General features: G+C 39.5%; 6 protein-coding genes across 9 annotated transcripts; 4 read left to right on the forward strand and 2 right to left on the reverse strand.

Annotated features, from left to right (window-relative positions):
- Positions 1-26,205: 26,205 nt before the first annotated feature.
- mmp17a (matrix metallopeptidase 17a) lies at positions 26,206-92,060 on the forward strand. Its single transcript, XM_054612576.1, has 10 exons — positions 26,206-26,299; positions 65,286-65,418; positions 66,561-66,696; positions 75,952-76,238; positions 81,784-81,960; positions 82,489-82,591; positions 84,441-84,523; positions 85,346-85,498; positions 85,714-85,971; positions 91,635-92,060. The coding sequence occupies exons 1-10, from the start codon at positions 26,213-26,215 to the stop codon at positions 91,958-91,960; spliced, it is 1,743 nt and encodes a 580-aa protein (XP_054468551.1). The 5' UTR covers positions 26,206-26,212; the 3' UTR covers positions 91,961-92,060.
- An 11,162-nt stretch (positions 92,061-103,222) lies between these two features.
- ulk1b (unc-51 like autophagy activating kinase 1) lies at positions 103,223-126,779 on the forward strand. Its single transcript, XM_054612235.1, has 27 exons — positions 103,223-103,822; positions 105,229-105,321; positions 105,818-105,859; positions 109,378-109,410; positions 110,367-110,403; positions 111,854-112,027; positions 113,354-113,427; positions 113,664-113,765; positions 114,558-114,616; positions 115,188-115,270; positions 115,508-115,558; positions 116,025-116,116; positions 116,298-116,463; positions 116,681-116,735; positions 116,946-117,032; positions 117,411-117,554; positions 117,640-117,788; positions 118,373-118,632; positions 118,775-118,980; positions 119,230-119,351; positions 119,582-119,707; positions 120,289-120,473; positions 120,916-121,100; positions 121,789-121,907; positions 122,033-122,190; positions 122,868-123,003; positions 123,339-126,779. The coding sequence occupies exons 1-27, from the start codon at positions 103,733-103,735 to the stop codon at positions 123,392-123,394; spliced, it is 3,084 nt and encodes a 1,027-aa protein (XP_054468210.1). The 5' UTR covers positions 103,223-103,732; the 3' UTR covers positions 123,395-126,779.
- Positions 126,780-127,058: 279 nt separating this feature from the next.
- On the forward strand, positions 127,059-134,238 carry si:ch211-222n4.2 (uncharacterized protein LOC101885505 homolog). 2 transcript variants are annotated; one of them, XM_054612925.1, is made up of 7 exons: positions 127,059-127,689; positions 129,197-129,244; positions 129,918-130,035; positions 132,596-132,794; positions 132,974-133,074; positions 133,192-133,251; positions 133,412-134,238. In XM_054612925.1, exons 1-7 carry the CDS (start codon positions 127,353-127,355, stop codon positions 133,536-133,538), a joined length of 990 nt encoding a protein of 329 aa, XP_054468900.1. In that variant the 5' UTR covers positions 127,059-127,352; the 3' UTR covers positions 133,539-134,238. The 2 variants fall into 2 exon arrangements, with proteins under 2 accessions (XP_054468900.1, XP_054468901.1); XM_054612926.1 differs by having other exon boundaries at positions 132,599-132,794.
- A 3,329-nt stretch (positions 134,239-137,567) lies between these two features.
- crkl (v-crk avian sarcoma virus CT10 oncogene homolog-like) lies at positions 137,568-148,495 on the forward strand. 2 transcript variants are annotated; one of them, XM_054612265.1, is made up of 4 exons: positions 137,568-138,100; positions 138,415-138,749; positions 139,732-140,206; positions 146,009-148,495. In XM_054612265.1, the coding sequence occupies exons 2-4, from the start codon at positions 138,439-138,441 to the stop codon at positions 146,141-146,143; spliced, it is 921 nt and encodes a 306-aa protein (XP_054468240.1). In that variant the 5' UTR covers positions 137,568-138,100; positions 138,415-138,438; the 3' UTR covers positions 146,144-148,495. The 2 variants fall into 2 exon arrangements, with proteins under 2 accessions (XP_054468240.1, XP_054468239.1); XM_054612264.1 differs by having other exon boundaries at positions 137,568-138,749.
- A 6,848-nt stretch (positions 148,496-155,343) lies between these two features.
- Positions 155,344-158,194, reverse strand: LOC129102866 (T-box-containing protein TBX6L-like). The gene is made up of 9 exons (XM_054613144.1): positions 158,179-158,194; positions 157,718-157,865; positions 157,410-157,512; positions 156,578-156,742; positions 156,339-156,485; positions 156,139-156,212; positions 155,975-156,048; positions 155,627-155,840; positions 155,344-155,536 (listed from the first exon to the last, which is right to left on the reverse strand). The coding sequence occupies exons 1-9, from the start codon at positions 158,192-158,194 to the stop codon at positions 155,344-155,346; spliced, it is 1,134 nt and encodes a 377-aa protein (XP_054469119.1).
- An 8,745-nt stretch (positions 158,195-166,939) lies between these two features.
- Positions 166,940-226,498, reverse strand: LOC129102439 (matrix metalloproteinase-17-like). 2 transcript variants are annotated; one of them, XM_054612596.1, is made up of 10 exons: positions 226,356-226,498; positions 202,353-202,485; positions 202,076-202,211; positions 190,235-190,521; positions 179,780-179,956; positions 178,653-178,755; positions 176,836-176,918; positions 175,916-176,068; positions 175,119-175,376; positions 166,940-168,612 (listed from the first exon to the last, which is right to left on the reverse strand). In XM_054612596.1, the coding sequence occupies exons 1-10, from the start codon at positions 226,488-226,490 to the stop codon at positions 168,287-168,289; spliced, it is 1,791 nt and encodes a 596-aa protein (XP_054468571.1). In that variant the 5' UTR covers positions 226,491-226,498; the 3' UTR covers positions 166,940-168,286. The 2 variants fall into 2 exon arrangements, with proteins under 2 accessions (XP_054468571.1, XP_054468572.1); XM_054612597.1 differs by lacking the exon at positions 226,356-226,498 and adding an exon at positions 204,230-204,265.
- Between the last annotated feature and the right edge of the window lie 61,860 nt (positions 226,499-288,358).

Raw genomic sequence — 288,358 nt, forward strand, 5'->3', positions numbered from 1 at the left:
AAGTTATGTGCATGTAACACTAACACTAGCCTCGGCTCGTATGCCTTACATCCTCTCCCCTCTGGCTACTTGTGTCTAGTTCAGAGCTCTGGTGCTGGCACGCATCCCCAAACCTCCAGGCTATGGTGCAGGCATAAACACCGGCATTCAGCAACTATCAGCCACTTGCCTCTCTCTTCTCTGAGATGAATTGCAATGTTATTCCTCCTGTCTCACCTATAGAGAAGTGACCTTTTCGCTCTATTCACAGCAGCAGAGTCACTCCTCATCTCCTCTTGTAAGCTGATATTTTTTTTTTTTTAAGTTCCACACTTTCCTCATTCCAAAAATGCATTCGCTGTAAAAACGTCTCACTGTATTTTATATAATTTAACCTGTAGGTCTTACATTGACATTGATTGGGAGCATATAGGCTAATTAAATTGTGATTATTACTATGTTATGTTAGAATACTCATTTCAAACGTGTTCCACTGTTTCATGATTTAAAATGGCTTCATCATCTGCATACTAAAGAGAGAGATGTATAAAAGTGTATAGGTTATGATTCTGCAGTGTGTAGTCGGCTGCACAGCTGCACAGCAATTATGTTCTGAAATGCCCACCCGTCTGACAAGGATCCATAATGAAATAAAACAGCTTAGAGCAATCCATCAAACCTTTTTGGAGGGCATCTGTGCTAAATCCTATGAGGGAATGTCATTCAAGTCATTAGTCAGTCAGGAATTAAATAATAAGGTTTTTTTTGGCAGAGCAAATGTCCCCTGTGAGTTTAACACAAATTAGGAACATCAGGTTTGAGGGAGGAATAATGTTCAAAATGTCCATGACACTGGCATCAATTATCCTAAAAGAGATTGTAGATGAATTATAATGAACTACGAATTGAATAACATCTATACCCACTGGAACACATCCTTTACAGTAAAACTGTCGGATTGGAAGAAAACCAATATGACAATTCATCCCAGATTAAAGTCGTATGATTCTTTGTCTGGAGTTCGTCTGGAGGATCCGACTGACTGCACAGGCTCGATCAGGCTGGCAAAATAAAACACCCCAGGGATGGTAGAAAGGGATCAGCCAAGAGTAACAGGACAGCGGGTCATTAAACACAACAATTGTCTTGTGGGCCATGGAGCTACAGTGGTGGAGTGGTATCAGAGAGGAAAGTGGGAGTGTATGTGTAGCATGGCCACTGTTTAGCAAAATTATGTGCACAAAGTACAATGGTAGCCTGTCAGTTTTTCTTTGTCGGGGCCCATACTTTATGAACTCTCCATGAACTCTACTCATGTAATCAAACTGTGCTCCTAGCTTAATTAATACTAACTTTCTCATGCATTATTCAGCCACTGTAAACAGTTGTTTAGCGGAGATGTGAAAGGTGATTAGATGTTCGTATAACAAAGTGAAAAGTGTGTGCATAGAAGTCAATTGAAGTTTTTTTTTGTTATGCATGGCCACAATGTTTGACCACAAAGACTTTAGAGGGCTGGCATTAATTGCAGAAATTGAAACTGAATATAATTTCCTAAAACACCTAAGAAAAATAATGGATACCACCAGCCTTATCCTTTCATTTAGTAATTGAAGATGTGCACTGTCAGAGTCAGTGGACGGAAATGAAAAGGAGAATAGAGTGTTATCGGCATAGTGACGATGGGTAAAGTTAGAATATTTTAGGTAGGAGGGAATGTGTTGTGAAGAATAATATTCCTCATCATGTTAACTGAGGTCAGCATGTTTTAGAATACGATTTCATATTAGAAGCCTCATTTAAAATGCCATTTCCATAAGACTGCATTTCTGCACTCTGAACATGTGTGAAAAGGATAAAGGAAAGCATTCTTTATCATCTCTGAGCAGCAGAGATGATGAGCCGCCTCCGTAATATGGTGTGACTGTGACAGCAAGATTGGAAGGGAAGCTGATGCAGAAATTAATACATAATACATCCAAGACGTCTCACCAAGTCATTGGATTTTTGTCATAATCTGACAAGATGAAGGAGATAATTGTTTTACAACTGATGGTTGAAAAGTCACAAATTTCATCCAGTCACAGTTCATTTTCAACTGCTAATTATGTCTTCATCCTACATTCTCTCTGCATAGCCCTTTTCCCCCCAATCTCGTTTTTTCTTTTATCCTTCCTCCATGGACCCCACTCTTGCTCTACCTTTGTCTTAAACAACTTCAGGTGACCCAGGTGGAGCCTTAACACTCAAAAGCTGGTGTTTCCCCTATGCTTCCAGATTTTGTCAACCGTCCCAGCCAAAGACTTCCCTGCTCCACAATCATCAACATGATTTCACAAAACTAAGAATTTTTCTAGGAGAATGTCATAGCAATCCATTCAATAGGTATTGTAACACAAAAACAAAATGTCCAATACAAACTAGAGAACAGTACCCAAATAACAGGATGCATTATGTTGCCTGGAACGACCCCAGATCTGTCTGTTGTGGATGCTGGCTGGCAAGAGGGTATAATCATTTTCAAATTCTAAATGGAAATGTAATCAAAAGATAATGAAAGCATCACAAGTCTCTGTATGAATCAATTTGCAAATTCTCAATCCTGTATTCATGGTGCACTGGTTTAACAGTGCGCCGAGAATAAAAATTGGGTTATTTTTGTAATTCAACCTGAGTTATAAGCTGGTTTAATGAGATCAGGAAAAGGTTTTGCTGTAAAAAAAAAAAAAAAAGTAGTGCACAGCCTAGGGTGGAGATGAATACCTCGGTTGTATTGCAGACAGATAAGACATCTTTACACGGGTAGCCCTTGGAATGTCCTTGCAGATGCATAAGACCAATGAATAGCCTCCACTAGAATAGCTCTTATCATTTCTGTGAAACAGGGCTGCATGCACAAGTTGCTTGCCATGAAACCATCCCACAAGCACGAATGGAAGGGAGAAGAGCAGTCAAATCCTCTCCTCTGATCCCATTGATGTCTAAGCTTAACTCTAATTGAAGAGGTGCTCACTCGACGGAGCATGAGTCCCTCCTATATTACTCACTTAAGCAGCTCTCCTTGAGCTGGAAAAAAAGATGTCCTTTACTCCCTGGTGTCCTGCAGTCAACTTTTAAAAGATCAATTGTAATTTGGGCTGAATAACCTCAATGGCTTCTGATGGATTGCTCATATGGGCTCATGAGGATCAAGGGATCGATGCATTTTAGAAAATGAAATAGGCGAATGAGTGCTCTATGTTTACTACCATTGGAGTGAAACACATATTCAGTTTAGCTAGAGCCCCACCGAGCCTGGCATTGAGTTGCAGATGGATGCGTTCACTGAAAGTATGTGGGTAATAAAGGCATGGCTGATTCATGTGGGGCTGAGGGACGTGCACTGCTATTTGTTGATTTTAGAGAGCTGCTTTTCCATGTTAATGGTGGATGACGGAGGACAATATGACTCCAAGTACAGTATACACATGGATTGGCCCTGAATGTGAAGGTGTATTTCTGTTGAATGCATAAACAATGGTTAAAAACAAAATAAGAAAACTGATCAGTTTTTATTGCAGTTTGCTGCATCTTTTTTTAATGTTGTTAGGCAACCATCGAATGGGTGCTAACCATAAAGTGCACGCTTAAATTGACAAAAAAACATAACCGAAATAACACACTAATTTACCTTTCTGTTCAGATGATGGTAACTACGGTTGGTAAAGTCATACAGCTACATGTATCCAACAAAAGCCACCACAATGAGGCAAAATATTAATGACGTCGGGCACTTTTCTTCTCTGAGTTGAAGTTTTTTTTAACTCCAGGCACCCAGGGCATTACTGCAAAAACCTGAGGCTTATGTTTTTGCAGGTCATGTTGTCATGGAATGAATTCCTCTCTCTGAAATAAAGGCAAAGGAAGCAGGAGATTGTTAGTTTTGCACAGGGGTCCTCTGAAGCACTTCCCCAGCTGTTCGAGCGCTCCGCTGTTCGAACATGAATATGTGCAGCACAGGAAAAGCCAATATCCTCACCAGTCAATTATTACAAATAAATGTCTTTTACTCCAGTGGTACATCATCGACATAACTTCCTTTTAACAACTTCTCCACATTGAGAGATTTTCATTGTTGCCATCAGCAGAAAAAATAACTCCTGTACACAGTGTACAAAACAACAGTTAATCATAGGGTCTAGATCAGTGGAATAGCGTGACTCTGTGTGCTACACAGCAGAGCCAGTATCATGGAACAGGATAAAGGATGATATATTCCTCTTACAGCCTGTTGGCTGCTGATCCTTCTGAGAGGAGAGCACACATGCAATCACTCGCTTGCTTATTTTCAGATAAAGTCACACATGCAGTCACACAAAAGATGACACATGCATCAAGGTGCTTGTTCAGCTACTTCTCATCTCAGGATTAAGGGCTTAAGGGATCAAAGGTTGTTAGTGTGTACATGCAGGATATCTTCTAGTATCTGTATGTGGCAGCATCACTCCCTTCAGACCTAACATCATCTTAATATCGGAATCTATGGATTCTATGGACACGTTTTTTTTTCTACTCTGCTTTTAGTTCTCAGCAAATGCATCGTTTGTATTGTTTCTCAGATCCATCCCACTACGGCCAGTGATGCTAGACAAGTGGTGGAGCCCCACGGCCCATTGCATCTATTATTCAAAAAAACATGTGTTTGCAGCTTTTTCCAGGCTCATTATACAGAGATCATACAAAGACTGGGAATACAATTTTAATTGTGGTCTGACTTTCAGTCAGGAAGGATGGATGACTTCAACTCTGTCATATAACACAGACTGAGAGGGAATGATAAAAGCAGATGTAGTTGTTGTTTTGTCACATAATAATCTTCTGGCACAAACAGTTCCTCCAAATCTGAGAGGGATTGATTTTTAAATTCCTTTGCTGTTTTTCTTTTTTCAGCAGAGACACATTTCTATTTGAAGACATCTGGTGAATGAAGAATGACCAATGTGCTGCATTTGTAATTTGAAAGATATAATTTGTTACATTCTCACTGAGGACCTTGACCCATGAAATTGCAATTTGGAAGGGAACAGACATACAGCTTCTGTTTTAAGTCATTTTGTAAATTTGGAGAGAGGAACGTGATATGTAAAATTGATTTTCTTTTCATGTTTTGAGCTAACCAGCTCATACACACAAACACACATGCAGGACTCAATGCCAGAAGATATCCTCTTAACCTCTGCTGGATAGATTATACACTACAACATTAACAGGATGTATTGTAAATTGTAATGTATATCATTCTCAGTATACTCATCTTTACAAGATAATGTAGGTTCATTTTTTAAGACCAACAAATATTATATACTGTATAATGATAGGGGATTTTATGGTTATTAACATGAATGACATCATCGGTCTGTAACATTTAAGTTATGAATGTTAAGAATGCTGCCACCACTCTGAAGAATAACTCATTAATTTAAAGATGAATAAATTAGAACTAATGACTGAGCTAATGCTTCTCCATACATCTCAAGCTAGATCCATCAAACAAAGTGACAAAGAAGCATTCGTGAGATCATAACGAGGACCAAATGTTCCCAGACAGTCTCCAGATCTCTACCCACGATGACGATTGGAGGTCCAGATGGCAACTATGTTGTGTAGGTAGCAGTTTCTTAATCTAGTCTGCTCATTATGGATATCACTGACTATTGTTCAGATGACTACTGAAAGAAAGCTTTTGACAGCATAATGTATTATGTGCCACAAACTAATTAAGTTATTATAAAATTATAGCTAATTTAATGATGTCCTATTACAGAGAAGTGTTTTAAAAGCAGTGCAACTACTGGCATATACAGTATCTTTATCATTTAATAGATTAAAGCAACTGGTTGTGAGAATTTTACTCACCCTATTTCTCCAGTGTTTTCAGAATGTAGAATATGCAATTAAGTAAGTTGATGTATTGGGTGAGGGCCCAGGTATTCAGTGTACAACCTCGAAAAAATCTCGAAAGCTATTTTTTGTCAAAAGAGAATAAGCATGGGTCATAAAACTGTTTAGAATTAGAAAGCATGTATAGTATGTTGTTGGAACACAGCTATGGGTTCTGCTACAGTGACACAATAATCAATCAGAATGCTGAGTTGGAAGCTCACACATGAACTCCCCAGTATCCTCCCTGCATACACAGAGGAGACAGGGATAGCTTTGAAACAGGTTTTCCTGAGGGGATTCCCATCCGTCCCAGTAAGGCTGGGGCAGTATTTCTGTTGAATTGAAGGTTCAGGTTTCAACTTCGGAGCCTCTAGCTATTTGGCTGGAAAATTGAAGCTTTTCAGGTGTCTGGTTAAATAGTTAGTGTTGTTCCAATAGCATTTCACTCAAAATAATGAAATAATGTAACTCTACAAAGTAAATACTGTAATTCTACAAAGAGTACAGGATGAGTCAGATCTTATGTAAACTTTTTTGTAACATTTTTCAGTGAATTCCCTAATTTATCATTTTGTTGGGAGCGGGAATCTGACTGGATCTAGGAACTTTGAACGTCCTCTGTCTGTTGGGTAAGGAAAAGGAGCGAGTGTAGGTGACATAGAGTGAACTTGTAGTTGCGCTCACCTCTACGTACAGCAAGTCTGGAACGTAACTTTTGGAGAGGGGCCCTGTGTTTTCCCTGTGATGGTCGCTTCTATGTTATGTTGGGGGACTTCAACACTCACTTGGGCAGTGATAAAGAAATCGGAGGGGGATGATTGCGAGGAACAGCCAGCCCAGACAGAACCTGAGTGGTGCTTAGTTATTATATATTATAGTATTATATATTATTATTAGACTTTGTGCTTGTAAGGGATTGGCAATACAACCTTGTGGTACTCGGTGTGTCTCCCCCTCTATCACCCCCTTGCCCTCTCTATTCACTAAGGCTGCATGGTCATCAGCCTGGGCTTTGGGTGCCTTATTCCAGATTTTCTGGATCTGGATATTTAGCCTTAGTTGGTCTACGCTGGTCTACGCTGGGAGCCACCACTGACTACATGCCGTGTGACGCCCAGGCTGTATTACTGGGCCCGCTGGATGGGAAGGAAGGTATGGGACAAACACAACCAGGACCGAGAGGGTCAGCCTTCCAGATCCTGCTGCAGTAAAATGAGAGGTTTTCTCAAGGGAATCTGGTGCTTGGAAACACTACCACTTTTGTCAACAGGGACCGCCAAAATCAACACAAATTTCTCGGTAATAGCTTTAACTTGACTTAGGTAAAAGACTGGTGGTTGACTTTTGTGGTTTAGGGTTCATCTGATCTGCAGCTTGGACCTGAAGAGAGGAGTAGAGCTGTCAACTGATCACCACCTGATGGTTAGACGGATGAGGTGCTGCTTCTGTCCTAGAGGTCTTTAACTCCCACTTACAGAGGAATTGCATCAGTCATGCATCAATGCGGGGGGTTGGGGACATGGCATCCAAGTGGGCTGTGTTCAAAACGTCCATTATGGAAGCTGTTGCTTGGAGTTGTGGTCAGAAGGTCAGCCGTGCCTGTCGTGGTGGCAACCTGCCCATTGGTGGATATCGGTGAGGAAGGAGGCTCTTCAGGCTTGGTTGGCCCAGAGGTCTTCTGAAGCAGCAGACAGGTAACAGGAGGCCAAAAGGGCTACAGTCTCGGCGGTCATCGAAGCAAAGCCAGAGGCGCAAGAAACAATCGCAGCAACATCAGCTTTACAACCTCATCTGACTGCCTATTCAAGACACATAGCTTTAATGCAGTTGTATAAGACACCTCACAGGAATTCATTAGAACTTAACTTTCTGAAATAAAAATGACAGCCCAGGTTGACAAGCTTCTTCAGCGGTGCAGGGGTTCTTCACAGTGCCTATGAGCTTGCAAGCTGTGATGGTAGTTGTCTTATTTTTTAAAGTCTTATAGGAGATGCTGAAGGAGTGTGGGGTGCCGGGACATTGTTTTGAGCCATTTGGTCCTTAATAATCAGAGTCCTTAATAATCAGCAGTCAGACAGGTTTTCAGTGGGTGCCGGCTCAGCCAGGATTTATCCACCTTGTCACTAATTTTGGTTCTTGATCTTCATGGATAGGATCTCAAGCAAGCAAGTAAATTGCAAGTGTGTAGTGGCTCATGGAAGTGCAAGAAAGGAAAAAGATAAATGAAAAATGGTTCTTGCACTTAGCAACAGCACTGGGCCTCTGGTACAAGAACAAAAGTAATTTACTGTAATATGCCCCCTTGATGATTTGTCTACCGAGTTCTAGGAAACACAACTGAGGTAAGGTGCAGGATCTGTAACACTGAGAGATACAGTAGTAGCTGACGAGAAATGATCTGCATGCTTCTTTGGTCGAGTGGGTTATGGACTTTCTTACAAATGCTCTTTGATGCCCCTTCTGTCTCCTCAGACACCGGAGATAGTGGGGTAATTAAGGGAAAAGCCCCAGCCCCCCACTTGTCCTCCCTGTTACGCTCCGCCCTGCCACTTACTTGTACCCAGCTGCTAATTAATGAAGTGCTATGAAAGGGTTACCCAATCAAATCACTGAACACATAAATCAAAGACTTTTCTTTTCCCTATGGAATGCAGGCAATATCATCAGAGCCACTATTCTAAGTGCTTTGTGGCTTTTGTGTTTGGATGTTCCTGGTAGTGTTCTTCAGCACAGGAACGTTTCTAATTTCAAAGTGTGCATAAGCATACATGTGTTACATTTGTGTGTGTTTCTGTCAGCAAGTCGGTACATACACATCTGTATCGCACTTGCTCTGCTCGGTTGCACAAAGGCTGGGCCCATTAACCAGATTCATTTGAGAGATTGGATGAACATGGAAGGATGGATGACGGGAGAGGGGACAGAATCGGTGACAGCAAAGAGGGAGAGAGAGAGATGACAATGAAAAAGAGAATGATAGACAGCTGTGTGGGACAGTAAAGAGACCCCAGAGGAAGAGAAGAACATAAAAAAATAAAGAGCGATGAAGAGAAATAGTGAGACAGGAGAACAGGCTCATGGGAGAAAGAGGCCGAAAGAGAGAGTGAAATAAGGTAGGCGGCAGAGGAAGATTAAAAAGTGAGACAAAGGGAAGGAAGGGGATATGGATGTGGGATCTTCTTGTTGAGGATAATGGCTTCCCTCTCCTTTCTCCTCTATTGCTCATTGAAGGGCACATCAGTGTCTGTGGGCAAGTATGTATCAGAGTCTGGACAGCTTAGGAAATTTCATGGACCTCAAGAAGATGATGATAATCCAGTTAAATTGAAAAATGGGAATGTCTATGGATCCTCGTTCATCCTGTAATTAATCTTTTCTTACGCTCATGCAGATAGTTTATATGATTAGGATTGACTGAGGATAATACTTTCCTTAGTAATGCCCGACTGAAATAGTATTAGCTGCCTTTCGATGTACAAAAGAACATCTATTTCAAGCAGCCCTCCAGTCTTTAATGGAACAGTTAAATGGAGTGTCACTGGGATCAGACAGGGGAGCTACTGAGGTTTCACCCTGTCTGTTTGAGTGTGTTTGAACTCTAAAAGCAGCTGATTGGGGAAAGTGTAACTGGGGACCAAGCTGTCATCTGCAATATGTTTACACTGCGCTTGTATTCAGTGAACAAAAAGTGGTCTTTGTTGGGGTTAGGATAAGGTAAATGCTGCAAAACCAAAAGTGTTCACGCTTTAATGGTAAAATGCCGAATGCTCCAAATAACGCAGCTTGGTCAGTGGGGCCAAGCTTCGAACTATAAAGTTCAATGTACCCTCACTTGATGGTGTGTCGATGTATGCTTGTAACATGCAGAGTATCTTTTCAAAGAACAAAGTGTCTTTTATAACAAAACCACTAACATCGGTTTTAGTAAAACAGCAGGGTTGACATTAACTTGACTGACTAACGGTTCACGGTACTAGCTGGTGACAAATGAGTCACGTGAATAGCAATGCACAGGAGTCAGGTAACTTCTGACACTAACAACTCACATGACTAATGATTACATGACAAAATGTTAACTTTACCTACAATTTTGCACAGGACACAAACAGCGGTCTTCTGGACAAAAGTCCTGTTTTTGTTCAACATATCCTCATACATGTCAATTTTGGCTAGTTACACACATACCATCCATTCAAAATAAACCTCTGTCTTCACAGGAAACAATTTTGTTAGGTAACAAAAGTACTTGGTTAGGTTTAGAAAAAGAACATCGTTTGGGATAAAATAAATACAGAAATGCCATTACTGAAGTACGCAAGTTACGTGACAAATAAATCAATGCTGACTTTTTGTTTTACATGGGGAACAAACAGCAGTCTCCTGGCTGAAAGATCGCTGTTGTGCATTGCAAACACACCTTAAATGAGCGCAGGTGAGTAGTGACCAAGCTGCGTAATTTGGTTAAAATGTATTTGAAAATCAGTAAAAGTGGTGAATGGTTCTTTAAGAGTGTTAGGGTATTGATGCACATAAGCAGGATTTGTCTGTTCAATATGAAGCTAGAGCCAGGTGAAGGTTAGCTAATAATAGTGTAACGTGATGGCGGTTGGATCACTCATGTTGACGAGAAACAGCCGAATGGAGACGGATAACCTTCTTAAGCAGAACTTTACTGTTTGCACCCAAATGCATCATACGACAGACCCAGAAATGATAATTCCACCGTTTTTGCCACTAAGTGAAATTTGCTTCAAAGTCCAATGCTCTTCCTGGGGGCATGTTCAGACAACAACATGTTTCTTTTTCCTAACTCATATGTGACTGAACTAACCAATCAGAAGCTAGGAGGACTTAAACTGAGGTAAATGTGAGGAAAAACGCAAAAGTAGGTTCAGCAGATAATTTTAACAGTTTTAAAGTCACTGATGAACGTATTTAAACATGTGAATATGTAAATAATTAGTAACTTACCATTAACTCAAATATATCAATTTACTTAACAAGAGCTTAACAATAGCATAAAGTTGAAAAAAACAGGGGAGAGCTACGGATGTGCCTGTCACAGTCACACCTGTTCACTCTTCCTGCACTATTTCTCTCAGCTCTCAGCCCAGCCCCCTCTCTCGCTCTCTCACCACACTCTCCCTCATCTCTCACCTAATCAGCCTCATGCAGTGCACCTGTCTGCCACGCCCACCTCATCAGCACAATCACTCTCACCTGCTCACTCTGCTGCACCTACACCCTGCAGTATTTAAACCCCAGTCTCACACACACTCACTGCCAGATCGTTCTCCGCATTATGCCAGACCTTCCAGCGTTATTCCCCGGACTGATTTCCCGTTGCCAACCCCGCTTGTTTGGACTTCTCCGCCTTGCCTCTGCCCCGGTTAACCGACTCAGCCTTCTGTCCCCGACCACGAGATTTGCCTTTGCTCCTTTTGGTTTTTGTCTGCCTGCTCCGCTGACGGATCAGCGCTCTCTCGAGTGGAATATTCCCCATGAGTTATCTCCTGCCTGTCTACCTGCTGTTTGTTCCGCTTTGAATAAAGCTCCTGAACATTACTCTGTCTCCTGGTCGTACTGCACTTGGGTCCACACACCACCCGTTACAGTGCCTTTACCTTTTGACAGACACGAGGATAGTTGTTTTCCCCCTATTTCCAGTCTTCATGCTAAGCTAAACCAACCGTTACGTGTCTCTAACTATGTTTTCTTCCCATGCCGTCTGGAAGCAGTCTCAATCTTACTACAGATATGAGAGCGGTATTTATCTGCTCGTCTAACTCTTGGCAATAAAGTTAAAATGTACTATATATGCAACTCAATTGAAAGACAATAGTTGACACCAAAAAAAAGCAACTTTGCTCTATGTTCGTGTACAAATCTATGGCAATAAATTATGTCACAAATTAGCTTTACAGTCAAAGTGAAGACAGATTTTTTTTTTTTTTTTATGTGCTAAACTAGACATGTTGACAATCTTTTTTGGTAATGGTAAAGTAAAGTGTTTAACAAAAATATATTATATATTTATAATTATCATCATCATGTTTTTTGTTTTTTAAATCCTGAAAATGGCCTGTGAAATATTAAGTCAACTACCCTTCAGAGGTGTTGCTGATAAGTATCTGAAGTGATGAGCTGTATCTCAAGAGAAACCTTTGCCTTACCTAATATATTCTATCCTCGCTCATTTTTGCCTCAAAGAAAGCACAGAGGGTATTTTTCTAGATTTATGAGGGAAAAACAACTTCTTCGGGACGCTGCTTAAATATTGCCCGTGTGCTATGCTTTACGGAATCTAAGAACTGACATTTTGAAGGTCTGGCCCATCAGAAGGGTCCATTTATCTTTCCAAAAGCATCATATGATATTGCAGGGGCGACTGCTCTCTATCTGCAGTCAGGTGCTCTAATAATGGAAGCCTGTTGAAAAGGAAGCTTTTATATATGCAATCTTTCAAAGTCTTTACAACAAATAATAGGCCGTTAAATTTGAGTGATTGCTTGTTTGTATAGCGTGACCTCAGACACTATTCTCTTTCTAAACTCTAGACACTTAACCTTTTAGTCAATTTGTTATGTAACAGAATGACTCAAATGGCATATTTTAACATAAATCTGCACACAATATCCATTACATAATAGCTATTTTGAGTTCATTGTATTTATTTATTTATTTATTTTTAAAAGGGCCGCATGTAGCTAAATAAAGTCACAGTTTACGATGCATTTCAGAGCTAAAACGTGTCTGTGTAAGAGCAGGGAAATGTTTAAGGACATCTGACTTGAGGTGAGATCATCTTAAACAAAGATAATGAAGAAATTGCTATAGCGTAACATGTTGAATCACAGTGGACTTCATTATTGTAATAATCACAAGTGTGTGTGTGTGTGTGTGTGTGTGAAAATTGTGGAACCACCAGAACTGTTGCTGTTGCTGGCTGTCTGCCACAGAAAAGACAAGAAGGCCGCCGGTCAAAGAACAAATCGAGACCCCAATGACCACGCTAAGAGGGCATCTGGGCCGGGCACTGCGCCAATCAAGAAATCGTGGTAGGGTTGCAAGATTTTGAACACTCAGTGGCACATGACAGCACAATTGAGATTTGTAAGGCACTTTAGGACTTGGAGCATGTGGGACATTATTTCTGGCTTGAGTGCCAAGGTCTACATCTGGGGTATGTCTGGGACCATGCAAACCTTAATTGCACACTCTATTTTGGAAAAATGGAGAAACCAGAGTCCCTCGAACAGAGAGGAAAACCTTCTCTGAAATTTAAATTGAAAGTTCTACAACAATGCTGTAGTAGCTTAGGGACAGGACTCTGAATGCTCTGAAGCCCGGCTTTATAAAGCTCCATAGCCACAAAATATGGAATAAGGTGAAAGGATCTGAATATTTTCAAAGGAAGCTGTGGATGTGGTTGATGCCATTGAACCACTGAATCCACAAAGCAGTGTTTCTAGGCTCCAGGACGATTTCAGCAACATTTGGCTGAAAGTGCCAAAAATATACTTCTTTGCTTTTAATTTATTCCAACAAGCAGCCTGAAACAAACACTCACATCTATTAGACACAAACACATAGCAAGCAGCATTTATAAGCTGAACTTGGGGGGGTTTGAATAAAGATCGGAAGGAGAATAACATTATTTATTTATCCAGCCAAATGGAAATTCAAAATGAAGAGCTGAGTGGATGGTCAGTGCTCGCACTGTCAATAAAAAAAAAAAAAAAAAGAAATCATGAAGTCTAATCAAATGAGGTTGGTTGTTTGAGGCTCAACAATACCGTGGCCACTAAAATGATGGATAAACTGCAGAAAGACCGGGAACGGAGCCGTGTGCACTCAAGCAGAACAGAAACGCTGCACTCTGTTTATTTGCACTTTGATGATTCCATTAATGTTAATTTAAGGGAGAAATCAAAAGAGGAAATGGAATATTTTGGAAAGCCCAGAGCAGGGCACATTTATATGAACTGTGATCCTATGAATAAGTGATCAGGGGAAAAGGTTAAGACAGGTTATTTTCGTGTGCATGTGATGAATCTCTAACACCAGACTGACAGATTTCTCAACTGACAATGTCTGACGTATCAATAACTGTTCTGTGATTAAGAGCGTGCCTTGTATTTCCAATGAATATGTCTATTACTTTTTCTTATCAATAAGTTATTAGGGTCAAGGTGATGATTTATTTTATTCAAGGTTTGGGTCAAAGAGAAAACATTTTTGTACCAACTCTGACAACCTTTGTGAACCCCACTGCTGCCAGTGAAATCCATGATGATTTTCTGAGTGTTTTCTATTAAGAAGTAAGCAGTGATATAATGTTTCAATAATGAAATAATACTAATAGTCACTGGCCACCTCTCAAATAGTAATCAGCTGATCTTCAGGTGGGAGCAGGTTAATATTTTATATTCATGTAAAATGTATTATTTTAATATTCATGAGATCTGTTCAAGATTTCACTGTGCAATGTTCTTAGTTTCCGAGAATATAGAAAAGCTGAAAAACAAGGGCAGAAATTAATTGGTGTTGTGTGAGCTGGCTAATTGTTTGCCTTTTTAATAAATACTCAGGAGTACTGCATTTCATTAATGAATGAATTAATTAAAAAATCTGTCACCAATGTTTTAGATGCATTTCTGTTCTTAGTGGGGCGATGACTGCAACACAGAGACCAGGCTTTTCAGCACGTTTTCTTGACGCGTCATTATATTACAGAACAGTACTATTATCCTTCAAGGATTTCACTCCGCCAACATATTTGGACAAGGACACATACAGTGCCAAAGAGCTGGCTGCAGATGTAGTAAAGTCAGAACTTCCCCTTATCAGCATTTGCTAAACTTCCAAAGGACATGTCGAGCCTTTAACACAGCCTGCAAAACTGTCAATGCCGAACCATTTGGCATTGTAAACTCCTCCATGTAAGTAATGGGCAATGCCTTATAGGCACTCTTAAAAAAACTAAAGTATCTCTATCTCACTCTTTCCTTCCCATTGTCCATTTATTATTTCACTCTCTTGTATCACATTGTCTCCCTTCCACTCTAAACAAAATCAATTTAAGGACGTTATTAAGCTATTTGGCAGGTAAAATTTGAATATATGACCAAATCTGCACCTCCTGAACGATCATCTGCCTGGATAAGAGACAATGCACTTAATGGAATCAGGTGTTTCAACATGCCATTGTGCAAACCTGGGCTCTTTAGAAAGCTGCAGGCTGGTAATTAAGCTGGATAACTAAATAGCTATTAACCCCAGTTTTTACTGTTACTTGCTAATATTAGAGCCTTTAATTGGACTCCTTGGGGTGTTTCCATGGCCTAATTCTGTCTGTAACATAGAAAGAGAGAAAGCACTTTGGTGTAGGGATTCATGTTCCAAGCTACCATGATAAATTATAAGCAAGCCTTTTAGTGCAGTGATTCTCAAAGTATGGTCTGGGGACCATGGGTCTGTGAAAAGTTTTCAGAATCATTTATTTAAATTATCATGATATAAAATGTTGTATTTATTATTATTTTTCACAAAAGGCTCCATAGTTCAAAAAAGAATATTTACATTTTTAAATCTATAATAATGCAGATATTTCTTTAAAATATTTAATATGTATATATATGTTTATATACATATATATATATATATATATGTATATATGCTGTTTATTTGGATATATAGGAGGCATGTATATATATATATATATATATATATGTATGTATATATATATATATATGTATATATATATATATATATATGTATGTGTATATATATATATATATGTGTATATGTGTATATATATATATATATATGTATATATATATATATGTATATATATATATATATATATATATATATATATATATATATATATATATATATATATATATATATATATATATATATATATATGTGTGCATATATATGTATATATATAATGTGTTTGACTTTACATTACAGTCATTTAGCAGACACTTTTATCCAAAGCTCAAAGTTCAAAGCTTATATTACATATCATTCACACACTGATGACAGGGCTACCATGCAAGGTGCATGGTCTTGTGTGTTGTTCTTTCTCATAACTATATAAGTGTAAAAAATAAGCTACGTCAAAATGACTCAAACATGCATAAGGGGTCTCCAGTAAATGATCTATCTTGTAAGGGGTCTTTTGCTGAAAGAAAACGAGAACCTCAGTTTTAGAGGACCATTTATTTAGTTTTTAGCTAATAATAAAAGATTCAAAGGGTTTAGTTTTTCCATATATGTTTGTTTCCCTGTACCTTAACGATTCTTAGAAGTGTTTGCTCTCATACCAATGTCACCGAGAGAAATTCATACCACTTATTCTTGTAAAACTAAGCACTAGTGCTTTTCAGGTCAGCAGAACGCCTTTGGTTGTTGAATAGAATGTAACCTTGTAGCACTTAGGCGCTGCCTCACATACAGAGAGCATGCAAATGAGGGAGGATTGATCTTTTCTTTGAACTGCTCTACTTGCTAAACGCTAGCTGCTGATGTTTTTTTATTGTCTCGCAGGTGAAACACAGCAGGCCTTCAAAGGCAAGCGATGTTCACTGACAAATACAAATAATGCGAATGACATGGGCGATGGAATAGCGAGATATGTGAAGAGCAGATGAAAGGGGAATATTGAGGAGCAGAAGGAGGGCAGTGTGACTAGAACATTGCTTCCATGATGCATTGCTTTGCCGCATCCCCTATGGTGCAGCTGTTTGTTATCTGTCAGAGTCCCAGCAACGTTGTACTGATGGAAATCAAGCCGTTGTAACTAGCCCTCCCTGTTATTATTAACATTGAAGAATGGAAGCTGAATAGACCACCCATTATGTAAATAAAGTGATACTGAAAAGAATTGGTGGGAAAGAGGAAGCTGAAATTGGCTGCAAGGTATCAAAAGGTTACAGAGGAATGTTGCATTTAGGATACGGTAATTGGGAAAAGGGAAAGAAGAATATTGTTAAAAAATTTGACATATAAAGCAACAAGTTATTTAATGCACTTCATGGCAAGTAGGACCTTCCTTGCTCCTAGTTGTTAAATGTTAAAGAGAACAACACCATTTTTAAAAGTTCAAGGAAAGTCCTTTACTTAAATATTATCCTTTATTCTTTTTGTTTTTTATTTTTTATTTTTTTTGTTCATTTTTATCGTATTGATTGGTTTTACGGTGTTACATATTCAACTGTTGTATCAGGGTTTAACTCTTACCTCAGTTTGTCTTGATTTGTTGGGCCTCATTGTTGAGCTTTTTGTTGTTTTATGACTGTTTTTAAAGCTGCTATATAGATAAAGTTCTTCTTCTTATTATTAATATTTATTTGTGTGGGCACTGATATCACAGAACCTCGGGCACGAGTACCAATCAGAACTACACTAGACTCTGATTAGCACGGGATATGAGAGATGCATATCTATATACAACCTCTTGACCTCGCTCTTTTTAAGTATGCCATTCCTGCTGGCGCTCATTAAGACTCAAGGTAAAAGAGAGGAAGGAGATGGTAGATGTTGAAACTCCGACATTCATCTTTTTTACAGCAGCAATGTCTGCATGCAGCAGCCCTCTCTCAGCCAAGATGTCAGATATCATTACACTGCGCTGCAACTGGGCTGCAGCCACACATCTAATCAGGCATGTAATCATACTATTGCTACTAACAACAAATGGAAATGCGTCCTGTGATCAATAGGAATGTCATGAAAGCAGAATAATGTAGGCACGCACTTTAACATTAGTTCTATGACCGCCCTGTTACAGGCCTCTTAAAGCTTGAATAAGGTGGCCATGAAGTGCAAACTAAAACGGCAAAACAGAAAACACTACAGCAATTTGCAAAACACAGCAGCAAAAGATAAAAGACAACAGGATTTAGTGAGACTCAATTTGGAGTTGGTAGATATTTATTAAAAAATGGTTTCTCGCCAGCTGGATTCTCGCAATATCACAAGATTGTGCGAGAATCACAGGATCACATGAGGTTAGCGTAAACGTTGCAATAACATCTGTTATATAAGAACTGGTGGCTATCCATTGAAAGTAGAGCCAAAAACGTCTTTAAAGGCTTTTCCTCGATGGAAAACAAGATTTCGCTTTTGTCCCGACTGGCTTCGGCAATAGCTTGATTGACAGATGGTTCATTCAATCATCTGCCAAGTATATTTTTTTAAATTCCTTTCCAAACAGTTTCCAATGATGGCTTTTCAGATGGTTCAGTTTTAAAAAAAACATCTATTCGCTCTGGTAGGCCCTACTATGCTGTGAGCGTGAGGGTAGATATCGTCAATATTATATCCATCCATCCATTTCCTTCTGCTTATCCGGGGCCGGGTCGCGGGGGCAGCAAGCTAAGGAGGGTCCTCCAGACGTCCTTCTCCCCAGCAACACTTTCCAGCTCCTCCTGGGGAACCCCGAGGCGTTCCCAGGCCAGACGAGATATATAATCTCTCCAGCGTGTTCTGGGTCTACCCCGGGGCCTCTTACCAGTTGGACGTGCCTGGAAAACCTCTAAAGGGAGGCGTCCAGGAGGCATCCTGATCAGATGCCCGAGCCACCTCAGCTGGCCCCTTTCGACGCGAAGGAGCAGCGGCTCTACTCCGAGCTCCCTCCGGATGTCTGAGCTCCTCACCCTATCTCTAAGGCTGAGCCCAGCCACCCTACGAAGGAAGCTCATTTCGGCCGCTTGTATTCGCGATCTCATTCTTTCGGTCACTACCCAAAGCTCATGACCATAGGTGAGGGTTGGAACGTAGATGGACTGGTAAATCGAGAGCTTTGCCTTACGGCTCAGCTCCTTCTTCACCAAAACGGTCCGGTACAACGCCCGCATCACTGCTGACGCTGCACCGAACCGCCTGTCCATCTCCCGCTCCATTTTACCCTCACTCGTGAATAAGATCCCGAGATACTTGAACTCCCTCGCTTGGGGCAGTGACTCACTCCCAACCCAGAGGGTGCAATCCACCGTTTTCCGGAAGAGAACCATGGCCTCAGACTTGGAGGTACTGACTCTCATCCCGACCGCTTCACACTCGGCTGTGAACCGCCCCAGTGCGTGCTGAAGGTCACGTTCTGAAGAAGCCAACAGAACCACATCATCTGCAAAAAGCAGGGATGCGATTCTGAGGTCCCCAAACCGGAAACTCTCCTCCCTCCGGCTGCGCCTTGAAATCCTGTCCATGAAAATCACAAACAGGATTGGTGACAAATAAATCAATATTATATGTCTTTTTAAAGTCCAGAATTTTATGTATAATTAATGAATAATGCAAGATGAAAACACATTTCACTTTAGACTGTCTGAGCAATTTAAAATGCTTTTTGTGTAACCTTTGTCAGATGCATCTTTTTCTCCTAATGTTTTCTGACTTTATATAGAAGCAAATTACAGCTCATTAATTATGCTTCTCTCTGTAGAATTGTTTACGCGGCAGTGAGTATTATGGTTAAATACGTTACACACCTGAAGGACTATTGCTTGTAGTGCCACTGTGGGGAAACTGGAGGAGAATTGATAATGTTTCAGTGATGAATGATAGTGCCAGCACACCTGCGGATCCTGTTAAGGAGCGAGCAGAGTGCTGTTGATCTAAATCATTGATGGCCCTCACTGATGGCTCAGGCTGTGGTCCTACCGACAAGAGCAGGTTCTTAACACAGAGCACGTTTTCTATTAGAGCAGCCACTGTAACAAGGTGGGAGCAGGTGTGGGGATCTTTTCGCTGCTTTGACCGCTGTAACACTGACAGTAACAGGCACCATCTTTAGAAGGAGAGAAATTGTGCAGTGGATTCAAGCGTTTTTTATCTCAGAAACACACCTCACATATTTGCTCATTTCTAATGTTTTAAGGCTGAATGATGATTTGTCTTTCTACTTTTGTAATCTCACATATCTTGAAGTTCTTCTTTGAAGTGTAGTTTATGTGTCAGTAGACTATATTCATTTTTTTTATGGAAGTGGGAGGAATGTGACAATCTAGGAAAATATGATTTTGACTTTTTTTGCAGACTCTCATATCCATCTGTTAAATATGAAGCTGGAGCTAGAAGACTGTAAGCCCAGACTGGAAATAAGGTGAAAAAGCCAGCCTGGTTCTGTCCAAAGCTCACAAAATCCACCTGCTAGCACATACGTTTGTTTGATCTGTACAAAAGTGTGAAAATGACAAATTGCAGTTTTATTTGGGACTGTTTTCCTAACTATTTCTTCAGAACCATTTCTTCTCATCTAACTCTGGGCAAAATAGTGAATAAGAGAATGTCTTACAATGTTGAACAATTTCTTTCATTTATTTTAGCTCCGAAAATTGAATTTTACAAAGGAATTTCTAGAATAACTAACTACTGCTTCAAACTTTATTTTTGGCTTCAACTTGGACTGTCCTTTATTTTTTTAACAGGAGCTGCTTTTAATGAAAGTGTCTTTGTTTTAGGTTAATGAGAAAATCCAACAGGTTCGCCCCTTATAAAATATAACATAAACGTTATTGATCCCACAAGGGGAGATTTTAAATATGACCCTCGTGTAGGACTCATTTACCCTGGTGTTCGCAGGGGACAAGGATATATAAATACTCAAACTGATGATGTAACAATAAGGAAAATGCTTTATTATTATGACAATAATGGATGGAGAGCAGCTACAGCAGTTCAGTGTGGCTAAAATCTTTTTGTGGAAACACGCATACTGTCAACACACACTCTCATCACTAAAACACATGTAAAACAATTTCATGGTGGCACAGAGAGAGGCTTTTAAAATGGGGCCCTTATCGTAAGAGGATTGCAGCACTCTGGCACTGCTTCACTCGTTCTGTCTGTATAGAGCAATCTCTTGGACAACAGAAACAAGCACTGACTACAGTAAATCATACAAATACATAACAGATTTTAGAAGATGCAACAATAGCCTTGATCAATAGACATTGCTTTGGTCTTTCGCCATGTATTTATCACTTATCTGTTGCTATCATTGATGCAGAAGCACTTTAACTCAATGTAAAAAGTCAAATCCAACAGATGCTTCATTATCATTTATCAAAACTGAATTTATTTCAACCCATGATAGACCAGTGACCTCTCCAGGCTGTTTCTATGCATTCTACGCAGGATGAATAGATGGAGGATTTATTTCTTTTTTCTAATGCCCTGTTCACCTTATGTAGAGGAATTCTAGTTTTTGTTCTGTGCTGCTGCACCACATTGAATATGAAACAAGCCTTAGGATTTGCTCAGAAATGTGACCAAAATGCAGTCTTTTGAAAAAATAAAAGTGGAAAAAGAGTTGACTTGGTTTCTGAGAATCAGTGCGGGAGGAGACTTTTAATAAATCATGTCTCCATTTGCATAAATGTATAAAATAAACATCAAAATTATTGCTAATTTGCGGGGAACCATCATGACACTCATATGTGACTGACTTGTGTTTTACATCATGGGATCTAAAGTAAGCATGTAGTTGATTGTGGAGCGTCAAACATGGTGAATGATATGGCCTAAAGGAAGAGAGAACTCTATCATGTTGTATGCATGTGGCTTATATTGTATTGTGCTGTATTAAGAGTAGTAAACATAATGTTAACTTACTTGTTTCTTAGATGGGAACACAGACAAATTAGTTTTATTCTAAGGTGGGACAAGCTAAGTGTAAGTCAGTTGCAGCTTTATCTGCCAAATCATAAACTACTGTATGTTGTCATTAGAAAAAATACACAATGTTGAGGCCAAACCCATCAGGACCTCCCTATGACCTGCTGCACAATCACCTGTAAAGAGATGCTTCAGAGCTCACAAAGTATGGGTTAGGACATGCTGTTAGTTTAAAAACACTGACAAATGGAGACACCTTTCAGGAAACCTGCCCTGTGTGGTCAAAGATGTTTTGCAGTCATGTTGAGTTCTATGAACGTCCCCTAGCTGTGCTTTTAGTTACATTTGTGATACAGACTTCTTATCAGAGGTGTTAAAAGCTATGCAACTGTTGCATTTACAGTATTATTCTCCCAACATGATCTGCCAATAAATTCCTTTCATTTCTCAAAGGGGTAATAGAGCATTTACAGAGAGCCTCTAATCTTTGGAACAGTCTGCATATCTTATCCAACTCTGAGATCTTTAATCCAAATCCAGTTTTAATTTTTAAATCCTTGTTGAATACCGTCTATTGGGACAACAGGTGGTACAAGGGTAAAGTTCCCATTCATCGTGGTTTTGGTCATGCGCGGTAAGCAGGTGCTGGTTTGAATTCCTATAACTTCAGTGACTCCTCAAAGTGGTTGGTCATGGTACTGAATGACCTTCCTTGATAAATATGCCTTTGGCCTGATATCAGCTTTGTTTGTTCACTGACTCAGTTTTTTTTGATGCTCCTTTATTGAATGATTTATTTCATCACCATGATAATAATAATAATCATGATTAATAATATCAGAAACACTATTTGCACGAGAAAGTTAATTAAAATAAACAAGCTTTGCACACAGCATTCTTTAATTGTATATAGAAAATATATATATAAATAAAGTTGCTATAAATTTGATGATGCAAAAAGTTTCAAAGAATACGCATTAAATATGACAAAAAAATTGTATTCAAGACTTTAGCCCAATTAAACGTGGAACACACACACACACAAAGTAGATAAGACAAAGATATTAACGAATGTTATGCTGTTTTTTTTACACCGCAATGTTAACTTGACTAATGGGAAAGCCCATTAAGTAGAGCTGACAGTGTGAATGCAAAATACATTAAGTATGAATTATGTTATTAACCACTGCAAACATTGTCTCCATAATCAAACAACATCCCGCTAAGCAACGCAAACACATTGACGTAACTCGTCTTTGATACCACAGGACATGATTTGATGGCATAGAGAGATATTTGACAATATTCATCTTCTGGATTTTAAACTCACCAATGCAAGAGGTCTGCAGCCAACTTGGCACAAAATGCTACAATATATATTAAAATGCTGGCCAAAAAACTGACTTCAGTCCACGTCCACACTGGGCAATGTATTTTCATATACATTACGATCTGACCAAAGAAAATGAGCTAAATTTTTCATCAAAATGCTCTCAAGGGTGGGAAACTTCAGGTAAAATGTGTAAAAGAGACTAAGATGAATAAATGGATGTCTTGACCTTCTCTTAATGTTAAACTGAATGACTGAAGCTACTTTTTCCCAGCAGACATATGAGACATAATATTCAGCTTCTACAATTATCATAATATTGTGGCTAAAAGCTTATTTTAACTTGGACGGGAGTCTGTACAATTGAAAAGTTTGAAGACAGCAGAACTTCATGCTGCTGAGCAGAAAACACATTCTTTTTTTTTTCATGTCTTTTCTCCTGTGAACAACTGCTGTAACGGATCTGAATAAGAAATGGAACCAGCCAAAGAAGTGTGTATGCGTGTAAGGCCTTTTGTGGATTGACTGCCTGATCAAATGATTGATCATAAAATATTCCCACATTAGTGAATAGAGTGAATTTTGATATTCAACATAAAATATGAATTCATTAATTAATTTATTATTCTCTCATGTGAAGCAAAAAAGTGGGCTGATGGAGTTGCCATATGCATTAACTCACAATGTTTGCTGCAACGTAATGTTTTCATGCGGAATATCCCTGCAGTTGCTTTTCTGTTGAATATAGAAGTGTAATGAGGGGTAAGAAAACTCTGCATTTCAGAGACACATGCCCTTTCTTCGCATCAAGAAGAGAGCTATATCTACTGATATATGGATTTAATTGGGTGTCAATTCATTCCTTGGTGTTTTCCAGCATGTCTAGACCTACCGGTGGAAAAAAGGGATATAAGCATTAAATATTACATCAAATTCTGTTTAAGATGAAAATTCAATGGTTCCAGCTGTAGATGAAATGGATAAAGCTTAATTTGTGTATGTGGGCGCTTGTGTCCATGCACTCATTATATATTTGCAGTCGAGGCAGTGGTACAATAAAGGAGAGCTGTGAATCATTACAGGCAGGGCACTCAGGTTAAGGAGACTGTCAGTCAAAGTAGACACAGAATAGTTAAGATGCTCGCATGTGGCTGTCCGCATGTGGGTGGGCATCGAGGCCTGTGCGTGCATCTGCATTATGATTCAAGCTTTAAATGGATAATTCACCTTGATGTTGCAGAGTAAGTCAATGGCGATTCTCGACAGCGCTTACAATAGTGTTTTACTGTTTGAAATTCCTAGTGGACAATGTCCTTTTTACATGCACCCTCTAAAGGGAGGTCTGAGTGGAGTGGTGCAGGGTCGTCTACAGGTCAGCACTGCTAGAACTAATAAGGATTTCAGAGTCTGGCTTGAGGACATTTCATGAGGGTGGATAATTGGCATTTTGGGGGATTGTATTTGAAGGGTTTGTGTCATTACGCTACCGTGATGCTCTAAGTTTCAAACTGAGAAAATAAAATGTAATTGCTTGTTGTTCAAGTTTACCCGACTTTCATTGACAGCAGGTTTCCTTTAAATCCATTTTCTTTTTAATGAGGATTTTATGATGTTGTATTTGACGTGGGCTTTCTAAGGAGCAAAACACTACTAAGCAAAACTGAAAATAAAAATAGTTTTTTATTATCATGATACCAATATTATTAGTCAGCAGTATAAGCAGCTATTTATCCCTGATGTATATTCATTGATCTATTTCCCGGTATCATATTACATAACATTACTACTGTAACATCCTGTCCAGACTTTAAATATATTATTAACTGTATATTTTTGATGACTCATGAATAAAGGCCAAAGAGATGAACTAAAAAGGCACCTCAAACCGAATTCAAATTCTCTCCCAGCTGTGTAAATAAAGTCAGAAAAAAAAAATCCCAAAGTAACAGACTGTGAGTGACTGGAAGTCTGAAAATTGAACTTCAAAATAAAAGCACAAGCAAACAGGTTTGGGTTGGCTGGTTTACACAAACCTGTGTGAAAATCCTGTCTAACTTCAACATTACTATCGTATTACCTTATTAATACATCTGTTGTTTAAATTAACAGACCCTTTAAACAATTCATGTATTTGTATTTCACTGCATCACATTTTGAAAGTAGTCTAATGCATCACACACAAGTTATCACAAGTTATTACAGCAAACTGTTAAGCGCCCCAAATACTTGTATTCTTACTTCTGCAATTAGCAACTGTTTGGCTTGACCTGACAAATTCAATTTAAATAATAATAATACAATTCAAGGGCTGCAATTATGGTGTATGGTTTCCACTAACCGCTCATCCAGTTAGAGGGGCCCGGGGGTTCAATTCCCAGCTGGACAACCTTCTGTGTTGAGTTTGCATGTTCTCCCCGTGTCAGCGTGGGTTCTCTCCAGGGTTCTCCGAGACAGACCTCCCACAGTCCAAAGACATGCAGCTTAGGTTAATTGAAGACTCTAAATTGCCCGTAAGTGTGAATGTCTTTGGAATGGTTGTTTGTCTCTATATGTCTGCCCTGTGACAGAACTGGTGACCTGTCCAGGGTGAACATGCAAACGCCCATTGACAGCTGGGATCGTCCAGCACCCCCGGGACCCTTAACTGGATAAGTGGTTATGGAAGATGGATGGATGGATGGATGGACAATTCAATAAATGCAATTAATTATTCCTAAAAATCTTTTTAGCATACGTCAACTTTAATAATAATAATGAAATCGGTACATTTATTGTTTTCACGTTTAGATTCATGAACCCAAAATCCCAATACCATTAAGTGCTCCGCTCATGTCATGCTCATTTATTACTTTCAAATGTCTCAAGTCCATCAGCGTGGATATTTTATTTTGAAAAATCTTTCCCGGAAGTGTAAAAGGTTATTGTGGCTCACTTGACAACCGATCTCTGCTGCGCGACACAACAGCACGCAGCTGCTTTCCATTTCGCAGCTTGAGACGCTGCGACGGAGAGGGGAGCTCACGCTTCTTAGCTCCAGGAATATAGATATATATAGATATATATATCTATATATATATTACATCTGATGGACTGAAGAAAAACGCTGTTCTTCTCCGATTCGGACCACTTATGTCTTAGTTAGGAGTGTAGTTCCGCAAACTGCTCTGATGACCTCAAGAGTTGTCAGCGCCGGTTTGAATGTGTTTCATGTGTTTGCTCAACAGTGAGGCAGACGGACGTGTGGTTTAGCCCCGTGGATGAGGTGTCTCGAGCCCCCGCAGGATCCGCCTGTCATAGGGCATCATGATCTCTCTGGTTCTTCACAAGTGGATGAGTAATATTTCACCGGAGATGCTGCTGTTGGTGCAGATTTTGTGGTTTTTACCTCTGACTGGAGCGGCTCCTTCTCTGACTAACGAGCAGCTGGACACCGGGGTGGTAAGTTTGCTATCTTTTCTATCTACTTATGGGGAGTTATTCTACCTGCTATCACCAATGAATGTTTGATGTGTGTTTTTTTCCCCCTCTATGATATTATTATTTTATTTTTTATTTTTATTTTTTTATTATTTTATTTTTTTATTGCTTATTTATAAATACTTGTTTTTTTTTTTTTTTTTTTTTTTTCTTTATTTTTTATTCTTAGCTTGTCTTCTTCTACTATGTCTCTTGTGTGCACTTTACTCTACGCTGTTGTAAGTCTGCAAATTTCCCCGCTGCGGGACTAATAAAGGATTATCTTATCTTATCTTATCTTATCTTATCTTATCTTATCTTATTCTTCCATAGCGTGGGGCCGAGATGTTGGCAGGTTTTTTGTCCCCCCCCCCTCCTATCCTACTTGGGCTACTCTCTTCTAACGTCCAGAAAAGAGCAAGTGCTGTCTTCTCCCAATACTTGCTCTGAATTTTAACACCGCTCTGCAGCTCACAGTGGCGGTACACAATGAATGAGGACAAATCTGAATGTCTATAGGAACTTTATTCACCTGATCAGGAATCACCCAATTCCAAAAAATACCCCAATCAATGTGCCAAATGACCTATAATAAACCCATGTATGTGGAGCGATGAGCCTTGATGTTAGAGATACAGACCTCTTTCACAGTACGCTGACAGTAGCCTGTGCTAATAACATATGGGAATAAACCCATGAGAAATTAAAGCTCATTTTTATCAGGGCTCTTCTCAGTCACGCTTAAGGAAGAGGAGGCAATTGCTGTGTTTTTAAAATAATAAGGATCCCATACTGTAGTCTAGTGGAGCAGTAGATTGGAGCTAAATGAATCACCCTAAATTTTAACAGTGAGTTATATATATATATATATATATATATATATATATATATATATACACTGTTTTCATTTAGGCCTATGTTTTACTTGAGTAATGGAGGAAGCTGTAAAGCAGTCAATGATTATACATCATCATCATCATCATCATCATCAACGTCCCACAGCATGCACAGCATAGTGTCAAGACTGAGGTTAAGGGAGGGAAAACACCTGCAAATGGACCGATGCATGTTGAAGTTTAATCTGTATGTGTGTGTTTATATTTTCCTTTATCCAGATGCACTATATGCTGTGCATAAAATATGAAGCTATTCAAAATTCATTATATTTTTTGCCTTTTTAAAAGCTGATTATCATTTTTCTGTGATTTCATCCCCACTGTAGTTGCATTTTTCTACAATTTTCACTCCTTAGGGCAACATCAGTTTCTGTTGCTGCGCATCCAAACTTCTGTCTCGCTTTCAGCACTCTTACCTTCCTTCTGAAACCCACACTTGGGGATTAAGGTTTTTTTTCTTCACAAAGATTAGAACAAAAAGCACTGAAATAGATCCGTCTCTATTTATTTACTTTTTTTTTTTCCCTCAGGTATTTTTCTGTCCACTTTGAGGCATTGTCCCTTTCCTTTTTTTAGCTCACTACCGGCGTTGCGAGATTGAATGGCTATCGTTTATGATCTAGATTAGACTGTGTGTGGGCAGGAAAAAGAGAATTTCAACTTAAATTGATAATATGTATGTTTGTACATAAGGGAAAAAAAGGATTCCACAATAAGCCCAGTGAGATTACATTACCCATGGTTTCTCGTAGCTGCGGTGGATGCCAACAACCTTGACATCTGGACATGGTCCGGTGCATCTTTCGCTCTGAATCAATTTTTGTCTGGTTTTCCAAAAGGTCAGTTTGGCCACAACTGTCAGGATTTTCATTACAACCTTTGCTCACTTCTTCTTTGCTGTGTAGTTCGGCCACAATCGACCAAACCCTGCCATCACATCACGAGAGCGTTCAGATGCAACATATTTCCATGCTTCTCAATCAAAGCGGTAGCAAAAATGTCCAGCTTCATCTGAACATTTGGGGAATGATAATAAAAAATATTAATCGGATTCAACAAATTTTTTTACCAATGAAAAATGATTTCTTTGTGTATCCGTCAGGTTACCTTTATGTTCTTTCTTTCTTTCGGTTACACTAACAACTTTGCATCTCTCTCACTCTCGGCTGTTTAGTAGAGTAGCAAAGCTTTACGTTAAAATGTGTCTGTAGTCGGTAGGATCTGTGACAGACAATCCAACAGTCAATTGGTGTTTTGAACGTCATGATCATTATTGGCCACTGATATCTTTAAGTGTTTTTTACCAACAAATACAAGTAAGTTATAAAAGAAAGTAATGCACTTTAGCTGACACATCACTCTTTATACAACAGTTTTAATTGTTGTGTAAAGTTGTGTACTGTAATTCTTGCACACACATTTACTGTCTTCCTTCCTGGAAAAACAGCTGAACTATGACACAACAAAAGCATTCATTTTCTACCATTTGCCCAGGCAGAGAAAGCAACACTCAAGGTGGAAGCTTTCCTACATTTCTATAGAGCTGTATGATACACTCAGTCTAAAGTGGTACTGTAGTCTTTGTGCAGCCTGCAGTCTGAGGGCCATTACTCTTGCTGTGATGTCTTGGATGCCCTGTCCCGCTTCGTGTGCCAGTAAATGCAAAGCAACACTGCCAATCCAGTGATGGATACAGGCCTTAAATTGTCCACACATTTATTTTCCCTATGGACTTCGAGCCACTAAATATGACTCTTGGTGGATGTCACGAGGGTTCATGCAATAAAAGTTACCATTTCCTGGATGTTGAGCCTCTTTTCACAGCATATTTCTGCCGAGGAAACATCACTTTGGTGGAACAGAACATGACTTAAAAAAAACATCTATACCGTCTGCTAAAAGCCCTTCAGCGTAGGATTGGAGAATCAAGTGCTACCCAAACCAAAACCTCTAGTTGTGTACCAAGCGCTCACACCCTGTAGCATTGCATGGTGGGTATGATGTGTTTTGTAGTTTCTTTTTTGTAGAAGAAGAGCAGCTTTAGTGACAGGTTGACATTTGTCTCGGTGGAAGAAGACATTCCAGCACCACAGCATATTTCTCTATGTGTCTACTTCCTGTACTCTTAAAGTCCACCTTAAAAAGCTCAATGTAGGAACTTCCTGCGCCTAGAAACCACAAAGACATGAAAGTGCCTTTCAAGTTTATCGTTTTGAACCCAGCTTGAGCACTTCTTGTGAGCGAGCAGGTGGAATGATCGTTGTACTGTGCCTGCAGATTTAGGGCAGGTCATTGTTTTTTGGGTGCCCAAGAAATATTTGGAACACAGACTCTTTCTTCTGTCCTCGAGAGAAGACACAGAAATATAGGATGTCTTTGTAGGAGCTCCACTGGAAGGGTGTCCTTCTACCTGCTGTTTTAGACGCCACATGTGACCCCCTCACTTTGGAGATGAAGGGCAGTAGAGAGCAAAAAGTTCATAGTGGTAAGTAACTTTTTCACAAAAAAAAAAAAAAAAAAAAAAAAGCTATTATACCAAACGCTGAAAAGCTCTGTGAGAGGCGACAGAAAGTGTAAAGGTTTGGAAGAATATAAACCTGATCCAAGGGCAATAACTTATTTATGCTGTCAGTTACGTGATGCATAAACTTGTCCTGCTTTTATTCATTGTAAAAACAGAGATTCTCACGTTTGATCACGGAAAGCAAAGGCAATTTACCTAGACCATATAATCCAGCTACAGCACCTGAGTTCATCAGGAAAGACGGAGAGAAAGTATCAGCGCAGACAGCTCCGATGATGATTACTTGGCCAATGACTGATTTCTTGTCACTGGTGTGCAGCGGGGAGCCAGAGGACACACAGGGAGCATCATTCTGCATCAGCCACTGGAACTGTTGGAAAGTACAGATGTGATCAGATGATTGCGCACATCATTCTTTGTGTGTGTGTGTGTGTGTGCGTGTGCGTGTGTGTCTGATGATAACTGTCGTTCACCCAGGACTCGAAACACCGAAAAACAAACCATCTAACCCACGGAACAATCCTCTCATTTCAATCGTTGCTGCCACCCAGTCCCCCATCACACTCCAGTGCAGCCACACTCCATCACTTGGCATATAGTTGAGATTGTGGATCCTATGTATGGTATGTGTCTTCATAACCACCGCACACTGACTCCTTAAGTAACTGAACCACAGCGCAGATCAGAGATTAATTTTCACAGTATCTCTGCTATCCAGGTTGATGTATCACTGCGTAGAACCGATTTACCATTTCAGCACTTGAGGGACCTGAGTCATAACAACTAAAACGTACTGTAATATGTGTTCTGCTCATCGTTTTATGTTCCTCGGGAGGAATATTTCTTTCACTGAAACAGAACCGCCGAGCTTCCCAAAGGAACTATTCACCTGGACACTCAACCTTTTATGATAAGCGAGAGTGAGCTGAACAGATTAGCAGCTGATAAATTACCTGAATAACTGTATATCCAGCAACCAGTGACATTTTCTACATTAAAGAACCACGGCCAATGATCCACAGGACCTCAGACTGTGCGAGTGTGTATGCTGGCAGGGCATCCAGAACCCGCCAGTCCATTTCTCACTCTCATTTTGCTGTTTAATTTCTTCAATGAGAACACCATCTGGCATTAATTCCCCTGGAGCAGAAGGCACATCCCACTTCTGCTCCCATGTCTCCGCCACTCCCTCTCCCTCCCTGCCAGATATCATCATAAAAAAAGTTCTTAATTTATTTTTTTTAAAAAGCAAACAAAAACCAAGAACAATTGTTTTTTTAGGATTATCTGGGGTTGAAAAATAGTCCCACTAGGATCCTTTTTGTGATTGTTCCAACCCAAAACTTGTTAAAATACTGATGCAATGTGCAGTCCTTTTTGTTTTGTTTTGTTTTTTGAATGGTTAAAAATTGCAAGGTCGCTGAAAAAGACTGTAGATATGGCTCACTAACACCCATTATGCCTTCAGTAATTAGGTCATTGGTGTTCTTAAGAGAACCGTAACAATGAGCATGAGCATTCAGCACAAAAATAAAACCCCAGCTTCAAACATAAGAATATCCAGTCGCTCTCTGCCGTTTGAATCCCCCAGTCTTCAAGTACCATTAATCCTCCACTTGACAATGGTTCAGGAATTTCCAGTGTGGAAAGCGAGATGGAAAATGTACATTTAAATAATTCAGTTTTTCTTCTGAAGGGTATAATGGGGATATCATTTAATTTCCAAGCCCCATTTCTCTGTCCGCCAACGGTACCACTACCCTCATTAGTACCGTCTTGTCTGAAATTTGTGTACATTTCTCCAGCATCACATCCAGTCCCTTCACTCTTTCAGTCTCTTTCCTACCATTTAACTGCTGCACTTCACATGGAAGGCTTTCTTTCTACCAGCACAGCATGGTTCTTCTGATTACAGCCAGAGGTCCGGAGATGGAGGAGACTCAAAAATAAAACGGGATGCAGTGACAGTCGAAGGACGGTACGATTGAGGGATTTCTGCACCGAAATAACTAATTTACAAAGAGTCAAAAGCATGTGCTAAATGAAGAGGAGGATGTTTCAGCCAAGAACATGAAAATATTTTGTCTTTGATTCATGGATATTATAGCTATAAAATAGATTGATTTATTTGTTAGGGACAGTGGGTGATGAGGTGTGCAGGAAGATTAAGCCACACCAGAAAAAAAAAAAAAAAAACCCCACTCCGGATGCTGGTTTGCATGTAAATCTGTTATTACACTCTCAGCCTGGATTATTAGGATACTTTTAGCTCAAGTGTCCCACTTCCATCAAGCTGTGTGACCTTCTGTCTGTAGAAATGCATCTTGGGACTCAAATTCAGGGCGAGGAGATTATTTCAGGAACAATGTCTTGTGGGAGAGGACTTGAGTGTTGCAGAGAGTATATTTCTCAACCCAGACTGACAGAGAGCGAATGTTCAGCATGTAATACAAAGCGCATTCTCAGCTTCTCAGGGAAAAAAAGGGGGTAACGGGAAGCCAGTCCCTCAATCTGCTCCCATCCAATATGTCACTTCCGCCTTGTTAAGCGTTAAAGTTCACCCCGAGATGTGCAAGGTTGTGAGCAGACTGTCAGTAGTACCCAGGAGTTTATGATTTCCTCAGAAACCAATTCAACAAGGGTCTCAAGAGCCCTGACACCTCATTGGCTGCCACCATAGCATGGCGGTGTGGGACTGATGTGTGGCAGCTGCAAGGCTTCTGTGTGACGCGTTCAGATAATGACAACACATGGATTTCCAGATAAAGTTTGACAGCAGGAATTCAGAACTTGATTTAAAGTAGGCAAATCTTTATGTTGACTCACGAGTACAATAAAATATAATTGTGCAGACTAAGAAGTAAGACTTTTGGCCACATACTGTCATATCTTTAAATTCAAGTATAGCAGGTTGAGGCCTGAAGAACCATCAGCAGTCATGGAGCTAATTTTTTTTGGATTAACAACTGAAGCCAGGTGTATGAAGGTAGCCTACACATAAAAGAACAGAAATGAACATGTCCCACACCAAAACTGGTGATTCCAAAATGTTCAATTGTTTCATTAGTTCCCTGTGTGTATGTTCGTCTCAGTTTATTCTGTCTTTGTGAGGCATTGGAATCTAATTTGAATCTGCTAGAAACAAAATCATCACATTGGATGAGTTACAGCAGTGGTTCTTAACCTGGGTTCGATGAGTCACTCTCAGGGGTTCGGCAGACACACACTGCGGTCAAGTGAGCCGCTGCTTTAAAAATTAATGACCGTCTATTCCTTAAGTTGCGTTCACACCGAGCGCCCCGTTCGGTGTGAACGCAGCATAACGGTACGGTGGCTTGGGTAGCCCAAAAGCACGGAGAAAGCTAAAACTTATGCTGCGTTCAGCAGATGACAGCAGATGTCAACGATGAATGCCTCGACGAAATCATTGAACTTCAGCAGAGCCAGCTTCAACAGCAACTCTTCGGAACAACAACGCTCTCAACGTTTTGGTGTCACCAAATCGTACCATACTCTCGTATTGCCAAGAAAGCCCTTGAGATACTCACACCGTTTGTTACAACGTATCTTTGTGAGCAATCCTTTTCGAGGATGGTGGACATGAAAACTAAGAAAAGGAACAGACTTTGCTGCGAAAATGATATGAGAGTAGCACTTGCCAAGGTGAAGCCGCGCATTTCTGAACTTGTATCTGAAAGGCAACAGCAAAAGTCACATTGATTTGCAGTAAATATTCACTGAGTTATGTTTTTGTGTGAAATTCATGTTTTGTTGGTTTTGTTCTTTGCACACAGTGATTTTGTGTGCAACTGATGCATGGTTCATTTTGTGCACTAATAAAATATATACCTATGTTTTGAAGAAATCATATTTTATTTTTCCAATTACGAAGGGTTCGGTGAATGCACTGATGAAGCTCGCAGGGTTCAGTACCTCCAATAAGGTTAAGAACCACTGAGTTACAGTATGATCCAATGATGGTTAACAGGTGCATGTGTGATGGAATAATGAATAAATGACGCTATGGACCCTATTTTAAACATGCAAGCACAACAACAAGTGCAAAAGTGGTAGTTTGTGGGCACACGAACTGCATAATATGCTAAATAAAAACTATAAATAAATATTGCAAAAATAGTTTGCTGTTGGGGATTTATATGATGGCATCAATCTGAGGCTATATCAGTTATAGTGCTAGTGTATCTCTCATCTTAAAGGGTCACGTTATCCTACTTGATGTGACTCAGCAGAGTTTGCACCACAATTTGTTAAAAAAAAAAAGAAAGGACACAGAATTGATTCAGTGTCTGCTGCATAAACAGACAGAACACAGAGTTGTGAGAGACATGGGGTTATTTAGTAACAGCCTGGTGTCGTTTGCCTGGGATTAAATCAAAGTAAACGGCCGTGTGTAATGACGCTGCGGCACAACTGGAGGCTGCAGATTTATCACATATATCTGTCCGCTGACTTCAGATGGCTGTAGGGATTTAATGAGGGGATGGAGAAGGTTGTCAAGCAGCTGTGGCTAACAGATTCTGCACAAACCACTCAATTGAACTTATAGATAAATGTATACTGATATACCAACATTGTTGCTTTAATGACATCAAAAGTTTATTTTTTTTGATTAAAATGTAAGCAATATTTTGTTATTTTTGCACATTTTCTCTTCAAAATCACATAATTGCACCAGAAACAGATGTGCTTCTCAGAAGTGTCATCTCTAAGATCCAATTTTCCCCAAAAGCTTGTCCTTTTCGCTGCCTCATTTCAATGAACCACCCACCTGTTTGCGCCTCACCTCCCACCTGCTCACCGTGCGCTGTGCTCATCAAACTGACACAGACGGGGGGAAAAAGCAAATTTTTAAGGTCAAGACTAGGGCCGCCATGGAAATGGAGCCCTTCTCTACGGGTGTTTATAACTAGCCGCAGCAATGGGGATTGCTTCTCTGGTGCTGATTGATGACCAAGCCAATGCAATTCTGTTAAATTGTGTTGGTGAAAGTGGAGGAGCAGGTAGAGCTGTTTTACATGCTAACAGGCGATTTGAGGGCCTGAACATCCATCTATGGCTAACTGTGAGAGAGGAAATCAGTCTTGTGCAGGTACACCCGGTCTCACAATGAGGGAGATTTATGAAACCGAACCATACATATGCATGACTTTATAAATCAACAATAATATGTGTGCATATATTTGAGAGTTTTGGCACAGGCAACTGTCAGTTGAGGTGAGTTTACAGAAGTAATGGAACCGGACTGTGAGAGCAGTTGAGCTGGTTTCACTGTTTTCCTCAGCTGCATAAGATTCCCCCTTCCCATTGGCTCTCACCGGTTTCATGACTTACTCTTAACTGTGGGTTTAAAGCAAGCTGGCTCTCGCTCAGGCTCCCCAAGTCGAAAACCCCAAATCAAGTCCACGTGGTCGTTCTATTTTAACTGAGCCATCCCACCCCCCCTTCTAGTCATGTAACCCATCAAGGTCTTGGTTGCCAAAGCTATTCAAAGGACTGACCGTGTCTTGTAATTACGCTGGTTTCTGGAGTTGCGCTGCTCGCATGTTAAAGTTAAAATAATCCAGAAGACCGCCAACTGAACTGGAGGAAACCCCAAAGCAACAACAGCGCTCCTCTGAAGTTTGAATTGTGGTAAATGCAGAATGAATGTATGTCGATTGTGTGCGTGCGAGGATAAAATGAAAAAAGGCTGTTGCTTCTTTCATTGCTGCCATTGGTTTAGGAGTGATGGGCACTGCTGACTTTTGGTTTATTTCATATCAAAGTGAAGGACAGTTTGTGCAACAAAGTGGAAAAGGAAAAGATAAACACTTGCTGGGGGAGAGCTTCATGTGTGCTTTGGAATTCAATTCTAGTACTGTATGCTCTCAAAGTGAAGGCACACTTGTCTGTTTATCTAAGTAAAATGTATAAAGAAAGTAGACAGAAAGACGGACAAATTGCAGAACTGGGAGGTGCTGGTTGTCTGCGAGTTATAGGACTGGGTGGTGTTTGGATTTTAACAATTCCGATTCCAGTTTTGATTATTGACCACCGTTTTAGATTTTGATGCTTTGAGGGGTGAAGATGCTTTTTTTTTTTTCTCCCCAAAAGAACAAAACATTTTAATAAAACATTAACACGATTCATATTCACAATTCCTTTCATAAGGTTTAGGTTTGGGGTCACCAACCTTTTAAGAATGAGAGCTACCTGAAGGTTGGAGAGTACTATAGCGGGCTACTTTTAAAAAATAAATGATTTTAAATAAAGGGTCACGTTGTCTCAACAAGTGTCTCTCTGCCCTGTCAGAGGCTGCTCCTACTCTCTCCTCTTCGATCGCCACTGCCTTCCTCTCTGTGGCCGGTCCGGTCTGTGAGCCTGACAGGCGAGGAACGCCCCGCTGCAGCTGCAATCAGTCTACCGCTCCAGCCAGCTCACAGCGGGGCTCCGTGATTGTGAGTGACCGGCTGACTAGCCAGTGGCCCCTGCAGTTGTTAATGCGCTGTCACACCAATGATGGAGCTTCTAAACCCCAAAAACATTCAAGCAAATTTTCAATTAAACATCAATTTTCCTTTAACTGCTCATATTAGAAATGAGGTAAGTGTTGAAATAACATACAGCGTTGAATAACATTTGCTTTGCTCTTTTTTTTTTTTAACTACTGTTCTGACTATAGACTTGTTCTGACAGTTCCAGCACTTTGCATTGTGGGATATAGTGCAGGAGGTATACTGGTCAGATGGATACTGGACATTTTTTTCCAAATAAGCACGCAACCCGTCCGGCCCCCTCTAAAAAGTGTGCGTGTGGCAGCGTTTTACCAAAAGTTACAAGTTTTTTGAACAAAAACGCCAAATATGCTTTATAATGCTCAGATTATTATTTAGCTAAAACAGTAGCAGAGCACCTGTGTGGAGCTAGTGTGAAAGAAAGAGAGAGGCGACCGCTGCGATGACAGCAAGCAGCTGTTGCGGAGCAGAAAGAAAAACCTGCCCCCTGTGGTGCATGGCCTTAGCATGACTCGTGTTGTTTCCCAAACCAGATCTTCAAGACAGACTTTCCACATCCGTTATTTGATCATCCTGACACCATCAACCTATCTACATGGGCTGCTTTAACTATAAAGATACCCTGCAGCATGGATTGTGAGTTAAGCGGTCAGAGCGCTCAGGTTGGTTAGGATCTGATTTGCAAAAATTGCATTCCGCTTAGTTTTTGGATCTGGATACAATCTTGATCCGCCCAAAACATTTTTTTTTCTGTTTTCAATGGCTACCCGGTTCTTGACAATTCAGTTCTTATTTGGATCAGAGATTCATATTCCAACCCTAGTGATTTGTGTGTTTCAGGGTTTCTGCCAATATATTGAAAGCCCATAGGCCCTAAGTTGACACTTGCCAGGCTTAGTATCGGGGGACTTTGTATTTTTAAGACGTGTTGGTAAACTAAAATGTGTTAAGTGCTACAACTCCAAGACCAATGCCAAGTTTCCATGTTTCGCTTGCTGCCTTCTGATTTAAAGTGAAGTGGGTTAGCCCCGAAGTAAGCAACTACTTTGGCTCCGACTCGACTAAGGTGGGCTGACCTTTAAGGTGGACCAGCTATTCCCATTTTAGTGACAAGCTGCCCCGCCAAGTTTTGCTCAGCCAACCCCCTCAAACAAATGATTAAAAGACACACGCTGGGCCTAACGACTTATCTGGCGGAAACCTCTGTTTATTAGAATTATGATAAACGCTTGGATTCAATGAGCATCAAGGCATAAAAATCAGACTTTGCTACTGAGAGCAGAATCACTTTGTCCCACCGCACAATACACAGCCCCATTAATTTGGAGAGTGATTGTAACATTCAAGATCGTATCTTAAGGTGGCCATTAACTCAGCAATTATTCATTGCCTAATTAGGTATTTGCAGTGTGTTTTTTCTCCCTCTAGCCTATGGGAGACAAACAAAAGGAGTTATTTCTCAGTATGCCTTCCCCTAAGAGACAATTAAACTAATTACATATCCTCCACAAAAGAACAAGTTATTTAGTGCTCCGACTGTTTTTCCAGGTACTGCAAACTCCACGCCAAATATTGTAGAAAGGACATCAAAGTTCAGGATCATGACTGAAGAACAGATGTTACCTGGAGCAGTTAACCCAGCATAAACACATTGTAAAAGCAACATCGATTCCAGTTTGACCTTAAGTATAAGGTTGTAAAATCAGAAAACATCACCGGATACAGGTTTAGATTCTTATTGTTAATACCATTAATCAGTAAATGTACACAGTATGATAACGGTTGCAATCCTAATTATCAATCAAATGTAATATTACACTGGAGTGAAACAGCAACACTGGACGTGATCTCAGAGTGCTGTATATGCACTGCATTAGTTTTAGTTTACACATTCATTTGGACCCTCCTCCAGTTCTTGGACTGGTCTCAGATAGGAGTTACACTGTTAGTTGCAAATTTTCTATGAGCGGGGAAACTAAAATATATTCTCCGTCGTGATTTTATTTTGATTGATTGGTGCATCGGTGCAGAAAACTGCAATCTGAATTCAAAGAGCTCTGTAAGCATGCTGGGTAAACAGCCGACCACTCTCCTCAGTCTATTTTAATTCCACGAGGATGACGCGTTTAACTGATGTAATTATAACTATCTACAGCGCTTCGGAAGACTTCATTCTTTATTATCCTCACTGAAAAAAAATAGATGTGAGCATAGAGCATAGATGTGATGAATATGGTCTGATTGAGCTTATAATATGAACTATTGAGATTAATTAACACGTCATTTTTTTTATTTTGTTGTCATTTTAAATAGTTGGGCCAAAACTATTGAAAGACTCTTCATACTGCTCCTGTTTCTCACACTGATGGGTTTTTGAGTGAATTCAAATTTAAGCCAACTCCCAGACCTTTCGTTCTGGCCGAGTCTGAGCTGTCATTTTGGATTTTCCAGCAATCCAAAGGGGAAACATTTTGGAGTTAACAAATTGTCTGGAAAAGGAGGAGCTGGATGAGAGCCATATGGTATACAAACTGGGTCATGCAAAGATCTAATATTTCAGTATCACAAGTAACATCCATATTTCCACCTGCAGCTGGAGGAGTTGTTGATGCCGAGCCGAGAACCCTGGAGCAAGTGTCAAAACAGCACACACACGTTTGTTTTGTCTGTTTGAATATTCACACTGTTGGAGAATATGCTGACTTCCCCACGCATGCAACCTTAAACGCAACCCCGGACAAGTTGGCTTTTTCTGTTGTTCTACTTGCAGCACCGTAAATAGTATGAAACCTAGAGATTCACATTTTATAAAAGAGACAGTGCACTTCTGTCAGCTGTCTTTTCAAATGACTTCCCTGACTTTTCACGGTAAATTTGAGCATTTAACACAGGCTGTGACTGTGTATTGCTTTTTATCTTTGACGCTGACATTTATTAAAACTTGTAGATGCAAAACAAACTCTCAGATCTGACAGCCTGTCAAAAAAAACAAAAACACATTCACTAGAATGGGCACAGAATTAGACCTCAATCAGTGAGGTGCAGTGTCTGCAGCGCGGCAGTGGAAGCGACAACAATCTACGAATATAAGCACATGTTTGCTTATTTCTGTTGGCTCTGAAAGAAGAATGAGGGAGCTAAGGTATTATTTCATCATCAAAATGTCTTTTTCATCTAATTAGACTGACTGTGATGTGTACAAAGAAATAAGAACTTATGGTCATTGCAGCTTCAAGAGCCTCGGGTGTTGTCTTAATGAAGTCTGAAATGAGGGATCTTTAAAGCTAGGGTGGGTAATTTCTTTACTGTAATATTTGGCAAAACTGTCCTAATAGCCAGTCAGCTATATGTAGGTGAAGTGCTGGTCATTGCAGCTTCAAGAGCCTCGGGTGTTGTCTTACTTATTTTGTCTGAACGAGGGATCTTTAATGATCTTTAATTATGATGAAGAGAGGCGACAAATGCTTTCATCTGACGTACTGGAACCTATGAATTTTGTGCATTTTTTTAAAGAGAAACTACTAAAAACAAATCAAAAATTTGAATTGTTTTCAATTAGCCAACTAATTGCCCCATCGACCAATCCTTTCAAAGTTATGTGCCTTGTATTGCGGTGTATGCTAGAAGCTATTGTTTGTATTAAAGCAGGGTTGTTGGAGAGCATTGCAACGTTTAATGCATTTTTAATGCATGTAAAATTAAACTGAAGGTGCATTTTTTTTACATCACTGCAGGTTCATAGCCAACCAGATGCTCTATTACTTGGCTTGCTTAAAGCTGCTCTATTGTTTGAAGTAAACTGCTGAGGTAAACTAAAAACCCCGTAGCTCCACAAACGCGGTTAAATACTTCTCGGACTTCTATGTTTCTCCCCAGTGGTCTTATCAGATTTTGGCAGCATGATAAAAACATATTCATTATATTCCAGCACTGCAGGGCTTTCTCTCTCCTTTATCTGGCTTTACCCATCTTTGTCTCAAGAACACAGACCCAGTCTAAATCTTTTATTTGTTTTATCCTCTGTGCAATTGTCAAGATGATTTGGCTATATAAGGTGATGATAGGGAACTGATCAGTTATAGTTTTGTTTTTCTTTTTTCTATACATATGCATGTGTGTGTGTGCTTCCTTATGCATGTATTGTGGTTATTAATTGACGAGTTAGTTGGATTTGTCTTGGCCTCGGTCTTCTTTGCTTGGGTTATTTTGGTAGTTTTTAATTCTTATTGTTTGGCAGCCTTTGACAAAGGTTATGTTTCCTTCTTGTGGCAAGAATCAGCAGGGATGATCCTACAAGATGATTGTTGTTAAAGTACTGCATCATGATATTCTTGTGTATTATAGTTTCATTATATTGCATTCATCTTTTCTGGGATTTTTTTTTATATATTGTTTACTATGCAGAATGGTGTAGTTACTGTCAGCGATTTTGAATACCATAACAAGCACATTTTAAAACATGGGAAGTGTAGTAAACATTTTCTTTTTTTTTTCTATAACAATAATTTAGTATGGTAAATGGACTTGTACTTGTATAGCACCTTTCTAGTCTTTCGACCACTCAAAGCGCTTTTACACTACATGTCAATCACCCATTCACACCCATTCTTCTGATTGAGGGACGACGCCCTCTACCTTCTGAGCCACAGTCGCTCCGTTTGGTTTTATACGATGAATTAAGAAATAATGCCAGAACTTTTCATTTACCTGGACAGGAGCTGTATGCAGTTAAATCTCTGTTGGTGTACCCTTTCCTGTTTGTTTTCTTTATCTTTCCTCTGTGTTCATACTTACACGTAAATGTGTTTTTCCAGCTGTTTTACCCTCTTACCATGAGTAATGGAACTGGAATATTTTTTCTTCCCAGACCTCGATAACTGTCATAGGTGTGCGATGTTCTCCACTTGAATTTATCTCCTACCGCTGAATAGATTTCTCCTGGTATACAGTTTCACACTGAGCTGTGCAGCTGGACTGCTAGATGTGCTACCCAAACATCTTATTACCATATAGCATCACAGCTTTATCCACAGGAGGTGAGTTGAAAACCATATACGCACCACTATCCCCTCCGGCATCCAGCATGGAGAGCGAGAGAGACATGCATCGGGAATGAAGGCATTGAAGAGTAACTGATAGGCCTGGAAATAAATTGGTTCATTCACATGCATGTGCATACACACATGGAGAACCTGTCTGTGTCAATCTGGAGGTGTGTTTATGTCACAGCGCCCCATTTCATTCCCAGGCCAGAAGTATTGCCAGCATTTGAACTTTGACCTCATTTTGAGGCTACAGCCGTGTCGGATAGCAGAGCAAAGCAAACTCCCTCTGGACCTCATTTTGTCCAATTTTACTTTCCATTCTTCAGCCTTGAAGTTTGACTTTGTTGCGTTATGAGCTCACTACTGCAGGTTTCAGCGTCTGGCCGTGGAGGAATCAGCTGATGCACATTGCACGGCTGTCGTTTTTCCTTGCAGCAGCTTTATTGCTACGGGTCCAGTACAGCTCCGCTCAGCTTCACTTCCTAATGAAACGGCACACATCCAGACAGCTCATGCCTTTCTGCAGGTGCTGCATACAAACACAAAAAACACCAACCTCCTACCTCTTCTCCTCTTTTGTCAGATAACGCTACAGTTGTGTCACAAAAAAACTGTCCGTCTCCAAGTAGTGTGTGTTTTTTCACAGCTGTGTTCTAAGTAAAAAAGTTGGCTTCCTTGTTTTTCTCTGACTTTTTTTTTTGGATGGGGAGGGTTTGAAGTTTTTCACGAGATTGAATCAGCTTCTGCAAGTTTGAAGCCCTGTAGGGATGAAAAGTTTGTTTGTCAGGGAAGGTGGTGTTGTCGGGGCACAATAGCATGCAAGAGGCAACGCATAGACAGCATACACACATACACGCATACAAAATGTTGGAATGCACTCAGGCAATGTCTGTGAGTGCAACCTGAGAGAGAGTTAAAGCAACAAAAAAAAGAAAAAGTACCTGAAGATCATTGAGCTAAAAATGTAAATCTGTTTCAGCTTTTGCCAGCTCAATGAATTCAGCAAATACGTGCTAATTCCAGGTGGATTAGTTTAGGGCAAATACTGTGTAGCGTTGTGCTAGTTCTTCTGTTTACCGTGCAAGCTTTGGCTACGGATCAGCAAATTGTTGCTGCCACTGTGGAACAATCTTGAAATTTAAAATCCTGCCTCAATAGAATCTGCTTTCACATCAAAGGCCAAAGTTAGACATTACACAGAGTGAGGCTATCGTTATTATCATAATATGTACAGGGTATTTCTTTCATTCACCCATTTCACTAGTATCAATCTGTACTGCATTTTTACGTATTTTAAAATGTATATTGTGTTTATGGACTGCTCTGAGTGCCTCTGCAAATTGCCCCCTGGGACAGATGAAGGGTTTTGGAATTTGATTGGAATTGACATTGAACTGTTAACTGCCCTAACTTTCTGTATGACATTATGGCCAAAATAGTAAACGATGTTCAACCGAATTTGATGTGACAAAAGAAGTACTAATTTAAACCAAGTATTTTGACCTCCATAACATGGATTTCTAGTTTATACAGGCGGATGTTTGAAGGAGTTATAATATAAGTTTCACCGTAGAGAAATATGGAGTTTGTCTTGTGCTCCTCTAACTACTTGTACGTCATCTTTTTCTTTTGGCTTGGACTCTAGAAAGTCAATGGAGACACTAAATATTTGAATAGTAAAAAAAACAACATATTTATATATGACATATATAAGGCTGTCTGCCTCGCGCACGCTGAATGCACTTGCATGGTGTGAGTCACACAACGTCACTTTCATTTATTGAAAATTCAATTTTACGGTAGGTCAACGAGGAATAATTCAACAGCTGCAATGATTGCAGAGAACTCGGCTGCAGAGAGAGTGACACAGCGTCCTAACGGCCAGCACTACGTTACTTCATATTTAAACAAACCACGGACGTATCAGCTGTACGCTCCAGACGAGACTAAACCACTAAAAGATGGGTCAGTAGTACTTTCTATCTTCCAACATTTGTTCTTTTTTTTTTTTTTTTTTTTTTAGCACATGATTTATATCCTGATATTTACTGGTAGTGAAATACAGTATTGGCAACAGCAAGTATGAAACTCTCAGGCCATCTCCCTCCAGCCAGCTGCCACCCTATTTAGATTTTTGCAGTGAAAAGAAGGAGATTTATTGTAAAGATAACTCTTATAGATAACTCCTTAACAGTATCTGAAAACAACATGTCCATGCCAACAGAGCCATTTTGTATGACGTTTTCATGGACTTTAACAGGCAGGGAAATCCAGCATGGTAAGAGCTGTGGATAGTGTGTGTGTGTGTGTGTGTGTCTTTGTTTTAAGACCAGTTGCCACCAGTGCTCAGTGTGTGTTGTCATATTCTGGCCCCATAGCTAAACCCACAGGCCTATAAATGACATACGACATCCATAAATACACTCGTATATATTCCTGCAGCTTGTCTGAACTCGGGAGCCAACAGGGATCCCGTCCCTCATAACTTCACACGAAGGCAACACGAGCCAATAAACCTATAAATAAGATTAAATGGGAAAGAAACACATCTGTCTTCATTCACTGGATTTATTTCGACTCTCAGACATATAACTTTGTGCATACTGAAATCGGCTCGCAAATTCACCCTCTTGGACAAACACTTGAAGTTAAAATTATTATTATTATTATTCACGGCAGAGTTTTGCTCGTGGGGCAGTTGAGCAGATCTATCATGCAATACAGCACGCGTGTGTTTAATCTACTTGTATTTGTATGCTTATCTGTATGTGTGGGACTTTGCATACATCTTATTCATTGTGGCGTATGGGATGAATTCCACAGCGGGGACACTGGGCTGGCGTTATTCAATCCTTGTGTTTGTGGGCTTTGGCTGTGTGCCATGCCACATTACCGCCCACGGAGAGAGGAACTTCAAAGAAGGTTTGGGGGCTTTTTCCCTGAGTGGAGCCACTGAATCTTCTGCCTGTTAAAATAAACTCCAGTTACGGAGGCATGTCCTAATTGGCTCCAAAAGCCATCAGTTTGTTTATCTTATAACCTAGGCTGACTTATTTTTACTTCGTGCACTCTGTGTGACTCACCTCCAGAGCTCACATTAAAAATGCCATTCGGTAGATAATTTTGTCCAATGTTCCTCAGAAGTCCACAGCACTCTGACAGCTGTGGGGAGACTGACACCTTTGTAGTTGTAGTGCTGCGTTCTCCACCGAGCACAACTCATAAACCCACACATAGCAGCTCATATAAAACAGTGGGTTCCACTGGGGTACTTCAATTTCTACATAATGGAGCATTGCATATAGTGTTTAATTTCGCAGTGATCGTAAACAAAATGATAATTGTTACCATAGCCCTATAATGATATACTCTACCATAATAAATATAACGATATTGTTTTGCACTCACAAAGACCTGCTCTGATGAAAATGTTTCCATGCTGTGTAGTGGGATGAGCCGCCTGAATTTCACTCAAAATGCTGTCAACATGTTATATATAATTGCCTACACAGCCTCGACAATTCTCTTTTCCAAATCACTGAGATGCCGCTTTGCACGGGACTAATGTGATCACATGACTTCTGGCAAAATATGGTGGGTAACCTTTGGTGGAATTGGTTCTTCATAACGGCAGATGACTCACAGGATCAAGATCACAGACAACCTTCACACCTATTAAAAAATGACTAGTGGTCCCCAAGCAAATAGGCCTTATGTCAACTGTTTTTACTTTTTAAATAACCTCACAGGACTGTATACCCACTGCTAAAAAGGGCTGATGTAATGATGTCAAGGAGGGCCATTCGGCAAGGTCCTGCATGGAAATGTTTTTTTTAGATATACAATGCATTCGACTGTGTAATTAAATGTTTATTGTACAAGTGGGAAAAGACGTCATGCTTTCCAATAAAAACCAACCAAACCTAAACCACTTCCTCATGGAAACATGTTATGACTTTCCTACAGTGGGGGGGACTTTATGGCAGTTTATAAAAGTGTTGTTTTAAGTACACATTTGGTAGGCATTTACACCTGGAATCAGCATTTTAAATTTAATACATGGTGTTCCACAAGCGTGCATTATAATGTTTATGGTACCACCACCATATGCAGCCTGGCCGAGCTTTTCTTTCTTCTGTGTTGCTTCAGTGGATTCTGGGCCATATTCCTTTTTTTACAATATTTTCTGGTATCTGTCACAACTTGGAATGGCTCATGCTCACATCCTGCACACTTATACACGCTTACCCTGAACAATTTGAGCTGCATTGACAACATTGAACGAAGATGGGGAGGGGGGGGGGACCAGCCTTTTGTTCTTCCCCCTCCCATTGACATCAGAAATATCAATGGAAGGTGGACATAAACTCCTACAGCAGGTTACAGGGACGGCTGTGGTTTAGGTGGTGGGTCGAAGTGTCCTTGAGGAAGATGCTGAGCCCCAAATTGCTCTCAAAGAGTGGGCTAGCTTCTTTCATGGCGGGCTCCGCCACCATCGGTTTGTGTGTGCATGGGTCAATAAAAGGCATTGTGAAACGCTATGTAAGTAGAGTCTATTTACCATTTACAGTGGTACTGATAGTATAGTGACATGTAAACCATATGACAAAACATAAATAGAGTTTAAAACTGGCAAAATGTTAAACAGGATCGATATCTGTCCATGTCCACATACACATGCACTGTTGTGTCCCTTTTAAATCTCTGTAACCGCTAGGTCACCCTGCCCTTTGTGCACAGCTCAAGTCATTATATGTGTTACATTACATCGGTGTCTCTGTCAGTTACCTCCAGCACCGCAGCCTTTCCCTCCATTATCCGCTCCATCAATGCCTCCATCCTTCCCTCTTCCACTGCTCCATATTTAACAGGATTGAACAAATGGCAGCCTCCATTAACCAGCCATGTCTAGGTCACTTAGTGTCGAAGATCTTGGAAGGAGAGGTACCAATTTTAATCTCTCCCTCCTTCTCTTTCACTATCTGTCTCTCTCTCTCTCTCTCATTTTCTCCCCCTCAGTCAGCAGACGGTGGTTGTGTCTCAATTCTCCGTAGAACCAGCTGTCTCTAAACCAGGGATTAAATGATTCACTTACCAGCCGTGTTTTTAATCCTCGCTGTCACACTCTCACTCTTGGATGCACGCACACACACACACACACACACACACACACACACACACACACACACACACACACACACACACACACACACGCACGCACACGCTCTTGCTAGATGTGGGTTCACTAAATTGAATTATATTTGAATTATATCCGAGAGTTAGATATGTGTAATTAAACATTGACATTCGGCTGTGAGTGGAAACTGGGTGGTAAAGCAAGCACATCCAGCAGAACGTATCCTTACAACAAGTCAGCCATGTGTTCCATTATAAGCACATTAGATGGAAGTACTTGTCTAATGAGGTGATTGAGTGCTTCAGCAGGCTGGGGTGCGTGCCATCTGCTTGCAGAATAGCGGCTTTGAATCCAGCAGATTAATATCATTACGTGTCACTCCTTGGCTGTCAGTCCACTGCATTAAGTGTAGAGCTGCAACAATTCTGATTATCGATTGATAGTTTAGGACATGTTTTGATTGAACAATATGTAACCTTTACATTGCAGTGGATGCACCCCTGCTTACACTTAATTCAGAGGTTTTTCGTTCATTGGCTAGACTGGATGAGGGCGGTTGGGTTTGTGTGGGTGACCGGGACTATAAGAAGAACGGAACTGATTGATCAATAATTTAAATAATCGTGAGTTGCATCCCCAATGCAGTTTGAAAATAATTAACCAGACCTCATGAAAAGGTGCATAAATAGCACAGCCACAGTTTAATCACTTGTTTAACCTGATAGTTAGGATTATAATTAAAATGTAAAAAAGTAAAGAAAAAACCTTTCAAACATCACTAACATACTCAAAATAAGACATTGGGACAAGAAAAGTTATCTCAAACACCGGCCTCCTGGTTGAAAGTTTTGGGGTTTTTTACCCTCCCACGTGCCGTGGTCAGTTTTAAAACCAGGTTACGTTCTCTGAGCATAGCATATTCACATGTCTGTGTTTACATTGCAGTCATAACAGACTACATGGTGTAAAATGGCACCAAAAAGCAAGCAAGCATGGCGTTGTTTTTGAATGTTAAATTACTTAGAAATTGTTGTGTCATTCATACCGGGCTGAGATTATTGTAAATATACGGACACATCTTCATTATGGTCTTCTGACTAAATATACTTTCTTAGTGAAGAAGAAGATAAACACAGTGATTTGTATGCCAACCTTGGCTCTGCATATTGTGGGTCTCCAGCTTATTCAATATTTATTTCTGCGTTTGATTTAACTCTGTGCCACGTGCTTTTTACTCATGCAATATAGGCTTGCGAATGTGCCAGGTTGCACTCGATATTTTTTTGCGCTGTCCCAAGAGCATTATATGACTAAACTCAGCATTTGGTGTAGAGGAATATAAGCGAGAAAAGGATAAGAAAGAATGACGGTCCTCTTTGCTGCTTGAGGAAATGAAAAATACATATTTCGTGTGGTCTTTGTGGCGTCTTTTTAAGATGCTACATAAAGCAGCAGCCAGCTCTGCTGCACCACAGGAATACTTCTGTAAAGTACCGATTGTTCTGTGTGTCATGTCTGGTAAAGTTTGCTTATGGCACAACCCTACAGGCCTTAGTGTTGCCAAGTGACCTACTTGGCAATGTGGTGATCTGAAAGAAGCTTAAACATTTGAGTTGACATCTGTCACCTTTCCCTCTAAATCAACAACACAGCTGTGAATGTGGTGGACTCATGTCCAGCGCTCTGTCATGGGAGTAGACCAATCCTTTATCATCAGCGTGTGGCTTCTCCACCTCTGTGAAAGTCCTCTTGTGCGCCGCAATTTTGTGCCATAACCTGCACTTGCACCATGTTAAAATTACAGCATGCACTATTGTACACAAAGCAAAGAGGCTAAGCGGCCACCAACTGCTCTCAACTGAGTATCTGCACGAAGGAAGAGCCAAGAAATAAGCAAGAAAGTGCTCGTCTGACCCTTTCCACCCAGGAAACCATCTGTTTCTGAGTGACCACATCAACAGCTCCTTATCCAATGTGGTCCCTCGGCTTAATCCCTCCTGGCTTAAACGAATCCAAATCAACTAAAACACTGTTTTGTAAAGTTTAGATTATATAAATAACTCCCACAGTAGAATGGAGCACACAAAAAGTACTGTTTAAAGCAAAATCCGAGATAAAATCCAGTCTCACATCACCATATTAATTATGAATATACAGTATTGCCCTGGGTATACACACTTATAATAAAAAAAAAATTATAATTACATAACCCAATTTGCCATTTTACTCACTGGAGGGCACATACAGTCCGGCTGTAGTGTTGGTGATTATTTGCTCCCTGGTATCTAGTTGTAGAGGGACATAAAAGCTTATATGTATCATCTCTAATACCTGCATTTTATTAGATAATGACTCCAATATATCAGATTCAGTGTGAGAGCACCATATTGTAGGTGTGTGTGTGTGTGTGTGTGTGTGTGTGTGTGTGTGTGTGTGTGTGTGTGTGTGTGTGTGTGTGTGTGTGTGTGTGTGTGTGTGTGTGTGTGTGTGTGTGTGTGTGTGTGTGTGTGTGTGTGTGTGTGTGTGTGTGTGTGTGTGTGTGTTCTGTACATGAAACCCAGTGTGATTTGTTTGCTTCATGTGACTAAGCACACTCCAAACGTAATCTATATACTGTTCCAGCAAACACATTATCAGGTATTTTGTATGTTAATTCAGAAAGTAAAAGGTTGATGGCGTTCCAGTCCGCCTACAGGGGAGGTATTGTTTGATTTATTTATATATATTTTTTTTATGCCCATTTTGCTGATGAGAACGGTAGCAGACAGAACAGTGGTTTCTGCATTTACATAACACTGAACGAAAACAGAACACCTTGAAACCTGCAGACCCTCAGGGCCCCACCCCCCCAGCCCAACCTTCCGGCTCAGAGTTACAGCGGGTGGTCCTTCAATCAGAAGATTGGCGGTTCGATACCAGGCTCCTCCAGTCCGTGTCGGTGTGCTGGGTCAGGATGCATGGGTGAATGACATGTAGTGTTACTGCGCTTTGACTGTTCGGAAGATTATAAAGACGATGAACTATTTATTTATGAGAAAAACGCCACACTTCATAATAATGTGCAATTAGATTCAGTTAACACCCTGGTAAGCCCAAGTAATAGCAGCAGATGTCCATAGCATGTAGACGGCAACAAATCTGGCAACTCAATTTGGCAAAAACTAGACCACTGTTCCTGCAACAGGATGCCTCTTAAGAAAAAAAGCGAAAGAAATGGGCCATAGTGAATCCTATCATCTGAAGATTGGATCCGGAAAGCAAGTGGCATTGGAGCTCCAGATAAGCACAAATCAAATTAAAGTATCCCCATACTGTTAATGCTGCATCAGCTGGAAACTTCGCAACTGATGAATAAAGAATTGGTTTGATTTAAAATAACAAAAAAGTACAAGTATCGCAGCCAAGAGAAGAATGGAGAAGGTCAACTCACTAGAGATGGATGAGGGATGGTGCACATTTGGAGAGAATGCATTGACGGGTGTGAACTCCAGTTGCCTCCTGGATTGAATTTATAGCATGACACAACAACTCAGAAGTCCTGAAATAGTTAAGAAGAACTTACGATTATTGCAAGAGTCTGTTTTAAAACGGGCAATGGCTTTTATAAGTGTGATTATACTCATGCATGTTATAAATGGATTTCATATTTATCTGAAATAAAGATGTTGAAATCAGGCCAGATTTCCAATACTTTCCTGCAAGGCTGCCTGATATTGCGGTTAATTACCCATAATTCCTCAATTGTGTTTGTCCCTTTCAGAGCCAGAAGAGCCTTGCCCTCAATCTGCGGCCCACAGGCTGTCACTTCTGTGTATCCCTTTGTTCCCTTTTCTATTTCACATCAAACTATTTCTTATTTTATTTTAGCCACTGTACAGGGCTTTGCTGCCTCACCATGCTTTCTTCTTTTTTTCTGAAACATTTTTGAAAAACACCTTCCTTTGAGAAGCAACTTCTTTAACTACAATCTAAGATGTATTAGTCAGCATGCCTTTTCAAGATCTGCATGCACAGATCACACATAGTTATATAAAGTGTATTTACCCGAATGCCCATGCTGTATTGTAACAGTCAACATTCTGCACCGAGTCTATTAACAAAATTGAGGATCCACACAAATGTATTGAATCCCACGCAGGTTTATTGGTGACACTTTCCTCAAATGCAAAAGTAAGAATAATCTAAGAAAAAGTTGGTGAATGAGAATCAGTGTGTGCTCATGTCAAATGCAAATGTGTCAGGTGTTTATAGATTTAAACAAAAGTGTGTTTGCACTTCTGGCTGTTCTTACTGACAGAGATGGAGGGAAAAAAGCTATTAAACTGGAGGACCTCTCCATTGTCATCAGCCACCAAAGCACACTTTCAAAAATGTTTTTTATTCTATTTTAATCTGTAACATCAGTCATACGAGCCTGCGAGACATCAAGAAAGACAATCACTATTTTTGAGCAGAGGAATGATGGAAAGGTGCAAAAAGACGGATCATATCTAGACAGGCATTAACACCTTTTTGTTGCCTACTTCAATTTTATATGGAGTGTAATATGTCCCCAAGGCAGCGCTCACATCACCATTTCAGATGTCAAATTCTGACAATTTTCCTTGTATCTCAATAAGATTTACATGTTGAAAGGTGACACGGATTGACAGGAACAGTGCACAAAAATAACGTGACCCACTCTTTCAAAAATGTTTAAAATTAGAAAACTTTTGGCAGAATGAAGGTAAAACTTTAACTGATAGAGTGAATGTGTCGGTACAGACGGCTTCTGAATTTCGCAAGGTTTGTCCACAACATTTTTGTGATTATGACGGATGCAAAGTTACTGTGAAGGCAGTTGAATCTTTGACCCGCAGCAACTATTTGGACAAACAAGTCTAAGGGTCAACAGCCATGGCAGCGGCTCTCTGTAGAGTTAAATGCTCACATCAGCATGCTGATTTGGTCCTAAACATAAACACAAAATAAAAGTTTCACCAGATTATGGCACCAAATGAAAGGCACTGAATCCAATCACAGCTCATCCTCTTGGGACCTTGGATTTGCCACCAATTCCACAGCAACCCATCCAGTAGTTGTTGAGATAAAAAATAAATTAAAGCAAAAATGTCAACATCATGGAGCCACCAGCGGAAAAGTCAGGGGGTTAAGATCTATCACTGCGCGAGTGAAAACAGTTTATGGTGGTGCTAGAGGAAAAGTCATAGGATCACCAAATTCATTAGAATTAATCCTCCAGGGAGCTTGAATATCTGGAGCAAGTATCATGGTAATCCACGCAATTGTCGATGAGATTTTTCCTTCTGAACCATTAAAGTTAATCTTATGGTGGCACCAGAAGAAAAGTGTGGTGATCTCCAACATCAGAGAGTTTTATCTTCTGGGGACCATGAATGTCTGTATCAATATTTTATGGCTATCCATCCAGTAGTTATCTAGATAGTTCAGTCTGGACCAAAGTGGTCGACCAACTGACTGAATATTAGCATTGCCATCCGTAGAGCCATGCCAACATGGCTAAAAACTGAAGAAACAGGTGGATAAGAGTTAAAGAGTGGGGTATTGTATTTGTATTGCCCTTTTTCTCATGTCTTCTCCATCCTGTTGATGCCTTGGCAGCTCAGTTGTGGAGCCTGTTGAACAGTACTCTTCTGCAGACGTTTCTCTAAAGCAGATAAAGGTGCATTCCCATTGGGTCCTGACCAAGGCAGAGAGCTCATCCATCCATTCCCCAAGACAATGGATGGAAGGTGGGGTTAAAATATTCTGTCACTCCCTATCTCACTTCATGCTTAACCTCTTACATCCCTCTCTTCATTGTCTTTGAATCTTCGGACCTGCCACAGTGTCAGGGCAATCAGTGGAAGCAGACAGCATGGTTGGAAAGATAGAAAATGAAGTGCAAAGTGATTTAAATAAAGGTAAATGCGGAATGATTGAAGCAGTTGCAGTATTTTTTTCATTTTTTGTTGTCCCTTAAAGACAGTAGAACTCCACAATATGCTGATGACACAGCCATGATATCATCACCTACATCCATATTACACATCCAGCAGACACAGGGGGTCATGTCTCTGGCCACATGATGAATATAAATGAAATAGTCACTCTTTCTTCTCAATATTTCTCCTCTGGTTTGGGCTCTACAAAGTCTTAAGCAATGGCACTTTGATTTTAGCTCACTGTGATTGCCAGCTAGTTGCCACAGTCATTGCACATATACATTCGATCCAATGTTAATAAAGAAATATTGATAATTTAAGCTTTACAGTCGGTTCTTGAAAGGAAAACTGATGAATAATCACAGCAAGAGCCCCAATAATATTCATCCAGTAGTTCAAAGATGGGAACAGTCGGTACCGCGTAGTACAGTCCCTCGAACCATCCTCATATATTCTCTTTGTGCAGTGTCTCTGTCCTCTAAAGCACATGTACCGTTAGATGAAGGGAGGAATGACGCTCCTCTATCCAATTTTCCATTCAACTGGTCCGTCTTACCCTCTCTGACATCATGCTTGGAAGTGTGAATGTCACTCACGCACACACACAGAGGCACATACTGTAGGAACATCTCAGATTAGGCGTGACCCCGGGGTCAACATATGCTGTTAGTGTAGTGCACACACAGCACTACTGTTTCAGTTTCTCACTCAACGCTCTGTATCATACACTCGAACCAGCTACACACAAGGCATCCACGAGCCTTCTGGGTAGGCTTGGTAGAATAAAGGGAAGTATTTTAATTAATGAAATGCGGTCTTCATAACTGCTCTACACTTGGACACGAGGGTCGAGTTGTTGACCTCTACTTTTCCAGACTGACCAATGAAGTTAAACAACCTTCATTCTGAGTAGAGGAATGGGGGTGAGGGTGATATGGAGAGGAGGAAGTTCAAGCTTAGGCAATTTATTATGATCTTCTTTACCATTATAGCTGCACATTTAAACCCAGTGAAAAGTTTGTGCTTTTAAAACTGCTCAGACAATTGTTAGGGGAATATCGCAGCACTCAGCCAAACATCTATAAGTACTTTTAGGTGATACCATAAATGTAGGTTGTATTAGCGTGGCACCAAACATGCAGGCGAATTAACTCAAATAATTGAGTGTTTTTTTATTATTGAATTTACTTATTTATGTTGAGCAAGCCACATTTGAAACATTCACTATGGGAAGTTAGTGAAAGTAAAAAGAAATAAATAATTTTATTCTGTGCCAGTCAAATGCTAACGGCAGCTACCTGCAACTTTTAAGGTGGAATGTTTCTTTTATGTTGTGAATCAATCAACACACCTTAAATGTCAACATGACAACTTTGACCACTCGCTGAGGTGATTGGATCTTCAAACACCTAAAAAAAAAGTTATATGAATTTCAACTTTAAATATTCTATTTTCTCTCTTAGCGATGTTCAGGCTTGCTTCTGTAGCACGACCCTTATGCATATAAGAGATAAAAGAAGGTGTTTTTCACAAAAACAAGTACAGATAATATTTAAAAAAAAAAGAACATTTCCAAGGTTCTTGTCCTGAGTGAATTTGTTAGGGATTCAGTAGAAGGACCCACTAGCAGACACACAGCTCTTGGTTCAGAGTATATTTAATTTAGTTCTCAAGCAACAATCCTAAGGGAAAAAAACAGTCTCGTAGTCAATAGGCAGGCAGAGGTCAAAAATCCAAAAAGTCAGAACAGAGTCCAAGGCAAAGGTATCCAAAATCCAAAATCCAAACAGGGCAGGTCAAAATCAGGCAAAGGTCAAAAATCACAGGCAGACAGAATATAACAAGATTTACGGAACGCTGGAAAGGCTCAGGTATTAACTGGCATGATCTGGCAGAGACTCCAAGGCACACCGGGCTTAAATACCCACAAACCAATCACCACAAACAGAAATCAGGTGTGCACACAAAATGGCGGGAAAACAAAGACAGGGTGGAGTCAGGGCCCCATGGCTTTTCAAAACACATGACAACACCACATGATCAAAATGTAAACAAAAAGCACATGTTGCTGGAAAAACAAAAACTCAAACAGCACGGTTACTAACAGAATTGTAATCCATTTGACAGTTGTTGTTCTTGGATTAACATTAAAAGTTAAGATATTTCACCGAAGACCTCAAATAGAAAATCATTGTGCAATCAGCCATCATGTCTGTTGACTATGGAGATGTCACATGCTCTCATGCTGCTTATTAAACCTTTAAAACAATCACTGTATTTTGTACCCATCACTGTCTGCTATGTGGGAAAGTCGCTGATTGTTGCTAGCAACTAAAAATCGATCAAATTATCCCCAATCTACTTCTCCTAATTGTCGGTGTAATTCATTAATGTCTCCCTAGTCCTATACCTCTCTTGCTCCCCGACTAACAGATGTTGGTTGAGGCTTAAAGTCAGAAACGCATCACATTCCGGAAATTGTAAATTTTAAGGAAAACTGCTATTTCACAGCGTCTTTAAGATATTGAGCCATGCCACATATCTCAGTTTGCTCCTGCTCCATTTGTTCAGGTTTTGTTATCACTTTTGATGATGAAAATGTGCACTGGGCTTCTTCTAAAATGCAAGCTAGGTAAGGTCCATTGTGATTCGATTTACTGAATTACTTTTATAAACTATTTACAGTCGGTGATGATCTCATTTTGTCGGCCCTGAGAAAGAGATTACCTCCACACCTCTGAGATACTTAAGGTCCTTCACTTTGGACTGTAACATCCTTGTTGTAGATCACACCAGTCATCTGCAGGTTGTTAAATCACAGATGTGATCTGGCTCTCTGGCTGGCGCAGAGTCCAGTTCATCTGTCTTTGACTAGAACGTCTGGCTATCTAGTCCTGTAAGCTAACAGGTGGAAATGCATCACAGAAAACAGATGATATCCAGGATCAAACATGTTTTATAAGGCTCTGCAGCCATCCTTGTTTTATCACCTGCAATTTTTCCCCCCGCTGTTGCTTATATCCTGTACAAAGGAGGTGAGAGACCGGTGCGCAGGTGAGAGTAAATCCTTCATTTCTTCAGGAAATGGTGTTTGCTTTAAAAGTCTGCTGTTGGGTTTCAGTTTTTATGAGCTCCTCAGTCAAACACACAAGCTGTCATTGCCCGCCCGTTATATCATTCCAGTTCAATGCTTTAAGTATACGATTTCTCAGAATAAGCCGGTGATATTAAATGGAAAGCCGCTCCAACTGCTTTGGAGAATGATAGCATCGCTGCAGCTATTGCATACACTCCCTGGGTGTTACGGAGAGATCTCCTTGGCTGAGCAGAGATCTTGTGTTGATTGATGTGACACAGAAGGGGAGGGATTTTTTTTATAGACTTTTTGGAGCCCTAATGCTTTGATGCTTTTTGAACACAACAGTCTTTCAGTCTTTTATGCATCCGACTGTGTGTATTTGTTTGAATATAGATACATCTTATGTGTGTCATTTTTCAATAGTATAATATGACATTTAATATTTACACTTGAGCCTGCATTTATCAAACTGCTATAAGACATTTTGCATTGAAGTAAAGGATACAAATATGAATGAAAAGTATTTGTCGTATTTTTTTACTTTAGAAAATACACTTTAAGATAGCTCCAGAGTGGTTTGCTCATTGTCAGTGGTTGTTTAGATGGAGGCGACCTGTTGTGACAGATATATGTCATATATAAATATGAAGCAAAATGTAATATTCGGATTGTTTTAGATTACCATTGCAGCTGCTGCTTTTTGGTAAACTCTTGGATCTGAATGCACTTTGGATATATATGTCAAACATGTTACACCACTTTTCTGCATTTCTCAGGAATGCAAATGACCAGACTAAAGCTGGCATTGATTAACTTTGCTTTCCCTGCATCTTTTTGTCTGCATCTATCACTGTGGTCTTAGATTTTTCCCTTTCTTTTTTTTTCCGCTGGTGTATCTCCTCAGCAATCAACAATTTTGTGGTCCTTTCTCTTCCCACTTTATCCAGTTTTCTGTCATTCCCCAATTATTTCGTCCCTAACCACCCATCCGTCGGTTTGATGCAGGTTGACAGTTGATGATAGTACCACTCACACAAACGTAGCAAATAAAAGCTGCAAAAGGAGACTGCTGGCAAAAATCGTTGATGTTAACACACCACTATTTAAAATATTTAAAGAATGAGCTTTACTAATGCATTATGAGGAAGGAAACCCATTTTTAAGACCTCAATATGTCAAGAATACAAACAAAGCTTTAGTTTGTTTGCAAGAAAACTTCACAGGACACTTTTAATTGCTCCCAAAGATGGTAGATTTAAATTGTATAAAAAAACTCAAAATCCCAAATGCTTTGGCCCACAACCACTGAAACAATGTAAGGACTTTTAAAAGAAGCAAAAATGGGACAAAAGTAAGTTAATTCCCCTTTTAAAGATTTCTCATCATGCTGGAAGGCATGAGTCGTTTCATACGTCTCTTAAATTTTTAAGAGACGTACATTTTTAAACTCCTCAGTTGGTTGTAAGTCTTCTTAGGAGTGCTACTGCTTTGTATTACCACTTCACTGCTTCATAACCTTTCAACAGACCGGGGAGTAAAGGTCCGCCTCCGTCCCCGAGGCATTACAGAACAATGTAAACACTGAAGCGGCCACAGCTACTTCATCAGGCTCTGAGACACAAAGAGGTCCTGGAGGTTAAACGTCCCGCGGTGACTCATTCCTTGTCAATAAGGCCGAGGTTGAGCGGACGCAGCAGCTGTTCACTTGAGGAAAAACAGAGGAAGGTTTTGTCAGACCAGCGGGGAGGATGAAACTGACTGAGCTTTATATAGAGGCCGAAGGGATGGCATGGTGACCTCTGACCTGTTGGGGAAGAGAGTTCGTCCCCTCTGACAGGATGTGTTGCATGATGTCGGAATTACTTTAACCAGAAACAGGAGGATGAGGGAGTCGAGTCAAAGACAGAGGGCTCTGTTCAAGCGCTGTTTTTTAAGGCAGTTCTCATCTCATCTTATATGGTGTCTTTCTGTCACAGTGTTCAGACTATTTTTCTATTCTCTCATCGTTACGCTGAGTGTCACTCTTGTTTTTCATCTGAAAAGGCCAGAATACATGTGAAACATTGCCCAACCAGGCAGGGACAAAGGCCGTGTTTCCGTGGAGAGAAATAGAAGTGAAAATTGAGAATACTGGTTGAAAAAGAATAAAGGAAACAAAACAAAAAAAAAACAATTCTGTAGCCGCTTACCTGCTGTAGTCCTCACTTTACAATAGGATTACAGTGACCAGGGCTCACACATTTCAGAGCAAACAAATGTTATTTCACAGATAATGTAGCACGAAATAGAGCAAACAAAACCTGTGATGATTTAATACCCACTTTAATACCCATTGACAATTTGTTTGAGTGTGTGACAGGATGAAAATGTGTGCATGCGTATGTAAGAACTATTAAATTATAGCAGGACTAAACTGAGAATCTTGTATGGATTGATTTTTTTTTTTTACCTCCTTTTTAAAAAGAAGTGTGGATGAAATGCAAACTGGATTAGTTGTTTACTGGAGCGGAATGCTTTGGAGCTTTATCAAAGACTTCGGAATTGTATTATACCCTCTGGATAAGAGGCACTTCTTGCTTTTTTATATTCTGGGATGCTTAAAAGGGTGACACCTGTATTGACGGCTACATTAGTTAGCTTAAGTGGCAATATCCTCCAATGCAGTGCTTCCTAACCTTCATGGCTATCCACTTTTAAGCAAAACCTTTTCTCCTCACAGCCCCCGGTCATTGGTTGCATAATGATACCAATGATTCAGAATAAAAGAAAACATCTTTTGTATTTCTTTCTTATGTCTTAGCTCATTTTGAAATTCCTCTTGTGAACCTTCATTTTTATCTTGCAACCCCCAAAAAAGGTTCCAAGGTTCTCTGAGCCCTCGGTATAATAAAAAGCCTTTTAATATTGCATTGCTGGCTCCTATGCATTTCGGCTGAACGTCTTCATCATTGCTTTGAGTGTTGATTTGTTATTGACACAATGACTATAAAGTAGCACACCACATGTGCACATTTTGCGCTGTAAGCAATGGCATCACATATAACTGACTGATACCAAAATCACACTTCCTCTCCAAGAACCCAAAGTAATTATCTATTTCTTATTAATCCATAGCCTGATAAATGCTCAATTACAACATTGTGAGGTGTTTGTATTTGTACAGTATGTGGCTGTGTTTTTAAATTCACCTAGTGAAAAGCAGTGTATAATTAAAGTGTGCCGTTCTTAGTGAAGCAGTATGCTGAGTGATGGGGAATATAATTATGGTTCATAATCACCATCATTATCGGTTTGCTGTATTTCCTATTTCCACTACCCGTTAACAATTACTTCTTTGTTCTTTTTTTTACTAATTTACTAATCATTTTGGGTTCTGCATAAGAGCCTAATTCCGAAAAGGGGTTTGAGTTGAAATAATAATAATAATAGTGAATAGTATGAAGAGGCAAAAAGGAACAGATACGGCGACACCAGGAATAAGAAATGATGTTCTTTACGGGATATTAACAGCTAATATTGCGATATGTATAACAACAAGAATGCTTGTTCGATACACTGATTCTGTGTGTATTTCTGTATTCTACATTCTCTCATCGTTGCAGAAGTTCCTCCGTGTGCTGCCTCCTCTCCAAATGAAAACAACTGTGGGAGATCAAAGTGTCTCATTAAGAGGCAGATAGAAATCCCAACCACACTTTGAACACACATCGCACAGTGATTGCAGGGTGCGTTTTAACCAGATGCTTTATCCGGAAAAAAATGTAACAACAGTTAGCATGAGTCTGGTTGTTTTTCACCACAGGCCTTTAACTGTTATCCTAATAGGGATTGCTTTTGAACCATTCCCAACATACCTCTCACTGTGCAGATGAGTCCCATCCAGTAAAAGCTGTGTGTCCCTGTGTCTGTTATCTTTATATAACGCCACGACAAGATCCGCTTTATGTTTCCCTCTCTGCCCCTTTTTCCACTCTTTTCTCTCTTTCCCCCTGTGCTTCTGTTTTATAGGAGACTGATTCAAATCATGTCCACGGAGTAACCTCGCGTTGGGATGTGCAGCAGCAACACTGACTCAGTGAGGGAGGGGGGGATGAGGGAAGGAGCTGTGGGTGCAATAGAAAGATGGATTGTCTTTTGTAATCCAAGTTTTTAGCATTTTTTTGTAATATGACCAGCAGAAGGACATTGACAGAGAAAATGGCCCAGTCGATTATGTGCAAGGAAAAAAAATAGCCATGAGTTAAATATATCCATCCATCCATCCATCTTCCGTAACCGCTTATCCAGTTAAGGGTCGCGGGGGTGCTGGAGTACACCCTGGACAGGTCGCCAGCCTATCACAGGAGTTAAATATATAATTAAATTAAAATGAATGTGTCAATTATGGCGGCTACGCCGATTAGAGCGCAATGCTGATTTGTGCTCCATAAAATCCAGTTGATCTTTATGGATGATGCTATAATTACCTCTATTCCCTTTTTAAAAAGTATTTTCTGTGTGGCTACCAGTTCACGAAAGTTTTGCTAGATAATGCAAAATATATAGCAGATATATATCAAGAAATGCAGTTTGTGCAAAAGCTGCAACTTGAAAACTAAGTTTTCTTCAAGGTTTTAAGGTAACACGGGGTGAGTAATTGATATTCCAATGGTCACTTTGGGGGTGAAGTGTTCCCATAAGATGATGGGTCCCTCTCTGCTACCCAGGACTCTTTTCATTCCTCGTAAAGGAGCCAGTCTATAATGGTGCATGCATAATAGATAATTACGTTTTAAAGTTATTCTCAATACCCATTATTTCACCAGGAGTTTAATCATAAAACTCTCAAAACCTAGTCCCAAATGACTTTTTGCATTTATTCCAACGCTTTTCTCAATTATTTCTCCTTAATTAATTCCACGTTGGCCTTTTTCTCTTCGTACTGAATCTACATTTGTAGTGTAAAACCATGAGTGGGTCTTTTTAGTACAAATACTTTCCCTTTTGGCTTGAACATTGGCTGTTAAAAAGTTGGATGTTTTTGTCCGTCATATAAAAACAGTGATTGCGGTGAGCTTGAATTAGGAAACGTGTTTCTACACTGGAAAATAGAAGTTAAGTGCTCACAGGAACTTATAAAACCAGTCTGGCGTTATAGACTCCACAAACAACGCTGCCCTAATCGATTCCAGTCTCAGTATAAGTTGGTATAAAAACACACACAAGCGACTTCCTGTCACACTCTGACCCGCTGTCATTGGACGGTGTAAGGCCAGTAGGAATCATTGGATGCCTTTTGTGTGTGTGCAAGTGAATCACTGTGCTTTTCCTTCTTTCTTTCTTTCTTTTTTTTTTTTTTTTTTGGTCAACGTGATTCATGCAGCTCATGCATGACTCACATTTACGCACTCCCTCTCTCTTTCTCTTGTGGTGTGTGAAATCACAGTCAGTGGTTTGGTTTGATGTTTACAAGTCTGTACAACAGAAGGCTCCCTTGAGGACGAGCAGATCTTAAGAATCAAGACGCCCTCCTCATCAGAGGTCTCCTTCCATCTCCCCTAATGTCTTTCACCACCTTCCATTTTCCTCTATTCCCGCTCACCTTTCCCTCTCTGCTGTGTGTCTCCGCTGAGTGATGTGTTTTGTGGGGTTAAGTTCTGACTTCTTTTGTTTATTTTTTGTTTTGCTTTCCACACACTCTCACTCACACACATACATGCTGACACTCACACTCACTGTACAGTCACCTTTCTGAGCAGCAGGCTGTCCTGACAGTCTTGATAGATGAGTTTAGGAGTTTTTGACAGCGTAGAACAACGACCTTGCTGTGTGTCCACAAACACACACACACACCCCGATAGATTCTTATAAACAACATTATCACGGACAGAATGTTGATGATTCTGAAAAAACTTGGGATTATGTTCAATGACAACGTTTCTTTAACATTCAGTGCCAGCCTTTTTCTTGTTGACCTCCACACTTGTACTTTCCCGCTTTGTTGAATAAAGGTTGAACTGGTGCCTGCATCAAACGCTGGCGTTGAGCGTAAACTGTGCACTACAGAGAGTTCAAAATAAAGAACATTTTCTTGAGGTGCTGGACTGCAGATACTTGCCATGAAATCGGGTAAATTCACGGTGCCCAGAGGATGAATCCTGTATTGTTTTAGGTGAACTCCTGACCTTTCCTGATTCAAGGTTATAACGTTGTTTTTTAGTGAAATGTCTCAATAATTATTTGATGGATTGCCATCAAATTTAGTATGCACAGTCTTGTCCCCCCCAGGATGAACCGTGATAACTTTGGCTCTTCTCCTGACCTTTGACCAAGCACCAACAGCAGATTTCTTTCGTTTATGACCGAATAGGCCATTTTCACAGCAGCCATTTCGACATGTCTTTGCAGGGTAAACACAGGTGTAATTAATTACATTAATTATGGCCCTGTTCCTTTAAGGTGAGTCAGGACTCTGGTAATGTGCAAGCTGGCTCACTAGAATGGCTGTGACACACTAAATAAAACGTGACTGTAATGAATTTGATCACCTGTGTTTACCCTGCTATGACCTGCTATGTCATATGACATGCCTGTGCACCTCTGATTTGGTGTGAATGCAGCCTTGGTTCAATCCTGTGCCACCTGGAAACGACTTTGGTCCCACAGTGACGTACATATTCTGTATATACAGAGAACATTTTTCATAAACGTAGTGAACACTGCTTAGTTTAGCAAAAAACAAAAACAAGAAGTGGCTAGAAGTAAGAATGGGCAGTTTCTTTTACATTTCTTGTACCAAGTGATGATGTGTCAAAGACAATTATTCCTCTGTTAACCGCTACTTTATTTTCTCATAGAACCTTTTGAATGAATGTGACACAAGCAAGTCTTTTAAGTTCTTCTGCCAGCTGTTTACTCGTTTGTCGAATCAGCTGTTTTCCGGTTCTGTTCTACAACTTGAACAAGACACTGTAGGCAACTTTTATGCCGACCCCAGCAGAGCAACTGAAACACGACAGATTACGACTGTACAAAGCAGCGGTTTGATTGTACAGAAAAAGAGCTTGCTGCAGTGGCAGAGCATGTTTTCTGAAAACATGCCTCTCATTTAGGGTACAAGAATATGGTAATACTGGAGTGTTGCATATTGTGTCCATCGGACATGGTTTTCTGTGTCTCCTCATCTTAATAATGGATGATTAAAGAAGACTGGAGTCTGAGCCAAAGACGTCAGCCCTCTCGTGCTGCAGTTAATCACAGATTTGGAGAGAAATACTCATACGGGCGGCTTCAGTTCTTTGGTCATATACAGTATATACAGCCCTTTCTGTCTGCATGAGATCAAGATGTTTCCCCTCTCTTCACTCTACACTTTAAATCTAGTGTAATCAAATGCGGCTTTCAGTGTCATGCATTTTACAACTGAACATTTGTTCCAAGGATTCTGGGCATCTAACACGACACACACACAGTGGTTTACACATGCTACTGATTGTTGCAACGGATGTTACATACTGTATACTGTAAATGACTCTCCATTGTCTAAGAAACAAGCCGCCACTATATACTAATAATTACATATCTAGCGACTTTCTGTAGTCAGGATTACACCTCCAATTTTAGTCAAAAGCAGGTTACCTGGTGATGATTTCTATATTATAAATGCTGCAAGGACACTCAAACTGTGTGTTTGAATTTATTTCTACTTACCTTAACTAAATATTGTCCCATTTAGTATGTCCATAAATGTTCTAATGCATTTCCGTGACTCATTTTAAACCCCTTGAATTGCCTCTGTGTTTGAAATGTACTGCAGATATTGCCTCGCCTTTTGCTGCTTTAAAACCGTCAAAGACAGCACTCTTGATTGATGCTATCTAAGTGGATCCAGCACTAACGTGTGTGCAGAAAATACTCCATTGTAGTCAAAAAGTCCCCCAAGGCATACAAGCCTAGTGTGGTTGTATAATAGTTTTCATCCTGTTTTTAATTTGTGTGACGCACAGAGTCAGTTCTCTGGATATGCAGACCCTAGCCGTTACATCCGTATTGTTCTTTTCGGGACATCATATGGTTAAAAAAAATATTAAAAAAGATATTTGTTTAGCAGTAGCAGGGTTGTGAAGTGAAATGATCCTTCTGGGGCTGGGTTCAAGTGCTAGCATGTAGGTCCTTGAGCAAGATGCTGAATCTAAAGCAGCTGCAGGGGTGTTTTTTCTGTAGCTGACGCTGTGCTGCAGCTACGCTGAGGACGGGAAGAGACTGTCATGGTAATTTTACAACAGGGATCAATATTTCCTGATATCTTCTTCTTTTTTTTTTCTTTACATCATGCCAAAAACGCTCAGTATGCTGACTCTGAAAAGTGGATCGGGTGGCTTCTGAACCTGAAAATGCTTTGCTAAAACCTCCAGCTCAGCATAACCTGCCCCACAATCCCACTGCCTCCGAACCAGACCACACATACACAAAATGTCAACTGTATCAGGCCGAGCCTCTGATGCAGTTCAGACTCCAGAATCAGCCATTTCTTTTTTATATCTTTCCACTTTACTACCACATTTTGTTCCATCATTAATTTCCTTTTTTTTTTTCTCCTCTTGTTTCTTTGCTTTTAACTGCTGGGTATATGATCATATGCCCTTGAAGCCAGGTTTCTACCACCTGGCATTAGCGCAGATGCTAAAAGCCCATCGTCACATAGACAGTTACTTACGGTTTTATCAGGACATTATAAGAAAAGATGGCGTTGTGTTTATATTGTACACATCAAAAATGTAATATAATTCAGTCCTCATGGGTTTACAGTAAACAAGAACTTAACTCGGGTAACAAAGTTTATTGTCAAAGTCGTTATTCAGACACATTCTTTTCTCTCTGCTTTCTATACATAATCAAAGTTCCTCAAGCATTATTTTCCGTGCTTATTATCCTGATGATACCTGGGTTCTTTTTGTATTATGTAAACTTTCCCATTTCGGTTAAGCAAAGCCAGGAATGAGGAGGCAAATATGAACTGTCAGCAGACAGCTTAGGAGGAACTTAAGTCGATTATTAAGTTCATGGAATTATCCCAGTGTTGTCAATCGAGAACAGTTGCCTTCCCATTGATCTGTGTCTCTTATTCCTGATGAGTGCTGATCCAAAAGCCATTAGTAAAAGCTGATGTTTCAGACTGGCTATCGGATCATGTAGGGGAGGAGCTGAGACAGATGGAGGTGGATGTGTTTTCCAAGTGGTGCAGTTATAACATAGTAGGGGAAAAACGAACACAGTTCAAGTTGCAATGGCAGAGAGGCACTGTGCCTGAAGACCATCTGCTCATGCTTGTTAACTGGTACATGCAGCTTTAGGAGGCTCTATCCAGGGTCCAGCAGCAAAAGTGAACTGCAGTCAATAAGCCGCTGTCTGTCTGCCCGCTGTGGACCGCATGCTGGACTGCAGAGCCCTGAAGCCCCCCCTCGGGCTGCTGCACAGAGCGCTGTGTGCTTGTCTATCCGAGGTTTATCATTATTGAACGTGTCACTATTCCAAATTGCACCAAATTCGACGCTGCACTCCCTTGGGTCCCCAGCAATACACCCGCCAAGTGTGTATTCGATCGGATGAGCGGTTATCGAGATATGCAGAGTACACACAGACAGAAAGACAGAGATTCCTTGCTCTATGGTTAGATATGTGTACAAACATTGCATTCCGACATAAAACTCTCACATAACCTGACACACAATATCTGCAGACAGTAAACATGAACAGTTGTCCGACACTCTCAGCAGCTTTGGGATACTTGGAGTCCTTGAAATGCCTGTGATGACTCTTGAACTCTGTGTCTACTGTTTCCCTTCCAGGACTGGCTGAGTAAGTTTGGCTACCTCCCGCCTCCTGACCCAGTGACTGGTCAGCTTCAGACCAAGGAGGCCCTGACCAAGGCCATCAAAGCCATGCAGAAGTACGGAGGGCTGAAGGAGACTGGAGTCTTAGGTATGTGGCTGTGTGTGATTGCAGGGGGGAAATGGGAGGATTATGTTGGCACTAGTTCTGTGTTTTACTTCCTGACTACAGTATGTGAGAGTGAGAGAGTGACTTTAAAAGTGAACCTGGGGAAGAAAATATAAGGTACACCCTAAAAGAGAATTACATCACAACACAACACACACACACACACACACACACACACACACACACACACACACACACACACACACACACACACACACACAAAACATGGCTTTAGAAACTGGCAATTGGAGTCAATTATTCTGACAAAACAACCAGTGAACATTAGAAGGGTAAAATGTATTTCTTTTGTATTGGATTGCATGACATCAAACAGATGTCTACACCCCTTAAAAACGACCTTGTGAACATAAATCACACTTGATGTCACACACACGCATGCACACAGTAGAAACGGTACAGAAACAGTGTGATTGATTATAGTTTATATTGTAAGTGGGAAACAGTATATCGATTACTGTACCTTCTTCTATTCTCCCTTAAACATCATTTCTCGCACATACAGCATATTGTCAGTCTCTCGCTCAAACACACACACACACACACACACACACACACACACACACACACACACACACACACACACACACACACACCGCAATTCTCTTCTACAAACAATGTCATTCTCTACATCACACACACTGCTGCTCCATCTCACGTACACAACTGTAGAGGGTAGAAAGCATGATACTGTGTGAATGGTTTTAAGTCAGTGGAGACTGTGTGTGAACAAGTATAATTTATGGCCCACACTGCAGTGTGAGGCAGGGAGTGTGATTGTGCATGTGAGAGGGTCTGGTAGGGAGCATGTATGATTTATGGCCTTAACGGACTCTCGTGCACACGGATCATATGTGTGCATATGAGCATGTACAGTGTGAGTAACAGCTATCGAAACACTCATTTGCAAACAGATGTTGAACCGCAGGGGTGGATGTCTTTCTATTATATTTATGTTCATCATAATCTGTATTCAAGGGTTAAGTAACTTTTCCAGCTGTCATAAAACTGATGTAATAAAGTTCTATTTACGGTGTATTGATATTCTGTGTAATTAATGTTCCTCCATTAGTCTGTATCACAACTACCTGTCCTCACCCCTTTAGACCAAGACACGTTGGGTCTGATGAAAACACCCAGATGTTCTTTGCCAGACGTTGCTGAGGCGGAGGGGACAATGGGCCGCAGGAAACGCGGCTTGAACCCTCAGAACAAATGGAGTAAGAGGCATCTATCCTGGAGGTAAGAATAAATGAAATGCACTATCTATCTAATAGACACTATAAGGTAACGCCTCAAACAAAAAGAAAATTACGTCAAGATCATTCACCATTTACACCTGTAGTCATGCTGGAGGTTGAAGGGTGCTTCACAAAGATGAGATCATCGAGTCAATGGAGATGTGCCCAATTCATCCTACTAGGCTGGAGGGAACAAAACACTACATTTATGATACAATTCATTTTATTTTTTTATATGATATTGTACAAATACATACTACAATGTTTTAGTGTTTGCTGTTTCAGTATGGTTAAATTTGTGTCAAATTAGACCAGGTTATCTAAGGCTAACACAATTGTGTTCAGTCCAGCTCAGTATATCAAGTGTGTGCAATACATGGAGCTAGAAGACATAAACCATCACTTTTTCACTTTTTCCTCCTCCATCTGTGCAGCCCTTGCTAGATTAGATTAGGCCACTCTTCCTCAAGGCGGAAATAGTTGGTTTCTGGATCAATTGTGGCTCAGAGGAAGAACCTGAAATGCATGGAATGTTTTTTTGCACACAGACAGTCGTTGCATCTCCAGGTCTATGCAGTTCTACTCCAACAACAAAGTAATTTGCATGATTCCAAAAGATAAAATAAATCCCACAGTCTATACCATACGATATAGAATAACATGGTCCATATGGTTAAATGCAGCTGGATCATCAGTCAGGGCAACACACCGCTTAGTGTTAAAGCAGCAGATGAAGAAGAAGCAGAACATACGGTTGGCCTTTGCTGATTCACACAAGCTGTCAGGGCTGATTTAACGAGGTTTAGGCCAGTCTGTGTACAAATAAGACCTGCTTTCAAATCCTTACAATGGTTGTCGTTCAGTTTCTGTATTGATTTAAAAATGATTTAACTTATTTCGAAAGCACTTCCAGAGTGCAAGTGCAGCAACTAAAACATTTGGTAAATCGGCTTTTAGCTATTATTCTCTAAGCCGCTAGAACAGTCCGCCTGAGGATCTAAGAGCTGCTGAAAGGGTTGAAATCTTTAAACCTTAACTTAATACCCACCTATTCAGCCAGGCCTTTGATTTTTTTTTTTTTTTTTTTTTTTTTTTTTTTTTACATTCATTTATTTACATTTCTTTTTGTATTTAAGTTGAAATGTTACTTCATTTGGATGTCATTTTACTTATCACTTGTTTTTTTTTTGTATTTAAGATATATACATTTATTCTATTCGATCTATTTTTCTGTACACTTTTTTAAACTAATATTACTGTTATTCTTACTTTTGTCTTTTCTGTCATTTTCACGGTACCGGTTATTTTCGGCTTGTCAGTCATCTCGGAAGCACTTTGAACTGCACTATGAAAGGTGCTATACAAAAAGAGTTTGATTGATTGATGCACACACAAGCACATGCAGAAAAAGACAAGAGATGAACAACACACTCAATACAAAATAACACTGAGGTTGGATTTCCTTTATTCTCTCTCTCTCCCTGCTGGTGAGAGGTTTTTTGTTAAGGGTCAGTGCTTCTCAGTCAGTCAGCTATCAGACACAAGTCATAACAGCCTCACCGCAACTTTTGATAAAATATTCCCACTGCTCTCTCTGGCTCTCCTAATACGATAAGGCCTACCAATTTAAAAAAAAATGCAACGTTTAGTCACTGCTGATCTTATTGCACATGCATACACTTTGAGTTGAGAACTTTGTGTTGAGTGCCAGTTAGCCTGCATAGCATTGTCATTGTGAGCATATTGCAGAAGCCTCAAATAAAATAAAAAAAATCAGTGACAGTTGACTTTTACTTTGCAGTACATTTCGGCGCAATGTTTGCACGCACATTGACAGTTGCCGCCTTATATGTTGTTTTTTTTCCAACACCAACCACAGCTATTTAAGCTTGTATTTAATATGGATTGCTCAGTCAGGGTTGGATGTAAATTCTGGCTTTGCAAAGTTTATAATTACCTTTGAAAATAATAGCTTCTGAATGTTATGATTACACATTAGGAGAACTAACAGCTGCAGAATGTATACAAATTAAACAGTGTGGCATACACACACACACACACACACACACACACACACACACACACACACACACACACACACACACACACACACACACACACACACACACAATAACCTGAAAAAAACAAACAAGAAACCTAGAGTGAAGTTGATTTTGTGATATACTTTGTACTGTGTACACAGCAGGACTGTACTGCCATCTTGGTTTTATTGTTATTCTTCTCCTCTCGCTGGATGCTAGTGTTGGGCCTCTTTTCACAAGTGTGAGTGGTTAAATTGCCTTAGTTTAGATGAGGAGCAGGGTGTTTACTGCTGACAGGTCAGCACGGCATCTCAGCTCAGTGGGGTGTTGCTTTGCCGGGAGCTGCAGTGTGTACCTGACTGCTGGAACACGCTGAAACAGACAGGTAGGCTGTCAATGTCCTGGCTATGCTTTCTGAATAGGCGATGCTGAGGTTTTTTTGTTTGTCTTGAAAGTAAATTGGATTTGCGAGTGTATACACGGCACTGATAATGCATATGAACAAAAATAATCAAAGGTGGTGGTCATCTGTTTGGTGGACACAAACTAGTTAAACATATTTATGTACCTGAGGAAAGCCTTTATATCAGCCACTCAAACCTGAGTTAAGGAGAATGAGCACACGGGTCAAATGGGTCAAAGCAACCTGCAGAGGAATGATGACCCGAAGAAGCTGACGGATCTAAGATGAACAGCAAAATGAAGCGGGAATGCGGAGGAAAAAAGCAGGACATCGAGGCACTGGAGGATTGAAGAAGCAGGTCGATATGCAGGAACGAGGAAAGGCTATGGGAGCACGAGGGAGTGATGGGGCTGCAGGAGTTATACTGCGAAAGCAGGACAGAAAATAAAGTTCAGACTGAGAGAAGATGCTGAAGATGATTGGGCAGCGGGATGAGGATGAGTTGTATAATGTTGAGGTGAGCACCTCTCGAAGAGAAACAAAGAATTTAAAGAACATGTATCTGTGTCTGTCTGTGTCTTTCACTGCTTTTCCTGCTCCACACGGATTTTCAGCAGGGGAAGTAACAGATCAGACTGCAGGAGGGACGAGTTCAGAGAGACGAAATCCCTCGTCACCCGGGGCAGGATGGTTATGGCTTATTGATAACATTATGGGGGCTTTGCAACTGTGGCACTGCCTTGTTGAAATAATCCCCCACATCCACCCACCGGAGGCTTTCAGAGAGAGATACAGACACTTCTTAGGGGTCAGGATATGATTGCGTTGAGGGCTCTCGTAAGGTCTCGACTGAGCTGGAAAAAACGAGTGGCAGAAATCCAGCATCACAATGCACCGAAGCTGTTGAACATAGTCAACATCTGCTTCAGGGGAATCGGCATGCACACTGCTGTGAAGACCTGCTGTTTTATGACTGGAATATGTTATTATCTTACTCTCCTCTCCGTACCAGCACTGCCAAACTACTACTACCCAATATCACACGCCGTGAGATGCCTTGAGCTTGGCCCCACTCGTCTTTGTGAAATAAGGCCGCCTGTCTTTTCGGTTCCGGAGTGTAGCCACCTTTTCCCCTCGCGGCTATTACATTTGTGTAGCCACGGTTTAATGGGAAAATGAGATATACAGTAAGGACCTTGTGTCTTTAGTAGATTTCTTTTCAGCCTGGAGCTCCTGCCAAGAAACAGATGGTAAATGTAAAGTTATTTTATTATAAACAGTTGTGGATTATTTGCTATTTTCAGATTCAGTCACATTTTAAGAGGTTGCCATATGGTGTGGTTCATCAATAAAGCATCATAGTAAAGCACTGATATTCTATACGGAGCCGCAGCCTTGGGAGTGTTTGGTGTAATTTAATGGGAGTTCTTTTTTATCAAGGTATGTTGTTGAATGTGGAAAATGTGGTTCCTTGTTTTGCACTTGTTTTCCTTTTTTATTAGATATTTATAAAAATGTAATAATCTTGGGTTTAACTAATTGTGAGTTGGAAAATCACCAGACACTCAAACACTCAACATCCACTGTGCACTCACACAGAGTCCTACACCTTTTGCCTTCTATTGTATCCTGTGTCTTCATTCAGCTGCAAGGTCCCTCTATTGTTGATACATTGCAGCGAACATTTATATTAATCTGCAGCAGATAAAGTACCAAGGTACTGAATTGTGCTCAAATACGCCAGTTAAAGATGAGTGAGGGGGGGGGGAAACACCTACCTACACTCTTGAATAGTTATTCACTTAGTACTGGAGGTGTTGGTGGAATACTTACATTCACCTTAGGGTGCCGTTCAGAACATGAACGACACTCATGGTTAAGGGCTTATAGGTGTCGAGTTAAAGGATGTGTGGGTTATAACAAGAAAATGACATGAAAGGTTCCAAAATATAATAAGAATTCAAGTAAGCAGATGCACATGTACATAACTTCAATGGGTTATTACCAGAATTCGTGCAATCTTGTTACTAGTGCACATAGGCTTCATAAGCCCACAAATAAACAACGACGTTCTATTAATCCCGTTTCACACAAGCGAGAAATTACACTGGCCGTTCCTTTAAGTTGCAATGCAAACAGACTCTCCATTTAGATACCTTAATGGAGACATTGACCAAATTCGCTAAACTAGCATTGGCGCAAGCAAGCCTCATGATGATTAGCTTGGCGTTTGTAAAACAGCCTTTGCGAAATCAAACAATATGCCGTGAAAGTTTGAAATAAATGTCCATTTCAGTCAGAAGTAACAGGTTTCACTTGCGCTTTGACAGAATAACACATAACTCACACCATTTGGATGCAGTAAAGTGCACTTTGAGCTCTGTCCTGCCGTAAACCTATTTATTACTGACTGCACATCCATGCGCTCAATAGCACAGTTACGCAATTTGCCAATAGAGGGCGCTTGTTCAACGGTCAACAGGTTTTGTAACAGACACTGGAAACATTCTAGATTTTCTACAGCTGAATGAAAGCAGTATCCCAATATATAAAAGCACATTGGACTGTTGAGGTAACATTTCATAATGGAGTCTGTAATGACAAAACTTCTTTGCCTCCTCATTACATATTTATTACATAGTTTGGTTAAGGACCTTGCAAGGATCTTTTTATAGACATTCATGTCAGATAAGATGTAAAACTTCCTTTAAGCACACAGTCACTCTTTAAAGAGATCCCAACTCCCCACAGTCATTTCATTTACAGGATTTCTAGAAGGTTTGTTAGGTTAACTTAATGTTGTTGTACCTGCTCATATTCATGTTATTACATTTGTTATCTTGCCTATTGGGGAATTCATCTCACTCTCATTGCAGTGCAATAGAAACACAGCCTATTGAAAGGATATGATGTATATTTTATTATGATGTGTGTGCATGTGAGGCCCATTATTCCTGCCCCTCCATGAACAGGAACATAAGTCAGAATCATGATATATATATTTTATATATTTTTTCTGTAGGGAAAATAGAGGTAGGTTTTGTTATTCTAGACCAACAGTAGTTTGCCCAAATCATGCAGTGCACGTGAAATACATTGCAAAACATTGCCCTGCTGTTATTAAAGGTAAACATATTTTTTAATTTGTTCATAATTATTTAATCCTTTTAAGTGTAATTAAGATAGATGAACACCTTGACCAAATCCAATTTCTCAGAATAAAGCATACCCTGCTTTAAACCAACTCAAGTAATTTATCACTTTCAAATTAAAATGCATGTTATTAATCACTTTCAGATTAGCTCTGTTCTCACGGTGTTTGCACAGGTTTCTAAACCACTAACTTTTCATGTGCATCAATGTGAGATTAAACGCAGACTAATATTACGGTATGTGTCACAAACCTCATTATGCTTAAATTCAGTCATATGTTCCGTCGATTGTCTAGTGAAAAGTAAAAACACTCACACAGCTAGTTTGTAAAACAAAACAAGAACAAGAATGTTCCATTGGTGGAAACAAATGGTAAGTATAACTTCATAAAGTATGAAGTTATGTTGTATTGCTAACCAAGGACATAGTTAATATTCTGGTTTGAATTTAAAGACAGATTTTTTGATGGATAAATAAGTAAAGAATCATCTTGAATACTGTGACATTGACCTGCGTATTTCATATTTTCTGCTTGGTTACTCTCACCCCCATCAGCCGTTAACAATGCACCTTCCTCCTTCCTCCTCCTTCCTCCTCCATCCTCTGTTTGTCAGTTAAGCACCATAGCCAAAGATTCACAGGCTGTCCAGGACTGCCTGCTCAGTAGTGTCAGGGTGTGCTTTGATGTAAGCAGTTCTTCATGGTGGTATTATATTTGATTGATGTGGAAATGTCTGACAGTACACTCTGTTCTCAGATATTTATTTGTGAGTCAATGATGCACACTCAGAGGCTGTGCTGCTACTAAACAGCCCTCAGCCACCAGTGATGACGCCTGCTTTATGCTGCAGCCCAAAAAACTCTTACATCTGCACTTTTTTTTTCTTCTACAAACTCCGCTGGCTCATGTGCTTATCACTTCCTAACCGCCCATCAGTCACGGTCACGAAATTTGTAGAAAATAAACATTCACGCCATGATCACAGAGCCAACAGCTTTGATCAGCCACAATTTTATGCATTTTGAGAGGAAACCATGCAATGATATGACCTGTGACTGCAGTAAACAGGTTTTTTCTGACCTGTTTCCCACTAAGGTAACGTGAATAAAAGTTCCTTAATTTGCTGGAGTTTTGTCATCGCAGTGAGGTTGCTAGGAAACTATGGGAGACTCCAGGAAGTCAGAAAGCAGTTGGTCGTATTTCCTCACAAGTCAAACTATTAATTTAAGCACACTGACATTGCATTTGATGGATGTTGCAGTGAGACTTTTCATATATGACCGTTAAACATATGTCATTACTGAAAGGAGATTTTGATATTAACTTTTTTGTCATATCATAATTTCAGTCTTGAGGTGTCTTGGTCAAGAATATCCTTCATTAAAAATGTTGGCATGTCATGTTTAAGTCTTTACATATTATATAAACATAATGAATAAAATAACACACTGTAGTGACCACTCACTAGCAGGACAATATTGGTTAGAATTCACAGCGAGCTAGCCTTGTTGACGTTATAGTTACTTGTTAGGTTTATTCAACTACATTACCCATGACCGTTAGCGGGTTGATGAGGTTAATGATGTGGGACGGGGGAGCGCGTGTTGTGTTGTCAGAGCGAATGCAGAGTGTGAAATAAAGCCGACGTTTATTTACTCCGTCCACAAAAAGCCTTTCTCAGCCCTTTTGTTTCCCACACTCCTACAACACAAACAAATGAGCTTATCACACAAGTAGAATAATACATCATATTATAGGATAAATATATCTGCTCAGTTCACCTGTAGTTCATTTTTTTTGTCAGGCAAAAAAATAGAACTTTAAAAAATGAACGATGCTTGTGTGATCTTGAGGGCAAACATTTTGTTAAACGACAAATCTTACTGCAGCGCTTTATTAAGACTAAATCAATAAGGTTGTTAAAATCAAGGCTTAATGTCCACAAACTGACAAGATCCCAGCCGTGCTCGGTGAGGTTAACCAAATGTAAAGGAGGCGCCACGAGGATATCGGCCCTCCTGGGTCATTTCCTTATGCACCTATAGTCTCCTTATGTAAACACAAGCACTTCCCTGGGGCTCCTCCGTTCATCTGAAATGCAGGGCAGGAATGTTCTGACCTTGGTGGACCCATCGACAATAACACACACACACACACACACAAGCTGACACACATAGAGGATGCACATACATACTCGGGCAGTGACGAAACCATGCACTCTGCCTCTCCATCGCTCTCCCTCATCAACATTCTCCCAAACACACACACCCAAACACACAGCCGTACACACTCGCCCGCCCTCGTCCGTCTGAATTAGAACTAATAAGCAGGTGAATTGTCTGTGGAGGGTGAGCCATTTGCAGTGACCTTGGCTAACTGTGGTTTGCAGTGAGGGGCAGACGCTCAGGCAGTAGGAGTAAGTGGCCTGTGCGAGCACATTTTTTGTTAACAAATCACCGCAAGAAAAAATAAATCACACTCACTGCACATCACAAGTCTGCCCACAGAGTGATTCTGATTAGATATTGAAGTAACCAGCCGCATACATTTTCATCTTAATGAGGTAAAACTCCTTTTCAAGCTACTCCCACCACATTGCTTTAAGCTACAGTTTCTTTTACCGCCCATGTGTTCCGTGACAACATGTTGACATAGACATATTTGCTAATTAATACATTAATTAGCTGCACTAATGGACTCATTCGCATCACTGGGTGTGCTAAAGACATCGTGGTAACAGCTGAACAACAGATAACTCAAGTGTGCGGTGAGGAGCAGGAGAAATGATCAGCTAATGCAGGCTGAAACTGTGGATGTAAGACAAATACCAAGATGTCCTTGAAATGGTTTTATTGGAAAGAAGTGATGGGAGAGGTGATGGTTTCCTGTTTATACAATTATATACAGAATCATGAAAGTGTTCATAGCACTACTCCTCTAATGCTTTCTTATTTATAGCCATAGTCATGACTATAAGATAGAAATCTCAACGGTTATACTATGGACTGTGACTAAATATAGTCTGTGAACTTAAATCTGCAATTACTATGAACACTACACTGGCATATGTTCACCTTTCATTTATGCAGTCAGTAGACTCAGAAACAATTGTGTCCACCTGGCAATTGTAATTACAAGTCCTACTTTGTTTTACAGCAACTCCTGAGGGAAATTATGTCTCTTTCTAAATGCTCCACTCTGTTCACCAGCTTGTCGTTAACTTTTGTCTGTCTGTCATTTGGTGCTGGGCAGGAAGTGAAATCTGGAATGATCTGTAGCAGCAGTAATTTAACACCAACACCATTTTTTTGGGAAGCCTGCTTAAAAAAATAGCATCTAAAGATTGAATTTGAGAATTCAGGATGTTACATTTGTATTTTTCACATAAAGGTTGGACAATATAACTAAAAGGAGGTAATGATAGGTGTACTTCTTTAAAAGTTTGGTAAGTACGGATGACATTTTTATATAATTTATATTTTGTATATGTGGCTCAGGTGTAAAATGCTGTCCATTCAGAAAGGGGAATTTGCTGGAAAATGCTACAGGGAAGTGAACACAACACACCTGAGAGTAAAACACTGGCACTGGATAATCCCTACATCTTTTTTTCTTCTCTTATGTAACATATCTGTCTCCCCCGATTTCTTCTCTCAGAGTGAGGACCTTCCCTAAGGATTCGGCCGTACTGGGCAGGGACACTGTCCGAGCCCTGATGTACTATGCCCTGAAGGTCTGGAGTGACATCGCACCTCTAAACTTCCATGAAGTGGCCGGCAGTGATGCAGACATTCAGATTGACTTCACTAAGGCCGACCACAACGATGGATATCCCTTTGACGGGCCAGGGGGCACCGTGGCACACGCTTTTTTCCCTGGAGAGAGGTTCACAGCTGGAGATACACACTTTGATGATGACGAGGCCTGGACCTTCAGATCTCCAGGTGAGGAATTTCAAGTGTCAAGTGTGCATGCACTTGAATTTGTCTTATATTATTTGGTGAAAGACAATGTGTAACTGAATCAGAGTTAGAAGATGGATGGATGATGGGGCAGATAGGATGTGGAGTTATATTCAAGGAAACGTCTCACCAAAGCATTTCTAAGAGACTCGAGGAGTACTATAAAAGAGATTGGAACAGTTAGCTTCTAGGAAATTGAAGGAAAATGAAAAAGAGAAGGAAAACTATTTTGAACTTCCATGCTCACCAAGACTTCTATATCCAAAACTAGAACGCTGACTGCATTTTGGAGCCAAGCTGTGCTTCTATCCTTTGTTCATGCTCCAGATTCTGTAATTAATATTTAATTGGTTTGAACTATGAATATAACATACAATGGTTCAGACACAGGACTTGGAGTGGTGACTAAAGCTGTTGTGGTTGTTACCACAAGCTTGTTAGGAGGCATGAAAGGTGGCCTTTCATTTCTCTCCAACTGCCATAAACAATCTACTCTTGCATTCTTTTTTTTAGCAATCCAAAAAAGAATTAGAAGTTTAGCGTTTATGTATATTTTTGATCCCACTTGATTGTTAAATTATGCCATGGGGTTTTCAGAACTGAGTGCTTTGAATTTCTTAACACATGATTGGGAAGAAAATAAAGAGACAGAAACACCATATTTAGAGTGATTAACATATAGTTATCTGATTACAAAACGTTTCCTTTGATTTATGGAGAAGAAAAAGCTGAAAGGTGTGCCTCTACTAGACCTCAAAATACCAAAGTAATCTGAGATTCCTACAAACAACTGCTTTAATGACAATCCATAACACGATGTCTCATGAGATTTATGGGGTTGTGGACCCACTGTTAAGTGCAGTTTGTCCCTTTTTCCAGTCCCTGTGCTAAGGAAAGTTAGCTAGCTGCAGCTTCATAATTAGCGTACATTATGCGAGTGGTATAACAACCCTGCTCTCCACTGCGCCTTTGCAAGAACTCTTTGCAAGAAAGCCGTACAAAGATATCTCCCAAAATGTCAAAGTGTTTCTTTATGCAAAAGACCTGATTTTTCCACCACTGGTGAAGTTATCACTTATTAATAGCCTATGCAGATCAGGAACTCTTCAGTTCCCAAGAAAAATTGTGCTTATGTAAGCAATACCACAAGGATCGCTTGATTTTAGACAGATAAGACACAATTCTTCATTGCACATAGTCCTCATGGTAGTGACTAAAACCTCAGGCTGAAAAATAAGCTCCTCGGGGGGTTGTCGTACCCCCCAGAGATGGAGCTTAAAGCTTGTAACCGGGGTGTAGATGGCACTGACTGATCCAGCTGGTGAGCCTATGATGCAACCAGGACCTGTGTTCATTTCTGTTCATTTGCTGTTGCCCTGCAAAGCTGTGAACCATATGTTACAAAAGCTCAATCTGCTCCAATTAGACCTCACAGCAGGCCGTAGCAGCGGCAGGACATGGTGGGCTGATGCTGTAGTTTACAGAGTAATCTGCATAGATTGCGGGTATGGTGATTGGGAGCAGGGCAGTGACGGAGGGAGGTGTCAGAGGTCTGTCTTCATGAACCCCAACTATTTCTCTCTTCCAAATCAAAATGTTGAACATTATGACGAACTCACAAAGCAAAAACAAAGAAAATTCTCTGTACGAGGAATTATGTTTCCAATCATAAATTGTTTGACGGAACTGTCGGATGGAAGACGGCCTTCACTTGGAGCTAGAACGTACGTTGTTAGATGTTCCTGCTTTCAAGATTACTTTTATAACTTGAAAGGCAAAATGTACGTCAAATAAAACGCATCAGACTTTTTCATTTGTAAATCAGGCATCTGCCGCCTCCTCACTTCCCTCCTGCACTCTGTAAAGGCACTTAAGCCCCCTGTTTCTCATAGCCAATCAATGCCAATAAAAACACGCTGCCTCTGTTTACTGCTGCCTTTGATTTTGTAACATTCTTTTAGCACAAAAGTAGGATTTTTGCGAGTTTAGATATTGACAGTGCAATAGAGACACCATTATTTGAAAGATATAATAACAAGATATTGATCCCCTACTTGAAAGTTTGCCTTTGTGATCTTTGTCATAGTCTTACTCTGAGTCTGTCTATTTAAACACCTTTAGGAATTTGTGACTTAACTCAAGACTAAGGTCCTTGCTAATTATACAATTTTAAATATTATCTTTCTTTCAAATGCACTATAAAGGATAATATCTCCCCAATCAACTCTAAAGCAATGTGGTATTCAACATTTTTTTTGCATTAAGCACTAACAATGCACTTTTACTAAGAAAGTAATGCATTATCACCTATGATTCTGGCTCTGAGTTGTAGTTCTACTCCATATGAGTACACCCTTTTCTATCACACTTCTATTTTGCCTTTTTCTGTTCATTAAAGCTGCATTACCTGATTTGTGTCCACTAGGGGGCAGTGCAGGACGAAGGAAACTTAGGAAACTTCTGCTAATGTACACATGCAGCCAACATTGAGCAACATTAGCATTCTTTCAAAGTCATGTTTTTCTCCACCTGATGAATGTAAATCCAATATTCACTCTCCCTTAAGCTAAATTCGACACCATGAAATTCGCTAACTTTGTCAGTGTGCCGCTTGGTGCTGGGCAGTTAGGCTACAGTGGATTTGTGAGAGTGGCTTTGCAAAGGTTTCATGAGGAAATGAATGTATTCAACACCTGACCTCAAGGATACACTCAATGCATTTTTAGTATTGAGTACGCATTTCTGAAAATGTGTGTTGATTAAATCTGCACCATTGATGTGACAGCCCCACATCTCTTGTTTGTGTAGCCGCCAACCAGTCGGTTCAGTAGCAGTAGTGGAACGTTATTCTAGAGCTGTCAACCTAATGTAACACACTAAATTCACAAAAGGAGTCAATAGACTTCCATTCCTCTCAATAGATTTCTTGATGACATAATAGCTCTTTGTATCTACTTAGCCTTAGGCAGGCGAAAATCACAAAGAAGGGAAAGTATCTCCAAACACATACAATCTAGCTGAAAAGGGAAAGTTATATTCATTAAAAGACCAATATATTGGCATGGGGGTTATTATCAGCCGATATTGTAACTTTAAGGTGTCATAACTCCTCAATCAATGAGATTTCAAGATTAATAATTCAATTTCAATTTCCGTTACTTGGAGTTTAGATGGATCCATAGTCTTTGATAAATATTTCAAATTGCAGAGGTCTAATTTCCATTTCTCCGGATACCATTTCAAATATATTTCCAAGGATTCAAGTCCTGAGCTTCACTGGAGCATGGCATTCAATTGTCAATTTTTTTGTCAATAGTCACTGTACTTTCTAATAATCTAGTATATATGTGTTATAGCATCCTCACTCTAAGGGTAAAAAAAAATGTAGGAAAGAAATATGTGGTTGTACTGTGTTGGCAGATATTACCAGAATTGATTTTTAGGGAGCATGGGAAATTATTTAGGTCTCACAAAACCGATTGACTGCTACAGCAGTTCTTCTGCTTGAACAATTATTCCATTAAAATTGAGACCTGCTTAATGTTTATCCTCGGCCATTTGCACTATGTTAAACACTTAAAATCAATGTTTGTCTCAGGTTTAATTAATCCTAAATGGTAACTCTCAGTTGAAGCTCATATTGTGTCACAAGAGTGCAAAAGATTTGACTTTGCCATGACTGTGCTTGCATTCAACTTTAGTCATAATAGGCTTTGATTCATCTTTTAAATGAGGAAATCCAACATATTTCTAGACCTATGATCTAAACAGAGGAAAACAATTGTCCGCATAGAATATTCTTTCTCAAGGGGCACGAGGTAAAGCGAGGTCACAATGCTACAAGGATCTGCATCAAATGAAAAGGATAGCCCTCGGCTAGTTGTGCTTGTACTTCTTTCCATCTACAGTATGGTACACCGTCCTTATTAAACATTTAGTTAAATGCTGCAGGCTATGTTTGCAGCATTCTGGATACATCAAGCAACATCCAAAGGTAGAGGTACCTCAATTTAATGTAGTAACTGTGCGTCAAAGTAATGAGATGTTTTGATACTATATCTTAAGATACCCTGAAAACAGTTCTGTCTGTCCGGTGGATATATGTTACTGATCATGCAGTCAAATAATTTAGTTTGACTGTTTACTCTGAACCTCTCTTTTTCCTTATCTTTCCTGCTCTCTCTCTCTTTCTGCCATGGATGTCTAACTCAATGAGACTCGTTCATCCATCCAAATCTCCCCGCTCTGACTTTGTCCTCAGGCGTAAGGATTTTTATCTGTCAACCTCAGATGGACTGTAAATACGATGACATGGTACCTACTTTGTTCTGAATCCCTCTTCTCTCCCCCTTGATCCGTCCTTTTATCCACCTTCCCCCTCTGTGCCATGTGCTCCTGTAGATTAGAGTTGGCATTTGGCTTTGGAATATCCCAGGTGTTGTAAGCACAAGCGCATGTCTCCAATTGTCCTTTGTCTTTTGACAGAGCACAGCACTGAGATGTTCCCAAGTCGAGGCCAACCTTAGGTTAACTGAATGCAGAGACTTCATCCTAGCCACCAAGGAACTCTAAGCTAGCTTGGATGACACTTTAGCGCTCACATTTTTTGCAAATCTAAATCTCCGAACCAAAGGTTTTTGTCTTGCTTAGCAGAGCCAGACAAGGACTTTTTGGAGGCTTTGACTTTTATTTTTTAGTTAAACATCGAGGGAAATATGCTTTAATAGCCTGTAGCCTCTTTAGGTGTCTTTCCGCACTGAGATTTTGAGTGGCAGCCCAGGGGCTCAGGCAGTATTACCATAGTTATCTCACCACACCACATGCCTAACAGCACTGACAGCCACCAGAGCTGTCTGTTACGGCTCTTAACTTGCAACCTATGGAGTTCACTCATAAAAGGGATAAACATTCAAACAGGGGTTGTATTGGTTCTACAAAAGTCACAAACCTCAAGCAGCAAGGTGATCTCTGGAAAGGTGAAGCTGAGATTGTTGTGGTTAAAGTAAAAAGTCTCATGTTTTTTGATATCCTTTATTATCATATAATTTACCAATATTTGCATAACTCGCTTCTCTGTCTGTTGTTTCCTCTGCCCCAAAAGGTGGTCGATTCATTTTGAAATCATTAGAGCGAAGAAAGAGTAGCTGTGCCTAGGACTTTGAGAGTGCAATTTTCCTATTAAGTAATTTACTACAGCAACAATTATAGTGAAGACAAATATGCTGTGTGCAGCATTATATAGCTGCTTCGTTATTTATATATTTATCTTTATTGACCGCATTTACATATAGATGAACAGGAAAACACATAGATCTGACAATAAAACATAAAATATACCATAACCCCAGATGAAAGGCCCCTGATCACCTCCTTAAAGAACAGTTTTGACTTGAGTTTAAAATGTTGACTAATTTATGATCTATTTTCAGCAGGTAAGCGGTCCCACTTATCGATATAAGATCCATAAAAAAGACATTATAAAGAAGCCCGATGATGATTTCAGTGTCTCTCTCTCTGTCTCCCTCAGACTCTCATGGGATGGATCTGTTTGCAGTTGCGGTCCATGAGTTTGGCCACGCCATCGGCCTGGTCCACACCTCGGCCATAGAGTCCATCATGAGACCGTACTACCAGGGTCCTGTGGGCGACCCCCTGAAATACGACCTGCCCTATGAAGACAAGGTCCGAGTCTGGCAGCTCTACGGTATGAGGGAACATTATTCCAACGCTGTGTGTGCGTGTGCGTGTGCGTGTGTGTGTGTGTGTGTGTGTGTGTGTGTGTGTGTGCGTGTGCGTGTGTGGTGACGGGGAGCAATTGCTTTGTGGAGCAAGGATATTGATTAATGAAAACACGGATTGAGTTAATTGGACCTCTTTATGGGATATGACCTTATCACACCATTGACTGATATAGAGAGTAGCAGTGTGCGGGGGAGAGACTAATCGCCATGAAGATGGGAATGAAGTGCAGGAAATAATGCTTAAGGCTACTAAAACGAGACTAAGAATATACTAGCATCCTATACTGTATCATGTTGTACTGTGGTGCAATACGATAAATGCATGATAATGTGAAGGGGTAGGAACTGAGCCAACAAATCAAAATTAACAGCATATCTATTGGTTGCCTTTTGGATTAATAGATTTTATTGCTCCCAGAGCCCACTGTCAATGAAGTTCCTTGTCCTTTGAGTGTTCATTTGACCGTGCCTTAATCACATGTCATCCATAGGTGTCAGAGACTCGGTGTCCCACACAAACAGACCAAGCAACCCCTCCCAGACAGCTGAACCTCCTGTCCTCCTGGACCTTCCTGAAAACAGATCCACCCTCCTGTAAGTAGAAGATCTGGTGTGCTTTTAGTTTTTTAGTGCAACACAAATAACTCACAACAACCTATTCTGTTTGTCAAACATCTATCCATCCATCCATTAAAGAGAGAGACAATGATTAGGTAAAGTAGTAATTACTTGACGGAGCATAAATATGATTAGTGGATTTGTACGGGTTAATGATTAAGGAGAAAGATCACCACAGGTGTAGTCTCACTCACCAGAAGTACTCTGTAGGTATAAGCCTGCCATTGGCCGACCTATTTCACCCGGTGTTGTGCTATTTAATTCAGAAGGACCAGGTTGCTGCATCCTGTGATTAATGCCTCCCAAGGCAATTGTGATTGCTTTGAAGAAATACAAACAAGCTCGTTTTTCTTCCCCTATACCAGAATGATAATGTGTGGAGCGAGACCTCTCTTTAGTGCTCACACTACGCTTTGCAGATAAATTTGGCTTTGCAAGACTACCACTGGGGTCATCCTCTGTGGACCATTTTTTTAGGTTCCAGTTGAAAACTTAACTCGAAGGTGGCACTATTGGAAATGTGATTGAATGTGGTTCATCAAAAACATAAGGAGTAATAAAGCTACCATTAATCAAAATGTGTTCAGGAAATTTAAAGATATCTCACTCTGGACCAAAGTCCTGGACTGACCAACAGACCCGTCTTTAATGCACAGCAGTGCATCGGGTCTGTCGCACTACACAGCACATGAACCGTAAGTGAATTTTGAGTGATGACCTGGATTCAGTCCCTTGTCTGCTATCTCACATGATTCCTCACATCAGGAGCCAGGCCGTCTTGCTACAGTATCTCTCCTCCCCACCAGGAATTGTCTTTTTTACTGCTATCTTTATATTGCTGGGACTGTGGCTTGTGTTCTTCTGAATACTGTTATAATGTACAGATAATAACAGGGGGAAAAGACGTTTCCATCCCTATCTAGCACAGTACATTTTTGAAAATGTGTGAACTGAAAAACAACAGCTTTGTATTTCTGTCAACATAGCACTTACCCTATAGATCTAAAAATGTTGATTATTATGAAGCATGAACAGAAGCGGTAAATGAACTGTACTCTGATGGTCTCTTGAATTAATAGGATCAAGAGAGGGCAGCTTGCTTAGGGAGAGATCAAACTGCGATTCAAACTATGCTGACAACAACACCCAATGCTTGCTGACCTCAATGCATACACTCACACTTATGCAGAAGTTCCAAACTAAACAGGCTTATAAAACCCCTCATTCCCTCACTGGTAACAGCCGTCCACTGCCCTCATTACTTAGCATTTCACCACCTCCATCTGGCCTGATGCGTGGAAAAGCTGGATTATGCTTGACAAGGGTCACGAATGCTGACCACTAGGCAGCGGTACTGTGTTAGTAGAGCTCTGAATGGAGATCTTTGTTGATAATGCGAGGGCTGGCGGCCTCCCACTCACAGAGGCAGCCCTGTGGTGCTAATGGTTTCATCATTGGCAGGCCGGCCACGTCAGTGTTTTAAATCACTTATTAGCCCAGAGAATAAATGCACCGGGGGACCCTAGCATGTCAGCGTGATAGAATTTCACCCAGTTTTTTCACCTTGTTTAACCTATTTAATTAAAGGAAACGCAGTCAGACGCTGTCAGTAGGAAGGTGCAATTATCACACTGTTGTTTTCTTTTTATGCAAATGGTTTTAACTGGTTTCTGCCTTTTTTTTTGTCAACTGCATTCATGTCAACAAGTAAGGTTATTTTATGTAATGATTTAGCCTCAAACACTCAATGTTCGGAATTTGAATTTTATTTATGCCTTGTTTTTTGAACAATTACAACTTTTCTTTCCTCCAACTACTATCTCAGGTTGGCTCGAGATGCCCCAGACAGATGCACCAGTCATTTTGATGCCGTGGCCCAGATACGAGGGGAGGCCTTCTTTTTCAAAGGTATTTTCAGAGAGCGACAGTGAGAGAGAAGAGTAAGAAAAAGAATGGAGAGGAGATAAAGTGGAAGAGTCAGGGACAGGGGCTGGACAGAGTGGTTACTCCAGCGATCGATAGGAAGCCAAGTCATGTGTGGCTCCAAGGGCCCTTATCACAGGCTCACACTTCACATATTCTACAGACTAAACTAAATGGTCCTTTAGGGCCCAAACTGTTTTTGTGTATACTTGTTATCTGCTAAATGGATCCCTCTGGCTGATTGGCCAGTTTGGTGAGTAAACTTTCATTAGCCAAAACATGTTTTTGTAGTAATTTGCCTCTGCACTATACTTTTGCTCTGGTTTATGCTTTAAGATGCTTGTTTAAGAAAGGAGATGCACTTATGACTTCTGGTGACTAGTAGTTCTCTTGAATACCTATGTTGAATACACTTCCTGTAAGTCGCTTTGGATAAAAGCGTCTGCTAAATGACTGTAATGTAATGTAATGTCAAACATAGTCATGTTGAAAATGATTTCTTATATGACAGTATGTGATATGTATTGGCTAAAGTTCTGCTGCTTGCTAATTAAATACACTTCTCCTAAACACAAGGCCAACTAACTTACTTCGCAATACTCTTTTTACAGATAAGAGCCCAAAGAAAATATATATTATTTTTTACAGAGAAATAAAATCACTTGAATGCTAATGTTGGAGCTGTAGTTTGTCTGTTAGGAATCTGTAATGTGAATATTGCAGATATTGCACACTGTGTCCTAACTTATCATGGCTTTTCTTGTAATAAATACATTTGGAGCTCTAACCTCTTCCTGTTTGTCATAGGGAAGTACTTTTGGCGACTGACAAGAGAGAAGCATCTGGTGTCTCTGCGTCCGGCTCAGATCCATCGCTTCTGGAGGGGCCTCCCTCCTAATCTTGACAGTGTGGATGCTGTATATGAGAGGCCTGGGGACCACAAAATAGTATTTTTCAAAGGTAAATATCTCTTTCTGATTGTAACTTTCTCTTGTATCTGTCTGTGTGAATTTTTTGGACTGGTGAGATAACTTTGCATTCTTGGTACTCCAATTCAGGCACCATTGACACTGGTTTATTCTTAAATGTTTCTGTAGTAATTGGGTGAATATATTCCAAACTATAAAGGTGGTTTTTCTCCCTTCAATTGTGACCTCTGTGTCCATCCTCTTCAGGTCTAAAGTACTGGGTATTTAAAGACAATAACGTGGAAGAAGGCTACCCTCGTCCAATCAGTGACTTTGGCCTGCCATTGGAAGGAGTGGATGCAGCCTTTGTTTGGTTACACAATGAAAAAACCTACTTCTTCAAGGACAGCCACTACTGGCGCTACGATGACCACCTGAGACGTATGGACCTGGGCTACCCTAAAGACAGCACGCTTTGGAAGGGGCTGCCGTCACAACTCGATGACGCCATGAGGTGGTCTGATGGTGAGTAACCTTAAACATCGACACTTGTTTTTTCTTTACTTGTCATTTTAATTCAGCTAAATTACTTGGTTGATTATGTGCTAGATGTAATTTCATGAGAAGATTCAGGAAATGAATGCCACAGAGAGCTTTCATTTTCATCTTTATATTCTCTTGGCTGGGAAGGATTATGCACACCTTTAATATCTTACCTGAAATTACTTTTATTGAGAAATGATGAAGGTCTAAGGCGGGAAAGTTGTATTTCTCAATTAAGTTTATTGCAAGTAAAAGGACAGTGTGCTGGGATTCTCGCTTCTCTCTTTTTATGATCTCTTCCAAAATAGCTCTGTTAGTTTAACGATAAACCAACATTGAAACCAAAAACGGAAACTTCCCCGTCAGTGGTAAACCACTCAAAATGGGAACACAGGTTAATAAAAGCACATCTGGCTCTAAAAGGAACTGTGAAAAAACATTTTGTCACTCAGTTAATCTTAACTTGGATTGGGAGACAACACATTTAATGCGAAAAATATGCTCAATAAAACAGTTATTGGCAGAAGTATGGAATCTGGCAGAAATTGATGTTATTTAGGCCTGCAGCAGAAGCTGGAACCTCTGCTTCTAAAGGCTTATAAAGGCTACACACAATTAACAATTAAATTAGCTTACCTGAGCATACATATATATATGTATTCATATCAATATTAAGGTATAAGTTTTTTGTCATTTGTATCATTCTTAACAAGTAACAGAATCAGTGAGGTAATTTATCAGGCAAGTGAAGGCGATACACAAACTGCCCACTCAATCACAACCATATGTCCACACATAAACTCATATGCTTTAGATGCTGTAAGCTCTTGGAAAATATGATATGTACATGCTCAATAACAAATAACCATTGACCCATGAAAGCGAGCTGTAGTTATGGAAATCGTACAGCTGTAAATTTGCCTTTAGGTACCAAGTTCCCAGAAAACAAACTTTTTAGATTAAGGACTCCGAGTCAGTCTTCCAGAAAGCTGTTTTAAAACTGGCATTTGGCTTGCCAACAACAGCTTTGACCTATACACAGACAAACACAGTGGAGAGCCGTGTCGAGGGCTGAATGAATTCACAAGCCGCTCTCCCTTTTTTTTAATCCATGCTGCCACTTTGAGCTCAGTGAGTTGGTCAGCTTCATGGGGAGTTTGAAAAACGCTAAAGTGGGATTACAAGATTGCTAATCCAAGCAAGAAGTCTAACTGAGGGTGTTCCTCCGGCATCAACCTGAGGGCAATCAATGTCTGGCACTCAGTCCTGATCTGGTTCTACAGATCCATCGTCTGCTGCGAATCAGCCTTTTCCCGCTGCCAGATTAAACAAAAATCTGTCTGTGAGAAGTTGAGCTGTCAGTCAGTTTGCAGTCCTCTTCCCTTCAAGACCTGAACCACAGCACCAGAGCAAGAACAGTTATACCCCTTTTGGGCAGCCTTGCATTTTACTGACTGCTCTATGGCGTATAGCTTCATTGCATCAGCCCTCACACTCTGCCTCAGCATCATTCACCTCCCTGCAGCCATTATGTTTGTTATTAGTTTTGCTGTACTTTTCTTTATTTTTTTTATTTTTTATCTTTACTTTTCTTGAGTCTCCACAATGTGTTTACCACTATATAAATTTGACCAGCACTTCTAATGTCAGTCTTGATTTGTGTAACAATCCCATGACTGAGAAAATGTATTATTTTACTTGTGCACTCGATGTAGCATGAGTAATCATTTACCCACGCAGAAATATATTTGCAAGATTTGAAGCTGCAGGAATCAATATTTTTTTATCAATGGATCAAATGACAACTCTTAATGTGAAAGGTGTGGCTGTTAATGACACACCTGACCAGTTCCCCATCAGTTCTACGAAACATTTTAGCATCTTTTAGCAAATTGTTTTGGTTTCACAACTTTACTGTTTGAGTCACACTCACAGCTCAAATCAAGCAGGTTTTCACACACTTTTTTTGTGAAAAAACTCTACAAATACACTATACTACCTGCCCAGCACCAGATGGCAGAAAGACACAGCTTGTCATAGGCTGGTTAACTAAGTGGAGTGTTTCAATGATGGAGAGTTTGTGAATGTGTAAATACATTTTGTGAGTCATAAAACACTCCCACTATCAATAATAGGTACAGAAAACACTATAAATGTGCATCCACAGACACCACTTTGATCATGCAAATCATACAATCCTTTTGTTTTAGTTGCAAACAAACAGGAATTATGAGCATTAACAGACGACAGAATTTCAAATCACCGCTTTTCTCCTCATTATGCTGCACTCAGCTCTGGCATTCCTCGACAATGGCGTGTCCACTCCTTTGTAGCTACGCTGGGAATAACAGGTGTTTTATCAGGCTCCCAGAGTCGTCTCTGCCTATCTCCACACTCAGCCAGAATTTGTTTGTTAAACTTAAATGTGTGAGAACCATCCTCACACAGACTGCACCCTGCAGTATTGGAGCTGACTGAGGTTTCTCAGTGACCGCAGCAAAGACTAGCTGCTTTCTCAGAGTGTCCTACTCATTTGTTGTCGCTGAGTGGTCGCACACGAGAAATGTTTCACTGTGGCAGCATGGGTACTGCCTTCTGTTCATATGTAATTAAACCGGTTCCAGAGTATGATTGTGAAATTTCTGAAACCCATCAGGGAAGAAGTGGCAGTGGCAGATGGACGACACAAGTATTATTCTCTGCTAACTGCCGCAAATTGGCTCACGGCTTTTATGACATATTGTCAACCACTGACCCAGCAAGTAACTGTATTTTGAAAAAGTCAGAGCCTGTTACAGATGACCTTTCAAACATAATTCAGCCAATTATGATCTTTGAACAATCCGTGTATAGCTCTACTTCATTGTTCACTTTAAGTGTTCCAAAGCACTCAACAGCAGCGTAAAGAACACTAATATTTGGGTTTTGTGAGGCAATATGTGACCTACTTGAAGGCAATACATTTGCAGTACAGTTACTGATTCATATGGATGTCTTATCTGTGTCACACAATGAGTAGATCAACAGGATATTAATGTCAGGTATCAGAGCTACATACTTTGCTGAATGTTTCTCATTAACAAGAGGAGGAAGTTGGAAGGAGTTGGTTTAATCTAGTACAGGAAACATGCATAGAATATTCCTGAATGCTAAAATAATGATAAGAAAAACATTCAAAGTAGCTTCATTCATAAAGAACTGAATATACCGTCATAAAAAAAAGGTTATCTTAAATTTAATGCATGTACAAATAAGGTTATAATGTCTAACTCGTCAATTTAAATTGAACCAATCATCAAACAAAAGGCCAAGGTGATATTCACAATTTAAATTAACAACTGACACACCAATTCTATGCATTAGCATTAGTGTGTGTGTGTTCCTCCCTTCCTATCTCTCTCCCTCACCTGCTTCTTAAACCTTCACCTAAACCCCCCCCTTTTTACTCCTCTCCCTTCTCTGGCTAACTTTATAGTAGGAGGTGGTGTAATGCGATCATTATTGGAGCATGTCATGCCTGAATCTGCCATGTCAGTAATCTTTATAGACTATGTGCATCTGTGCCTGTAAAATATTCGGGTCTTTAACCCACTATAAAGGGTCTACAGTGGCTTCTATAAAAGCCAAGCATACACGTGAGAGTGAAAACCTTTTGTGTGTATGTGAGCTCGCAGCAGCCGTGTGTAATTATGTGTAGCATTAGAATGACATAGCCCATTATAATGAGTGATTATTAGCGTACGCTGAAAAATGAATTGCAATTATAAAAAAATAATTAGCAAAATGTACAATATAGAACTATCTTGAACTGACCCTTTTTTTTTTAATTAATTATGATAGTGTTCAATACAATCACAGTTTTTGTCTGCAGCCTATTCATTTTAATGTTTCTCTCACAGTTTGAATTTGAAACGCTAATAAGTTAAACTTGCTAAGTTTTAGCCTCCCTGGCTAAATAGGAAGAAACTGAGAGCCTGTTTCGTATTCATGGAGGTTCAATGTTGCAGTTGTCCGCCTGTCTGTGCACACTCAACATTTTCTAACTGCAGGCATGGATGAGGAAAATTGAAAACTTTGAGCTTTGAAAATGTCTGTTTGCCGCAAAGATAATAATAAAATATCCAAACGTTTCCTCGTCACACTTCCGCATCAGCTCATGTCAGTGCGACCGTCCTTGCGGAAAGTATAAGAAGCTCTAAAGTATCAATTAAATGATATTAACAGTAATGGAAACTAAGGCCATATCCACATCAAAGACATACCTTTCCATTGCTCTGAGAATTAATACATTTCATCATATTAGGATAAATTGCATATATTCTGTATAATACCAATTTAACCCTAGTCCACTGTTTAAGTGAGAATTGCACATGAACAAATTGGCAATGGTGTCAGTCGAAAATCAGCTCTTATGCTTGGTTGTTATCGCTCTTTGCATGTTGTTATGGCAATTCAAGCAGCGTGTGCACATTTGTTTGTTTACCATTCTCCCCAATTACGGAGAAGAATGGAAAGAGTTCACTATGGTTCACTAGTTACCTAGGTTATCAGACTGGGTATGGAAATAGGAGACGTTGAAAGGCACATAAATGGCAAAATTTGGAAAATTCAGTTTGAGACTCAAAAGGTTTAAAAATATGTTTGTTCTGATATACATTCAAGTTTTAGGGATAATGATTTAATTCTATTTTATAACTGGACAATCTCAGAGGTAATGTATTAATTCTGTCTAATAAAGTGACTGGAATTGGTCTCTGGGTGCTCGAGAAAGGTTGCCTTGCAATTACAATAGGTCGGATGCTGAGGACATGTTGCCTTCTCCTGGGAACTATTAATGTTTATTTGAAGTGGCATTGTTTTGGCAGCCTTTACCAGGAAAATCCCCTATAAGCAATGCTTCTACCAGTTGGCTGTGCAGGTTACGCCTTGATAAAGCACTTGTAAATGTTCAAAACTGGCACAAAAACAACTAATAAGCAGCAGGTACCCGGTCCTTATTTTAGGCTTCTCTCAATGGGAACAAGCAGCATCACCTCTTAGCCCTGCATGAACTCCCAGCTGAATGTGTGGAAGCTCTTTTTCCTTTCAGATATTTAGAGGACTGTGTTGTGTCTGGGCTTTTGCCAGTTTCAGAAGTCCTGCTTTGGTGTGTGTGGGAACAGGCCAAAAGCAAAAGAGAGGATTATATTGAAAGACATACAAATGCATGTATGTATATATACAAGCACATTCACATATACTCACACCTTTGGGTCAGGGACCTGGAGTCACATCAAAGCATGTATCTGCCTCTAGGCTGCTTCCACAAGCCCTGGATAAAGAGAGAACAGTGCAAAAGATGGAGGAGGAGTGAAAAACGAAGAAGACGTGGTGACAACTCAGGGTGATCAGGGAGTGAGAAGAGTGTTAAGGAAAGACAAAGGCCATTAAGAAATCACAGTATTAAGAGATGGATAAGAAATAGACTGAAAGGATGAGAATAATGCTGAAGGGAAAGCAAAAGTAAGTTATCAGAAGCAAAAAAAGAACATTCATATTGTTTTATTACTTCATTTGCATCCTTGTTGTTAGTATTTTATTCTATGTGCTGTAATAGTATTTTTTTAAAACATACACTAATACCAACCCTCTCTCTCTCTCTGAAGGCTCATCCTATTTCTTCAAGGGGAAGGAGTACTGGCGAGTGCCGAGCAGCGACATGGAGGCGGAGGCAGGATACCCCCGCCTCATCGCTAAAGACTGGCTGCTGTGCACCGAGATGCAGTCTGACTCTCCGGACACAGAACCCAAAAGCACGGAGACCAGAGTCAACGTGCACCATCAGCCAGACCACGCGGAGAACGGGTACGAGGTGTGCTCCTGCACCTCTGACTCCGCCTCCCCTTTAGGCGCCCGCCCCTCCCCATCTCCCCTGTGGCTGCTGCCACCTCTCTGGACGCTCTCGCTGGCCCTCCGCTCAGAACTACTATGATGCCAAAGCATGGGACAGAGTTCTCAAGCTGGGTGCAAGACAGAGACTCTTTGGTTGAGGGCCAGTGGACACTCAGTCTAAATACAAACTGGAACATTTTGTTCATATAAATATTGATCGCTATGTTTTTTGCTATTATTTTACTGTTATTTATTTCACATACCATTTGATGGTCATTTTAAGCGCCTTGCTGTATGGGTAGTACATACAGCTATCATATTATCATACTAGGGTGTATCTAGTGGGCGTGCACAATGCTAGTGCCATGCTTCACAAATTGATTTACAAAGAACCATTACGTTCTATCTCTGTTTCTTCTTGAATGGCTAAACTGTATCTCTTTTGCAAGGAAGCTCCTTGAGTGGGGCTGTTCTGAAATATGTTCACATGAAATACAGCAGTATTCCAACAGCAGCCATAATAATAACTTTTTTATTTAGAACAAGTTTACAACTATAACAAATGGCATTCTGGGATGTAGACATATAAATGGGTGAATGGCATCCACGGATGTAGACAGCAGTTGAATGGTAACCTGAGATGTTGATAGATGATAGGAGAATTCATTTAAAGGCGCATTTTCCCTTAAAGGAATAGTTTGACATTTTGAGAAATTGAACAGGCTAATTCTCTTTCTTGCTGAGATAAATATTACCTTACAACTGAGCTTAGCATTAAGACAGGAAAAGGAGAAAACGGCAAAAAAAACAAGTCTTTATGCACCTTCGGACATAGACGGGCTAGCAGTTTTCTCTTTTCCAGTTTTTATGCTAAGCTAAGCTATCCAGGTAGAGGCTGTGGCCTTATATTTACCTTACAGGTATGAGAATGATAGAAATCTTCTCATCTCTCGGCATGAAAGCACCAGCGTGGGTTTCCCAAGATGTCAAACTATTGCTCTAAATAGTGCCTGGAAAGTAGGAACTTCCTGCCAGGATGCCTTCCAGCATTCTCCACCAATCAAATGGTTATGTTTAAGTTTAAGTTGGTTACCGTTAAGGTTATGACAGTGGCTGGAGTTTGGGCCCTCCAATCCCTAGAGAAAGAGGCAGTAATTAAACTCTGACGGGAAGAGCTGCCAGCAGTACTCAAACCAGGGTAAAGAATGACATCTGGGATGTACAGTAGATACTGTAGACAGGTGACTGAAACCTCAGCATGTATCTAGGCAGACAGCAGAAGAGTACTCTGAAATGTAGTGGAGATTGATAGTTAGGTTAACAGATGAATGGCCCCATGGGGATGTTGACCGGAAGAAAAATAAATGGCATGCTGGGATGTGGACAGGTAGATGAATGGCATCCAGGGCTGTGAGCAGGTAGACCGGTGAATAACATCCACAGCTATATAAAGAAAGGTGCACTCTGAGCTGTGGGAAGTAGGACAGAAGGAGGAAGTCTTCCTGTAAGTCCGAAAGGTAAAGTCTAAAAGTTTCTCAGTGTTGCTTAACACCATTATCCAAGCTTATATCTCTTACCTGTACTCCCACGCTCTTTGAGGAACTGCTGCTCACGCTCAAGTATCTCTAAGAGTTCATTTGAAACCCTGGTACAGAAGTATTGTCGGCCATTTTCAGTGGTTGGTTTTTGTTGTACTTTTTTTCCTATAAATATGGACAGATTGTGACTCCATATTGCTTTGATCAGATTATAGTTCACAGAGCATTTTTATTCCTCACCGCTGGACGACACCCTCTATCAATCCAAGCTCCTTCTGGTGACTTCACAAGATAGCAACCGGATTTATTCTTGCTGATATATTTACCTACAAATTTAAATATAGACACAGATATATTTGAGTTGAGATGTCCCATGGTTACTTCAAAAACCAAGTGGACTGTATATTTCAAGGTGTGTTTTCTAATGTAAAATATTTTTGTAGAAAAATAAAAGTATATGAATGACTTTATTGGCCTAACTGTGGTCACATGAGATTGTGTGGAGACAGATTATTTTGGAGCGATGCGGCCGTGTCGACGTGAGCGTGTAATTATTTAGCATCACTGAAAAAGGAGCCCGGCCCTGAAGACAGATGAAGGTAACATGGCAGCTTGCAGACACCAACTGGGAGCTGCTCTCCATCTCTCTGACGTTCTGCATGTTTCCACTTGTAATGGTCACTGCTGCTCATCAGGAATGCTAAAAACACAACATGTCAATCACACTACACACTCTCTCTGAGTGGCTTTATGAACAGATTTGCTGGCAGAAGATTATATGTATATGCCCACACTACAAGTACATCAGGCAAGCAATATCACCTGATCTAAAAAATATTCAGTGGTTCAGATACTGCTTATTTAGATAATCAAAGTAAGCTGCAGGGGGTAAACCAAAAAAAAAGTGCTTAGGAAGATTGCATACCAGAAGAACCCCATGTCAGTCTCAGACTTTTAAATTGAAAGCAATTAACTTCACCAAAATGACCTCTACCAGAATACGCACGGCTAAACTTCAATCTATTTTGAGGTAAAATTAAGTTTAAAATGCATCAACCATTGTTTCTGCTGTAACGACCCTCCGGCTTGATCGTTTATTATTCTGTTTACAAATGCATTTTCTATTTGGCATCCTGAGATTACATGCACAAACACAATTGCCTTTCTTTGTAAACGGTTTTACTCCTGTTATGCTTTTCAATATACTTGTTCAAATCCTCGTAATTTATTATCATGTTAGTTTAAAATTAATCCATTGTTATTCCCCCTACATCTCCCTTTTGTCATGCCTTGCAGGCCGGGCTGTGACACCAGTAAGAGCAGCAATTTTTCTTCCCTCCTCTTGACACACTCCAGTGGTGTTAATTAACTGGTGTGGCTGGGCGGTCACCAGGAGAGCATCTGCTCCCTGGAGGCACGTTCTGCACAACCAGTCACTTTTCAGCAGTTTGTCCAACTGATCCTACTTGAGCTGTTAACCCCATTGTTAAAATTAAAAAACAGTATGCAGGTATTTTTTAATAGGTATTTGATCAGGGAAGTGTGAGGAATATTATATTAAATTGTTTTTTTTAATAGAACTGTTGGATTTAAAGTTATTGCTTTTTTTAATAATCATTTAATTTGTATCAGCAGTTCCACATTCACTGAATTTAATTAATACATCATAGCCAGACTTGGTCTTGATTGGCACTGCTGTCTAACAACTGTATGAAATATCTCCAGCCAGGCAGGTTTGCATCATTAAAATTAAGACTTCTCTGATTCCGGATGCCCCGAACTGTGAAGGTTCCAGGTTTAAGGGCCTACAGCAAAGTCCAAACTGGTCACAATACAAAAACACACACACACACACAATAAATAGAAAATATTTCAGAAAAATCTTAGTGGAACCCTCAACGAAACCACTGATACAGCTGCGACTGGTAATAATAGAAAAATAAACTTAAGACAAACAACCAAACAGATTATTTCAACATGTTCTCATCCCAACTCGTCACATACTGATGCTTGATCAGACCCCAATGAGTCACTTTCTAACCCACTGGGTAGCCCAGCACGTCAAACTATGACGCTCCACTACGCTTGCTCAAACACTTGGTTAACGCCAAAATAAGTATGTAAATCAAGTTACACTTAAACAATGTAACTTAAGTACAGAAAACATCACCAACATAAAATAACTCAACATGCACCAAAGTACAACATTTCCCATAGTCTCTGCACTGTGGAGATAAGATGTTGTCAAGGGCCCGGCTCCGAGGTTGATGGATGGCAGTGATGTTGGGGAAAGGGTCCACAGAAGGATCTGGTTCGAGCTTGCATGGCGAGATAATCAATTTGCAAACTTGTCAAACTGGGCTCTGGCAGCCCTCTGTCGTCACATTCCTCTAAAGGTCAAATTGAATTCAACTCTTGCCCACACAAGCCAGTGGATTCGGCAGGAAGGAAGGGTGCACCCGATCGTTTCTACTCAAAACTTGAGCAGGAGAATCGTCTGAACTCTTGATGTCCGGTGTCAAAAAGGGACAGTGTTGGACACAGGAAGGTTCGCCTTAATGGAAGATATATGTACTAATGCTGCAAACATAGACACATGTTACAAGCCATGTATGAAGCAACAATGTACTGCTCAAAGCACAAAGAAAGAAGTAAGCATTTCTATAAGCTAGACTGTCAAAATAGACAAAATATTATCATATTCTTTCATTTTTGTTTTCAAAAAATGCTGGGCTTACACCTGTCAGTAAACAGAATTTTAAAAAAGATAAATATAGGGCTGTTGATGAGAGAACAGACTCTCCTGATTATCTCAGCCTGTCAATCTGGCCTTTCCCTAGTGAATAAACTGACATTTTATCCGGTGATGACTGTGAATTGCCCCGAGGCCCTAAATCCGTTTGAGATAAAACACCAACGCATGACTTTCTAAAGCCTACTGTTCTCATTTATTATCCAACAGGTAACAAGTTGAACGTGACTCTTTGAAGCATTCGAAACAAACAGCAAATGTGTGCTGCTTTGCATGTAAACACGTGCAAGCATGTCGATAGTTGCTACAGTTTGAGATAATAATTGTCTGCTCAATAGCTTTACTATTTGCTGTAGGGACATGAGGCTTCATTAGCCGCTACAAGCATAACACACCCGAATCTCCAACCAAACAGTCGGCAGTTGAGTTTCATTGTGGGTAATGTAGGCGGCAGATTTGGACAAGGGAATATATGTTGTATGTACAGCTCCCAGACCGTACAATGCTGGGGTAGTGACCTGTCAATCACAAGGTAGCAGCACCCTAAAGCATAACCGGTCTATTTTACTCTAAATGGGACCATAATTCACTAAATTAAAACTTAAAACTATTGATTGAACCAATGAACTCCTGTCTACAATGTTTACTGAGGTAATACATTATATTAGAAGTAGAGCATTTCCTCATAGACTTCAATATAATCAGACTTCTTTTTGCAACAAGAGAAGTTGCCCTCCAATGGCCATTAGAAAGAATGCACTTACGCATTGGCTTCACTTTTCAGAACGAGAGGTTGCTGCCTGTACGAAACAAAACGTGACCGCATCCCTGAATCAATAAGAAAAGGGCCCCTTTTGTCCTCAAGTAGCAGGATACTGCTTAGAAATTAAGACAAGTTAATGAAAAGACTTAGCCACCCATTAGCTTCAGAGACATTAAAGATACAGTATGGTTGAGGGTTGACGAGAATTATGTTTTTTAAAGCATTTATTAGAGTGTTCCCTCACTCAGCTACTGTACATTAATATGATACTGGTCTGTAACGTGACACCACTGTCAGTCAACACTGACACATTCAACGACATGTGTTTCCAGTGGGAGCTACTTGATGCTTTAGAAAAAGCTTTATATCCAGTCTATGAATACCAAAGTCTCCCCTGAGTCCAAGGCTCTCTCAGTTGTAATAGAGTGTATTGAATTTCCCTCTACTTCTCAGTTTAATTATCTGGCATGACCTATTGGCGGGGATCACACGCTTGAGCATAGCGATGCAGTATGCAGACAAAACTATTATGCTGATCAAGTCTTAAAAGTTAATTTCAGAGCAGAGATGGGGTTTAAAAAAGCAGTGACCTTCATGGAAAGACTTGTAGCTATCCATCTACGTGAAAAAAAAAAGGTTGGCCACCATTCAGCTGTGCAACTTCTTCACAACATGGTATAAGGCTTGATGTTAGGCTGAACAGATGAGTAGGTCACAGTGGCACAACACTTGATATTAGCTAAGTGGAAAAGAGTGGCTTTCGAGGATGCTGCTGCCCCCTAGCCTTTGGTCAAGGAGATAAAGATCTTCATAGTACTTTTGAAAATACACAAGCTATGTAACCCACAGTGGTTTACAATGAGGAGAAACAAGAAAATAGGGCCATCTGAAAAAGTAAAGACGAATAAGTAGTCTTTACACTTATTCAATCACACAGATTCATTCATTCATTGTTTCTCTTAATCATGAGGAATTGTGGTAACTGTCATTGACTGAAAGGTTTATCATTACTGTATTGCACCGTTGTTAAGCTAACACTTACCCTAACTATATCCTATTCTAAACAATAGTTGACCTCACCCTTTGGGGACCGTGTTCTGTCATGTTTTGAGATAAGTCCCCGTAATGTCTCTGTGTGGTAATGTCCCCACAAAGTATGCATGCGCGCACACACACACACACACACACACACACACACACACACACACACACACAATGCACCCTTCATTAAATGATTTTTAAGATACGGAATGTATTGATATACTGCAAAATATAGTATCAGATTAAAATTGATATGAAATACATAATCAAAGATTGACAAAAACACAATTAAAAGGTCTAATAAAACAAACATAATAAAAATACAACTTTGATTTTAATTACAGGACACAGAGGTTGAAGGCAAGGTGGTGTTTATAGCGTGTTATGATATTCCATTTAAATTGCGATTTCACTGACATCTCACGTTTGCATACATATACGTATATTGGGAAACTGCTGGCTGACCTGTTGAAGGCCTTTGCATAAACTGCCAGCAGTGCCTTAATGTGGAACAGGAAGAACAAATCAATCATTCTGAGTGAGCCACAGAGCAGAGCTAAAATATATATTTTTTGAAAACAGAGCAAACCCCTGAGTGGACACCTGGAATGGTGGCTGGTGGGCTGCCTTCAGCAAAATACATTTTCCTTGATTAGCCTAAACTTTCTGACACAGTGAAACACTGAGGAGTAGAAGAGTCAAAACTCAGTCTACATTTGTTTTATATGTGAACACATCACAGCATCACTATAGCTGTATGTTGTCAGCAGTGCACCATTGTGCAGACCTGCTCAGCATCCTGAATATAGACAGATTCTTGGCTCTGGAAAACCACTATAAGTAATTCATGATAGTATTCACCAGTATTGCCGGACGATATTGCAATAGTATAATACAACAACTGTCTGTCATCTCACTTGATATCAGCTAGGATACATGGCTCTTTGATATCAGATTGCTGGTTAGAGTCGGATGTTAAAGGTGATCTTACTGGACCTCACTGTGTGTCAAAACATCAAAAAAATTGGTTCCTAAAAAGTCGTCTTCCTTTAAATATTAGATAGTTTACAATATGGTAGCAACTCAACTCAACGTCCCCAAAAGATGTTCTTTGACGACCGCAGACAATTTTTCCAGGTAAACTTTATTTAATGATACTGTCACTGATTTTATTACATTACCCAAGTGAATATAGTCAAAAAGTATTCCATGTCTGAAGATAAATTATTATTGAAAGACTAGGATAAAATAAATGGTAAAAATGAAATAATTCCCTCATGACTTTCCATGATATCTTCCAACCAGTGCTTACAGTAAAAAGGGTGGTCAACGTGATCAATATTCACTGTTTTGCAGTCCTCTACCGCCCTCCTCTGGTACTTAAATATACACAAAGTGTTTTAAATGCGTACCTATTACTTCCTGGACAGATTAACTGTTTTGTATTCATATGTGTATGAGGGATTTGTAAAGGCCATCAGTTGAGCTTTAAGAAACTCATGCTGGAATTTTGTGACAAGAATTCATATCAGTCTTTTTGCTTCGGTTGTAATGTTGAAATATGAGCACGTTTATCGTCTGCACTTAACTGTGGAAATACTTTCCTCTCAAGGGCAGAATATGATAATTAGGCCAGCTGTGTTTATCAGATATGCATCCGATCATTCAACCAAATTGAAATAAAAATACCATACATTGGATTTTGCCTCCTTGAGAGACCCGTTCAATTTATAGGAATGACTCCATTTAGGAGCCATGGGCTCAGCATCCTTGGGCTCTCCCACAGCAGCCTTCTACTTCTCATCTGCCTCTCTGTCCTCCAGCATTAAAAAGTCCTTGGAAAGTTGCCAGCTCAGAGGAATAAATACTTCATTTAATGATCATTACCCAGCTAACATAATGCTGGACACGTAGACAGATTGAATATATCATAACATAAGTTGTACTATATTATTTCGATTCTGTTTATAGAGGCGTCACAGATATAGACACACAACTAACCTAATTCGAACTAGTATGCAATCACCCATATACTTACTTAGACACTTCTTCATATACCTGTTGGAAAACTCTGGAAATTCAAGAAAAATCAAGAGAAATCTCAATTAGTTTGTCACTGCACCACTCATATGAGATCATGGAGTAGTTGTTTCCTTAATCAGTCTCATTTGCTGTAATGTTACCGGTGTCAAAACATCAGTTCTTAATTGGAGTTGAGCTGTTATGCTTTCCATCAAATAAATATTGGACAGTGGGTGACTGAGTTTTCCCACTGTAATCACCTTCCTTGCAATCAACAGCAACACCCCCAGCAAAAAAAAAAAAAAAAAAAAAGAATAAAGGTATGATTTCTTTAAGCTGCTTTTATTTTCTGTCTGTCCTCTCTGTCTGTGTGGAAATGATTTTTAATGTACACAAGATAAGTATGCATGCTTTCATTCTAGCTTTCCATTCAGGCTCCATCCATTTATGACTGCTTGTTAGCTTGTGAGCATCAGGGCATGTCTTTTCCTACATTTGATCAGTGATAATATTCATTTCCATTTTTGTTTAGTTTCCATACTGTTTCCTGGTACGTTATCTTTAAGATACATGTGCAAGTGGGCTACTAGATTATTTTTTTAATCACTCTCTCTTTGTCCAATTTTTGTATGCTCCTCTAACTCTTCCCCCTCCACTCTAATGTATTCAACTGCTTTTGGTTACCAGTGAGAAAAACTCCACAACAATTATAAATTGACACATACGTGACAAATGAAGCTCATTTTCACCTGGTGTTGGAAGCTTCCCCTCCACCGCCCGTGATGATGAATCATGATTATCATGATGATCATGATGGTGATGAAAGTTGTTTTTCATCCTAGTGTTGAGTTTAATAAAAGTAAATGGTGAGGTCACCGATTCAAACTTTCATCAAGGGAATACAATGTTATTCCCTCCTGTTATAAAAGCAGTCATTCATTTTATTAATGCTGTAGGACAAATTCCAAATACTTGAAACCATATTTAAAAAACAAAGGTTTTTTTAAATGTCCTAGAAAGCTTCAGCTTTTTTCAGTAGCGTGGAACACACAGAAATTGTACATGTTGTTTTATGCAGCATTTTATTTATTTTTTCTGAGGACATGACCATGTTGTTTCTACTGATTATGGCCGTTTACTGTAATGTTCCTGCCTACTGTTTCTTTTCTTGACAACTTTCCTTCTTTCTTTTCACACATTAGCCTTCAGTCGAATACACAATGCACGTAACTGGCCTATTGTTTCGTTATATATTGATGGTCACGTTTAATATTCAAGTCTAAAGTACAGTACCAGTCAAAAGTTTGGACACCCCTTCTCATTCAACGACTTTGAAGAATCTAAAATATATTCTGGTTTGTTGAGCATTTGTTTGTTTACCACATAATTCCATATGTGTTCCTTCATAGTTTGGATGTCTTCAATATTAATCTACAATGTAGAAAAAAAAAAAATAAAAATAAAGAACAACCATTGAATGAGAAGGTGTGCCCAAACTTTTGACTGGTACTGTATGTCTAAATGTCATTTGTTCAAAAGTCGTAGTGATTTGACTTTTCGTCACTAACTATACTAATAACACCTACAAGTCAAAATGTATGCAGCAGATAAATGTCGAGTACTCCTACTGGACAATTATATTCTTTTAATAATTATATTACTATGTTCTCAGTCCTGATGCTGTGTACATTTGGAGAGCTCTCATACAGTACCAGTCAAAAGTTTGGACACACCTTCTCATTCAACTACAATATAAAACATATTCTGGTTTGTTGAACATTTGTTTGTTTACCACATAATTCCACATGTGTTCCTTCATAGTTTGGATGTCTTCAATATTAATCTACAATGTAGAAAAAAATAAAAACCATTGAATGAGAAGGTGTGTTCAAACTTTTGACTGGTACTGTATAACACTGACAGGAACTATTTTGCTGCATAACATGACTACTTTTACTTTTTTGAATACTTTGACTTCTACGTTAAATACTAAACGTTCTTTATACTGCATATTTCTTTTTGCATTTCTACTTTTAATTAGATGCAGACTGAAGGTTAACAGTATACCCCTTAATTAATAGTATTGTATCTACAGTACCAGTCAAAAGTTTGGACACACCTTCTCATTCAACTACTTTGAAGAATCTAAAATATAAAACATATTCTGGTTTGTTGAGCATTTGTTTGTTTACCACATAATTCCATATGTGTTCCTTCATAGTTTGGATGTCTTCAATATTAATCTACAATGTAGAAAAAAATAAATAAAAAATAAATAAAGAACAACCATTGAATGAGAAGGTGTGCCAAACTTTTGACTGGTACTGTATGTCTAAATGTCATTTGCTCAAAAGTCGTAGTGATTTGACTTTTCGTCACTAATTATACTAATAACACCTACAAGTCAAAATGTATGCAGCAGATAAATGTTGAGTACTCCTACTGGACAATTATATTCTTTTAATAATTATATTACTATGTTCTCAGTCCTGATGCTGTGTACATTTGGAGAGCTCTCATACAGTACCAGTCAAAAGTTTGGACACACCTTCTCATTCAACTACTTTGAAGAATCTAAAATATAAAACATATTCTGGTTTGTTGAACATTTGTTTGTTTACCACATAATTCCATATGTGTTCCTTCATAGTTTGGATGTCTTCAATATTAATCTACAATGTAGAAAAAATAAAAACCATTGAATGAGAAGGTGTGTTCAAACTTTTGACTGGTACTGTATAACACTGACAGGAACTATTTTGCTGCATAACATGACTACTTTTACTTTTTTGAATACTTTGACTTCTACGTTAAATACTAAACGTTCTTTATACTGCATATTTCTTTTTGCATTTCTACTTTTAATTAGATGCAGACTGAAGGTTAACAGTATACCCCTTAATTAATAGTATTGTATCTACAGTACCAGTCAAAAGTTTGGACACACCTTCTCATTCAACTACTTTGAAGAATCTAAAATATAAAACATATTCTGGTTTGTTGAACATTTGTTTGTTTACCACATAATTCCATATGTGTTCCTTCATAGTTTGGATGTCTTCAATATTAATCTACAATGTAGAAAAAAATAAAAAAAAAAAAAATAAAGAACAACCATTGAATGAGAAGGTGTGAAGCCAATCATTAGCGAAGCCAAAGCAGATGTCAAAACACTTTCACTTTATGACCGAGGACCCTGGTCGTGACGTCAAACCTACAGCTGTTCTCGCTCTGCGCATGCGCACTGTTGCAGAGGCTAGACGCCGTCTGCTTTGTTGGGACCATCGATACTACGACTTTCGGCGAGTCAACTGGGCAAATTGCAAGATATTAACGGGGATACGGTACTGTCTGCGTATTGGACACTGTCTCCTTGTGTTACGTTCACGGTCGGAGCTCGTTTCTCCGTGTTTTTCGCTGCAGACGACAGGAGTGAGGATCCACTGTATATAAACAAAACGCAGTGAGCTGCTTTTTTTAAGGTGGCACGACAGAGATCTGCAATAACAAGGACCATGGGACTCACTATAGAGCTTTGTTAGGAGTTCAACTCCAAACTGTGTGTGTGCGAACATGAGAGAAGAGGATAGTTTGTTGTCAGGAAGGCAGCTCATGGCAAGTGAAAGAGGCGAACATCACTGCTGCTGCCTCTACTTGACAGAGGAGAAAGGAGCAATTGCTTTCAGAAAGGGTGACCTGAGGCCTCCTGGTCATTTGTGCCTCTCTCAGTAGTATAAAACCAGACTTTGGCACAACATGGAGACTGTGGGGAAATTTGAGTTTAGTCGGAAGGACTTGATAGGACATGGCGCATTTGCTGTCGTCTTCAAAGGCAGACACCGAGAGGTGAGTGTTTTCCTTGTTTACTATTCATTTTAGTTGCAAAAAAAAAAATGATGCTCAAATGAAATGAAAGGTCGTGTGAATGGTTTGGTTGTAATGTCAGCCGTGAATCGCATTTGTATTGGCCATCTGGTGTAGTTGTTGTCATTGTACGTCCTTAAGAGGCCTGGGTGCACGAACAGGATGTTCCATAAAATAACACAGTAAATGGCTAAAATACTTGTTTTTTTTAATGCATGGATTGTTGCTCAGTGAGGGTCTTTATTGTTGGGCAGATGCTGCACGTCCATAATCCTGATACATTTGAATGTAGAGCAGCAGACCTGTTTGGTTTCCATTAGGAAGCTCCATACTGAGTGCATTAATGAAGGAGTTGTTGTACTATGCCCTTCACCTGGAATGAAAGCCTACATATTATGATGGCTTTGCAGTAATTTGCTTGCACACTGCTAATAACATATATATATATTACATTACATTACATTACAGTCATTTAGCAGACGCTTTTATCCAAAGCGACTTACAGTCAGTAGTATATTACATATCATTCACCCATTCACACACTGATGACAGGCTACCATGCAAGGTGCCACCATCAGACTCTAACTAACATTCATGCATCATCCAGTCCACACCGATGGCAAGCCTTCGGGAGCAACTTGGGGTTAAGTGTCTTGCCCAAGGACACATCGACTGCCGAAGCTGGGTATCGAACCACCGACCCTCTGATTGGAGAACTACCTTGCTCTCCACTACACAGCCGTCCCATATATATATATATATATATCCGCCATATATATATATCCCATATATATATATATATAATATATTACATCTGCTAAGACAGATAATACTCCATAATAGATAATAGCATCTTTGTTGCTTTATTAGTAAATGTGCAGATCAGTGTCATGTATAATTGAGGTTAATGGCATCTAAGAACACATCTATTGCAATGTAAACATAATACAATACATTCAGATATACTCCAAGGTCAGAAAATGCACTGACAAGGAAATTGAATTGTTTTGTAGGAAATTAATTATGTAAGAAAAGAGCCACTGACTGCTCTACATAAACGATCTCAGTACACAGACCTTGTGGTTGATTACTGTCTCGGGAGGTGATAAGTAACCAACAACATGAAGGAGGCAGGCATGTAGACCATTAGTATGGCGCGGTAAATATCCAAGTATTATAAATGTGCTAGATTTCATGATTTTGACTGTCGAGAGACACATTTTGGAAATGGAACCTATTTTCTGTATGTACTGAAACATACTGAAACTCGAACTGTAGTGCAAAGACAGTAGATCTTCATACACATACATTTATGCAGTACAACAGGTTCTACACAAGCTGCATTGCATTTGTTTTATCTGCCCTAAAAAAATAATGTTTCCTTCTAGAAACATGACTGGGAGGTGGCGGTTAAGTGCATCAACAAGAAAAACTTGGCCAAATCCCAGACACTGTTAGGGAAAGAGATCAAAATACTCAAGGTAAGTCAGAAGCTCTCAAAAGTATTCTTTCTCAAGAGTTCACTGGTATCCATTTATTCGAATTATAAATGTATTAAAATGAACAAATACAGTATTTATGTGTATAAACAACCATATGTTTGTTTGAGACAAAGTAACACCTAAGCAAAAACAACACTTTCTGTCCTCGCAAGCAGTTGTAAATTTAAATTTAAAGTGTTATAAAGTGTTTATTACATCATTTGGCCAGTGTTGTGGTAATATAACATTTTCCTGTAGTGAACAATTAAGTGTCTAGCGGTGGAAAGGGGCCATATGTCAGAGTGCAATATGATCACTGGTTATTATGGTAACAGGTTCATCTGGTTGAACGTGGTAAAAGTAAATGTTTTCTGCAAACTACATGGGGCCATAAGTGCACTACACAAGTCAAATTGGACAGCTATTTCAAGTTAAACACATGTAAAAAAGAAATCATACACCATTCAAATACTGATTTTCTCTGTCATTTCTGCAGGAGCTGAAACATGAAAACATTGTTGCATTACTCGACTTTCAGGTATGTATAACTGCAATCACGACTGGTATCTGGGCCATGTCAGGATCAGGCTGATAGAACAGTGTCAATGCTTCTGTTTACATACATCATTATCACACCTCTTAACGTCCCAGTTTCTGCATCAGTCTATGCTCACAAAATAGAGCAGATGGGTTTTTGGATGTGTCTGTTCCAGATGACCCACTTCGTACTCACGCAGCTTGAATAGTCTTGTTTTCCCCTACTTGTTAAATGAGGCTTTGCTACATTTGTTTGCTCTCAAAAAAAACCAAAAAAGCTCTTTCTGTTTGATCTTGTCGAGGCATGTTTTCCTCTGCTCTCCCATGTAAAGCAAATCCTTGGAAAGTTTCAGTAAATACTTCTACCTTTATGAGCATGTTAACATTCTGTCTAAAATCAAATTGGTCTCCAGCTGGTCTCCTTGATTTAGGCTTTCTGGGAATTGTAGTGTCTGTTTTTTCTGCTCATTACAAGAGATATGTTGCCACCTTTTCAAGGAAAAAGCCATGGATGTAGGCTAGATGTTCTGTCCCATACAACCTGTGCATGTATACATGTGCAGATAGGGGTATTAACCCCTTAGCTCAGGGTCAAACTAAACGAGCGTTGCATTGTAAGGTGACTGAGAATCCACAGTCGCAGCAATGATCTTGCCTGAGGCCTACAAACCAGTAATAAGCTCACTGTGACAACACCTGCTAGACAGTTTAGACATCCCGACCCACTTCCCCCGGCACAAATACACATCTTAACTCACCATGTGTTTCTATTGTCTTCTTGGTCCATTGCTAACACACTGCCAGCTGGTTTAAAAACATCTCATGTTCCGATTATTCTAACCGTGCCATCTGACAAGACTACATTTTTGCACAATGACGTGTGTTGCAGAACATTTTGTTGGAATGTTGACTTAAATTCTGTTTCATTACTGGGTCTGTCATTAATTGCAGAGCATGATTCTGGTCCACTGTGCTCCTAGTCTCGATGCTTCGATGTTTTTTTTTGTCCCATGTGAAATCTCATACTTAAAATCTGCTTATTTATTCTGGATGAAATTCAAATACTGCAGGCCAAATCACCTGACCCGGACATTGATTCAAGTTGACATTAAATCCCCAAATAGTTTTGTCAGAGGCCTTAGTCATCATACAAAAAAAGGTTACAAAGAAGTCATGACCAGTGATGTGGGCATTCATTTTTGCTGAGCACTGCTAGCTGCTCAAACACCCCCCAGAACAGTCACATTGTTGTGTTGATGGCACATCGGGATTTTACTGCTTTACCCAAGAGCTCTTCATCAGTAGTCATAATAAAAGTATTTGCAACTGCTGATAATGCCTCTGCCCATGCAGAACCCCAAAATATCCCCCTCTCTTATCGTTACACTGACTCGCAGGGACACCTCTTTCTGTGGGTTGAATACAATCCCAGCCGGGGTATAAGATGACAGGTTTGTTGTTGCACAGCAGACAGTATGGATGCTCTGAGCAGGAAGTCAAACCATCTAGCTAACTAATTAGGGCAGTAGGAAATGGAAACCAAACCAAACACTGGACACCAGAGAAATGCATTTACTTTGCTTTCAATTTTGATCAGTTTGTGTTTCCAAAGTGACTTAAAGATTAGTCTGTTAATAAATCATAATGTTCTAGATTATTCTAGAATTACACAGGTTTGAGCAAGAGTGAAAATACCAAAACATTCTCTGGTTCCAGCTTCGCAAATGTAAAGATTTGCTGCTTTTCTCTTATATCAATGTGAATTGTAAAATGCATTAGACATTTTATTGACCAATTCTTTTCAAGGGAGTAATTTCCATATCGAGCGATAATGCAAGTAATCCTTATTGTCAGACCTAATGTAATGTTTTATTTATATACACATTTCCCTCATAGAGAAACAGAGATGGCCTGTGCTGTCTTCTTTGAGGACACTCCACCATGTGAAACATTGAATAGTTGCCACAACAAAAATGGCCTGGTTGTCTCAGTATTTCGTAGCAAGTCCCACAGCCCAGTATGATGGAAATTTGTGAAATAGGGACGAAGTTGAATCTATTGGTCAGTTTTTTTTGTGTGGCTCAGCACGAAAATAATGCCAATGGAGAGTAAATAAGGAGTGTTATTCGTGGTAGAGACACAAATTAAAGGCATCAACGTGCCTAAGCAACAGTCAGAGCAAGTGACTTAATCATTTCCGAAATACACTACTAAGGTCGGGTGGGAGGGAAGGTGGATGGGTCCAACAACCAAGACTGTCAACTAGGAGACCGGTGTTGGACACCTTGTTGTTGTCTTAACCGAAGAGTTGGTTTTGTGGCCTAAGCCTAACCATTCATGGATTTCTTGCCTAAACCTAAGCCCAACCATGATGTTTTTGCTTAACTCACAAAAAGTCACAAAAAAGAAAGTCGTTCTGAGTGACACGGAAAAAAACGTGATTTGTGTCCATGAACACAAAACCAATACATTTTATTTCGTGACTATTTCACAAATTTCCATGAGACTGTGTTGAGTCACAGCACGAGATGAAGATTACCATTCATTGCAACACCAAACCATCTATCTAACTGAAGTTCGGTGCTGCAGTACCAAACCTCAGACAGACAGACAGGCGGTGGAAAACCAGTTGGTTGTCTTTCTGACTGACTGGCTGTCTGTCTGGATGGTTGCCGTCTAGCTTCAATAAAGCCAAAGACAACCAATTTGAAAAGGCCTGACTCAGCTGAACTATAAAAACCAGCCGGGCCTCTGACTGGTAGATTCAACAAGATACTGAGATGAGGTCAGAGTGAAAGCCCGCAGTCATCTGTAGCCATGTGATAAGAGTGTTTTTTTTTTCATGCAGGCAGCACTGTGTTTTATTTTTCCCAACTTGTGCCTCAGACAGTTTTATAGAGGCTGGGAGAAAAGACAGTAGAGGAAAATAGATAACAGATGTTAGAAAAGTTTTTAGAACTCTAAATTCCCCCAAATGTGCAATTTAAAAAAATGCAATCAAGCTTGTTTTATTGTTGTTGTTGTTGTGGGAGCGTGTCAGTTAAATGTTTAGACAGTTGACAGTAGTAAAAGTAGACAGTTAAATGTTTCTCTTCACCCATTGCTTTTAATGCTTTGGATTGCAGAGCCAACCATCTGATACAGTAATTGTTGTTGGCCCAGTATTAATACAGCAGGGCATTGCTTTTAAATGTCCAGTGGTACAGGAGTCTGGGGTGGAACCAGTTTTACTAAATTAGTATGCTTATGTAGACTACTACACAAAGCAATGCTCTGTTATTTGCTCTCTTTTTTCCTATATATTTTGTTTTTCTTTCTCAAGACTCAGCATTTAGCTGTCTTAGCAGGTAGTCTTCAATATTTTTGCAGCCCTTTAGGCAATTGTATATTTCTCCAATCCGGCTTACCGCCTTAGTTTGCTCAAACATAATGACTGTGCAAAAGTGACGCCTGTTCCTTCCTTTTGTCTGTCACTGGCATGTGTTTGTTTACCCCCACTCTTATCTCTTCCCTCTTTAGGAAACTGCCAGCTCAGTGTACCTGGTAATGGAGGTAAGCTCGCTGTGATGTTTGGCTTTGTTTGCCGAGCGCTGTATTGTCTCAGCCTTTGCAGGCAGCGCTGACATGGCCTGGGCTATATATATATAGCTGTCCTCAGGCATCAAGGGGGGCAAATGGCCACTGGTTAACATCCAAATGCTGCTACATTTTTGCTGTGGTTTACTTCCGTTTCCCTTGATCCATACGTAGAATAACGTCTGTGAATCTTTTAACTACTGCTTTACTTTACGGATACTTTGGCCTCTGGACTAATGCTCAAATGTAATCGGCAATGTTCAACATGACAAGTGCTTCATACATATTTATCATTCTTGCAAGGCATGTCATGGTCCCTCATGCTAGCTCTCTGGACACCATAATTGGCCATTTCAGTATTCTAAAGTGCATGTATAATGCTATTTGTGTTGAATTGTTGTTTGTTACCTGTTATGTTACCTGTTAGTTGTTCTGTTGGTGCGTGTTGTACAGATACATACCATTTGCTGTTAACACATTTGCCAGCCTAACAGAAGAGCTTGATCAGACACAACTTCAACAAATGGCCGACATTGCTCGCCAGATGATCTATATCATCATCACCATATTCATTGTTCATGCCTATCTCTGTGTCTTGGAAACAGGAAATGACTGAAGCAGCCTTTCAGAGCCACATTTCATACCCAGCCTTGTCCTTTCCTGGATTCATTCATATTGATGAGAGCATGGTTATAAATTTGTAAACACATCACTCTCCAGCAAGTCATTGCTCTGATCTCTTTTGCTTTCTAGTCTCTTCAGAGACAGGTTGATATCAGAGACTCATTCACCATGGTTACACATCAGCCTCTGTTTTACCTGTGTGTCCTAATGTTATTCCTTTTCATCTCTCCTTCTGTCTACCCCCACCTTCTCTCTCTCTCTGTCTCTCTCTCTCTCTCCCCCTCCCTGTATCTCTAATCTAATCCCAGTACTGCAACGGGGGTGACCTTGCTGACTACTTACACTGTAAGTGCAACAAATCATCTCCTTAAAAACTCAAGATGCTTCTCGGTAGTAAACAGAAAAACTATTGAACTGATGTTGAAATGTCATCTTTGTTGCTCGAACGGGTGAGTCCTTGCTCCATAGAAAACAGTCCCTGAAAGCCTCTCTTTATTTCTAAAAGCCAAGATCATAAATCATAACGCTAACAATTTCCAGCAGTAGAATAATCTTACATTTCTAGTTTGAAAACGCTAAAGCAACCAATACAGGCATTCAAGCAAATATTCTTTGAATCCCAGAATGATGATCTTTGGACAGGAACTGCTAGTTAAGACTATGAGTAGTAGAAGAGGAAGAATTTTTTTTCATTATTATTTCAGCTCTGTTAGATCTACCAAGAAGATTGAAAGAGTGCAAAAACAAAAAGGGAACATCTTAACAGTAAAATACACACTCCCAAGGCTGCCATTCAGGCCACAACTCTGTTTTTTTAAGGTTTCCTGTTTGACCGCAGGAAGCTGCCTTCTTATCTGAGGCCCTGAAGACTGAGACAGATTTGGTGCTTCAATAACAGCTTCAGGACCTTTTGGAGGCCATAAGGCTTAAAATAAACTTTAACATGCAGTGTAATAAAACCACATAGAAGGGTCCCTCCTGTATTCTTCTGTGTCCACACATATATCACATACATACAGTACACCACCTCTTGTAAGAATGCTTTTGATTTATTACTATGCCAACAAACTGGTCATCAAAATAAAGTCTATAATTATGTCCAGGTTTGCAGCATTTCATAAATTGCAGGGCTCTTAACAGCCAGTGCACTCAACTGGGGTGGGCCTTTATCTGTCAGCGTGGGCAGTATGGGAAATAAGACATCTTGCAGTTTGCAGACTAATTATAGCTCTGGCTGCTAACTTTGTCTGCCAGGTACCCAGAGTCTAAATAGAGGACCTTTTCCAGTAATGGTCTTTCCCTGTCTGGTTCAAAAAAAGTGGTTTGGATCCACTACCCACTGTGGGCAATGAACAAAACTTTTTTTCCTGGCCCAAGTCAAGCCTGAGTCTGGCTTTAAAGGAAGGGAGGTGGATCCAGAGAGAAATTCAAGACAAGGGAGGGACTCTCACATGGAACCATACTGTACCACCGTGAGATGAGGGAGATGATTGGAGGGAAGGAAGGGACGGAGATCAGGAGGTGGCAGTGGGGTGATGTAAGAGAACAGAGAGGAAAAAAATCATCTTACAGACATTTTTAGAGGTTAAATGAGATTCATTTTTCGGACATGATCCGACTCCAACATTTGAAAAACTAGTATGATTTGCAAACGTTTTAAAATCTTGGTAAGAGGGTTATTCAGTCCAAATCTGTCTGCTATACCCCCACCATGTTTCCTACATCAGTAATTGATGAATAAACCATGTTCTATACCAAACTTAACTTGTACTGAATAAACCTGGTTTCTCTGCAGCCAAAGGCACGCTGAGTGAAGACACTATCCGGGTTTTCCTGCAGCAGATTGCAGGGGCCATGAGGGTCCTACAGGGCAAAGGCATAATCCACAGGGACCTCAAGCCCCAGAACATTCTGCTCTCCTACCCACCAGGACGCAAGTCGCACTCCAACAACACCTGCATCAAGATCGGTATGTTTGATGGTGTGAGAGTTTGCAAGCATGTCCACATGGCGTGACGGCATGTGCATGTATTTTGCACCAAATTTGGGTTGATTTGTTTACTTCTTGAGATTTTTAAATATTAAAGAGATTTTAAAATGTGGCAGAACTTGGCCCAGTAGTATCTATTAATAATAAAGTCAAACAAGTTTATAGAGATAGTCAGAAATAAAACGATATTTCAGACATAAAACCAAATCTTGTGGGTTTGGATTAGGATTTTATAGTAAAACACTAGGATCCTCTACAGGAGCAAAGAAAACATACTGAGTTTTCATAATACAGCACACCCCTTCACTGTAATCAAGCTTTTTTTCAAGCAGTTGCAACAGGACCTAATAATGATTTCCCCAAGGTAATTGATTCCACTAAGATAATAAGTCTAAACTGGTATAGGAAATTGATTAGATCATATACAGTATATCATTTCACATTTTCCCTCAACGTTGTTGAAAAAATACCAAGAAAGAGAAAACCCTCTTCACAGATACATGAAGTATGTGTCTCGTCGGTTTCGAGTTTGGCTCATTTGACCATAAACAATGAAGTTGGTTGAACAACAAGTAATCACCGTTACGGAAAGTGTCATGACCAAGTACTGAGAGCGAGTTTGTGTTGTTCAGCTGTTTGGAAACTCTGCTAATCCTTAAGCCTATTAATTCTTGTTCCTCTGGAGAGAATTGATTGCCTTGTGGGAGTGAAGTCTGAGGCTCCCAGTCTCTGCAGAACGCTATTATCCTCACCACTCTGGGAAAACTGTCACACTCACACTAACAGACTGTTCACACTCATTGTACCTGCAAAGGTGCAGGTACTGACACACCAACACATCCACGGTGGCAAAGGGATTACTGAAACATGTTGACTTGTTAAATAGGCGGTTTGCTCAAGGAAGTTAGGCATCATCTGTTGAGTTGATTTTTTTAAATCTAATAATATAAGTAATATAATGAAATACACAGAGATTCTTTAGACTATTTTAATATAGATGCGCATTGCTGTTAAGAAAACAATGCTTGTGTGTGCTTCTTGATTGGCAAGTGTTTTATTAAACCATAATTCCCTGGGGCAAGAACTCTGCCTCTCAACCATTATTAGTATTATGATTTATAGTTTTATTGGGTTTAAAAATAGATACAGTTCAGTTTGGAACCTGTAGGAGACAAACATTACATTTTTAGAGCAGTATGGATTTTTCTTTCTGCAACCATTTGCAGTTTTACTTCTGGGGGTTCTTTTCTATTTTTCTGATTTCATCAGTTTGAGTCTCAGCATTTACACATTTTCTCTCCACAGCGGACTTTGGCTTTGCCAGGTACCTTCAGAGCAACATGATGGCGGCAACACTCTGTGGGTCCCCTATGTACATGGTAAGCGTTCTTTGTTCACTCAAACTTCATGATGGCTTTTGCTTATGATGCTTCTCTTATCATTGTTCATGTGAAAAAACAGTGCTAGGAACAAGTTCTTTAATTTTACTGGGTTTGCTAAACACAGTCACTAACACATAGTACAGCATGGGTAATACTAACTTAATCATCTCATTAATTGTTCATCAAAGAGTTACATTGAAGTGTCACAATCTCACTATTTTTTTCTTCACAAGGCTCCTGAAGTCATTATGTCCCAAAACTATGATGCCAAGGCTGACTTGTGGAGTATAGGAACCATAGTGTTTCAGTGCCTGATTGGGAAGGCTCCTTTTCAGGTAAATACGCTATTACAATGCATGTTTTTTTTTTGCAATATGACCTGCTTCCTTCACACCTACAACGTCATTTAGGGAGGAGCCAGCATCAAAACTCAGTTGACCAAAGACATCAATAAACAATTTACTGTTATCACTGGCTTTTAAGACAGTCATAAGCATATGTGTATAGAAAAGTGAAAAGATAATCTGATTTTTTTAATGGCCTTTACAAAATGTCTGTTTTGCCCAGTTAAGAGTAGGTGAATAATAATCACATTAGTTTGTTTGTCATTTTGCACAAGACAATGAAATTGGAGCAGATATTTTATTGTGATAAAAAAGATGGAAAACACATGCATTAATTGAAACTAGCTAGAAAATAAAGTGCATTAACACGACACTATACTGAATGATCCTTTAAAATGTGTTTTTGTTTTAGAAACATCAGTTCAGTCTGTTTATTGAAAGTATCCAAACAGGCTGTCTCTTCTCTCCAGATCATGTGAAAGACAAGGAAAAAACCAGTAATTTGTGCCGTGAAAGATGAAACGCATAACTTCTTTCAAAATGACCTTATCTAAACTGGCCTAGCAGCATTTCTGAAACCACCAGAGTAGCTTCAACTCTTTGCTTAATTGACAGGCATATCAAAACATGTGTTACACGAGTGATTGAACCCCAAGCCAGGCACTGTTAATGACATTCCCCAATCTGTGCAATGGCAGCATACTGTGCCATTAATGTGTATGACTGTGTGTGTACAGATATACATACATTTCAACTCTCTCTCTGACCTTTTGTCATTTTTAGGCTAGCAGTCCCCAGGACCTCCGGCTGTTCTATGAAAAAAACAAGACTCTCAGCCCCAAGTAAGGAGTCACAATGATATGAGAGCATATTTATCTTGAATGTGACCAACTGATGTTATGGTAAAAGGCAAAACCTAATAAAGTTAATTGTTTTGTTCTGCTTTATTTTTATGGATTTTACTTATTAGAAATTAGAAACTTTGCTGTGATACATCTTCAGAACAAATCAACCAATACACATTGAAGAATTGACCTTATCTCTTCAGAGACACTATTATACCAATAAAATGTCTTATTATTATCTTTGACAATGTGTCTGTGTTGCAACAGTGCTATTAAAAAAGCAACGGCAATGCCAGCTGGGTCGTTTTAATAGTTAAACGGCAGTTAATTCACAACAGTGTTAGAGATGACAAGCCCCCAACAAATCCCCAACATCAGAACCTAACCAATGTCTGTAAGGCTTTACATTTCAGTTTCTCACAGCTGCCTAATGAAACCACACTAAGGTTATCATTAATTTAATCATCTCAAGGGAATAGAGGCATATCATTTATTTAATGACAGTATGAACATAAAAAGTAAACTAAATGCAGCTAAAAATGTTCCTGTATCTTTACTATATTTGCAGCATCCCGAGAGAGACTTCTAGCCATTTGAGGCACCTGCTGTTGGGTCTGCTGCAGCGCAACCACAAGGACCGCATGGACTTCGGTCAGTGAACATTAAGTACAGTCCAATGCATGAAACAGTTGACTATATGGTGTTGATGCAGATCTAAACTGCTAACTTACTAATATAGGATGTTTATAAATGCGTATCTAGTGCCATTACCCAGTAGTATAATATGTGTATGTCTGTATCTATAAACTGTATGCAGAATACTGTCCTGATATGTTGCTCCGCTTCCCTTCCTCCTACTAATTCTGTTTCTTCTTGTGTTGTTGGTAGATGAGTTTTTTTGTCATCCTTTCCTGGAGGCTAGCTCATCCCTGAAAAAGAGTAAGTAAGAATAAACAATATACTTCTTAATATAGCGAGGTTGGATAATTGTAAGTAATACATAAGTGCAGGACTATAGCTGTATTGTATATGATGTATATATATTAAGAAAAATGTCTTACATCTACAATGTCTCGCACCATGATTGTAATAAACATGACACATTTTCTGATGGCAGTAAGAGCAAAAATGTGCATCTCTTTGAAAATATAATGTTACCCTCAAAATAATGCAAGATTGAAATAATGACGAGATAAAACATTTCATCCAAATGATTCTTCGATTCCGTTATAGGACCAGATCGAGAAGTAGAGACAGACACATTGTGATGCAAACATGACAACAAGTATTACTTTTTGTCAGCACAACATTGTAGACTTTCTTGTAAACAGACAACTCTGTGTGTCTCAAACCGCCTTGTGCATATCCTTAAGTTGTCTAACAATAGTATTGCATTTTGTCGCAGCAACTCCTACTGTGTCCATGACCTGCTTTCCAAGCTCTGCATCAGCCAGCTCTTGTAGCAGCTCTTCCACCTCTCACCTGGCCTCTCCACCGGTTTGTGTATACTATTCCGGCATAATTTCCTCTGTTTCTCTGTCTGTACCTAAGTAATGAGGCTGTTTTTATGTGCAGTCACAGAAACCGACAAAGTCAACATACGGTTTTCCCTTTCATTATTTAGTTTGTGCTTTCTTTCTTAGTTTACTTACTACTTCCTCTATCACTGTCTCTGCAGCAGTCTCTTGCTGAGGTTCAGCATTTGCGTGCCAAAGCTCTGGCCTCCCCTACCCAGGAGGCTGCTGGTTTTCTTCTCAAGGACTCCTCTGGGGGGGGTGGCAGCAGCAAGAACTCCTCCTCCTGTGACACGGATGACTTTGTCATGGTGCCTGTTCAGTTCACCAGTAAGACAACATTTCTTTCTACCTTAATATCAAATTCCGCTGTGCATAGTCTTAAGCCTTGGCTCCAGCTCTGTAGGTTAACTGAAGTCATATTTTATTTTTAATTTATTTTCATAGAGAAGCTTTTATGTGGCATTAAAATGATTTCATTAGCTGGAGATTTACTCTATCATCATTTATTCATTCTCTTTTCTTAATATTTTTCCTGGTTTTCCAGCGGGTGAGCTGACATGTGAGAGTAAAGTGCTGCCGGACAGCCTGATGAACAGCGGGTAAGACGCAAGGATTGGGTATTCATATATTGCCATTAACTGTTTTACACCAATTTAATGTAGTTGTGTTCCAGTGTTAAATAACACTGCTGGTATATGGGATAATTGACTATCCGTAATTCAATATACAGTAAAAGTGAGAACATGTTGTATTTCTTTTCAAAATGGCATCTCACTGTGTCTCCTGCTCCCCTTCTCCTCTTTAATCAGCTCTCTTCTGGCTTCTGCTGGTCTGTGTAGCCAAGTCAAAAGCCCACCACACTCACCTTCCTGCAGTGGGTCTCCAACTCCCGTCAGGTAACGGCTCAAAGCTATATGTTTGGTTGTAGTGATACATTTGGTGCTGTGTAGCTCAGAGGGCAAGACACTAAATGCTATAAAAAAAATGGCTAGTGGCAGAAAGTAGCTGGTACAGTAGATTAAATTCCTTAATATCTTCTAAATAGATACATTTCTTGAATAAACCTTAGTTCACACATGCATGTAATGTTTGTTTTTACATTAGAGACACTGTACAGAGTAGGCAGCATTAACAGAATGTCTCTATTGCAAAATATGTGGAGTACTCATTCATGTTGAAAGTGTTATACTTGGCTGTGTCCACATACACACTAACCCTCTCATCTCTGAACTGTTTGTCTTGGCACTCTCTGCTCTTCTCACTGTTGTTGGCAGGCCCAGTGAGTCCTCGGGAAGTAACTATGGTGGTAGCTATGGAAACCATGGTCAGTCATCGCCTATCCCAGTCCCTACCCAGGTCCAGAATTACCATCGCATGGAGCAGAATCTCCATTGTACCAAACTGGATGGCTCACCACGGTCTGTAACACTGTTTGTTTATGTAAATGTGTAATTACATTTCTTTAATCAACTGCAGTGACTCATGTACTTTGTATATTTTTAGGCTGTCGACACCTGTGCATCGTTGCAGCAGTGGAAGCTCGTTGGGCTTTGCTCGGACCGGGCCTTCACCGCCCTATGGGCAGGGGGCGGTCACCACCAATCGTAGGCCTTCCCTGGGAGGCGGCAGACAGTTCCAGCTCTCCCCTCAAGGTATCTCAAAAGCGACTCTTCACCTTGTAAACCACTTTCACAAATGCACATCACAGCTTTCTCTATACTACTCTCTATGCAATTTAACCAAAGAAGGTTTTTATATATAAACAGTATTTATAAACTAAATGGTAAATTGATATATTAGAAAATAATCAAACTGAACAAATAATTATAAAGTAATTAGGGGCCGCCCTAGAAAGGCAATTGGCTTTTTGTAGGTGATTTTTTTCAAGTGCAGACAAAGAGGGAAATACTTTTGTGGTTAGCATTTGCCAATGTTTCTCTGAGTCAACACGTTCATTACTTTTGAAAGCCATTGGTTGAGACACTCGCCAACCTCCTATGTGCACAAACACTCTCCTCCTCACCACCAGTCGCTACTCGTCTGTGCCTCGTGTTGGCACAGTCTCTTAGCTGTCTGGACATCCAGCATGGCAGCGTGGGAGTTTAGACAGGACTTGTCCATCTCTGAAGTCTCTTGGTGGATTTCTTGTCTTGTTGTCTTGTCTGACATTTAATTACGCGATGCCACCTGCTGTCTAAAAGCAGACGCACTCTGACATCTGTCCTCTGTCCTACAGCTCCTCTTCACATTGAATCCCGGCCGACTTCTCAGCAACACCCACAGGCGACCGGACTGGGCGCACGGCTCCACAGTGCCCCCTGTTTGTCGGAGTGTGTCAGTGGTGGTGTCAAGCAAAAGATCAGGAAGCAGCACTCAGACCCGGTGGTGGCCCCCTCGGCAGGCCTGAAGACCCTCCGCCCTCTACACTCTTCCCCCAGACTCAGTGAGCTGATGCAGCGCAGCCCCCTTCCCACAATCCTTGGCTCCCCTTCCAGGGTGAGTCAGCACTGTCTGTGTGTGTGCGTGTGTGTGTGCGCGCTTAATTCTCTGGAGATAAACAGAACAACAAAAAAACTACCAAGCAGTATCAGCAAACCTTTTGGTACCTCTCTCCTAACCCTCTTGTCTCTCTCCTCAGACCATCCCTCCGTTTGAATTCCCCAGGCCTCCTAGCTCTCCAAACCTCATGACCTTCCTGACACAACAGGGTTTGGTCATCGGCTCCCCTTGCAGCAGGACTGCTCCAGCAGAGCCCAGAGATGCAGGACATCAAGCGCTAACACAAGTTTTCCAGCCTGCCCACTGCATCCACAGACTGAATGATGATACAAAGGGCTTTGGCAGGTTAGATTGTTGTTTTTGCTGTTGTCTTTTCTATGTGGTATGTTTATCACGATGATGCCGTGTATCCAGGAGGAATTGATTACCTACAGATACAGGACAAATTAGTTTTTTTGGGATAGAAGGAAATGGGCAGCTATTAAAAATAACTAAAATATATATATTAAACAAGGATGGGAGCCTAATTAATATCTCTTTATTTCCTTCCATGCTCTCTGCTCTGTGTCTCTGTTTCCTGTCTCTTTGGAGCAGGTCTCAGAGTGCAGGTCGTCTGTCTGACATGCTGCTGATGGCTGCATTCGGACCAGGTGGACCTGCAGGTGACCGAGGCAGCACAGAGAACTTGACCTCTGATAAAGCCATAGACATAAAAGGTTGGAACTCTTGTCGATTTACATTAACAAACATATGTTGGATTTCTTTTAATTTACGTGGCTCATTACAACAATGTATCATTAATGTAGCGCAATTCATTCTGTAATTTACAGGGAGAGCTTCGTTGAAGTACTGTTTAGTAGTTCTTGGTGTATATTGGAAAATATAAAAATGGTCAACCATATCCAGCCCAACCTTCACTCGTCACCTTTTTTTTTTTGCCCTCTAGCGCCCCCCACTGGTGGGGGAGGTCTTGCACCTGGCTCAATCAGCCCAGCTCATGTGGTTTTCACTGTGGGCTCTCCTCCCAGTGGCAGCACCCCACCTCATACGTCCAGACAGAGGAAATACTCAGGTAGCTCATGCACATTCCAACACAAATAAATAAGTTAAATGTTGTCCACATCCCCTCTGCAGCTTGCAGGAATCAAATTCCACTGACGCAGCAGCATTAGTAATATACCCTGCACGTCATACAGCATAGAGCACTAGGAAGCTATTACTTTCGTTTCCCATGATGTGAAAACTTAATTAAATGTCATGAAGGCAAGCATAAAAGGTTGATTTTCTTTTATTTTTCATTAAACCCAACTGTGGAGAGATGTAGCCACATTTAGGGAGTCATAAACCAAATTACATTTTATCCAAACACACAATTTTCCAAATGGTAATTAGAGTTTAGGGCATTTAAGAGAAGAGAAAAAATGAATGTAGCTGCTGGCAGATGTTGATCATTGACTGGAACGAATCTCTACTCGATACAGTGGTCATCAAGTGTGAATGCCGAAAGCAACAAGCAGCATAGTTGGTTGAAATGTACTCAACACAACTTTGTTTCAATGTATTCATCAATTGTTGGCATTTAATGCAAAAAATATGATATGTATATACTAAATACATTTAACTATTTATTTACTTTTTTTCTGACTCCCGCAGGCTCGCTCTCTTCAATCAGCCCTGCAGGTTCCTTCACAAGCCGCTACCCACAAACAGGCACCTATCTGGATGGCTTCGAGGCTCCTTCCAGTCCTCGCTACAGTTTCACTGATCCTATCACAGCCAACATGGGCGGTCCTGTAACCTTTTTGGCTCCTGAGCTGCCCGAGGAGACGCTGATGGAGGTGAGAAGCAGGTCTTATACACAGCTTAAGGAAGCAATGAGAACGGGGTCATCCCTTAGATCCTGTGTAGTCTGTGTATTTATGCAGCAATGTCTTCTTTGTTGTGTACATCAATCAAGGCTTCATTCTCACAAAACCTTGAATTGAATAATCCCTCTTGACAGTGTTGACTGTAAGAAAAATATCACAAGAGAGCATAGTGTAGTTGAAGGGTGTTTAGCTCAAGTCATTGTGGTAAATTAGCCTAATGTGGAATCTGAGAATGGAATAATGAAATGCATGGATAGACCTGCCTCCTGTTAATGCTTGCGTTCATTTCACCAATGCAGACTGAATGGGAAGTTACAGTCTGGTGTCCTCTGTTTCTAAGTGATATCACTAAACAATTTCCTCTTCCCTGTTCCTCTATCTTTCTTTCTTCCTGTCTCTGTCGGGAGTGCAGCAGGAGCATACAGACACTGTGCAAAGCCTGCGTTTCACGTTGGATTTCGCCCGCTGTCTGATGGAGGTAGCTGGAGCCCGTGGCGTCATGGTGTTGGGGGAGCAGGAAGACCTTTCTCATCCCTCCCTGTTTCAGCAGCAGAGCGTGGTAGCAGATCAGATAAGCTCACTGAGCCGAGAGTGGAGGTAAGGCCGTATCAATCAACTACCGCTGTGAGTCCTTGTGGACGGCTATAATACTGTTGATCCAATTTGGATAGAAAATGATTCCAACGTGGATCTCCTGCCTGTGCTCTATGTTAGGGGAGACACTAATAAATATCCTTGGGGACAAACAGTTTGGGGTTTTTTTATGTGGCAAAAAGGTTTGTCAAGTCAGACTTTCATGTTGAAGCTAGCAGATTTGTGGGACCTGCTCATGAGTATTTTACTTTTATATTTTAAAAAAAATAAGAAAAATGCAAGATTTGTAAGCTTGAATGCATTTTTGCACCAGAACAAACAAAGATATGCTGACATAAATATGATAAAGTCAGGGGTAAGAAGAGGAGATTTAATGCCTTCTAACATTTAGAAAAAACACACTTCAGATGAGTTTGATAATGGGGAGCGTGTTATTTGATGACAAAGATTGGTTAGAGATATTATCTGCACCAAAGCCAGTGTTTGCATTCATGTCTTCTCATTTTCTGTAACTTTTTTGATGCATAATTGCCCCTACACCTGCTATACAATTTGAACATACAGATATTTCATTTACTTTCACAATTGAACACCAACATTGTAATGTTTGTAGTCTCATTTGACAATTTATAGTTGAGTTTTAATGATTTTTGTGCATATGTGTGTTTGTGTGGGGTTTTTTTCTCCTCAGTCATGCAGAACAGCTGGTTCTCTTCCTCAAGACTACAGAACTCTTGTCCTCTGCCTTACACACAGCCATGGAGCGAGTTAAACAGGGCAAACTCTACCCATCCTCGACAGTCAAACAAAGTATGAGCCATTTTTTGTTTTTTAATGAAGATGGTCTTGTTAAGGCGTCTAATACGTATATATGAAACAGAATGCACAATGAGTGTCTGTGCAGCATATTAAAATACATTTCTATCCATATACAGTAGTGAGGAGGCTGAATGAGCTGTACAAGTCCAGTGTGGCATCCTGTCGCTCACTCAGCACCCGTTTGGAGCACTTCTTTTCCAGGAAGCACCGTTTAATGGACCAAATCACCTCCATCACAGCTGAGCGGCTGCTGTTCAGCCACACTGTGCAGATGGTAAGCCAGGGGGAAAATTAGACAGTTGGGATGCAGAGGAGGAGATGAGGGTGTTTGACCAGCAGGCCACACCGTAATCATGTGGGGGCATCCAGCAAACACTTGCTCTCAAATTGTTGCTTTTTGGCCCCAGGAGTATTGTAAGGCCACTAAAGTAAATGTGAGCTAATTAGGGTGTTTATATATGTAAGAGCCATATTAGACTTCATAAGATGTGTTCAGTTATATAGTAACGAAAAATGTTGAAATGCTCCTTTAGTTACGCTACTGACGACGTCATAGCCAATAGTCCTCAGTTGAGGTTAATCAGTCTGCGGAGCAAGACAGTTTTTTGAACGTAGTGCCAAGTTGAGCACAGAATGAATCTTGTAACTTTGTTTTTTGTCGAGTAAACTTTTAAAATGGAGTTACTGCCTCTGAAGAATCATTTCGCGTCAAGCTCATTGCAAATACGCAGACTGTTACAGTAGTGGTAATGTGGATCACCAGACAGAGAGAAGAATGCCGCTACAATATAAATGGCTTAAAGGTAATGTCTGTATTTGTATATTTGCTCAGGAAAGAGTACCACACAAAGCAAGGGAGAAAAATAGGTGGGAAATGATGTTGGCGTTTTAATCAAGACTAATATAAAACATTCTGTATATATTGACCTGAGTCTCCTGGTGTCGTCTCAGGTTCAGACTGCCGCACTGGACGAGATGTTCCACCAGGGGGAAGCATCCGTCATGCGGTACCATAAAGCTCTCCTGCTGATGGAGGGCCTGTCTCTGCTGCTCACTGAACAGGAAGACATCCTCAGTGTGAGCAAATGTAAGTATGTCGGTCAGCTCATCTCACCAAGAGAAGGGATTTCTCCACTCAGCACCATCGTTCGTTGTGCAATGTTCCTGCAGCTAAAAAAATGTTGTGATTATATTTTTGGAACAATTTGCTTAGATTAGATTTCCCATTAATTAAATATGTTCCATCTACACAGTGATGTTAAAATTCATATTTTGGCTTTGGCAGGTAGCCAGTTCATCAAAGAGCTAATGCAGATAGACAAAAAAAATAAAACATAGCAGTTGGAAGAAAGCCATGCAAACACAGCATGGATATGTCTTGTTATGCTTGTTAACACTGTCTTTTCCTCTTTGTGCATGCAGGTAAGGAGTGCATTGAACGGCGCCTCACAGCTTTGCAGTCAGGACTCTGCGTTTGACAGTCCTACACCGCTTCTTGAGTGTGGCTATGATGTCAGTCAATTTGCACCCTGCACATTATCAACAAACCAAATCTACACCCACAACTCATGGTCTTCACTTAGAAATGCTTTCGTTTTCACAAGAAAACCACAAGGCTTGCAGTTTTAACTTAACCTTCAGGGCTTGTGCTCTCTAAATAGCTTACCATTCAGCTCAAATTCTGGACAGTGGCAGTGACTTCCTCAGCACTAAACTTTGTGCTAGTGCTGAACACGAAGCACTTGTGCTGCGAAAGAATGTCTGCGCTTGGGGCTATGTGAGAAGGACTTTGCTCCTGGATATGAAAAGGGTATATTTTGCCAAGAAGAAGATTTCACTCACTATGCGTAACACCTGCAGGAGTAATTATTGCCAAGTAATCACATACCCAAATACAATACTTAACTAAACATGAACAGATAGCGTAAGATGGACAAATATTCGTGCTACGATAATTTGCGAAATGTTATCTCTTAGCAAGATCAGTTGCTGGAGGGAAAGCGCTGTATCTGTTGTACACTTACATACAGTAAGGACATGTGCTGATGAATGGTTGGTATGTCCAAGTATCGCTCTCATCAAATTAATGTTTGTCTTAACCCCAATGTTTGCTTTCCTGTGTTTCTTTATTTCTGGTATTTACATAATTGTTTCTTGCTTGCTGAAGGAAACTTTAAATAGCAACGCTACAGCTTGTTTGGAAGCGCATACAAGCACTATTACAAAACTGTTGCCAAATTTAAATGTAGTTTTGTTTTTGTGTTATGTTTTATTTGAGCTAACTGTAGGTAACAAGGCTGGTTTTGAAAAAAAGATCCATGTTTTTGACACTTTACTGATTCTATACTTGCTGGATGTTAAAGACCATGTTCAATCATGAATCATGATGTAAGAGGGATTTGTGTTTTAAATGGTGACTGGTATTAATGCAACAGACACAAAAAGGGGTCCAAAAAACACTCACTACCCCACTGCTGAATGCAAAAAAAAGCTTTTATTTCAACAGACCCTGATACTGGTCTGTTATCACCCCTGGTTGCAATCATGTTAAATATACTGCAATAGCCTGGGATGTATTCTTAAGTTATACAAAGGCTTAGGTGCTGCAGATGCAGGTAATGCCTTCCCATGATTCCATATTGTGTCCGATCATATGTTATCAATCAATCATTTTGGAGTTCAGCAAGTTAAATCAAATTTGAATGTAGGGCTGACAGAAGAGGAACAGCGTTAATATCAGCCCAATGTTACTAAAATTGAGGGTATATCCCGGGATTAACGTCTGAATGTTTTTGCACTGTTGAAGTACTGTATGGGATGATCTTGAGTGAACATGTTAAACGTGTCCAGTTTTTTTAGATACCTAGATATTTTTGCTTATTTAGAGATTTCTATTCCATGATTTTATTGCAGTTTTAGTTGTAATATAGTTGCTGTCAAAAGGCAATGTGTGTTAGATGTGAGAATGCTGACAAAGAGATGGTATAAGCTATGAAACCTTAGAAAGATTTATTTAAGAAGAAAAGGAAAATAAAAATTGCTTTACACTGAAAAATGATTTGCATTGACTATGTTGTGTTCAGTTCCAGAGTAGTTAATAGGCTGCGATTATGTTTGTTTTGAAAAGTGACTGGTTGATTTGCAGTGCTAGTGAAAAATTTGTTTTTTACCTGAAATATTTGTGAATTGTTGAGCTTAGCCATATATTTCAACAGGATACCTTTACTCCCCTAAATTGTGGGCCAATGGGAAGGGTCAACTTCTACTTTGGTTGCTGTCAAAGAGAAGCTTGTGTGCATGCATGCATGCATGTATGTGTGAAGTGGTGTTGTTTGATGTATTAATGGACAGTAGGGTTTGTTCTGTACAGAACTAATGACATTGCTCTGCAACAAGATGTGAAGGATTGGATTTTGACTCCAGTTGGTTGTGTGGATGTAGTTCAACAATATCCCCTGAAAATCAAAGGTTCCTATGGTGTAACCGACTTTCTTTTCCCTGAGGTGTATTTTCCTCTGCCTTTTTTTTAAGTTAATTAACATGGAGACAAAGTGCGTATTTTGGAATATGGTGTTGATTGATGTATGGTCGAGCTGAAGATAGTTTAAGATGAGATTTTTTTTAAGCCAGTATAGTAGCACTGTCAGCAGAACAGAATGGAGGAAATAATATGATATAAATATACATCATTTATATTTGCTTTTTTTGGCTTTGGTCAGATATGTTTTCATACACTTTCTTAGGTATAACTCTACAGAGAGCATAAAGCGTGTGTGTAATGTTTGTCAGAGTGTTCATTCCTAATATCAGCTCATCCACAGCATCTCTGTCTCTTACACATGCTGTTCTGTTCAGTCAGTATGTAGTGGCGATGTCTCAAAAGATACACATAGCAGAAAGTGATGACATCCTACTTTTATAAAACTGATGCATGTGTCACTTCTTATTGTTCCCTACAATCATTGCTGTTGGCCATCCTAATGATAAGTATCGGTGGACAGAGTGAAAAGATAATTTGTACAGCTGTTGAAATAATATATAACAGCAGGGTGGTGTATTAAGTGCAAAGTTAGAGCCCTTTGAAAAGCATGTGTCCACTCTGCTGAAGTGGAACCCGCTTCTGGGCTACTGTTCAAAGTATAACATGAAGATAAAATGTAAATGTAATGTTTAAACTCCCATACTATATCTGTCATTGATTTAGATTATTCTTTTGTATGTTTTGTCAAGACCATACCTGAATGTTTTCATTTTGTGATTTTTACTTTACTCATTCTGTATTACCTGTAAATATTGTAAATTAAGTTATTGTTGTAGTGTATATGACACTGCAGGAATTGAGAGAATGGCACCATACCACCTATACATTTCCAAAGAATAAGCCTTCTGCTGATCTTCCATATAGTCTGTTACTGTCGCAAAAGCATTTTAATGTTGTCATATCAATGAAAGACATTTTCTCAGTGTCCCTGTGTGTGATGTAACATTTTCTGTTCGAGAGTTGCAACATGAATAAAGTGAAAGGAAAGGTAATTTGTCTTAAGAGGAAGTGAGATTCCTTAACTTATATTTAACAACCACAATAAACAGTTTTCCTCATTAGCCCCCATAGCTATGGAATAATTTACAAGGGAGGCTGGCAAGGCAGGTTAGCAGCCACTGTCCTGCTGCTGACCTAGTTAGCCTAGTTAACCTGCTGCTAAGACCAATTAAACTTGGGGACTTAACATTAAGTCTATTTAAAGCAACATACCACTGTTTTGGCATAGTTTAGACAATTCATTACAAGTCACAAATACTGCTGGTAATTTCTTAAAACACAAGAAACCTATGTTTTGTTTCCTCCCGCTACATGACACCTTTGGTTTCAACTAACTTGAATTTCCTGTTGCATTGTCAATGAACACTAGATTTACTGTATACCAAGACATTATACATTTCACACTAATAAAAGTGGATATTTTTGAATTATTTTGTGGGGATGTGAAACTGCACTCTAATTCATACCAAACCCTACTGCCCCTATCAACCTCCACCAATCGAACGGCTATGTTTAAATACGTCACCCAGACCGCAGCCAATCCCAAGCATAGGCTGTATAAAGGAGGCGTGACTTTACGACAGCCCGCTGGTTGTCACGGCAACGTTGAGTGTGTGAGCGAAGCGCATACGGTCTATGAGCGCATGTTAAATGAGTGCGAAGGTAATTTAGGGGTAGACTTGCGTTACTTGAGCTGTTTACAAGCAACAGACTTTAGAAAACTAGTTAGTTGGCTGTTGTAGGATAACAATGTAGTTTGACCTGCCGGGAAACAATGGTAAGAGAAAACGGTTCGCTCACGATGCTAGTTTGTTCGTGCGGAAACAAATAGTCGTCGCCTTGCTCGCTAATTAAGCTAGAATGGTTCGTTAACGTCAGCTGGGCGAACTAAAGCGATGTCAAGTCACAAACTCCCACCGGTGCAGCATTTGCCACAGTGGACTCGAGTCGGGCGACTCGGGGTGTCCGGCTCTCCACGTCGTTTACCGGCGAACCAACTGCGACCGCTGCCTGCCGCCCCGTCGTCAGCGAACAGAGCGGTGAGCGGCGCGGCAGACGCGTCCTCTCACAGCGACGTGGACCGACGCGGCGCGGCAGACGCGTCCTCTCACAGCGACGTGGACCGACGCGGCGCGTCAGCACAGAAGAATATCCAGTTCCTCCAGCGGCAACACAAGGACACCCTCCAGAAGCTCCACGAAGAGATAGAGTATCTCAGACGGGAGAATAAAGGTGAAGAAACCAGTGACGAAATGCCTTTATTGATAAATATTGAATATGCAACCTAATCATTTATTATAATTTATTTTTACATTACAGTCATTTAGCAGACGCTTTTATCCAAAGTGTATTCAACATAGGTATTCAAGAGAACTACTAGTCACCAGAAGTCATAAGTGCATCTCCTTTCTTAAACAAGCATCTAAAAGCATAAACCAGAGCAAAAGTACAGTCAGTTAAAATGTTAAAATGTTAAGTCCAATCATTTACTCCATATAAAAAGTAAAAACTAAGTTGAAATATATTTCAAAAGAAATGCATTAACCTTTAATGGAGTAAGTCAATAGTTGTATTCAAAGGTTTTATTCAAGTAAAAAGGTTTACATTACATTACACTACATTACAGTCATTTAGCAGACGCTTTTATCCAAAGCGACTTACAGGAAGTGTATTCAACATAGGTATTCAAGAGAACTACTAGTCACCAGAAGTCATAAGTGCATCTCCTTTCTTAAACAAGCATCTTAAAGCATAAGCCAGAGCAAAAGTATAGTGCAGAGGCAAGTTACTACGAAAACAATAATTGCAACAGACTAATCCGAATATAGTAAGTGCTACAAACTACTACGAATAGGATAAGTGCAGTAAACAAATACAAATTCAATAAGTGCAGCGAACTGATACAAATACAGTAAGTGCAACAACTAATACGAGTGCAATGAGTGCTACGAGGAAGGCTCAGGGTAGTACTTCTTGTTGACATTTGTTGACAATTGAAGCATATAAAGTGAGTACAAAACTGTAGCTAGTTACAAAGTGCTTTACAAAGGGGAGAATAGAGAGAAAACAAATAATATAAATTAAACAAACAGACAATTTATTAGTTTAAGAGCTTTTAATTAATGTGCTCTGATTTGGCTTTCACTTTGCAGGGTTTTTTTTTTTTAAGTTGAGGAGCAAACTACAAAAAAAAGCTTTGTGATCAATATTTTTGATTCATAGATGGATAGAAAGGTAGAATACCTTATTTCATTCCAAGGACAAAATTGCAGATTAATAGCGTTGGTCAAGGAATCAACTACTTTATGGCCTAGAAGAATCCATATCACTACTTCCATTTACAAGGGCTAAACTTGGTAACCTGCAGTTGCCACCTCCACAGTAGACCTTTTATGTAATGAATTTGAGTTAATGACAAAGACCTGTCTGTCTTCTGTGATAAGGTGCTGAAAAGAAGAGACATTCAATCTAGGTACCGTGGTCGCATAGCAACTCCAGGGTTTTGATGGTCTCTCAGTGGGAGGTGGACACAGATCCAGTGTCGCTTTACTTCACAGGTCACATGCCGTTCCATATAAATGCATCTCACCACCCACCAGGAGACTCTCCAGTCATCTGTCTTCGAGCAGTCAAAGCAGTCAGGCCCCCATGGAAACATGTGCTGTTTCGTGATTGTGCCTCTTATGTTCCAACCTACAGTATGTGTCACACTAAAATTATCTTAATGTGGATGTTGCAGAGTTGCAGTATAAGATGATAATGGAGCCTCAAAAGTCAACTAGAAAAGGTAAGATGTAATCTGGATTTACTGTTGTTTCTTGCGGGAATCGGATAGTTTAAAGTAGTGGACAATATGGATAAAATCTTCTATCATAATATATGTATCTATTTTATATTCTGATATTTATCTATGTATTGCTGCACGGTGGTGTAGTGGTTAGCACTGTCGCCTCACAGCAAGAGGGGCCCGGGTTCATTTCCTGGGCTGGACAACCTTCTGTGAGGAGTTTGCATGTTCTCCCCGTGTCAGCGTGGGTTCTCTCCGGGTTCTCCGGCTTCCTCCCACAGTCCAAAGACATGCAGGTTAGGTTCATTGAAGACTCTAAATTGCCCGTAGGTGTGAATGTGAGAGTGAATGGTTGTTTGTCTCTATATGTCAGCCCGGCGACAGACTGGCGACCTGTCCAGGGTGAACCCTGCCTTCGCCCATTGACAGCTGAGATCGGCTCCAGCACCCCTGTGACCCTTAACTGGATAAGCAGGTTACGGAAAATGGATGGATGGATCTATGTATTGAGATATAGATGTATATAAATCAACCAGTTATTAACACTATATCACTGAACTTAGCCTAACATTAGTTCAAAGGCATCCTCAGAATAGAAAGTATATGTTCTAGTTGTTAGTATCTCATGCTAGGCCAATTAGGTGAAACTCGTCTCGGGTCCTCTTTCTTCTAGGAATCACATACAGTAAGAGAGGCATTAGACCACCCACTCAGGGAAGTGAAGCTCATACGGGACTCTACTTGGAGGAGCCGCTGCAGGACACACGAACCCCACAGGAACAAGCACTAAGGTGAATTTCCATCCATCTACATCTGGTTGCTTATTCAATACTTACCGGCCTACCTACCTCAGTGCCAGTGGCGGATCGTAACTATCAGAACGGGCTCTTCCATACCTCCCTACAAATAAAATAAATACTAACTAGAAATATGGTCGTCGCCAAAGTTTCACTCACCAATGATGTTCACTTGAAGACAAAATCCATCCTCCTATCCTTTTGGATGAAATTCATAATACTTTTAATAATTTAATAATATCATCTCCACCTGCGACGATATCCTCTCCACCGGCTGCGTGAATATTATCTCCACCTGTTGCCATTTTCAGAGTCGGCTATCAATCGCTAATTAGCACTAAGCAAGGTTTCCTGAGCGGGTCTCCTAGAATACCCTGGAGCCGGGAAAATTCTGAGAGAATACGCCCACTGGCTACCAATCCAAATGTGATTGGTTGATCAAATTGTCAATCCAAATGTACGCTCTCATTACGTTCAATTGTCAGGGCATTCTGTCAAGGAAATAGAATACCCTGGATGGAGGATATTGTACCCAGAGACACGTAGAGAAAAATATCTGATTGGTTGCATTTTTTTCCCAACATTAAACCACTCGAATGCGCAAAGCATGGACGGAAAACAACAAAAACAAGATGGCGTAATTTTTTGTTTTATTTTATTTTATTTATAGAATTAATTAGATATGTTTTTTTATTTTTTTTTATCTGAGGATTCTGGGGCCTTCTCTGAATACCTTGAAGGCCCTGACATTTCGCCACCTTAAATAATCCTGCATCAGCACTGCTCAGTGCTGATGTAGGATTATTTAAGGTGCCCGTTCAAAACATGCCTTTTCAGATAAGGCAGAATGCTTGGCCTGTGGTTTTGCTGCCTAGCGCTTTCTCTGGGAAACCGCTCATACAAACAACTTCACACTTGACACTGCACTTCCTTGGGTCCCGATCGATACACCTGCCATGACTAAATTGCATCACACACCCAAGTTGCGGCTAATCACGGTCAGAAACACTGGTGAAATGGATCTACCCTCTAGTTCACGTGAAAAAAAGATTTTACCGCTTGGCAAGGTAGGCAGCCTAGTCCTGGGGCCCCAAGCTAAAAGGCGCCCAACATTATTGATTTATTATGATACTTAGATATGAAAAGAATTATGTTAATATTCTAACTCATTGTACCCCAAAATGACTTAAAAGGCCCCCAAAGCACTTTAGAAATATGCAATTCAGCTGTATAGCATAGTGCTTACTGTGTACTCTTCTTCCACTCGTAGTACTACAAATACCTAAAAGAGAAATGTTACTGATTACGTCCGAGATTCAGATTTTACTCACGTAATATAACAATTAAAATATGATTAAATATAATTTATTAAATTTTCCAAAATATTTTAGAATGTAAAGGTCCTACTTGGTATTTATAGTTTTAGTATTGCTAATTAATAGTTAATTAATAGTACTCACAGTCACAAACATTAATAGAGGCGGTAATTTCCAAATAGGTGCAATAAAGTAGATTGTGGATTTAATTAGTGGAGATAATAAAATTTACCGGCAACAACGTTATTGTTGTTATTGTTTTTATGTTGATATTAAGGAAAATGACGTGTTTGTTAATACAAGGAGATGTTGTATTGAAATGAGACAAAATTAGGCACAGTGTAGGTGAATAATATATTGTAGCATATGAAGCATGTGAAATGTTAAAGGACATTAGCAGAACATAAATCCCACTAAGAAGATGTGAAACAAAAAACACATCTAATAGCACATGCAGTGGTGTACCACAGCTACAGCATGGGAAGAAGCAAAAGACGGGTTCACAAAGACGTTTGGAGCATATGGTTGTAATGCTGACACGTTTGACTGTTTTAAATCATCTAAAGTAGATGGCCAGTATATGTATAATTATTCGTCAGAGCAGACTGCAGTCCCATCTTCTTGTTCCTCTGATATTATGGTATGTGAGTCTTCTTACTCTAACAAAATAGGCATATGCTTAATCGGCTGTGCCCAGCTCACAAAGTTCTATTTGTTTAAAATATTCTTATCTAGGTTTTTTTAGTGTGTGCTTATTCAAAGACTCAATGGATTTGACTGTAGTGCAGTTCGACTACAGCCACCTTGTGTAACAGTCATGCAAACAGTTGCTGGTTTAACTGCATAGATTTGTTAACATTCAAATGTTGGACAATCTTCCAGCATTTCCTCATGTCGCTTGGAGGAAATGGGAAATTTTATAGTCCCCCTTTTTTTTTTCAAGTGCAAAATACAAATCGTTTTTTTTACTTTTTCGGAAGCCACATATATAGATACAAACGATAAGTGTCCCTTTTTTGACATTGTTGTTGTAGGTTGATCAAAATTGGATCGCAAGTTCTTAAACTCACCCGAGCTCACAACTCATCTTGTACGTCTCATCTTGTCGTACAAGCAAGGCCCAGGAATAGATCTGAGTCTCGATATGTACCTTTAGGTGAACAACTAGGGGTTTACAACCAAACCTGCCTTAAACAGTTTGTGTGTTATTTCTAATTAATATTATCTCACTCTCTCAGCAGCATTGGAGAGGGCAGCGAGATTTTGGGATCTGCCAGGCAGGACCATGGCTCAGAGGTGAAGGGGGGCCTCATCACCTCATTACAGCCTCTACGCATTCACAGCCATCCCTCCCATCCACCGCGCCCTCCCACACTACAGGAGTGTGAGGTCATCATCCGACAGCTCTACAACGCTAACAGTTTACAGTCTCAGGAAGTAAGTGCCCCATCGTCAGACAATATTAGTCTAAATACATTTGCTTTACAGCACTTAAATGAAATTTAAAAATGGAATAAAAAAATAAAAAAAAAGGTATTTTATTTTGTGTTGCTTCATAGATATTTCTATGTAAATAATTGCATGACTTTATGACAGTTTATGACTCTGTCATTTAGATTATTCGTGTGAAGGCCTTGCTGAGAGATATCGTTTTGAGCAAGAAAATAACCCCAGAGAACTACATTCTGACCAAGGCCTACCTTGTTGATGGTACCCGGTAAAGTGATCAAATATTATCATTATTTTATCTTCACCAATAAACTGTATGGTATTCCTTGAAACAAAAAAATAGAACAGTTGTGATAAGGATCTCTCTGTTTTTTGTACTTCTCAGCAAATCTTCAGAAGAAAAGAAATTTCCGAAACTTGGTCTTCAAACATTTCCGGAAAAAATGTGTGTAAATGTGTCTCTCCCTGGGCCCCTATGTAACTTGCTCTCCATAATATTTCATTTACTGCCTTTTGTAAGCAAAAACAGAGGCTTTTTGCGGCGCTACTCTTGACTAAAATGCATCTTGGCTCTCTCAGTTAAATCTGTATATTTATTTTCCCAGGTCTGGACCCTCTCAGTCTGGGGTGGTCCTCCCAGCCCTCAAACAGAGCCTCAGCTCCACCATTGCAGAGAGACAGAGGAGGACCCGTGCTGTGCAGAGAGACCGTTTCAAAAGGACGGTGCAGTGACAGGATAAAAACCTGCTGGGGCTTTTCATGGTTGTTCTTAAAAGCCTTATTCACAGTTCTGGATATCCATTTTAAGTATTTATGTCATATAACGTGTTTTTTAAGATGTCCATAATGGGTACAGAAATGTACTCAAGAAGGACAGATAATATGAAAAGATTAAAAAATGGCCTATAGACTAAAAAGCTTTTAATTTTGCACACAAAAAGAAGTTGAAAGATGGTCTCAAATCTACCTTTTGTACTGGGAATGGTACATTTATTTATTTACCTGACAGTGCATTTTAGGACATTTGAAACTATTAAAGTTCAACATCTCTAACTTAACACTGGCTGCTTATTTTTAACCAAAGGGAGGTTTAGTTTAGTTTTCACTGCACATTTGTTGTAATTCTGCCAAAATGACGGTGGAATTGTTATATATTGTATCACTTTATAGAACTTATCACCTGTTAATTTTAAAACAGCTAAGTGTTCAAAACTTTCATCAGTGCAAACAACCAAAGTCGAGCCTTTAAAAGCACATGCAATTAATGAAACAGGAGAGACTTACAGGCTTATTTTTTCAGGCACTTTTTGTATCGGTTTGGATTATATTGTATGGAGCAGTGTCCTGCTTTAACTGGTCAGTGCGTTGCCGTTCATGCACCTGCAGTACAACTTGCATACAGTACAACTTATACAAAACTCTATTAAATTGTCTTAACACAAAATAGCGTTGTCCTGTCTTTTCCTCACATACTCCAAGAATAAGCTCAGCTTTAGCAATTGTGTGTACATTTCTCAGTGAGGTGGTACAAAGTTGTGAGATTGTTAACAAATTTAAAAGCAACTGAATTCATTTCATAACATGATTCAAAATGTAGCTTGTAGTTGTGCAACAAAGTAGGGCAGGTCAAGAAGTGCATGCAAATCCATTTTCAAATGGTCTGCAATCTAGTGAGTTAATCTTGGCATACAACCTAACACTCCAGTCCATTTAGCGGAGGCAAATATTATGACTGAGATGGAAGTTACTGAATTCACTTCTCGTGAAGGCTCAACGATAAATCATATCTCAAACTGCATCTCACATTGCCAACTGTCCTATTTTCATCTGCACAATGCCCTCTCTACTACATATACACTTTGTCAGCAACATCTCATGCAGTAACTGACTTTTCTGTTAGTCTCAACAACACGATTAAAGAGATGGTTGACCCAGAATAATTAAGCCTCCACAGGAGGCATCCCTAGCATTACTGTTTAGTTTTGCCTACCTTTCTAAAGACGTTCTTAAACCCCTTAATGTGCCTTGTACAATTTAGGTGCCTTTAATGCCATGTTTATGTTTTTAAGTATGAAACTAAATCTTTCAAATTTACCATTGACATGATCATGCAACAGTCTCAACAGTCTAAAATGAAAAAAAGGAAGAAACTTTACTGTTACAGTACCAGTCAAAAGTTTGGACACACCTTCTCATTCAATGGTTTTTCTTTATTTTTATTTTTTTCTACATTGTAGATTAATATTGAAGACATCCAAACTATGAAGGAACACATATGGAATTATGTGGTAAACAAACAAATGCTCAACAAACCAGAATATGTTTTATATTTTAGATTCTTCAAAGTAGTTGAATGAGAAGGTGTGTCCAAACTTTTGACTGGTACTGTATGTTTAAATAAAATACTCTTGCATGCACCCACTAGATGGTGGAGTTTCTGAAGAAACTCTTTCGTGAGCATCCAAATGTTCTAAAAAAATCTACAAATGTTTGGCAGGTTACACACAGGTATGAATAATTTACCTTAGCTTATTTCAAAACTTTGCTGAAATGATTTTTATTTGATCTTATTTAGTTAATATTCTGCATGGAATTTGAGTATTTTTAATAGCTATAAAAATGCAATTATCTATATGACCTAGCAAATAATCCACCTTACTGAATGGATGTCATGACCTTGTAATGAAATAAGAATCTAAAAAAACAAAGGTTCATACCAATTGAATGGTTAAACCGAAATATTTTTGTGAAAATGCAGAGAGATAAACAGTTTGCATCCCTCAACATTAGCCTTTTTTACTTTTACTTCTGAGGAGGAAGAGGCCCTGTTTGTTTGTGTCTACACACAAAATGTGGGAATTGGCAGGCATTATCCATTAAGACCCAGTGGGTGCAAATCTATTAACATTCAGACAGCGCTGCAGTGATGAGAGCTGCTCCGTGCCAGCTGCAGCCTCATGATGCATGGTCCCTGAAACCACAATAACCAGAGGAACAGAGCTACAGCTTTATATATTTTACTTTCATCAATTAGCAGAAGTTGTTCTGCCACTTTGGACGGCCTGTCATGTTCAATCAGAATGTTCCAACATATCTTTGGTTTGTGTAACTTTTTATTCTGGCGTCTTTTGAGTCACTACCCCCACCATTTAAATTCACTCTCTCCCTTCCCGCATGATGTGTTGTGGGTTGGGTAGGTTGGGGATCTCCAAAACGACGTGTCACAGTTCTGTGATAGATAACACTTATTATGAGTTTGAATGAAGGGGAAGTTGGAGAACAACAGGAAATTGAAATAGGGAAATATGTAAAACTTTTTACGGCTGGCATGAAATAGCTGTTGACTGTGCAAATATACTGTACCTCAAACATATGAGCCAGTCATGAAACCACAGTAAGCTACAGACATACAAAATAATAGACTACAAAGAAATACATCATACTACAACAATGTCGTTTAATAGGACAGTCAGACAGACAGGGAACCCATTGAAGATGATTATGTTGTCAGATATGATTGGGTGTAGAAATGTCATGACTTAAATCTGCACTCATTCATTAATCATAATACAGTAATAATAGTGAAATTAAACTTTTTATTCTGCCTTGGGAATGCTCTTGAGGATGGGAACCCCAGTGAACTTGGCTATTTATCTTAAATGCCCTTTTACTTTAAGAAGTTTATAGATGTATACAGTGGTGGAACACAACTAAATACATTTATTTGTACTTAAGAAGAGTGTTGGCGTGCTTATATACTCATTTTCATTTTACTTTAAACACCTATGTAAAATGCAAACAATGTACTTTTTACTCCACTATGTTTAGTTTACAGTTATTGTTACTATTTACTTTGCAACTTAAGATTGTATAAAGAAATGAAATGATTAGCTAAGAATAAAGTTTAAATAATTCTACTTGCACGTAATGCTTCAGATTTAACAGTCCAATACTAAGACATTGAAAAGGAATACTAACAGAGCCACTTGTCCGCATGTACGGAATACTTTATTAAGATGATAATAGCTGCTGTGGCGTAGTGGAGAGCAAGGTAGTTTTCCAATCAGAGGGTCGGTGGTTCGATACCCGGCTTCGGCAGTCGATGTGTCCTTGGGCAAGACACTTAACCCCAAGTTGCTCCCGAAGGCTTGCCATCGGTGTGGACTGGATGATGAATGTTAGTTAGAGTCTGATGGTGGCACCTTGCATGGTAGCCTGTCATCAGTGTGTGAATGGGTGAATGATATGTAATATACTACTGACTGTAAGTCGCTTTGGATAAAAGCGTCTGCTAAATGACTGTAATGTAATGTAATACTTGAGTGTTTTCTAAATGCAGGACTTTAACTTGCAGCATTTTGACATTATTTTATACAATATTTGACATTGTGGTATTGCTACTTTTATTTTCGTATTATTGTACAGGATATGGAAGAACAAGATAATGTGAGATTTACCCATTACCCATCTTTTTATGCTGATAGAAGTAGTTGTACCATGTTAGTTATGCAATGAGTCAATTACATTAGGTAACTTTTTACCACACTGTTTTAGAAAACACAAAGCTGCAGGGTTATGCTGCTGTAATCAAATGTATTTTGACTTTTGGTGTGTTTATGTCATCACTGTTTTATCATTTGTCATACACAATGTTGTGAAGCTGTGTCGTGGAAACATGATTGACACTCTGCTCTGTTGAGGGGGGGCTGTTTCCTCCCCCCTCCAGTGACGTACAGACAGAAAGCGGGACCTGCCCTCCCGTCGCCATTTTTTCGGTCTCGTACTCGCACTTCTGGTGGCTCGGGTGAGGGGGGGGACGAGCGCGATACAAGGGGAAAGTATAAAAATACAGATCCGTTAAGCTCCGGGGATCCCAGGCAGGAAGCACAGCGGAGCGGTACCGGAGATGCCCGGGCAGGACACGGAGAGCCGCTGCCGTGAAACCTCTTTTTTGTGTGTGAAGACGTGTTGCGAGCCGCCATTTTTTTGCTGTGCTGCCTCAAAAGTCTGCTCCGACTCGAGGAAGGGGATTCAGAAACGCGTTTCCCTGACGTGTACCGTATCGTAAGATCCAGAAGATACAAACTAACCATTTTGTTTCCGACCCGTGGCTACGAGCGACTTTTTTCTTTCTTTTTTTGTTCTCTTCCGCCGACATGAGGATTTATCAGATGAAACACTGAGGGCACCTTTTCCGTTTCTCTTCACTGACACTGGAGGATATACAACTATAAGAAGAAACACCCCAACGAAAAGGGGAAGCTTCATTTATCAGTGTTGCTTCGCTCTCTGTCGTAAGTTTTCTTAGTGTTTTTTAGTGTTTTTGGCCGCTTAAAAACATAAAACACATCCCTTTGAGCAGCCAGTGACTGCTGAACACAGGACCCACAGTATGAGCCAGAGTCTGTGAACACATCGAGAGGTTTCGTGTTTTTAAAGAGGTCTCCTGCAGCATTATTGCGCCCTGCCCTGCATCTCCTAAACCCTCCTTAGCTGTGATTGGCTAATTCCCAACGCACGCAGTACGCGCTTTAACTTATTGTCTTGTTTTTAATGTAATGTTTTTTTCTTATTTTTAAGACTGATATTAACTTATTTTTTCAAACAGTAGAAAGAAAAAAAAAAAAAAAAAATGTCGACTGCTCGGTTCGATTCGGCCGATCGGTCCGCCTGGTATTTTGGACCGGTTTCGCGACAGGAGGCACAGAACCGGTTACAAGGACAGAGACACGGCATGTTCCTGGTTCGAGACTCGTCGACCTGCCCGGGTGACTACGTGCTCTCAGTGTCTGAGAACTCCAAAGTGTCTCACTATATCATCAACTCTTTGCCCAGCAAGAGGTTCAAGATAGGCGACCAAGAGTTTGAGCACCTCCCTGCTCTCCTGGAGTTCTACAAAATCCACTACCTGGACACCACCACGCTCATAGAGCCAGCTCCCAGGTAGGAAAGCCTCCCAATACCCCATACAACCACCATGACTGTAAGATAATAATAATAATAATAATAATAATAATAATAATGGATTTTATTTATATAGCACACTTTAAAATACAAAGAAATCTCAAGGTGCTGCACAGGGTAGAACAATCACAATAATCAAATATAATAATAAAACACTAAAAACAAACAAAAAATAAAATTAAAATTAATTAATTTAATCATAATGAAATCTAAGAATATCTATTAAAACCGAACAACCACCCAAACACAAGCAATCCAAATTATCAAGACCCTAGGGGAAGGCAGAGAGGAACATGATTTGAATACAATAACGATTTGGGGGCCCCCATAGAACAGTTTCACCACCCAAGACTGGGTACTTTAGGTGAAGTAGGTTGTCTATTTTTTATCAAAGTAACCCACTTTCAGTCAGACCTCAGTGCCCTGCCGATGAGCCATGGAGCATTCGGCTTGCCAACATTTGCCAACTGGTGGCACTTCGACTACACTAGCACTACCACCACCACCCCACATCCAGTTTGTTGGTTTTTAGCAAAGGCTGTATGGTGTCACAACGCCTGGGGTTGGGAGCATAAACAATCACCGGCCTAGATGCTGATAGAGTTTGTGGTTTGCAGGTTTATGTGCTCTATTAGCATTGTTTGCTGACATACAGGCATAGACATCTCAACTAGATGATGCATTTAGCCACTTTACCACTGATCACAGTGCATTTAGCAAATATGTATGTGCAAGAGTTTCTTAGGGGAGGCCTATGCAGCCAAGGTCAGGTTCTCACAAATGTAAAATATTTGTTTTTGACCTATCATTAACTTTAATTGAATGCCATTCCAAAAAAATTTGTCCCTGATTGAATTAGACCCACCATTCCTGTGTTTTTAATATTATCCATTTGACAGTGGCCTTTTATGGTAACCATATTATGTCTCCTGACTTGGCCTCATTATTATAATCTCTCAAGGTACCCAAGCACAGTGAGTGGTCCTATCCAGCCCACGGGAGGCCAAGAGGAGAACCTGGAGTATGTGCGGACTCTATATGACTTCACTGGCAGCGATGCAGAGGACCTTCCCTTCAAGAAGGGGGAGATCCTTATCATCCTGGAGAAGCCAGAGGAGCAGTGGTGGAGCGCCAAGAGTAAAGAGGGACGTGTCGGGATGATCCCTGTGCCCTACGTGGAGAAATTGGTACGACCTTCACCTCATCCTGGCCAGCCTTCCCATGGATCTCGCAACTCCAACAGCTACGGGATCCCCGAGCCCTCCCACGCCCTCGTCCACGCCTATGCCCAGCCCCAGACACCATCGCCATTGCCCCCTGGAACGCCCGGAGCAGTTATCAGCCCTCTACCGTCCGTGCAGAACGGCCCTGTCATGGCGAAGGCCATCCAGAAACGAGTGCCGTGCGCCTATGACAAAACAGCTCTTGCTTTAGAGGTATTGTAATTTGGAATTCACTTATCTTAAATGTGTTTTGTCATTTTTCCTTCCTTTTCCTCTCTTCTTTTATGCCTATTTAAGAGATAGCAGTGACTTAATCAGCTGTTTCAAATGATGCTTTAATGGATTGCTGCTTCTGTTAGAGATTAAGTGTTCTAGTAGTCAACAGTACTTCTTTATGAAGTGGGTCAAATGTTTGTGAATTTTGGTCCAAATTAACTTAAACCATAGAACAATACCAAGCACAACTTCCTCCCCAGGTCTGAGCCTAACAACTGCATCATTTTGAATAATGCTAAAAAAGTGGACAAGAAGGCTGAGATGTGAAACCACGCCCACTTCCTGAGTCATTTTGAGTCACCACCAAATTGATTTTTATAAATGATTAACACCTTAATTGATGTATTTCATCACAATGCAGTTCTATAATTGTGTTTATAGGTTACAAAAACACATTTAAGTGTGCAATAACTTTTCAAAGACCTAGTAAAATACAATAGACAAATGCATTTTTCTCAGTTTGAATCCTGTTAGTTTTTATCTTTATGCCAAATATATCATATATATTTTTTACATCAAAACCCCCATGAAACCTGTCTTTAACACTTATTGCTTATTATTACTTATATTATTAAAATATTTAATGACACTGAGGGGCGTTCACAAAAACAATCATCCAATCAAATGAAGCTTTGGCAACTAGCTAGCCCCACCTGTCATATAAAACTCCACTTTACTGTTTATGGGTTGTAATAGCTGACAGAGCAATATGGAGAGAGTTAGGAAGAGATGTGGGTTTTTTTTTGTTTTTTTTATATACATCACTGGGCAACATTTTTGTTTTCATTACCAAAACAATGTGTCTGAGGACTAATTCATTTAAGAGAAACAGATTTTTGACCGGGTCTGTCACTGCAGTGCAGGCAGCACATGCAGATGAGTGTCCACCGGATGACTCGATACAACCTGTTTACGTTAGCTGGAGCATGAGCGGCGAGCTCTGGGCGTCGTTCATATGCATGCACTGCAGTGACACCGAGCCAGTTGAACATGGGCAACGTTTCCCTTTCATCGCTCCCTTGTCCAGGGGCCAACAGTCATCTGTATCGCATCGGCTAAACTTTAAGCTTGACCACCTTTTAGCGGCCCAATCAAATGCAAAGGATTAAATTAAATTGAAGATGCACACTGCTCAAATATTCAATTTCACTTTGAAATGCACCACAGTATGAAAGCTAGATTTTTTTTTTATTTTTTTTTTCTCTGCTTAAAACTTTCAATTCCCTATTTGCCTCTGATCTCTGTCGTTGGGTGTAGTCAGTGTTGTGCTCTATTGAACCTGTTACCGCAGTGATGTACAGGGTTTTGTAGTCCACATTTGTGTCACTACAGTACGGTGAGAAGTCAATTGGTGGTCAAAAAAAACAAACTTAGTCTGTGTCAGTTTGATAGTTCAAAGTTGCAAGTATTTTGTTCCTCAAATCATCACATTCTGACTGGGAGCTCTAGTAGGGGAAGCTGTAAGGTTTAACTGCATTCTGCTTTCGAATTGCGTGAGTTAGCAGCTAGTGATGAAAGAAGGGGGACACACACCAGTGCTGTCAATCTTGTGTTCATGTGTGAAAGTGTCTTAAGATAACTTGAGGCTCTTCTGCAATCCTCTTACTTTAAAGGCCATTTCCTGCGTGTTCACACCAATAGATTCATAACCTAACAGCAGCCGCTCTATCTGCAGATGATTGTTGGTCATGCACATCAAGATGACTCAACTTGTTGCTGTGTCTTCACGCTCCATGCTGATTCAATTGTGGTGAAATGGTGGTTGATTGAATTCATTCATTGAATGCCAACCACATTCTTTTTTTTCTTTTTTTTTAATGTTAGAAAGGTGTTATATCTTTCTAATTTGTCTTTGAGACATTTTCCTAGAATGATAAATGATATGTTAAATACACAACGGTTAAATTGAGGGTAGGCGAGGACTGTGGTGAGACTGTGTCCCAATTTCAAATGATGGGGATGAGTGGAGCCACAATTCTACCAGTCATCCGTAGCTCAGGCTCAGTCTTCCTGCTAGCCAGCTAGCTGCTAAACTGACAGAGTGCGGCTCTATCAGCAGCACAGTTGCACTTCACAGCTCGATTGTATTTCTAAGAATTGCACTCTGGCTAATCCAAATCTGCTTTGACTGTGGTAACATGTCGGAGCACGTTGTGTAATGTCTTCATATACCGGGCCTCTGAAAATGCTCCACTCTAATAGCAGGCTGAGCTGTAGTGATGCCCCAGGAGACAGATGAAAATGAGAGGTATCTCTTTTCCTATCTCTGCTGCCATTCAGTGACATCAGAGTGAGTCAGTGGATGTAGGAAGTAAACTAGGCCGCTACAGTGTGGGTGCTGTGATGCACGTTGTCTCCATGACTCTGAAATGAGGTGTAAATTTGCACCATGAGTAAACCTGGTGAAAGGGTATTCATTCAAAAGGTTAGGCAGCTGCCAATAAAGAACAATAGTCTAGTATATATATTAACAATCACCTCAGAAAATGCGTAATACCTCATTCAGACTGACACAAACATGAGTTGAAAGGGACAATAAGACATGTTAGCTAGCCTGGGTCTTTGCTCATCACTACCTTTTTTTTATCTACCGTCAATAGCTGCACTGGGTAGAGACGGAAACCTCCATTAAACTAAGTTAATTTAACCATTACCACACAGAAAGAGGGCAATAAAGAAAGAGTGTGTGTGTGAGCTCCCAAATGGGCAAGCATTTAAGAACTGAAACTGAAACATGACTTTGGCACTCATGTTGTGCAATACCGTGTGAAGGTATGATGTATAGAGCTACAGTTGCACACTGGATCCTGTTTACTGGCGACTAAAGCTTAACCCGTGACTGGTCTCTTGCTATATGCGTGGGTCAGACTCATGTAAGAAGTGTGCTAGTGTCACCTTGATTCACTAAAGGATATTACAAGTACAGCAAAAGTCAAGAGTGGTTTTGGTCCATTAAGCCTGCATTACCACACCTCAAACGTCCTGCTGTTGTGAAAACTGTAACTAAACTGCCATAATGTGCTCACCCTGGAAATAAAGAGGGGCCGCTCAACTTTGTCTTACTGCAGCAGTGTCGGACACAAAACGAAAGACTATACAAGGCATCTAAAGGAAAAATATGACGCAAACTTCATAGTCTGTCCTTGCACCCTACCCTGCACCGGTCAGGGTTGTAGCAGCGGCAAACTTGAACCTAACACAGTGTCACTTTGTTTTCAATGAGCAAGTTACTGGGGGTACAGAAGTTGTGCTTCCATACACTTTGTCAATCTTCAGGCTGGAGTTCTGTTTTATAGCATTGCCTTTGTGTCAAACAGGAGCAATGCTAATAAAGATGGTATTGAAAGAGCAGTGTGTATATGTTCCCCAAAGACTAGGAAGTAGATAATGGTGATAGTTTTCAGTTTCTTTATTAAATCTGCTGCTTTCTGGGATGCCTATAATCCTTATTTCCCTTCGAATCAACCCTGGCTTAAAACAGGAGTATTGAGGAAAGCCCTTACTCCATTACTGCTTCAGTGTTTCCCACAGATTAAGATTAGGAGGGTGTGGTGAGTGGAGTGAAGCAGCATGTTGGGTCACCACACGACGCCGTAGTCCCGCCTCGCTCCCCAGCGGTGTTCTGACACTACACGTCCACTGGTCCACTGGTCAATTGATCGCGAGTGCCGGTGTTCCCTCAGACAGATTAAAAAAAAAATATCACAAATGCTAAAATGGGTCGCCAAATATACTTGGGCGACTGTTAATATACCTGTGCGGCCATTCAAAGTACAGTCTATATGTTGGGAAACACTGATTTGTTCTGGATTAACATAAATACATCGTCTGTCCTCAACGATTATTTATTTGAATGCACTAACCTGCTAATCTTACAGTGTCTTTTCACTTTCAATATTGTGTATTATTTAAACTTTATGCTCCAGAATTTTTCTTTCTATTTATCTATTTTGAAAGTTTTGGGAGGGAGATGCAAATCACCAGATCTAAATATAAAGGACCTATGTAGGTTAAGCACAAAATACTGAATTATTTAGAAAACTTTACTTAACCAATATTGGGTAATCAATGGTGTAGTTACTTTAATTGAGACCAGGGTGTCATCATAAACCCTGAAAGAAATGATGAGAAAGAAACTCTTACCCTAGTTCATTCTGTGGTATTTATTATATACTGGTTTGCAACTCGCTTCACACCAAAAACACATACCGTACCACGTCTCGTCATGTCTCTTTCATGTGGCACTGTCTTTGGCTCAGAATAGGTCATGACTTACAAATGCTTTAGTTTTGTACTGTGGCTACTTTTAGGCCCCTGGGGTTCAAGAAGACGACGCTATAAGTCATTATTTATTAACTTCGGACAAGGCCGTACCAAATGAAATTAGGTTATGTCCTCGTTGGTTTTAGAGTTGGATATTTAAATTATTTATTTCATAATACTAGTCTGCTTCTTTGTAACTTTGTTTTTAATAGTTAGATGTAAGTATTTTGTTAAATTTGCGCTCATTCTTTTACCCAAAGTTTTTTGCGCAGTCACGGTGAATTTGATTACTATGGTAACACTATCTTCAACATACTTAAGAATCTTTGATCAAACTTTGCATCATTAACAATCATCCTCTTCTGAATGAAGATTTGCTCGTGTTAACCCCTTGAAATATTAGATATAATTCAACCCGTAAAAATTGGAACTTGAATGAAACTTTATTGGAATGTGAACATTTGTGAGGGTCAATTTTCTTTTCTTTTTTCTCGGGTCTTATTTTTGAGAATCAAACTGAAAGCAATCTAGTTTAATCCATCATGATTCATTCACATGGAAGCTTTTTATGACTCGGTAGCATTCTTGACATTCCAGAACGGCCTTAAGGATTATCGTTACACATAATGTCTAGAACTGGATGTCCTCGAAGCCTCATTGGGAAGTCGAAGCTACAATAACAGTGTGTCCTCACATTCTCGTTTCAATCACGGTTTTTTTTTTTCCATGATGAAGACTTTACCCTTCTAATCCTGATAAAGAGCATATGGCTTTAACAGATTGGGGTCACATTCGGTGTCACAAACCCATCTGAGCGACAACTCTGTGCTCCTTTTATCGTCTGTTCAAACCACGGCGTGATGTCGGTGTGGAGATAAGACAAGCCACTTTTATTTTAAAAGGTGTATAAATAAATCGGTTGGCCTGGATATCGTGCAAGCTCACACGTGCGTACAGTTAGGGTAGTTTAGAGCAGGTTTACAATGAGGGCAATGTGTCTAATGCAGTTAGTTTGCTCCTCCTTAGGTTTTTAACTTTGCTATATTTTACTTGTGTCTTCTTTTGTGCTTCCTAACAATAGAGTCTGGTGCAGCAGTTAATCGGCATCGAATTAATCCAGTGACTGTTGTCAATTTATCTGTAGTTATCAACAATGACGCTTTATGTTTTTTAAGTGTTTTCTCAGCGCCTATTATTCAGGACGCGATGGCTGCACCCCGAGATTAATTTATTTTAACGAGTGGAACACTGCAGGGTGCATCCTATGTCATGTGACAAGGATCAACCAATTACAGCTTTCCATATCAGTTTACGCTAAATACATGGAGGAGAGGTAGTCTAAATGCTGCAATACCATTGTGGTATTATTTATTTTAGAAATTAACAGAACAATCCCATTTAAAATGTTCTACTGTGTAGTTATTTTGAAAAGCAATGCCCCGGCTCTAACTCACCCTCCTGTCCTTCTGCCCTCAGGTTGGTGACATCGTCATGGTTACACGGATGAACATCAGCGGTCAGTGGGAGGGAGAGGTAAATGGACGGAGGGGTCTCTTCCCATTCACCCACGTCAAAATCATAGACCCCCAGAACCCGGATGAGAGTGACTGACCCCAGAGTTCGTGGGACCATCTCGTCAGTATTTCCTGTAGCTGAATCTGCTGGCTGTGTCCACCTTTCCCGCCAGTGTCACCACGGTTACGTGCTTGCCTGCTTGGGGCTGTACCATGATAGCGACCCCTCTGTTGTTGCCAACCGTTGCAAGGCTTTCTGACTGTTTACAGCTTTGGACGTCGGTTCCAAACTAAAAACCTGACCCCTCTTCTCCCTCTTCCCTTTCCCATGACTTGGCTCCAGACTGGGCAGTGTTTTTTGCATTAGTGTCTTTTTCATTTACAGATCACTGGGCATCAGTGTGAGTGTGAGTGTGAGTGTGAGTGTGAGTGTGAGTGTGAGTGTGAGTGTGAGTGTGAGTGTGAGTGTGGGATCACAATAGATATTTACCACATTACATCACAACATGTTAGTTTTTTTTGATTTTTCAGAATATTTGTAATGTTTGAAGTCTTGGGGACTTAAGAAAGTGTTGGTGTGTGTGTGTGTGTGTGTGTGTGTGTGTTTGTTTTGTTGATGTGAGGATATTTGTGCAAAGTAGGGAACAGCAATATCCCTATGGACTTTGGAGAGCACTGAGGCAACGAGGAGCTAACCAGCCAGTCAAATGTTATTTCTCCAAAACAATCAAGTCACTGTTGTACCTTAACCATCTCACAAACACACACACACACACACACACACACACACACACACACACACACACACACACACACACACACACACACACACACACACACACACACACACACACACACACACTCATGTATTGGCCAGGAGTTATTCAGGTTGACAGGTTTTTTTTATGTGTATGTGATGTGTGACTGGCGTCAGAAGAGAGAGAGGTTTGTGGAAGCTCTAGGTTGTTCCTTGACATTACAGATCCCATCCACTCTTCAACCTGGCACATGTCTGGCTGACAATACTTATTTATATTTTGTTAATAAGACATGACACGGCCATAAGTGATTTCATCCTTTTTCTTATTTGTGCCACATGATCAAATATAGTTGTTTTTTTTCTTTTCTTTTTTTGTTTTTTTTTTTTGTGTGACATCGAAAAGATGTATGGTAGAGGGGAAACTCTGCATGTCCACTTGGTACCTCTCTTTACTGTCCTTAACACCATTATGAACTAAAAGGACATTGCTTAGAGATTAGTAGGTTTTAAGAGCAAACGGCACCGAGCACTAGAAGATCTATTTCAACTTTCTGCATAGGAGTGCCATGCTTTGAACAGGTTTTTCCAAAAAGTCAAGTAGCAACGGCAGTGGCCCTGGCCAGCACTTTCCAGGAGCATCTGACTAAACGGCTGAAGGCTTTCCACTGAGCTGAGAGTCTCTACTTTCAGTGGCACAGGTCAGGGAAGGAGGTGATATTTCAGCAAGCCAATGAGAATCCCCAATGCCTTTTCCCAGAGAGTAAGATAAATGCATCTTTTAGCGCATGCAATGCTCTCTGCCAAAAATGTGTTTCTGATGCAGTGTTGCTCCTGTCAGTTCCCTGTTTCTTAGATATTTGGTCTGTTTTAATATTTGTGTCTTTATGCTACCTGTCAGAGTAGTGGGAAAGCATCTTTGTTCCTACTGTGCTGCAATCAACCCGGCCAGTAGGAGCAGCCAATTAGGCAGTTGTGCATACAGTGCCAACCCCTACGTTTCTGCTGTAAAAAAAAATGACCCCCCCCCCCCCATCTCATCTCTCCGCCTAGTGCTTTCCCTTCAAATCAGTGCTCAGCCATTCACTCAGAGTAATATTGTGCAGCTTTTAGTTGTATCCCAATTTTAATTTTAATTTTGCCAGTTTATAGTCCGCTATTAAATTGAGCATTTTCTTAAAATGATCGATGTTAATAAACTTAAGTATCTACGGTGACATTTACAAAAGGGAAAAAAAAAATGCCTGCTGGTTGCCTCCGTGCATGATCTCTTGGCCGGGGAAATGGTTCTGCCTGGCCAAATGCTGCTTAATGTCCTTTTTATCCGTATTAAATCAAGGTTTATCTCGTTTTAATCCCTCCTGGTCCATGCAAACAAGCCAGTGTGGGATTTCTTTTTTTTCATCAAACTTAATGAAATCTACTAATTAAGCAATACACCCTGATTTAATTCCTTCGTTGAGGTGAACATGCTTTTTCTCATGCTTCTGAGTTGTTTTGTAATGGCATTAACAGTATTACTGTGCTCTCTTCTCATATTCTAGACAAGCCTGTCTTTTACTTAAAAATTGAAAATTGTGCCTTTTTATTTTCTTATACCATTGACATGTGTTAATATTTCCCATGGTTAACACCTGTGCTGGTATTGACCCTTTATGTACAGAACAAGTAAATAAAATTTACGTCTACTTCTTTAAATTCCTCTCTCTGATATCTCTGTCCTCTATATATGCATGTTGTCTTTTTAACAGATGGGGGGGTGGTGGTGGTGGTGGAGGTGTTGGAGGTGTTTGCAGCAGCCTGGCGTCACAGGTTGTGTATCTAGAGCACAGGACAGTTGCTCATGCTCTAATTTTTGACAGTTCCAGTTTTGATTCTGGCTGCGCCCAGGAGAAAGGAAGCAATTAATGAATTTTAATGAAGTGCTAATAAAAGAAAGTCATCTGACCTAGAGATGGGGGGGGGGGATGGAAAACTTTTCAAGGGCAGTATTTCAGATGGGCATGTTCTGTGACTTGTTTATTCAGCGCTTTTCAAACCAGGTACATATAACACAAGTTTAAGCCAATAGGCCCTAAAAATGTTAATCTGATATCTGCAAAAAGTAATCTGACGATGGTATACTGAAATATATATATATATAAGTCCTGGCTCATATAGTTGAGAATTTACATTCCCTTACTCGTTTCCTTTTCCTTATACTAGTAGAGATGAGCATGCCACTCTGAACTACACTATAGACAAAGCATGGCCTTAGTGTCCCCCTGTCATGCTTTTTAGATGTACAATTCTTACTTTAGTGAAACTATACTTCTATCAAACTACAAGACGATTATCATTGGACTCCAGATCAGATGCTTCTGATGATGAAAAGATGACGTGTATGAAACTGGGCTTAGCTCAAATCTAAGAGGATTCCAACCCTTCACAGTGGCTGAGACTGTATTGAGACATATGTTCAGATTATGCAACTGTTCCAAAGTGTAGTAGCCATGGGCATACATTGATCCTTACTAAATTTATAATGACAAGAATGCTACCATTCCATACTAAAACCATTGGTTGTCATGCCACAAAGCGTGTCTTCATACACAACATATCTGTGACCGCTCACTCCCTGATGATGTTGCAGCCTAGAAACATTTTCTTAACCATCAGCACCATATCATCATCATCATAATCATCATAAGACACGTTGTCTAGTTGCCCTTTGAAACATTGTGAGGTAATTCATGAGCAATGGAAGTCACAGGAACATAATCTATCAAGCTTGAATAACAACTTGTTCTCATGATGGTTGTAAAAACTAAGAAAACAAAGAAACCCAGAAAGATGAAACTCAAGCAAAGTGTAGAGTGCATCATCACTTCCTTAATCTTTGTCTTCCTAAACTTCTCCTGTTTGTCACAGTCCACCTGTAGCAAAGTGTAACATATAACACCTTCACTCTACAGTCGAGATCAAAAGACTATTGTGTCATTAGTTAGATGTTTTACGTTTCTAAATCATGGTATATCGTTTTTAAACTATTCCACGATAAGTGATTCTGTGTATTTAGTGCTGTCTCTGGCCTCTACTCCTGTATGCCCGGTGCTTTGTGTGCATGTGCCAGGTTAAATCGTCATTAAAGCCAGTCAATGAAATGCTCCAGATTGCGATAGGCGGTGGCTGCAGTGAGAACGACCATAGTGAACCTAACTTATCCGAGTTTGACCTCTCCCCGGGGCACAGTGCATGTCAATCGCGTACGTGTGTATAAATGGATGTGCTGAACGGTCAATGAAAGCTTTCCTACAGTCCATTACCACCACCGCCCTCAAACTACGTGATGGCAGCCGCAGCGCTGTAGAGTGTTTAGCTCACAATACATTTTGCTATTAAAAACACGAGAAAGAGGACCATTATTACTTTCTTAAAGATAAACAAGAAACATTTTGTCCCTGATGACTAATGTAACTGAGTAAGAAGTAATCTTAATGTAATTGGTATCCGCTGGGTCTTAAAGAAGTGAGCTATCTAACGTTGATTAATCAATGGAAACACAGGTAAGGTCCTTAAAGGTATTAAACAACATTTTTTCAGGTGCAAATGAGTGCTAGCCAGCTGTGACACATTTTCAAATGACATGATTTGACATGACATGTAACACATAGTATAATATGCTTTAATGTCATACTATACTTTTGTATTTATGATATACTGAGCTAGGACACTTTATGACTTTTTTTTTACTATTTGGAGAAAAAATATTGCATTCTAAACTATGACTTCTTTATGACATGCTATTCTTTTATGACATACCAAAAACTTGTTTATGACATTTTAACAGAATGCTAAACAATGGCTTTTTATACTCGACTGACATTTTTATGACATACAATGTTATGACTTTTCTTTTACATCTTTTATGACATTCTATTCTATGACTTTTTAAACTTTTGTTGCATAATCTACTAAATGACTTATTTGCAAAGGCAAACTATAATAATTAATTTGACATACATTGATGAAATGTTATTTTTATGTCTTAAAAAATATATATAGTATGACTTTTTCTTGACTGACTTAGACTTACCATGCCAGACCTTTTATAAGGTATACTATCCTATATCGTTTTATGAAAAACTATACCATAACTTTTTAAAGTCATACTATACTATGACATGTTATAGCGTTTTTATAACATAATATAGTATAAGTACTTTTTGGGGCGTACTATACTCTTTTATTGACTTGTTTAGCCACACTATATTTTGAGTTTTTAATGACTTTTTAAACATACTAGACTATGACTTTTTTCAAAATATCATACTATGACTTTTTATCATTTTTTCAGACAAAGTATTCAAGACTTTTTAATGACTTTTTTCGGCATTCTATATTTGAATTTTGTAATGACTTTTATTAACATACTTAACGACAAGTTCTATACAATAACTTTTTCCAGCATACTTTAGTATAACCTTTCTATGAGTTATCCTAACAAACAGTGCTATGACTTTTTTAAGACCGTTTTCAACATACTAAACTGACTTTTTTTGACATACTATACTAAGCCTTTTTTGGCGTACTTTCGTAAGACTTTTTTCAACATACTATACAATGATTTTTTTATATAATGTATATAATCTTTTTTGGAAACACTATAGTATGACATTTTTCAACATACTATACTATGACTTTTCCAACATACTAATCTTTTAGACGTAGTATACCAATACTTTTTCATGACTTTTTTCGATGATAAGAAATGAAATGGTGCAACAGAGGGGTTTGAACTCATGACCCTCCAGATGAGTGGCTTCTATGCTAACCATTGTGCCATTCCTCCACATGTTCATTCTTGTCTCTATAGGACTAGTATTACATAGTATAACATGCAATACTCCAGTATTACTTTTCGATTAAAAATACGACTTGAAAATACCTTGACTGTAATGATTTCTTTTCGCCATACTATACTATGCCTTTTTTTCAGCGTACTATACTATGACTTTTTTATGACTTTTTCGACATACTATACTATGACGTTTTTTTAACATGCTATACAGTACGCCAAAAAAGGCATAGTATAGTATGTTGAAAAAATTACTTTTTTATGACTTTCATCAACATTCTATACTATGACTTTTTTAGAAATACTATGGTATGACTTTTTTGGACATAATTTACTGTGACTGCTTTATGACTCTTTCCAACATACTATAATAAGTCTGTAATTATATTTTTTGACCTACTATGACTTTGATAACTTTTTCAACATACTGTACTATTAATCTTTTAGACGTAGTATATCAATACTTTTTCCAATGATAAGAAATTTAACAGCAACAGAGAGATTTGAACTCATGACCCTCCAGATGAGTGGCTTCTATGCTTACCATTGTGCCATTCCTCCACAAGTTCATTCTTGTCTCTATAGGAGTTGTATTACATGATATAACATGCAATACTCCAGTATTACTTTTCTACGCCTTTTTACAACTTGGAAATACCTTGACTTTAATGACTTTTCCCCACATACTATACAATGCCCTTTTTCAGCGTACTATACTATGACTTTTTTATGACTTTTTTTTGACTTGCTATACGATGACTTTTTTCGACAAACTATACTATGACCTTTTTTTACATACTATTCAATTCAATTCAGTTTAATTTGTATAGCCCAGAATCACAAATTACAAATTTGCCTCAGAGGGCTTTACAATCTGTGCACATGCGACATCCTCTGTCCTTCCCTCACATTAACAGGAAAAACTCCCCTAAAAACCCCCTTTAACAGGGAGAAAAAAGGAAGAAACCTATGGGAGAACGACAGAGGAGGGATCCTTCTCCCAGGATGGACAGAATGCAATAGATGTCATGTGTACAGAATGAGCAGCATAACAGTTCTTAGATACAACACATTCAATGTATATGACATAAATGATTCATATAATAAGACTACTTATAATAACAGCAGCAATTATTACAGTAGAATTATAGCCATGAAAATAGGGATAGTAATGTGACTAATAATAATAATCGAAGTAGCAGTGGGTGTCAGTCGGCTCACAGCAGGAGGCACGACTACGGTCCAGGTACCACAACGATTCATGGAAACCTGCAGAACGAGAAAGCAAAAGGGCTTCAGGGTGGAAGTAAAGCTAAAATGCTTAATGGTACAGGTAATAGTAATAGTAATGTGACTAGTAATAATAATAATGGTGGTAGCAGTCGGTGTCAGCAGGGCCGTAGCAGGATGCACGTCCACGGTCCAGGTACAGCCACGATTTATAGAAGCCTGCGAAGCGAGAAAGCACAAAGACTCCAGGGTACAAGCAAGTCAATAAGCGTAATAGTACAGGCAATAATAATAGTAATGTGACTAATAATGATAGTGGTAGTAGTAGTGGGTGTCAGCAGGGCCTCAGTAGGTGGCACGATGACAGTCCAAATATAACCCCGATTCCTGGGAACCTGCGAGGCGAGAAAGCACAACTCCGGGGAAGAAGCAAAATCAGTAATGTATATACTATGACTTATTCCAACATTTTATACTATGATTCTTTTGACATACTAGTCAGACTTTTTTCAGCGTACTACACTATGACTTTTTCGAAATACTATACTATGACTTTTTTCAACATAATATAGTATGAATTGTTTTTGACATACATACCTTGACTCTTTAATGACATTTTTCCGACATACTTTACTATGAATTTTTAAGTATACTAAACCATGACTTTCTCGACATCCAATACTATGACTTCTTCCAATGTACTATACTATGACTTTGTATGAATCTTTTTGACTAACCATGCCTTGACTCTTTTTCACCATACAATATATTACTTTTTCCGACATACTATACTATGACTGATTTATGACTTTTTTCGACATACTTTACTATGATTTTTTTCAGCATACTATACTATGACTGTTTTCGACATGCTATACTATTACTTTTTTTTGACATACCATACTATGACTTATTTTCCACTCACTAGTCCTTTTTTATTTTACATCCTATACTATGACTTTTCATTAACTTTTTTGGCATAGTATAAGCAACTTTTTTCATGAGATACTATAATGTGACAAATTCTACTGTTCAACATTCTATAGTAGGAATTAAAAAAAAAAAAATTCAACACAATATACCAGTATTTTTTATGGCTCATTATACTATGACTTTATTTGACATTTTTTTGTCTTACAAAACGAAGACATTTTTGACATACTTTACTATCAATTAATATGACATTTATCATGATATACTACATTATGGCATTAAAGGACATTTTTGTGATACATTACTGTGTTATTTTTATTTGTGACATACTATACCAGGTTAACTCCTAATTTAATTAATGAATGTAGATGTTAAGAACCAGAATATAACCAAGGTTATTTTTTATGACTTTAATATGCTACACTTTTGATGATTTTCCGTGACACACTTTACTATGATTTTTTTATAATATTTTGTTTATGATTCACTATAATATGTTTTTGCAAAATTACTGGACCATAACGTTCTTAAACCGCGTACTATTCTATAAAAATCCGAATGCCATTTTTTGTGACATACGTTGACAAGGTTGGCAATCTAAACCAGGGTTTCCCAAAGCTTTGATGACTCGGTTCCAATGGAAGGAGCCAGCATATGTTTGCGTCTGGCACAGGAAAGGGCACAAACATCATAATCAATTCAATTATTCTTGCTTCCACATTAAACTGTTGAGTTGCACACATGCGTATATCATGCAATTTTTAATGGCATACTTTACTCCAACATTTTTAATGTTTTTGTTTTTGTTTCATACTCTTCCATGCCCTTAATTTCAAACATAGGTGAGAGGAATCAAGTATGGACTACGTGGATATCCCAGATGACCCAGACTACTTAGGAAGACCTGGAAGTTAAAATAAACCATCATGTTATCAGAATGTCACACTCTCATACATCCTTATAACATGGATTTTAATTTAGCATCCTGTAGAAACACAGACTGAAAGACCATCTGTTCTATGTCTGGTGTCTTGACGATTTGTATGTATTTTTTTTACAGAGATGTTAAAAAAGTCATATATCATACAAAAAAGACCAGTTGATATGCTCTAGAAAATTAATTTGCAGTGTCTGTTCCCTGAAGCTGTATGAATGTCCCAGATATGGCCCCTCTCTCTGTCTCGTAAAACATTTACAGCACAGACGTTGCTGCCTTCTGCAGAGGAAACTATGCCAGACTATGATGGTAATTTCACACTAGCTATCTGTCATAACGCATCAGGTCAGACTGGCTCCTGGCTAAATATATATATATAAATATATGTATAGTTTGTTTCTGACAAACAATCTAAAGTGACTCCACTTACAGTACAGGCTCTTGGAAATACATGAAACAATGAAACACTATACACAATGATACATTTTTAACATAAACTGCTATAGTGGCCTGTCAGTCAGTTGCTGGTCTACCCATAATAACAGAATTCCTTTAAGGCTTTAGTGAATGTATCCTCCATCAATGATGTCCCTGTTGCAAAGTTCACCAACAGGAGTAGGAAAAGAGTGGGTATTGGCTCCAATCCGCTGCATGGCCGTGGTGGTGAGGATGGTGGTAGTAGCCATGTTGTTGAGTGTTTTGTTCAGCTGTGGCAAGTGAATGAGATGGAGGTTGGACGAGGGTGTGGGCTGCATCGTCATTGGAGGAAAGTGGATATCTGGTGTACTCAATAGATCTAAAGAAATTAAGAGTGACATAAAGGTTACATTTCATTTTGTCCAAGGGTCATTGGAGTTTATCTCATCCTGGCTATCTTAAATAATACCTGTAGGGCTGGTACAGCATGGATGCAGGCACCATCTGTTCTTCACAGCTGTAATCATAATCTTGCAGCTCCAGGGGCTCAGTTTGTAGACTCACGGATGGGTCCTGATCCTGAGCCAAGGCTGAAAGGTCACCCCCCTTTAGTGGCTGCTGTGTGGAAGCCTGATCCCTCTCTGCCTCCACTGACTGAGAGGTCAAGGGCATCCTCTGCAGGCCTGAGATGGAAATACAATGTTTCTACGACTGGAAGAGCAACTCAGAGGAATACCTTTTCTTACTACTGGGACTTTTATTTGTTGGTGTAGTATTTTTTCAAATGTGCTGTATGAGTAAAAACTCCCCAAATTACCTGGAGGGCTATTGCAAAGAGTGTTCCTGTCCAGTGCCACTCTTTTTGGAGAAGGGCTTCTACTTGAACGACACCTGTAGGGAAAAAAAAAGATATTTTTAAGCATTTTTATTACAATTTTCTGCACATTTACAATTTTTTTGTTTTATTTTATTTATTCCTACCTTTTGTGGGAATGGGTGCCTCCCTCCCTGAATCCCTTAGCGAAGGGGTTGTGGTCGATCTTCAATTTGGTGATCTTAAAAAGCAAGAATAGATAGTTGCCAAACTGTTGGTGGTGCAGTGTGTTTGATTTCAATAGAACAGGAATATCTTCACATTTGTGTTGGGTTAATGCTTATAAAACAGCTGTTAAAGCTCATACCCTTGGATTTTGGTAGGCGGTTACTGCAGTGAAGGTTGTCTCTGGGAAGGAGAAGGTCTGAAATGGGGCCCAGCAGATAGTGTAAGGACTATCGGCCTGGGTAACATGAAACCTTGGGTAGTAGCGATGCATGGAGTGTAGGATGATCTGAAGGATAAGAAGAGAAAAATTGAGTAAAGTAAGAACTTTACGTGCATTAGTAATTTCATTTGAACTAAGTATGTAAGATGTTGTCTTACATGGCCATGTTGGTCCAATGTGTTGTTGGTGAGCTTCATCCTGAGAAAAGACAACGGCTGCTTCATCCAGTGACTTCCTGGGGCAGGGGAGTCTGGGTGCATGAATGTCCGACAGGGGGGCTGGGGCTCTGCCTTCCCCGCGACCTCCCACTGCTCCTTTTTCCACTTCAGAGAAAAGGGGGAGGGAGGGATGCAAAGTTATCAGGTGTTAAACCTTAGGACATGTCTGATTCATCAGAAGTCTTGGTGAAGCATGACATTTTCTTCTATTTTCACCTCATAATGGCTGGTGCAATGCAAGATAGATCTTTGTTGGCAGGATTAGTTGCAAGACTATCCTTCACATTGTGTTACAATGTACAGGGGGGTTCTTTATATATACTGTATATATTCTATTAACGGACAATCACAAACAATCACTGTTTCGACAAATTCACCTCCACCCAAAAAACTAACTCTCCCAATGCTCTTCTACAGTACTTTCCCTTTATTATGTACCTCTCTGTTTCAAGTGTGTGCTAAAAGCAATATCTGTGACCAAATGGGCCACAGCAGTTGGTGTAAAAGCCGTTGAATGTATGAATGGCTGACTGCTCCTCATTCACCGATTGTGAATAAGGAGGGATGCTAATTGATTGGGCCTCCAGCCGAGACTGCACAAACAGGAAGCAATGAAAGGCTTTGAAATGCAGCAGGGAACGGCTCAGAGTGGGCAATCCATGTCTGGCTGCAGACTGCTGCATTTTACATACTGCAATCTGCTGGTTTTCATCCCCAAATGATGTCAACAACAGTGCATGCAGTATTCAATGAGGGATATATATGGATTTACCTTGTATTTGAAGCTGTCTGCAGGGACCATGTCCATCATTATTACATAGTTGGCAAAAGGTTGGAGGCCAGATAGGCTGATGCTGCAGTGTGGAAACATTCTCCTGAAACAAATACAAAAAGTAATGCGTCAGTGAATGGTGCTAAATGTTTTTACAAAAGTTTGTAAAATACGTGCAAAGCTTCTGCTCTTTAACCTAAACATAGGTCATTTCATGTAAGTTCCGGACTATGTATTAAATGATACAAAGCACTATTGGTATTTTCACAAAGCAGAGAGTAGTTGATTTCAGTTTCCAGCCTTGTTACCTTCCATGCTTTGTTATAATCATCTCTGTTCCGATGTTGTGAAAGGACTTCCAGAGATCAGCGTTCTCCAGGGTCATCCTGATGCAGCCCTGCTGGTATGAGTCAGCTGCTGGAGGGGACCGGGGCATGCTCAGATGCGATTTGGAGTCTGTGGAGAAAATACATTATGGAACATATGGCTGGTTCATAAAAAAGTTTATATGAATATTAAAAACAGGAAAAATAGGTTCTCACAAAGCATTAACAGCTTGAGCAGCATATCATAGGTCAAGAATTTTTTTTTTTATTATCAATTTCTCTCCAAATCAGTATAAAACATTTTGGGGGGGGCTTAAAAGCAAAGTAAAACAAATTAAAGAACTATTTGATACTTCACGGCCTAATGCATCTTAAAATTAAGAATAAACCACATCACATGAATGCTCATACAGCACAGTTAGATCTAAAAGGATAAAACTTACCAGAAAGGTGTTGCATGTTACTTTGTCCGCCTGTTGTCAACACCATTGCAGTCTTGGGACAAAGTGCTGCTTTCAGATGTTCTCAGATGGGTCTCTATCCTGGCAAAGTCTGAGCTTTTGAACTTGATTGGTCATCACAGAAAGGGTGGGGTCTGAATAGCCATGGGGTGTGTAGACCGAGAAGAATGAGGGGGCAGGTAAGAATATTACCTGATGTTGTTCAATTGCCCTAGTTTGGGTATGTGTTCAGACAAAAGTAACCATGAAAGAGATGTTTAGATTAAATTCTAAGGGTATTTTTAAAGAGATATCAAAGATGACTCCATAAATGTAAACTTAAATAGTGGGTCCATTTTTGATTTACTCTCTGTTTGGCCTGGTTGTTGTTATCTTTTGAACAGAATTTAAGGGATTCAAAAACAAACTTAACAATGGCTTCTATGATTTTTTAGATTCCACCAAAAGAGAGTAATCTACCTGGGAATCGATTCTGGCAATCCAGCACTCAAATAGACTTTGTGTGTACTAGGCCTGAAATGCATAAAATATTTTCTCTCCCCTTTAGTCCAAATTGAGGAACTGAATTTCAAAGTGCCCTGGGGGGATGGAGGAGCAGACAGGTCCCTTCCTGGCAGCACTGGTTGTGTATTGAGAACAAATCATGAGATTAGAGAGGTGATTGGAGTTGCAGTGTAGCCTTGACAATGCTGCTAATCCTATGAGGCCATTTGGGCCTGCCCCTCCACCCGGTGTTACCTCCACCCTGGATGGATAGCGGGTTCTCTGATGAAGCAAGCAGTTACCAGCCCGTTTAAGATAAAGTATGATGGGAGATAGAGTTTGGGACTTAAGAGGAAAATATTGGAAGATTACAGAGCAATTCATTTAATGCATTTCATCTGGGAAAGTGTCTTCCACAGATCTTGATTTCGACTTTTAGCTGAGGTTTTCAAATATACCAAACATGTCAGGCTGTATTTTGTGTGTAGAAAATGTTTCACAAAACATCTTGAATCTTTCCATTTGGTGGAATGGTTCAGCCATATAAAACATTGATTCTTAGGGGTTTGAGATTTACCCTCAGTGTAAACATCATGCAGCTTCAATGAAGAGTTGGAACAAGCTAAAACAGAATATATGATACTGTCTGACAGAGTGGGATTTTGCAACCTTAAAGCTAAAAGGAAAAGGGAACAAAAACTAGATATGGGGTTAAAACCTTCCTATTGTTAAGAAAAAAAAAGAAAGTATGTGCAAAAGGGGTTGTGATTGTTTCTACGTACTTTAATAAATCAGCATAAAGGTAGCATAAAGGTTTCAGATTAATCGTTCTGACCACTCACCACCTACCAGGAGCTTGCATTAAAATGTGTTCACCTGTGGTCAGACATTGAGATTTGTTTGACCTCATTGCCTCATCATCACCCTATAAGAATTCAGGGAGCTCATATTTGTGAAGAGATCCATATCAGCTATGACTTGCTTTTTCCCTATGCTACTCTGCAATGCACTTCCTGTCAAGAGAAACTAAAACAAAATTAATTTAAATCCTCTCAGCCTTCAGAATGATCAAAAAACTCAGGGAGATAAATTATGTGGAAAATGTTCCCATTATTTATTCAGGTTTTAGGTTTATGTGCAACCTATAGTAACTCCTTTTAATGTTTGGTTCAGATTAGATGGTGTGAGGGTATTGTACAATGGGAAAGTTGTGGCTGAGGATGTACTGTACAGTGTAACCATATTATGTTGCTGATGCTACATATTGTCTCCTGATTTAAGAGCACACTTAGAAACTTCGGTTTTCTGCCTTTGTGAGAGCTTCCCGCCTCCAACTGTAGGCATGTTGAAACATTTCTTCTCCGCTTAAATCAACTTCAGGCTTGAAGATGGAATTCAGTCTGTTCCTGCCTGCGGCATGTGTCACCTCTGCAACTATGCTACAACGTCAAGATTGTGTAGAAGAAGATATCACTAACATCTGCCTCTGCTAATAGTATTTCAGCATGATTGGGCAGTGCCATAACGGGAATGCAAATGAAGTACTGTCAACGTTTTTCATTGGATTTGGGGTAATTTGATTCACAGTTTTATCCGGGGACTGTGTGAGTCCATAAGGAGAGTAAGTTGCAGATCTCCAGATATCAAATATGTGTTAAATGTTATAGTGTTTCTCATGCATTGCATTTGTTTTGTGTTGTGTTTCTGTAATGCATTAGATCTGTTGCAGAAAGAAATAACTCATGGCACAGGAAATGTTGTGGTTTGGACAGTTTCAAAAAGTTAACCGAAGCTGCAGCTGGAAGATGCAGTGCATAACCCTGGTGGTGGCAGATCAGGGACGTGGCTTTGTGATCTGTTCACCGCTTCGGATGAAGTGGCTGAGTGGGTTGGAGGAATAATCTGAGTTACTCCCCAAGCAAGTAATTTCAAATACAGAGAATGGGAGCTGTGTGTTTGTGTGGGGAAGGCAAATCCATAACTTTTTAATTTCTTCAAAAACAACCTCCTCCATCATCTAACAAACAGCACTCAGAATCCCAGTGTTAGTGTAGTATACAAAACGTATTATTGATCTAAAAAAAGATTAAGAGAATATCATGAAACTGCATTGTTCAATTAAAGCAAAGTTGTTGCAATGCTTTAATGTGTTAAGGATCCCAAAATTATAGAATATAGGCTAGCTTTAACTGTATTTTTACAAAACAGTAACATACATCTATGATGTATAACTATTTGTCCCACAACTGTAGAGATAACAAGTAATGTTTCTTTCAATAAAGCTATTATTTGTCAACACTGCCACCTACTGGACATTTCTTTAAAATCTAAAAATGTTGTAAATGAATGATCCATTCACTCACAATTGTTTTAGTTTAAATATATTTACCATGTGTTATTGTCTGAGGAATGTGCCCTTGTAATTTATAATACCCACAATGCAATTCAGCCTTCAACCTCAACAGTTGTCCATCAACAGTGCCCTGAAAACAAATCTTGACAGCTCTTAATAGTACTTTAACCAATATACTTGAATGTACTTATTGTCTATGTGTAATTATTAATTCATATTCTTATTCACTCAGTGTGTATGAGTAATAAATACATTCTAGCAAATTGACAATAAAAAAACACGTTATACACATGTTTATGCAAATTAACCAAATGTTTAAGCAGATTATATAAATGTTTATACAAACTACACACACACACACACACACACACACACACACACACACACACACACACACACACACACACACACACACACACACACACACACACACACACACACACGTGTACATCATATCTAATAAAAACTATGTATGTATGATGAGACACAAAAATTTTAAATCAACTTTTCATTAAATACATACGTAATCTTAAACAATAGAAACATATTCAAAGAAATTGCAGATAAAAAAAATGAAAATGCCTGTAGGAGAAACAGCACTTCTGCAGACGATAAATCCCTGGTCTGCTGAGCATGCTGATACATGCAGTTAGGAAAAGTACCATTTCTGCACCTAATATAATAATGCAAAGTATTCCTTCCTGAAGGGGCTTTAAGAACACATAATGCTATTTGACTGGAGGAAACATAATATTAACAGGAATGTAATGCAATTGCCAAAGACATTGCAATTACTCTCAATTATTGCAAAGAAAAAAGATACACAGTATTTTAATTTATTAATTTTCTTACATTGTACTCTTATTATTTGATTTTAGAGAGGTGTTTTTTTTCCAGAGGGGTAATGAATTAATTTAATTCCAGCACTGATCAACGGCAAATAACTAACAAAGCGGCGGTGGCAAAATTAGACTATTAATTCTCACTTTTGTAGTACAATATGATGTTCGGGGTTTACCAAGAATGACTTGAGGCTGAAGTTCATGTTTCTAAACAGAAATTCACAGACAAATATACAATATTTAGCTCTATATTAAACCTTGGGGGAAATCCCTTTTGATATACTATGTTAATTATACTACACTATTTTGTAAGGTGTTGTACCCCTGTCTTTGCGTTATGCTTTCAAAATGTTAATATTCCTGAAACCTGATATATGGAAGATTTAACAGGGATGGGCATATATATTCTGTAAGTGTTGTAAAGAGACATCTTTAAACTCAAGGATTTTATGCAAAGGGGATAACCACTCTTCCGTGAAATGCGTGTTAAATCAAAGAAAATTGAAAGGGAATTGATAAAAAGAAAGAAGCTAATGAAACAATTAACTATAAAATTAGAGGACAACGCAAGGAGGCCAGCCGAGACAAAGAGGAGGGCAAGAGAAAGAGAAGGCAGAGGAAAAAGGGATGAAAGATGAGGAAAAAGCCCTTGAGAGAGTGTGCGATTAAAAGGTAGTTAGTATTGAAAGGACATTTCTTCATCTTGGAAAGGACAATAATAAAGGGAGGGGGGCCACAAGGTAGCGTTTAGAGCAGATTCTTCTGCTTCTGAAGTTCAAAAGTAGAATAAATAAAACTTTCACAGTTCAGGCACTTGCCTGTATATCTAAGAAAAACTGACAGAGGGTCCAAGGAAGACCCAGGGGGACAGACTTTGGTCAAAGTTGCCGAACAGAAGTCCAGACATATTTAAAGAGACACGAGAGAAGATCAGAGCTAAAACGCCTGCAGATATTTCTGCTACCAATGCCGTATCAGTTGGCTTGGGGGGGAATCTGAGGAAATGTCTGCCAAACACTGAATGTGAACCCAGTTGGTATATTTCTTGGTCTATGCCCTAATCATGGAATATTGATCAGACTTCACATACTCTGCATCCACGTTTACAAAGAACATCATCATGCTGGTTTAACATCTTAGGTCAAAATACCATATTTCACCACCAGCAGAGGGCATCAGAGCGCAGACAAATAGTAGATGCAAATATTTACATATAGAATGACATTTAAGCATATTTGGCTTAGATCCATAGAGCTTCTTCTATAGTGGCTCTAAGCCATGCTTTGCTTTCACTCATGATGACGGTTGCTTGCTATGTGGTATTTAGAGTCTGTAATTCAGAAACACCTGCATGAGTTTGGACTGAGGTAGGAAAGTGCACCTAAAGTTAACCTCACAAATTTCCAAAAAAGAAAACCAAAACTACACTACTACTACTACCAACTTGTACTCCTACTACTGCTACTACTACTAAGGTAAACCCAAGATCTTCCTGCTGTGCTTTTATTTTACATTATTGGGAATGGTCATTAAGATTATAGTTGGCGAAAATTCAGATACATTTAGAAAACAGTGCTGAGCGACAGGTGGCGATTTCAGAGTTCACATCCTACCACATCCTCTCAAACCATCCCATGACACATTTTCGCAAGAGTTTATGTAGGAAATTGCTCCGATGGTGAATATTTCAGTGCCATTTCACTTCAGTGTGGTTCATCTCAGATTGATTGATTGGCTCTGCCTGGCCTGTGCCATTGATAATGGGTGCAAAGGCCTTCAGGTTTAATTTCTGCTTAAAGGAATAGATTCATGCCCAGCCAAGTAACTCATATATTTAAATAAATCTACATATTTGTACCATGACTGAACCCACTCATGTCTGACTAAAACAAGTCATGGTTGCTTAGGTTGTAAAATGGTGGGATTCATAACTCATGAGTATTCCATGTGAATATCTGGCTTTTATGTGCTTTGTTGTGAAGAAAAAAAATGTTTTACCATCCTATACAACTTTCTGTAGTTGGGCTGGTTTTCATTTGCTCCCAAGGCGACTACTCTGGCATCCCAGCTCCCTGCAGTACCTCCCAGGGCTCCAACACTGTTCCTTGTCAGGTCTTTAGAGGTCCGTGTTGTGTATTCTGCACCTGTGCCAGCTTCAGGGGTCCTGCTCTGAGCTCTTTGATGTGAGCGTAAGGACAGGCAAAATGCAAAATGGACAGCCACAACAACAGCTGCTCCTTTCCCCCATGACCACCACCTCCTGGTCTATGGAAGGCTATCCTGAAAACCAAAAAGCCCCCCCACCCACACACACACACACACACACACACACACACACACACACACACACACACACACACACACACACACACACACTCACATGCACTTCTATCATTGTGAGGACACTGATTCACATAATGCCTTCCTGAGCCCCTTACCCTAACTTCTACCATCACAACTACTTGCCTAACCCCAACCCTTACCCTAACGCCTAATTCAAACCTGGATCTTAAAAGCAGGTTTTAATCTCAAACAGGCCTTTGAAATGTCCTCACTCTCCCAAAATGTCCACACTTTGAAGTTTTAAAACTCCCGTGGTCCTCATAAAGATAGATATACAAGTATACACACACACACACATGAACACACTCACAGAGAGAGAGAGAGAGAGAGAGGGTGAAATGAAATAATCATATGCACGTGTCTGTGTGGGGTTAGCCAAGCTACCAGCAGTACAAAGAGAGTGTGAGAGTGTCTGATAGAGAGCATGGTTCAGAATTCAAAGAGCACTAACCTCGCCTGTCTAAGGCACGCTCTTTCTCTTTGGAGAGGCTCTCTTTTCTCTCTTTCTTTTCTAACACACACACACACACACACACACACACACACACACACACACACACACACACACACACACACACACACACACACACACACACACACACACACACACACACACTCAAATATAGAGTTGATTGATTTAGCTTAACCCTTCTCTGGTATTAGCATCTTGTCATTTTGTCATCCGGCTTTTATTATGTAATTGCTATCTATCTTAAAGCAGAATTCTGTTTATTACAACTTTGGTCTTGATATCATAATTAAATAGTGTTTGTTAGGATCTGTGAACGTGGCAGTGTCACTTAAACAAATCAAAGAAGGCAAGAGACGTGAGCATTCAGGTGATCACATTGGATTTGAAAGGGAAAACAAATGTAAACACATAAACGTAGTGAACAGCCATCACAGTTTTACAGACCAAATTCCTGCTTCAATTTTGTATTTCTGACATGCCGTGCAATAATGACAAATTTTGGATGCTGCATGTTTCAGCTTCAAATAAAACGGTTTTGGTAATGTGGCTAAACAGCTTGTTTATAACCTGTGTCATCATCCTATCAGACCTTAATGTAGCTCAGTCAGAGCAGCTACTTTGGGGAGTATATTGTTATCATAACTGATAGAAATTATGGTCCTAACTATTAAAAAAGGCCAAAGTTGTGCTCAACAGAATTGTCCTTTAACAGACTCTATAAGCAACAATTGTGAGGAAACAGTTTCCTAACCCCTCTGTGGATTATGTACTTACCCCTAAATTGCTTTGCTACTGTCTTTCTTGAGATGACGTTTTTATCTCTTAATCTGTTTGTCTCTTTCAGTGTTTGTTCTCTGGCTGCCAGTTCTTGTCTGTGTCTAACCCTGTGTCTGTCTATTAATCTGGCTCTTCCTGTCCATTTGTTTTTCCTCCTATTGTACACAACCCCACTGCAAAACTTCTCAGCTTTGCAAGCAGCTCCTCAACTCTTGAATATTTTAGTTACAGAGTGATTGATTTGTTCTGCCCGACCCATCTGGAGACTCAAGCAGTGAGAGGCCCATGGGGCAACTATAGAAGAAGCTCTATGGATGATGACACTCTTTTAGCATATTCAGTGAAATAGTAGTTTTGAAATGAAAAGTTTCTATCTACAATAACATTCCAGTATTACTAAATTAAACACATCTAATTGTTCTGATAATGATGTCTTGCTCCCTGCTGCAATTGCCTGTGGGTGCAGGTGCTTTCCTGGTGGCTGCTGAGACACACCAGTTAATTAATATCACTCGAGTGTGTCAAGAGCAGGAAAGGAAAATGGCTGCTGTTTGCAGAAATGGCGATTGAGTGACTTTTTAAACTTTTAAACTTAGATTTACCTCAAAACAGAATACATTTTGTTGGTCTGCAGTATTTTGGTGAGGGTTGGTAAGCAACAACACTACTTTATTTATTCCTGTGCATGATTAGGACATTACTTAGGTGTGTGTTGTAACTGAATCGAAAGGTGTCAATTTGTGGGATTCATTGTGTGTTTTGTGTGTGTGTGCTTTAGGGTACAGTTTCAGATAGGTTTGTTAAATCTCTCAAAACAATATTGTGTTATATATATATAAAAACAACAACAGTAATTTAATCATTTTTTACAGACAATATTCTCCTAACAATGTTCTACAATAGAATTGAACAATTGAACAAAAGTAAAAGGGAGATATAGCATTAAACACAGTGGTGTTTTTGGTGAGGATGCACACATTAATTATATAAATGATGAGGCTGACACCCTGCTAACTTCTCTGATCTGCGAATTAGCAGTATCTGAGCTGCTGAATATTTTTTGGAATAAGGTGACATTACTTCTCTGATTTTCTATCCTTAATAAACACAGGTATACTGTATAATCCTCTGCCAGCAAATCTGTTCATAAATCCACTCAGCGCGAGTGTGTAGTGTGATTGACATGTTGTGTTTTTAGCATTCCTGATGAGCAGCAGTGACCATTACAAGTGGAAACATGCAGAACATCAGAGAGATGGAGAGCAGCTCCCAGTTGGTGTCGGCAAGCTGCCATGTTACCTTCATCTGTCTTCAAGGCCGGGCTCCTTTTCAATGGCGCTAATTACACACTAACACAACACTGAGTACTTAAAATAATCTGCCTCCATAGAAATTCATGTGACCAGGCAATAAAGTCATTCAGATGTTTTTTAATTTTTCTTAAAAAAATATTTTACATTATAAAACACAGCTTAAAATATACACAGTCCACTTGGTTATGCAGTGCATAACCCTTCAACTCAAATATATCAGTCTATCGGTAAATATATCTTTACAACAAGAATAAATTCAGGGACCAAGTTGTGACTTATTCAGAAGGAGCTAGGGGTGATAAATCGTCCAACAGTCCAAAAAAGTATCTATAAACTATGGCCTGATCAAAGCAATGTCAAATAAACAGGAAGGTTATTTCAACTGAATTTGATACAAAAGATACAACTAAACCATTAGCATGGAATGCTTCTTCACCAGAGGTTGAAATGATGAAACCATTGGAATACATACATGAGCAGCAGTTCCTCACTTCAGAGCAAAGATGAGAGAAGAAAACAGGTGTCGAAAGAGTCCATCCACCTACACATCCATCTATCCTTACGGCCCACACAGTAAAAAAAAAGTTTGCAAACTGATATTAGCGCTGCACACAGCAAAGTAAACAAACATCACTTTTATAACTTCCAATTCAAGTGTCCCTGTTACTCTGGAAAATCATCTTAGTGATAAACTATTTTCGTTGGAACCAGTTTCAAGGGAGAAAATAATCAGGTGAGTTCTGTGGATTATCCAGAGTAACGCTGTGACTGTTTTTGCAATGACACACTGTGTAGCTTTTCCAAATGTAATTTTTTCTGTGTGTTTAGCTGCACAAATAAGTTCTTTTCACCTCCGCTGTATTGAGGTGGAGGCGGAAACTATTACATAATAATCAAACCACCTACATGGCTAGTTACTACTAGAGGTGTATGAAAATAGGTTTTGAGGTCATTTTTAACCTCATTATCATTCATACGATTCACAGGGCAGAATGAAATAAAAGCTTCATGAACAAGTGCTAATAATATTTTTAACTGCTTTTGAACAAATTTCGGTGAGCCTTACCTTGTAATAAAGCATCTGCTGTAAGTTCATAAATTATGCAACAGTATGTGTGTGTGTTTGATGGTATGCTGTTCACTTGTGGACCTGCCTAAATCCAAGGATACCTTTCGCTTGTCTTTATATGAGGCATTGCAGCTGTAAACCTGCTGCACATTAAGACGACTAGTTACGCTTGGTGCATTTGGAATATATTTCTATTATATAGAAATATATATATTTTTCCTTCCGCATATGAGGCAGTTTGACCATTCAGTAAAACAACAATCACTTATATAAGGATGACTACTTAAGCTGGCAGTGCCCCCAAAATGACAAATAAATAACAAAATGAGCACGAAAGGAAACCAAAGATTTTGTAAGAAGAAATTACAGTTTTTGCTTTCACTGAGCTGGCTACTGGCCCTTCAGCCATCAGTATGAACTTTGTCCAATGCTTTGGCATCATAGTAGTTCTGAGCGGAGGGCCAGCGAGAGCGTCCAGAGAGGTGGCAGCAGCCACAGTGGAGATGGGGAGGGGCGGGCGCCTAAAGGGGAGGCGGAGTCAGAGGTGCAGGAGCACACCTCGTACCCGTTCTCCGCGTGGTCTGGCTGATGGTGCACGTTGACTCTGGTCTCCGTGCTTTTGGGTTCTGTGTCCGGAGAGTCAGACTGCATCTCGGTGCACAGCAGCCAGTCTTTAGCGATGAGGCGGGGGTATCCTGCCTCCGCCTCCATGTCGCTGCTCGGCACTCGCCAGTACTCCTTCCCCTTGAAGAAATAGGATGAGCCTTCAGAGAGAGTTATAGAGAGAGAGGGCAGAGGGTTGGTTTGAGAACAGAATACAAGACTATGTGCTTTAGTATTCACACATGGTGCAGAAATGTCTCTAGTCTGATGTGGAATACACCTGAAGCGCAGAACACATTAATCATAAAGGCCTTAATATCACGAATCAGTGTTCCAGGATGCATAGTGTGTCCGCTCAAAAATTTCACACTGTTATCAACATACCACATGGTACACCTGTTCATGACAGAGTGGAACTAATTTCAAACAGGATGGGATTACAAATGATACATCACAGTGGGTGTATACAGTGTTACATTCATCGAGGAGAATCATATCTTATAATTTAGTATGACAGCAGTGCAAGCACTTTAGAGAGTTAACCCACACATGAATTTTGGAGAAGCGAGTCCATTTGAGCTCGCAAACGAACATGGATGATAACCAGAAAGCATATCATTGTAGATCTTGAATATTTTCCCTTCCCAAAACCACCTGAATGTAAAATAAAGTAAATAAAATAGAGCTCTTAGGGGTATTGATGCAAGACTAGTCTTAAAAACTAACACCAACAACCTGATAAGCAGTGGATGTGCTTGCTGTGCAGATGGTACTGTAGGCTATATTTTCTCCATATGAAAGCAATGGCTAAGCTGGCACACATCATTCTTACCACTCACCATGTGTTGCCACAAGCTTTTATTATTTGGTTGTAGTCAGGTATTGAGGAATGTTGGTGATCCATCTAGGGAGCGAACTAAATTTGAATAAAATGGCAGATGCATCCTGTATATACTTGGATACTGTAAGCAAGAACTTTGCTGGAGAGATAGCTGCAAGCTAAAGCATCCACTTTAGAATAAACTGGAGAATTGAACATCAGCTAGAGCATGCATAAACAATCCTAAATTAGTGAGAAGGTGTAGTTTGTTTTGCTTTGTAGTAGAATTTGTTATCAGAAGAATCAGAATGGATTCTGCCTTTTTATTGCGTTAGGATAATTTAATGTGCATTTACAAATATGTCCTATTTAAAGACTGATTTATTAAAACTGGCCGAGAGTACATGCATAAACAGGTTTATGTGATTTAGATGGGTCTTTGTTGCAGCGCAGAAAACAGCAACCCTGTGTGGGCATTCTTGTCATCATAATTGCACTGTGCCAGTTGATCGTTACTGACACACCCCCTTACTGTGCTGGTCCTTTCACTTCGGGGTACTTAAGTAAATTATTGTTTCCAAAATACCAAATGGGCATTGGCAGAACAAAAGAAAAAACTAAATGCGGTTTACTTCCTATGAAAATACTACTTTATAGGAACAAAGGCTTCAAAATGTATTGCATGACATTATGAAAATGGTTTGTAAAAAAGATGTCAATATTTTAGCCACACGCTCCTTTTGCTGTAGTACCATGTCAAATATAATATCTGATTTGAGTATAAAAATCTGACTGAATGGATTGTTTGTTTCTTTTTGTCAATTCTGAGCACATAAACAAACAGTTTTAAATTTGGTTCACCAAATTGGTTCATCAACTCAAATTCAGTCGCCCAAACTCTAAGAAAGATAAGATAATCCTTTATTAGTCCGGGGGAAATTTGCAAGAAACAAATATTATCAGAAAGGCCACCAGCTCCCACAAGGCTGTTGACTGAGAAAAACAAGAGGAGAGAAGTAAACAGGTGATAGTATCATGACTTCTCTCATCTGGTGATTAGTCCAGAGATAAACAAGTGAAGGAGCTTGAGCGAAGTGAAGAATTCTCCTTGGTTGCTAATGGCCTTGGGAGATTTCCATTAACTGTTAAGTAAATGTTCTTTGGGTTTAAATGCTTGTCTAGCAAAATCTGTTTAAAATAAGTGAGTCTGTAATAGCACAAAGGTATTAATTAGCCTTTCATTCATCGTGTTGGAGGAAGTAAGACCATGAGATGAGAGAAAATAGAAATAAAAGACAGTATAATTAAAGCACTCAGTTTACTTCGGAATGCCTCCTGCACACTGAGTGGAAAATTTACCAAAGAATATTTGCAAGCATTACATTCCCGCATCACTTCCTAGTAAAATGAATAATGTACAATTGATCTTGCAGCAATGTATTGCCTGCATGGCTACATAGACGATTGAGAACGCTTTGCTTTACATTTCTTTATCCATACTTTACTCTTGATGCCGAATATATGGCAGACAGAATCTCTGATCTTCCAAATAAAGTCTAAAAGTGTTTTCTTGAAAGACAAAATGAGTTACATCTACTCTGGCCTTCGTGTTTTAGAAAAGCCAGGAACTGAACCCTGACAAATACTAAAAGAAACCTTCATTTCTTGTGGTAGCAATGGTTTCTTTTTGTTGTTATTATGTGTGAGCGATAATAAAAATATTTAAAATGTACAAGGTAAGGTAAAACAGGAGTGGTGCTGGTTTAGGCACTTTTCTGTAAAGAGTTTCACCCCTTCAAGTGGGCGAGGGCTCACAGAACTTAGTAGAGTCCATTCACTGTGCATAATCATGAGATATATTCATCCTGGGCTGCAGCCTGTTGGAATAAAAATAAAGTATGCTCTACACTGCACATACAAAGTCATCACACCTGACTTTGGAGGATTCATTTCTCTTAGTCTCAGAATAATATTTTTTTCCTTAATTAAAACCATAAAAACAAGTCCCATAATAGCTCTGAGGCCCTTTGCAATAAGGATTTATTATATCTTCACTTTTCTAGAGCTGAACTTTATCCTCACAAAGACATAAGCACAAGAATAATCACACTCACAAAGTCACTCTCCTTATCCATCTATCACTATTATTGGAAGTCCAATCCCATAGGGCTGAATGCCACTTTACCCAAATTTTTCTCTCTTTTCCCCAAAGACTAAAAGTCCTAGCAGTCCAAACTAGAGGACACATTTGAAATCTTACCCAATGACTAATACCTGAACCAGCTTAAGAATACAGTTTTACTTCAGATTCTTTGACTGAAGATAAATCAATGGCTGAACAAACACGGGCCCTTCCTTTTACTTTGAACCTCAAAGTCATTTTCATCATTGCACAAAAAGCACAGCTCTATTCATTTATTACTGAAACATCAGAAATATAGAATAAGGGGTCACAAATACATAGCTTCTAACAAAGGATGATTCGCTTTCTTAAACAGCTGGGTACTGTAGTTTTTAACAAACATTACTTAAAAGGAGTCAATAAGTGCATTTATTGGGGATTATTTTCATCCGCGTATTAATACAAAATAGCAAGGTAGCAAGATAGCATTTGTGGCATTTACTCAAAGTAAACAGCAGAGCCAATATTCAAGCTAATGAAGGAACCTGACATCCAGTGTAATGGCGTGGCTCATCGCTGTGTTTATAATAGTTTTTGGACAACAATGTACAGTAACGCTATGTAGTAAAGTTATTGATTCCTTAAATTCGCCAATACTTGCCATTAACACTTTAATATATTGTAATATAAACATTTAAATATTATGATTTTAATATTATGTTTTTTAGTATCTTGTATTTTATATTGTTTATATTGTATTATTAGGTTCCCACTGGGACTAGTGTGTTGTGTGTAACACGTAGCTTGTCACCATAAAGTTGCCCATAATTTTTTCCAAAATCATTAAAGGAATTACTTCCTGACATTATGTGAACAGAGGCTGAAACTTTTACTTCACTAATGAGTAACTCCTAAAATGATGGATGCTGATTTGTTAATTTGAACTTCCTCTACAGATTAAAGATAATATTAAAGCTCTTAGGTTGCCATACCAATGCCAGCAGCTATGGTTATTATCACCATTCCCCCCCAGCAACTATTCTCTATGGCTTTACTGCCTTTCTCTGTCTCACTATGACTTATCTATCTTCCTAACATGTCTTCTTTATCTGTCTTCATTCTCAGGTGTCCAAATATTTCTTCTTGTCTGGATTCCCCTTTTCCCATTTCCCTCCCAGTCTTTCTGTTCTATTTTCATAACGAGGTGTCACTGTATCTCCTCTCTCCTTCTTGCTGTCATATCACTCTGTTCTCTCTTTTCATCCTGAGCTGGTGAAACAAACAGAGAGCAGGCTTTGATGTGGCTCCAGTTCCCATGCCCCATGGTCTGTCTATGTGCGTTTGTGCGTGTAGGTTTCCAAGTTTACCCTTCCAGGTTCTGTGGTGATAATGGCCGGGGGTGAAGCGTCAGGGTGAAGAGTCGGGACTGTGCGATTGGCCTCATCTCATACACATCAAAGAGCTTGGAGCATGAACGAAGACAGAACACAGACCACTAAACACCTGACAGCGAAGGAGCTTCCTTGTTTTAACATACTGCAGGGGGGATTAGGGACATCCGCACTCCCACTGAGAGTGGCCTCAAAGGACTCTGTGGCTGCTTTTTGTTTAATTATAAAATGCCCTTGCATCATTCAGAGCCTAATACACACACAAGCCTAACAGAAAAAAATAATTGCACAAAGTCTCTCACAAATAGTGCATATGTGATCATATGACTGTAGTGCTTTGATGGAAGCAGGCATTATGACCTAGACATGTTCCACTCTGTCAATGTGAAGCAGTGTGTAACACACAATACCTATGAGAGATAGAATTTGATTTAAACAAACAATATACATTCCATTTGAATTGAAACCACTTTTAAGATGTGGTAAGATTATTCTTTATTCAAATGAGTACAAGGTGTTAAACCCTGTATTCCACAAAAATATCAATATAATGCTACTTAATGACAATGGCACAATTGCTATGCCAAGCTAGCAGCTCTGTGGGGTGCTATGAGCTAAATGCTCATGTCGACCTGCTAACATGCTCACTATCATACTGCGAGCACGCTAATGTTTAGAAGGTAGAATTATCACCTACTTTGTTTAACAGTTAGCATGCTAAGATTTGCTTATTAGTAGTTAATTCATAAGTTTTGCAAGTTAGCAAAGTATCAGCAAAGTAAAATATTACAATTCATCATGAAGGGGGCATTGCGGGACCTGAATGTGTGTATCACACACAATCAAAAATGTCAACCTCCTAGTGGTGCCAGAGAAAAAGTAAAAGGATCGCGAAGTCAGTAGGATTCACCTTCAGGTGACCATGAACGTTCATCCATGCTGTTAACACACTTTCAAGTGATTCCAACTATTTCAGCATTTTACTGCTCCTGTAAAGTTGTTTCAGAATTGTAATCTGATTGTAAAACTTCATCTAACTCTTGAGGCTGCATGTTTGCTATCTTGCATAATTGTTCGATTCTTGTCTCGTATATCTCTTGTAATTCATTCGTCTTTGAGGATTTCCACGAAGTAGGATATTGCACAGTCTTGCCTTTGGCACCAGCAGATACCAGAGCTACCAGTGGTCTGACGCTCTGGTGGAGTGTTACGACTCTATTTCTCTCTTAGAAATATAATCATTTATCGCTTGAAGAAACAGTCAGTGGGGATTCATCATTTATACATAAAATGCAATCAATCAGTATACCTTTATAACCAATTTTTAATAAAGACAGAAGAGGTAAACATATGTGACTGTCTTTCTTTTACACACCTTCTCACTGGGTGATAGATTACTTTTAGGGATATCGTTTTGATCATTTATTTTGTGGAATATTGAAAAAGTGGCAACACAGCTTTATCATCACACGTACATTTATTTGAAGTTCTTTAGAAAAAACGCAATTTGTTATTCTTTAGTTATTGAAACGGAGAAAGACAAAGAGAGACATCTGCTTTTGTGGTATTCTAATATGTTATGAAACAGTATCATTGTTATCTGTCTGGATTGTATTTGATTGTAAAGCACTTTGTGACATTTGCTTAAGAAAGGTTTTTATAAAAATCTAATTTTAGTTTACTTCTGCGGCACAGGAGGGAGCACCGTTGATTGTACTTAATATGTGGAGGTAAAAGAGGTTGAGATATTGACCACACTTTAGGTAACGTGACTTGTCATCCAACCACATCTAAAGGATAGCAACTCATATCCACTGTTGTAATGGGGTGGTTCAGACTCTGTTAGGAAATCTGACAAGCACCTCCCTTGAAGCATACTGATGCCTTAAGCCCCAGAGCAAAGCTTACCTCAATTCACACCTTTAGCCTTAAACTTTGGTTAATGGCCAAGAATGATATCATGGATCATGTAGACAAGGGGTTAAAATTACAATTATTTGCAGAATGACTGGTTTTACTCTATGTGACAGGTTGAAGTGCACAAAGGACCTAAAAGTCAACAACTGCCTTTCTTTAAGTCCTGTGCATGACATGTTAGGAGTAGGCAGAACCAGACATTCTGGAGGGACTAAATCTTCTAACATGCCAGGGAGTACCTGGACATTCAGAAGGAGGAACTAAAGGAAAGATCATTGGCGAAATAAGAACAATGCAGATAGAAAATAGTCTTATTTTTTCAAACCAAGCTTAACTGGAGGATGATAAAATGTAATCTGTGTGTGTTTTCAGTCTTTGTAACTGACATAAGAAGAAAGTGTCTTCAAGGTTACTCACCATCAGACCACCTCATGGCGTCATCGAGTTGTGACGGCAGCCCCTTCCAAAGCGTGCTGTCTTTAGGGTAGCCCAGGTCCATACGTCTCAGGTGGTCATCGTAGCGCCAGTAGTGGCTGTCCTTGAAGAAGTAGGTTTTTTCGTTGTGTAACCAAACAAAGGCTGCATCCACTCCTTCCAATGGCAGGCCAAAGTCACTGATTTGACGAGGGTAGCCCTCTTCCACAATGTTGTCTTTAAATACCCAGTACTTTAGACCTGAAGAGGGGGGGCCCAGAAAATCAACCTAACGGTCTATAGTTTTATACATCACACACAGCAGACAGTGAATGCACTTGAGATGATACATTAGAAAATATGAGAGACCCAAATATGTTAAGTACACCCTCATGAAATAAAAAAAAGATTCACACATCCGTTTTATTACGCTGCCAAGGGAAAGCATTCTCTGCCAGGTAAGCTGTTATACATTTAAATCAAAAGTGAAACATGTTCTTGTTTCTGCACCAATGTTTTTTTTGAGACAAAACGTCCTAATTTCCTTCCAAGTCACTGTAAGAAAGGTGTCTCTTTTAATCAGGACTCGTTATAGTGTGGATGAAGTCATCTGAAGTTAAAGAAAAACAAAGACAACAAAACACTTTTCTAGATTTTTCTTTTTCTTTTAACTTTGACAAAGAGAAGAAAGAAGAAAATAAAATCCTGTGATTAAAGATGCTCCCTGACACTATTGAACCAACTTTTAGTACATTTCAAGACTTATTCCAAGATCTGATTTTGTTTTGTTGGTACTGTACCTTTGAAAAATACTATTTTGTGGTCCCCAGGCCTCTCATATACAGCATCCACGCTGTCCAAATTGGTTGGGAGGCCCCTCCAGAATCGGTGGATCTGGGCGGGACGCAGAGACACCAGGTGCTTCTCTCTTGTCAGTCGCCAGAAGTACTTTCCTATGAGGAACAGAACAGTTAGGAGGATCCGCACAATTTAGGATACTGACAAATAATAATGGCTGTGGGGGGGCCATAATTATTTGTTATTTGACTGAAGAAATTAATTAATTTATTATCAATCCTAATCAATAGGCATTAGTTGTTTCCTTTCCTCTTAAGTTTGTATATTGCAGTTCACCAATGTGATTACATTTTTCAGAACAGCTCCAAGGCTGACTGAAAATGAGGGAACAGAATTCTTTCTAAAACATAAAACTCTGCTTCACACAATAACCAAAATATAACAGGATGAATTTGCAGAACTGAAAGCAAAATCGACACCAAATCGGACGTATGGAAAAATAACATTTAAAAAGAAAAATGATTGTAACAATGAATCAACAACTTTTAATGTCATCTATTGGAAATGTAAAAGGTAAAAAAAGTTTTAAAACTGTCAGTTAAAGTACATCATACTTTGCTAACACTTCTGCTGTCAAAAGTGTGTGAGTCTGTTTCTTGTTTCTGTTGTCAGTGGGAGGCCTGGGGTCATTCCTCTAGAGGGCAAGCATGAAAGACTTATGTGATTTTTGGACTGCCGTCTCTCAGCAGGGCTCAACTGGCTCAGTCGGCTTTCTGCATCTACCCAACTCTCTCATCCTCACTCCTTTTTCCTCCTTTTTTAAAATGTGCTTTTATTTCAGCTCGTTTAGCTAATTTATTTTTATTTTTCCCAAGCTGCTCCGTAGATTTGCGTCTGTATTTCTCCCTTTGTGACTCGCTACCTTTGAAAAAGAAGGCCTCCCCTCGTATCTGGGCCACTGCATCAAAGTGACTGGTGCATCTGTCGGGGGCATCTCGAGCCAGCCTGAGAGAGATGTTAAGAAAGTAGGGATGAAGAATGTGAAAGAAGGGGGAAGAAAAATAACCTCTTTTGTAAAGCTGGACACATTAAATATTTGAACACCACAGTCAATAATGTTTATAAGCTCAGATGAATGTGTCTGTATTTTTAAAGATCTTTTTTTTTATATGAATCTAAATTTTGTTCACTTTGCACCAGGGTGCCTACCCAAGAGCCAGTGAAACCAGGCTAAACAAGAAAGGAGGCCAACACGTTGAGGTCTCTGGTTTTTAAGTGATTTAAAGCACTGATGTGGCTGGCGTGCCAATAATAAAGCCATTAGCACCCCAGGGCTGAGAGTGGGAGCCCGCCAGGCCTTATGTTACCAACAAAGGTCTCTATTCAAAGCTCTATTAACACAATACCACTGCCTAGTGGTCAGCATTGGAGCCCTTGTCAGGACTAATCCAGTTTTTTCACACCTCATGACTTGATGGAGTCAGTGGGAAATTATTAATGAAGGCAGTGGCAGTCCGAAAGTGGGGAGAAAAAAGTTTAAGGTTAAATATTGCACCACTGCCTGTTTAGCTTCCCTTCTTCCCTTCTTCTAAGTGCTGCCTTGCTGTTTACGGATGTGTGTGTGGGCATGCACATGCACGTGTTCTTTGAAACTAATTTGAATTGCACCAACCCTTGCGAATGAAGACATTTTTATGTTTTGTCTTTCGTTGGACCTCTCGGGGGCTACTTTAAGGTTAGTGCTTGGTGGTTTGGGTGTGTGAGTGAGTTTATGTACACTCAAAATACATAAATGGACAAAATTAGCCAAATTATCCTTGATAATCGGAAAAAAACTACAGGCTGATAGCAGCCCAACTTGCTTTAGGGAATTACTTAATTAGATGGGCAGGCTCCCAAGCTCACTCTCGGCCTCTTTGCTAATTTGCTTTGTTGGCACCTCATGACTTCCTGTGAAGCACCAACAGAGTTGAGTTTTCCTGAATGGATTCATTACATTATTTCTCAGTGGAAGTGGAAAAAAAGAAAGAAAATTAGAAAACGATCAAATTATGATTACGATGATGTACAGGGAACCATCAGAAAAATAGAAATCTCTCTATAATGGGATCAAATACAGATATCCTCCAATAAATACAACCTGTGTGAGGCCTATAAAGAGTAAAGTGTTATTATGTAAGTAGCTGAACTTCTATTATTGCCTTAACTTTAATATCTTTCATAGATGTGTAAACATGCCTAGTTAAGAAATGTATATCACATCAAAACAGGAAAATCTAGTAAATATAACAAAAAAAAATTCATGTGCAGAAGTTTATGAGCTTTTCTAACTTTGCCAAATGAAGCCATAAGACATATCGAAGAGCTTTTAGTTTTAATCAGATGTGTACTGAATCGACAAGTGCAGGCAGCACTTTTGTTGACAAAATCGTACTGTGCCATCCCGTTTTTATCCACTCAGCTGCACTCATCTGGCCACTGAAGCACAGGCAGTGTCATGTTGAATGGGATCAAAATAATAAGTGAAGGCTGGAAAACATCCTCTTTCATAAAACAACGCCGCACCTCTTGCAAAGCAAGATCACTGCATTTGATATACACAACACAACAGTAAGATCCTTTGAGAGAGATGCTGATGGATTTTTTAAGAGGCCGAAATGGATCTTTAAAAGCAGTATAGTAATTAATTATTTTGTGTTGCATGTGAAGATTCCAAGTAACTTTACATCTTCTACTTACAGGAGGGTGGATCTGTTTAAAGGAAGGTCCAGCAGGACAGGAGGTTCAGCCGTCTGGGAGGGGTTGCCTGGCCGGTTTGTGTGGGACACCGAGTCTCTGACCCCTAGGAAGTGGTCAAATGTCAACTCAAATGAATGTAAAACAACAATCTAGTGATTCTTGGTTAATTGCTCTACTCCTGTGCTTTTGCATTGCTACGACTTTACTATGTTGTACCGTATTCTAAAATTGCACACAATGTGTATAATTCTCCCCTCTTTTTTGTTTGCTTTATTTATTTGTACACACACATACTTCACTGCACTCCTCTTCATGTTTACCATTCTCTTTCCTCACGCTGCCATTTCCTATCTTTACTAGAGTGAATGGTGTGATAAGGTCACATGCCATAATGAGATCCAATTAAACCATCCATGTTTTCATTAAATCAATAACCTTCCTCTACAGAGCTCATCAATTGCTACTTCCTGAATGAGGAGGCCTCTGTATCTTCAGACTGCTGAGCTGTTACCAGCAAATGTCTGTTTCCAGCGCGGCTCTGGGAAACATACATAATTACAGCAGAGACTCTTGAGATATGATCAGTGAAGAAGAGAAAGAGTCTGTGAAAACAATGGTGTATGTCTCCACAATGTTCTTGTTTCACACACTCTGAGACTTCACAGCCCTGATGAGACATCTAGTGGCAGAAACATCTTTCGAGACTCAAAAGAACAGCGAATTTAGCCAGTATGTGGTGTAGCAAACATATCATGTTCATAAGGACAGAATTCTGTAAGCAAGAGTGGAAAAAGTTTATGTCCAGTAAAAAAATGTCATAGGCTTAGTGAGGTGCAGCAGGGAAAAGGATTTCCAAGTACTTTGGAAATACTTATAAAGGCTGACTGTAAAATAAATTGAACACAAATGTCGTCTTTGCACTTCATAGGGATATGGCCACTTTGTTTTATTTTCTAAAAGCATTTTACCCAGTACCAAGCAATTACTGAAATACCATTTTCCACGTGTGGGCTTTTTTCAGCTTAAGACAGAATTTTTTATAGAAATGCAACTAATTTAATATCACCCGTTTTATCTCTTTAACACATAACAAACATATAGTAAGTTGACTACATGTTCCAACGTACCGTAGAGCTGCCAGACTCGGACCTTGTCTTCATAGGGCAGGTCGTATTTCAGGGGGTCGCCCACGGGACCCTGGTAGTACGGTCTCATGATGGACTCTATGGCCGAGGTGTGGACCAGGCCAATGGCGTGGCCAAACTCATGGACCGCAACCGCAAACAGATCCATCCCATGAGTGTCTGAAGGAGAAAGAGAGAGAGATCATCAAACAAAAAAAAAAAGACATAGTCACAGTTTTTATCTGACCTTTCCTTTAAAATACAAAATACTTTGTGGGTCTACATGGGTGGTAAATGCTCAATCTGACTTTATAACAATTCTCCACTGAACAGTATAGATAATTTATAGGCCTACCAATCTATACCATGCATTGTGTGAAGGGGTGAACAGAGAGTACAATTGTGACTATAGTTACTATATTTACAGTTGGGTTGCTACAGAGTAACAACTTTGGACCTACCAATCATTTAGAGACATAAGATGGTGACTTGTAAATGTTTTTTCTAAATGTGTTAACCATCAGAATCTTATGGCTTACAGCTACAGTATGTGTACGGAATATACCAATATCATGGTTCAAATGGTCAAACACGTTGAATGCATTGTTCAATATACTGTGAGTTTGATGTTTGAACAGGGCATGAAAGATTTTTAGTAAATGGCTTTGGAAAGACCCATTTATACAACAAAAAGGCGGCACTCACCTATGAGACCATTTAACTCTGTGTCCTAAATGGACCAAGTCAAAGCCCTGTTCAGGTATTTTATACTTTTCAGCTCATCTGCTTAAGGTGCAAATTAAGTCATGACAGACAGCTCAGTAGGCTTTGAGTGCTGTTAGGCATGTGGTGTAGTGAGATAACTGCCCGAGTCCCTCGGCTGGCAATCAAAAACCTGAGTGTGGAGAGAAACCTGAACCTATTTTAAGCATCCTTCCCTCTATGTTCAGCAAGAAAAGAAAAACTGAAAAAGCCTCTCAAACTCTTTGTATGACTTTGCCAAGCAGGACAAAACCTGGGCTTGGAGATTTAGATTTGCAAAAATATGGAGAGCTAGCGTGTCAAGCCAAGCTAGCTTAGAGTTCCTTGGTGGCTAAGCTGAAGTCTGCATCCAGTTAACCTAAGGTTGGCCCCAGCTTGGGACGTGCACTCATGCTTACAGTACCCAGCTGGGGTATTCAGGAGGCAAATGCCAACCCTAATCTACAGGAGCACATGGTGCAGAGAGGAAAGGTGGACAAAAGGAAAGAGAGAGAGAGAACAGGGGCTCGGAACAGAGTATGTACCATGTCATCATATTCACGGTCCATGGGAGGCTGACAGAATGAACGTAATGCCTGTGGACAAAGTAGGAGCGGAGAGAATTGGATGGATGAACTAGATTCATTTAGGAAGGCAGAGAGATATAGATAGATGGAAAGGACTTTTGTGTCACTCTACAGACTATTTAATTATTTTATATTTAGGGGCCCAATCTATGTTCCACTGGATTAACCAGTGAGCCATAAAGCAGGTTTTTTGATCAACCTAAGTGCTCTCATTGCATGATGATGATGGGAATACATTTACTAGACCTCTAAACTCTTCCTGTCTTTCATTCCTACAATCCTCATAAACTAGGATCACAAGATATAGTTGCTTTGATCTTAGAGGACTTAAAAGACGGCAACCTCAAAAAACATCACACACCCCTCAGTGGATGCCCTGAAATTTGCCTACAGGGCCAGCATGTTTGTGGAAGACGGTTTCAGTCAACATGAGTCTGGAGTAACTTTGACAGCCTGGGAACTTATCATATTTGAAGACCTAACAACTTTATTTCAGACCCCAGGTCTCTTGAATTGCGCCAATTATTTGCAAAATGCCATAGTCAATTCTTAGAAACTAAGCAAGAGATTTATTAAATCAAGTTGCACCATTAAAAGAAACATCTTAACTAGTAAAGACTTTAGTAATATATAAATCGTCTCGGAAAACTGTAGCACTAATCTATGTAAACAGGAAATCATTGTAGCAACACAAGCTGTGGAATAAAATTACAGTTTTGGTGGGCAAACAACATATTAAACTGTGCCAATGCTATTGAAATGTAATTATTATGTGCTTTATTTATGTGTGAACACATGGACAAATATATGTTTTATAGTAGTAATCATTAAGGTTGAGTTTGAGGGAGAAATATTCAATTATACTAACCTATTGGGGTCATATATTAGCAACTACCGTTTGCTTTGTCAGTTGGTTCTGTTGGCTGAACGACAATTACCACCTAGCGTTAACAACGTGTTCAACAACAACTAATCTCTACATGAGAACTACCCTGTGTGGTGGAAAGTGATGTGTAAATTCCACAGAAGACATAATCTAAAGGCTTCTAGTTCCTAGAAAGTACAATCTTTCTTAATCACCAAGAAGGTTTATAATATGGGTTGATGATTCATGCAACAGTTGAGGACACACAGCTGGTCAACGGTAGTGGTGTGGCCCACAGCCAACATCCAGTCCACCATTACACAAAACATTTCTCTCACGGGATGAGACCAGACCACAAAAATAATTAAGTAACAAGAGATCATTGCCAACAACTTCCTCTTACTCCAAAATATCTGCCACTCTGGGCCCAAGATTCTTGCATCCAACATCATTACCAACTTCCTCCACGCACATGGTCCAAACTCTCCCTAAGAGGTAGCAACTCTGGATAATTGGAGACAAAACAGCTTCTTCCCCTGAGCAGGGCTCCTTATCAATACATCTGATATCCCCTAACATGGTTAACAGAATAGACAGCAGAACGGTAGCAGCTGCTGTCTCTGTGGCAAAATAACATTGTCCTTGATCAATGAGTTTGCAAATATTTAGTTCCATTTCACTGTCACGTTCTAGACTACTTTTTTGACTTGATTTGTGCAAGGGATTTTCCTTTTCTTTTTGATAAATATTGTTTTCTTGGGAGTTTTCCTCACAAACAATGGAAGGCTAGAGTTGGTGGTGATTCCCTATTAAGATAGCAAAGACAATGTTTATCAGCCAGTATACAAGACACTTGGCAATATGCAAACTAAATAATGGAGCCTGGAGCAACCTTGTGGAACAAATAATTAATCAGCAATGTTGTGGCTGCTTCGTTATTCTTCAGCTCTGACAAAATTGAGTTGACAAAGATATCCTGAGATACATTTCAACATGTATAGGGATTCTTTCGCTCTCGGTTACTAGGTTCAATAGCTTTCTTCCAGGTTCTCAAACACTTATGGTATATGAAGCAAAGGTTTTTCCATGTTGTAAATATCTCACAACAGCTCTATACTACTACATTTATTGTGTCAGATCTAGTACAGTATGATGGTGTAAACTACATTCTGGGGCTCCAGTCGAAGTAAGGATAATTTGTTGTGCAATGAATACAGTGCAGTGGAGTGCTCCATTTATTGCAATGTGGTATGATGAAAATACTCTCTGGCCTCCAACAAGGAAAATAATCATCCAGCCCAAATGTTAGCCTTTACATTGGATGGTAATCCTTGTAATGTGGTGGCCTATGATTTCAGCACCTTTGTTAGTTATCTAAATTGTAAAAATGCATATTTGTTTTGCAATTTAGTGTAATTTGACATTATTATGTATCTCCTATTATTTATTTTTATTTCAGGTTCATGAAAGCTTTATTTTTTCATTCAGTTTCCTTATTTTTTATGAGAATGATATCAGTGCAACAGAAACTCAGAGTGACAATAGTTACAAATGATCTGTTACTTATCTGAACTAATGGTATTGGCATAAACTATTCAGCAAGTGTTGGGGCACAAATTGTCATAGGCCACAAGAGTATACTCCCTTCCTGATATCTACTGCATGCTCAGTGAGCCCTAAAAGAGCTCTGTGTTTACATGTTTATCCCCTGGAGGTACATGAACACAGCTCAATCTTATAAACTCGCCGATACTGCAAGTCTGTCCACTGGCATAGTTCAAGTTTAACAACGGTGACAACAAGGAACCTAATGGATGTGTTGCCTCAATGACTCAGCAGACGAAAACACACAAGTTTTAAAAATCATGTCATATATACTTAATTTTGAAGGAAAGGTAAACCAGAAATAAGAAAGCTAGGGTAATTTAATCACTAAAGTTGAGTGGATTAGGCTCTTTGTAACACAGTTTTGATTGCTATACCATTATGATGAAACACTCTCTAATGCACACTTGGGGAGAAAATAATAATTAATAATAATAATAATTAAGCCTTTATTAGTCCCACAATGGGGACATTATTTCCCTGCATTTAACCCATCCCGGAGGAGCAGTGGGCTGCAATGAAGCGCCAACCTTGTGGTTACCGGACAAGCGCTCTACCTCATGTGCCACAGCCGTCCCAAAAAGGGACTGGGGTCGCCCTTATATATTTTTGTAGGCCGTATTATCTGATAAAAAGTTTAAATTAATGATAATATAGTAGCATTAAACTGTCCAATCTACCTTCTATGTTTTTTTTTTGTGTTCATTTTTCTTTTGCAGAAGACATGAGCTACACACAATGATGCATGGTCACACCAGTAGCACACAGCGAGAAAAAAATGAATGTCATGAAAAATTCACCTGCTTAATGACACTTTTGTTTCAGTCTGGGTAATCAGTTTGCAGAAGCAGATTGCTGACATACTGCTAATTAATAGAACCAATCTGCTGCCTATCAAAGCAAAGACAATACTCCCAGACCTCCACTTATTTGATTTCGCCCAGACGGCGCCCTCTCAAGACTCCTAATGGACGGCGGTACCATCAATCACACAGTAGGGGTGAACTGGTCCGCTAAATGTGGTGCTTAATATTCCACTATTCAGCATCATCATACACATTAGGAGATGGCCTTGGCAGACCTAGATTTAGGGTCCCGCAGAGAACAATGCACCGGGAGATGGGGGAAGGGAATTAGCGAAGGCAATTACTCAGCTACAGATTTGCCTGATAAGGTTCATTTTTCCAAAGACGATTACATAGCTCTGCAATCTGCTGCAGCACCGACACTCACTTTTTACCCCCTGGGCTGACCTAACAAGTTTACATCTTCTCAAGGGATTAGCGTGCTTTTGAAAAAGTTGCTAAGAACAACAATTTATGAATCTGATAGCTTTGTGGGAGCAGAGCTGAGCCGGGCAGGACTAAACGTCTTTCGCCTTAAAGGCAGAACCACACATAGAAGCAGTGATACTGACGTCAGCTATGCCTTGGAGACAAGTTGGTGATGCTGGGGAGGATGTTGTGAGATAGCAGCAAGGAAAGGCTGGCAGAGTGTGACTTGAAGAAATTAAGGGTTGATTAATTAACTTTTTTCCCATACGCCTCAGTGCGCCAGTCTGGCAGCCTCAGAGTTGGAGAGAAGGCAATCTCAACGGCTTAACAAAGCATTATAATCCAGAGGTGAGCTGAACCCTCGAACACCACAGAAGAAGAGAGAAGGTCTGTGGCTCTCTTTGGGGAGCTCATTAAAGACATTTGAGGATAGTTTTGAGGGGATTCATCACAGTGGTAGAAAGAAGCATCCATAAAAATAGCAACGGTCAACCAGGTATGATGATTCACAGAATCTACCCACATTTTGTTCCCACATCGAAGGACACTTCACTCTACAAACACAATGGTTACCATCATCATTCAGTCTCCTTAGATTATTCATGGCTGGCAAAATCAACATAATGTTAAAAATTAGAACATAAATAAATATTAAAGGCAATAACTTTGCTGTTAAACTTTTGCTGTTTTTTTTGGTTAAGTTTTAGCTATTTTACTGGATTATTCTTTAGTACAAACTTCTTAAATACGTATTTACAATATCGTATAGTTTTATATCCTGCGAATAATTTTGGAAAGCACCATGAGCAGAGAAATAAATTAGTCACTAGACTAGGTCACACCTCTGACCACTCCCTCCTTCACTGCCCTGCTCCCACTAACCAAACCCACATCTATGCAGCTGTTCCTACCCCCCCAAACACACACTCAGGCTGCACTACAGCATCCCTTGCTTGTCCTGCCACTGCTGCGGCCTGGTGGGAGGTCTAATTGGAGCAGATTGAGCTGCTGTCCTGTAACATATGGCTCACAGCCCTGGCAGCAGAAAACAAAGGAGGGAGACCCACTCAGGTCCTGGCCCCATCAAAGACTATCCAGCTGGGATGGATGGACACACAGACACACACAGACACACACACACACAGACATAAACACACACACACACACACACACACACACACACACACACACACGCACACGCACACGCACACACACAAACCCTCTAAGGTCCGGCCTACGTTTGAGGTTTAATCTAAAACATGAGGTCAAAATGCACCATGGGGCTGTGGACCTTTCTACAGACCTTTTAAAGATTTTAAATTCACATTTGTTGTGGCTAGCACATTGTTACTATTGAAGAAAACAAAGTAATTCCATTAACATCTAGCTTGTCTGATCCCCATTCCCAATTTGAAATACACAATTCCTTTTGGCTCAGCTATGTTAGAATGAAGTGACTAAGTGATTAAGGCATGCATTTATTTCTTCAAATTCAGTTAGGAAGAACACAATGCTATTTTAAATGAATCCTTAAGAACTGTGGTATAAGACAAGCAACTTTACCTTTGGTCTCACACAATATCAGCTTTTTTGAAAGAGAGTTAAGCTTTTGGTCTTGCTTATTGTCTGTGACAAGCAACTGACTCATATGTCATGCTGAATATCATAAGAAAAAATCTGGACAAAATGCAACAGAGCATAATAGCAGAACTGTGACAATCATATTAGACCAAACACACAACTTACAACTAGCTAATTAACAAATATTTTATAAAAATCCATATACTGCAATTGCAAGTCTTTTCCAATGGACCACAGATGTCAACTTTTTCCAGAATGCAGCAATATCAAATAGAGTACTGGTGCATGAACTGTAACTGAGCTCTGTTTATTACATTGTATTGCACAACATAATGTCTAAATAACACTAAAAGTTACACAGTGAGTTTATAGGCCTATTGCCATTCCGTCTGTGTGGCAAAATCACCCATATTGTAAGGGAAGCTGATTCTGCTGGCTTACAGATTTTGCTCTGTTTTGTTTCCAGCTTCGGAAGAGGTATTCATTCCAGGTTTTGTCATGAATTCATCTTTCATACAGGAATTACTCTATTTGGGATGCCTAAGGTTGAGGTGAGAAAGAGGTGTATTTGGAAATAGGTATAAGCTGCCAAGTTGTGCAATTCTGCTTCCTGGTAGGATAAAAAGGCTTCACTTGGAAACAGAGGAGGAATGGTGGCGATCTCAACATATCCCAGACTTTTGGCACCTCTTAATTTCTTGGCTGCAGGGACTTATAAACAGATGATGGTATATCCAGCATGGCAGTAACAATTACTCTTCCCCTGCTTAGGCACTATTTGAAATTCTATAGAAACAAAGGCAAAATACCAACATCAACTACCCACAAACATCAGATATAGTTAGAAAAATCTATGTCAATTTCTATTTTTTTCTGCCATTGAGTTGCCATACTTCTTACATCAAAAAGAAAAACACCTACGCCATGATTGTCCAGGTTTCTTCCCCAAAATGTAGCCAAATTCCTCTTACCAACCACAAAACCACTAAGCATTTCAGATATATAATATGTCAAACAGAAACTGACGATGTGGGGGTATTTCTTTTGCCTTATCACATTTCAGAAATCTGTGTAACATTCCGAAATAGGCAATCAGATACACTTTTGCGGGTGTGCACAGGTGAGATTTGAACTTCTTTATAGAAAAATGTCTGCCACTTTGTGTGTATGCAAACGGGTTTAGCACTATCAAATGTGTTTGAGTAGAGACTGTGCATCATGTTCCCATCTACTCACTGAAACCCACGGTGTCTCCTCTTAACTGGAGCTGTACCCCTAAAAGTGATAATAAAACATTGTTGTGAGGCTTTACTGTGAGATAACCAATAACCCAAATTCCCATTTGCTCATTTGTTTAGCATATCAGCCAATGTGTGTCACTTTAAAATTACATAAGCTGTTTGCCAGTATTTTAGCTTGGTGCTAAATCAACTCACTCAGAATGGCACCCTCAGGACATTCATCTAGCAATCCTATGCTTTATCACCCAGCTTATTACGCAGCCTGATAGTATTTTGCACCACAATGCTGAATGTTATTTCTTTTTTTGTAGCTGGTATTGATGGACCAAGTTATAGTGCTGTGGCTCCTGCACAGAGAGATAACATTATATTATATTTTTGAGATAACACAATCAAAACGTGTTGGCATGCGTTCTTGCTTACACGCATATATTTTGGTCTTTACTTCACGTAATCTATAATCTTCTTGACAGTGTCACAACATCATTTTGAAGCCTTTGTCGCATTGTAATTGAACAACAATTTAAAGGTCAAAAATGTTTGGATCTGTTGGACTTAGGGAAGTACTAGAGCATCATCTAATGACATCTTCACTGGCAAGTTGACCTGAGTTGGATTGCTGTGTCATACTCATACAAACGTTCATTCTTGGACTTAGTTTGGAAACTTGTCAGACTCCAAAATATTTTCTCACGTCATCTCTACCTCTCTGCGTGTCATGTTTCTCTCTCTCCTCTGCTGTCCATTCATCTTTCAAAAAGAAGGGATGAATGGAGGTACTGAGCAGAGGAAAGAGGGAGGGCATTTTAAATTCAGTCATCCAGATGAAAGGAAGACTAAAGAAAGCAAGTCAGAGAAAAGGAGAGTTAATGATTCATGTTGTCATTCGTATGACCGCACCGAGACAGCCTCTGCCTGACGATGCATTCAGCGCATCTAGATCACTCCATCCACTCATTTCATCCGGATGAGTGGACTTATACTGCTCCCCTGCCCTTTCCTGCTTTCCACCTCCCTCCCTCCTTTAAAAAAAGAAAAGAAGCAAAGGACAGTGGGGAGAAATAAGGATGATGCTGAGTGACAAGCCCCCAAGGTTTAGAAAATGCGACGATTAGGTCACATTTTGGAGAAATGGTCCTGCTGTGCCACCAATAATTCATTTGCACCAGTGAACACAAAGGCGAACACACACACACACACACACACACACACACACACACACACACACACACACACACACACACACACACACACACACACACACACACACACACACACACACACACACACACACACACACACACACCACAACCAGTCTGGACAGTTCTGCAGAGGTGCAAAGAGGACGTGAGTGAATGTATGAAAGAGTGAATCTGTGGGGGTAACGTTCTAAAGCCGAAACACCAAAGCACTGTGTTGTGTTTCCCAGAGCTGTCAAGGAATAATGGATATTTCTAATATAAGCTCGTCTATTTTTGATTGGCAGAGCTGATTGAATTCCATTTAGAGCTCCTGTCATCCTGTCCTCATTTCAAACTCGCAGCTCTCCCTCAGCGGGTAATCACGCTCTTTCAAAACTGTTTGATGAAAGTAATTTGGCCAGATCATTCAGGATAATGCTGCATAAAGCAATCTATTAGCTCACACAGCTCAAAGCAAAAACACTGCATGAATATGTTTCACTGGAACGGGCCAAACACAGTCTGTGTGTGGATGAGTAAAATCAGACTTAACAATGGCACAACACAACAGTTTAAAAATATCTTGGCTCTGGTTAATAAGCTATCTTGATAATGAATTAAAGCTCCAGTTCACCGAAATGAAAGGATAACTAGCGACCATCTTGGTATGCAGGGGGTACGTAGAAAGCTCAACTAAAATTATTTGGGTAAAGGAGGAAAAAAAACAGTCTAATACGGTTTCAAACTGGTGTGATGCTGATCTTTAGAAATTTTACAATAACCATCAAGTTGCCCATGAACCTGTCAATTGGACGCCCAACAAGTGTTTAATTGTGAATGAAAACTAGTTGGCAATGCGAGCAGTGAGTTGAAACTTAGCTAAAAATAATGAATAAATGTTTAAGCAGTTAGCTCAAAGGTTGTCAATACAATATTCAGAGCAGTGATCGGTGGTAACCGTTATGAGCGCAGTGAAGAGTGCCGGCGATTAGCTAGCCAGTGGGACAATAAATAGAGATTCACATGAACTAACATGTACACGGCCTTTGTAAACTGACCACAGAGAAGCTCTGATTACACACTCACACTATATCTTTACATACAAATATTTGTTTGCTGCTGTATTAATGCTCTGAATATCATAAAGAAAAGCTTCAAAGTAATGGAGAAATTGTTCAAATAGCTATAATGGATTAACAGCTGAAAAAGTTAGTTCCCTTAAACTCATATGCATTAAGTATGAAAACCCGAACTCTCTTTAAGATATAAACAGCTAGATAATTGGGTCTGTTTCACTCTGTGCTGCTGGCAGCAAACGGATGTTATATATTCGTACAAACATTTAGACAATGGTTTAATGTAGCAAATTGCAGCGTTTATCACCTGGAGATCTGAAGGTCCAGGCCTCGTCATCATCAAAGTGTGTATCTCCAGCTGTGAACCTCTCTCCAGGGAAAAAAGCGTGTGCCACGGTGCCCCCTGGCCCGTCAAAGGGATATCCATCGTTGTGGTCGGCCTTAGTGAAGTCAATCTGAATGTCTGCATCACTGCCGGCCACTTCATGGAAGTTTAGAGGTGCGATGTCACTCCAGACCTTCAGGGCATAGTACATCAGGGCTCGGACAGTGTCCCTGCCCAGTACGGCCGAATCCTTAGGGAAGGTCCTCACTCTGAGAGAAGAAAGGGGGCAGACAAATATGTCACATAAGAGAAGAAGAGACAAGATTGGACGAGGAGGAGGAGAGGAAGGACACGGGGGAGTTGAGATGACAAGAAAGGAGAGGAAAGAAGAGGTGGCTGATGAAGAAGGAGGATGGGAGACTTGACAGGAGAACAGAGTAAAAGTGGAGACAAGAGGAGGGAGCTGGGCAAATTGAGCGGAGAAAAAGTGATGATGGACAAGAAACAAGAGGGGGGAAAAAAGAACATTTAAGGAGGAAAGGGTAAGGGAGGTAAAAAATTCCATTGTAGGAGAAAGGAGAATAGAATGTCAAGTGTAAGGGTGACACATCAGAGATGAACATGAAGTCAGGGAAGGGACACAAAAGTAAAATGTATGGGAAAGAGGGAGCTGAGCACAGGAGAAAGAAAGAAGTGGAAAAAGGAAGCAGGTTGCAGCAGTAGATACTGGCAGGAGAAGAGCAGGATGGGGGGATAGCTCTTAATTGTAGAAAAGCATAAAGGTCAACTCAGCAATGTTTGCCACTGGGACAGACCTGCACGGAACCCAAAAATGATGTTTGCATATAGTGATTCCATTGTTTTTTGTATTTCATGGTTAGGTGCTCCCGCTGCTCAAACACACTGATAATAAATAGGGTAGAGAGTAAACTGTGCATTGGAATAGATTATGGCGAGCTTTCTCTTTCCCTTCCATATTTCATTTTCTTGCTCTTATCACACTTAACATCTCTCAAGCTATTTCTTTGTCAGTGACGGTAAAACAGGACAAGAAAAAACTGAAAATCATCCACAAGTTAGGGTACCCTTTCTCCATTTAAATCTTCACTCCTTATCCAATATTCTCTTTTTTCTATCTCCTTCAGTGAGACTTTGCCTCTTAACAAGAGGCAAAGTCCAAACCTAACAAGAGAGAGTCACAACATTGAAATATTTGCATCACCGATTGCTGTGATATATAAAAAAAATACTGTATAGTACAGAAAATATGTCTAACATTTCGTAGATGTTCAAGGTTATTCTGGTAGCACATCATGCACAGTTGTACCTTGGACAGCTTGATTTTATCAACAAGCTTGACCTCTTTTTCAAGTATCGTCTCTTGCATCAAATGAGGCAAAACTGTCCCTCAATCAAATAAAAAAAAGAGAGCAAAACATGGATATTGATTCGCATATTGATTGTCATAGACAGACCTAAGAAATAGTTTAATACTACAAGGCAAGATGTCCCACACATATCGATTGAATTCCACAAGCATAAACTAATATATAATAGATATTTGTCTCTGAAAGTGTGAAACGAACACATACTGACAAGACTAAAATAAGGAATACCTTGGGAGAACATCAATTCATGCTTGAACTGCACCAAAACAAAAATGGCCTTCTGTCGAACCACCCGCATATCTCATTTATCCTGCAATTTCCAGGGAAGAGGTAAGAAAATAGCAAATTTAGGTGAAATGGTGAATACAGCTATGTGAAGTTATCAACAAGGGCTGTACACTCTGTAGGTGAGTGCACTTCAGCTGAGCTGTGACTTTCCAGTATGTGTGGATAAACCGTCTTATAAATTAAATGTCTTTTAATCCAGGGTTAAGCAGATTTTATATTTGCTTGGAGATTCAATCGATTCTTAAAAAATAATATATTTTTTCCCGAGCAGACGTTTGTTATTTCGATTTCAGTTGTATAAAATGAATCCTTTTACACGTATCTTAACATAATCAACTTGAGATCAGAATATTTCTATATCACACACTATATGATTTTATCTCTGAACTGTCGATACGGTCCATCTTCCTTTGATTGTCAGACTGAGAGCCAGGGCAGTGGGGGACCACTCAGAGGCTGGTTTATTCAGGAACAATGACCAAAAATGAATGCTCTGATGCTAGTAAGGCTATTAAGACGCATGATGGAAAAAGTTCGCTTTGAGCACAATAAGCTGAGCGCCAAATAGTCCCATTATATTCGAGAGGAAGCAAACATCTCTATGACCGATATCTCCAAAACTAGGCAACTCACACCAAAACAATCTAGAATTGTAAATGGCACTCCAATTAATGGGAAGAATATGTATTTTGATTTTGGCGTGAACTGTCCCTTTTAACATTTTATTAAACTGAGGGATTCATAGGAAACAATGCATGTCTTAAATACTGCATGGAGAAAGCAACAAGAACAAACAGCCAGGTGACATGCTGCACACCTCAGCATGGTATCCAACACCTCTCACTGTGCCCTGCTGTTGTGTAGAAAACTACTTACACCATCTGCAGTAAGAAATCAGATCAGTCGTTGCTTATGGCATAATCGAAAAAGTCTAATTATTGCCCGACTTCTTAATCAAAGCAAGGTGAGTTTGTTTGGCCGCACTGTAAACAGACACACTGCTTGCTCTTCTGCTGTATTTTTGACAATGTAGCTGCTCAAGGAATATTTCCTAGGCTGATATCTAAATGATTTTAGCCGTAAACCCCAAATCCCAGTGTAATAGTTGTAATGCCTGCCCACATCTCCCCTTTACAAAGAATATCCAAATCCCACTCGACGACATTAATACCACAAAGATATGAAGCTGCACCCGCTATGGGACTTGTCATACTCAAGACTTTGCCAATCATAGTAAATATGAGGTGAACAAATAGGTTTGAGAGACAGAAGTCACTGTCACTACAAACAATCTTGTTTCATAAAAAAGCCCTCTGTCATTCCCATTCCTTCTTTTATTTAAGCTGGCATCTTGAAAGCTGAGTTCCTGTCAAACAGATCATTTGTTTGACATTTGTTTCAATTCATGCAAATCCTTCATGATTAAGGACTTTTCTTTCTGAGGACTGGTGAATCATTCCACTGATTGAAGCTGCTCTCCCACAGATTTCTTTTGCTCTTTTATCAGCCTAGGATCTCTGGTCATGGTGTAGGTACAGCAGCGGTTCATAATGGTGATTTCAATGGCACAATTTTTTATCTTTATCTTAACTGATTAATGCTGAACTCTTTGTTCCGGCATTCTCAAAAGAAAAGATGTAAAAGATGTGTCCAATAAATTATATATAAAAAAAACACGTGTACTCCCCATTTCTAAGTTTGTGAATCAAACTCATTGAATTTAATTATACTATATCTTAAAAAACCAAAGAGTCTGAGGTGCTCTTAGCTTGGTGAAGGAGGACAGAGGGATTGTTTGTCCAGTACTCCGTTCAATGGGACTGGCTCTACATACTTGTGCCCACCCTGACAGCTCATCACAGGGGTTTGAAAGTAAATGCTTAGACTCCAAAAAACAACCCACTTTGGTATAAGCAGTAATTAAGGTTGAGGCTGAATGTCAATGTGTGTCAGACAGAAACAGAGTGCAATGCTGTTGCAAGTTTGTGAGTGCTTCTAAATGTACATGTGCGTGGGAGGCTCAACCTTGGTTAGAGTTTAATAATTTAAGATTATATTGATAGTCTTCCTTTTATTAATTTTACTTGGTGACTATCACTATTATATTTCAGAAGAACCCTTTGTACATTTCCAATTTGCAGAGAAACAAAAAGGAGAGAATGAACAGGTAAGACGAAGATAATGAGGAAGAGAGAGCTACCATAACATAAAGGAGAGTGAGCAAAAGAGTGACTAAAAAGCAGGCACACAGACTCTCCTTTGGCAGAAATATGTCTGACACGTCCCCATGGCTTCATCTTCCACAGTTCTAACTTTAGTCAGAAACAGAGTTTGTTCTCCATGAGAATGACGAGTTCCTTAAGTTTCAGCGTTTCTCCAGGCTACTACACTCAGAGGGATCGGTGATCACACAGACACATTTCCATCTCTGACAGAGTATGTGATGTCTCCTTTTCCTTACCAGCAAAAAAAATGTACCTCATTACAAAAGCTCTTTACAAGTGTTACAGACGTGTACGGCAATACAGGAGTGGGAGTATGAGGGAGAGAGAGAGAGAGAGAGAGAGAGATGGCGGTGATACATGGGCGGAAGTGGGGAGGGGCATTTAGATCTGTGGTTTTAAAGAATATAACTTTCCTCAATAGGCAGTTAGATCAACCTACCGTAGCAAATTACACATTACGATAAATAGATCATCATGCCTTCCATGATAAATGGTATTTGTAAAACATGAATGAGTTTCATTTCTGTAATATAAATGGCTGCATCCTTCCGAAACAATGACCTGACAATGAAATATATTGCATTCTCATTGTTAAGCAAATATCTATTCTTGTATCTAAACCAATGTTCTCTAATGCCTTAGCTTTCACTGAGGTCCAATTTTAGTGTCTTTTGTTATCAGGGTATTATAACACACATTTTAAAGTGTTAATCAAAACATGATTTAATTTTTACTGACAACTTGGTATTTGCTTTCAAGCCCTGAGTGCTGGGGAAACCTGACTGTAGCCTGAGAGGTGAATCCCGGAGGAGGAAACAGTCTGAAAGCACTTGCTGCTGCTGTATGCTAGTTCTTTGCTGAGAGTACTTGTATCAAATGGATTATAATGGATGGACATTGAAAAGACACTGTTTAGAATATATTCTATTGAGTCATTGAAAGTATTACAGGGGTGCCATGGGCCAACATTGAAAACTTTACCCTGTGGGCACGCAAGAACATCAATAATGGATGATTCTGCAAAAACAAATGCCACTGTTAAAATGACTTACTGTCTGCAATATCTTTGAATGGAAGCTACAATATGGTTAAGGTCAGAGAAAGATTCTGGTAGTGGAAAAGTAAACTATGGTTGAGGTAAGTGTAGGGTTTGGCAACTCAAACTTTGGCTACGGTTAGGTAGGTTTTTGGTCATGGTTATGAAAATGCGAACATTAAATGCATAGTGCATATATGCCCATCCAGCATCACAACCTGCAATTTGATGGGATACTGGGCTAGGAAATTACAACCTTGCATTTATATGTCTATGAAGAAAACAAATCTGCACAATTACCATGGCTGGAGGCGGTTCAATACTCGACAATTGAGAAATGTTGAGCAGCATGTTTTGTATTTACCATGAACTCAGCAGTACAGTTTGCTGACTGACGTGTTATTTTTTTTGTATTTTCAGCAATCTTCCACACACACAACCAGCAAAGTTTACTGTGGTCAAAACATTATTTTAGGTAAGAAAAACGGCGACATAAGATTCAAAATGCTATTATACTCATAGTCATGATGCTTCAGATCACTATTCCACCCACATGACAATACAGAGTATGGGTTGTGGGGAAACGAGCAAGACACAGGTCTTCAACCCAACTTGCTTCCTCAGCCACAGATTAGGAAAAAGTAATTTAACAGTCTTTGAAATGAGTAGGACGGACAGAAAGCTTATTAAGGTGGACTTCACTTTCTCGACCTATTGAATTCCATGGCACGATTTCCGTCGTCATTTGACAAATGAGAAGGCTTACGTGTCGAGATATGTGGGTGTGCATGCTGCATGAGCTTAAGCTGATACGGAAAGACACAAGCGTTTGCACGGACACAAGCCGGCACACACAATCTCCTATATTTCACCTGCTTGACTTTTAATTTCCACATCCTTCTTATAGGTCTTTTCACACGCAGAGTGATGATTCAGATGAAGAGAGGTGGAGGGGAAATAGGAGGGGGATGGATGGAGGGAGAGAACCACATGAAGAAAACTCTAAGACTCTTTTGCTGTCCCCCGCCTTCACCCTCTCTGCAGGCTTTTACCTCCTGTGGATCTGTAGCTCCACGGAGACATGAGCTGACATCAAAAGTGATGCTAAAATGTACAGTCGCTCGCTCACGCGCTCACGCACACACACACACACACACACACACACACACACACACACACACGTATAATAAGTAATATTCTCCTCCTGTGCTCCGCTACCCTCGGTAGACATAAGCTGATTACTCTGAAAATTGAAAGCGCATATGCAGACGGTGATTCATATGCGTTTGTAGATGCACACACATAGCGCCACAAACACACTCACAAACATGAAAATGTTTTGCTGACAGAGACACAGACTCATGCTGTGTATTACCAAAAACTCCCCGTACTTGTCCTACACACACACACACAGACATACAGACACACACACGTTATGTCATTCAGGCTGAAGATTCCAAGATGAAAGACATTAAATTAAAAGGCTCTGCATGAGACTTCCCTCTCCCCACAAATCCTTCTCTCCCCCTTTCTCTGTCTATCCTGACTATCACAGTCACCAACTCAGAGATGGCGATGTGAATTCTGGAGGAAAATATAATGGGCTCTTAATAAGATAACACTCAACAATAGTTATAGTTATTCTTAAGGTTGCCCCAAGCAATTTCACAGGTTAGTGGTTTCAAATGGCAGCAGGGAGCTATATGTTTAGGACTCCAATACTCGAGAAATATGTGCCAAGTCAATAAACTCTTCTAGGTGGCAGAACCGCTTTGTGATACAGACACAATGATGGATTTGTGATTGTCCAATAATAGAGGCAGCTCTCGCATATATGAGGGAAACTCAAGATACACGCTTCTCTGACTAAGAGGATTTCAACGTTATTACTCAAGTTAGTTAATTCAAAAAGAGTCCAGCAGTAATGTGCATATCTCTGCTTGTTCATATTGCATGTAAACAAGGATGGTTTTTTTTAGGGAATGTAATAATTGCAAATACTACAAAAAATGTAAGGCAATAAATAACAGCCGTTCCTGTTTCCTAAATAATTCCTGCACCTGCTTCTTTCTTTGTAATTCCACTTTTTTATTAGCGGTTTTGAAATATTTTTGTACCAAAAGCTGCATCTGGATGATGAAATACGTCAAAATATCTTCAAGAATAGATTCATTTGGGGCTGGTTATCATCCCCATTCCACATAGAAAATCCACTGAGCAGTTTAAATGTGCCTCATTGTTTCATTCAGTAAAAATACAGCAGTGAGGATATATAGATTGTGTTTATGATTCATAATCATTAGTATTAGTTAGTACCAGTTTATGGAAGTATTTTTGGCATAGTCATAGCACCTCTTTGGACCAAAATGAAATATCTCAAATATCTTTGCACACACATTCATGGTTCCCAGATGATGTATAGCTATGTGTATTTTCCTATGGACATTTATCACAGTACCGCCTCACAGAGCTGCTAGCATGGCTTAGGAGTCTTCCAGTCAGTCCAGTAACTCAGGCATAGATTTAAATCTTATTCCTAATTAGCCATATAGCCCCAGTGTAAATATGACGGATGTCATAGATTACCCCTTAGGGAGCGCTATTGTATAAAATCTCCCCATGCAGGCCAGAATGCCACGACATGTGGAATTCTAACTAATTCAACTTGCTGATCTTGGTGGATATTCCACTGAAAATATATATGCCCATGAATTACCTGGTGAATAATTAACAAGACATATTCCAAGTAGGAACAAGAGAATGAAAAAAAGTATGAAAAGGTTTGTCATGCTGTGACCATTACTGCTAGCAGCGTTATATTATTATAGTCCCAGAGCTAATTCTAGGACTTTAACAAACCGGTGCCATTGGATACAGCTGTAGCATTTCTTAACACCAACTAAAAACTGTGAGCTATGGCTATAATTAGTACTTTGATGGACCCCTGATGCTGAGTTATGACCATGGCTACACTTACTATTCCCATTACCGGCTGCCTTCGACTTTGAATGTGGCTTTACTGTTTTTGAATAATTCTCACTGGGTTCAGAGTGCTAGGCTACACCATGTGGACTGCACAAGACAATGGCTTTGAGCTTTAGGGCATGCTAAAACAATAATTATATAACCGCCATAAAATGTTAAGTGCATGATGTCACTGGATTTACATCTATGATAGACTTTCATTGTAATTAAGTGAGGGGTGAATGTTCCTACATCGCTCATTCCTGTGCTCACTTCATTGACTTCATTAGAAAGATGACAAGTCTAAAGTGATGGATGAGAGTTGGTGATTTTTCAATAAAGAATTTAGTCAGTAACCAACCCACTGTATCTGGCTATATAGATGCAGAAAGAAAAGATGCAATCTTCCTCTTCATGTTTGATGCTTGTTTTCTTTCTTTCCTCTTTGTTATCCTCCTCGCGATCTTTTCTCTCAGCTTGCTACACACCTATCCGTTTGAGTTATCAGTTGGGCTGCTAATGACTGCCAGGCTGATTGCTGTGATAATGGGCTAACAATATGAGATAACGAGCTAACAGTGCTTTGCTACACAACTGGGCTTTAACATTCTTGGCTGAGTGCAGTGTACTGTATGGATGTGTGTGTAAGAGAAAGAGAAAAAGAGGTAAGCGGTCAAATTGGGGATTAAGGGCTCAGCCCTGGCACAAAGACTTGCAGACATCATCACAAAAATAATTTACTTATATTTTTATTGCGGGAAAACTTGAATTCCAGTCCTTAAAAAATCAATGACTACTTAGCCTAACCCCTTTATCTTTTTTTTTTTCTGACATGCATCACATCCACCTACTCTGCACATTTTCAGAACACTATGATGTGACTTATGTGTGTGAGCAAGCAGAGGGGAGTGTGAAGTGCCAGCCAGACAGACATTGTCAATTGTGCCGAGGTGAGCTAAATCAGGAATTAGGCGAGTCTTCGCTTCCAATTGTAAGTTAATATAATAATCTAATTAAACAATCTATACATAACAGTGTAGACCTTTGCAAGACCAGGGACTCAATAATGTGTCACATTTTAAATGCTGAAGGAACTGACAGTCTCAGTTTCTGTGAATACCCAATGCTTCTTTTCAAAGTATTTGAAAGCCTGAATAGTACGATGGAGCAGTGAAGGACTTGGCATTCTAACACCTGCACATAATTGCACTTTGCTCCTTCTTGCAGAGTTATATATTTATTTTTTAATCAGAGCCTGGGGACGCAAGCATATGACTTTGCTGCTGCCCACTGCTAGTCACCATTCTTTTTTGTGAAAGAAACCACATTTCATCCAGATCATTGTGGCGTGGGCACAGACTCACTTCAGTGCTGATTGACAGGTGAAGGACTGATGAGTACCTCAACTAAGTAACTCTTGCAATCTTAATCTGTATAACATAATTTATTGATTCTGTTAACATGACAGTTGCCATATGATGAGTCTAATTAATGTTGACTTTGTGTACCATTTACGCTCAATTACGAATACACTGTTATTAAATCCTTATAACCTAAATCCTAATTAATAACTAACTATTTTTGGATCTGGGACATGTATGCCTGCATAAAAAGTAGTGTCTAAACCAATCACACCTTTGCTTTGCCTGGTCCCCCTCATGCTACTCTGTCAAGCTGTCAGAGCTAACATAGAGCCCACACTGTCACTGTCACTCCCTGAATTTTTTTAATGAAAATTAAATTCCATAGAAAAGCAGAGGGACAAGTCTTTTATTTGTGTTTGAATATATATATCCAGGATGACTGACTGGTTCAGCAGCAAAAACAGGTTAAAATGATAAAGATAGAAGCTACAGCGTACGGATCACAGTGTAAAAGTTAACAACCACATCACCCGCCGATAGAGACAGTAGACAATGAAATTAAGGAACAACAATGTTCCCTGTAAAGCTGGGTTAATTCAATGTTACAATCATTCAAAAGCAAAAGAAGCATGAGTAGACATTTAGTAAACCTTTAGCAGCTTGCATTGTTTAGAAGTGCTAAGATAGTTAATGATACTAATGTTAGCTCCACTGGTTTTTGATATGGAAACGTTACGTTTTAGAAACGTTTATTTCTTCCCAACATTTCCAGGTAACAAATATCACTATTCCTCATGGCCCAGGCACAACAGTTAACTATGAATAGCTCGAAATCTACAAAACCAGCCGTGATCGGAGCTGGCTGTTGTTATGCTATAATTGGAAACACTGTGTTCAAGGGGCGGGACTTAGCGAAGGATCAGCTGTATTTTTTACTTTATCCTAACATCATGTTCCCCTCATGTTTCATTCATATACCTTCATGGCTCTAAAGTGAAATAATTAAAAATAATATATAGATGCAATATTTATGTTGCAGCAATATAAATAGTACTTTTATTTAATCTGACTGATGTGGTGGATCAAAATACTAATATTTAATATGGTTGTCAGATTACATCAGACTCATTAGATGTTTTGAGCATTATCTCAATTCTCTCAGCCCTGTTCAGCCATATAATCTAATAAAGCAAAGATACCATGAAATATTGGATGATAAAATTATTTTCCAAACCGAGCAGGGAGGGAATTACTATGCAAGTGCTACCATGTCAGCTGAAAAAGACAGAAGCCGAAAGCATGACCAGAGAATTACAGAGGCGGCCAATCTATGCAGAATATCAATGCTTTGTTGTGGCGCTTTACTGAAAATCCGAGCCTTGGAAATCGCTCTGGATCTGAAGCTGCAGCAGATAGTCCACAACTGTTCCAGCACACTGTTCTACAAATGTAAGTGCTGTGAATACAAAGGTGCTTCACTGGACTGATGGACTGAAGACAAACATGTTTTATTTCAAGGTGGAGTTAGCTGACGGGAGCACAGTCTATGATGGGCACCAGTAAAAAAAAAAAAAAAAAAAAAAAAAATCCCTCTCTCTGTAACAGAGGCTCTGCTCTTTGGGAATCATGCACTTGACTTTCTTCCTTCACCACCTGTAGGCTCGAAAAGTGGCTCTATAAAGCTTGTACGATATTTCTTGTCGAAGGTGGCAGCTGTTCCCAGCTTGGATTCACAGCAGTTGAAAAAGATTCCAACAGTGAAATATAGCCACATGTTCCAATCCACAGGAACCTCTTCTGCAGCGTTGCATACTTTCTTCCGTCGATCGTCATGTGAAGTGCATTTCAAACAATCCTCTTTTTTCAATTGATTACTAAATGCACCGCTTCTGGTGGAGCTTTTTAGATATTTGCAGAGGATGTCGTGAGAAGGTGGTAATGTTTTTCAATATATTTTCAATGGAATAAAATTGCAGAAGAATTGCATGAATTTAGAATGTATCCAATTAAGGTAAACAAAAAACATTTATGAATTTTCTGCACTTACTGTTGTAATAATGAAGGGTTTTAGGCAAGTAGAAATTAGAAATCACTTAAAACAACATTTTATCTTTTAAGTGGATTGGTATCCGAGTCTTTTACTGAGAAGACAGACGTGTTTGTTGTCTTTTAAAGGGTTATCTAATCAGTTAGCTAACCACTTTCCCAAATGCCTTTCCTTTGAGCCAGAATTGATCTTGAATGCAAAGATTTCCGGCTTGAGGAAAAGTCCTCTAATCTACAGAACTGCATTAGGCTCAGATAAACGGATCTGATATGCAATACACGAATTATGCTGAAACTCACAACTTAACGGGATGATTCTCCTCTAGGTAATTAGCTCTGGAGTACCCAAATATTAGGACAATGATCTGTTTTCACTGAACAAGTGTATTTTCACTAGGTAAATAGTGTAACCTACTACACACATAATTCAGCTCATTTTCCCATCTGTTGCTTACAGTATTGAAGACGTATCAACATGGCGTCTATTAGACTTTATATGTCATTGTTCCTACCTCCAGGACAGATGTCTCTTGTTCCATTTGTTCTGAGGAGTTGGGCTTCGTTTCCTGCGGCCCACTGTCACCTCGGCCTCTGACACATCTGGTAAAGAACATCTCGGTGTTGTCATAAGTCCCAGTGTTGCTTGGTCTAAAGGGGAGAGAAGGCTATATTTAGTGGTGTTCTTGATTGGATTGAAGTATATCATTCATTATTTTAGATATTTTTCCCCCATTCAGCCAAACTACCAACAATCCCACATGATTCCCCCAAACAAACACAGTCACATACCTAAGACTCCAGTCTCCTTCAGCCCTCCGTACTTCTGCATGGCTTTGATGGCCTTGGTCAGGGCCTCCTTGGTCTGAAGCTGACCAGTCACTGGGTCAGGAGGCGGGAGGTAGCCAAACTTACTCAGCCAGTCCTGGAAGGGAAACAGTAGACACAGAGTTCAAGAGTCATCACAGGCATTTCAAGGACTCCAAGTATCCCAAAGCTGCTGATAGGGTCTGACACCTGTTGTGTGCTTGCATGTTGAGCTTTGGCAAAGAAGCAATTCTGAGTTGGTATGTTGAAAATTATTATTATTGTCATTTCACAGGGCATCATTGCATACCTGTCTGTGTCTGTTGACATTAAAGAAAGGAAACCTACAAAGAGGGATGACATGCAATATTTTGGAATTACATGTTATGCATGTGAGGCCATGAGGCCATGAGGAAGCCCCCATTGCCAGTCGTTTCTTTAGACACCTCCTGTGTTTGGTCTCAAGCAAAAATTAGAATCCATGGATGTAAAAATGCAGGCGGATAAGGCAATATTTGTGCCTGAATGTGGGCAGTGCAAAGTGGGGTCATCCACACACACTTCATTGCTATTGATTGACGCTACGACTTCTGCAGTCAGAGTTGAACTTAATACTTTGAGAAAGATGCAAATTTTGCGCATGTGTGAACGTGTCCCTATACTGCAACTCCATTTCCATTCGATACCAATGAAGTTTCTGTCAATCAAAGCAACCCAGCTGAGGTGCAACTTGAACGTTGCTCTTCTCTCTCTTGCGTTTTCTCCCCTAAGACCTTACTCTGTCTTGTTTCTCCCTTCCATTCATCTCTCTCCACCCAACTAAAGCCCCCTCCTGCCTCCTCATGATCTGGCAGCCGATAAGGTGGTGACACAGAGCGATAGCAACGCATTCCTTCTGTATTGACAACGCCAGTGAAATCCCATTAACTTAATGATTTAACTCCAGCGTAGCTCTCCATTGGCTGATATTTGCCTCTTTATCCTTGGCAGGACAAATTTGCTCTCTCCTCTTGGTTAATAGGCAACTGCAGAGTTTTGAATGAACTGAAGTCTATGTTTTTTTTTTGAGGGAGGGGGGCAGTAAAAAGTGCATTACAGTAATCGATTAGGGTTAAATAAAAGGCATGAATAAGTTTTTCAGCATATTTTTGAATTTAAAACGTTTGCACTTGAACTATGTTTCTAAATTATGTTTTTTCCCCCCTTTTTTATTGTAGGGCATGAAGCTTAGACACTTATCTTGGAAAACACCAAACATGTTACCTTAGATTAAATCCAAGAAGTTAATTTCCTCCGATTATTAAACAGCATTTTGACGAGTAGGATTTCAGTCTTTACCTTGCAAAACGTTAAGAAAAATTGCTTATCAACTAATTTATTGCAAAAAAAGGAAGTGATTGAGTTTATAGCTAAAGCATCATGTGGATGAGCAAAGATGTACAGTTGTGTGTCATCCGCATTACTATGGAAATATACATCAGGCTCTCTAATGATGTCAACAAGTGGCTGCATGTATAATGAGAATAATAGTGGACCAAGGCAGCTCCCTTGCGAAACACCAAAACAAATGTAATGTTAAACGTTATTTCTGTGCTGTATTTTTGGAAACAGTTTATCACACTTTCTGAAAGACCAGCCAACTTTTGAAGACAATTGATTTAGATATCATAATCCATTGTATCAAATGATGTACGTATGTCTGAGAGGACGAGTCTTGAGAGCTTAGTTTCATTTGAATGTGGTTGCTGTTAATTAAATGGGACTTATTTAAGGACTCAATTGTTTTATTAAAAACATACCATTTAAATTAATTTATTGGCTATCTGCAATGTTTGTTTTGTATGAGCTCTTATCCATCCTACCTGCTGGGTCATGGGTTCAAACTGCCAAACAGGAAGAGATGGCTTCCAATGGGCTTTGTAGTAGAGGGAACTCAGACTGTACCATTTTGAGTAGAGTACGGGGGGGCTGAAGTTGGTTCAGTTCAGGTGCTGAGCTGTTTGTTCTTGCTGCCAGCTGCCCAATAGCCATGGGCCTATCCTAACTTTTCTTTTTTGGACTCATGGATTTCATTTTGTTCTTTTGAAAAATGTTATTACATTTATTTTTATTTTTATCTCTCTTCAAGTTTATATATACTTTTTTTTTCACAATCTCAACAATAAACAGCCTGAACTGCTTGTTGGTGTGTCCTCCTTCTCCCATTAGCCAATCAAAGTTAAAGTAAAGTCGATTTCTTTGTGGGTTTGACGTTATCGTCTCGGATAAAGAATATGGCATAACTTTGAGTTGTAATAATAATAATAAACCATACATTTTCTTTAAATCAAAACAAATTTAAGAGAGTGTATGCATATGCCTGTTTGCACTGTGGCAATGTGCACATGTCCACACAGACAAGAAGAGGTTTATATTCTTCTCCTCTGTAAGCAAGGTGTGCTGGTGATGGATTACATCTGCCCTTACTACACAACCGCAATGCCCTGTTTTCACACTCATAAACTTACCACATCAAACTTTTTTGTGGAGCCAGCAACTAATTTAAAGCCTGACATCATAGCTCATGGGGGGGGGGCTGTAAAACCTGCCAACGAGTTCAGTAACATGCTGAACACTGCTAAATTATATATGTCACTGGGTTTAGGTGAAAGTGTGTGTACTTTTAAAAGACTGCACACAAGTTATCTGAGTTCTAACAGAGAAACAGAAAAAGATTCCTGGATAAGGAGAATGATAAACTTAAGGGCACTTACAGTAAATTAGCAATAATTAACTCTCACAGACACGACAGACAGTCACAGCTCAAAGTTATAATTGGGGTTGTAAGAACCCAAATAATTTACAAGCATTTCAAATTTAATGAACTAAAAAAACAATGTTACTTTTTTCCCAGGGTCTTCAGCCTAAAAATGAAAACAATTGAATGATGCGGTTGTGAGAAAAACACAGAATCTGGTCTGTACAACAAATTAATCCTCTGCAAGTCTCTGATTAAAATAAGAGCTCAGGCGGCTGCCACTTCTTTTATAGCTCATTAAGATACACTGTTTAGCACAAACACATATATACATACACAATCCCAATGCACAAAAATGATGTTTATCACTGTACTGCATCCCATATGAGAATCATTTCCTTTATGCCTTTTGATACTGCAGTGTTAACTTGTTTGACTCAACAATTGCAGCAATGTTTTGATTGCTGTGTTGTGTTTTGCAAAAAAATAAGAGTGTCATCTCTTACTTTCTTGTGCCAGAAAGCAGAACTAAAAGAAGATTTTGAATGGCACAGTGTAAAGTTCAACTACTGCTTCAAGCAACATATAAAACAAATGTGTTTCTCTCTATGATAATTTATTCAGGAAGCTGAGAGAATGTGAAAGAAAGATAGCGGAGAGCGGACAAATAAAAGTTTCCTGTCAAAAAATGATCAAGACTTTAAGGTCATCTGAAGAAAACAACACGAGAGAAAGCATCCTCTTTAAATTTGATTTCTTCTATTTCTTGAGTCACACTTATATTGCATCAAGCTTCTCGGCTGGTTGTTGTTTCACTAGCTCTAGATATATGCAACACGCACCCAAAGTTATCAGTTAATACAGGAAACCTCAGTGTTGACAAAGATTAATGCACATAAAAGTGAATAGCAAAATGGAACAAAATGTCTTTCATTTTGCACTTCAAATCTGTGTTCAATTAACTGATTCAGTAATGGAACAATGTATGACATGATGAGCAACAATACAACTGACTTATAAGCATGCTCTGCAGGGAAAGGAGAGCTCAGTTCAGTGCTGGAATTTGTCTATATTCAGCAAGCTCAAATAATCAAAGAGATCAAATGCAGTGATCTGAAATGAGATAAAATACAAACAGTATGGCTGCATAATAAAAAGTTATTTTAGTAACAATATAAAGAGAAAAGCATTCAAAAAAAAGGGAACTTAAAAAGAAATGGATTGCAATCTAAATAGATGAACGTCACAATAAAGTGTGGGTTTAATTATAACATAGTCCCTACATTATATCCTCTCTGTGTTTACCAAATGGTTAGAAAAAGTGTTAATTTAATCATTACTGCAACCTGTACAAACAAAGGACAATAAACAAACTTAATTTTCTCCTCTTTCTCTCTGTGTTTTCTTCCTCTGTTGAACTCAGAGCACTGGCTCAGCTGCAGTCCAGCAACCCAAAAGCTGATATTCAAGGACTTCAGCAGGGCAAATTCTTGCTGACGTGGGGGCTTGATCCCATGTCCCAACTGAGGCCCAGGGGGTCCTTACCACTTAGCCTTTTGCTGATAAAATGACCTACACAGTCCCAGTAAATTAACATTCAGTTTTGATTGGTGTATTGAAGCAATACCAAAGGAAAAATGTCCCTGTATAATCAAGTAGGGCTGCTTAGAGGAAGTCTAATGCCATTTGGTCTGAAGACTAACTCCAACACAGCAAAACTGAAAAAACTGTATATCCAAATACAGTAGTCATACACTCACAATGTGTCTGCCAGTGTTATAAAATACTGAGTTATATTATATTTTTGAAGTTTAAAGGTGGGTTCACTCAAAATGTTCCCTACAATATCTACTCATGGATGTAAAGACATTTTAAAATGTTTTTTTAGTTTTGTTAAAGCAACTCTCATTTGCAAGCTGACTTAAATTCAGTAAACATTGAACCCAAAACGTATGTAGCCCACTGTTCCAGTTTTTTTGTGACCAAACAACAACAAAATAACAGGATGTTTCCTGGGTGAAAGCCATGAATCATAATGTGAAATTAAAGTGCCACCTGCTCTAACTCCAAGATAATAGTTTGGTGTTAAGGAGAAGTTTTACATTTTGGGAAACATGGTTTATTTGTTTTCTTGCCACGATAAAGAAGAGGAAGACCAATTACACTCTCAGTAAATATGACGCTACCTCCAACTGCCGGCTAACTCAGCATATAAAGCACAAAAATAGGGAACATTCACTATTTCTCATTGTAAGACCCTGAAAACTTTTTTCTTTAATCAGCTTCTTACGATCAGCAACTGGGTCACATGGAACCTTTTTGATTACTTCGTATTCTGAACTTGTCAATCCAATCTGATAAAACCAAAGATGAGGACACTGGCTGGGCTTTTGAGTGTTAATAATTCATATTTCACATTGTTGCTCAGTCATTGATATTTAATGCCACTGAAAAAAACCTTTAAATCCAAAGTACCACATAGCCCAATCAGTTTTTTTCCCATATTATTCTTTCATCAACTCTTTTACAGTCATGTTTGAGTAAAATATCATCAGTGCTGCAGAGTCCCTCCACTGCTCTGCAAAACGACGTACCCTTGTTTTCTTTCCTCTTTTCATTTGAATACTGGCAGCTGTGCAGCATTTCATCAATCTGAGCAGCACTTTTCATCACTGTCAATAAACTGACATTTATCATTCGCTGTGTACTTCATGGGGGACGGGGCTGTGCTGATGCGCTTCACTGTGGTACAATTAGACAGCCTCCTATATCAAACTCGTCTGTTGATCTACCACCAACTGCAACAGCAGTCAATTTTCCTCAGCATGTAACCCCGGCAGATTAAGCTCTCATGGCATCCTTTCTATCAAATCTGTTGATCAATGTGTGCTTCTGCTTTTCCCATGTTCTGCACACCTTCAGTCCCTGGGTTGGCTGATATGATGATCTATACCATGAGACAAAACAAATATGTCTGCTGGCAGAGGTTTTACTGTTTATATTGAGGTAGCTATCCCTTCTTTGATAACTGTTTTAGCAATGTTTGAAACCAAGTTTGCAACATGAGATAACTTTCTCTCCTGGTAATTTAGACATGATTCACGAAAACAAACGCAAAAAATCGTAAGCCATGTATGAGTATTTAAGAGCCCTTTCAGGCTCAAAAAAGTATTTACAATTTGCAAGCAAAGATTACTTGGGAAGTGTGTTTTTGTTACCATTTGGAATCAATGTGCAAGGCACTTTTGTAAGAAGGGCCCCGGGTCCTTTTGGATCGGATTGGATTTTGGATTTACAGGATTATTGAATTAATGCGATAGAGTTCTTTGATCTCACTTATTTACTTCACTGGATTAGCCAGCACAGTACATTGAATTTCAAGGAAATATACTGTATCACAATATCACAAACTCATTTTACCTGGTTGCCACTTTAAACACCAGGGAATCTGCCACTACAGACGGACAATCATTTTATAAACTTTCAAAAGATGACCTGTAAAGTTTTCTTGTGAACAAATTAAGTTTCTATTTATATTCAATGTCTCTCATCAAAACAAATTGTGTGCAACCTTGAGATCTTAAGTGCTGAATGTATTTTTCTTTAAAGTTTAAAACCTGCATTGTTTACATCCATGTTTTGCTGGCAGTCGTCCTTTGTTGGCACAGTGCTGCGTTTGTTGGTGCGTTACCGGCACCTGTAGATAAATGGAATAGTGTGAAACCATTGGCAGGAATGTGTATTGAGTAATCTACCCATGTCTGCATGAAACGTCATGTGCATTCACAAAAACACAAAAAATGGTTCATAGCACAGGTCAAAACTATCTTTGATTAAAATATGGTTTGAAGCCCGTACAAGTCCATGACCCTTGTCCTGAAAGTGAAACGGTCACCTAAACACCTTTGAAACATCTTTTTTTGAGTGAACAAACTGCATGAGACATAAACAAACAGAATACACATAAAGACAAGACTCAATCCCTCACTTTCCCCTCTATGGGTTACAGGAAAATGGCTTCATGGCAGGGCCTACAGTAATGCATATACATACCTGAACCTAATTATAAATATGTAGATTTACATAGGGCAGGGCAATATGGCCAAAATCTTCTATCCAGATATAGATCTTTTCATATCTCAATAAAAAAATATATAACAATAAAGTGTGCTTTCTGGTAATTATTTATTATTATTCTTTTAGTCCATATGAAATAATCACATGGTAAAGCCATTTGTTTTTGAATGAATTACTAAGAGTTACAGACTATTTTCTCAATTTTCCGCTATGTCCCCTTATTAATACTATTAATATTTACCAGAGAGGGACAGTTAAGAGTCAAGAGTGAGGAGTCAAATGGTGGAGATGAGAATCATTTTGGATTTTAAATGAACACAAATTTCCAGCTATAAACTGACTATGTTTACAAGCATTCACACAAATACAGAATAATCAGTTTAAGACAATAGTACGACTTAATTACACTGAGTTATTGCCATAAGCAGAATTCTTGAATCATAGGACCCGCAGGAGTTGAACCATAAAACTGATGAATGAATAAATACAATTCTGCACACTGTTTTTGGAAGAAACTGCTCACAATTTATTTTAACTCACATTTGGGTTCCAAGAGGACATTTGAGCATTTCTCTGCCACTATTATATTGCAGAAAGAACCCTGTCCTGAGCGGTATGCACTATTGTATTCTGGGGCAATGTTGAATTTAAAGATTGGAGAAGCTTGTGACTGGAAGGTTGCCAGTTGAATTCCAGTTTGTTAATCGCATTGAACCAATTGCTAATGTAAAGTGAAATGTAAAAACAAAACAACAATCCTCAAATTATATTCCCGAAACCACTTTTCCGTGTTTTATTTCTCAAAAAAGAAAAACTGAGGACAACAGTAATGTGAAGAAAATATTGTGTTGTTGAATTTGTGGGCTGGATGCAACACAAAAAATGCTTTGCTTATACTTTGATATTAGATTCTATTCATATGACACATTTGTGACAATAAATTACCTTGAAATACTGTGTGGAGAGAAATCCTGTACCATATGATACTTCAGGACACAACTCTACAAACTAGTTCGCAAACAATCAATTTGCAAATGTGTGTGTAAAGCATGGAGATTGTTGATCACATATTTTACTTCCCTAGAATACAGTACCTACTTCTACAAGATGCAACTCATTAACACAAGTATGCAAACAAACACACTGTACTGACCTAAGAGCTCATGCATACACATTATGCAAACACATATTCAAATATTATATTTATATCCACACACAACACTTATTCGCAGAGGGACATTAACACATGCTCCACACATATTCTGCTTTTCACTTTCTCACAAATACACACATAATTGAGGCATTGAGTTGGTATTTTGGGGTTCGACATACTCCCAGTCTGTGCTGCAGTATCTGGATGTGAAGGATAATTTATCTCCGTAATCCTGAGCCCTGCTCCTTGTAATCCTTTAATACAGTAAGGTCTGGAGTAGAACATTCATAAAAAAAATAAACACAAGTTCAGACTGAAAGAAGACAGCTATAAAGAATAGAAAGGCCTACAAATAGTCAGTGCATTTAGAGTTTATGAAATGTATAGTATAGCATGGTATGGTTTACTTTATTTATGTATTAAGGTTGTTAGCGGTGGGAGGAAGCCCTGTCCGACATAGAAGATTACCAAGACTTTTCCTAATTAAATTATATTATAAATTACTTGTTTCTCAATAGCAATTTGTGTCTGTGGACAAAGCAAACTGAGTGAGTGAACTGCTCAGCGCCTTTCTGCTACAAAACTGATAGTGCAAGCCAAGGATGAAATAGATTTGAGGCTTCAGGTGTGTGAGACATTGATTAATGCGGGCGCAAATTTGAAGCGTTGCTGAAGTGCAGAAACGTCAGTGTAGCGTATGAAAACGGGACGGAGGAGACGGAGAGGCATCGTGTGGGTGTGTAGGCTGGAGGAAGGATGAGACAGTGTTTGTTGATTTAATAATGCCTCTAGGCGTTTTGTTAATAGAAAGACATTTTAAATATCAAAGTGTTTTTTTTAAAGGTATTGTAATTAGAAAGGAAGATTAGAAGGTCTTTGTGGAAGTATCTAAAATGTTCCATTTCAACTGAGGCAGCGTGTCTGTGTTTGATTGATTAGCTCTGTTGCAGAACACTGGCAAAGGGAACAAGAAAAAACTGGTACTGCTTGCTTACGAGAAATAAATGGACAGCATGTTGTGAGCAGTGGTATGAAAGATTATGGAGCGCAAGGGATCATTTCAGATAGGTTTACATCCCGCTGAATGTAGCTGAGCAGCTAATTAGCTATTAGCCCCGCAAACTGATGTTAGCAGTGCACTTTTTCTGGTGCAGAAACATGTATGAAAAAGAAAATGAAAAAAGGGGGCGCCACCATGAAACCAAAGATACAAGACAAGACTAGATTTAAATAGCAGATACCCATGCTGTTGCAGGCAAAACAAAGCTATTTCAAACAAGCTGATACGCAGCAGAGTAAGCCCTCTGTCCCACTCCGTACCAGATGGTTGTGTTGCACATTTTTTTCTGGTTTACCAACAGAAAAGAAGATGTTAAAGAAAAAAGGTAGCCATTTTTCTATTATTCTGGCATTAAGTGTGCACAGAGAACTTCATGAAAAGAACCTGGAAATGTGTGGATGCAAGTCACTTTGATAAGGTAAAGGTCTGTGCCTCATTATCTATTTTACAAACTTTACTGTAACTCCTCTTAAGCCATTTTCACACTTGCACGAGCCTCTGCAAATATGCACTCAACTCTCAGCTGTTGAGTCGAAGAATGAGTTTCCTGTTTCCTGTTTGTCTGTGGCTCTGGCAGACTTGCAGGTCAAAGGTCACTGTTGTATAACTTTGACCTGCAGATAGAAACAACTGCATCTTGTGTATGAAAATTGAGAAGTCATTATTCTAACAGAGCACTGTACCATCGGCCAGTTTGCATGAAATTACAATACCTGACTACAAACTGCAGCATCAGTCTCTCACTATGCTCACCATTCAAGCACTAGCTATGTCAGATCTGTGACTTCACATCCTTTTCTGGTCCTTTAATGCAATTCTTACAGCTGGTACAAAACACGCTCACACTCACACACACACTATGAGTTCTGTGGCTATGGTATCACCACGGAAACATCTCTCAAAAGCTAAATCTATTTTTCCACCTCGGACATGGCCTCCCACAATACCTCCCTGTTTAGCCCTGATGAACAGCTGCTGAGTCCTTTCATCTTCAGCTTCAGAGACAGGAAATGAGTCGCTGGGAGATATTTAACCTTACGACCTCACTGACTCAAAGGGTCAGGAAGTAGCACAGTCCATTATATTGTTTACAATGTTCCTTACTACCTTAAAGATTAGGTCAGACCTGTGGCCCTAGAGTAGAAGACAAAGTTTGAAAGGGTGAATTCATTTGAAAAGCCAAGTGCTGTGGCATTAAAAGTTACCATCATGTGAAACCATTAATTAATGCCAATTAAAGATGAAGCTTTTTCTCTCCTCTTGGGTACTCTGTGCTGACAACAGAACACTTTTGTTTTCGGGGGAGGGGGAGTGAGGCATTCAGAGGAGCAAATGTTTTTATATACACAGTGCAACTATTTCAAAATACTACAAATAGTAAGCTCAACAACTGTGATTTTGATCCTTATATTATACAAATATTCAAGCTAAGAATAGCAATCTGGCAATTATGGCAAATGGCAGATTGGCTAGCCCGCCAGCAATGTTGGAGAAAAAAATAAGTGGAAATCTGATTAAGGGTTACACGGTCCCAAAATTGTCAATAGGCTACCTAAACTGCAGGTGCAGTGGTACAGACCATCGTCACCTCCCACTATTTGTGGATCTGTTGATGTAATTTCAGAGGTCATGCAGGAAATAATTGAATGAAATCAAGAAAGAAAGAGCAGAGTTGAATGAAAATTCTGATTAAATTATAACAATGGACAGAACAGGCAAACATTTCGGAGCAGCAAAGGTCAAGGTGAAGAGGAAAAAAAAATTTGGAGGCTAATCCTGCAAATGTTTGAAGATTACCCATTTATTATTCAAAACAAATGCTAGCTGAAAATCCCTGCTAGCTGCCGCAGTGATAACATCAACAGTCCGCCGGCACCAAATGAAGAGGAGAGGGAGGGAGTCTGGAAAGATGAGCAGCAGGAGGCTGTTCCCAGTGGAGAGCAGGGGTAAGGAAAGGAGGCCTCCACCGAGGATCTCCCAGCAGGGGTTACATGCCACAGTGTTAACTAGCGTCTCTTATTTGGGGTTGAGAGAAATGTACGTTTTTAATGACAACTCCAGCAACAATGAATACGATTTTACAGCATAAATTGCGAGGGGCCCAATTTTGATCCCTTTCGGACCCTGCATATGTTTCACCTGAGTGCATGACAGCAATAGAATTATAGTGGTGAATGCAGTTGACTTATTATATTGTCCTGACTATAAGATGATAAATCACTTTGTGCAAACTACACCTGATGGAGTTGGTTGTATTATATACCAGACTAAGCATTTACATGTTCACCACTACATTGTATGTTCCCCTCTCTCTCTGAATGCAGTGGGTATCCATCCCTGCACTGCAGAGTGAACCTGTTACATCAGGAGAGTGTTGCATTATGGGTTGTTTGCAGATGTCAATGTTGCTAGGCTCGCAAGTTTACTTCAGTTCTGTTTACTGAGTGTTTGTTTGAGTAAGTCCGCCCCAAAAGTGTTACCACAACATGTTTTTCTGCCACGGAGAAATGACCTTGCCGGTTACAAACCTGTCAAGCAATATCTAGATATCTTTGCTGCAGAAATGGACCATGTAACTGAAACCATCAGTCAAGCAGCCACAAATACTGTGGTCATCGAATATGATGATGATGACTTCAAAAGAGTCTGAAAAATGCTAACAGCAAATATGGTGTGTAAGTTTTTGCTTTTGTATATGTCTGGCAGTGAATTTGTATTGGTATCTATAGGTGTATTGCAGTAAGCATCTTTCCCTGATAAAGAAACAGCTTTGATAACACAGAGAGCAAATATCTTGTGATTTATAGTTTTGTGAAAAAAACGTATTTTCCATCTGAATGACATATAAGGAAATAAACACACACAGATGTAAATGTCTCACATCAAGCAAGCTTTTGCTTCTTATGTTGCGCTCGACTGAGGAAATTTCTTTCAACAGAAATTCAGGAGAACATCCTTGGGCTCAAAGATGCTATCATTATTCAAAGCAGTTGTAGCGGCTTCACATTGGATATCACCAGCTTATTCAGAGAGGGATGGTTTACTTAAAGTGTTACACTGGGATGATGTAGGATCCAGGGAGTGAAACCCTGCTTAAGTGTGTTTGAATGAGAAACCATTTCAATGGCACATCCTGAGCGCAAACACAATTCACTGAAGAAATGGAGGGTTTAGTCTCATTTGTGCAAACAGATAAGATCAAAGAGGGATGATATAGGGGGATAGAATGAGGGGGAAATTGGGCTTGACGGACATGCAGCCTAAATGACACATTTAATCCAACAGAAAACTGATTGCCAGGCGTTAAAAGAGCGAGCATTATTCCATGCCTAGAAATCACCCCTCCACTCTGATGCACTTCCCTCACCTTTCCTCTCATTGCTTTCTACATTTCCATGCATGTGTGTGTGTATGTTCAGAGTTTACAGCTTGCTCTCTTTTTCTAATTATTTGAAATTCCTCAAAGTGGAGAGAAAAAAATTCTGCCTTTTGTGCCCTTTAGTACCTGATTTATGTTTTCATTAATTGTTATATCTGGCCAATTCTTATAAATAATTCAAATCTAATATGGTTTAGGGACATCCACTGCTAGAATTGCTATTTCTATGCATGAAATGAGTTGATGAGTATAAATAATTGAATGCGATTAGTGTGAGAAAATTTGTGGATTGTTTTATTTAGAGAGAGAACAGAACTTTTATAACACACAGTATTACAGCAGTAAACTGTCGATATACAGTTTTTAAAAAAAACATGTTCAAAAGCTGCACTCTGATCAACAGGCAACACCACTGACATTGAATCCCGGTCGGTCTTTAATTAAGTCAATTTTAGTAAGTTATTTGTTGCAGACTCAAAACAAATAAAACTTGCAGAGAGAACTCCAATCTCTCAAGGACTGAAAAAGTATTTTCAGTCCTTGAGCGTCATGCAGTGAACCATTATCAGTTATGCCATGAACAAGTTTGGATCAGAAGAATCATACAATCATGTATTCACAGAAATACAATGAAAATAAAGTATTTAAAATCTCATTCTTCATAAACACATTCCCCAACAAGTCATTTCACAAGACAATCGATGTGTGACAATCCTCTTTGGAGAAGTCTGACATTGATGTGTGCTGCTAAAGTAGAACTCTGCTCATACTATTACTTTTAGAAAACCGAACATATAGTTCAAGTTACCTGCTTGATTTCCACAGACACACTTATTTGTTTTTGCAAGACCAATGTTCATCATGTGTACCATTTTATGGATTGTAAAAGGATGGGATTCACTTCATGTTCACCAAGTGAATGTTCAACATAACAGATGGTGTTTGAAATGCTAGATTAACTAGATATTATTGGCAAGCAGCAGCAGACTCCTGTGTGCTTCTGTTATTGATTTATAAACTGCCTATTGCTTCAAGTATTAATTGAAGGTATATGTCAGGATTTTAAGTAAATAAATGATGTCTAATGTACAATGATGACCTGATTCTGCTATGTAAAAATCCAGAGATAATCTATCAATTTCACTTGGTAGATTGCATGATGGTGAAGAGTTGTCAATTAATGACAGTTGTTTGTTTTAATTAGTAAACTGTCAATCAGACAAAACTTGATTTAATTTACTTTTACTCTATTTCTATTGTTTTACTGCACAGCTCTCCATTTCTATTACCAGAAGCATATTTTGAGCTGTCCACTGCAAAAGCAGACTTATTCAACTGAAACAAGCTGTGAAAATTGATCATCAGTGATAAATGTTGTTGTTGCAGCAGGAAACACAGCTTTTGGATCCATGGGAGTATAGAAATCTGTCCAAATCCACTCACTTCATTTTAAAAATCTGGGTATTATTCGTATAAACACAATGAGCCTCATGTAACTGAATGTGCCTACAGTACATCCACACCATCGCTTTCTTTTTATACCTCCAATTATCCGGCCCAGTTTTTATATTTAGCACCATTTATATAATATTTCCTTTTGATGCATAATGGACTTGGCAAAAGACATTGGGTCCGCTGAACAACTAAATATGTGACAAAGAGCATCTGTAACAAGTGGGTGTCAGACCTCTCTCTATATATCTATATCTATATCTATATCTATATCTATAGATATAGATAAAGATCTCTACATCTATAGAGCTCTAGCTTTATTTTCTTAGCAAGGGCTCTTCTGCAAAATATCTCAACATTAAGTCTCGACATTATGCCAATTGATCTTCAGCTCATCACAAATTTAAAAAAAGACAGTCATTTTAAAAATCTTTACAACTTTTCAGTCCCAATTGAAACAGGAAATGAACTGCTGTTTTGGCCGATGAGGACCCAGAGGACGTTAACATTTGTACAGCTTGGTTTTGTTCCACTGACGTATTTCACAGCAGACTTTATTTTCAATTAGAAGAGTTAAGTTATTTAAGTTATTAACTATTTTCCTCAGATTGCATGCAGTAAACAGGGAATGCAGAGAGCAGATTCACAGTCATCAGTTAGATTTAAGACCACTATGTTGCAAGCAGATGGCAAACACGCCACCCTACTGAAACAATCAATCACACCAGTTTTTCTTTCCTACAGATACAATGAGCAAGTCCGACTTGTTGAAAGTGAACAGTACCTTCTGATGGACGTGTGTATTCTGACATACAGTTTCCATTCAGTCAGGTGTGAATGTCATTCCGGAGACACATGAGAGGAAAATCTGTCCTAATTTGCATGTTTGCGTGTGAGAGTGTGGCAACAGGGATTACGGTGCGACTGTAAGTGAATCATCTAATCCCTGGTTTAGGAGCAGCTGGTAGTACAGAGAGCTGCAACTCAACTACTGTGTTCCTAGAGGCAGCAAGGAGGAAGGAGGAGAGACAGAAAAGTGACAAGAATACGAAGACAAAATGACACGGTGAGAGGTTTGAGAATGAAAGAAAGTGGGTGGGAGAGAAAAAAAAGAAGAGAGGGCGAGAGGAAGTAGAAAAGGAGTTAATGCTCAGAGGAAGTAAAAGTAATACAGAAAGAGAGAATCTGAACAGAGGTTGGGGAAAAGAAAACCAGGTTATTGGGAGAAACCAGGGTTAAGCAGGACATTGCAGAATATATTTAAATGCACTGCAACAAGCTGGGAGCTTTGTTAATCAAGCATTCGTAAGCAGTTCTATGACTAAACTGTGCATGCTGAAATTGCCACAGCAAGCCTCATCCATCAGTTTGCTCCTGTGTTTGACAGTGAGTGTGTGTGTGTGTGTGTGTGTGTGTGTGTGTGTGTGTGTGTGTGTGTGTGTGTGTGTGTGTGTGTGTGTGTGTGTGTGTGTGTGTGTGTGTGTGTGCCTCTGCCTGTAAAGAAGAACTACACACACAAAACACACATTATTCTTAAACTGAATCACCATACTTGTTAGATCGATTTAAAAAAGGTGGGCCGACATATTGTTTGCAATGATGCTAAAAGTGACTGGCCATTCAGTTAATGACAATATAACAGAGGGCCTTTTAGGGACCTCAGGGAACCTCTGATGAGACTGTAAATCCTTGCCCAGTTTGACATGGGCAAAATTTGCTTCATCTGTGCCAGCAGCAACTCCACTCATAAACCTCTATTTTTGAGAGGCCAGCTATATGGAATCCCTGTGCACATTCAAGTCAGCTCTGCCTTTTTCCACTCCTTTGGCAAACCCAGCAAAGCCTTAAGAATGCACAAATGGCATACACACACACACAACCCTGCCAATATAAAGATTTATCGATAACAGACAAAATCCTGTATCAGTTTCCAGTCTTGTGTAAATGTCAGGCCATTTATCAACTCAGAATAGAGATAAGGATGGATGGATGGATGGATGGATGGAGATTTCTGGGTCTGAATGAAGGAGTGAGGGATGAGTTAAGGAAAGAAAGAGATGCAAAAGGGAAAGGGGACTTAAAAGAAATGTCAGCCAGAGATTAAAGATTAAACAATCTGATGGAGCCAATTAGGACTTCCCACTGTAACTAGAGCTTGATTTAACAGGCATACATTTCAGTGTCTCTAGTGAGGAAAAAAATAAGACCCAAAACCTGCTTTGAAGTTGCTTCTCTCTGAGGGCGGTCATGTCGCAATGCACTGCTCCAAAGACCACAGACACAAGGATTGAATCAAATGTACCAAGTGTCCCCTGATAGTGCAGACAACGGAGAAGACTGTGAAGCAAATACATACACAGACCTACAGACACCTGACAGATAATGGCTATCCCATCTTCATTTTGTTCTCTTACGGGCTAACCTTTTTACCGTGCTTTAACTTGCGTGTTATCCACATGGGCAAAAAGACAAAAATGTAAAAAAAAAATCTGCGAAAATACATGTCCATTATACTTGTCTTAGAGGGATTATTCTAGTATATTAAAGGTTATAATTTTCATTGCAAGATCTTTGACAAATCTTAAACTGCATCCCAACGAAGAGGTAATTCACCATTCAACATAATTATTGTTCTGTCAAAGACTCACAATGTTTAATATCTGTGGCCTTTACGGATATGGAGAAAAGTCAATCAAATACACTTTATGAAAACCAGGGATGGTATACACAATATAGTGGTATTTTATTATTCTACCAATGTGAATGTTGACTTTTGTTAACAATAATAATAATAATCTGTATCTCAGAAACTGTAATTTTGCAGTCATGTGAAGGTATGCTATCCATCTTTGTAACTGTTTTCAAGGAATATTGACTTGAGCATGTATTTATGGACTGTCCTTATATGCAGTTCTAGGAGCCCACACGGGAGCCATGAAGTAGCTGCCATGTGTTACTATAGCGATCCCTCCAAAGAAGACAATGTCCCTCTAGTGTTAGCTGAGGAATGCAGACAACTGGCATGTCTGAAGTGAGTATGCACATGCAAAAACACCCACACGTGTTATGTACATGGATGTGTTCATCTCTATATGTATGCTACTCTATTTTTAAACCAAAACCTAAAGGGAGCATAGCTCTATTCAGCAAGGTTAACCCTAATCCAGGCTGCAATTCACACAATCACATTGAGTGTAATTCACACAATCACTGGCAGCCCTTAAAATTCAACAGACTGTTAGTGGCTCATTATATTCACTTGATCGCGAGTCGAGTATCAACACTGGACTAAAAGGAAGTGGGCTTAATTGCCAGAGACGGTTGGATGGAGACATATCTTATCTCTGCCACCCACTCAGTCTCTCTTGGTCTTTGCTTCTCCTGCTGTCTAATTCCCTTAATTTCACCTAAACTTTCAGAGAACACACAACAGTCTCGAAGTTGTCTCCAAAGATGATAAGCGATCGTCGTTGTCCATTCCCCTTTCCTTTTTTGTCATCATCCTTTCTGCTATGATTTGTTAAGAAGTGACAGATGAGAAGAAACTATGAGATCACACGTGTGGCAGTGACGCCAATGCACAATTTAGCATGCACATATTTTATAGCAACACAGAAGAAGAAAGTGACACACACACACACACACACACACACACACACACACACACACACACACACACACACACACACTAACACGAAACCACTTTTTTTATAAATCTGCCAATATCTGCAAGCAATTTCAGAGTAGCTTTGTTGTTGCTTTTGGGTTTTCTTGATCGTACTATTAAAGCAGCCTATTGGCAGTTCAGTTGGCAGGGCTATAGATTATTCTAGGCTTCAGCATGCAAGCTAACGCAACACCAGAAACCACTGTAATTACAAGATCTGGTCGGCCCTTTGAATAGCAATGGCAACCAAAACCTTGATCTGGTCAAAGACAAGAAGGAGAGGCGGGGCTCCTTGGGTTAAAATAGAACGGTCCACATGGAGTTGATTTGAGGTTTTCTATATGGGAAGCCCCAGAGTGGGTCTGCTCGGGTAATGAAGTCAGTTCAAGCCATTGGAAAAAGACTATCGCGTGCAACTCTGTTGTGGCACACAGCGTTCACTTGCCCACAATATTAAATCCATGACTTGTGTAAAAATCAAACAGAAAAAGGGGGACATCTAATCTCTGCGTCTGCGAATGGAATTTCTTTAGATACCCACACATTTCTTTTGAAAAGAAAAGGAAATATACAGATGAGATGCAACTTAAAGTCCTCGAATCACAGCACATCATTGTACTGTTAAACAACGTAGCACAGCAGATAGAGAATTCATTTGTTTATTTATTAATTACATGAAATGCCCATAAACAAATTTCCCAAGAGAACCAGACGCATGTTTCACAAATATATTATAGACTGGTCTGTAGTGTTGGCTAGGTCTTAATGCAAGTTTAACCCAAAAAATGATTTAAAAAAGAAATACAACAAAAGTATTCTCTCTCAGTCATCCCTTATCCACTAGAAGTGTGTTGCGGTGTCTCTATCTGCAAACACCCTGCCCTCTGCCTGTATTTTCTTATTTTGCTGTGTGTCTGATTGTTTCTGGGCGTCCGCCTTATGGCACTGTGTGTGTGTAGTCCTCACGCATGTGCAAGCATGCATCCAAGATGAAGCCAGAAAAATGGAGGACACAGCGCAGAAAAAAATTAAAAAGATAGCAAGGCAAAACGCAAATTTGACAAAGTTCGTTCCAACACGATAGCAAATCTAAAGGTTGGCTTTCATTTTTCGCTGCCGTATGTGGGGCTGCAGGTGGTACACTGGTCAGGGGACATGCACCTCTGGTGTCGCTGAACCAGGGGGAGGAGGGGCCAACTTTAAATGTAATATTTACAAAGAGTATGCTACAGTTCCTGCAAAGCAGCCTATGCCTTTAAGGCAAATTCGTAAATCAAAAATCACATCCTCAGGATCAGGTAAGATAAAGACCCATGTTTCATTTGCACAAAGAAACTATCCGGAGCCTGAGTGATGAGTTGGTTGAAGCGCTGATCCTTTCCACATTAAAAAGCCTCAGCATATCAGCCCTGCTAGAGGTCTGCATTGTGTTGGGCTTTTGTACCCAAAAGCTGAGTTAAACTGAGTTTTCCCAGTAAAATGTCCTTGTAACTCTTTAAGTCTTCTATAACAGTACGAGACAGGGATTTACGATTTTGGTCAAAGACAAGGCCAGAAACAAATGCAATGTTAATAAATCTATGACCTGCTACTTATAAAGTGTAACTGGCAGGCTTTCCTGTCTATGTCATTGACTTTATGTCACAAATTTACCCAAATTTATTTGGTGTTGTCATTGACTCAAAATGTCAGGCAGAAGTGTTGCAGCTGCCACGCATCAGTCCCACACCACCATGCTGCAGAGACAGCCAATAAAGTGTCAGGGCCCTTAAGATCTTTGTTGAAATGGACTCTAAGGATATTACGAGCTCTGACAATCCCCTCAGAAACTTGCAACTCCTTGGAGAACTGTAACACACTTAACAAAGCCGCGATGACAGATTGGATAGGAGCGAATTTAAGGACTGGTTGGTTTCCACAATATCTCCCTGTTCCTGAGAAGCTGTGAATGTGCTACATGCTGAACTGCCTATTGTGCTCTGTGTCAATCATTACACAATGATACATTCTATGCTGCTGTGCAATCATCTACCACTTGACATCCATGAAAAAAAGTGTTCCTTGCCCTGGATATCAGCCCCATGATACGGATAGAAATGTCACACTGCGGGGATGGCAGTGGGATAGCGGAGCTAAAAGTATCCTAATGATCCGGCACGACACTCCAAGGATATTAACTAGCATCTGGTGCTCTTCTAGTTATCTGCAGTAATGCCATGTTTACAACAATTATTTAAAATCATCTTACAGGTATAACATCCAAAAGTGAACGCTCTACCTAAAAATCTACGCCGACACATTCAAACATTCAAAGTAGTCGCAGTGATATATTCTTTCTTTTCATTTCATACGTTTCCTTTCTCGACCCTGACAGGTTGATTACTTATTCCAGCACAGCAGGTCCGTCATCGTACTTGATGGTCACAGCATCCCGTTTTCTCTTTGAGCCCCCTCCCCCCCTGGGCTTCTGGGTGTAATCAGGAAAACCGATGATGTGCTGGAGGAAGAAAGCCTCCCATCTGGATTGGGAGAGGAAAATTGAAGGAAGGAGACTGACAGACTGAGGGGACAAATATGATACTGGTGAAATGTGCGCTCATGGGAGTCAAAGAGAAAGCTAATGAGGGCTGGTGGTACTGGTGCATGGCTAGATGCATGTGAACTCCATATTATGAGGCCTCGCAGGAAGGGAGAGTAAGTAGGACTAGTGATGTAAGCTGGTGGAGGAGGGTGGCGTCTACCAGGCTCTCTCTCTCTCTCTCTCTCTCTCTTTCTCTCTCTCTTCTATACAGTCCAGACCAGATGGTGTTCTCGTTGAAGAAATTATAAAGCAAAGTGAGAATTAGAAGCAGACTGGCAGGGTGTGGTTTTCCCATCAGGCCGCACACTTGTTTTATTTCCCACAACACATAAAAAAAATGACAGAAATAAATTGTTCCTCACTGAAAGAGATTAAATGCCACACAGACATTCTTCAAGGTCAGTTTCTACAGAATTAAACAGTATTTCTGCTTCTTTTATCAGCAGCCGATCTGGTCGTCTCACTCTATCTTATGACAGCTGCTAAAGCAAGCACAGCACTGCTTCCGAATAGTCCTCTGAGGAGCTCAGTCGTTCTGTGCTAGTGCAGAAAACAGCCACCAGGAGTAAAATGATATGATGAGCGAAAAACAGCGCATTTGACATTATAGCTGTTATGTATAAATTCCCTAAATGCTGCAATTTCAAATTGGTGCACAGCAGCAATATATTGGGCAACATAACAGCAAAACTAGGAGCTTGATGCCTCAGAGCTCTGCTAAAGTTTGTGGTTCAGCTAATTACAGTCACGATGAACAGTAGTTATGAGGAGAGATAGATACATTTAGCGTTCAAGCTCGACTGAAAGCCAAGTGATGCAGCACCGGGGCTCTGAAGTGAAATGGGGCTGGGGAGCAGCAGAGCTGGAGATCAGGACACGGTTCTGTGGGTAGACGGTTGTTTTTGCGGTCCGAGTCCCAAACGTATAGCACTTATGAACACCACTGGGCTGAGATGGGAGAACCCTCTCAAGCCCTCAACAACCAATTACCCTTCTCTCAACAGCTGAGAGCAATTTTATCAAGGCAGGAGAAGCCTTATTTAAAAGTCAATCAGGCAGTCACGATGGAAGAGTGCGTCTGTGGACGGGTGCTCATCTGTCCATCTGTCTGCCCAACTCCCTTGGTCACCCTAAACATCCTTTTACACTGAACCAACAACCGGAGAAAAATCTGTGTCTGCCTTTGTTAACAAGACCAGTTAGAACAGTCAAGTGTACAATCACATTCACTGTGAGGATAAAACCAGGTCACTGTACAGAGCTTTTTTATCAAAACAATCTCACACACTACACATTATGACTATTGGTTGAGTCTAAGGTAATAACATCTAGCTAGCTGAAACCATTTGTCCATTAGCTGATTAGTCGATTGATAAAAAAAAATGATTCGGGAACTACTTTAGTAGGCGACTAATCATTTGAATGCAACAAATTTGTTGTTTCTCCAGTGTGAGGATTTTCTGTATCAAAACACTTAAAATTGAATATTTGGGGGTTTTGGACTGCTGGCTGGGAAAAAAAACAAGAAATTCTGAAAAGCCACTTTGGTATTGGGAAACTTGTATGGGTATTTTTTTTGCTATGTTCTGAGATTTTATAGACAAAACAAAAATTCAAGAAACAATCAAGAAAAAATTGGCAGATTAATCAAGCAATGTCAATAAACATTAGTCACCAACATACTAACTATTGAATTCCACTATTCTTGACTGTAAAGATGAATAGACGTGACATCTCTAAGTCGTTCAGTGAATTTTAAAGTACGAGTGGACTTACCCTCAAACATTTTACACATCCATGTGAAAGACCCTCTCCAATAAAAATTGAGTTTTTAACTTTGTTCACATGTCCGTATGGAGTTTGATATATGGTTTAAGACGTATCATGATATAAATAAGCAGCCAACGCCGTGGTTGAGCATTTCCACATTGGACGGCAGTGTACGAATGACGGTCTGTAAATTCCGGTATTTTGCAAGTTTCATTCACTTGAAAACAATGGCACAGAATACACTTCAAAGGCTTGATGCACACTGCTTAACCTAGCATGCGTTCTCAATGGGGGAGAAGCAGCATGTGCTTCCAGACCCTTTTCAGACTTGTTTGTACTTTTTAATGTGGGAAAAATCATGTTAAACAAAATATTCATCATAGCAAAGTATTTTTTTCAATTTGGGTGAAGAGTGAAAGCAATTCAGAATAAACTCAATAGCACAGAAAATAATTCTAAATTTAAACCTGGAGTAAAACAACACCAAATTGACTGTTCACAATAATATGTAAAATATTGTTTGTACTGCCAATCAAGCACTCAGCTGCTTTGAGCCCCTTTTCATGTTTTGGTTTGTAGTTTAATTAAAAAATAAAAAATAAACTGTGGGCCGCTGCTCTCAGCACAGGAGCACAAACCAGTTGTAGCACAAACCAATTGTACAGCATGAAATGATGAAGGGAAGAAGTAAACACATGGCTGATGAGCATGGTTGAATACCTCAAGAAACAGAAGTTGTTTTCTCCAAAAGTTGGTGAACAAAACCAGGATCAAAACATCAGTGAATTTCCCACTTACACTGGATGTTTGATGAAAAAAAAACTCAACTGACGCCCACGCTGCTGTTAATGCTGGATGATTAGAAAGTCAAGTGTTTTCTCACACACTCAAACAAAGCTTGATAAAAGGATAAGATGGAATCAAGGCAGCTTTAAGGATTGCTTCTCCAAACAGCATTTGCATCCAACAACCCACATGCTGAATGTACAGTATTAAAAAACAGTTTAAAGCAGCTACTTTTAATAAGGAAAGTAGCTGTGCACTCAAGTCCTAAACAACACTATGTGAGGAGCGATTCACGTAGTCTCCTGGCAGCACACATACACAGGGAGTACAGCAATATAAATACCTCAGATATGTCTTTACTAATAAGGTTCATCATCAAGCTTCTGCAATCCAAAAATAAGAGACACAATGCAGCTGAAGAGAGGCAAGATCCACATACTGAAGAGGTAGAAGTTGGATGAGCAGCATGAACATGAATCCATCCATGCAAATGAGGAATGCACGTTGATATTAGTGGCATTAAAACAAACAATTAATTAGGATGTTGTCTCAAGCGTTACTAATTAGGAGATACTTGTTATATCTGCAGGTGCTCTGCTCATTAAACTCCAACGCGGAAATATATATTGTTACCCTAGCAATGAAAATGTCCCTTCATAGCTTTCATTTGCTCAGATACAGTGCATTGGGGGTGATTCTCATTTGGTATCATAACATTGCCTGTTTTATTTAATTGGTTCAAGTAGGATCTGCTGCTCCATGACTTCTCATTTCCAACAAGCACATTTTGAATGCAGCAATGTTTAAACTTGGCATGAGGTGACACCTCTTCTGAAGGCATGACTGAGAAAAGGGAAATAGCCAATAGTGTTATGGCTTGGTTTTTGTCACTGTACTGGAAGTGAGCCCTGTTTGCCACTAATCAGTGCAGGATATATACTATGTCAGCATGCTGTGGAGGAGGTCGATATTACGCCAAGGCAAATACGTTTACATTTATTTATTGCAAGCCATTACAGGGATCTGCTTTGGAGAACAGGCTCCTAATTTATGTTCCATCACATCCAAGCCTACCACCGTGCACGGAACTGCTGCGAGGCGTTGAAATTCAGATCAAGTATGCAGAGGACAGCGTTTCCTAAAAAAAGAAAAGTGAGGCAAACTGGGATACTGAGGGGTCTGGTATACTGTAGGCTGTGTCAGTGGTGGTATCAAGTGCAAAAACTTTCCACCCCTCCATGTTCAAAATGTGCATAATTATAAGTAGCAAAAGTTCCTACCCCAGTGTAGAAAATATTTAAAAAAAAAAAAAAAAAAAAAACTTACCACCCCGGTGTCCAGCTGCTCGTTAGTCAGAGAAGGAGCCGCTCCAGTCAGAGGTAAAAACCACAAAATCTGCACCAACAGCAGCATCTCCGGTGAAATATTACTCATCCACTTGTGAAGAACCAGAGAGATCATGATGCCCTATGACAGGCGGATCCTGCGGGGCTCAGACACCTCATCCACGGGGCTAAACCACACGCCGAGATCGGATCCGGATTTACAAGTTTGTTTGTTTTTTTTTCCCATAAAACAGCACTTGTAACTAATACGTGGTTATTCTCACATTGAAAGAAAAAAAAAAAAAAAAAAAAATGTTATTCTTGCCCTATACCAAGTCCATCAGGGTCCGTTATCCCTGCAGCAAGAAGCGCAATCCCCGGCTCCTACTCATGCTGTCGTGCGGGGTTTTTGGTCCTGAGCAGCGGCACAGACGTTGACGCACACACGGTGAGAGTGAATGGAGTATTTGGCCCCCGAAGGATTCATGGAAAGGAGGGTGTGGGGGGAGTTCAACACTACCGGATTCATGACGCGCCTCGTTTTGACTGTCTGAATGGTTGAGACCAAAAGACATCATTTGCCTGTGCAGCTCTATCGTCTATGCCAAAGGTGTGAGTGTGTGGAGTGGGTTAGACATGCCTTGGAGAAAGACCAGCAAATTATAAATATAAATAATGAAAGTATTAAGACTCAAGCGATGTTCCAAATTGCATACTTTTTTCTTTTTACTGCAGATGCAGATGCTTTTGCAAAGTATGCACAGTGGCATGCAGAATGCATTTAATTGAAACATACTACTTTCTCATAACGTGACACCTTGAACTTTGACCCTCTTCCTCATCTGATGTACAAAGAATCATGGGTAAGAATAGTCAGAAGAATGTGCGGCCTTGCATGCTTGCAAAATGCGACCAGATGTAATAGACCATCCTGGTATTTTTGGCATGCTGCAATTGACCTACTATGTGTTGGGACATACAAAATATTTTTCTGGTACACTAAATAGTATGGTAGTATGGGTATTAGAATTCATAGCAGTTTTTAGCCAGATAGCTTTCGGTCATAAGGTCCACTACTTTGGTTCACACTGACACTTCTCTACCACTATCTGATGGAGTGCCATGGGATTTGGCAAAGTCATCAGTGCATCTCTCAGGATGAATTGTAATAACTATGGTAATCCTCTGACTTTTCATCAAGCGGCACTATCATCTCAACATTCAAATGTGTCTATTGTTGTTTCAATACTTTAGTTTATGACCACATACTCGGAAAACTAATGGCCTTAACTTATCGTTACTGTTTTGTGCTTATCAGCAAATACTAGCATGTTTGACATTCTGGACTAAGATAATAATAATAATTAAGCCTTTATTAGTCCCACAATGGGGAAATTATTTCTCTGCATTTAACCCATCGCGGAGGAGCAGTGGGCTGCAATGAAGCACCCAGGGAGCAACTTGGGGTTAGGTGTCTTGCTCAAGGACACCTCAGCATGTTGCCAGTAGAGGGGTTTGAACCACCAACCTTGTGGTTACGGGACAAGCGCTGTACCTCATGTGCCACAGCCGCCCATGGTACATGAACATGGTAAACATTATGCCTGATTAACATCAGCATGTCAGCATTCAACTCTAAGCTTTGCAGGGTCCTGGAAAAGTTGTCTGCTTTGACTGGTTGGCATGATTGAATTTCACAAAGGGTTTGTCCTGAACTCCCCCTCCCAGTCATTGTGAATGTCTGAAAAGTAAAGCACATAACTGACACTGTGATAACAAAGAGCATTCAGTCTAAAACACAATCTAATTAATATTCATATTTGCTCTGGTCAAAGCAGTGACAGGGTTTAAAATGATAGAAATGATTGAGATAAGGCAATGGCAAGGAATGTAGAAAGAAGGAGTAAGCAGCATATTTCTTTAGTCTTGAAACTCTGAATGCAGCGTCCAGTCAACTGTCACTGCCATCAGAGAGAAATCTCAAACTAGATGACTACATTATCATTTAACTCTTTTTCTGTCCCAACCTTAGGTAATCAATGCCATATGTTCCATCTTTGTCATCTTTTTAGGACATGTGGCCTAGAGATGTCAATACTTTTTCTTTTTCAGAAAGTAGGGACAAATATTGCTACTACTATAACTACTGTAAGATGTTGACAGGGAGCAATCCATGAGTTAAATTACACCAAATTAAATATACATATCAGTGGAAGCTAGGTCACTGAAGTATAGAAACTACATATGTTTCTGAAATGCAAAGATGTTTTATTTTGTACCCCTCATTACACTTCCATTTTCACCATATTTGAGAAAAACATCAGAGGAAAGCACAAAACAATTTGCTGAGCTGCAGAGATAATTATTGCATGAAACAGTGGTATCATCCCACTGCTTCCTTCTTCCGAGTGAAGACTAATGTACTTATTTATTTCTTTTGTGTTGCATAATAATAAAATCCACCAGGTAATGAAGGAACACACTGTGCTGACTAACAACCACTAAGAGCTACATGCCCCTGTAGCATATTAACCATTTAATCGACCCACTAGTGGGTGATGTGATGCCAGTAAATTAAAGAATCTGAATTAAAATATGAACTGAGTGACTGTTGATTGTTTTAAATTCACCAGGCTCTCGTCCTTGGTAAGAACAGACACACACACGCGCAGATACACACAGTTCCAATACTTATTCAGATCCATTACAGCAGTCATTCATCATTGGTCCAGAAGGGAAAGACATGAAAAATATGTTTGTGTGCTCACCAGCATTATGTTCTGCTGTCTTAGTGCTGAAGGCTTAAAACGTTCTCGGGTTTAATGCCTTAAGTCCCAGTTAGACTTGTTGTATAGACATATTATCATGATAATTTTAGCAGCTGAATATTGTGTCTCATATGTCTGCTGGCAAAAAGAAGCTCCAGTCATTCAGTTTCACATTAACGGAAGGTTAAAACATCAATTTACTCATCTCAGTCTGCTGTCCACGTTTTACCTGAAGTGCTTCACTATCATCAAACTAATTCCCAACGGAACGTTAGCACATTTTCTTTGGTCAGATCATAAAATATTTCGAAAACCCATTGCCCAGTGTGGACATGGACTGAATTGAGTTTCTTGGCTGCCATTATTTAACACATATTTTAATATTTATTGCAGCATTTTGTGCCAAGTTGGCTGTAGGCCTCTTGCACTGCTGAGGTTAAATCTCGAAAGATGGATGAGTATTGTCAAAAGATCTCTCTTCCCCATTGCATACTGTTATGTAGTATCACTGAGGAGTGACAGGAATGTATTTGTGTGGCTTAGTGGTATGTCGTTTTGAACATGGGGACAGTGTGAATGGCTAATGCATTGTTGTCTTTCATGTTAATCTTTGTGTTTAAAATGAATCATGAAAACATGAAAACATCTTTGGAAGGGTTGCAACACATTCTCATAAAGTAACAATCCTAAAAATCTTTTTTGCGCAAGTTAGTTAGAATGTAACGTAACAAAAGTACAGTTAAAAAATCAACTTTGTTTTTGTTTCGCACAGCACACGGACAGCAGTCTCCTGGATGAAAACCCTGTGTTTGTTTGACTCATCCACCTAAAGTGGACTATTGTGCACTTTATACTTTGTCAGCTGCTCTGAGCTTCTAATAATGACAGAGAAGGGTTTACATTGGATCGGTTCTGGTGTTTGATGATTTGGGAGTGAGAGCGACCTGGTGGAATATGAATGCTGCCCTTGAATAAGGGATGACTGATCACCTTGTCTTAGTAAAGTTAAATAGGCACATAGATAGAGCTCCTTAATGTATGGATGTATGTGCTCTGCATGGGTGCAAGATTAATGTGGAAAGTGAATACTATCAAAAGACATTTGCATCATCTAAAGGCTATCACTCCCTCTGGTCTCATAGCTTTTGTAAAACCATTACTTAACCGTTTAAGCGAGGATAAACATACAGTGTGCAAACACAACATGAATCTATACAGTATCTTAAGTCAGAATCAACATGGGAGGGCATCTCTCCAAACAACTATAATCAACATAATCATGTCGGAAATCATATTTGACCAATCATTTGGCAGAGAGAGTCGAATAATTGGCTTCTGTCTACATTTCCTTCCATATGCTCTCCATTTTATGATAACAGATAAAAGTCCACAGGGATTTTTTTCTGCTACATTAAGCATGTTCAGTCTGCTGCAGCAGTTACTAGCGAAACATACGACCCTTTTTCTGACAACTAAAAACTCTGTTCATGGTGTTTAACATAGAGGTTTAGTTCCCCTTGGGATACGCCACCATGCATATACAGACTTAAATAAATATTTTTTAGCCTGCCAGTGTGCATTAGCTGTAGTGTGAATCATGTTTCCAATAACTTTATTTAGTTTGGAGTACTTGTCAATATTACTCGGACGGTAAAATAATTGATGGCAATGGATGGGTTGTAATTAATCAATGTTACACAGTGTATGTGCATGTGTCACTGACCCAAGTCCAACTCCTTTCACAACCACATGTCTCGCTTCTTCCTCTTTCTTACAAAGTCTGTCTCACCCATTCTTTCTGTCACAGACTCACAGACTTTGATGTATAGTTCTAGTAAGTCGTCTGGACTTCCCCAACATAAAATCCATAGTTTAAGCACATGGGGCATTTCCAGAACTTTATTTACACTTTGTGAGTGGGCCATGCTTGGGGACATAATCCATAATTAATGATTGTGTCTTTTAAAAAATAGGGACAGCAGAAGAAGCCAAGAAGTGTCCAAAAACAATTAGGCACAATGCTAGACTAGTATTGGTTCTATGGATGGAAAGTATGGGTCTGCTGTCAGTACACCACTTTGGTTCGGACTGGAATATACCAACAACAATTGCATGGATTGCCATGAAATTTTGTACAGACATTCATGGACCCCAAAGAATGAGGCCGACTGATCCCTTGACTTTTTTCATCCTTCATTTTCAACTCTTGAAACAACTCTTTGGACAATTTTTATAACAATATTTTTTATTTTATCCAGATTTTGGATTAATTAGACTCACAACTCCTTATAAAGCATGTAATTACTTCAATTCTCTTTAGTCCTCAGCAGTAAAAACCTCAGAATTCTCCCTGAAACTGCTCTGAAACAAGGCCATGTTTACTTTGCTCTTCAACCATGTGAATATACAGTGGCAGAGGCTGACTGTTGTGTGTTTGTCACCCAGGGGCGACTGCCTTTCTGGTGACTTCACTTACAGTGACATCACATGTATAATGTCTTAACTGATCCCTGCTCACACGCACTACACTCTTAGTTACACTTGCAGCTGTGGAGTGCACTCCTTTTTAAGGGGGGGGGGAGGTATAAATAGGAAACCTGTGGGACATTCTTGCTGCTCTCCTTCATAAGCAGGAAGCACAACCATAATGCATGATATACGCCCTGCTCACACAGCTTTTGTTTCTTACGATGTGTTGGCAGGTGAATTCAAGTGATCAAGTATGTTTTATTTGAAATTACATATGTGAAGTTTTAACTTAGAGCATGTTTAAATGTATAATATGTTTTCCCTTTCTCCTGCATGTTGCATTTGATTTAGCTTGTAATAGTCAATAGTTCACTTCCACTCCACACAGGTTTCTATAAACCTTTTGTCATGCTTTTAAACATCTGTATTTCGGTAGTGTAAGTGAATATACTACTAGTAAAGTTTTTTTAAATAATCATACAACGCCTACTATCGCTCCTTTTTTCCCAAGGTTATTTGAAGGACATTTACCTGCATGCTCAGAAATCGCTGTCTCTCCTGTGGCATCCCACACAGTTAGAGTGATTTAAATAAACTTTTTTGGCTGTGACCATGTGTTCAATGTCACCTGTCACTTCCTATGAGGTAAGCCAGGAAGTTGATGAACGGGATAAAAGAAAGCTCAGTATGATACGTTTTTAAACCAGGCTCAGGCTACAGGAGTTTAAAAATCCTAACCTGCATCAAATAAACAGGGAGAAACATATGCACTTCTGTCTAATTTCAAACACGCAATCACTGCAATATTTGAATGGGAAAGTAAGATGTAAACAAATGACAGACATTGTGCAACAACTTCTTTAAGTGATGCTTTTCAGTAAGAAAGATGAAATGGTTTGGAGACGGGGTCAGCATGGGTTGTTTATTTGTCAGCGAAAAACTGGAGATTTTAACCGTCAGATTTTATATCAGTTTTGAAATTATCAGGGCAGCCTGAGAGTCTGCAAACAGTTTTTAGGTTTAAAAGTGAATCTGAGATTGCCAGATAATCCTGGCCAACTGGCTGAGGTCCCAGACCAGATTTCTCCTCAAATTGTTGGGAGGGGTTAATCTGGGATGACTGACTTAGTCCTTCTTAAACCATCCCTTTATGATTTCTTTCCACCTTTGTATTTACTTCCATCTCTATGGAACCCCAAAGTGTTCAATATTAACTACAGTAAAACAATATTATGAAATAATTTTTTTTATGAATAAATAGTGTAAAATATATAAATTAAGTGCATATTGAAGAGTTTGGTCTTCCAAAATCTCCAATCCTCCTGTTTGACCTCTTTGCCCTCTGCACTAATCCTGTTTTCTAATCAGAGTGTGACAGCAGGGGATAGATCAGGATTGTCTTTTTTTGTACTTTAATCTAAGATTTGATAATGGTAGTTGAGACTGTAATCAAAAGTTGATTTAAATGCTAAATCATAATTACGACTATCCTGTTGATGAAACATATTTCATAAAACATGTTCATAAGGCATACTTTACTGTTGAAATTCAAGATAGAGGTGACCTTTGGAGCAGATCTTTGTTTACGTTGCATGGCAGCTGGATTCTGGTTATATCAGAGATCATACAAAAGTCCATCTTGTCGGGCTTCAAGTATCAAGTTTGTATTCAAGTGACAGGATCAATCAGCCTCCTGAGAGGAGCTACTGGCAGCCACAGCCGTGGCTCAAGTGTGTGTGATACAACAACAAGTAGAAATTGTTGGTTCAATCAAAACAACAATGATGGTTCCAAAAGATGTTAGACGCTGCAATAGCCACAGTTATATCAGAACCAGAGATTATTTATTCGTTTGAAGAAGAAGAAAGGCACTGTTTCTGTTTCTCCCGAATGACTTTGGCAAGAGTTTGATTGACAGATGGTTCATCTAATCACCTGACAAGTATCTCTGAAAGTGCCTGCCCATTCAAACAGTTTACAGCGACGGCTTCCCAGAAGGTTATGTGTGACAAACCATCTGGTTAGATTGTTGTACCCCGATGGACAGTTCCGTTCTGCTCAGGGATTCGACGGATGATTAATGAGGTTCCGCAGAGTAAGGCAAGAAAAGCTGGGCCTGGACAGTTTTCTGTCACTTGGTGACCTCACTCTAGTTATGAGAAAACAACAAGTTTCTGGAGGTATCATAGATTAAACAAAACCTACGTCCTCTTCCATCTCACTAAGATGTGATTTAAACCTGTTTGTAAATCTTGTTGTCAGAAGTCATAAAAGATGCTCTTTCAGACATTAAAAGGCAGACACGACATAAAACTGATGGCATAAACAAATGGGTGCTTCATGGCAAAGACCAACAGAAGGAGGACACAGAGCTTGAGAAGTGCCACTTCAGTATGTGGAGTACTGCACTCCTCTTACCATCCCTCTTTCTATAATCACTGACTTCTCATCAGCCCCTACTCTTTCCCACATTTCATTTATAGCTAAACTCATCAATTGTACTTTAGCCTGATCTCTCTGTGTGTTGGTCCCTGTGAGATCTCCACCTTGTATCCAAATGTGATGAGTTAGATTTATGAGTGACATAAAACAATGCGGTAGCTCTACAAAACAGAAGTTCACAATAGCGCGTGTGGTGTTCCTTCCATCATCCTTCCTTTAATTAATGACCAAATGAATCCAATAAGGGACCTGAAGTGTATTTATACCGTTGTGATGAATTATTCATTACAGGTTACAAATGATGTAAAAGAACAGAGGAGGTTGTACGACAATGATAGTCATGTTTAATTTATAGCTCTCTCAGCTTGATTTCATACTAGATGTGCAGCACACCCTGCTCACTGTTCGCTGCCCAGAGGTTCTGCATGTGTGAAACGCACATTGATCTCAAGATTTGTTTGTGATTAGTGCCAATAGTATGATTAAACCCTTGATTAAATCTGTAACAGCTGAGCAGCAGCACAGCATAATGAAATCTGATATCCTGGCTGAGAGAGGGCTGCATGCAGATGAGCAACATTACTGCTGTTAGACAGATAAATGTCCGGAGAATGTCCTCGATATTGGATAGTGAAATGAGAAAGGGCCAAGAGGTTGTGCATGCAATAGATACGCACCTTTCTTCTGTCCTTGTTAATCAGACTAGAGAGTAATCCCAGTGGCTCTTCCTGCTGAGAGGCTCTGTGAGAATTGTGTCCTAGATTGGAAGTGGTTCTTTGCAACTGTGCCTGGGGCACACGCGCCCAGAGGTAATCGTTTTCATCTCAGCTTCCATGTCCTTCCAGCTGCACACAATGGCAGTAAACACAGCATGAAAAAAAACAACTAGTTGATTTCTTTCTACACGTTAATATTTGTGTTTCTGTGGGTCAGGGCATGGCTGTTATATGTTTAACTCTAAAAGAATTGCTACTCTGTATTACATGTACTACATACAGAAAGGCTCTTACTGTTCACAAGTTAAAGCATCCTTGAACAAAACAGTAAAGCTCAAGTGGCTCCCCGGGCGCTTCAAAACAGCCCACTGCTCCTATAATTGCTTAGGAAGGCTTAAATACAGAGGAGACATTTCATGTATGAACCTATATGACATATGTCATAAGGTTTAGTTTGCTTTTTAGGTTTTAATCTCTTGCTTTTCTCTCTGCTTATACAGTATGTGTGGGCATGCTAATAAGTGTGAGCACAGCAAGGACTAGTTAGTATTGCCTGCTCTCCCACAGTTCATTGGTGCTGTGACCCTGACAGATAATACAGAGCTGAACAATAGGGGTATGCAGCCAAGTGATGCTTCATGGAAACAATGTCCTAGTCATTCTGCTGTTCTCCTTTTTACTTTTTCCTCTGCTTTTCATATCTTCCCCACACATCATTCTCCTCACACATCACCTGTCATTCTTTTTTTAAAAGATGTCTAAAAGATGTATCCTGCAAAAGAGGGGATTCACCATTATTGTAGGTTTCAGTAAACAATGTTAATGACAACAATTAGAAGGATTGATAGAACGAAGTAAATGCAGATAAAAAAGAAACCTTTTTAGTCATCCAACTATCACACCATAGCTTCCTGTGAGCCCTTTGAAACACCGTGAGCCCAGGGTGTGCATTGGCGTATTAAGAGACCTGAGATTCTGCCAAGTAATGACATAATCTCTCACAGTACTGTGTTTCCTTCCTGGCAGATTTCATCAGTCCCTTGACAGAATGTAGAATGTCAAACAATATTCAACAACTAAGGAAACAAGTTCAAAATGTTCTCAAGTTTACATCTCAGCTGTGCTCGAGCCATGCTTTGACCTTTCCCCTAAAAATGTTCAGGTTTGAGGTCTGCTTTAATAATATTAGCAGCTTATTCTGGCCCTAGTATGAGAGAACAAGCACAAACTTAAAAGTATCCTCAACCGTGCTTTGCTAAACTTGAACTTGTCAGAAAGATAATTATGGGCCCTGCCATTAATAATATGGAGCATCATGATATGTGTTAGCTATATTCATACTTGTTGCTACTGGACAGCATTTAGGACCTGGATGTTTGCCAAGTTTATCCATCTCTCTCTCAGTCTCTCTCTTTCTGTATTATTTTCATGTCAGTTTTTGAGCATTTGTGTGGGTGTATTTGTCTGTTGTGCCCATGCATTACATCAATTGTGAATTGTGAATCAATTATGTTAAAAGCATATTCGAAAGAGCAAACCCATCATGTTGTTCTGCTCTGAGAAATACACAGTATTTTCAGCATCACAGATTTACCTTCATATGAACAAGAACTACTGTAACTGTAAATGCAGCGAAATAAAACTAACCAAGGCGCATATAATCTACATAACACCATCCTTTCGTTTGGAAGATTATTCTGTGTGACATGGGATTTCATTCTTGTATTAATCTTTCTTGGCTAATTATAGGGAGACTTGGATGCAAAGACCTCAGTTCTAAAATACAACTCTCAGCTTTTTTTATTTGGGGTCTAGAACCAAACACAATAGACTTAGTCCCTAAAACTTCTGGTGTCAGTAAGCCTCTCTCTGATGATACAGAATTGACTCATAATTTTTGCTTTTCGACATTCCAAGTCCCTCAGCAGAACAATAAAGAATGAATAAACACATAAAAAGAGCTTACGAGCACAGTTCTTACAGTATACATCAATGTCAAGCTAAAGAACACACATTATCATGAGTTGACCTGCATAACAATGGTTATGTATAGTGAATAGCTCCATTAAATAGGTGGTTAATTGGGCACCTTAGCCATGATCATATATTTTCACAGATCAGATGTCGACAGGAATGTCATAGAGTTCTCATGTTTTCCATGTTCTCAAGGGAAAACATATACTCTCTCATTTTATTCTGTGTGGCTAACACCGCAGGACTCTGCTGACCACCGACTGCTAACAGCTAACTAGCTCTCCTGTTGTCAACATGAAAAGATTTGCTCCCTTGTAGTCAGCGCTTGAGATAAGTTTGTGATTGCTAAGCAATACCACTGCTGAAATTTTCGATCGAATGAATACAAACCACAATTGTCTATTATTGCTGTGTTTAGCTACGTAACACAGTAGGACTTGAACAGGCTGCTAGTGGCTAACGAGCTCCCCTCCTACCTACATAAGTAGATGGGCTCCGTTGTTTTCTGCTCTCAGTTAAGTTGGTCATGCTAAATGTTTGTACATGCATACAAACATACATGCAATTTTCAAGAGTCCAAATTGAAGCAGCCCCCACCAACAGGTTAAGAGTAGTGATAAGTAAGCAAACAATGAAAATATAGAACAGACAATAATATAAGTTGTCAATAAGATCTGATTTCAAAAAGTGTTAATAACTGAAACCAAATGAGGTCCATGAGCATACAGTCATAAATGAGCACAACAAATATCAAGCTAATGTGTCCAGCAGTATGCGAGATTAGCTGGATAGACAGGTAGGCCGACACAGAGATTCACACACACACATGCACACACGCTTGTACAAACATGACCTTATAGCCTTCATAATCGAAAAAAGATAATAAATAGTGATATGTGCATATAAAAAAAGCTTAAAAGAACCATATCAGTTGTTAATGTGGGTAAATTACCCCCAAGATATGTATATGTTATATCATTGTCTGGTCAAGGGCTACCTGTGTGTCTTTGGTTCCTCCTTCATTCTCTTTGACAGTTCAGGGTTCACATGGAGGACAGAGACATTTCAGCCAATGTGTTTTTGCAAACACATTTCAGGCTACTTTTTTTTGTAGGCAAAATCTGTGAAGTGCTCCTAGGGAGTGGAGAATACTGCATCTGATGTCCCAATCCAGTGGTTCTTCTTGGCCTCAGCAATGCAGGCTGAACACAAATCTGTTGGCCACCTCTGTCTGCATCCTGCAATCCTTGCCTTGTGTAGCAAGACTGCTGCTTTCAGTTTTAGTAGGTCCAGATTCTCCTCTGAGACTCCCACTCTACCACCTGTCAGTGACCACCAATATGTCCCCAGAGGATAAAATGGCCTCTTGGGGATCCTTCCCCAATAAGTGAAACGTATGATGATTGGTAAAGAAATGGTTGCCAGCTGGTGTTTTGAGACCAGCAATGTTTTTTGCCCAGGAGTGACTAAAACATAAAAGCATAAGTCTGTCAGTCTCATAATGGTGAAACCCTAACCCATCTGGATCAGTTCCAACAGCCTGTTCACTTTAAAGAATTACCAGAAGCCAGTTGACATGGGTTTTATTTCGCCTGTTTTCTTCTGTACCAAGAAATACCTGGATTAGCATCCTTCTCCAGTATTTTACTAGGCTCTTTAGAAATAGCATCTTGCTATGTCATGTCAATGGAGAAGTCACATTACCTTTTGGCTTGAGGACATCTATTTTTGAATGTTTTTAGCCCATTCAGTTGTGATCGCTACCATTCTAATGCTTCAGACAAGGCAAACTGCATCTATGTGAAACTATCACAGTTTTAAACATGTAGTTAATGTTGTGAATTGAAACAAAACTACTTGGTTGAGTTTAGGCAACAAAACCAAACGTAACCACACTTCCTCCTGCGCTCCCGTCATAATCACTTTGCCAGTGCCTAACTTCCTCCTCTTGTATTCATATCGTTGATCAACCATGTGAATAGATGATAACAGCCTCTGAACCAACAACTAGGTGTAGCAGGCCCCTTCTAACCTATTTCTATGAGGCTGATAACCCCTAATATGCCCATTTAATCAGCAAGTAACATTAGAAGCAGGTGGAGAAAAGGTTAAAGTGTCACCACAACAATTACGGTTCAATGAGGGCCAATCTGGACAGTATCGGAAGGTTAGACAGGCCAATCAACCCCCATCCCTGTAATAAGGGACTTAATCAGCTGGCAGGAGAAAACATTAAATCCACAGAAAAAATATATAAATCATGAAAATCCTGGATGAAGTATGTAACCAGGAAAATAACAGTTTCATATACAAACCATATAACAGAATACTATGGATTAGAGCTATAAGCATGCACTGACTCTAAATTTATATGAATAACAACGACTACAAATGAAAGGCAGCTAGTGACTTATACTTATACTTATTATATGCAGTTTCAGCTGGCCAGTGGCTTAGCGCGTATAACAGGGATGAAGAGATGATGAAAGGCCCCAGAGATTGTAGGAAGACTTTGTGCCTGAACACATCGAGAATCCACATCCAACGGCCTGCGTTGAGTTAAGATAATAATTGGGTGTAAACGTCAGGGACTACAATAGAATTAGATGGCATTAAATTATTATTGCAGATGACGCTTCTGGGAAAATGTACTAGCCTCTAATACTAGTAATGTAGTTAATTACCAAAGTAGGTCTAGTCATATACAAGCAGTTTCACAATCTTAAATGTCTTAAAACACAGCACATACTTAATATAATTTAAAAAATAAAAAAGTATTGTAAAATTATATAATGGTTATTTACAGCTGTAAAGAAACGATCCAAGGATTCAGTAAGTAACATTAGGGTCAGTCTATAATGAACGTATCTCATTTGATCTCTCTGAATAAAAATAATTCTGCATAATTACATAATTGTATAGCCCTACTGTGCATACCGTACAAAAGCTACAGGTAGGCCACATATTTCTAACAATGGGTTTGATTGCTCAGATGTACAATAAAGTAGAATAAGAGTTTCATCACAAGACTTTATTAATAACCCGCCTCAACCTTTTTGCTGATTACTTATTCATAGGAACACAGTTCAGATGAATATGCTCTGCTTTGAGCTTTCAGAATATTCTATTTTGCCCTGTGATTTGTCTTTTATATCAACACTAATGGAATCATCAGAGTGCAAGTAAACAAACTTCACAGCATTTCCCTGCTGCTTGAGAGGACTTCGTGGAGTTTTCGGATCTTCTCCTTTTTATCTGTCACACACAAGATTGTCGCCGAACAACATTATTTAGCATTTTAGCATCTCATTTAGTAAAATAAAGAAAAATAAAACACTCTGTACCGCAGTCATCTTCTTTCCTTTATTATTAATGTTTGTTAGACTATTTGTTTATTATGTGAGCAAAAAATATAGCAATAGGAAATTTAAGTCAATCATAGCAAAAAACTACTACACTAACTACAGTTGTTCATCTTGTTAGTCATTTTGTCATTGACATATAATCCAATATCTTAAGAAAATCCACAAATGAGCACTGTATTCTGCAATCTGCAATTTCCAAATTTGAAATGCCTGAGTAAACAGCTGACTTCCCTCTCTATAAATTAGTGACTGTGTAAGTTTAACTCAAGAGATTACTGAACTGTGGTTTGAATTTCAACAATATGTCAAATGAAAGGGGATTCATTTCCAATTTTAGGTACAGCATGCCCAGAAAAAAACTTCTCAAAATAAGGTGGTTTTTGGTTTGAGAGTCTACCTTCCCAGCGATTGATCCCACAGCCAGCAGAGGAAAAATATCACCCTGCTTTCTGTGGCTCCAGCAGATGACATCTTGATCAGGTTTGTGGCTTGACCTTGTCCATGTTGTCTGCCTCCTTTTGATCTACGACTGGAAAATCAGATTCTGTATCCTTCACTCCTCTCTTCCTCAAAGAAACATTTTGGAAGGCAATATTTTTTAAGTAAAGCCAAAGTTTCTGTGCCCATATTTAAAGATAGTGAGAGTAGTTTTTAGTTTTTCCCTTTCAACCAAATTGTGCATTTATCAATTTTTTTGTCATGACACTTCATCCTAAAATGCTACCTTTCTCATACCTGGAATCTCAAAAGTCTGCACTACCGCGTAAACACACTACCTAAGAATTAATTTTTTAACATCAGACCAGCCATTCATCCATTATCTTAACTGCTTATCCTGGTCAGGGTCGCGGGGGATGCTGGAGCCGATCCAAGCTGACATTGGGCGAAGGCAGGGTACTCCGTGGACAGGTCGCCAGACATCAACCAAACAATAGATAATTTGAGTTTTTTTGAAAATATTTTTTTTACATTTTGTTTACGAATTTGCTTAATTCTGCTTTCGATTCTTAGAAATACCGGATTATTTATTGTCCCCTTACATTGGGTTTATAAAATTGCGTCAAAAGTTGTTCTGTTCTTTGGGCATCCTATATTTGTAGGAATTGTCGCAGTCATTTGAAATAGACCTGACGTAAATCAGCACAGCAATCATTATTTGGCTGTGGCTGTTCACCTTCTTTGTCTTTTACAGTCCCTATTGTTAATTTAATTTCTTAACATAACTCAGTTTTTACAAGTTGATCCTTGCACAGAATCCATTGTCAATGATTAGAGCTGCATCAGTTAATGAAACCTCTGGCACACAGTCGTGTTCCTGTGCCTCACACTGTTCATAAGGTGCTGGCTCCTCTTCCTACTGTTCAGAATAAATCACCTTATTTAAATGATGTCACTGAACTGTGGTTGAATCAATCCGTTAAAAACATGAACCTTAAACCTATCTATCAAACACTATGAATCCAGTCTTTGTGTCTTGATACTGGTGACGGGAAGTGAAATAAGTTTTCTATGCAGGTACAGGATGTCACACCTCCTGGAACTAAAACAAATAAAACATTTTATCTTTATTCATTCAACAATTATGGTTCCTCAAAATATGTATCACTTTACAATTGGAATGTTCACCCAAGTGTTCTGCACACACTTGTAATGACATTTTTGCTTAACTGCAGGACATATTTATTATTTCGAGGTAAATAAAATGGGTAAATTCCCCTTGAAGCGCTAAATCAAATTTGTATAATGGTTGACTAACACAGTGGTGGAGATTGGGGCAATGTGCAGAGAACTCTCACTCTGAGGATGGATACACAGAAGGTCAGATGTTGGGGCATTTCCCCTCAGGTCTGGATAGAAAGCAGTGTTAACTTATTGACCAGGGGGGTAGCTGGCAGTCCGTTTCAACCTTATTTGTTATCAGACTCTATGCTTGAGGAGAGGAATATTGTCTCAATTGGTTTGGCCAATCTCTGAATTCTGTGCAGAATCCTCATACTGTTATTGATGGCATTTGGAGCTCTAAACCTTCAGCCCCAAAATCTGTCTGGGCTATTTAATTTGACTTATGTAAGAATCATTATACTTTTAACAAGATTTCCCTGCAAGAATAAAGCCCTTTTCAATATTTGGTGTATGTAACTGAAACATTACTCAGCATGGGCTTAAATTGCAGACAGTTACATTTGCGTGCACCACCCAGAAATACACTATAATAATGGAGCAACTTATTGAAAATACTCATAACTTTTAATTTGACCGAAACTATACTGACATAATGGCAAATGACAAGAGAAACATAATATCAGAAATAGAAAACTTTTGGAAGCCAGCACTGAAAGTTATGTGAGGGAATACAAAGAGAATGTTCATGAAATTATTGCAAGAGAATACAAATGCATTGCAGTAAAATATCTACCCGCATTGGCCTTTTATAATTTACAGTACAGAGTGGAATATATTTAAAGCATTTTCCTCTCCATTACTTCCTCTTTAGTCTGACTGAAGTATACAAATGGGCTTGATTTCACCTCCTCTTGATTTTGTGTACGATATATTATTATATTACAGAACACATTTACAAAACCTATTTTAGTCAGATAGCTACTTAGAAGGAAAATGGATTAGAATTTGGGTTTGGTAGACATTGTAACTGTGAACAATAATAATGTGCTAAGGGCACTGCAGTTAATATTGTGCATGGGTGTGTGATGGTAGTGAATGTAGTCAATAGTGTCTGCAGTGTGTGCACTTACTCATAACTGTTCCCAAATAAATAAATAATTAGTACCAGCAGACCTCTGTGTTCCATTCTCCATAGGATTAACCACAAACATGCTCTTATATAATTGCTTAGGGCCATTTGTGTTCTCATTTTTATTACATTGTATTATTGTAAATACTTTCAAGATGCCAAAAGTATAAAATCCCTCTCCACACAAGGCAATCTGTTCATAATATACCAACTAAGGTCCCGTTTGACCATTACTTTCCAAGAAAAGGAATAAAACTTGCAATCCTTAGGGATGCCTAATTTGCAAATAATCAAGCGAGAGGTGTTTTCCTTCTCATTTTATCATTCACTAAGACAGCGCTCCACGACTGTTAAAGATATCCGCTACTCAAGATGGTTTTGAAGAAATGAGTTTCAATTTTGGCACAATGAATTCTGTTAGATTGCTCGGAGGGACTGGTGAGCATGGAAGATTCAAAGAATTACAGAACGTAAAATAAGTGAGCAAGTGTTCTTATGTTTCGAGTGTTCACTACTTGAACATTGATTCCCATTGGGATTAGCCTTGAGTTTTTGTTGAAGTAATGAGCAAACATCTCAAAGATGCTGAGCGGACTAGAGATATTTGTGTGCAGCGGATGTTGCAGTGACGCCAGCTGACATTCTCTCATGGTTAGCCAATAGCAAAGTTTGTTCCTGATTGCTGATGTGCTGGAAATGCTGATTGAGATGCACATCTTATTTATGCCAGCCAGTAGGATATTTGCTAGGATGCTTAACACAAAACACAAATCACTGACTGCTGTCAATTAAAGTGAGTGCCTTTATTTACTGAGAGTGTGTTTGCGCTGCACTATTTAAAGTAGCACTGTGCACGCTCATTTGTAAATGTAGCTCCTCATTCAAATACCCCTACAAAGCTCTGCAAAAAAAAAAATCTTATTGGAAAAAGCGCAGCGAAGGGGAAAAAAATGTTGCTAAAAGTTGTCAGAATTTAGTTTATTGAGCAAAACACTGTTCTTACAAAAATTGGAATTAAGATAAACACATATTTAAATCTGTGACTTCTTTCTTTTGGTACCAGGCTGAAACCATGTTTATTTCTCCTGTAATGTGGCACATCGTACTGTAAAAACTACATTAAGATATTATCACCTATATATATATATATATATATATATATATATATATAATTTCTTTACCAGCTAGTTGTTAACTTTGTCCATCTGCCACAAAGTATAGCTGTAGCACTTCAACTGCTAGACCTTCCAATTTCTTTACCAGCTAGTTGTTAACTTTGTCCATCTGCCACAAAGTATAGCTATAGCAGTAGGTTTATAAGAGCGTTTTTTGTTGAAAACAGCTGCCTTTCATGGTTTAAATAATGTTAATGAGATCGTAAGAGTGAACTAAAACTGTAAAGTTAAGGGCCTTAAAACCAAAACGATAAGCTGAAAGATGCTAAAATTGTCTTTATAACTAAGTGAAAATGCAGATGTGGGTGATAATTCTGTGTGGGTAAGTCACTTCCATTGACTTCTTTAACATTATACATATTAATATAATACATTGGTTATTCAAATTATCTATCATGGCGGTGGCAAGTTTTAATAAAACCCCACGCAGAGCTGCTAAAACAGACACAACCCCAGTTGTGTATCTACTTAACAACACACAGCTACCCTTGGCATCTTTACATTGCAGTTTGTAAGTTGAAATCTCCAGCTTTGAAGTCAGTAAGAAAAGGGGAGTACAGTGGGTGAAGAGATGTGATCAGAGCTCAGCGATCAGAGCAACAGGAAGCAGGGTGAGTCAGAGTAATGCCAGCAGAACAAAAGCCAGAGAGGAGGATAAAGACTGCTGAATTCCTCAGAGCCTGTGGGCAAAGGAGCATAAAGTAATATAGGTCCACTTCATTCCTAGGAAAGTGTAGATCTAATGATGGTCAATATGTCATAAGTGTGTATGAAGTGTATGTGAAATATGTGTAAGTGAAACTATATATAGTGTATCTAATAAATAAGTTATTAAAAATAACTACATGTTCCTGTGTGTATATGAGTGTAAAGTACACTGTATATGCATGCATGCATGCAACTGCATGTGGCAGCGTCCTTTACATGCACTTTCATCCCATGTGTATTCCACTGATTGCAACAAATGCTGTCTGACTTCAAGGAATGTACTGAAGAGTAAACTCTCAGATTGCTCATTTTGTCCTCCACTGGATCATTGTATCCTCGTGTGAGTATGAATCAGCCATCAACCAACCACCTACATGTGCTGGATGGTGATAAAAAACCAAGAACCCTCGACGCAGCGAAGCAAACAGCCAACCGATGCTGAATAATCTGGGCACCCAGATGAGTCGGATGGGATGGATAGATGTTGGACAGCATTTGAAACTTGCTCCATCAAATAAGCATCTGAGTAAAAACTACAGAAGTCATAGTAGCTTTTTGTGAAAATGTTATGATAGATCTTCAAACAGAGTGGACTCTACACAACAGTATATTTGCTTGCTGTAGGAAGAGGATTGTTTCACAAATCATATCCACCCATGGATGAATACCAAGACACCCATGAAATGTACACTGATACCTCCGATACCACGTCAGGGACCACTGAAGGCCAAGGAGGAATAACATGGATTCGGCATCTATTGAAAGGTGATGACTCTTTTTCTTTCTCCTCTCCAGCCGATTCAATCTGAGTGTCGAAGAAACCTACAAGATGAAGAGTGGTGGAAGCACCGGCCCATCACATCTATTATTCAGAAGAGCATGTGTGAGCAGCTGTTTCCAGGCTCATTAGACCGAGATCACACCGAGACTGATGATACAATGATTGATGTGCTCTCAACCTAACATGCTTTCTGTGAGGATCAAGGCAGTAGCTTGGTTAGATATAACTGAACAGAGAATGAATGATTAAAATGAATAACAGATATGATGTAGCCAGTTACATTTCATACTACTATTATATATAATAAATATATATTATATTATTGATAAATGATATCTACTTTTTACACATACGTTTTTTGAAGGCTTATTAGCTAATGAATATATTAAGATGTTGTATTTCAAAAGTATAATTATTTCCCAGAAAAATTTACCAAAAAACATGAGTCTGTACTTCCTACTGATGGATAGATGTGGTGAAGAAATACGTGGTGGGGAATTTTTCTGGAAGCAATTTTTGCGACTCCTGAGAGAAAGTTTGAGCTTCACTGCTCCATTCCCCATTGCATCTTTCCCTGATGCAAGTGTTAGCGGCTGAGTAAGAGAGGAGAAAGCTTCTACCCCCGCAACTAGTCAATCCCATGATGCCCCACCCTGCTAGCTCGCTTAGATCTAGTTGCTAATTAAGGTAGTGCTATGGCAGGGTTACCCAGGTCATCCACAGGACACGTAACTCAAATCAGTTGTCTTTCTAGCTACAGACTCATCAGAGCAAGTGTAGAGCGATCAAGTAAAAGCTTTCAGATCAGTGCATCGTTGCTTGTTTACGCGTGTGGGCCTTAAAGTGTGCAAGTGTGTTAGTGCATTACGCTCAGGTTTGCTTTATTGTGTTTTTTTGTGTGCTGTTTGTGTACATGCATGGACGTTATTATTGCGCTTCAGTGTGTTCTTGTTGGTGCACATTTGAGCCTTTTAGTGGGCCTTGTTTCGCCCAGTTGCACAAAAGCTCAGCCCATTAACTTGATTAATTTGGGATAGTCGATGGACATGGAAGGATGGGTGATGGTAGAAGAAGAAGTACATGATAAACAGAGAAAGTGAGAAACGAGTGGATAGGGGAGAGAAATAAAAAGTGAGAGATTAGACAATGATGGGACTTTACAGGAGTGTGTCTGGAAGAGTAATAGCTCCATTCTCGTCCATTGCTAACTTAAGGCCACAAGACTGTGGGAAAATGTGTATCAGGGACTGTGCGGCTAATGCAATTTCATGGAGCAGCAGAAGATGATAGTAATCCAGTTAAATTGAAAACTTTGAATGTCTTTGCACCCTCGTTCATACTCTTATTAATCCTTTGTTACATTCGTGCAGCCAGATAGTTTATATGATTAGCACTGAGTCGGGATAATAACTTGTACATTACTAGAATGTTGAAATACCCTCATTGCATGGATATTTTGACTAAGTATGTTCACGATGTGGTTTGGTGAAATAAATGTTCATAGCAGGTTTTTAACTGTGCCTCAGTGATGCTGGGTTATGAATAAATCATTTGATTTTGCGGGCCCACTTGTGTTTAATGGAACAGTTTAATGGAATGTCATCGCAAGTGGACAGAATATGAACTCTGGTTATATATTAGGTGTTTAAGTTTTTTCTCTAATTTCTGCATCTGTACATGTCTGTGTGGGCTTCGATTAGCCAGCCCACACAAGAAAAGTGATCTTTGCTGTCGCAGAAGTTATGAATGACTGGAAGGGATATTTGAGGGGAACTTGGCGCCATAAAACATTGAAAAGGCTTATCCGTAAATTTTCCTGTCCACCCACCTTTCCCATGAAGTCCCTTTCTCGTTCTCCAGGTTCAGTTCAGGGTTAATGAAAATGGAGGGACTTTACGGCTGCTGAAAGGCAGTGAATCTGTACCCGATCGTTACACTTTGGAGGTAGTAATGGTTGCTTTGTTTCTATTAGTGCTTCTAGCAGCTTCGTTTGTCTATGTGTGTGAGTATGTTTCTGAGCAAGGCTGTAATAAATCAACGTCTCGCAAATGTTTTTACACAGCACTGTCCTTAAAAAAAATCATAATGATTTAGAAGTGTGTCTGATTGGTAATGAGAGTTTTATATCACTTTCTAGTTGAGAGCAGGCAAGGAGATGTTTTCCTTTCTCCTCCCTAGCTGTAGGACATCACCAGAATGAAATGCGCAGGATTCGGATGGATGATGAATGTGCAGGATTCTGTCTTTCTGATATTTCTCGGTATATTGATACACAGCAGGTCCTCAAGTAGGATGCAAAGAAACAGGGAAAAGAAAAAAAAAATTGATAAATTGCCATAATTAGCACTTAAATATATAATGACCCTTTTTTTTGCACAAACAGCTACTTCTTCTCCAAATGTAAATATAAATGTGACAGGAAGCAGGAGCAGGGTAAACCACTTCAAACAACCAGAGTTACCAGTGGAACATTAAACACCTCACTTCACAGGTTCAAAGTTATAACGTGTGAAGTGAAGTCTGCCTATGATACCAAAAATGTCAGTTTGAACACACTACTGCTACTGACGCTGCTGCTGCTCGATACTGTGGCTGCCTAATTAGTTCAAAAAAGGAATGATAATTCAGCCACTTGCAGTTACATTTTGGGGTAGATGATTCTACAGCACAGAATTTATAAAGTTTTACATTTACATGGTTAGGTGGTTTGATTTTAAATTAAAGGTAAGTAGAATTAAAGCAAAAAGTCCTCTAAATCAAACGTCCAAATATAGTGTTTATCAATGCTCTTTAGGACGACACCCACAAGCGTTTCCTGATCTGACGGCCCTATTGGCAAAAACTTTGGGGCAAGAACCCTGGTCTCGAATACCGTTCATGTGGTTGAAAGTCCTGTGTTTGTTTGACCTATCAAACTCCACTGCCAACCGCCCTCTGTGTCTTTTTCACTGTTCAATATAAGTTCCAAAGTCACATGAATGTGTTTTATTCATGTGTTCATAAAGAAAAAGTGTCCTAAATGGCTTTCCATTGGCATTATTTTCACACACATTTCAAAACACATTTTGTGCCACTGCCGTTGTTAAGAGGTTGTGGCCATTTCACGTATTTCTATGAGATCAGGATGAAATAACATAATTTCTCTGTGCCTTCCGAAATGGTTACAAATCACTATTAAAAAATCAATACATTGTGTAACATGACAACGCTATGATTTCCCAAATATTAACCAAGTATATTTGATTTTAGGATTTTATAACCATACGGTACTGTCACCATGTGTGTATATTGTAAGAATAATGTTGGCGAAAATGATAATTCTGGTAATAATCCTGTCATTGAACGGGGTTTTATAGAATGATGCATTATCAACAAAGGTAGTCCAAACATTACATTGACCGGTCAGCTTGAGCAAATATGAAACTTAAAACATGGAAGACTTCGAGCTCAATTTATTCAAAAAGTTGTTGGGTACGAATAATCAATTGACTCTTCACTACTCATATCTAGTTTGAATTGAATTGAATGTGCGATAGGTATTTTAGCTTACCCCACTCTGATTCACTGAATTTGTCAAGAGGAATTATTAGTACTGATTTAGTTGGTTTAGTTGGTTGGTTCTCTTCCGGAAAACGGTGGATTGCACCCTCTGGGTTGGGAGTGAGTCACTGCCCCAAGTGAGGGAGTTCAAGTATCTCGGGATCTTATTCACGAGTGAGGGTAAAATGGAGCGGGAGATGGACAGGCGGTTCGGTGCAGCGTCAGCAGTGATGCGGGCGTTGTACCGGACCGTTTTGGTGAAGAAGGAGCTGAGCCGTAAGGCAAAGCTCTCGATTTACCAGTCCATCTACGTTCCAACCCTCACCTATGGTCATGAGCTTTGGGTAGTGACCGAAAGAATGAGATCGCGAATACAAGCGGCCGAAATGAGCTTCCTTCGTAGGGTGGCTGGGCTCAGCCTTAGAGATAGGGTGAGGAGCTCAGACATCCGGAGGGAGCTCGGAGTAGAGCCGCTGCTCCTTCGCGTCGAAAGGGGCCAGCTGAGGTGGCTCGGGCATCTGATCAGGATGCCTCCTGGACGCCTCCCTTTAGAGGTTTTCCAGGCACGTCCAACTGGTAAGAGGCCCCGGGGTAGACCCAGAACACGCTGGAGAGATTATATATCTCATCTGGCCTGGGAACGCCTCGGGGTTCCCCAGGAGGAGCTGGAAAGTGTTGCTGGGGAGAAGGACGTCTGGAGGACCCTCCTTAGCTTGCTGCCCCCGCGACCCGGCCCCGGATAAGCGGAAGGAAATGGATGGATGGATGGATGGATGGATGGATTTTAGTTGCAGTGGGGTGTATCTCTACATATAATAGGGGTGCAACAGTCAACAGGTCAATACAACTGTCAACACACTGAAAAGAACACTTCTTGGTCTCTTACTAAAAATCACAGAGGGGCCAATGCCATGGCTCTGTTATTGCTTTGCTTTCTTTTGCTGCTTGTGTTGTATTTGGGTCAGAAATGGTATTTTTCCAGCCCTGCTTTGTCAAAGCCAGATTAAATGCAGCGATCTCCTGCCAAGGGAAACCCAGCCGGGCCATCATGCCTGCCAGTCAGAATGAAGCTCAGACAGGTTGCGACCTCACTCTTTGTTGAATGTGGATAGGCTGGTGTTATATTAGAGAAAGCAGGAGACTGCCGCTACTCTGCTGTGAATGGCATAGAAAGAAAGGTGATCATGGGGAGGAGGAAATTCCGTTCTGTGATCAAGGAAACATAGTTGGTGTCTTACTTACACCATTTTAATCAGAAGAAACTTTGTTTTGAGTCTCAGAATATTTTTATTGGTATGTGCACAACAGAGGAGAAATGTGAATACTCTTTGGCGATTACAACCCATCATTATTTATCACCATATATTTCAAGGGGGTGATGAAGCCATAAGTAAAATAGGGAACCTTGCTATGGAGTCCAATCACTGGTTAGAATGAGATGAAGAGAATGCTGCCATACTGGATGAGACGAGGAGTGGATTTCTGATGAACCTGGGCACTGAATGATGACTGGAGGTGAATGGGGTGGAAGAGGGCACAATCATTTAGCCTATGAGAGAGATTTAAAGTTTGACAGCAGTGACATGATAAGCATAAAGATTATGCGGAGCTTTGTTTGGCAGCAAAGGGAAAGGCAGAGTAATAACAGTATGGCAGGTCACAGGAAGACAAACAGAGTAAAAATGTCATCAATTAAGATCCATTTGTCTACTGCCTCTCCAACAAGTATGAGCATAATTGGACACACTGTGGAGGGAAACAACTTTTGTCCATTAATGATCCTGGTTTTATTGCAACCCTTGCTTGGCACTTATCACCATTGCAACTTAAAATCAACAAAAGTACAGATTTAATTAAAAGAAAGGTCCTTTTTGTGATGTTCCAATGGTATGAATGTTGGCCATGGATGTTCTGATGTAATTGTATTTCTATTTTTCTTTATGTGCAAATGTTTCTTTTTTTCTGTACCTAAACAGCAAAAGCTGTGATTTCCCTTTTGGTATAATCCGGTGAATCAAACTCACTTGTAACATGCTCAAATCCATCATAGCATGTTGACTTTGACCCCGGGCGGCTGTGGCGTAGTGGAGAGTAAGGTAGTTCTCCAATCAGAGGGTCGGTGGTTCGATACCCGGCCTCGGCAGTCGATGTGTCCTTGGGCAAGACACTTAACCCCAAGTTGCTCCCGAAGGCTTGCCATCAGTGTGGACTGAATGCATGAATGTTAGTTAGAGTCTGATGGTGGCACCTTGCATGGTAGCCCTGTCATCAGTGTGTGAATAATATGTAATATACTACTGATTGTAAGTCGCTTTGGATAAAAGCGTCTGCTAAATGACTGTAATGTAATGTAATGTGATGAGATGTGAAATTGCAATGTACTGCCAGAAGTTCAGTACACGTACAGTGGTAGATTTATTCCCTCACAATCCATTCTGAGAGAAAAACAATACAAACCCCCAGGCTTCAAGCTTGGTGGCCCATGGTCAGGCTTTCAGCCTCACTCATTAGAGGTCAATTAGAGTGGAGCTGTCTGCATTTCTAATGGAACCGTTATTCAGTGGCCATTGTTTAGTAAGCTCTGCCCACGTCCCAGAGTTCGAGGCCTGATAGGATGAATGTGAAGGAGTTGGTTTTTAAGGGGAACATTGGCTGCTTTACTCTGCATGTTGTCCAGAGATGCAGGGCTGTTTGTCTGTGAGAACAGACAAAGTCTGCAGCAGACACCAGGAGAGAAAACCCAGGATAGATAGGGGGTAAAAGAGGCCACCACCACTTCTGCAGCTGATGCTGTCCACTGACTCAGTCAAAAGCCCCAATGTTCCCCCTCTGTTTTCTGTCACAGTCCAATTGGCCAATTGTCGTTCCTGCATGCAACGTAGAACATCCAGCTGAGACCTCGAGGGAAAATACTCTTCCTACACAAACACTACAGACGTCCAGTGCACAATAAAGTACAACTGCCAGTTAGACTGAAATGATTATTTTCCCTATGTATGACGTCAGTCTCTGCCTACACTCTGTGGGATGTGTGGGGTCGGTCAGTGAATGCAGGAGAACAAATGAAACAGAAATAGACAGATGGGAAGACAAAGATGCGAGGCAAAGACTGACGACAAGTTAAAATGATGATTGTGAGCAAGACAAATACTATGAGCGCTTAGGCAACAACACATAAATGTGATAGACTGTAGTTAATGGCTAAGTTTACACTCTGTATGTCCAAGTTGGTAAGTGGTTTTAAAAGCACCAGGGATGTTGTGTCCCCACCGTGTGGAGCCACTAAAAGGAGTGAAACAATTGAAGCATGCACTTGAAGGCACTCAACTGCAGAACACTTTTGGAATGGTACAAAATATGTTTTAATGTAATCAGTGAACATCATTTTGTGTGTGTGTTTGTTTCTGCTCCTCATTTTTACATCAATTTGCTTATTTTACCTCTCTTTTCTTCCCTTCTGAAACTTAAGCAGCAATGGGCTGGTATTTTACCAGGTACCCGGTCAGGGTTTCCACGTGAACTTTTGGCAGTTTAGCCGACAGCCTCATCCAGAGCGACTTGAAAAAAAATTGGCAACATTAAAGTGAACATCATATCACCTCTGGAATGCCTTGAGGGAGAATATTTTTCACCTGACCCCTTTTCATTAACATTTCTGGTGACTGGTGGTGAATTATTCACAACCTTTTGGGAACTAAGGCACACCAGGAGTCAAACCAGAATGTCAAGGCCCGACAGCGTAAATCACAGTGTCAGGGTCGAATTGCCAACTAATCAACATTTAGTGAAAGGGCAATTAAAGATATATAGTACAGTGCCTACATTGGAAACTATAACTTATCATGGATGACATCACATCAGTCCGATAAAAAAGCAGAATACACAGTGTGCTCAGGATTAGATACCGGAGGCAGAGGAGTCGACAGACGTTATGATTAAATGTGGTTCTTTAAGGTGTCCTTGAGAAAGGCACATAACTCAACTGCTATACTAGAGTCGCCTGGTTCGATTGTGGTTGAATTGGACAGCTTTCAGGTGTGAATATTGAGAAATTACATTTACACCTATAGGCAGTGTCGTATTTCTAGTTTACCAACAGCTTGCAACTGTTTCTAGTATGTGTGAGAAAACCAGAAATAACTCACACAAAAACACAGATACCTCACAGTGATGACAACATTACAGGAAATCACTGTGCTTGTACAAGATAAACGAATGAGATATATTGTGTTAATGTATCAAACTTTTTGGTACTATTGGTAGGCAGAGCTAAGATAATATAATGTGTCCAGGCACTAGCTTGATACTTATTTTGCAAAATGTGGAACCTCAACTTTAATTAAAGCCTTACCCTTAAAATAATGGTTAACCATGTGTGGACCCTTTTGTCCTCAATGGGAGGGGGGTCCCCATAATGTCACCATGTGTACATGTCCCCACAATGTACATAAAAATACCTACACACACATTGTGTTCATTAGAATTAGTTAAAGAAATACCAGCAATCCAGTATAGATTATTTTTTTGGGATTGCAGTACATACATGATCGTAATTTAAAGTATACATATGCTTGAACGAAAGGAAAACAGAATCAACCACTCAAAGCTTGATGTGGACAAATATTACCAGCCCCTGATGTTATCTCATCAGCTTGCCATACTTAAAATCCCTAATCACCTATTTTATTAGTTATGTTATGACAGTCCATTTAAAGAACAAATGAGGGCTGAAATCCTTGGAGATATTAATAAAAAGTGCTCAAGACGGAAGTTCTCCACAAGTATTCCCATGTTAGATTGGATACATTGTCCTGGACAGCCGACTCTCTCGTCAGACCTTATTATAAGCAGGCGAAAGGCTGAAAAGAGAGGAAGCTGGTATTGAAAGTCGGTGTTGTGAAGGGCTGTATAAATAAATCTACTTTACAGCTTCATTCTGGATTTCAACTTATGTCCAATTGTAGGTGGCATTTAAAAGTTTGCCACCTGGTGCAGATATCCTGGAGAACTTAATCTAACAGTGAACTTTCTCCTTTTCACATCTGGAATAGTGGCCGTAAGAGCTGAAAGTCAACCAATATTCACATATGCTTTGAAGGAATGTACGAATATCTGCTTTGGTAATAAAGGGATAAAGACTTATTGTGAGAAAGCTTCCTCACTCCACTCGATTTGACTCAAAGTTATCTATTCCTCAGTGGCAGTGGACAATTACGCATTGAAAAAGCCTCACTGCTTTATCAAATACAGCACAGCTGTAGAGGCAGATAAAAGGCAATGCTAATCAAATAAAGTTATTTTCACACACATTTACACTGCAGGATTGGCCAGGAGAATTTTTGACCCATGTGTCATATCGTATCAAGGCAAGACACTCACAGATGGAAGTAAGAGGTGCCAAAAAATAAGTCTTTTTGTGATCTCATACACTGGGATTATTGGAGGATTTAAATCCTAAAGCATCCAGATAGACATCCTTTATCAAGCAGGCTTTGGGTTTGTGAATGATGTGGAGAAATCTCTGGTTCTTTGTTATTGTGTCCCTTTAAATTATCCAACAGTGAATGTACTGCATATGGACAGAAAATATGAATTGGCAAATGGAGCAGTTTTATGGATTTGAACAACATCATCCCGCCTTGACCTTTTCCACATGGTACGGAGCATCCATTTATTCATCAGCATGGAGAAATAACGCTAAGGAAGTCTCAAGACTTTTAGCAGAAGAGGTAGTCAGGGCCAATGTTTATCTAAAATGGCACTGCTTCATAGATCAACTAGAAAACTGCTCTCAGTAGAGTGCAGATCTCCGCCCAGGCTGATAAATTACATTTTAAGTCTTGAACATATAGTTAAATGTGTTAAACACTAACGGGGCCAATCAGCCTCATCAGAGAAATGTATTTATTTAACTCACAAACTGTGAATGCTGTGGACTTGAATTCCAAGCAAGCCACTATCTGTAGTACAAATTATTTCCTGCTGAACACAGTTTGCAACATAAAAGGTCTCGGTTGAGAGCAGCAACAAGTAGCAATTTCCTTTAGATCATTATCCCCACATTGCAATGTCTGCAAGAGTCTGCAAACAATAAATAAGTCATGAATTTAATTAGATGAAATTTATTACACTGATCCTTCACCTTTGCAATTGCAACCCACAGGAAAAAAAACAGAAAACTACTTTTGCCATTTCCTATTTTTTTAAACTTTATGGACATTTCCCACAGAAACACAAAAAACAGCAGCTGAGACACACAGACGGAAAACTAAAAACAGCTTCACATGTGAAAGTGTTGAGCGCTGGAGAGAAAGACAGCTGGAGAGGGAACGAGAGCGGAGAGGAATGAAAGTAACAAAAGAACACAACCCTTAATAGAGGGATACAATATAGCCCTCAGGGAGCTTCACAATTAAGCAATACTGCAAAGAATGTCATTGTCACTTGGGAGAAAATAAGAATCCTTTTTCTTAAACAGGATGCAAGATTCTGTACCATATTAATTATTTACCCTACTTAAAATTCTTTGCACCAAAGCACATGTCAACCTTGTAGCTGATGAGCTGTTTTATCAGCCAGGTATGAAACCAGATATTTCTTCTTAAAGGTTATCCTCTTTAGTTCTCACTTACAATGCTGCCCAAGACATGCTATATTCATAACGGAACTGCTGAGGCTTCAGATGAAATTAATTTAAGATGAACCTAGGGAGAGGAAACATCTAGGCAGGATGAATAGAAGGTTATTGTTTTTAGCCATATTTACCTATTTTTGGGATTTCTAATGATTTGTGATAATTGAAAAGTCTTTGAGACATTACATAACAAATTAGCTAGCATCATTTGATATGGATTAGCTGCTGCTTCCATCTTAATTTTTATGCATGGTATATTCTACACTTACCAATAATGAAATACGGAACTGGTTATTGCAACACAGGTGATTTTCAACAGTACAAGTGCAGCAACAACTAGGTACATTGAGTCGTACTTACGCTTTTGCTAAAAGGCAAAGATTGAATTTTTCAGAGGGACACAATTTGTAAAAATATTGAGATAAATAGCAGGAATTGCAATATTTTGGTGGTACATGCAATTCTATGCTGGACATTGCAATTTTGGCGTGGCACATCATCATAAAAAAAATTCTACATTCAGAGTAGTTCATATTAGCAGAAGGAACCGACATTTCTGTTGATGGTGTGGACCGGACGCCTAATACCATTCATGCTGGATATAGCTCACACTGCTTGACTGGTTTTGAGACTAATATGCAGGGATGGAAAGAGTACTACAATATTTTACTGAAGTAGAAGCACTGGTCCTTCTATAAAGCAAACATGTAAATAAAAATAAAGTCCTTTAACTATTACCTATTACATTATAGTACACCTTTATGCTACAAAATAAAGCGTATTATGTCAACCTATACACTAGCAGAACAACTTCATGCTACAAATTATTTATGTCCAAACCAACATTAAATTTGTTTAGCAACCTAAATGTGCACATAATTATTATCCATTTTAGGTACACAACTGCCTTCCTCAGTGTAGTCTCACTACAGTTAATCAAAAGAGGACAAACTTGGATAATTGAATGTAAATGACCAACTATAAACAAAAAGAGATGGACATTGTCTCGTGCAATATGCAATAGTAGACTGCATAAATTAAGCTTGACACTGATCAACAGACTAAAGCAGAAAGGCAGACAGTACCGAGAGGTAGAAAAACTATAAACCCCAAAGCAGAGCTACAGCCCACACATACGCATTAAAGCAAAAAGAGAGCTGCACAAGTTTTACACACAGTGTAGCACACACGCAAACACACACAAACACACACACACACACACACACACACAAATATAACCAGGCTATGCTGTGGTTGTTGACGTCCTTCTCCATACAGTGAGTTACATCAATCAGTCAGTTGGTCCACCGCTATCAGTTGTGGTTTCAACTTCTCTGCTCTTTCATTCTCAATGCATAACATGACCAATCCACTCAGTCTCTGTCCACCTGCGCTTCTCAAACAGTTGCCAACCATTGAGCTGAATTCTCCTCTGCAGTTACATCAGGGATTGCCACAAATAGCAAGAAGGCCCCACTCACATCACTGAAGGTAGCAGTTCCTTAGTAAATTATAATGATCATGTTAACCTGCATGCACCTGTTACTTATACAACATCAATGGTATTGTGCTTATTTGCAGGGAATCAAGTTTCCTAGTTTTTTATTGTACAGTCCATGAAATGTACACTGCCCAGGACCCATCAATCTCCGCACAGGTCTTGGTCATGGTCACCAACTTGTAACTACACAAACACTAAAACACATGTAACATAAATGCAAACGCAAAGCAAGAACAGAAAATCATTAAAGTCCCATGTGACTTTGCACTCCATCGGCGGAACAGTATAAAGAGGGCGCAGGGAAAAGCAACGGAAAGAGTGAAGCTGTAATGCACCACTGCTGCCATTCACAAGGTGGGAGCAATAAAGCGCATGCACTCTTGGATCAGACAATGGAGCCTCTGTGTTATTATTTTATTACTTTCAGAAGTTTAAGTGCAACTCATAACCGTAGTAGTACTTAGGTGCCATATTTGACTTTGTGCGTCTGCTTATCGACAAGCTGTGGTCACCATGAGCACTTGTATTTACAGTGTGCATATGAGAGAAAATACTCTTAACCATAACCCATAATAAGATTTTTTTACATTTATTGCATTGTTGTTAATTTACAAGTAAAATGACTGATTTATGAAAATACAAAAAAACAAAAACATAACTATACAAAGATCACCTACGTTGCTGTAACAACAGTAAATGCAATATGTGACTCCCACCCTTGCTAATATCAGGCTGTCCTCCCAAGAAGAACAACAGTGTCAGTTCCCCGAAATAACATGTGTTTACGATCAAGGCACAAATCCCTTATGCGACCAGGAGCAAAAAGGGAAGAAAGGCAGATCTGTTGTAGAGCGACAAAGTTCATGAAATTGGTCATTGTTGACGTAAACCTCTCTATTATTCACTCTGATCCAAATAAAGAACTCCCTTGAAAAGCAGAAGCAAACCAGAAAAAAGCATAATCTTGTGAATCAGTCTGTGCCTGGCATGCATGCATGTGGCCTCCCAGTCACATACAAACAAACACAGAGACTATCCTTTCTACCGTGAAATTAGTGTGTGGGTGGCTGCAGAGGTAATAATCTGTCACAGGTCCTGAATACAGTAAGTGGCATCACAACAAAGAGCATTCGAAGCATACAGTTAAAAGAAAATATATTGAAATAGTAGTCAGGAACTACTTTCCTCCAAACTACATACCTGTGCCAGAAGTGCACTTATAGCATTCTCTGTGTGAGCCATAAAAGTGAAATATAATGTAGTAACCATTCAGATGCTCAACTCACTGTGATTGAACCCTTCACATTGGCAGCATTAATGGCATGCTGACCTGCAGAGTTATTGTGCTGCATACTGCCATTTGTTCTTCAGATGCAGCGATAAGAACCAGGTAAGGGATTAAAATGAAATGAAGAGGACATTTTAGAACAGGAGAAGGATGTAATCAAGTATGTATCACAGGAAAAAACAAAAAAATTGAATTACCACCTTGCAATTGCAAGTCAAGTTGCAGTTTACACCCATGTCTGTCTGGACTTATATAATATATTTAGTGAAGACTTTGAAAATGATTTAATAAGAGGTATAAAGTGTATTTTTTGGTGAAATGGAAAGTTATCTTCATATGATAGTGATAGTCTGGCGACCTGAAATTGTGCCCCTCCTTTCCCTAATATCAGCTGGTATTGGCTCCAACCCACCTGTGACCCTGAATAGGATAAGCAGTTACAGATAATGGGTGGTTGGATGGATGGATTCCAGTGAATTATTAAAGTGAGAAACAGATGAACTTTGGAGTACAGAGGACTGAGAGAGCTTTGTCATATGGTTCAGCTACAATCACCTGAAGCTCAATATCAGCAAAGCCAGTGAGCTTGTGGTGGACTACCAGAGGAACAGCAGGCAATCCTGTCCTGGCTGTCATCCAGGGAGAGGAAGTGAAGAAGGTGGACTCATACAAGTAACTTGGCGTCCATATCAGTAAAAAACTGGACTGAAGACTCCAGCCCTCTGCAGGAAGGGACAGAGCAGATGTTTTTATCCTGAAGGGAGTCAGATTCAGTGTGAGCAATGGGCTAATGCAGATCATCTCTCTGTTGTCTCTAGTAGTCAGTGATCTGTTCCATCACAAAGTTGGTGTGCTGGGGAAGTGCCATCAAAGCTTGGAGGCCAGAAGTCTCAACACTCTGTAAGAAAGGCCAGCTAGGTGATCAATTTGGAAATGGACAGTCTGGAGGCAGTGGCGTAGAGGAAGACAAGGCACAAAACCATAGCCTTCTTGGAAAACCCTTCTCACCCTCTCTACAATGAACTCTGGCAGACCGGTAGCTTGTTGCAGAGAGGATGATGAAGTGCAAGATCAAAGCCTGGGAGTTGTTCTTAATGGGAGTCGAAAGACTAATCATAGAGGATGTTGTTTGCTGTACAGATTGTGAAGCCCCTTGAGGCAAAATTTCTGATTTGTGATATAGGGATTAGGTCTGTGGTCAACCGAAAACAATCTTGGTCACGTGAAATTTGAACGACTCTTCAACCAATCAATTAGTAGATGGGGGAAAAAAATCCCCCATCTACTCAACTCAACTCTAGATTTATAAATCGTTCAAAGTGCACTCTTACTGCTAGCCAATATGAATTGCAAATAAACATGAGAAGCTATTTGCAGCATTTTAAATCATTTTAAAACTATAAAATTAAAGCCAAATAGTGTGCATCTGCCCATATACATATGATTTCCCTATAAAGAAAGAGCCATCAAAGCTGTCGCAAGGGGATTCCCCTGCAGTGGTGTGTCAAACAAAGCATTTAGACTATTTATAAGACCAAACATATTGAAATATGCAAATTCTCGTGTGTTCATATGCATAGCCTATAAAGTAGTGAATCGTGGTTTGAGGTTTTTTAATACCCTGACCTGCGAGGGCTAATCTGCACCTGCCTAACACGCAAAAAAATCAACCACCCAAGCGCGACCCTCAAACCACCAACTTTATTTATTATAGTGGCAAAATCGTCAAGACTGAGGACTGAGACAAGGACAGAGACAAGGTCTTAATTTGTGTGTGTGTGTGTGTGTGTGTGTGTGTGTGTGTGTGTGTGTGTGTGTGTGTGTGTGTGTGTGTGTGTGTGTGTGTGTGTGTGTGTGTGTGTGTGTGTGTGTGTCGCTCTCCAAGGGAGGGAGCATTTCTCTCTCTCGTTCTCACAAACATTCCTCTCCCGCCCCCGAACATAACAGATTAGGAAGCGCTTTTCTCCTTAGGACAGTTACACCAGCAAAACCAATATTTGATCCGACAAGAGCATACATACCAGAACACGTAAGATTCAGCTGATTTACAATACTTCAGCAAGTCAAAATAAATCCAAGATTCAATCTGTTGGGGCTGATGAATTTTCACAATTTATTCCATACAAAATGCCACGGTTCAGCTTGTGGGCTATCGGTGACAATGAGCGGAAGCAGCAGAAAGTCTAAAGAAAAAATCTGAGTATATATATGTCCTTAATTAGACCTTTCTCCTAAGATATGTTCCCATACATACAACTGCATTGTGAATTATGTTTTGAGGGAAACATTTTGTCATGGATTTTGTTTGTTTATGAAGTATCACAAATAAGTTTCAAATGAATACACAGGAATCTGCGTAAGGAGGAGGGGAGGAGAAGTAGTTTTGCTAAGCAGTTACTTTTGTTTTTTGAATTGTATTATTAATTTATTATTTCAAAGTCATTTTAGGCCAAACCATGATGTTTTTACTAAACCTAACTTAGTAGTTTTGTAGATTGTTTGTTTTGTTGTGTTGCCTACACCTAGGCAACAAAACTATTTGATTTGTTTGTACACCACATGTTCAAAACACTTTAAAACCGCAAAAGTTCGGTCTGGAAGAAAATAAGTTTCCCTCAAAGCGTGATTGAGAGTGCATTTTAATTGTATGGGGACATCATTTTGTAGGAGACAGGGTTGCCTTACTGCATGTGTGTTAGCCCTGTAAATGCCTGTACTCTGCATCTCGCCATGTGCATGCTGGGATAAGCTCCTGTTCCCTACAATCCTGCGCAGGTTACATGGTATACAAATAAAGGATACATTCATTTACTCCCTCTGGCGATGTGTTCATTTTCAGGATAAAATACCCAAGGTTAGAAAAAAACATCCCTCCACAATGGGGAAGGCCTACTGTGTTGATGCCTGTCTCACTCTGCACAAAGCTGTCTGCTCGATACTTTTCACGTTAGCTTGAGAAATAAACAGCACACAAAAGCAGCCAAAGCTAAGCTTTATTTCACTTTATTTCATTATTCACTTTACCTCAGCCTTCTTCAATCCATTTAGTCTTCTTGTAATTTGATTCGATTCAATGACAACATTTGCCAATACACAACTAGGACTTGAACACTCACAGGAAGAAACTAATTAAAAAACTTTTTTTTTTCTTCAATGTTATTGACGATTTTTTCAAAAGATCCTGCCAAGCTGCAACAAGGGGGCTTTAACCAAACTCAAAAAAGGTCAAATTTGTATCTAATGACCAGGATCACATCACAACATGATAATATTCATCCAACAATAAAACTCTTTCAGAAATTCATACATGTGAATGTCAAGAACACAACAACTGCAGTCAAACTAGATAAATTGTGAAAGAACGCAAGGTTGGCATGCTACTTTCAAACCAAGCATGGCTGAATAGCCTTCTTGAGCCCCGGATCGCTTTGCTCCTATTGGCCCATAAAGAAAATGTCATTGGGTTCATTCATTCATGTTATTAATCCTGCTTACAACTTTGTTTGTGCCATGGATTTGCCTTGTTCATGTGTTGTCTTTCTGTGATCACAGATTGTTTAGAGACGAAGGGACAGAGCAAACAACCTGTTATCACCCCAAACTAATCCAGTACCGATGTTTGTTCAGTGGCCCTGGGCATCAGAAATCGGAAAACAAAGCTTCAGTCAAGGAGACTAGTGTTCATGACCAGTGCGAAACTAAAAGTTGACATTTTGTCACCATTCCTTAGTCATGTGAGTTGTTTGTGTCGTTTGTCACATGAGTCATGTGTGTGGCAAGTCATGTGACTTGTTTGTCACTTGCTCGTGACGTGTATTGTTAGTCACTCGCTAGTGACGTGAATCACTAAAAAGTAAGGTTATGGTAGATTTTCCTAACCCCGACAAAGGTTTTGTTGCTTAAACCTAACTTCCTGTGAAGACAAGTGTTTATTTTTTAAAGGAAACTAGACCTGCAACAAGCATATATTGACCTGCCGTCCCAACACATTGAAAACTAACGCTAGAGGAGTACCTAGTGCATCAGTCTGCAATGACCAATCGGCAGTATTTACTGAAGTTGGACTGTGAATGTGTTTGAGTGGTGTGATGAAAAATCAAGTTTCAACACCTGAATACCCCACACATGGAGCTAAAGACTTACTAGACACAGCTGCTGGAGTGATCAGGAAGATACTGACATGCGGGACGACATCTGTGGGGCAGGTAGTCAAACAAAGGGCCGGTGAAGGAACAAAGAAGAAACATGTTCTAAAAAAGAACATATAAAATCACCTTTTGGAATGGAAGGTTAAAACAAACAATTAAACATGAAAATATGTTTTGTTGCTCTGTGGATCATTTTGGAATTCATTGGCCTATTCCTTCATTATTTAAGAGTAGTGATACTGCAAAACAGAGGGTCAGAAGGGACAGAGTGAAGGATCAAGAGCAAGACTGATTTGAGCTGATATTAAAATTGTTTTAAATTTGCCCAGTAGAGTGGAAAAAAGGTCACGCTCGTTTAACCTTTACTAATAAGGAGGGAGAAGAAATGACAGAGAAACGGACATAGAGGATGATCAATGAATAGAGAAGAATGGAGGAAAGATAGAAACAGCACTGGCAGAAAGAGAAAGAGATAGAGATTGACTGAGCAAAGAAAGAAAATACTTAATTAAGGAAAGTCAAAGGAAATCTGAGGGAGGAAGTGCAGGAGAAAAATAAACAGCCTCAAACTTCCTTATTTTAATGGCAGGCTACCTGACATACAAATTGGCTTGAATTTCCAGGAGGAAGTGAATGTGAGTGGAGAATGTAGCAAGTGAGATAACCCACAGATGGTAGAATTAAAATTAAGCTGTTGAAGTGGTTCCATTTAAGCATATTCACAGTTTAAACCTAAATTATTAAGCTCTCATTAGAAATACACAAAACCAACCCGGTCCCATTCCCAATGCTTGACACCTGATGCCGATAACTACGACAACTAACTACAATATGACCTACCCACGTCATTATTAGACACACAGAGCCACTGGTGTAGTATAATGAGCGATGGAGTCCACACAAGGTGGGTGGGATAGATGGTGTATAGGTCAAACTAACACAGAACTATCATCCAGGAAACTGCAGTTTATGTACCGTGCAAAACTAAAAGTAAATGTTAACATTTTGTCACATGAGTTGCAAGTCACGTGACTCATTGGTTAAGCGGTAGTAATGTGATTTGTTAGTCAGTCAAGTTGAGTCCAACCAAGCTCTTTTCCTAAACCAAATTAAGTGTGTTTTATGCCTACAATTAACTTCCTGTCAAGACAAAAGTTCATTTTTAATAGACACTATGCAGGAAATGTCCCTGAAAAACGGATGCTTGACCTAGAGCATCATAGTTTGAAACTCAGGGCCACTGACCAAAATTTGTTGAGTTGGGAACTGTAAAGGTGCTTACAAAACATCTGAATTCCAACACTTTCTGTTTGTTCAAAAGTCTTTCAAGCAATTGAAACTAATAAAGTATACAAATTTAGCATTGTACTTATGTAGCAGAACCAAAGATGTCTTTTTTATTCCACCCATTACCCACAAAGCATTTCAGCACTGTACAGAGTCTGAGACCCGGGTCCGTTATTTGAGGTGTGCCTCAAAGGTCTTTACTTTCTTCTAATTGCACAACAAAAGGTTGTTTTTCATTTTCAAAACTTCAGCAACAAAGTAAATAGAAGCTCCCCAGCACTAAATTGGGGCTATAAATTATGTAAGAAACACTGCAGTACAGAATTGCATTTAGGAGTGAATTAAAAGTGAAATCAAACCTGCTTTGGCAGTCTGAATTAGTCCACTCAAGTCTATTTAGAATGAATTGTCCTGTTTGTGTTGGCTTTTATATCCATTGCTGTCCTGCTGCAGAATTAAGATGCCAAACATAAACTATAACATCACTGGTTCAAGTCCAGCTGGGTACGTTTGTTGCATTTCTCTCTCCCATTTCCTGTTATCTGTCCACTGGCGCTTTTTAACAAAGGCAAAAATTCCCTCCAAATATGATAATTTAAATCGCAGCAGAAGCACACACAATGTTGCTTCATAGTATATTCTACCTTGTCTTGATTTGTCGGCCCTACAGCAAATCAGGGCCGTAAGACTTTATGAAATAAAGTCTATATTACACATTTAAAAAATCCCGTTTTAAGCACCCAATTTAAACTGATGTAAAGAAAGTAAGGTCTGTGAGGCATTACTGCTGGACTGCTTAGAGTTTTTGATCATGTCTGCTCCTCTTCATTCAATATTATTGCTCCCTGTAAAACCGAGACAATTAGGTCTGACATAAGATCCCTGAGGATAAATGATCTGCTAAAAGAACATTATATGCCTCATTATATGTCTCTGAGCTAATAACTACCATGAGCCAAAAAACCAAGGCTCCTATTCATTCTCCTATTAATGCTCCTCTTGCCATCCTACTTCTGTGACTGTGAGAAAATCTTCAGATTCTCTTGAAAAATGTGAAGGTATATGATAGATTTATTACTCCTAATTCCACGAACAACTGTGCTCCATCTCATCGTAAAACCTTATCGACATACTGTAATGCCGTATATATGAAACCCTTTTAGACCCATTAGTAAAGCACATAAAAGAAAAGGATGGAACCACTTACAAATAGACAAACCCTGAATGTTCCTCAATGTTTATTATCTCCAAGCCTTTCCTCAAACTTCTCTTTATCTTCCCTTCACAAAATTTGATTCCCCCCAGAAAATACACAAATGAGCTACCTAATCTGGTTTCTCCTATTAGAAATTGAAATCTAAAATATGTAAATTACAAAAGAACAAAAGAAACAAAAGAACAAAAATGCCTTCATGCCAAACTGTCCCAACACAGACTACATTTACACTCAAATTCCACATTTAAGTTTCCATCCTGCTTTGTCAAAAACTTTAATTTAATTTAATAATAATAGCCTTTAGTAATTATTTTAAGATTCTACGAAAGGCTTAACCTCTAGAACAAGAACATTAAAGTTGTCCTCTTTACTGATATTCTGTTTTTTGTTTTCTTTTTCAACACAGAAATGGTTTACAGGTAGTATGATCATCTTACAAAAGATAAAACATAAGGCTCGGAATGTGCTTGTACTTCAGGCAAGATTTTTTAAGCCTCTGCTCTAGAGCATTGAAGGATCATTTAGTTAATACATAATTAAGTCAAAAGTAGAAAGAATATAACATATTATTTTTTGACTAGGAACATATCTGTCAAAAAAAATACTTTTTTTGTTATCTAATTTTATTGAGAAATCGAATTCTGAGCCTAGGAAATACGTCCATATTGAACAAGTACTCACCACATGATTTACGTACATTGTCAAAGTTCAGTAGGAAGGAAGTAGAGCATTATGCAGAGATGCAGAAAGCAAGGATATGGAGATCAGGTTGATGGATAGGTGTGCAAACCTGTCAATTAACATAATCTGGAGTCTTGCAGGAATCATCAACATTCTCTGAGTTGACAAAAGCAATTACAAGTGATCGACAGAGTACGGCTTTTTGTTTTTTATAATCGCACTAAAGATTGTTTTGTTTGTGCCCCTAAGTGGAGGTTACACTTCCTGCTCCACTGCGCAAATGAAAAATATACAAAATACAAGAGAAACTTGCCTCTTGCATGTTATGCAACCGTAACACAATTATTACTCAGAGAAGAGATCATTTGACATTGTTCCACCAACAGAGACAGGAGCGTGAAATGTTCCTCTGAGGGTGCAGATTTATTTTGACTCTTGATTTTATCGTCACTAAAAGACTTGAGGGGTATTAAAATGCTCTCTCACGCTCAGTAAGATCTAAACTTGTGCTATCAAACAGTTGATGTAAAATCTGCAGCGATAACATTTGAATCATTAAAATGATTTAAAAAAGAAACTAGATACAGAGAAATGCCTTTGTATATCAATAATATTGCCCTCTCCTTCCTGCAGAAAAATAAAAAATAAAAAGTGTAGGTTATCCAACACAACTCTGCGTTCAGGTTTCATGCTTAGTTTGAACTGTCTGCTCCTAAATGGATTTAATTGCCCAAGTGTACCACTGTCTGCTCAGATTAAATAAGTGCACCGTTGGATACACATAGGAATTAAGAAATAACCTTGCATAGCCGATCCCTGTGACTGAAGCGGATGATTGAGTCATGCTTTTATAAGTTTCATGTTTAAAGGTTAGGCATATTTTAAGGAATACAATCCACCATACAGTAGATAGAATTTGGAATGCTGGCATTGTATCAAAGGGATCCAGCACAATCAGTAATCTGAAACCTTCACTTTCAAATCATTATTGAAAGGAAATATATGGTTGAAAGTTTATTTAAAGGGTCTAATGCTTTCTTAATAGCCTCTTAAAAAACAACTGATATACTGTAATTTATAATGAAGGTTTCTGGAAAGTTCCATTGAATATTGATATTGATAGGGAAGATGGAGACAGTGTTCAATTGGAACACTTCAATTAATTAATTACAATTTATTGCTACTGTAACCAAGATAGTTTGCTGTGCAAATCCCAGCCAGCTGAACATGCAAAAAATAAAGTTTTGTGGTTGTAAATTAATTTGAATGTGTTTGCATCCCAGTAAACATTTTTATCTGAACAGTTTTTGAGATGAGATCAGTGACAGCACTAGTCTACTACTGATGAGTAGACAAACAAAGACTGGGGAATGACACACTCTTCACCGAGTGACGCGCTGTTGTTACTCATAGCCAAAACACAAGGACCATTGTGTTCAAGTGCCCTGAGAAAATAATGGAGCCAGAAGCAAAAAAAAATGTCTGTGATTTCATTCAACTTAGATGCCTTATGGGACAATGTGACGGGTTACTATTGAAAGGTTACATGAGTTATGTCCTACAAATTCATCCTTGAGTCATTGCTTACATATGTGTGTTCTTATTTTAACATGTGATTCCTTGGATTCAATGTGTTTTTTAGATTGTTATATAATTCAAGTAAAAAAAAAAAATCACACCTGATCGTACTTTATACATTAACACTTCTCCTCTCCAGGAAACATAGCCTCAAAACTAATGCATTTTTATTTTTTTGTGACAGAAGCAGAGAGTAGCAAGAGAGCAACCCTGAAGAATTGAATGTAAATGTGTTAGCAGCCTTTTATCCCTAAGAATTAGATTCATATTGGAGGATTCTTCAACTCTGTGCGTTGTTAAAGATAGGTGCAAATGCAGTAAGCAATTTGCTTCAGCGTTTCAAGTATGATGGAGAGTAAGGGTGTGGCTGTTGGTGTGGTAGACAGGCTTGTAGACATAAAGACGTGAAGACTAGAGTTTTTATCCTGCCTGTGTAACAATAAATGTTGGCTTTTTAGCATTGCTAGCAGCATTGGTAACTTATTCCAACACTTTATCTAAATTGAAATAACTCACAATGTCAAATAACTCATTGACATTGTGAGCATGCTGACATGCTGATATTTCTGATATTGTTGCGCTCCCAATTTCACATTATGCACATTTAAGGTTAGTGTAAACCCTCAGGAAATGAATTTAAGTCAACGTAATGTCCCCGTATGTGACATTAATGTATGAGTGTGTCTGGAATTGAATGAGGATATGTTCTCACAATAATGACGGAGACTGTCCCGGTTCATCTAACAAAAGATGTTCTCTATATTTAACTCCTTGCTCTCCATCCTCTATTCTATACGTCATTGTCATCATTTCTGCAAACGAAGAGTGATGACAAAGCAGGACAGAGGAATGAAGACAGAGCAATAGGAAAGAGCAAGAAAAGAATATAGAGGGAGGAAAAAAGACAGAGATAAGATGGAAAAAAAAGAAAGTGATGTGAGGTAAAGTTATTAATTGAAAAGGAAAGAAGCAGAATTGACATCAAAGGCAAGGAAAGAAAAAAAGTAGAAAAATAAAAACAAAGCTTCACAGCACAAGATTAAGTGTCCAGCCAAAATGCAGGGTAGTAGCAGAGATATGGTGCTGGTGCTACCTTTCCATTTGGTTACTATCTGTGTCTTTGGGCTGAGAAATGAAAGAATAGGGTAAAAGTCTGGGTAGAAATAAGGACTGACATCTTGAAAGTTTGTCCCAGAACCAGACAGAGGGGTATCCTGTCTCTAAAACCTGTTCTGTCAAGATAGAGAAGTTTAGAAGTCTTGGAGAGGAGATGAGAGAGATTATGGGAAGAGAGGACAAGAGACACAATCTATATAAAGAGAGCCAAATTATTAGGAAAGTTCAGAGTAGATAAGGGTACAAGACAAGAAGCTATGAGAAAGAGGTAAGATAGAAACAGGAGCTTCATTCATAGAAGGATAAACGGACCAGAAAGCCAGAGAGCAATGGAGTGGGTGGGGGTAGATCATCAGCCGGGGCAGAGGTATGAGGGGTAGACTGTGAAAAGGACGAATGGCAGAGACAAAGAGGCAGAACTGCCAGAGTCCACAGCTCATTGTCACTGCAAATAATCTGCTTGGGGTCACCTTAACCAGTATGGCATTGGCTGTGTCCCTTATTAACTCCTGGCTGCTGCCTGGAACTCCTGATTTTGCTCTCTTCTGCTCCACACCTTGCACAGTCTTGGACAAAAAGATAGACGGAATACTTTTAAATACAGTATTTGTGCACTGAAACCCACACCTTGCAAGTCCAAGACAGGGCTCAAGTCAATCGAGAAAAGTTCAAATCAAGTCTAAAATTCCAAGTCTCAAGACAAGGTTCGTAAGCATATTTCATGTGAATTGTGGGACTTTCAAGTATGTAAATGCTATTCTATTAGATGACCATTGATTTCCTTTTGAGCTGTGTTATAAGTATTTGGATTGCACATTAGGGAAACACGCAGAGGGGTCATTCAGGATAATTGCATGGCTGTTCCCTTTAGACAATCACCCAATATGCTTGCTTAACACTCAGGTTTGCATTATGAGTTGTGGAGATTTGGGATGTGTTGGCAGTAATTCCTCTGTGAGCCTGTGTGACCTCTGGTTAACCATAACACCCTTCTCTGCGTAGGTTATGTCCATCTGAAAACACAATAAGTCTCCACTTTTTGTATTAAAATATATATATTTTTTATAAATTGTCCGTGGTAAAATATTATAAATGTTCCTTTTTTTCTGTCAGCCTCTGAAAGGTGGTGCAGTGTCCATGTTTGATTGACAGCGGAGTTGGCTGGCTGAGCTACAGCAGGGAAATGAGAAACAAACCAGCATCTAAGTTGACAAAAACTTTATTTGTTCATTCATCATTTTCAGGAATGTTTTTAGGCTGTAATGTGCTGCAGCTGACCATAGAATTAGTTAGCTCACCCGACTGTCGTTAGCAGTGTACTCTCTCCCAAGGATGCTTGTTTGGTAGCTCATTCAACAAGTCAGGGGGGAGAACACAATGTGGGTTACTGTTTTTAAGTTAAGATAAGTGAAGACACGGCTGGAAAATGAATACTTGTGGCTCATGTTGTGATGTGTATCAGGCTGCTGTCTGACCTTTGACAGAAAGCTGCTTCGGGCAAAATACAGTGCAATCATAAAAAACTATTCAGTTACTAAAAAGTAATTACCATGAATATACACAAACAGAATATCTTTCCATTGGGGTATTAAGTATGCCCTTTTTTTCTCTCATGCACGAACACAATTCCTGCCAACAGCAGAACAATCCACAAAGACCAGAATAGTGATGTCCTGCCAAGTACCATCATCTCCATTTTAATACTGCTTAATTAGCTGAGTTTGACATGCTCTGTTAACATTTAGCTGCTAAATGACTTGCATCTAAGGATTATCCAATGACCTTATAATCAATCAGGATGGAATAATGGCAACTCGAAACGCGTATGTTTTATCATCAGGAAAATGAGCCGAAGCAATAATAATGTATTCGTTGGATTTCACCACATGGGGTGCAGCACTCTCTGTGTGTGACATTTACGCAGATGCAGGCTTTTAGAATGGTAATGACATTCCTGTTATAGTCAATCACAGTAATCTTGAAACACAATCTTCCAAATACACAGCAAAAATGAAATATTCAATTCACTCTTCTAATATCTTTAATGCCGGTTGCATTTCATTGAGGTTTTCAATTTCCAGTTCAATTCAACTACACACGACAAAATCACAATGATCCCCACTTATGTCTAAAGTCGGACCATTGCCTTTAAATAAATAGTCTAACATAACTCACTTACTCGCAAATGAGCAAACTTATTTTCCAAAATGTTGACTCCTTTCAGATAAACCAACAAGATTACAGAGAGGATTTACAAACGGACACTGAATAATTGAACAAAGGTTTCCCAAATGTTTTTCTGTTCATGTATGGGTGATACAGAGAATTGAGGAATTGGATGGCAGCTGGCAACTGATGACCCAGCTGTAGGTTGGATCAATGCAACGCTGAACAGGAAGAGGAGGTTGCTGCATCCAGGGAGGAACAAGTTGAGCAAATTAACTAGCCAAGGCTTAGGGGAAACCTCTTGGTGTGCAAATGTCAATGATTTCTCCCTTCCCTTGCCTCTGGAGTAAATTATCCAGGCATTGCAGATGCACTGGAGGTTTTCAGACAGTTCATGCAGTTCCTGCTCAAATAATCCCTATGCTGGGTCAATTATTGGACAGTTTATGCTGTCACGATTCAAAAACACATATTTGGACCCAAACGGAGAAAAGGATGAGAAGGCAGCAGGAACAATGCAATGATGTAATGAAGAATAAACTTAAAGAGTGAAGTCAACAAACAGGCAGGCAACTGAGGTAAATCCAAAAACAGACAAAGAACACTGACAAATTGGAAACATGCAGGACAATGAACTGAAAAAGAAAAATTGGTACAGTACAGAACCTTTGAGAAAGTGGCTCAATTAACATCAAGAACACACAGGGCAAGAGGTGGTGGAAAAGATAGCCCTGTGTACGTACTAATGATACATATAGTACTGCAAATTCTTATGTTATATAGGACCCAACCTCTCCTCAGCCTCACATAACTCGCTGATTAGGGTCACTGGGTGAACAAGATTTATGGCGGTCTACGCCTGAGCAAGTAATAAAAATCAACCATTTGTTCATATTGACTAATAGCCAAAGTGACCTAGGGGGAACCCTAATGGGGAAATGAGGTGGGAAATTAGAGGAGACAGGGGGAGATGGACATGTTCAGGAAGGATTATTCAACAAGAGAAAATCTGATTGTATTTGTGTGCTTGATAAATCCAATAGAACAACTCCCCTTGCATAGCATTTAGTTATCTATGAGACAACCAATGAAGCCCCAGTTCTTTCATGCTTTATTAAATTCATACAAACTAGGAAAGTTAGGGACAAAACCAAAAAAGTGTGAAGAAAAAACAAAAGGAATCAGATAAAAGAAAATAATGTGAATCAGAAGCAGCTTCTAGAGCATAGTGACATTTTTAAGATGCTTAGAAGAGAGAACATTTTCTGGTCTAGGGTGCCTCTGTGTGTGTTTGCCCATGTGTTTGTATGTTCTGTCCCTTGGGTCTCTAATGCTGTTCATTAGCTGGAGAAGTTGTGTCAAGATGTTAAAGCAGGCTGCCAGAGCCTTGATCCCTTGGTGTAATGTTGTCTGCAAAGAGATGACATTCCTCCCGAAGGACTGGGCCTCGCTGTCTGTATTGGGGCCAGTCAGACACAGAGCCCAGTCAATTAAGCAGCAACACTGTTCACATAACAGTTGCACCACAGGGAATCCTAGGACACAAGGTGTCACATGCCCCCTGTACAGTAGGAGCAGGTGACGTGGATCTCAGGAGAAGGTAGAGGCAAACATAGTAAAACAGACACAAAGCACAATTAAAAGTTTATAATTACACTTGTACAAACAGACCATGGACAATACCTCCTATGGCTTGGATGATTAGTTTGACACCCCCAACAGTCATCCTTTTCTTCTTAATCTTCTCAATACACATCCATAAAGTGACCTTCAAAAGTTTGATAGCTACGCTGGGGCCGGAGGGAGGAACAGTGCTTCACTAAGCTCAGTGACATCAGGCTGCGCATAATCTCTCCATCCGTTTCTTTCAGCAACACTGATCCTGCTGATGTCCCTTTTTGGTTCCTCTACAGGAATTGCAGATTCTGTTGTGTTTGGCATAGTTGACCAACTAGCATTTATCTTCTCTGCCTTCGCTGGTATTAAAAGGACATTTTGTTAGCTCCGTGAGACGAGAATAGCATCCTGGGGCCGGCTTACGCTGCATGACAAAGTATGAATCCCCAGTAATAAAAAAAATGACCTTAAACAATGACTATGCTCTTATCAAGCTAATAAGACGCCCTCTTGATTGTGTTTACCTTTAGGATTTGACCCTTTAGTATATCCCTGATCCTGCACCACCATATCAAATTGCTGTCCATCACATCCATGACATTCAGTCACTCAGCAGCTATTAAAAGTGGTTACAAGAAGAATGTTGAAAATATGATTAAATGTGATGGCAGACAAATATCTGTACCACACAGGATCCTGCTGAGTAAGGTCAATGGCTGTATTAGTAGTAGTTCTTAGAATTGCAACAAATGTCAGTATGTTTTCAGTTCACCTGTTTGTAAAGGAGATTGCATTTTATTCAGTATTATTGCTGTTATGACATCATTTCTTTCAGACAACAATTCCTATCACCCATCCTACACAGAGGTTGTTTGTTCCTACCTTCTAATGTGACCAACAGGAGTGTTTTCTAAATTACTGCTTGGGGATGAGACATGAAAAGGACGTCTCGATTCTAGTTATGCATGACTCATGCCTCACACAATAATACCCCTTTATAGGGGTAGTTATGTGCAGCTATTCAAAAGAAAAGACTGGTGTGCTAACGTGTCCAATTATAACAAAACAAGGTAACAACCAAATTACATCACCTCAATCAAATCAAACGTATGCACCGTGTCTGCATACAAAGAGCTTATAAACAAAGGAAACAAACACCTATACAACCTGTTCCTTTTTAAAATCGCTCCAGCCATCCATTTTTTCACAAGATACACAAATGTATTTGCATTTACTTTGCATTTAAATTACATCCCCAATCACTTTGGTGACTGAGATCACGAAGAAAAAAACATCTTTTAACCATTTTAGGTGTTTAACAAAGTATAGCGCACTTTAATTCTTTGAGGTTTACTTCCAACAAAACATGCACTTGTACGATTAAAAAAAAATAGTAGCTGGACACAATTCAATTCTTTTTTCATAACACCTTTTCGGAGCACCATAGCAACAGTGGTCCAGTCGATCTCATCTGTTGGTATGCTTCTCAGTGTATTATGGACAAAAATAAACCAACACCTGTGGAGGTGGACATGCCTTATATTTAAGATGAGGTATACTTACAAAAATGAAGGCGCAGAGATGTTTTAATCAGACAATGACAGCATAGATGCAGTCAAACATCATGTGATGATGGTCCACCTATGACCTGAAATGATAGTAATTTGGTGTTATTCAGAACAAATGAAAGTTGCAATACATGGCTCATTTCCCTCAGGCTGTTTATATCTTGGCTTCCACAATGTCCTGTGGGAGGAATCATTCTTCACCAATCACGCTCTGAGTGTTGTGCCGAGAACTAATCCCAGTCCAATTTATTTCATTTAGGTCAGAGAAGCAAGTAAAGAGAGCACTCTTAAATCTTCTGTCTGCATTCAGAAACGAATAAACTAATTAAAGGACTGCAGCGGATGTGGCCAGGAATTAGTGCACCAAGCAGCCTCCCATAACCTAATTTCTTGCAGGCACGTCGATTCCCCGTGTCATTTATGAGATTTATTCCATTTTATCACCGCAAAAAAGCCAACATAAGAGAGAGAGAATGATTGAGAGTCATAAAACTGTAATGCAAAACAGGCATGTGCATTTTTGTGTTTTTTTTGTTTCTGCTCTCTAGTGAGTTTCTTTCGGCTTGTGATACAATCATAAAAAAAACTAATTCTTAATGTGGTGGCGTGCAGATACAGAAAACAGATGAGGAAAAAGAAGAAGAGGAACTGTGATTTATCACACATACAGCATCTCCATATTGCTGGTTTATGATTCCTTTTTCTTTTTCCTTCTCATGCAAGCTTTCTTTGTGTAGATTGCAGATTTTATTTTACATGATGGTTTTGAATCCCCCCACTTGGCTGGAGATGTTTGCAGGGTTGTATGCATGGTGAGAGGAAAAGAAACCACAGGCTCTGGTGTAGCTGTTTGTAAGAGTTTCTGCTATTTAACTTTAATCTACAAGTGTCAGCACTGCATCAGCCTCCTCAGCCCATTTCTAATCTTAGAGTAGAATTGGGGCTTTGCCCCTTGATTGTGCAATCCTTTACGGCTGTGTATGTATGTATGTGTGCATGAGTGTGAGAAAACTAGTGCTGCTATACCCGTTGGAAAAATGGAGGAGACTGTGCAGGTAATAGAGATAAAAGAGATAATACAGAGACTGAAAGTGAACAATACGATTTTAAAGTGAGAGGAAAGGGGGATACTGTAAAACTAGGTCACAAAGGAAAGGGGATGAATAAATTGTAAATGACAAGAGGACAGCTGCTTCTGAGGTCATTGACACAAACACATAGAGCTTTAGCAACCCTAAGCATTCTCCAAAGCCAGTCAGAGACAGCAGATATTAAACAATACAAAATAAATTACTCTTGTGAATATTAGTGTCCAACTTTAATCTGTTTCCTAACTGCTAGCTGGGAATATGTTCAACATACCCATTAGGGAATCTTTGCAACTTTCAAAAACAAACTGCGACACATAAGCTCTCTCTGATCTGATGCCTCTATGTTTTAGTTTTGGTTTGTTTTTGGGACCGATGACTTGTTAAGGGAAAGGTTGTGGTTTGGGTCAGAACAATTACTTAGTTAGGGAACAATCACAAATGAAATAGACCACGTTGAGTGTTGGTAGGTAAAAAGAAACACACAGTCGTCCTACAACTTGGACATTTGGTTGACACATCTTACACATATCACCTTTTTACTCTTTGGAATTTTCTGATCTATTACAACGTCATACTTTTTCTTCTTTTACTCTCAGTGAACACGACTCCTGAATGCTACATGTTTCCCTTGGTGAACAGTTTCCAACTACTGACTACATTGTATTCTCTATAAATCAATTTGAACACAATCAGAACTAAAACAAGATGAAGAAGCCATGAAAAAAGTTTCAAGACTCAAAATTCATTAAATACAGCCAAGAAGCAACATTTGAAACTGAACAGTTGGTTGAATGTACTTCACATTGCTACCCTTCAGTCATGTACAGGGGCTTACATTACCCTTTACTGTCAAATTACCCATGTACTTCCTCTACCTCCATCGTCTGAGGGCTTAATTTCTGCACTCTCCTGAATACTGCTTATAAGTCAATCAAGTCAATTGCCTTTTTGTACAGGAGCCCTAGGAGAACCTTCTTACGACAATCATTATCCTAAATAGAATTATTTTTCTCCCTCTCTTAAACATGGTCAGGGATGACTGTGTGTGCGCTGCACAGCTCAACTTCAATATGAATGTAAAAAAAACCCGACACTCTACTGCTCCTTGTGGCAAACATAGGAACAACAGGACCAGCAGCGCCATCAGGACCTCCTATGAAGTGTTGTCTGTTCATATGGATATGGGTATCCAGGTTATGACGTTTTTTGTGCATATTTGGGACATGATGCTTAGATGCAACATCGAGAAGTCGGTTATTCATATCCCCGTATGATAAATGCTAGTATCATGGTTACTGATTACTACTAATTTATTGCTAATTTGTTCTCTGTCCCGATCCCCAATATCAGTCTGCTCTGAGCGCATCCACCTTCTCTATCTCATGCACACAGCAACCTCTGGTGATGAGAAATATATCACCAAACACTGAAGTGCCAAAAAACTGCAGTTCCAAAAATGGCCACTCGACGCTGGCTCCAGGTTTCGAGTCAATCTTCATAGACCCCCATACTGAAAAACCAAACTTTACAGCAGAAATAAACATGTTTACCATTAATTTCTCCGTTCATGAAAACTGTACTGGGGGTAGATGGGTCAAAGGAACACAGGACTTCATCCAGGAGACTGTTGTTTGAGTCTACTTTACATAATCAGTTTAAGCCAAAACATGATGTTTTTTACTAAACCATAAGGAAGTAGTTTGTCATTTTGTAAGAGACAGGCTTGGTATTAAACAGGGGACCAGTGAATATACGTTGTATATTTGGCTATATATAAAGACTAAACTGTGTAGTTGGTCACCACCGCTCTTCCCATAAGAAAAGAATGGCACAGCCAGCAGAGAGCAGTTTTACTGCTGATCACGTGTGGGCGTCTTTATGCATATTCTGCAGACTGTTCGTTCCACAATAGTTACTGCTTCCAAACAAATACTGTGTTTCAAGGCTACAAGGAGTCATGGAAGGCTTCCAGTACAATAACGGATCAAATCACCCCAGTCTCATAAAAACACGATCACCATCTTCATTCACCCTCATCTTTACCCAACACACCACAGGCAGCTCATTCAGACCTGTTTGTGAAAGTAGCCAAATGAAAGAGAAGGAGACTTAAAAGAAAGCTGTGGGCCACTCATGAACTGTGGCATCAGGCTGAGCACACTTCACCAGAGGGTCAAGCTATCCGAACTCCAATGATTTCCTCATCAGTTCCCCAATAACCCAATCACTTGTGCATCAGTCTCAACTGAGTGCATAAATCATGAAAAGATACTATCAGACTACTGTGACTAGATGGAAAAAATTGTTTTGCTTCCAACATAAATCTTCAAGGTTAACCTACAAGACTGTTGTCAATGCACAATAACTAGAAACTGCTATGTAGAGATTGCCATCATGTATCACAGAAGTTATTTAGACTAACAATGAGACCATTCATTTTGTCATACAGTAACTTCCACTGCAACCTTCTAGCACCTTATTTTAAAGTGTGGGACATAGAGATTGGTCTGAAAGTATTTGCAGGAAACAAAGATTGGATGAAATGAACTGACCTGCAGGAAATGAACTGGGTTAGACTTTCATTTCTGGTCTGGAGGAAAACACGCAATAGGAAAACAGTTGAATAGTGAAAGGCAATGTCACACATTTTGGCTTCAATCCAGTGCCATGTAACACCTTGGCAGTATTGCTGAAACCGATACTTTTCATAGATGTACTTTTGGAATGTTATGTAGTGCGAAAAGGTTGTCTTTCCCTTCCAACATAAGTCCTGTTCCAACATAAGCAGTGTTTTTGTGTCTGATTAATCATTATTTAGTCAAATGTTTCAATTTATTTCACACACATCATACACTTGCTTAGTTTTTGTGTTTTATGAGCTCATGGGATTTTTTGCTGTTATTCTACCTAGGTGCTGGAGTGTAGCTGATCAGCAGCTCAAACAAGTAGATTGGTAACAGGTGTGCCTAATTAAGTCTACTTAGCAGGGAGGGGCGGGGAACTGTTAAGATGTCGGAAGATAGATAAAAGAGCTCTGTAGTAAATTACATTCTGTTATATTTCTGTGCTCTTATGAGTGCCCATCAATGAATTGCAGACAGCAGTAACTTATCTTAATGGTTATTTCATTATTTTTCTATGATTTGGATGCTTGCTCTGTTTTGCCCACTCTATGCTTACCTATAGGCAGGTAGTAGGTTTCGGCTTGGTTCAGAGTAAGGGGAGATTGAAAAGGAGTAAGCAGCTGGCTTTGCGGTTGCAGCTTTCTTTAGTTTGGCTCCTTTTTCTTTTAGTTTAGTTTTTTTTTTATTCTGGTATTTCATATTATTTTTGGTAATGATTGTTTTATTTGCTCTAGTGCTTCTTAGGCAGGGTTATTTAAAGTGTTCTATTGCCGTCCACTTCATCTGCCCTTTATATTGGGTGGTGACACTACATGCATTTTTAAACAGTAAAATTTAAGAGAATGCTGATGTTTCAGACTGCAAATAATCTTAATAATAATTCATGATAACAAAGCAGCACTGCAAAAGCAGGCATCTGCATTAGTTGTGAAAGCTCTGTATGCAGCCTCTCTGGACACTCTGCCTCTCTGAGGGGCATCCATCAGTGAAATTTGTTTTGGTGACTGGGGTTCTCCTTTTTTTGCTGCTCTGTTTGTTCTGTCTTATTATTTACTTTGTGTTTGTTGGGCCAGAGTGGCCAGCATTCTCGCAAATATCACAGTTGGGGACGTTTTCATTAACAGGCGACAAAAAATGACCAAATTATGGCTCAGCATTTCTTGGGGATGGCAACAGGGAAATAGTAGAAAGGTGATGGCTGATCTCTTCCTTGACAGTCAGCAGTTGCAAGATAGCTGTAAATGGAAGGGGAATCATAATTTGTGTGTAAGACAATGAGGAGGGAACCCGGCTTTACAAAGAGGGCTATTGCACTAGGTGTGAGGCAGGGCACAGTGTTGACAGATTGGGCAGTTCTTCTTTCCTAGAGCACGTTGTTTTTAAATACAGAGGGCACTGAAAGATGGACTTTGGTCTAAAACGAAATCTGTCCAAACATCCAAATGCAACAGGCCCATTTAAAAAAGGAGAAACTACCAATAGTGGTCTCATGATCAGCCAAGTCTTTTGAGCAACTTATTTGTGTTCCACTCTGTACCAGGTGTCCATGCATGACTGCAATCCTGCAGAAGGATTTATTGAAATCTGGTTCTCATTAAAGACCAGAGTATATTTTCTAAAGTCATTGTCAAGATATGTAATCAAGAACAGATTCTGACTGATGACTGAGAGTTAAAAAAAGATAATTTAGGAATAACAAATCAGTTAAAAAATGTGATAGTCATCCAAAACTTTAATGACCAATCAATGGTAACTCTGACAATTAAGTACTTAGAATTAGAACATTTTGAGTTGTTTTGGAGCATAAATGACACATACATACATAAATACAGTGCAAAATGCAGGAGTCATAATATAATAAAAGTGGAAAAAACTCTACAGTTTGTGCAGGATTGTGCAAAATGAAAGTTGTAATGTTGACCTAGTTGTCTTGTTGTAGCTGAGGCATTTTGCAAAATAGTTTCTGTTGTCTGTAAAAACAGCACTCTTAATGCGAAGCAAGAAACACTAAAGATAATTTGCAACATGCTGTAAATTGTTTCACTTCCTGCTCCAACTCAATTTAAAACCGCTTGCCATCCAACATAAAGCAATGAATATCAAATTAAAAGATGATGAGAGTTAAATTGTATTCTATCTTATATTGGATGAATATGCATGAATGTGTTTGCATGTGGATTGAAGCTTGAGAAGGCAAATGTGTGAATGTCCAACCCAGTCTCACGGCAGTTAGTGAAGTCTTGAAATTTAAATATCATGATTGTAGTCAGACAGGTATTTACCATTTTCAAACAAACACAGGACTCAAACACACGCATGGTGTTTGAGGCCAGTGCTTAGATCCAGCATGACCCTAAGTATTCGTGATGGGTTTCCCTATCCTAACTAAGTGGTTTTGCTGCATTAACCTAACGTTCGAAAGATACTTCCGATTGAAATACATTAGTTTGAAAGTCGTGCTGAGCCGCATAAAGAAAATTGATCTTTCGTGTCTATGTACAAGAATCAATAGATGAAAATCTGGTTAATATTTTTTTGTGTCAGACTTTAAGTTACTGCAACCCTGTCTTCACAAAATAACGTTACCATACAACTAAACTGCACTCTTAATTACGTTTCGGGGAAACATATTTCCTTTCAGACCAAGTGATTGCAGTTTTAAATGCATAGTTAACAAACAAACAAAAAACAACATGACAAAACAACATTTAAAACATCATGGTTTGGCTTAAATGACTGTAAAATTGTAACTAACTTAATCAAAAACGGGACTCCTTCTTCGCTAGGTTTAAGCAACAAAACAACTTTTTTGAATGGAACACAAACAGAAGCCTCCTGGGTTGAAGCCCTGTGTCTTTTGACCCATCCACCAAAAAACTTGTGTTTCTCATGAACCATAAACAGCACTTCATTTCGTTGTTTGGGAACCTAACTTTGAGGAGACAGGGCTGGCCTGTGACATCATTAAGTAAAGCTTTCCTAAATGTAGCGATTTTTTTATTTTCCTAGTTGTGACAGAAATGTATAGTCCGGTTCTTTGCACTGATAGGAGCAAGTTGAAGTGTTTTGGGTTACCTGATCAGGAAGCCTCCTTTACGCGTCTACCTGCAGGTTGTCCGGCCATATCTTACAAGAATGACACCCTGGGGAAGGCCTTGAAAATGTGAGAGGGATAACATAGCCCAAATCCGACTTGAGAGTGTTTTAGGATCTTCAAGGAGTTGGAGGGAGTAGAGGAAAGGGAGCTGGGCGTCTGGGCTACTTTGCCTAGCCTGTTGCTACTGTAATCCTGGCCTGCAGCTGCAGAAAATGGATGAATGCAAACCCATCACAGAATGGTGAATCATTTAAATTCAGCATTGGTGGCAACAAGTGCTAAAGTTTGGCTCAACCCTTTATCTAAATGCACTTTATGAGGAAATATTATAGCCTGGATAATGTTTTCTCTAATAGATCATAAAGAAAGTACATGTCTTCAAATGATTCACTGCCAACAGTTTAAGATGGACACAAACGAGATGTAGTGCATCTATGGCAAATGAGTAGTATGAGTACTGAAGTGTTTTCTTTTTTACGAATCACAAATTGACATTCCCTTTTAGTGGAATTAATGCACACTGACTTTGCTTATGTGTTCACTGGCTGAGAGAGTTGTCCATGAAATCCACCTCATTTCTTCAGCGGTTTCATTATACTTATCAAGGACGGAGCACTGCAGACTGTTTGCTTGGTCACCTAACTGGCAAACTGCATTGCCAGCAAAAAGAAAAGCAAAGCCTCTATCACCAGACATCATTGAAGTACCTTCGCATAGCCCATATCAGTTGCTTGCTTTCCACTGAAAACATGTCTGCAAAAACCTGATAAGTAGAAGCCCTATGTAATACCTATAGACCAAGTGCCCCTGGCTCCCAACCCAAACACACACTGCTGAAGGGCTGATAATGGAAATGTCATGATACAGGCAGAGTCACAAAATTAAAGAAAGACAAAACCTTGAGACATGCTATATCATTTTTCTTTTTTATATAAATTGCAAGCCTAGAAGCAATTGATAATCTGCTTCAGTGGAAATCAGGGAATGAAAGATTTAATGTCACATTTCACACAGTGGTTGCCTATACATAACAGGATATAATGTTTCCTGAGGTGGGCCTGCTTGGTTAAAATGTCTTCAATAAACACTGTTTCACAGCAGAGCTTTAATTCCAGAGTGTGGATACTTGTGTTACATCGATCTTTTACATCCTGCACCGAAGCCACTGAGGTTTGGTTCATGAGACGCTTGGCTCATTATCTCACTCCACATCAATTGTCTGGAATGGTTTAGGTTGACAGTGTTTTTGTCATAACATCCAACTACAAGGTTACAAAAAATATATATATTTATAGAGAGATAAATTTAAGCTTAGTGCACACACTCCTCTATATATTCCATATGGCTATGACTTGCTTGCCAATGAAAACCTGTCTGAACATGACCAGCTCTTTAGCATTAAACCCAATATACTGTAACTCACCTCTGTGGTTGTGGTTGTAATTTTCATAATAGTTCATGACTTTTCCTTGTAGATGTGTACATGATTTTGTCCTCGCCTTGCAAAATGAAGTCTTTGATCAAGGCTCGCTACAGGGGAAACTCACTGCTACAGAAAAGTCTAGTGGTGGCTGGCCCAGCGAGGAGATGAATCAGCACTGTGGTATACACTGGTGAGATCAACTGCTGTTTGTTTGAGTGTGTGTGTGTGTGTGTGTGTGTGTGTGTGTGTGTGTGTGTGTGTGTGTGTGTGTGTGTGTGTGTGTGTGTGTGTGTGTGGAAGTGTGTGTGTGTGTGTGTGTGTGTGTGTGTGTGGAGAAGTGCTACACTAATATAACAGCTTCAAAGACAGCCTGAACACAGCACATCAGGCCACCCCAGGAGAGACTTGCACTTTATCGGAGCAACTGGCAAAGATAAAGGTGTTGCTTTGAATGCACATTTTTTGATGAGATGTTCTGGGAAGCTGTGGAGGAGTGTGCAAAATAGGCAAAGTTTAAAAAAAAAAATCTTGCGTCCATGTTAGTCAAAGCTTGTCCCTATCACTTTCCCTGTTCCAAATGCTCATTTCATTGATATGTGAAGACATTTCATTGATATGTGTTTCATAACCTCTTGAATTTTGTGCAAGTCACCATCTTGGTTTTTATGCAGCCAGTGAGAGGAAGTGACCGTGTTTGGACTATGGATGTGTGATGTTGAGATGCCGTATACAGCTTTGGTAGTGATAGTTACCTGTCAATCAAAAGGTAGCCCAGTTCTTAAGCATACCCTGCTTTAAGGTCTGTTTTACTCTAAATGGGACCAGTTTTTACTAAATGAACATCATGCTGTTTTATAGAAGACTTGAAACTAGCGGTTGAGAACATTAACCCATGTTTACAATGTTTACTGAAGTAATAAATCAAGCGAGTAGGGTCATTTTTACATAGTCATGCATACAATACGACTTATTTTTACAACTGGAGGAGTTGCCATTACTTATTTTTACAACTGGAGGAGTTGCCCCTTACAATCAGTGGTCGTTAGAAAGAAGGCAATTGTAAGGATCACTTCCTCATAGGCTTCACTTTGCCCCCAAGGACCTCTCGGGTTGCCCTTTGCTGCCCCCTAGTGGTCGTTAGAAAGAAGGCAATTGTAAGGCACTTCCTCATAGGCTTCACTTTGCCCAACCTCTCGGGTTGCCCTTTGCTGAAGACCAACCTTGATAAGGACTGCAGACTGCTTTTTTATTTTAACACTCAAAGTGGTGGTGACGTATAAATGTAAAATTCAATAGACTGGGGGTGCTGTGGTTTTTTGCATTTTATTATTATCCACTGTACTGCAGGTTTTTGAAAATTAAATGTCAAGTAACGTCTCATATTCATTGTTAGTAAATTAGCATTTTCATTTTGACTTAAATATTGCTTTGGAATTTCAGGTTAGATTGTTTATATGGCATTTTCTTTTTCAAATGTGGAGAATTAAAGTAAAAATTGGAAAAAATAAATGTCATTTTCAATTTCATTTATGTGAGAGTACATGAAAACTAAAATGAACATTTGATAACTGCATTTTCACTTTTATTCAAATAACACATTCATATGTTAAGAAATGATATTGTTATTGTTGAATTGCATATTCATTTTATAAGTTTACATTATCGTTTTAATAAAGTACCCTTTGGGCTTCCATTTTTTTTTCCATGTCCTGTCACTGCAGACCCATTCCTGTTAGCCGCTCTAAACTCTTCCTGCTGTTCCCAAATCACCTGATCATCACCTGCCAGCACACCTGCGCCTCATTCCCCTTAATCAGCCACCCAGTATACCTGCCCACAAACGCTAATTATCTGCCAGATCATGGATACTGTGTCACATTAGCTGCAGTGTGCAGCCCTCATCCACTTTGCATGTTTGATGCCTGCTCCCTATTTGGACTAGTTAGCACTTGGAGATTGGAGAATCTTTTTAATGTAGGCCTACTCATGTCAGAAGAGTGTTATATTTGATAATCTCCGAGATTATATGCAAAATATAAACAATGGCTATGGTTAATAGCACAGCTGAGGTATGGTGGCACAGTGATCTTGTCAAATCAAGGTAGAGTAACTCAATAGTCATTTAGAAATAAAACACACATTACACTATTAGAATCAAGATACGGCAAAGTTATAAAGAAGAAAATCAATATGTTGGGGGAATATCTTGAAGTTGTTCAATTTACATTTAAAAAAGGAGATCATGCAAGCCTAGAGGCAATAGTTAATCTGCTTTAGTCTGAGTGAGTGAATGTCTTGTTTACTTTTACACAGCGGTTCCCTATAGAAAATACTGTTTCCTGAGGAGGGCCTGTTTGGTAAAATATGTTGTCTATAAAAAGCAGAGCTTTTATTCCAGTGTGTGGATACTTGTGTTTCATTGATCTTATAAATCCTGCACCTGAGCCACTGAGGTTTCGTCCATGTGCTTAGATTATTGGCTCATTATCTCATTCCAAATAAATTGCTTCAAAATGCATTAGGCCCACCCTGTTGACAGTGTTTTGGTCATCACATTCATGTGCAAGGTTTTTTACAGTTGAATGTGTTGTAAAATAAGTATTTTCAGTGAAATAAACACATGGTTATTGAATAAAACTCAGACAAATATAAGCAGTGAACAGTCGGTTCAGCACCTTCAGGCTATAAAGCTCCAAAATACCACAATTATTTTGGTTTGAAACTTTTTTGAAGCTTTGCAAGGAATTCATTACTATTCATAAGTATTGCTTGACCTTTATATGATCAAGAGAATGACATGAATAAATTATGTTTTAAGACTTAAAGTATCCACTCATCATGCTACAGCTCCGCCCCCTGGTGCCTTGACTATCCATTAGTAAAAGTAGGCCTTCGCAGTGTTCTGCACCGAGGCTGAGCTGAGTAAACACTCAAAACTTTGCCTGCAAAATAGGACTCACTTACCTATCCAGATTTTATTAACAGGACTTGACATAAAAAAAAAAAAAGATTTACTAATAGAACCATTGAAAGAAGTAATATTTACATCCCATTAGTCCTGAACACAAATCACCAACATATGGCAGATTTTTCAATGGAAAAGTCCCGCAGCCTCTGAGCTTCTTCAGCATGAGTTGTAGTATAATTGGCTACACTCCTCTACACTCGGGTAAGTTTAATGGATTTGATTTGTCAGATAACAAATTACACTTGCACAAGATTTGAATCTATACTGGATCTATCCATGTATCATTAATGGGTTTTGGGGGGAAGGGGGGCAGGTAACTTCTTTTGACAAAAATTTAACTCACACCATACATATTGAGGTTGTCTTGTTTACTTTTTTAAAATAAGGTCACCTAATTCACTCGACTAATAGGTATAATGTGTTCTTCTTGCTGGCTAAGTGTCTGGTTCAAATAACACGCATGTCCTAGGACTGTGAGAGGAAGCTTTTGTGCCAGCAGAAAACTCTTACAAAGACAAGAAGAACACACATTTCCAAACCCAGGGCACTCTTGCTGTCAGGGGAAAACGGAAACGGATGAGCCATCACACCACCTGAGTCATATTCTCCACAGGAAAAACAAATTTGGAGGGTCTTGTTGTTTGCCTTAACAGAGTTAAAGTGGGCTTCAGCTGACAGAGAAGAGTAAATCAAGAAACACATCTGGCATATTAAAGTAATGGGATTGTAAGAGAGGAACAAATAGTGCAGCAGCAAAAAAACAAAACAAGAGAAAGCTGAGAACCACCTCTACAATGCGCTATGACATTAATACAGCTTGGTTGAGGGTGGGGATTGTCGGCTTTTACCACTTTGTAATGAAAGCGCAAGTCTTCACAGCATGACAAGCCACAGGGTTCTAAAAGCTGCTATATGTTCTTGTGGAAGACAGGTTTTTACACAAAGTCTGCAAGCAGACCAAGGTGTACAGTGGGGACCGACTTCAGTTAATTAGCATTTGTTTATAATATTCTCGTTGAAAAATGTGCGCTTAGGTGGATAATTAAATGGCACTCCCATTGATAGTGTGTGAGCTCTCTGTTGTCTCTCTTTAAGCAAAATCAAATCACACATCGTCCTCTCAGCCAAAATCTTCTATTTAAACAACCCATCCATTACCTGGGGTGAATTGACCACATAACCACTCAAGTTCAATGAGATCTTATATCCTCCAGGAAACTTGCTGAAATTTGCCTGCTTTGAAAGAGGTGAGCCTACATTTTGTGTTGCATATAGAGATGAAACGTCTACTTTGGAACCGGATGAGGTTTGTGAAGCATACCATGCTGCCATTTAACTGCAGGTGTGTAATTGCTGCTGAGAAGCAGGTCTGCCCAGGCACGATTTACAACACTTGAATCGATTGGCATATTACACGACTAATTAGGAATTTTGTTTGTTTGCATATCCCTTTGAGACAACCCCAGAAGCTCTTCCGCTGTGTGAAGTTAAGCACAAAGTCTCTGACACAAAAGATTTATTTCCGCGTGGTCCCTCCATCAACTCCAAACCCTTCTGTGCCAGCACAAAGGGGAGCTGAACTGCCAGCTTGTTCGCAATATATTCTCATAGGCTTTATAACATTTCAGATGAAAGGGATAAAGAAAGAAGACCAATAAATGCTTTCTGAACTGCTACAGGTAATTCATATTGTCTTGTTTTTTGACCATGACACCTTTGAGCCAGCTTCAAGCCAAGGAACTTAAATCAAAGTAGTTGATCACAGTTACTGATCAGCAATACACCTCACAGGATGCATCCATTGAAGAGTTGGGCTAATCAAGCAGTGTTGCATCTCAGTTGACACAGCTGCTAATTGGTTGGAGCACCTCATTAAGGTCCTAAAACACAGCAAACAATTATAATTAGAATGTAGAGAGAGATTCACAGATTAGGGAAATAAAGTCCATCCAAGTAAAAACTGGACGTTCCTGTAAACACAACTCCCCCAAAATCCACATTACTTTTCATTATTTTTACCAACTTACTTACTTACTTACTGTAGCTTTTAAATTCATTATTTTAATGATCATATAGCATTGTATAAATTGAAATTGGGAATGGGAAAGACAAGAAAGTGTTGAGTGCATGTATACTGACACGACGCATGTGTATGTTAATAATGTACTTACAATTATATAAGTTTTGTTGCATGTTCCCATGAAAAAAATTGCCTAAAGCCTAACAAAGTCGTCAATTCAATTTAAGATCTGTCAACAAATCTTTAAGAATACTTAATCTGGTACAAATCTGATCTACAGCCCAGTGCCTTAATTTAAAATAGGCCTCAATCAGGCAGACAGACAGACAGACAGACAGACAGACAGACAGACAGACAGAGACACCGGCAGCCTTCTCATTCTTGCTATGTTCTAATGATTAATTTCCAATTAGCCAGAGTGCAAGTTTATCCTCATATAACATTCTCTTTGCAGCATTAACGGAGACAAAGTTTCCAATTAAATATTTCTGAGGTCAAATCAATTTCTGGCAGTGAATGAGACAGAGTCAATTAATTAATTTAACCAGGTGACAAAGACCACTCAGTCATTTTCAAAACAGACTTTCAACTCATAGACCCCCTCAACACACACCCACACACCAACACTCACGTTCTCTCTGCCATCTTTACAAAATAAGAAGTAAAAGCTGAGAAAATAGGTTTGAAGCATGACCATTTTTTCCTAACTTTACCCTCAGTTAAGTTGATACCTAACTGTCCATTTAAATAAAATATCTCACAGTCTGGTTGTGACCAAAAACTGTATTTAACATTTAAAATTCTAAAACTCGTGTGCAGATATCAAGCACACACCTTTCTCTGCAGCCATACACTATCTAAGGGACACAGGGATATTTCACATGCATCACATTACAATCACTTTCAACTAGAGAATGAAATCTTCTCAGGGTCCATGTGTCGGCCGGTCGCTGACAGGTTTTAATGGAAAGGTAGTAGGTACTGGTTTCCCAGCAATCTCATATCTAATTTCCTCCATGCAAGGCATGCTGCTAAATTCATTCAACCAGGCCTTAAACTGACTGCTTTTCTCTTTTAGATTTCAAAAATAGTTTCCTCATCTATAACTGGCTATTACTGTAACATACTGTAAAAGTTTGATTTGACCCTGGCTTTTTAGCGTTTATGACCAGCTCCTAATCAAAAGGAACAGGGGAATCAAAACTATCAGAATAGAAATGAGACATATACGATAATATAAATTATTTCAACTTTTTGACAAGACTAGAAATAATGAGCCAGGAATCCCTCA

This window comes from Anoplopoma fimbria, chromosome 14 (genome assembly GCF_027596085.1).
Source record: "Anoplopoma fimbria isolate UVic2021 breed Golden Eagle Sablefish chromosome 14, Afim_UVic_2022, whole genome shotgun sequence".
NCBI lineage: Eukaryota > Metazoa > Chordata > Actinopteri > Perciformes > Anoplopomatidae > Anoplopoma > Anoplopoma fimbria.

What these genes read in the sequence shown, in the direction of transcription:
- mmp17a (XM_054612576.1), top strand. Translation starts at nt 26,213, where the DNA reads ATGCTGCTGTTGGTGCAGATTTTGTGGTTTTTACCTCTGACTGGAGCG. An exon ending in AGCAGCTGGACACCGGGGTG is followed by an intron (nt 26,300 to 65,285) that starts GTAAGTTTGCTA and finishes TTTCCCTTCCAG; the next exon opens with GACTGGCTGAGTAAGTTTGG. An exon ending in CAAAATAGTATTTTTCAAAG is followed by an intron (nt 85,499 to 85,713) that starts GTAAATATCTCT and finishes CATCCTCTTCAG; the next exon opens with GTCTAAAGTACTGGGTATTT.
- ulk1b (XM_054612235.1), top strand. Translation starts at nt 103,733, where the DNA reads ATGGAGACTGTGGGGAAATTTGAGTTTAGTCGGAAGGACTTGATAGGA. An exon ending in TCACTGAGCCGAGAGTGGAG is followed by an intron (nt 121,101 to 121,788) that starts GTAAGGCCGTAT and finishes TTTTCTCCTCAG; the next exon opens with TCATGCAGAACAGCTGGTTC. An exon ending in CATCCTCAGTGTGAGCAAAT is followed by an intron (nt 123,004 to 123,338) that starts GTAAGTATGTCG and finishes TTGTGCATGCAG; the next exon opens with GTAAGGAGTGCATTGAACGG.
- si:ch211-222n4.2 (XM_054612925.1), top strand. Translation starts at nt 127,353, where the DNA reads ATGTCAAGTCACAAACTCCCACCGGTGCAGCATTTGCCACAGTGGACT. An exon ending in TCTCAGACGGGAGAATAAAG is followed by an intron (nt 127,690 to 129,196) that starts GTGAAGAAACCA and finishes TGGATGTTGCAG; the next exon opens with AGTTGCAGTATAAGATGATA. An exon ending in TCAAAAGTCAACTAGAAAAG is followed by an intron (nt 129,245 to 129,917) that starts GTAAGATGTAAT and finishes TCTTTCTTCTAG; the next exon opens with GAATCACATACAGTAAGAGA.
- crkl (XM_054612264.1), top strand. Translation starts at nt 138,439, where the DNA reads ATGTCGACTGCTCGGTTCGATTCGGCCGATCGGTCCGCCTGGTATTTT. An exon ending in CTCATAGAGCCAGCTCCCAG is followed by an intron (nt 138,750 to 139,731) that starts GTAGGAAAGCCT and finishes TAATCTCTCAAG; the next exon opens with GTACCCAAGCACAGTGAGTG. An exon ending in AAACAGCTCTTGCTTTAGAG is followed by an intron (nt 140,207 to 146,008) that starts GTATTGTAATTT and finishes TTCTGCCCTCAG; the next exon opens with GTTGGTGACATCGTCATGGT.
- LOC129102866 (XM_054613144.1), bottom strand. An exon ending in CAGACAGCTTCAAATACAAG is followed by an intron (nt 156,743 to 157,409) that starts GTAAATCCATAT and finishes TTTTCTCTGAAG; the next exon opens with TGGAAAAAGGAGCAGTGGGA. An exon ending in CCGCCTACCAAAATCCAAGG is followed by an intron (nt 156,213 to 156,338) that starts GTATGAGCTTTA and finishes TTGCTTTTTAAG; the next exon opens with ATCACCAAATTGAAGATCGA.
- LOC129102439 (XM_054612596.1), bottom strand. Translation starts at nt 226,490, where the DNA reads ATGATCTCTCTGGTTCTTCACAAGTGGATGAGTAATATTTCACCGGAG. An exon ending in AAGAGACATCTGTCCTGGAG is followed by an intron (nt 190,522 to 202,075) that starts GTAGGAACAATG and finishes TTCTTCTCTCAG; the next exon opens with AGTGAGGACCTTCCCTAAGG. An exon ending in CAAAATAGTATTTTTCAAAG is followed by an intron (nt 175,377 to 175,915) that starts GTACAGTACCAA and finishes CCCCCTCTTCAG; the next exon opens with GTCTAAAGTACTGGGTATTT.